Below are 276,805 nucleotides of genomic sequence, written 5' to 3'. Positions count from 1 at the left end.
ATACAAAGCAGTTGTTAGCAGAGATCCAAGTATTTTCTATCTGCTCTGGTTATTACATTCACAGTTTTTTTTTCAAATATATCTTCTGACACCATGAAAGAAAGGTTTATTATTATCCAGAATTTTATCAAGTGACCAGTGAGGCACAAGAGAAACTAATTTTTAGAGAAATGAACTAAACATAACCTCTAGCTAGATGCTTCCTTGTCCCTGGAGGTACTGAGGGTCAGTAGGTGTCTACACTTCCAAGCTATGCGAAGCAGGTTCCTTGGACATTTCTAGGAGCAGCTGTGTCCTCATCTGGCTGTGATGGAGGTGCTTAAGTCACACCAAAGCCCTGCCAGTGTCCAGGCATTTAATGCAACTCCTGCCTACAGAGGTGGTACAGTTATCTCATGCCCACTCTTTTACTCAAGAACCCAGGACTTTAATAAAACACATGTATTCATTACACAAGGACTTAAATACAGGTCTCTCTCCTTCCACAGAAAGCCCCTGCAGCCATCACACCTTGTAGCAATAACTGGTTTTGGGCTTAATGAGCATCTCAGCACAGTTTAGCATTGTCCCAGGAATACTCTGCAGCTCATGTTTGGCTGGCTGTTCTGGGAGATGCCTTGTCACATGAGAATGGCAATACCACCATGAAGCACTATCTCAGTACTCAAACAGGTAAATAAATTGAAAATAGAATTGGACTGACCTGAAGCTGCAGATAAGGGCTATGCTCAACTTCAGGTCTATTCTCATTTCAGACCTGAAATGGCTCACACCTTTTCCAGAGCGTTCTATATCTTGTACATAACTTTTGCATGATGGATTTTTTCCAGATGGCTGATTCTGAATATTAAACCTTACTCAGTGTAAAGGGATTGAGATTTTAGAAAGGGCAATCTGTTTCCCCATGACTTCTCTGTGAGAGTATATAAAGTAAAAATAATCAGGGACAAAATGCCTGGGAATCTGAACCCATTATATCTCTCCCACCCCAATCTATGCAGAAATTTTGCAGCTCAGTTTAAAGATCACCGCTGTCTCTCCTTCTATTATGTGTAGCAGGTGACTGGAAGGCTTTTAAAAATGAATATGCTGTTAGAAATAGGTTCTCTTCTTTAATTGTATCTTTGTTTTATGTTGTTTGCTACAAATCATTTAAGCAAGGGTTTGGAATAAGTAAGTTGTGAGAAGTCTGATTAATTGATTACAGTAACTATAGCTTTCAGTCTTACAGCAGTAAAGATTTTTGTGGTGTTCCCACAGGTCAATTGCATATCTGGAATGACGCTTGTATTTTATAAAAATGTTGAGAAAATTATTGGTTTTCAAAATTGTGATCCTAGCACTACTTTAAAATCAGTGTAAGAGTGACATAGAGCAGTTATTGTTTTTACTGGCTTCGGTACATTTTGTTATATCCAAAATTATAAGGAACAAAGAGAAATATGTAGTTAATATGGAGGGAAGTGCATAAGCATGCATAATCTGTAAACTGGGAAACAAGAATTCCTTATTTCTGCTGCTGGTGGAGTAATTATTCTCAAAAATAACTTGGCATGGAGGATTTTGGGTTATGTTTCTTCAGTAGGTCCTAGTTTTCTGAACTTAAGCAGATGCCAGTATAAAAGGTATGACACTCTCCAGAACGAAATAGTTTTTTGGATGATTGTACACAGAGCATGGTGCTAATAACACCAAGATTGTGGGCTCAATCCTCATATCAGCCATTCACTTAAGAGTTGGACTTGATGATCCTTGTGGATCCCTTTCAAATCAGAATATTCTGTGGCCTGTGATTGAGTGTGCGCATACTTACATATTGTTGTTGTTGTCAATGTCATCACTGTCATTTATGTTTACAGACTTATCTACACTAAGCTCCATAAAATTAATCCTATAATTTAGAATTGGTCTTCAAAGATAGATGCAGCCACAGTGGAAAAGGGAAGGCTCTACTGCTACACATTTCTTACTGCATCTTGAATATGTAAAAATAATGAGATTACTATAGTCCTTTGTACTGGCCTTATTCCCAGCTGGAGTGGAAAATGACAAAGCCATCATTCATGGTGATGTAAAATACATGTCTTGCCCAAGGAAGGTGGTGCCATTTTCAAATGACCTGATGTGCAAAACTCAAGCTATTTTGGGGTGGAAGGTAAAGAGCCTGAATCATCATATCAGATCAATCACTATCAGATAATATCATGATATCATGATATGTCATGATATATCATCATCTAATGATGACTGTGCTCTTACCCTCTAGAACCAATCTTCTGATTGAGGTCTGCCCTAGACAGAGGGACTAAAAGCAAGCATGCCGAAGAAAATATGAACCTGACTGATATTTCTGACATGGAGGTATAATGGTTCTTGTAGAGCAAAAAAACCCTGGTATTTGTAATGCATTCATGACCTATATATCACTTATCCAGACTTCATAACAATTTCTTAGTGAACAAGTCTCAAGAAATCAAATTTTGACTTTTTTTTCCAATGAACTTATCTAGCCAGTGCTATTTTAATTTAACTCATTTCCAGTCAAGAATATTTAATAATAGGCTTCTATATGAACTGTGCTTCAAACAGTAAGATACTTGGCTGAGCTCTGAGTGCAATAGAAAACTTTGGTTTGCAAGTGTGTAAAATAGTAAAATATGCATAGTAAAATCTGTGCTTTTATTGCTTTTTTGAACCTTTAATTCAATTCTAAGAATGCAACCATTCCTGACAAATGGAGAGTAAATGCAATTATGGCTTAGGTTGTAATGTGCTTGAACTTCTGGAAAAATAAACTTTTTTCTAAATATGCCAGTCAGAACATGCTTTTGTCCAGAGTTTCCTGCTGTTCCCTGATACTCCCGTGCATCTGGGCATCTGAGAAATTAGTTAAAACATGTTTGCCAGAAATTGGGATTATAGTCTTTCAAGGGAATATTAAAAACAACAAATACGTGACTTTTTAATGTCTCTGCTCTTTCCTTGCCTCCAGGAGGATCAGTATAACACAAGGACTGTGGCAGCCTCTTGGTGCCAGGTCACTCCTGTCCCATGAAAAGAGCTGCACGTGGAATGAAACCTCTTCCTGCTGAAGAAATAATTCAAGACACACATTGCTATGAAATATCCTTGTGTGAACCTAATACAGAGGATGCTTCATTTTGGGAATAAGGGCCTATTACTTCCAGTTTCTCTATATTATATCCTGAAATATTTTGTTTAAAAAAAGGGCCCTCTAGCTCCAGTAGGGATTAGGGGCTGGGAAACATCCACCATTGTTAAACCTGCAGGGGGTATATATTCAGTTCTACCACTTTGACACATTCATTTGACAAGGCAGTGAATTGAATTTGGATTTTTTTTCTTCAGTCAGTGTAGGCTGGTGGGTTTTACAGACAGGCTGGATATTGCTTGAAGTTCTTGGTGCCAGTGTCTTGGACCAGCATGATTTTGTGCTGGTTTTTATGTCTTACAGAGAAATGCACATTGCATTAAGAGGTTTGTATTTGGAAGTTAATAATAGGACTCATTATGGTTTCCTGAACTGTGTGCCTCCTTTCCACAATAGCAATGTGAGAAATAAAAGAAATGGTAAAATCTTACTTTGTTACTGTATTTATCTGCTCAGTACATGCCTCTTAACAGCGTTTGCTTTGAATTTTGTCAAGAATGAACTGTAACTATTTGCCAGCTCTGAAAGGCAATGTAGGAATGTAGGTCTAGGAGGGTGAGGCAAATTAATGAATCTTTTGTGTTGTTTTTTTGTTTTTTTATTTATTTCTTGATTCTGGGAAATATCAGATAATTACTGTATTACAGATTCATTTTGCCTAACTTTCAGCACTAAAAGATTAGACATCTAATCTAAACTACTCCCATGTGCTCTCTAGGTGTCTTCAGGTGGTGAATCATCTCTTCTATCCAAGAAACTTGTTTTAGGAGGATGAGTCATTATTCAGAAACGTCCACCTGCTTCCAGTCACCCTTGAGCAGGGTAAACTTAAACTGGGGGGGGTTTAACTTTTGTATCTCCAAAGTGTGGTAGGATGAAGTTAAGAGTTTGGTTCTCTTCATCTGTGATTTATTTTATCACCGTGTTCATCTCAGAAAGAGAGAAGCACAGAATTACACCATGGTGATTATCCCATGGTACTTAATAGTTTAACTGAATCAAGTCCTGTGTGAGCAGGCAAATGAGGTACCTGATATGACATTCCCACTGTCTTTTGAATATATAAAATAGTCCCCTCTACTCAGAGGTATAAAGAGGCAGTAAATTGCTTTAGTTCAAATTTTGACTGGCCAGTGTTGTCTCATCGTTGTTTTTTCTTGCTTCTGTGTCAGCAGCAGAAATAATGAGCACCTTGTTTTCCTCCTGTATGACATTACTTAAAGCTTGCAAATGACCCCTCAAATTTTTAGGTGAGAGTTCTCAGACTCTTCAGTGTGATTCTTATGATAGGCCTTGCACTCACCCTCACCCTTTTTTCAGTACTCATCATATTTTACTTTCTTACAGTAACTCAATCCATTAATTTTACCTGTGGCTAACTTACTGTATCTTTGCATCATTACCTTAAGATTTTGACTTTCAGTTGCTAAAAAAATAAGTCAAAGCTTCTGTTATGGCAGATATTTCAGCATTATAATAATAACAAAAATGTTGCTACTGTCATGTTCTGTATCTAATAACTGTATTGTTAGTGACATTTAGTTAGATTGTTTTATACTTCTCCCTGTTATGGTACAGTTATGTGATAATTTTTAAAATATTTTTAAAAAAATATTGATATAAAATACAGCCCAGAGGAAAACTTGTCTAAAAGTTTCTCTCTTAGCTCCAAGCTGTGTCCAGCAGCACTTCTCTCTTTCAACCTCCTTCTCCGATGATATTTTTGATATCTTCAGCAAATCAGTCTTTCAATTCCACCTACAGAGAATTGTCCTCACAATGCAGGACCTAAATATAGCTACAACACAGCTTGTGATGTACTGTGGTACAAGAGTACCATAATAGTTGCTGTAATGTACGCTGGGACCGTGGTGCTCAGCCCAGGTTGCTTTAACCTAGTGCTGTGTTAAATAGGAAGGAGAGAGACTGTCCAGCATCACAGCAGAGAGTTATTCCCAGCAGCGTGTGGGGTGAGCAAGATGAGTTTCCAACAGCTCCTTCTAAACTTTAACAAGCTGCCATCAACATGTTTGCAGACACATCAGAAGGGTTTCCTGCCAGATCTGTCCAGGGCACTGAGCAGGTCTTCATCTCTTGATTAGAGGTCAAAATGGGGGTCAGTGACTCGGCAGGAGCTTCTTCCTTGCTAGAGATGCTGAGGGCCTGACTGGTTTTAGCTCATGCAAGAACTGGTACAATTATTTGAAAAGTGTGGAAGCTAAAAGTAAATTGTTTTGAAAGCTACTTGTGCACGAGGAAGCAGTTTCTGATCTGTCAGTGTAGCTTTACTGTCTGAGCAAAGGTAAATGTGAAGATGGAAATTATTTATCCAGAAATGGAGATTATATTATGGTTACCCTGCTATATCGGAGAATCATAATAAAATAGGATAATCAATGTTTCTGTGGGCACAATCCTATTAGTGAGTGTCAGCCGTGGGAATGTGGAGACAAACCCATTTGCCAGATATTGCTGCTTGACTCCCACTGAAGGCAACAAAGTCACCCTGTAGGAATGCAGTGAGGATAGTTTCTTAATTCCAGACCTTGCCATTCTAACCTCACTTATTACACTGTGTCAAAGCACACATTTCCATTGGTCGCAGTCTCATCAGGAAATGGTGACTGTGTTTCTAATACTCAGGCTGAACAGAGTTTAATAACTTTTTAATGAATTGTATTGGATACGTTTCATGGTTTCAAAGTAGATTTCTGAAGTTATCAAATAACAGGTGGGCCTTCCAAATGTAACATCAATTTATTTTTAATACTCATTTCATATATAGATTCTGTAGCCGAGTAGAAAGTACAGCAGTGAACTTGAGATGCACTCATTTACTACAAACACATTTATTTCTTAACATTTAGAAATGCCATTGCCTTTGAGAGAGCTTGAAAGCTGCAGAAGTGAAACGAAATTCTAATTAGGATTATAAATTTGAACCTGTATGAATAGTTTAGATTAGAGGCATCAAAGACCAAGATAAGGAGGGCTTTCAGCAACCACTAATGTTCTCAGAAATTGATAATGAGTTCCAACTACTCTTACTAGAAAAATCCCAAAATGGAATTTTCATATGGTTTTTCTCAGACCTTGTTATGGGCAACAGAATCAACTCATCTTGTTTCCACTCTTTATTATGCTTCTACTAAGAAACAGACTCCAGCTTTTGCTGGAGACTGAAAATGATCACAGATTTTTTTAGCTGCACTCTAAGGTCTCTCAACTTTATTTCACTTGTGATCTCCATTGAACGTGAGAGTGCAGAGTCTCATGTGAGATTTCATATGCTTATGAAGCCCTTTGAGACACAGAGTGGATTGATTTGAAGATTGTTGTGACCTTAACTCTCTGTAGCTTTGCTCCATGCAGGGTGAAACTGGATGTTTGAAAAAGAACATTCAAAACTTCTTATAATATCCCACAGATATCTTACTGTCTAATTAGAGAACCTGATACTGGAGAAAATGTTGTTTGGAGGTTTTTTCTATATATTTAATAAACTGTGGAATCATTATATGATGCTTTTCTAAATATGATGCCTTAAAGCAGAGTGCCCAGCAGTTAAACAATGGTCAGAGCATTTACACTGATCTGCCAAACAATGATTTAAACACTATTGCAGATAAGCATTATTTTTCCCAGAAGTATTAGGAAGGTCTCTAGGGAGATTTTTTCAGAAGAAATATTAGATAGGGCTCCAAGGAGATTTTCTAGTCTTTCCAGAACTGCCAAACAGGAAACAAATTTTATTCTATATTAAACCTGAATATATTACTGTCAAAGTGGTTATTACTGGTTTACCTCAGTGTACTTCTGAGTAGAAATTGGCACTATAGATTCTGTCTGGGTGGGTGCTAAAGATGAACAGATGGATGCTTTTGGCCACATTTTATCTTAAGCAGTGAATGAAATGGTAATGACGTATTTAAGTACGGCAATCTCTATAACTGAAAGTCTCAGAAGCAGAAAATGTTAAATCAGTGCATATGTCTTCCTAATTTATAAGCTATTCTGGTCTGCCTCAGGATGACTGAACTTTTCTGCTTTACATGCTAGTCTAAATTTACTTGTTTTAATATCCCCATCTAGGTTAGACCTGGAAAGCAATAATTATTCTTCTGCTTGAAACCACAGGTAGTGTTTAGCATTAAGCTGGAGTGATTTATCTCCCTTAGATTAAACTGAATATTTTGAGTGAACGCTGGATTGTCCAAATCAAATAAGAAGCAATCACATTGTCCAGAAATTTTGTGGGGGGTGGTTGTATTGTTTTTGTTTGTTTACTTAGTTGGTTGACTTTTCATTTTTTCGTTTGTTGGGTTTTTTAAAACAGCAAGTGAGAGTACAGGACATCCCAAAGGAGGAATAAGAAATACAAATGCTGCTTTGGTAGGGAAACACTAAGCAAAATTTGCAGAATAGGTGTGTGACTTTAAAGTGGAAGGAACTTTTCTCTGTTAAGATTAAGAATAGGTTAGGCCTAAAAGATTTTCAATGCCTCATTGGTTTATTTAATTTTAGAGTTGTATTTTAATAAAGCAAATTAATGATTAAACAAAACTGCAAATGTACAGTCTGTTATACTTTTCATTAAAATTGAGTTAATTATCAAGTATGGCTGCCATCAGTTTCTCAAGATGTTTATTAATGTATTTTTTTCAGTAATATTCATGGAATAACCTTTAATGGTTGGTGTCCTAGACTGCAAGTAAAGGCTCTGTGTTAACTGTTTGTCAAAGTGTCAGACAGATGATATAGATGATGCAAATTGTGCAGAAAATGTGTGCGCGACTAATTTGACTAATCTCTGCTTTTGATATTTTTATCTCCCATGTGTTTCAATTTTTAAAGAGTTTATTAGTTTTGTTTGAATTGGCAATGACAGAGGGTGAAACCATCACCGAAATAGCGGTGATGAAAAATATCTCCTCATTTTAGCTATCTGACTGTGGGGTTTTTTTCTTGAGGTCCATCTGCTAGCACTGGCTCAGGAATCTTATTTAGATGCATCACAATGCCCTTCCATTCCAGAAACTGCATAAATGCAGTACTGAATCACAGTCTTAAATCTAAGTGGGTGGAAAGCGCATTTCATTACACTACAGCTTGAATTCTTCAATTTCCTTTCTCTATCTTCTGGGAAGCCTGGGTGCTTTGCTATTCTAGCAGTGAAATTAGACATAAACCTTAAAAAGCCTTTTTTTTTTCGAAGAGAGCACTACAGGTTGCCTGGCTTTTGCTCTGGTCTCCACTTGCTTTAATCACAGCCATTTATCTCCAGCTTGCTTCAGTTGCATGCAAAGCCTGGCAGAAGTAAATCCCATCTCACTGTTTCATGGACTTCTCATGTCTCCCCAGCGCTGGTTTCTCTACCCACACCTCTCCCTCAGCTTGTCTGCATCACCTCTCCAGTGTCACTTGTATCAGCTCTGCCTACTCTTAATGGCAAGGATTCAAGGGTTGCAAAATTCTCTCTTCTTTGACTCACTGCTCGAGGGGTGGGCACCCATCTGCAATGGAAAAAGGCTGTGCCTAAACTTGGGACATCCATTCAAACTTCGAGTAGCTTGTCCTCGTTCAGCCTGCCCTCATTGTCTGGAGCTCAGTGTTGATCCCCTCAGGGCAAGGGGAAGAATTGTTCAGGGTTTCTGTAGAGGACCAAGAGTCACAAACCTGTCTCCTCTGGTAGATGGATGCCTCAATTAGGCAAGCAGAAACATCAGGATCAGCTTGCTTATAAGCACTAACATCTTTTGGCCAAATATGAGTCCCATCTTTTTCAGTGCCAGACCCACAATCTCTTCCTTCTAGTGGAGTAACACCAATAAAGCCAGGCTATCAGCTTGTGATGTGCCACATACAACTCTGTCCTTTTCCCCTGGTTTCCTGCTGTAAAAATAGGAGGTCTCCATGTTCTCTGTCTGGATAGAGCATGCATTTAGATGCTTACCTGACATTTGATGGATTTTCCTAAATGTCCATCCTGGATTCCTGGATGGCCTGAACATTACATTGAACACCACAGAGCCAGCACCTATGGGGCCTCTATCCTTTGGGTATCCATTGTCTGCATCACCCCAGGGCAAGGTGAAGGCAAGAGTCTTGTCTTTACCTCCAGAATCAATAATGACTGTTATCACTGCCGGTGACATCCTGGGACAGAGCCAGCCTCTTCACTTCTTTGCTCCCTGACTGCCCCATATAGCCACAGAAATGTCCTTTCAGGACCTGTAGTTTGGGTCACAGCAGAAGTCTGTCTGTGCTGATGGAAACAAGCACCTAAAATAGCTCTTGCTGTCGCCTTATATCAATTTCAGTTCTGGCTAGGAGAGGGAGCTTTGGTGGTGTCCAGAAGGGCTACAGTGACCAAAACTTGATTCAATAGTTAAAATTTTACAGGGATCTCTAAAAAAACCCCTTGACATAAGCCAGCATTGTAAGCTTGCAGCCCAGAAAGTCAACTGCATCCTGGGCTGCATCCAAAGAATCATGCAGCAGGCATGAGGGAGATGATTCTCCCCCTTCACTCTGCTCTCATAAGATCCTACCTGGAATTCTGTGTACAGTTCTGGTGTCCTCAGTATGAGAAAGACATGGAAGAGTAGGAGCAAGTCCAGAGGAGACCACAAAATTGCTAAGAGGACTGGAGTGCCTTCCCTACAAAGACAGGCTGAGAAAGTTTGGGATTGTTCATCCCGGAGAAGAGAAGGTTGTTTGGAGACCTCATGGCAACCTTGCAGTATCTGAAGGGGCCAACAGGGAAGCTGGAGAGTGACTCTTCACTAGAAACTGTAGGGATAGGACAAGGAGTAATGGCTACAAAGAGAAAGAGAGGAAATTTAGGTCAGATATTAGGAATAAATTTTTGAGGGTGGAACAGGTTGCCTGAGGAGGGTGTGAATATTCCATAGCTGGCAGTATTCAAGGCCAAGTTGGATAAGACCTGGAACAACCTGTTCTAAAGGGGGTTTGAAGAAGGTGACCTTTAATGTCCCTTACAATCCTTAACATTCTATGATCTTGTATCTTAGACAAGCAGATTTCCTGTCAGACTTCTTGAGTGGTTTCAGTGGGACAGTAGTGTCCAAACACAGAACAGGAAATGTAATCCTAGCCCTCAAGATGGGAGCTATTTTTTTTTACTACTTAAATCTCGTTTGTCACTCTGTCTTAGTGTGCCCCACTTCAATTTATCCAAGATGTAACTTCATACTCCTTTTCAGACACTTTCTGAGTAGAAAAAAAACTGCTCTTGATGGGTTTTTTCTTGGCAACTGGTATAGTACTGGAGAAGAAATGGCTCTCCCCCAGTAGCAGGTAGCTGAAACCAAGCATGTGTGGACCTATGAAGCTTGCTGGAGCCAGCTCAAGCTATTTGGGTGCTGAAGCCTCCTTTTAGGATCTAAATGACAGCCAGAACAGAGCTTGAGTAACCTAGAGGTGTACATGTGCTGTTTGGGCAGGTGGCTACTACCAGTCCATGTAACACACCACATCTGAGCTCTTCTCATTCTCTTTTCAGTGGGGTCTTTTTTTTTTTTTCCCTGGGTCTTTCTCTAGCACATCTCATTGCTTTGCAATATTTCCAAGTCTAATTTGAGTGCTTCTTCCTAAAAAATCTCAAACAGTGAATATAATCTGACAGATCATGTAACAGAATTTCTGAAATAAAATGTTGATGCTGACTAAGGCAGCCTAATGCTTCCCACTGCAAGTATTATTTACAAGGTTTACCCCAGTAAAAGGGTGCTTTCCCAGCTGCTCTTTCAGTCCACACAGTTAACTGGTTTCATTAGAAACCAAAGGATCACAGATCTTCCCAAAACCATTTAGAAACACTGAATTAAGACCTTTGTGATTGAAAATAAAAACTAACATTGCTTCCTCGTGGAAGAAGTCTGATTGATAGATGACCAGTCTAAAGGGTTAGTCAAAGTTTGAAAGCAATTGCGAAAATCTCTTAAATATGTGCCTTGGTTCATCCAGCTTCTGAGAAGCAGAAGACAGTGATTGTGGCAAAAGGCCACTGAAGTAGTTGTATGAATTTCCCCAGGGTGCTCCCCTGAATGTCAGAGACATGTGCCCATGGCCTCCTTCAACTTATCTTCAGCCCTGGCTTCTTTTTTCCTCTTGTCTTCCTGTAAAACGAGAACAGGTGAAATTATAGATGCTGTACAGTAAATCCAAAGATAAAATCGGAATTGCCTTCTGTTCAAAGTCTAATTCTGGCTGCTTCATCTTCATCCAATCAACCAATGATTACCACTTTTCTTGTTCTTTTTTTAAAGTATTTTCCATCTAAAATTGCCAGGTAGAGTGCAGCTGTGGCCAGAGGTACATTTTTTTCTGGGAAAGTTTCAACATAATTAGACAATGCCTATTTTGCAGAGAAGGGCCTATAAAAAATGTGGGTGCTTCATTTTTTGAAATGCCTTGTGTATATTCTATAAAAATCTTATCTCAGAACTGGCTTGACCTAGAAATGCCAGCATGTTGGAGACCCTTACTAGTGTGGATTTTGGCAGTCCAGAGTGCCTCAGCAGGCTGTAACAACATTGCCAAAAGTCCTGCAGAGAAAATTAATCTCTAGCAGAGCCAAGTTGCTTTGGAAGATAACCCAGGGGCTTAGTTGATTTGCCATTGTGAAGTAATTTCAATATGAATATTCTGCCTTGCTCCCCTCTCATGCCTTTCTGAGTGTGCCCTTGACTCAAAACCATTTCCCACGTCTGGAAACCCCTGGCACCACCACCTCCCTTGTATGGCTGAGCGAGTGTTAGAGAGTAAAATCGTGGTGATTTTTGGTTAGAGGCAGGACAAATGTCACTAGAGAAAGGTAAAAAAATTGGGCAGACAGCTTTTGTCATTTTGTTACCTTGCTACATCAAAAGTGAAAAGAAGAAATCGAGGTCCCATGTGACATGTCAGTAGTAAATAAATGGAGAATGTGGCAAGACAACAGGTGACTCTATCAGCAAGAATGTACGTGGCCTTCTGTGTTCCTCCAAGTTTCTGTTTCACAGAAAGCCCTAATCATTTTGGATAAATAGAGCTGTAAGCTATAGATAGACAAAAAGGCATAAGAAGAAAATAATTCAGTGTGCAGAGAAAGCAAGCCTGCTCTCTTCAGCTTTTTTCCATCTGTTGGTGTCCATTAAGAAACCAAAAAGGCAGCTGCTGGGGAGTCCTGATCTTCTGGCAATCCAAAGCGATTATTTGATTTGCTTTCTCACTGTTGCAGTGCTGAATCTGTGTTCCAGCAGGAGCTGGGTTTATCATTTTAAGGCTTTTTTAACCTTCACAGCCATTTGTTTTATCCTAAGGCTTTAGTTTCCAAAACATGCTGTAATTGAACATAATGTAAATCTAAAAATTATCAAAATTTAGATAACTTTAAACTCTGATGGGGGAGGAGAATGATATAGCCATTTTCAGTTTGTGCTATATTTTTTTACCTTTGAATTGCAGAAATAATAACAGTGTTTAAAGGAGTCAGCAAGGGGCTATATTAAGAAAAATGCCTTTCCTGGCTATGAACACACTATGTACAGTTGTGTGTGATTCATTCAAACTCACCATGTGACTCATTTTTTTTTTCTCATTACATTTGTTACAGTTTGCAACTGTTCTTTCTGCCAGAGAAATCCACATATTTACTTTCCTGAGGCAGTCGTTTCTGTGGAACTCTAATACTAAATTGAAATAGATGAAGCTGGTCTGACTGATGTTCATTTTCTCTGCTCATTAATTGAACTTTCCCTTCTCATTTCTTACTGTGTAATGGTTACAGCACAACCCCATCCCACACACCAAACAAAGACATTTAAAGAGAACCACTTGGAAGAAAAATGTTGCCTTTCTCTCTAAAAAGCATCTTATTTCCTGGATTCATACTTTTAAAAATAAAGAGGATAAGCTTACAGTGGCCTCATTTTCACTTCTAATATGAGTAGGCTTTGGCCTCTTCAGAGATCTGCTTGGTAGAGAAACCCTGGAGGAAGAAGAGTCCAAGAAATCTGGTAAATAAGGGTCACCTCCTCCAAGCTCAGGATTCATACATCCTGAAGATGCCTCCCAAAGAGAAGAACAAGATGCTTCTGGACAAACTCAAACACTAAAAGGAAGCCCACAGAGGATGGAAGCAAGGAAAGGCAGCTTGGGAGGAATATAGAGAAATTCTCTGAGCAGACAGGGATCAGGTCAGGAAAGCTAAAACTGTAATAGAAATAATCCTGGCCAGGGCCGTCAAGGGCAACAAGAAAAAGCTTCTATAGGTATGTCAATGATAAAAGGAAGACTAGGGAAAATTTGAGCCCTCTCTGTAAGGAAAGAGGAGAACTGGTTACCTGAGATGTAGAGAAGGCTGAGGTACTCAATAATATTTTTGCCTCAAGTGCTTCAGCCACACCACCTGAGTCACAGAAGGCAAAGTCAGGGACTGGGAGAAGGAAGAACTGCCTGATTTAGGGGAAAGTCAGATTTGAGATCATCTAAGGAACCTGGAGGTGCAAAAGCCCATGGGACTTATGAGATGCACCCATCAGGGTGAGGGAACTAGCAGATGACAAAAATTAACCATTAAGAAGGATATGAAAATGCTGGAGCAAGTCTAGAGGAGGGCCAAAAATGTGATCAGAGGTCTGCAGCACCTTTCCTATGAGGACAGGCTTAGAGAGTTGGGATTGTTCAGCCTGGAGAAGAGAAGGCTCTGGGGAGATCTTATAGCATATTCCAGTACCTAAGGGGGCTTACAGAAAGGCTGGAGAGAGACTTTTTACAAGGGCATGTAGTGATAGGGCAAGGCAAAACGGCTTTAAAATCAAAGAGGGTGAGTTTAGATTAGATATATGAAGAAGTTCCTTACTGTGAGAGTGGTGAGGCACTGGAACAGGTTGCCCAGGGAAGCTGTGGATACCTCATACCTGGAAGTGTTCAAGGCCAGATTGTATGGAGCTCTGGGCAAGCTGGTCCAGTGGAAGGTATCCCTGCCCAGGGCAGAAGGGTTTCTTCCACCAGGAAAGGATTTAAAGGGAGTCCACCATGATGGTGATGATAGGGTTGTGTTCTTATGGGTAAGAATCAGGGAGAGGGCCAGCAGGGCAGATATCACAGTGGGAGTCTATTAGGGACCACCCAAACAGGATGTAAATGTAGAAGAAATATTCTGTATGCAGCTGGCAGAAGTCTGACAATCACTAGCCTTGTTCTTGTGGGGAACTTAACTTACCAAATGTCTGTTGGAAACACAGCACAGCAGAGAGGAAGAAGTCTGGGACATTCCTGGAGCGTGTGAAAGATAATCTCTTAATACAACTGGTGAGGGAGTCAGCTAGGGAAGGCTCCCTGCTGGACCTGCTGCTCATGAACAGAGGAGATGGTGGGTGATGCTGGGCACAGAGATCACAAAATGGTCATTTTCAATTCTCAGAGAGGTAAGGATGGGTGCCAGCTGAACTAACACTTGGAATTCTGTGGGGCAGGCATGGTCTCAGGAACCTGACTGACAGAGTCAGAAAATAGTCCTGAAAAGGCAAAGGATTTCAGGAAGGATATTTTAAAGCACAGGAGCAGGCCATTCACATGTGCTGAAAGGTGAGCCAGCAGGGATGACCAGAGCTTCATCTGGAACTTAGGGAAAAAACCAAGAGTTTATGACCTCTGAAAGATGGGGCAGGAACTCAGGAGGACTACAAGGATGATGTGAGATTATGCAGGGAGAAAAGCCAAACTAGAATTTAATCTGGCCACTGCTGTAGAACACAATAAGAAATGTTTCTATAAATAAATCGGCAGCACATTGAGGCTTAAGGAGACCCTCCACCCTTTATTGGGTGTGGGGGGAAATGTAGTGTCAAAGGATGATGAAAATGCTGAGATACTTACTGTTTTCTTTGCCTCAGTCTTTAACAGCAAGACCACTTGTTCTCTGGGTATCCAGCCCCTCTGAGCTGGGAGAAAGGTAATGAAACTGGTGAAGGGTCTGGAGCAAAAGTCTTTTGAGGAGCAGCCAAGGGGAAAAAGGAGGCTCAGGAGAGACCTTATTGTTCAGGTAACAAACAATAGGACATAAGGAAACAATCTCAAGTTGCTCCAGGGGAGGTGTAGATTGGATATTAGGTAAAATTTCCTCATAAAAGGGGGTTGTCAAGCACTTGGAGCAGGCTGCTCAGAGAAATGGTTGAGTCACCACCCCTGGAGATATTAAAAAGACATTGACTTAGGGACATTGTTTACTGGTGAATATGGCAGTGCTGGGTTAATGTTAGATTCAATAATCTGAGAAGTTTTTTCAAACCTAAAACATTAGGTGGTACTATCAATGGATGGTTAAGAATCAAGGGGTCAGAAATGTTTTTGTTTTCATGTTTGAAATAGAGAAATATTTAAAATTCTCCATCCTTATCTGAATTATAAAGTTCTGTGATTTTTGACAATCATCTAAGAAATTCAGGATGAAAATACATGACACATCTCAGTTATGAGGAATAAAACTGAGAAAAATTATGGATGAGTCTTATGGCAAGATCTGGGATAAAAAGAGGGAACAGGAACAGAAACCAGCTCCTGGCAGTGCTGACAGCAGCATCCTCTTGACTCATAATGCCTGAGTGGGAGCTCCACGTTGCATGGTGGGCTTTGTACATGCTCACTCTTCACAGGTGCAGTTTTCATCAGCTGAGCTCAAGTTGTGAGTTAAAATGCTGATCTGGGACTTAGAAAATCATAGGCAGCTGGCTTGAGATACCCATTTGAATTGGCCAAAGTCTTCTCATGAAGGCCAGGCACTGTTGAATTTTGCTGTTCCCATGGCCAAGGACTTAATAAATTGTCACTGTCTGTGCAGTGAAGATTTTTTGTAAGAAGGGAAGTGCTTTTCTTAATGATGCCAGATATGCAGGTGATGTGGCCAGGACCCTTGAGAACATTCTGTGCCTAAACCCAGCATCGAGAAGCCTAAATTAGAAGCTTAATCACACAGCCTGCCAATTTAATCAGTGTAGAGAGACAGACGCCTCCAGAGAATGGTATAAATCTTAGTGCAAGGGCATCCTAAAAATAGTTTTGAAGAATCACACCTGAGCCTGCTGTATCTAAGAGTGGCTTTTCTGAACTGGACAAAAGGAAATGTAGTGAGAAATTTAAAAACATAAGAAATTAAAATGACAGAAAGTTACTGCATATGCTGGGAACAAAGTAATAGCATATTCAGAACATCTCCTCCCATTTTTATCTCTTAAGTAAATCCACACATGCATAATATTTGAGGAATTTAAATTTAAAATTAAATGATAATTGTAGAGTGTTATAATACATTCACATAAAATAAATTCAAACAAATAAATATGCAGACCAGAACAAAGGAATAATCATTTACTTCATTTTGAATTTAAGTAAAGAATTATGACAGCTGTACTAAATATGGGCAAACACCAGAGAATAACTAGGATATATACACAGCAATGTATACTGTGTGAGTTTTTTTGTGCGAGTATGAATGCACAATCCTTCCTTACTTCCTCACAAGATAACAAAGCAATGAGGTAACTAAGAATATCAAATGTACCTAGAGGAAGGCACCTGTACATGTGCCTGCAGAACCTTGTAATCTTATGGCCATGTTTCAGATACCTTATCCAGATGAAGTTATTATAGGCTTTTGAGTTTCAAGAGGAAGTTTGGATGGATTTTTTTGACACAAAGCCCTCAGAATTTAGCACATTTTTCTTCTATTAAGTGTACAAGAATATTTTTATGTGCAAGTAGTGGTGTTTGCAGACAAGCTAAGGCACTTAAAAGCAAATGACAGCAAGGTGCAATGAGCCTCAGGAAATCAGTGGTTTCATGTGCACAGTTTTTGTGTTCTTGCAACCATTCTGTTTCATTTCCAGTCCTGGATTTCTTTTGTGTTATGCCAGCTAATAAGCTGTTCTGGATCCATTACCTCTGTGCAGACTTGAAAAGTAATGTTTTAAATTAGGATAGGGAAGAAGGAAGATATAAATGGCATCTGGTAGTGCAAATCTCCTGCTAATAAAGAGACTCTTTTCAACTAAAAGAAGCACACTGCCTTGATATTTTTATTCTGACTGAGGTGTCAAGTCTGTGGCTGACAATCATACAGGAAGTTTCTTAAGGCTTATGTGGGCTTCACAGTATTCAGGGAGTTAAGAATGAGGAAGAAAAAATGCCATGCCATTAATGATACATCTGACATTTGTTTATGCATTCCTATGTCCAGTTTGCATGCAGCAAAGCTCAATATTCATTAAATAGCTTTTCATCTTACTGTCACTATTTAATCAGAGGCAATTTTAATGACATATACATACATATTTCTTTTTATTGTACATAAGGAAATTATATAAACTTCTCTGACATGTTTTATAAATTCTTGACATTTTAACACCTGAAGAAATTGAATAAAGTTGGCTGAAACTGTTCTATTTATCCTCTGTGGTTGTGTTTTGCTCCTGAAATTCAGCAGGGTTGCAAAAGCTCTTGAGGTCCCAAGACAAGCAAGGAAACTTTAGTGAGTCAGAAAGAAAAGTGCCACCTTGTTTTCTTCCAAAATTAAGATTTTACATCTTTTTCTCATAAGAATTGTCTTCAAAATGGAAAATTATACTAACCAGGAGCTAATGAATTGCACCTGGACTTTATTTCTACATCAGGAAGATGAGGGTGAGGCAGAACAAATACCATTGCCCTGGAAAAGCACTTTCAGGGCTTATACAATGAGCACAATCTAAAGCCAGGTGGCAGTATAGTGAGAGCATAGTGGAGGAAATCCAGCCATAATTTGGGGGATGTGGTGAGTCTGGCCAAGCCCCAGTAAGGCCTTGCCCTTTGGTACACAGCCTGGAACCTTGGCTTTGTTCAATGTCCCTCCTGTTAAAGGTTCATCCTGTTGTCAAAGGCATTGGCTGTTGTTGTTAGGCCCTCATAAGAAGAACCCACTCAGTGGATTCCTTGCCCAGGCACCTGTGACCCCCAAGGACACAGGAAGGCTTTCCTCCAATGCAAAAATGGCACAAGAGAAGGAGGGACCAGAGGTGGGGCCAAGCTTCCATGATTCTGAATAGTGTTTCCCTTTTCTATTGGCACTGTGTTGGGTAGAGCTGTTTGTATCCTCTCTCAGTTGTGTCCTTTCAATAAAACTATCCTAATTTAGTCAGTATTTCCTTGTCAGGAATCTATTCCAAAGCTCTTAGGAAACTATTTCCTATCTTCCATTGTTTCCTTTCTTCTACCCTTGCCTGTTATCTTCAAGGTGAAGTGACAAAAACTATATGCAGTGTTCAAGAGAAATGTAAGAGATTTTCTTCCTTTTCTTCTCAATTATTTCTACAATAATTCCTTATCTTCTATTTCCAGAATTGCATTGTTTGAGGAACATATTTCAAGTGATTGATAGATTTCCCTGATTACCAATAGTAATTTATTAGAGTTCATTAAGGTATGTTTATAATTACAACCACAGAGAAACCATTCCAGTCTGTCTGAATTTTTATAAACTCCTCTAATATTCTTGGTCATCCCTCCCAGACATGGTCTTCTTTGCTGTTTAAACCAATCTTCTTGACATGGTTTAAGACATGGATTTAAATAGCTGATGCACATTATCTTTGAACATTTATTCTGCAGTAAGGTTACAAGACAGATTAATAGAAAGCCAAGACTCTCTTGGTACCCTGAGGTAATTCCACAGAAAAAGGAAAATTAATTTCCCAGTCCTCTTAAAAACAGTCTAGAGCATCTTAATAAACAGAACCAATGTCTAATTTGTCAGACTCCCATTTGCTAATGCAGAAAAAAAAGGGACACAGTTATTAGACAGGATTTTGTAATAGGCATCCATGTGAGCTAAGCTGGAGACTTAGATTTGTGTGCCAAATACAGATTCTGCAATTTAGCATCTCAACACATTAAAGGGTATTTTAAGCTGCCTTGGTAACTGTCTAGATGTCTAGATGTAATTCATTGAATGCCTAGTCTCTTTATATTTAGAGAGTTTCAGTCTGGATAAACATATCTCAGTGTTCCATAATTTGCAAGTCATGAACAATCTCCAATGATATGTGCTGCCTTTTTGTTGGTTTTTTATTGGTTTGTTTGTTTGGTTGGTTTGGTGGGGTTTTTTTGAGGAATGAGTTGTTTTTCTCTTCATAGACCTTACCTGGAGTTTACTTTAGCTTTATGCAGAGCTCCTGTTTGTGTAGTGGTACCATCTTTAAAACTAGAACTGACCATTGCTTTGAACACTGGATGTGTCCTGCCTTAGATTTTATGATGACATTGAAATTTTTTTAAAGTGAAGTGAGTTCCAGGCTATGAAATCAAATGATGGAATTTTTACAGTGATGTAATGAGACATGCTTGCAAGGTTTCCTTGATGCAACCCCCTGTGGAACTGTCATTACTGGAGGTGTATCAGTGAGCAGATGCTAACTCTGCAGTTCTGCTCCCCTCCAGATGGGAAGAAGAGCAGAGCATCAGTCTGGCACCTCAGGACAAGTTTTACAGGCATTTATGTGGCAAAAGGTGCAGACAAACATCTGCCATGATGCTTAGGAGGAGTCAGGCACTTAACACCTGAATTGTCAGGCACAATTCAGAATTAGGCATATCTGGAAAGATCAGCAGATGCCTTTCTTCAAACCTGTAAAATCCAATCCTTGCTTGGTGTGTTTCACCATATCTGTGCAATGGGGTGGTAACACCTCCCCACCTCAGAAGAGGGGCTTGAGAGGCCTTTTCAGTCTTCTAACAGGATAGACAGTGGAGCATTGCAATACAAGATCAGCTCTCACATGTGTCTGACTACAGCAGGTTTTTATCAATGTCTTCTTCCTTTACTAAGATCTGTGAGCAATCACTGACACTTAAACTGAAATTATGGATTATGTAAAGGTTTTCACATAATATATAACATTTTCCTTTGTATTTTATGCAAATGTATCTACACCTCTTCTGGCAGCTAAGCACAACTCCCCTTATGAAAATCTTTTAACATAAAAACATGCACTATTCTTCTTCTCACTAGATGGAGGTCCAGTGCCATTTAAACCTTAGCTTTCTTGATTTTTCCTGCTCTTGGTGAGATTGAAATAATTGCTGCTGTGATGTAGACAAAGCCTTACAGTGGAACTGTGTTCTCAATAGAGGACACAGAAAAAGGAATGCATATTTATAAATACCTTAAAGGACAGAATATCCTCTGGTAATAAAACATTTAGAAAAAGAATGTAAAAAATGTCATAAAATTGGGAAGATTTAGATGCAGATGTTTAGATGCAAAGAAGATTTTATAAAATCCAGTTGTACTGAATTGGTTCCTTTTGGCAAAAGCAGAACTGTTTAATAGATCACATCTGCCTGGCTGCTGCTGTATTAATCGTGACAGTAAATTGCTGTAACTAAACTGTTTTAATTAGGGAAAGTAAGGGGCTGCCATTTATTTTGCTTTTCAGTTCTTTTACCAATCATTCTCCAGTGCCAGTGCATTTAGCACTCATCAACTCTGGTACTAGAACTAAAGGAAGCAAGACCTTTCTTGAGTGGTACTTCCCAATTGCACAAATGACTCCCATTTAACCTCCTCTAATCTTCTTTTCAAGCTTTGTCTTTCATTTCCCAGAAAATCTGTATCCCTTTTGTTCTCTTTAAACCTCTTTAATATAGTTAGACTTCTCTGAGAATCATTTCCAATACAAGAAATATAAAATCAAAATAAAGAGTCAAACAAGTAGGGATTGGGTTGGTATTGCTAGGATACTGTTTTCTGGGCTAGTGTGCTGTAAGGTTGGATGGGCCAGTGCTTTAGGTGACAGAGGAGAGAAGTCCAATTTCTTCCTTTCCTCCAGATGTATATTTATGACAAATCAAGTCATTTTGGCTCAAGTGTACAGATCTTCCTTAGTTTGTCAGTGATACAGCAAAGTCTTATAAAATTCTTCATGTCTACAGCTCTCAGTGTGGGCAGTATCTTCCTGGTGAACACTGTGTGAAACATGCCCACTTGATGCCCAAACCCTATAAAATTTCCCAGATTTTGAGTCCTTTTTAATGCTTTTAAAGCATTTTTTTAATGCTCCTGTCTATTCTGGACATAATTTTTAAAAGATTAAGATTTTAATCCCACCTATGCAGAAATTTCTGGTTCTTGTGAATTCCCCCATCTATGGTGGGACAAGGATACATAAACATAGGCGCCAAGCACCAGTGGATATGGCCTTGGTTACCAAGATGTCAATGTGGAGCAGACAGATACAGCACAGTAGGTTTGGAGGTGTGTTTCTTCCTGGAGTGGCACATGGAGACAAGGTGGGGTACCCCAAAACATTTAAATGCACACTGTCTGCCCCGGTGTGGGCACTTAAATTGCTCAGCTTTGCAGAATGAAGAAATCAAGGACCTGCTGAAGAATCATGTCTCTTTAGGCACCTGACATCTGGAAATTTACTGCAAAAGTGCGGGAAGATTTTGCAGTCATCTCCCTTGGTGGAGGTAACTTTAACAAGTATCTTATGTGTAAACTAGGAGCCTCTGCGCTTCACAGAGAAGAAAATACAGAACTTGCAGTTTATGAGGTGCTGAGCTACCAAAGAAATATTGGCTGAGTAAATATTGTCATTAAAACAACCTAGGTAGGCAGCTCCACATTTCTGTCCAAGACTTTTCAACCCCACTGAGTCCCGTGGGGCTTACAACAGACTCAGCGCTCACTCACTGCAAGTCAGGGCTCAAGTTATGAGCTGTGAAAAACTTGTTTACTTTAGAAATTAATCAACATCTTATTTTTCTGCATTTGGGATGGGTAAAGAAATACTAATAATAAAACAGAGCATGAATGCTTCAACTTATAATCCTTTTAGACCTGAATTTCTATAAAAAATAAATTTGAAAAAGGCTTTTATATAATTTTCACATTGATCCCTTTGCCAAGTCCCTTCCTCCATTATTTTTGATGTTGGATAGTTTTAACTGGCTTTGAAAAATGGTGGAGTACTCAAAGATGCTTTCCTACTAGTCGAATGGAAACAAATATCAGGATAAAGGAGAAATTTATGACTCCTCTGAGGAAGGTACAGCTCAGTCATTGTATTCCTCTTTCCTAGCAACCTCCTGGATAATCAGGCATGCACGTTACAGGTTGGCCTATCCACATGGACTCTGCTCCAGATGAGTCATATTAACTGATCTCTGTTTCCCAGAGCATGTGGATGAGCTGGGGTGAGAAGTAGGGCAGGGAGAAGAGAAACAGCGTAGATTGATATTTCCAGGCCTCTTCTGTCTCTCTGTTCATGTAGCATTTTCTTTTGTTATTGCTTCAGCAGTTACTCTCATAAATTTTTCTCTCCCGCTGATTATACTGTATTTACTTATAAACAGTGAATGTTTTCAATGATTTGAAATGTAAATTTACTCTCAAAAATGCAGCTGATGAAGCAACTACTTGATTATGAAGGCAGGCTCAGAGTTCTTCCAAGTAATACCTCAGTTATCATTATTGCTATACGAATTAGTTTTACCTGACATATACCACACACATGTCTTTAAAACAGAAAAATTCTGAAGTTTTTTACAAATAGTCAAGGTATATTAGTTTTTATGACCCATTTCCAGTTGCGAAGATTTTTTCAAAATTTTCCTGAACCCATTATGTCCTTTTTCCAGATTTATACTGTAGCAAATGAATATGAATTTTAGCATTGTTTTTATTAGATAAATTAGTCATATCTTGCCATCCATTTATTAAAAATAATCAAAGTTTATGCATGTCAAAGCCTTGATTGTGTTTGACTCAACTTAATGAATCAGTTACTCAAATATGAGAACTCTTACGTGGGGTAGGACATTATTAAGATTAATATTAAAAGGACCATCTTAAACAACAGTGAAATAAAAACTGTGCAGTGGGGGAAATTCTGATTACTCCAAATTTGAGATTACAAGATTATTAATTTTAAAGATCAATTTTCAAAATCTCTTTAGAATATGCATTTAATCTGAGGTGTCTGAAAATTATTAGAACAATCCCAAATCTCAGATAAAATGCATGATAAAAAGGGAGTTATTTAATCAAAGGTCATCTGAGATAAATACACCCACCTCCATGAAACATTCTCTATATATAGAGTTAATAATAACAACCTTAAAAGGGTTTTTTTAACATAAGAAGTCATTGCAGGGCACACATGTGGAATTTACATCACCGTCTTCTACTGAGATCTGAAGGCTGATAGAAAAAATAAAGGATGTAACTCATATTTTTGGAAAGCAAATGAATTTTCTTTCTGGCTTTTTTATGGCAAAGTTCAGCAGAGTGTTATGAAGCTAGAGGGAATTGCCAGAACAGTGAGTGAAATCCAGACCTGAAACCCACACAGTAAAAATGGAAAAAAGGGAGATGTTTTTCTTCAGACAGATAGTGCTATGTTTTTGGCATAATCTTTGTCACATAAAGGGGAAATCTAGATTCTGGTCCCTAGTCCCCGGCAGTTTTGGAATCCAGCTATTGGAGTACCTTTTAGCATACTCTTTGACAGACTGAATTCTCTTCATTGAACGTTGTACATTTAAGTGGATAAAAGAATGAAAGAAGAAAAAATTGTTGGGGCTTTAACATACATATAAAAATTGTCATGCTGTCAAGTGAAACTCCATATCCTGTGCTCCTTCAAACACCTACCAGGGAAATACTAAAGCTGGAAACCAGAAAAAAATGGCATTCAGATCTCCCTCATATCTCTTACAATGTGATGAGAATTACAGTAAAAACTATGAAACGCTTCATTTAAAAAAAGAAGCTATATGATTTACACTGAAATAATGTTTTCATCATAAACTCTGTCATGCTGCTTCCTACTCTTCTTCAGTTCACTTTAGGCCAGAAAGGTTTAATTTTCTTTGTTGACACAGAAAGAGAGCTAGCCTGTCAATGAATGTGCAAGGTGAATCTCGAGGGAAGGAAATGCAATCACGCTGAGTAACATTGGTTTACTTTATTTGTAATAAATAGGAAGGTTTATAGTGCCAAAGGACTGTGCTACAGTTGTCTAAAGATTGAGTATGAATGATAAAAGAAGAAGAAAATGTAGCTGAGTTATATTCTGAGCCTCTGTTTTTCCCCAGTTGCTATAGTAATGTTTAGCACCTTAGTTAGTTATTCCAGCATGCTCTGTCCCTGGGAGACTTGTCAGCTCAGGAAGACTGAGAATGATGAGCCTGCCTTGGATCTGGAGACAGACCTCATTAGTTTTGAGGATTAGACACAATACCTACTGCTGGCACAGGTAGTCAGCACACAAACATGGAGAGGAATCCCCGGATGCCTTTAATGAGGCCACATGGCCTGGCTATTGGATTGCTCTCGGCATTCCAAAGGCAGGTGGTTGTGAGGCTGCTGGGTGACTCTGCTCAAGCTGCCACCCTGACAATGGCTCTTCATTTGTAAACCCAGACAAACCAGCTCAAAGCCTCCTGCAACTCAAGGGAGGTTGCCTTGCTACTCAGAGGACACCAAAAAACATAAGTACCAAAAGCTTGCACTTTGGTACCAAATCAAGTCTTTGGGACATTTTTGCTCTGACAAGTGTAACTTGCAGAGGAATTAAAAAGGACCAGCTCTTTGCAGCTGTTGGTTCTTTCCTTTTGTCTTTTCACTGACAGTGTTTCTGTGTCTTTCTGGGAAGGATGAGGGAAATGGCATCAGTACTGCCACAATTCCCATTTTCTGACCTGGTTTGTGGTGTATATTTTTTCCTTCTTAACCAATTTTTGTTGATTTTTTCCTTATTAACCAATTTTCCTTATTAACCAATTTTCGTTGATTCAGTGAAAATATCAGATATTTTAGAAAAGATAAGACACATTTCAGCTTCTCTCTGCTATAGACAAGTGTCCTCCCAGCTGGAATAAAACTTCTGGAGACCTTGAAAGCAGAATACTAACAAAAGCTACAGTAGTAACAAAAAGATCTTTTAGTTCGTCCTGTTGCTTTTAACTATTTTTAATCTCATGACTGAGGTCTTAAAATTTTGGACTCTGACATTGAACATACTTCATAAATTTATATTTTTTTAAGTTCCTTGGCAAATTGATGGAAAGATCAGTGATGGAAAAGGCATTTTGAAACCTCTGCTGTCAGAACTGGCTGCAGTTTCACTCCTTTCCCCAAAAACTTTAATCTGCTTTTAAAATGATTTGTATGTACACAAACCTGCCTGGAGTCCTAGTAAATTTCTTGAGAAAAGCTGAAATTGGGGAGTAGAACTCCATAATCAGACACAGTTATTAAGCCCTCAATCATTCACAACACTGAACTTGAAAACCAATGCACCTTTACAAACCAGCTTCCAAAATGTGATTTCCTGTTGCATAGCCTGTTTAAAAGAGAAAATCATTTGGCAACTGAATGCTTCACATGTGTTGGATTCAGCTAACTCTGAAGATTCTTAGCACTCATTTGAAGCTGGGTTTTACGTGGCTTGGAGAGCATTGCAAGGAGATGCAGGAGGAGCAAGGGATGGTTAGAAATGGAAAGATACAGGAAGCTTAAGAACGCCTGGGAGCAATTCATTTGAGGCTGGAGGAAGATGTAGGAGGAAGGACAGAGAACTTTGGTGGATAATCAGAGCTGTTAAGGATTTAGTATGAAAGTATCCAGTGTAGGCTGCTGCATTTGGTAAAATTCAGCTGCATTGCTCTTGAATTTGTCTGAATGTTTTAGGAAGCTCATACGTTCTGGAAGGGTGTGTATCTGTTCAGTAGAGCTGAATAAGGTACAGAATATCTTGTTTGACTGAAATGAGGTCTTATGTTCTATTTAGATGTCTCCCTAGAAAAGTGGTGACAGCAAAAGCCTCATTTTTTTGTCCCAAATTAATAGTATTTGGGACAGGGTTGTAATGATATTGTCCCCAACCCAAAACTAGAATCCAGTTAAGAAACTTGGAAACACTTATTCATCGGAACAAATATTCTCATATAGAGAAGAACATGAAGAATTATTTTTCATTTTATTTCAGGTGTATTTCAAATATCATTTTATTATGGCATTTTGTTGCATCTTTTATTAGGAACTTTATAATAGAACTCCTTTATTAAATTAGGAGAAATGTCATTGTAGGTTAAAAGGTAAAATTCTTTGATTAAGTGGCTTTAAAATGGTTTTCATTAATTTTGGTGTGAACTGAACATCAATTGCCTCTGTGAATCTTGCCTGGAGCTTGATTATTCTTGTCTTATACCTTTTTCTCCTTGATTGTATTAAACTTACTTTACAATTTTGAGAGAGTAGTCACCATTTTTCAATCAGTATTATTTTCTTATTGTAACAATTATCTGATATTTTGGGAGTTTTTTGTTGTTTCTCTGCATGCTGGAAAATACTTAACTACATGAGACTTTAAAGGGGGAAAACACAGATCTCAGATTTTAAGATAAAATATTATTGCACTGCAAAAATTTTCTTTAGTTAATCTTTCTTCTCCTTGATGAGAATGCCAGATTTCTAGGTAACAAATTGTGGAATGGTTGTATTGGCTCTAGAAAAGGCTTTTCCCACTGTATTAGCAATAAACTGATGGCTTCCAGCTAGAGCATATTCTATTGTCTGCTTTAGAGCTTTTCTGCTTTTTTTCAAAACATCTGCGCTATTGGTTTAATGAAAGAGACACTGGAATTAACTGTCCTAATAAACAGAGGATTAACCACCAGAAACTAATTTTGGTGATGATGTCACCTTCCCTTTAGTGAGTTCTCAGGCCCAACAAGGCTCTGTTTTTCTTATCTACTTTTCCAGTATATTGTGGGGTTTTTTTGGCTAAGTATAGGTACTTCTTAGTGTTAGTTCCATCATCCACCAGGCCTCAGATGTCTATTTCCCTGCAGTCTTACATGGGATATAGCAGTGGCTCCAGACTGTGGTTTAAGCAGTAGGATCCAGCCAGACAATGGGAATTTTCTTTTGCTTTAGTAAATATATGGGTTTGTTTACTCAATACCACCTAAACTGCATCCAAGCAAAACTTAATTAGATGTTCTGCCAGGAAAAAACTGTGAGAAGAGAGGAATGGAGAACAGCTGTTTTTGCTATCTGCTTCAGTCCTCAGACCTACAAAGGTAAGAGAAGTGTGACTGGCTTATTTCCACCAAGAGAGTAAGTAGGTGAAGAAGCATGGGTCTTTCACTCATGTTGTCTTATCTAGTAAAACAGGAGGGAAGACAAGCCTATTTGCTGGTAAGCCAAATTGAAGCTCATGTGCTGGATCTAAATCCCTTGCAATTTTGTTATATCAACTGATTTCTTACCACAGAATTTCTCCTATGTCTAGGATATTTGTTTTTAAAACAAAATGTCTTAAACATATTTACTAAATAGGCTTTTATTATTTGGGATGTTATTGTTGTTGTTGTTCGTACAGGCCTAAGATGCATTGTATTTTGGGATGCTCATTTTTTGCTACTTCTACTTTGTAGATAGTAAGAATATATTTTTACTATATTTAGATCTTGATGACTGTTTAAAAGATATGTTTATGCTTTAAACTTCCCTTTTCTTCTTCTTCCCCAAAACTTACAATGGCAGCTGCTACTCTGACTTGTTTTTCCCATGGTTACACTGCCACCCCTCCCATTGTTAGTGCTATGGATAGCTGTCATTTGGCTCTTCATATGTCATACTGATCAGGTTTGTGATGTTGTGTGAGCCAAAGGATCACCAGCTGAGAGCCAGCTGGGCTTTGTCTCAAAGGCAATTTGTCACCTGTGAAATACTTCAGTCTTCTGTCCCAGCATAATCTACCATTACCTCACACATGAGTATTCTTTGTCACCCAAAGGAAGATGTTGTATGCTGAGCTTACTTCAGCCAGTTCCTTCACCACAGTTGAAAGGGAATGGCTAAACTGGGGAGACGCTGTATGAAGAGCAGCTGAGGTCACTTGGTCTGTTCAGCCTGGAGAAGAGGAGACTGAGGACAGATGTCGCTGCAGTTTTCAGTTTTCCCTCATATTGGGAAGAGGAGGGGCAGGCACTGCTCTCTTCTCTGTGGTTACCAGTGACAGGACCCAAGGGAATGGCCTGAAGCTGTGTCAGGGGAGGTTTAGGTTGGATATCAGGAAGATCTTCTTCATCCAGAGGGTGGCTGGGCACTGGAAAAGGCTCCCCAGGGAAGTGATCACAGCACCAAACCTGTCAGAGTTCAAGAAGCATTTGGACAGTGCTCTCAGGCACATGGTGTGATTCTTGTGGCTGTCCTGTGCACGGCCAGGAGCTGGACTTTGATAATCCCCATGAGTCCCTTCCAATTCAGAATATTCTGTGATTCTATGATTCTACAAACTGTTTTCTCCTTTTAAATTTTTTTTTATTGCTCCAGAATTAGCATTAGCAAGTGCTGTTCAGCAATGAGAAAACAAGTGGTTAAAACTCCATAATTTCTGCTGCAGTAGTGTCAGGGCAGTATTGACATTCTGCGCTGGTGCAGAAGATCAGCCTCCAAGGCTGGCATAGCTGCAAAGCAAACGTCTCATATTGACAGATTGGCTACAACTGGGATTATCCCAAGGATGGTAGCTGAGAACATCCAATGTAAACATGCCACAGTGGTCCAAAATTATTTACTTTGTGGCTTGCCCCATTCTTCAGTCAATCCTATTGTACTTCTGTCCCATTTTCGTTGTCACAAGCAGCCTCTTGACTGAAGTTTAAGCCTTTGGTAATAAATTTATTTCTCCCACGTGTTTGTGCAACTGACTCTACAGTGAGTTTTTACATTATTCTGCAATGTGACAAATATGTTAATGTATGCAGAACAATGATTCTAATTCTGGCAGACAGTTGCTGTGTTCACGTCAATAAAGACAAATTTTTTTCATGCTATAAAGTACTCTGATATGACTATAATGCCACAGCTCACTGATATTGCTTTAAATTGACTTTCAGACTATTGATCAGATTATCAAAACCCAAAGAACTGTTCCCTTTGCTTTCCTGTAGCAGTAATTTAAGAAGGCAAAATACCATTGAGTTCAATGAAGCATGATTATCACTCAAACACACAGAAGTGAGAAGTCCATAAAAATGTGATCTTGCACTTAGCTATTATGTCTCACTTATGTATATACCCACTGTGCTTCTAAAGGTATTTAGGTAGTTGGGAGAAAATTATTTGTGAGGCAGAAACTGGTCATCTTTCAGCTTTTCTATAAAAATCTCTCGCTGATATTGTATTTTGCAGCCAAATACTGTATTCACGTATAGTGGCAGTATAACTGTTGCTGAGATTTTCTATTTATGGCCATATATGTTTATCACGCCAAGCATAATTTATATCCTTGTGTTTTGCATATTTAAGACAAAATCAAGTTGACAAAGCTGATGGGAAAAAAATCTCAATCAAATTGTGTTTCTATGTTGGTAAAATAGCCCTTGAGGAGACAGAATGTTCCCAGAAGATGCTAAAACAAACATGCAAACAGAACTCTAAAATAGGACCAAGGCAAGAGTTCAAGTGCTTTATTTTCTTTCTGAGGCAGGCAGCTTAACTGTTTGCTCCAAAGATACAGATCAAATAAATCTGGAAAGTTACATTGCCTTACTGAATCACTGTGTGAAAGGTTATTTTAAAGATGTTGGAACACAAGCTTGAAGTCCCATTTAGGGTAAGGTTTTCACTGTATGGATGAATGGCAAGGATAAGCCTTATACACTGGTAGAAATTAACTAGAAACTTTAATCATGGAAGAAAGGAATGTCCATATTAATGGGCACCAAATGGCATCACTTCAGCTTTATCAGTTGTGTTAAGGAAATTTTTATTATAAAAGGTTGCAAATACGGTGTTAGATGATGTTGACTGAGATTTGCAGAAGTGGCTCTTGAAAACATAGGAACTCTACACTGTGCATATTGAAGTATTTTGTAATGAGAGACTGTGGACTATATTCATCACAGAAGCAGTTTTCATGGTCTTGTTTAGAAGTCATAGATGTTCAAGCAATTTTAACCCAGTGAATTTCAATGAATGTCTGTACTGAATGGCACCTGACAAGCTTCACCAACATCTATGGGAGTGATATATTTAAAAAAATATGGGAATGCAATGCATCAGCCTGTGAGGGCTAATCCCATCTGCCAAAAAGGGTCATCAGACAGCTGCTGCACATTCACACTTGCTGTGCATGACCGTGGGCACATGTACAATGATTAATCTGGGTCAGAGTCTGGCTGTCTGGCAGCAAACTGAATGCAGCAGGGCTGACAACACAGAAGCCATTTCTCTAATCGTGGGCCTTGTTCTCAGCTTGTTGAGGGGCTCCTGCCTCTCTCAGGGAATTCTCATGAAAGAATCAGGACCAAGCTGACCTAATTAAGTATCAATGGTGGGAGGCTGTTGCCTCTGAGATGAATCTGGAATGAGCTGCTGGAGGAAATGATTCATCCTGTCTGTAAGCAGAATGTTGTGTGACAGTCACTGGTTTGTCAAAGCTTTTCTATAGCAACTTGAGTTTGAGAAACAGAAGAGAACATAAAGAGGAGGTTCTGGAGAACACTGGTTAAAATTACATTTTCTTCTATGCTTTCTCCCTTAGAATTAATTCCATTATGTGACATAGTAACTTTTTTCATCATGTAGAGGAAAGGAATTGAAGGAATTTTTCCATGCTGTTTCAAGTGTCTTCATTTCTAGTGTCTGTTTTAGAAATAAGAATGGGATATTGACCCATTCATTCCAGAACAGCGTGGTCTCTCTTGGACTGGGAAGCCCAAAGCTGGGCACAGGGCTGTGGATGCAGCATCACCAGTGCTGAAGTGAGGGCAAGCATCACACCCCATCACCTGCAAGCAGTAGCCTTTCTAATGCAGTCCAAAATGTTTGGCCTCCTATTCTGCAAGTGTATATTGATGGCTCATGTTCAGCTTGATGTCTGCCAGGCCCCCAGATCTTTTTCTACAACCCACAGTTTGCAGTTCAGCCTGTACTGTTGCGTGGGATTGTTCTGGTCTATTCTGCATTCCCATAATTTGATTTCACCAGGTTCCTGTTGGCCAATGTCCCCAGCTCCTCTGGGCTCTCTGGATGGCAATCCATCCCTCTAGCATGTGAATTACCCCCTCCAATTGCATGTGGTCCAGAGCCTCCTGGGGTACTTTCTCTCCTGCTTCTTGGGTCATTAGCAAAGTTAAGCAATACCAGTTCTAATGTCCCAAAATGTGTCTACATGGTTAAATGAACTGTATTTTTACATGTTGCTTTATTCCCACTGTGCTTCTAAAGATTTTGGCTTTGTTTATCTTGCTTGCTGAGGTTTATATGAAGGTGAGATTTCTGTTTCACCCCAGAATAAAGAACTGCAGTTACATGCCCATTTTCTCCCGCTTCCCAACTGCCCATGACTATAAATACATCAATCATTTTATTTAGCTGCTATTCTGTACCTTTAAAATGTGGTTAATATTTCTAAAGCACTGTGAAGTGCTGTGGTGAAAAACCGCCAAATATCATTAAATAAAGATTTGTGCTTCTGGAATTTAAAAATAAAAGCCTAATGTTTCAGATATGAAAAAAAAGAAAAATCAAAGTTAAATAATTTTATGAGTATAACTCCAATTCTAAATGCATCAGTGTCAGAAAAGCCTCCATCTTCTCTCTTATGATGGTCCTAATGAAGCATTTTCTCTTCTATCCTGGGTATTAAATTGATTCATGAGCATTTGCTGCTGATGATCTTCAGAAACAACCCCAGACTGGCTAGCCAGTACTGACAGGCCTTATGTAGAAATTCTCTTGATCTTGAGTAGTTCTCATCACAAGGCCACAAATCCACAGCTTTTGAAGACAGTCTCCAAGTGTATTTTTTCCTTTACAAGCAGAACATGCAACTAGATCTTAGGTGTGCTGACAGTCGTCAGTGAGAGTTCATGCTTGAAGAGGAGATGTACTCCTAGTCAGTATTAGCAAGACCTCAGCTGCAGGCAGAGCCAGAGCTCCTGACTCAGGATAGATTTATCTTTGATTTTGTCACTAGAGATGCTGAATGTTACTCACCAAGTATTATCGATACCTGTGATGAACCACTGGCTGGATTGACAGTTGGTAGGAAGTGAGAAATACTGTAGTTTTTCTCCACACAATCTCATGCAGCAAAACTGTCATGGCATTGTCCTGACTAATTACAGATGCTCTGAGGCTGATGGACTTCCTCTAACAGAAAGCCTCTCTCCTTCTCTATTCTTGCCATGGAATCTGTAGCGACACTAAGCTATTACATTTCCAAGTAATGACTTTCAACCAAATGTAGAAATGGCAAAGGTATGCACTTTGAACTACTTGTTTCCAAGGAAGTGGAGTGTGTTTTATGATGAACCTAATGAACTTAGGGAAAATTTCTTGCAGTTGTCTGGGTTTAAATTAGGAAGAGAGAGCCCTTTGTGAGAAGTACCATGGCTGACCTGACTGACACATGAATGACAGATTCCTGTGGTGGGAAAGAAAAGTACTGCACCGCAGGTGATATTTAACCAATTCTTTCAACAGCTTTCTTTAGAAAGTTTTGCATTTGTAAAGGATAATGGCAAATGAGCTGCATTTCTGCTTCTTCATGCTGAAAGTTGAATTTCCGGTCATTCCAGAGGGCTGAGCGTAAAAGGCACTTGTGCTGGTTTTTCATTAAACCTGTCAGAACTGCCACCTCTCTTTCATGACCTGACAGCTCAGGGTTCTGAGTTCACTGGAGAATGCACTCTGGAAGGCTTGTTCAGCACCAGTCTGATGTGCAGGACAGTGGGGGGCTGCTGTGTGAGCTTCATCTGAGCAGGTCAGGGTGGGTATCTTATCTCTGAGCCATCTCATGTGGCTGGCACATACTGTGTGACAGACTACATCTGTCACTGCAGTGGTAAATAATTTATCATAGACTTGTTTGAGCACAGCAGAGGATGGATTGCAAAGCTGGATTAAAAGTAGCTGTCCTACCAACTTTCATGCTTCTCTGGGTGCTGTGTAACAGCAGAGAAGCTGTTCAAGCTGCTTGTGTCCTGAGGAGCCTTTCTTATGTGCAGTGAGGTAAGGCAGGCTTATTGCTGTCTGACTGAGATCTTCCATATCCGAATGAAGAAACCAGCTCTTCTAAATTGCATAGTGCAAAACCAAGTTTTCTGCTGTTTTCCATGTCACATAGGACTGAGTTTCTAACTGTGAGAGTGGCCATAAGATAGGGTAGCCAAACTGTTGTTAAAATATTGCCCTAATTAAGCTGGACAGGACTAAAAAAAGCCTTGAAGGATTTGTTTTTCACAGATTCACTTCAGCAAGGAAAATTCCCTTTTTTTGTTGATGAAGGCTATGAGACAAGTGAGAAATAAATATGCGCACATATTTACTGTTTCTCCAGTTAACAAGATAAAGAAATCTGTGTGGTAACACAAAATGTTTTCATCAAGTAAAAATAATCTCACCTAGCATGGATTATAATAATAGGCTTTTACACAGACTCAGCTATATGTGGCCTAAGTGGCAGAAGTACTAAGTATGCTGAAAATATATAAATTATTGATAAGGAGAAATGCATTTAAATTGTCATGGCACTTTATTAACTTCTCACCCAGCTGGAGACTGTTCTAACAATACAATAGACTTTTCTTGTTTTTTTTTTTTAATTTTTATGGTTTGTTTGGGTTTTTGCTAAAGATTACTGATTCATGTGGAAAGTCTTTAGATTTGACATCATCCTTCCATGACTAAATTGCTACATAATTTTAATATAAGAAAGTTCTGCTGTCAATACTGATTGATGCATTATTATTATTTTCCTATATTTAATTTTCTTCCTTTCCCTTTTCTGTTGCTATGCTTGTCGCTCTTAGAATGTGTTCTGCATGTTTAATATTTGATATTCAGAGGAATTGCACCTATGATTTTGGTTCAGTACTTAAAGGCATTTTTCTCATAAATAAATCTGTAGCTAGCTGCCACAGACCTATTTATTTATTTTCTGTCTCATTCTGATAGCTATTGCTGCATTTATTTTTTCATTAATACACCCTTCTTTTGTTGCTTACACCACATCCTTGTATTTGGGAAGTTTTCATCTAACTATTACCAGTTCTATCCCCTTTAGTATCCATCAGGGACTTTAGTAAAGACAGTCTCTTTTATCTAATCATTCAACAGAGTAAAATAATCCTTTTCAACCCATCAATTCCTCCTGGAACAGGCCAATTGAGTGTTTTTCTTGGGAGTTTTCATTCCATATAATTTTAAGATTCCCATCTGGCTGCGTAGATGAGAAGCAGAAAGTAAGTATGTTTGAAAGGTTTCCCAATTGTCTGATAAAATGTATGATTCTCCACCTCCAGAGTGCGCATGGGAACTTGGTCTAAAAGGAGCTCTCAGGTCCTTTTGTCACAGGTAGATCATGACAACCTTCTACCCTTTTCAAGGGACCCACCACCCCTTGTCCTGTCATTGTCCCAGCCTCTGGGAGTCCAGCAGCATCTCTGCAAACTCTCCTCTCTCCTGCTGCTCAGGAGAGGTATTTGAAACTATGGTGATATTGATAGTATCTATGAATGAGCTAAATTTCTTGCTTCCCTTGTTTACTGTTCTGAGAAAATAAAGTAAGTTGCTCAGAGTATTACAGCAAATAGTACTGGATAACCATGGCTGTGTACCACTATGCTGAAACATCTTCTTTGTTCTTTTTGGAGAAGTTATCTCAGCTAAATCCATACTGTGATGTCCATAGTGCAGCCTTGAGAGCAGAGAAGCTAAAAATGCCCCCACCCTAGTGCTTGAATGTCTGCAGAAGCAGCCCTTCCTCTGGAAAATTGCATCCCAACTAATCCATGTCTGATTCTTGGGGCTGGTAGATACAGTCACATAGAGAATTGTCATCTGCTGCAGCTGGAATTGAATATTCCAGATTTCCCAGCTGAGCAATGGTTATGTATGGTAGAGGTCTTCTCACATTGTGTATGGTAGAATGTTTAATTCATCTATGGAGTAGGAAATTTTCTTCAGAAAGGACTGTGGTGCTTGTCTTGACTCCAGAAAGCACAAATAACCAGTGTTCAGGACAAGACAGTTTCTTAAGGAAGCTCAAGTCTTCAATTCAAACTGGACAAAGAAGAATTTTTCACATTCCTGGTGGCCATGCTCGCTGGGACTCCCAGCACTGCTTCCTGTGTGGCTCCATGCTGAACACTATTTTAATGACAGAACTGGGAGCTCAGCTTAGAGGTTGGCCTCACCAGATTGCTCACAGCAGCCTGCTGTGGCAGTGCTTTCATGGATCACTTCTCACTGCTGTCTAGCTCGATTCCTTCATGGTAGGAACTGAGACACGTACCCATCCTCAAATGCTTACAAAGTGACTGTCACCAAGTACATAGTAACTGGACCCCATATTTGCCCTGGAAAATGGGCAAATGCAGTTCCTTAATGCAGAAGAGATACAATTGGGACAACTGGATTTTTTGGTAGGAGACACCTCCGTGAAAGAAATTTTTCTTTTATGTTTTCAATTAAGTTCCTGAGCCAAAATCAAGTGAAGAATCTGAACTCTTCAAAGAAAAGGTTCAGGCTTCTTTAGTATCAGGAAAACATTGCATTTTTCTTGTGATTTGTTTTGTGAAAGGTAAGATTATTTTGACTGAAATCTTCTGAGGATGAAAAGAAAAAACATGAAGAAGAAAGCAGGACCTGGCCTGAGAAAGTCTGGCACAGGGCTCAGCACAAAGTGTTTAACATTGACAGTGTTTTATGGGCAAGTGGAAACATACCCTGAATCCAAGACCTTGGTAACCAATCACAGACATTGCCCCCCACCAGTCAGTCAGGGGGGGTTATTTTCCAGTGATTTGAGAGTTAAGATTACAATAAGAATTCTGTAGCATTTAAAAAAGAATCAAGCTAACAGGGAATAAGATGGCTATTGTGAGAAATTCTTCATGGTAGTAGCCTTTTACGGTCATCTGCATTCATAGCCATAAATTTCTACTCAGATTGCTGTCCTTCCAATGAAAATGTTTGACTAAGAGCTTGATTTGCTTTTTTTATAAATAAAAATCTTGTTCTCAAGAAATAAGTAGTCATTTTTTTTCCTTTGGGAAACAACAACAAAAAAAATGCAACTCAGCAGAACTGGATAAACTGTTTGCATTACTTTACACTGTAGTTTTATTTTTTTTTAGTCCAGGCAAGTTGGGCTTGGATGGAAGAGATTTTATTTATTTATTTGATACTAAGTCTAGCAAGAGCTATTCCAAAATCTAAAGTGAAAACAAAGATGTGAAATGAGGACTTTCATCCAGGAACAATTTGGATACACCTACCTGAAGTATGTCTTTGTTATGAAAGTACTCTTACGATGAGCATTGGCGTTTAAATGTGAGCAATTATCTAAGGCTGGTGGGACTTTTGTTGCCTCCAGCTGGGCCTATCCTCTATTGAATAAGTCACCCATGAGATTCCTGAGGCTGAGTCATTGTGCCAGACTGAGATCCTTTTGCAGTGGTCTGCTCTCCTGGTCACAAGTGGAAATGATGAGAATGCCCTTGAGGACAGTTAGGACATGAGGTGCTGGGTGTGAGCTAAGAAGTGATTGAGAGAGCACTGAGACACTGGAGCGAAACATCTCAACCCCAAAAATCTTGCTCAGTTGTTTCCTGATTTTGCTAGGTAATCTTCTGCCTGACAGTTCTTGAAACATCTGGGGCCGTGCTCCTTTACTTGCTCTATATGCGATCTTATCTGAGTGTTTTTGTGCCTTTGTATCTGTGCCCAGCTACAGAAAAGAGGTGAGTGGGGTTGTTTTTTGTTTGTTTTAATGTGATTTGTTCTCAAAGTCTCACACACATCATGCATGAAAGGGATTCATGGCTCCTGTTTTTCAGGGATGTGGTGATAGTGCAGCTTCTTGTATTCAATGACTTACAATTCAGTTGGTGCTATGAAAAATCTGCAGTGAATTAGGTGAGTGCCTACAGTCTTGAATATCTTACTGGAGAGGACAGTAAAAGAGGTACAGCAGAGGCTCAAGTTAATAAAATCAGATATTGAATTATACTCAAGACAGAGATAAGGTTTATTAGCTTGGATATAGTGTTGTGCAATGGTTCTTCTGACATGGAATTGGTTTACACTGAGAAAACCTGGGTTCTTATGGGCATTGTTCAGGTCTGTGTGAGTGTGCTTATGTCTGGCCTCATCTTCAAGAAGCTCCAGTAAGGATTTGGGTGAAATATGCAGATGAAAGCCTACAGAAGTGTTTAGGTGGATACTATTGGAGAAATATTCTTGCAAACAAACTAAGAGAAGCCTAATGACCCAGGCCAAAGCTGGTATCTCTAGATCCTCCACTGCAGCTGTGTACTGCCATTTGGATAACATACCAGTGTCCCTGAGTGCAAACATGGCTGTCGTCCAAAGCACTTATCTCTTGTATTGAACAACTCATACCTGGTACTTTTATCTCTTGTATTGAACTACTTGTACCTGGTACTTCTGTTCAAGATAATGGTACTTTAGAATATGATGAATTAAAACTTTGTGGTTATAGTAGTCTCTAGCCATGCTAGGTACGTTGTACTTTGGTTTAAATTGCCAAGTTTCCCATGACTCAGTCCATTCAAGCTTTGGCAGTTCTAGGGTGAATGAGCATAGATGCACATACACATGTTTTCTTTGAGATATTATTAATGAGAATGTAGAGGATTTATTGCAGCTTTCCTGCTTGATTGATAAACAAGTTTGTTCTGGCCATACATTTGGATTCCAGACAACTTTTTTGTTTACAGAAATGATCTCTCAGTTTCCACTTAGGCAGTCATTTAACATTATTTTCCTTCACCTACTGTTTTCCGTCATTGTATAAAAATAATTGTTTTTACTTTCTAAAATACAATACAGTGCTTTACACCCATTGTATGAATCAAGTGAGATTCATAAAACCTTGGAGCAGGTGCTGAAATTGCTGGTCAATTCATTGGGGTTGAACATGTACACACCCACAGACACTCTCATCAACCCTTCTTGTGACAGGCCTGGCCCAGAAAGTGTTTGAAACCACAAGTCTAGAATTCCTTGCAAAACCTTACTATCCTCTTGATAAAGCTCCTCTGGTAGCACTCAGCCATGGTCAGCATGAAGAAAACCTGGTACCTGTCCACAGGCAGAGTACAAGAGCCAGCTGACCTTGCATGTGAGATACTGCAGAAAAACTGTGTGGTGAGGTGTGACATCCACTTCACTGACATGGCCAGGCTATGTCCTAGCTCTTCCCCAGTCTAGGCCCACAGATTGTCTCTCTGGAGAGTTAGGGCACAAGGTTAGAGAATGAAAAACATCTGGCTTTCATCACAGAAATAAGCCATGACTCTGGAGTGCATGCCTTTGTTTGGAAAATGCAGAAGTGGTCCTGGGTTCCAGCATTACTACAGCTCTGTGTTGCCTGCCACAACATTTACCAAAAACTTGCCTGGATTTTAAAAGTAATTTTCCATGAAAGGGCTGATACCTTGTTCTCATAATATGACCGTGCCTCAGAGTAAAAAATGTGACATTCAGAAATATGGATAGAGAAGGGTCACTACATAACAATGCCTCAGGGCTTGTCTGTATTTTCAGCACATTTGTCTCAGGGAGTTCTCTGACAATTAGGCAATTTGTTGAGGAACTTAAAATTTAGCCTGAAATATTAAGGGAGGTAATAGGGCACCTATTCACTCTTAGTTAATCCCAAAGGGCAGCCTCCCTTCTGGTCCCCTGGGATAGCTATGAGTACAGCAGAAATGTGACCAGGACACTAGAGACATCACCTCAGGGTAATTTATCTTGATTGTAACAAAAGCAATGTAATTATCTTAGAGCTGGGCTGCTACATACACAGGGAAGAACTAGATATCTTTTAAAATTAAACAGTACAATGTTAAAGAAAGACATATGACATTTAAAAATTTACTTAAAACTAAATCTCTCAAATTTTCCATCCTCCAAAGTTTATTAAAGAAAATTGAATTGTGCTGGAGTCTATGTCCTGGTCATCCTGCAGTAAATCCAATGTTAGCAACACAGACTGAAGCTGATAATCAGGTTGATTTTTTTCTCATTGTTTTTCTACACCAGGCAATCATGTTCTATATGACATTTAACACACACGGATCAGGCATCACTTTAAAACTGCCCACGTGGCTGTTTCCCTCTTTGTTCTGGAAAGCAGCAGACATCACCTCCTGATTTCCAGTTTCCAATGCTGAGGAGTTTAGTTGTCATTGTCCTGGAACCAAATGTAGTCTCTTGACTCAGAGTAGCCACCTATCCCCTTCATGATCTGCAGTCCTCCTCAGAGACACACTGTTCCTCCTGCTGCCTTCTCTGCACCTTTTCAAGTCGGTTTCATCTACAAAAAGTATAAAAGACCCAAACTGTGCAGAGTTCCCTTGGCCTCGTGTGAGCAGGTTTTGTTAGCAAGGGGCTCTGGGAGAGCCTTGTGTGAGAAGGTGCCAGAAACTTTCCCCACGCCTGACAGAGCCAGTGCCAGCTGGCTGCAGGTTGGACCCACAGCTGAGCCCATCAGGGATGGTGGCAGAGCCTCTGAATAACAGATTGGAGAAGGGTGGGGAGGGGAGGATGGAGAATGGCTGTGGAAACAGCAGCCAAAGAGAAGAGTGAGAACACGTGAGAGAAACAGCTCTGCAGACACCAAGGTCAGTGAAGATGGAGGGGGAAGAGTGCTCCAGGTGCCAGAGCAGATTCCCCTGCAGCACATGGAGGTCCATGGTGGAGCTGGTATCAGCTTTCTGTCCCCAGAGAATCAATCCCATGCCAGAGACATGATGCTCAAAGGAGACTGTGACCCTGTGGGGAGCCTTTGCTGGAGCAGGCTCCTGGCAGGGCTTGTAGACCTGTGGAGAGAGGAGCCCACACGGGAGCAGGTTTGCTGGCAGGACTTGTGACCCCATGGGAGACTCGCTGGAGCAGCCTCTTCCTGAAGGGATGCAGTCCATGTGAGGGATCCCACACAGGAGCAGTGCTTGAAGAGCTACAGCCTGTGGGGGACACTCCAATTGGAGCAGTTCATGGAGGACTCTCTCCCATGGCATTCCCTCCAATGCTGCAGCAGGGAAAGAGTGTGAGGAGCTCTCCTGCTGAGGAGGAAGGAACAACAGACACAATGTGTGATGAGCTGACCACAGCCCCCATTTCCTCTTCCCCTGCATCACTGGAGGGGAAGCAGGTAGAGAATTCAGGAGTGAAGTTAAGCCCAAAAAGAAAGGAGGGTTGGGGAAAAGGTGGTTTTAAAATGTTATTTTATTTCTCATTATTCAATCTGATTTGATTGGTAATAATTTTTTTTTTCCCAAGTCAAGACTGTTTTCCTGTCACAGTAATTGCTGAAAGATGTCCCTCTTCTCCTTATCTACACCCACAATCCTTGAGGAATGTTTCTTCTCTGTCCAGCTGCAGAGGGGAGTGATAGAGGGGCTATCATGGGCACCTGGTGTCCAGCCAGGATCAGCCCACCACCAGAGTATCACTGTACTTATATTTAGGCATTGGTAGCTGGTGACAGAGACTAGGAAATAGCAATTTGTATCTGATATAACTTCTATTCTGACTATTTATAGCAATCACATTTATTTCTTACTATTTTTCTGAAGTGAAAATGATCAGTGTCAGGTTTGACTGTACTGTATTTACTGCAGAAGAAATAAGTAATTCAGTGGGTATTTCTAAAAATATAATTAGTTGATGAGTCAGAGAAGAATTTAATTTCCCTAAATGTTAAGGCTGGAAGACTGGGATTATCATGATCAGTGTGTCTGACCTGTGACTCTCTCATGTCTTAGGAGGCTGCCTGATAATTCCTGCATCAATTTGTAATTAAGATGTATGATTCTTCAGAGGAGACTGAATAAAGGGCCCAAACTACATTCTTGAGATGTGCTGAATGTAATTTCACACAACAAACAAAAGGTACACCCCACAGACAAGCCTGAATATTGTGATTCATCATTTTAATTTAAAAAATTGAAACCATTAACATTTACTTATCTCTGACATCTCAGTGAAAATTTTTAGAACATCATACATAACTGTGAACCACTATGTTTTGTGTGTGTATATATATATTTATATATATAAGGCAATGAAGCACATTCTATTTATGGGAATCTAAGCCTTACCAAGAACCTGTGTCAGCCATGAGAGATGTGTAAATAGAAAAGGAAGCAGCTGGGATAAAATGAAAAAACATAAACTAATCAAACTCTAGACTGCAATAAAAGCTGCCATGAAAGAAGAAAATGAAAACCAAAAATTAACACCACATAGAGCAAAAGATCAATATTTTATCGACTGACAACACACTTCTATGTACTCATTGGTCAATCATTATCCATATTGATTTTATGCCACTGCACTTGGGCTCTGGCTTAGCCATGCACACATATCCTTCCTTTTTTTTCCACTTTTCTACCTAAAATAATGGCTGTCTTCAATATGAATAAAGGCCACTCAAGTCAGCCAAATAACTCCAGGTCCAAGTCTGAAGAAGAATGACTTAAGGACACCTGAGATGAGGACTCAGACTCTGCTGGACAGGGCAGAACCTGCTATTCCTAACATCACTGCTCCATCCACAATGGCCCAGTACAGGAACCAGGCCACTGCAACACACACTGTGGAAGAAGGAGGCAGATAGATGTTTGTAACTCAGTTCTGGATGGTCTTTAATAGTAGACATTTGAGTGCTGGAGCTCAGCAAGCAGAAATAAAGGCTGGCTACTTGGAAACTAACTACTGTACTGCAAGCAAGCACTGCCCGGCTCGCAATGACAATTACAAATTCTTGACATACTGTTAAAAAACACTTGTGGCTAATGGTGAAATGAATCAGGAATTGGTTCTGGAGAGTTGATAGCCTGTTGTCCACATGCAGGAATTTACAAGTAGAGGAATGAACTGTGAATCAAAGACCAAGCAGGTAAGGTCCTTAACAGGGCTTCAGTTGCTGGCAAAGCAGTTTTGAATGAAGGAAAGTACAAGGTTAAATGGAGCACTATGAGTTGGCTCTTCAGTCAACTAATAAAAAGGTATATTTTAGGCCTGTATTGAAGGTATAGCAAAAACAGTGGAAACAAAGTCTTAAGGCATATTCGTTATGGGAAAATGTGCATCAGCACTATTCAATCTTGGGCATTCCTTACCTCTTGCAGTAGCTGAAAATATGGGTTCATTTATGTTCTAGAGCAGCTATGCCTAAAGAATTAAGTGCAGTTACCCAGTTTTGGGAAAGGACCTGTGCTTTAGTGTTTTGGGTGACTTCTTTGGGTAGCAATCCCATTAAGGGAAGGAAAGTGACCTTTTTCCCATTGAATTGGCCTGTGGAATGGACCTTTCTGACTGCGCTCCTCAATGTGAAAGCATCTCCTACTCACAATTTCTGCCTGCTTTGTCAGCATCTTTTTTGCCCAAAGTATGGAAGAATATAATATTTACAAGGTGTTCTCTTCAATGTTATGATCCAAGAGAAAAATGCTTGTTCCCAGCTTTCTGTAGCAAGATCTGCATCTGTGAGTCAGTGCTAATGCCTCATCATTATTCATATGCCAAACAGACGTTTCACAATCCTTTTTGGTTCAGAGGTGTTAAAAGATAAATTTTTAAGCTTCTAACAGCAGAGTGCAGTGTGTTACAAGGAAAACATACTGGAGTTAGGCTAAAATATATACAAATCTTTTCTGCATTGTTTCATTAACCAGTATGGGGCAGTTGTTAAATTTTTGTTTATAAACAGTTGAGAACTATGACTGGCTTAAACTGCTGTTGGAAAGTTACTTGAATGACGAAATAACTGTAGTACTTTTATCTGGTTTTCTTACAGCAGACCTATGAACTACCTTGCTACAAATACTGCAGCTGTACAGCTTTCCACAGAACTATGAAGCAGAGCCACATTTGTGGCAGAGGATGTCATCCTGCCGAGTGAGGAATTCCTGGCCCACCAGGGAGACAGAGCATTTCACGCAGGTAAAGCATTCCCTGTGCCACTGGCGCTCCTCAAATGAGATGTATTTGGCACCTCCAAGAGCTGAAAGAGAGTATGAAAAAAAAAAAAGAAGATCTGAATCCAGTATTTCTGGACATGGTTCAGTAATGCAACAGATGACTTTCTGATGTGTGATCTGGTTGTAATTCATACAGCGAACGGAAAAATGAACAAAAATCCATAGTGTGAAATATTCTTTATTGGCTGAATTGAAAAATACCTTTAAAATTTAAACAGTGGGAAATATTTCAAGCAAAGCCACAAGTCACTTGCTTGCATATCCCATTATGAGATCTGAACACAGTGGGTTTATCAGAATGTCTGTTCAGGTTTGCTGATCTTCCCAACAAACTCTCATGGAAGTTATTTGCATTATTTGTATAGTTTCTATACAACTCCGAATGAAATTTCATAATTAAGTTTCTTCAAGATGGATTCATTTGGAAATTACCAGAGAATGGGATTCTCTGGTAATTACCAGAGAATGGGAAATGGCAGAATTATCTGAAATAAAATCTTGAAGACTGGGGGAATTTGAATAGTTTTGATGCTTTTTTGTTGCTGTTGTTTTGTAGTTTGGGTATTTTTTAAATCATGCACATGGGATTGGGTATTCAATGATTTCTTTGTCCAATGACATATATAGCATGCACCTGTAAGAATAAGGAAGTGCTTTTCAACAGCTGACTCCACACATAATAGGATTAAAGTGCAGAATACCAGCAAATGCTCTCAGAAAACTCCAGCTATCATAGACCAGTGACATACATGTCTAATTATAAATCATATATAAGTATACAAAGATTCATGAAATAGTGCTCTGCTGCATTTGGCAAGCTTTCTAATTTGACAGGTGTGCCTTACCAGCAGGCAGTTAATCTGTGTTCAGTTTGATCACATTTGCATTTAAAAACATAACCGAAGAAATCACAGAGGGGCTTGTGTGTACTGTCCTGGGAAGAGCAAAAAAAGCACCTTTTAAAATATTCTTAAGGAGGAATTTTCTACAGAAAAAAATTCATCAAACAATGCCTTTGGGCACATAAAACCACTCTTCATCTGTTAGAGAACATGTGTGATCAGTATGTCCTAGCAAGACACAGGACATGTGACACAGAGAGAGTCTCTCTGATAGTTAACTCATTCAGTCTTTCATTATGATGGGAGTAATTTTAACGGATTTTTTTCTAAAGTGAAAGTCTTTTTTGAGAGGAGACTGATGATCCATTTCTGGCTGGTCCCCTGTAGAGGATGAAACTCACCTGCAATAGGTTTCTTGCAAGCAGCACACTTCTTGGCATGAAATTTGCTGAAACAGTCTACACAGTATGGGTACTCGTCTTTGGAAATGAATCTTTGTCCAGACAGCTGAGTGTTACACACAGCACACACAAAGCATTCTTTATGCCAAGGCTGGTCGTGGTAGGCCACTCCTCCAGAAGTTATAACCTAATGCATTGACAAACAGGGGCAGAGCAAAGAAACAAAGGTGTGGATCATGAAGGATTGTCCAATCCTTCATAAGTACTTCCACTTGTTTTCTCTCTTCCAACATGCACAAGAGAAGTGTGGTCACATCAACTTTTTTTCATCTGGATTATCCATTTAACTAATCTGCAGTTGAATTCCATGCGCTATTGGTTTGTTATTTTCAATTTCCTACCACAATACAACCTCATAATTTGTAATAAGTATGTTATCTTTAAATGAAATTTTTCTATTACACTGTAGATAAGTGTTTAGAATCAGGCATGCTCTCAGAAGAGAAATTCTCAGTGATAGGCAGTGGGTGACAGAACTGATGCTGAGATAACAGTTAATCTCCAACCAGGATTTTGCTGTCTCTCAAGTGCAACAATATTTTAAATAGGTAGAAAGACAGTAAAGAAACAGAAGTAAAACAGAAAGGAGAGCTACACAGTCAGAAGAAGAAAAAAAATCAGGTTTATCAGTGTCATCAACTTTGCCAGCAATACACTCACAGCTCTGCACTGGTTATTTCTGAAGAGGGAAATTTCCAGTTGTTCTGTGGGTCCCATATGTGTGGCAAGAAGCTGGTTTCACAGAATTTGTGAGAAATTGTACAGAAAAATTTCTATAAAGATGAGCTGTAAGATAGTGTTTCTACTATCAAGTCACATGCATGACAGGGAATTAATGAATGAGTGAATGAATGAATAAATGAATGAATGAATGCTGTTGGAATAGGAGGAGAAAAAGTTGAAGAAACTAAGTAAAAATAGTGGTATCATCAAATTTCCCTGGGGAATACAGTTTCAGGAAAATCAAGAATAATATGGGCTCATGTCAAGCAAGAAAGATATTTAAATAGTTTCCAATCCCTTTAACATTCCAGTTTTGGGCTATTTTGTGGTTATGTTTGCTTTTCCATTAAAATCTAAAAATTGCTGACAAAAATTCAAGATTCAGTTTGGCAATTTAATCTATTTGGGCTCAATTCTCATGTATGGGAATTGATGCAAGTTTCAGAAATAAAATGGTTTTAGCTATTATGTAGGGGGACTATTTGCATTCCTGGAATATTTAAGCAGCAAATCCTGATTATTTCATGTAGGTGGTGCTAATATCAATGCCTGTAATAAACATTGAGCATAATTACTATAATTGCCATGTGTTCATTTAATGCAAGTTAAAGGCTAGATGTAGAGACTTGGGAATATATAAAAGTACTTTCTAAAGTTTAGCTACTGAAGAAAAAAGTAGGCAGCATATTTCCCTGAAATTAAAAGCTTTTGTTAGAGGTAGAGATTTACAGGTAATAATTACATAACTACAGGAAATTATAAGTTATTTGATGAAGTGGAAAAAAAAAAAAGCTTCCAGAGTGATGCAGGTACTAAAGAATAAGTAAATTTCTGCCCTAAAAAACAGCTTAAAACATTTCCCTAGAGGAAAGTATCACACTAGAATAGTGTGATGCTTTGAGTATTTTCATCAACAAGAGACAATCTTAAAACATGAGAAATCAAGGGAGGGAAGAATTGATTTATCTGTGCTTGGGGGAAAAAAGAAATCAAATCAAGCTTTCTGGTACCCACAAGGGTATCATCACATATTGCATCAGTGGGACTCCTGACTAGTGTTACCACAATTGAATGTTACTTGATCTGCTACTTGCCTGATACCTTTCAAGAAAAAATAGCCAAGATTGTGGATAATTTGCTCGGTTCAGGTGGCTAATTATGCATATGAATATATCTGAAAAATGATGGAAAGAGATGCATGTTTACAAAAGCAAAATCAGAGATTTTCAGGAAAGAAGGGTTTTATATAACTTTCCATTTAACCTTTGCTAAAAATCACAATCAATAACTGAAGAAGCCCAAAGCATTTATTTTGGCAAATAAGATTCTTTCAGATCTAATCAGTCTTAGATTAACAAGAGTAGACAGCAGACACTGTCACAGCTGCCTTTCAGTGTCCAGTGCCATTGGGAAGATCCTGATCTTACTCTTAGTTCACCACACATTTCACACCATCCAGCCCTTTCTCCCATGAGCAATATTGGCTCACTAGGGCATTATTTGCATTGTGTGTTTAATTACCTTTTTGCAAGCATAGCAATGATGAGCAAATTGCTTCTCAAAACAGGGCACACAGTAATTCTCATTGTCTTTGGTGATTAATGGTTTTGTTCCCAATGGTTGCTGACAATACTGGCAAACAAAACAGGATTCATGCCAGGAACTTCCCTTAAATTCCATTTTACGTGAACCTGAAAAAAAACAAAGTGAACAATCCTCTCAGATATAGCCTTGTTGGGAATGCTCTTGGTTTTGAGCCTTCTAGCTCAGCATCAAATAACCCAAGAAAATATCTTCAATTTAATAGAGCTTCTAAGAATGCACTTGAAATTTCAAGAGCACATTCAGTGCCATATATTCATCTGGCAAAAGATGTGCTGAATTGCCTAAGCTGTGATTTTTAGAGTCTGTTCTTATATGAATTTTTTGGTTTTTTTTGTGATTATGCTTAAATTGCTCAGTTTCTCTTAAACCAGCCAACTCAGTGATAATGTTCAGGTAGACAGCAATTTTATAAATTAGAAATTAATTTGTTGGATGCTTAGTATATTTATTATTGTCCTGTCTTGTATCTTTCTTAAACTAAGGCTCCTTCACTTATAAATGCATTATTTATCTTAATCAGTTTAAATTTCTAAAAGTAAATTTTTTTTCTGTGATATAGCACATTACACTGACTTCTCCTATAGCTCACCATTTCTGTCCTAGACCAACAATTCTTTTTATCATGTTTAACTAGATGCTTTTGATATGGCACAGGGACAGAAAGTCACTCAGTTAAATGTTTGTCAGAAGAGTCTCAGGGCTTTTATCTCTGTGTACAGGTGTCCTATCTTGATATAGAAACGTAAGTCTAAGATATGCACATATATCTGGGAGCAATTTTTCCAGTGGATCTCCATCCTCAGCTTCCTATCTGTAGGTAGCATAAGACTGCACAGAGAGGTGCAAGGTGCTTTTCCATCCTTTCCACATGAAGAAGAGAATTGCTGATATATCTGATTAATCCCACTGCACCTGTTTCCTGATCTGTGGGGCCAGTGGAGAAACTACTGGTTGTATTTAGACACAAAAGGCTTGCAGCTTCCTCCCAGTGATCAGAAGGCAATTTCACTGTCTTTCACAACTAGGTCTTTCACAATACAGAGCTAGCAAGCTGATGAGAAGGAAGTTAATGATATAGAGACTGGCTGGCATTCCCATGCCTCCGTTGCAATGTTTGTCACACCTTCGGGCACTTGCTGCAAGGATTTAGACTCTGACAAAACAAGCAGCATGGATTTACACCAGAAGATAATGATGCAAACCTAAGTGTGTTCTGGCACTTTTTTGATCCCATCTGTGAGGTGTGCCTATTTGACAAGGTTTTCATAAACTATGTACAATTTAAGCAGTTTATAATCCTTTAAATGAACACAACTGCATTTTTACAATATTTGTTTCCACTAATGCAGATTTTACTTGTAATGAAAAGGAAACAAACTGTAAAAATACAAATTAGTGTTGTAGGTTGAATACAACATGATTAATCCAGTACCAATAGTAAGACTATAATTTTGCACAGCCTGGATCTTACTGTTCGGCATTAAGATATACTGAAAAATAAAATTCTAACGTCACTGCCAAATTTACTGACGTTCTCTGTTCCAAAAGCTAGGGACCCACTTTCCTAAGCAAGCAGCTCCCTTTTGCAACAAATGGTGCTGTGGCTCCTCTCAGATGCCAGTGAAGAGGCAGCTTTTGGGTCATACTCTGCTGTATGAGCTTTACTGATGTGGTAGAAATGAAAAATCTAGAGCGTGTCCTGAACAGATACAATCAAAAGCTGAGAAGCAGCTTAGTGGAAAGTACAGAATTTTCAAGAGTGCTAATGGCAGGAAGTAAGCCTATTGTAAATATGGACAATATTGTAAAATGGACTTGTATTCATTTTAGTAAAAATGCTGCTAATGATTTGAAAGCAAATTGTCATGTTTTGACAATTTAAACAAAACATATTTCTGAGTGAAGGCACTAGTATAAAGAACACAAGCACAGGGTCTGTTCAATGTGGAAAACATGCAGATGACTTGTCTAATGTGTCACTTCTGCTCACAATAGCTCAGTTTGTCTACCTATGTTCACAGTGGGATATGCTTCCTAAGAACTGCAACAGAATCAAGGACATCACATGAACACATTTTACCCTGGACTAAACTCTTAATATTTTTATAAGGATTCATAAGACCTGTCAGTGGTAGATCAGAAGTCTCTGCCTGCCTTCTCTCCTCTGATGAGAGAATGCTACACACAAAGGAAGAGTAGTCACCTCCAAGCTGTTCTGAAAGTCAAGGACCTTGTAGCTTGGTTATTCCAGGAGGAAGGTATCATTAAAAATGGGGTTCCATTTCTCAGCAAAGGGCCCCTGTTGTCTTACCAGGCATAATGGTCTTCTGGCAGTGAAAACACTTGGATGAATACTCATCAGAGTAGCACTCAGTACACAGCAAGACCTCGTCCTTGGCAGCAAATGGTTTCTCCACGAGTGAGCGACTGCACTTGGCACACCTGAAGCACCTCTCATGCCAGTGGCGGCCTTTGTAGGCCAGATCCTTGGAGAAAATAAGTTCATGTTAGTGAAAACATTTATTTACAGTTCTTTTATCCTTCAGTTCCTTCCAGAACTAAAACGAAAAAGGAAGAGCATTGCAGTGGCGGATCCAACAAGAAGTGTGCTCAGGAAAGGTGCAGGTGCTCAATGTCACTGTTGTGACATTGTGACTGTTGTGTAGATCTCTTGCAGAGGCCATTAGGAGCTGCTTTGGCAGAATGTCCTTCCTTATGTAACACAGAGGTATGTTTTTACTGGAAGAATCATGTTATATACTACAGTTGTCTTTCAAGGAGAAACAAGTGATCAACATTTTTAATGTGCACAGACCACTGGAGAAGAAGCCCATATTCTATAGAATTTGAAGTGAACCTTATGTATTTTCAATGTTACTATTTCTTCTGCCAGCTGACATAACATCATTCTAATAGTTGTCAGAAAACAAGCAATTAAAATCTCATTGAGAACAAAATGACTATTAGCAATATTAAAAAAAAAAAAAAAGTCATTGCTTTTGTTTACATCTGATATAAATCCTCCTGAAAACTTGACAGGAAAAAGTTTAAGAGTCAGTGGGCTTAAGGGATTAAAGAGCTAACAATATATATGTATGAGATCCTGACTAAGAATTTGAAAAAAGACCAAACAGCAGATTTAATTTTCCCACAATTAGAAAAACAAGGGAAAAATGCACCTCCAAAAAACCTTCCCAGCTTAAAAAATAAACCCTCCCAGGGCTCTTTTATAAGTAAGAAACACAGAAGGGCACAAGTCCAATCTCATTGTTCTCCTTGATCATGTCTCTGCCTTTTAAAGAGCTAAAAATAAAAGAAATACCATGCTTCGTTTCATTAGGTGCTGAGCACTTAGCATTTTCATTTGCTTTAGTTAGCACTCTGAACCTTGCAGGAACTAGGCTGTCAGCCCAGAGCAGCCCAAGGCAAGGACTGGGTGAGGAGGAGAGGAAGAAAACCAAGCTCTAGCCCCTTGGCAGAGATGAGACAATCAGCTGTAGATCTCTGTGTGCCACTTTTCTAGATGTCTCTAGCCAGGTGCGCTCCTTTCTTACCATGTCTGCTTTTTTCTCCTATTTTTTCCTTCCACTCAGCCCAAAGACATGGCTTTTTGTTTATGATCTTCAATAGTAATCCTGTCACTGATTTAATTTTTGGTTTTAAAGGTGAAATTAAGTGAACTCAAAGCATGTGTTCTGGTGAATCTGACTGGTGCTGTGGATTCAACGTTGGTGTGGGTGAAATGCTGATGAGACTTTGAGGAGTGTCTTCATCCAAATCAGCATTTCCCTTGGATGATTCCTGTATGTAGACTGTGTGCCTTGAAGTGCTTGGGCTGGGAAAACCTTCCAAGAGGTTTATTTTAATATCTTTCTGTCCTTTTATTTCTAAGGAACATAGGCAAAGAGAGAATGGGGAGAAGGTGGCCAGTACACACTGGACTTGGCAAAACAAGTGCTTTTTGATAGGTTTCATTTTACCTTAAAATTCAATGTCAAGTATATGTCCTCTAAATTAAAGTATAGGGTACTAGAAACCCTGTCAAAGACCACAGAGGGACCTGAATTATTAATTAATATTGTAAAAAATTGAGAGGTGAAAGGAAAGACAAGGTCAGAAAACTGCCACTAATACACCATCTGTGAGATGAGCAAGGTAAGCATGGAATTAAGCAGAAATAAAAAAAACCCCTAATTTCCAAAAGAGAGAGAGAGAATATGCAAACTATAAACATGTTGTCTTCTCAGCTTGGCATCTGCTTGTCAACACCTACAGTAAAAGTAATTTATTCAATGCTCAAAATATTTTTTCAATGAACGTCTCAGAAATTCCAAGGTGTCAATAACCTGATACACTGAATTACACCACCCACCTCATCACCTCCCCAGCACTGTGCAGCCTCTGCAGCCAGTGGATGGATGGAGGTGAAGGATGGAGCCCAGCTGAGGTCCACACAGCCTTGCTGTATGCGTGGGTATATGTGTGTGCAGATTTCCTCATCTTTGACCCCAGAGCTTTCCTATTCAGGGAAAATAGCACTGTTTCCCTCTGCTGTGTGTGGATGTACAACAGCTATGCTTAAGTCTCTTCAGTGATACAGGGATATGCAAAGGGGTGGGTATCACATCTACCACGAAAGAAATTGGATTTGTGTATAATTTAACAAGGAACAAAAAGTGCAAGCTAAATCTTTACCTTGGAGCTGCACTCAATGGGTTGCTTGCACTCTTCGCAGGGGTTGGCATACAGGCTGTCATAACACGGGACACAGTAAGCATTCTCATCTCTTAGTGCATATTTCCTGCCACGGAGAGACTGCAGGCAGAAATGGCAGTCTGTGTGGCTGCTGGTCATCCTGCCGGGGCCCTCCACGTGCTCTGCAAAAGATGGGAAAATTGGGCAATTCAGTGCATGGTGCTTGCTCAAAGACTAAGTAACACTGCATTACCTGTGAAAGTTGGACAGGCATTTCCTGGTCATTTGCAGTGCCCTGGATTTCTTAATGCTGGCTTGTTCAACAATAAAATGGTAGCCTTTAACAATATACATTGTGAATTGTATCACCTACATGATTGGGAGCAAGAGGGCTGCTTCAGCTTATTCTAGCACTATTTCAGGTCAGACACCTGAAAATGAAGCCAACTTCACATTCTCTATGTAAAACTGCTGGCATTATGAGCATTATGTACTGGATTCTGAGATGTGGTTCATCCAGAAATTGGGTAATGGAGATAAAAGCAATACTTCAGAAATGAAACCAACTGAGGAGTTAAAAGGCCAAAGAGAAGAGGCAGGCACTTTGTAGTGTGTTCCTGACTTTCTCTTAATACTCCTGTCCTTCTGCTCCTTCCTTTCTTTTCAAAATACCCCCACATCCACCTGACCCAATGTAAGGAAGACAAGGGACTCCAGGATATATGACTGTTTTTTGCATTATCCCAACTGTGCTGCTAATATTTGGTGGCTTTGTAAGGTCACACAAATACCTCTGGAGAGCACTAGAGTGAAATATAAAGAAAAATAGACTAAATAATAAGTCAAGCAAAATCAGAACTCAAAGAAAGTTTTCCTTGTTGTTATTGGATTGTTTTTCCTTACATATTTCTTTATTTCTATATTGGATTCCACATTGGCAGTACCAAAATAATGTGAAATAGTTTATATTTCTGTGCCAGACAAGTGCAGGAAATACCACAAATCTATTGAGAGTCAGTTGTATGAATTTCCCATCCTTCAGCTTTTCAGGCTAAAGAGGCTTGGACAAGCATCCAAAACTCAGCTGCTTATAGATCTGCAATAGTGAGTGTTTTAAGGATTGTGGAGATGAAGACCTATTTCAGTCTTCTTATTGCTGGTTGGATCATCATCACTTTGCTAAAATTGGGTCTTGATTCTTGGAAATGATGGAAGAAGAAACCAAAAAGTTCATAGTGAAGCAACCCCAAAAACATCTGCTGGGCTCGTTGGGTTGCACTCTTCATTAAACTCAAAGGGTGTAGCTGCAGCCAGCACCAGCAATCATGAATTTTAGAGGAGTTGAAAATGACTGGGGAAGGTCTCCTAAAATATCCTAAAATATCTCTCACGTGTCATTGACTTTGGGCAGCTGAAATTTTTGCACTTTGAAAAACAGGGCAAATTAGTTCCTCTTAACCAGATGCATAGCCTGAGAGTAAGGAAGAGCAAACAAAAGACAATATTTGAGGGAGTTCTTAGCCATGACAAAGCCTCCATCTAGTCCACTTAGAGTTACACCCTCATACTTTTTTTTATGCACTCACTGTCTTATACCCGTGGTTCAGCTTTAAAAAGGCATAAAATCTTTTTCCTGGGTTTTTGCTTCAGTAAGCTCTAAACCAAAATGGTTGTTTGAGCTGTGAGAAAAAAAACCAATTACTGCAGGTTTCCACTGGCACCTGTGCATAAGTTCGGGCATTTATTAATTAATCTCTTCTGGGAGGTGTACTAGTAAAACAGTGGAAAGGGGACAGGGAGCAAGGCTGTCATACTAATTTCAGACCAAAAGTAATGACTTGATTGGAAAACTCGTTGCTCCTGTAAATTGAAAATCTTTAGAGTTGAATTGATATATTTATTTCTTACTACCCCTAATATTACTACACCCTGTCAGCCAAGACAGGGTGTAGTAAGGAAATAAAACAATCTGGAACCCAGATCAGTGGGAAACATGCTTTCTTAAAAATATTTCTGATGTGTTTTATGTGATATCCTTGGAAAAATAATATAACAGGGTTTGAATCAGGACTTCCATTTCCTTAAGATCAAACAGAGATTTGAATGTGTAGCAAATAAACCCATTTATATGAGAAAATTGCATCCATCAGCTTGTACATTTACAGAACATGACATAAAACCAGGCAGAGCTCAGTGCATTTAATGCACAATCACAGTCATGACCAAAGTCAAGGTTAAGTTTTGTGCATTTTGCTCTTTGTGGGGGAAGAAGTATAAACTGGTGTCTAAGGACACAGTCAAGGAGTGTTTGTACTTAACTGTGCTCCATAGTCAAGATCACAGGACAGGCTTGAAACTGGGTTTCAGAGGATTTTCATTTATTTTTTTAGTGGAATTAAAGTAATGAACTGCCTTGGAGGATAACCCCGAGTGAACCACCTTTCTGATGCCCTCCCTGCTGGATCAGTACTCCTGATTCCTGACAGAGTTTCATCTCAGCCTAAAAGTGGCAACAGCAAAATCCAAACAGGGTATTTATGAAAAGTTTTGTTACTTATAGAGCATTTTTGTTGCACAAAGCTCTCCAACAAATATCTGTAGAAACATCTCTGTTTTTCATTCTAATGAATGTCAATCAGGTTTTTAAGTTATCAAAAAACTCTGCCTTCCAAGTAATTTTCTTTAAAAAGCAGTTCTCTTGATTATTGCTTTTTTTCCCCCCAGGAAGTCAGTCTGATCCAGGAAGCCCAGGCTGTGTGCACCAACAAGATCCACTACTGTAATACTTCAGAACTACTGAATTTGCAATGTAATTATCCTCCTAAACTCCTATATGGATATGGGAGCAAAGTGCTCCTTTTCTACTGATGAGAGTTGTTGCTCGAGAACTTAATACAGTACCCCCAAGACAGAGTCAAAGTCTGAGGGTGTCCTTGGCCTGCTTCTCTAGTAAAATGCTCAAAAGTTGCCCAAAACTTCTCTTCAGACAGTCTTCAGAGTTTGAATCATCATAAAAGACCATGTTTGGGAATGAAATAGCAATGGTGAGCAAAAGAATGAAGATTTTTTGCAATTCTTTTGGCAAAAAATATGGGTAACCTTTGAGAACTACTTTTACCATTAGAAAATGCAACAAAAAAAGTGAATCTCGTCTCTCCCAGCACCACTTATCCTTGCTCCAATAAATAAGTAATGGTACGAGCGCCACGCAGTGAAGTAGAATGTTTTTCTTGTGCTTTGATCCTAATCTCTAGAGAAATATGTTTACTTTAAATTTGCTGGAAGCTAGACTTTGTGTTTTGAAGGTCAGCTAAGAAATCTCTGGAGATCTGATGCTATTCACTCTCATGGAATGAAACGCTGACTCCTGCATTCCAGCTGCTAGCTCGAGTCCTAGGCACAGGAAAAGACTGCAATGTTGCCATTCCTTGGGAAAAGATGATTTTATTATTTAAATTGGAACATCTTAAATAGGAAGCTAAATACTGTTGATTTTTATGTACCTGCTTGGCAGGGATATGAGGTATCATTTTTAATGTTAAGAATATTCCAAGGAGGTGCAGAGAGATGTTGCCAAGGATGTGAGGATATTGTAACTGGAGTCCCTGGGGTCAGATTTGAGAATGCAGCAGTTTCATGGACTGAATGATAAAAGAGATGAAAATACAGAAAAGAGAGCTGGCCTGCTATTAAAGCAGATTAAGAATTTAGCTACAACAAATTAGGACAGGGACTTTCTGGAGAGTCAAATTATTTCCCATAAAATGCAGAACACTAGAAGACTTCTAGTGAAGAAAGCTGTAAGAACATGGTTGTGAAGTTGTGAATCCTGATAGACATGGAACCATCAGGAGAAGAATGTTTTTTTCCTCACTGGAGCTAAAAAGCAGAGCCAGAAGGTTAATATATGTTTCAATAATTAATCTTGATGTTTTCTATAAATATATGTTAATCTCCCTCACACAAACAAAACCAAAAAAGCCCAGAGACATTCATACTACTCAGAAATTAATTAGTATATACATATGGATGTAGATATGTACATAAAGATAAAAATGTTCTATCTTTCAATTTGTAGAAATTCTAATGGACTATTTCTCAATCTAAATATACCTGCCATTGAACTTCATAATTTTATCCTTTAAGACCGTGCAGTTATTGGAAAAAGACTTCTTCTTAGAGAGGCATAAAGAAAAAAATAGATGGGGAAAAAATCCTTTGAACAGCACTGAAGGATAAGAAAAACAATTTGATATTGTATGATGAGGACACCCCTGCAAGCTGCCATAGGCATTGTTCATTTTCAGGTAAGTGCATGTTTTAATCTTCTAATGCTATTTGCCTTATTTGCATGAATTTTCTGACTTCATTTTCCCTATTTCTATTTTTGTCTCATGCATTTACATATATTAAAGGTTCTGTAATATTTGCTTTTCTAAAAATGGCTAGAGAAGCAATAGGAACAGGGGGCATGTATTACAGATCAAGTCAAGCCAAGAACCTACAGGAAAGAAGATACAGATACTAACTCTGAACTATCAAATCTCTGTGGCACGGGACAGTAATACAGCATCAGGTCCTGGAAGCATCTGAGTGAGTGCAGAGCTCTCACTGTTGAAATTCTCCTGTAAGCAGCCAGGATGGATGCCACAAGTGACACTGTTTTGGTGGGGTGTCAAGGCAAAGCAGATATTTTAGAGGTTGGTCTGGTAATTTGTACTGAATTGTACTGTGTTTACACACCCCTGACTACAAGCAAAAAGGGCAAGAGCTATGGCTTAACTAGGGAATCAAGCATCTCAGGAATTTTGTAATTTTTTCCTTAATTGGTATTGCTGTCTGCTTTGTTTACACCATACAAACTCAAACGGTGTAGTCATCTAAATTCTTCCTTTTTTTTTTTCTGAAAAAATTCTTACCCACATTTTTTACAGGTTTTCACACAGTCTGGTAGAGCCAGAGTTTTCTCCTGTGTCATTATGGAGCTCATTCCTTTCTGACTACTGTCAAATGTATGAATAAAATGAAGTGATGAAATAATTCATCTGTTGTAACTTTCAATGTAAAATCCTGTCAGTATTCTTAGTTGTACTCCCATATTGAACCAGAACACAGGTTTGGGGATTGCATCTGTTACAAAGGGCTCATCTGATAAAGAATACTCAAATTAACTGGTGAGTTAGATGGGACAGAGTGGCACCCACAGCAAACTGGCAGATGACACCACTGGCAGTGGGAGGAGAGGCTGATGCACCACATGGATGTGCTGCTATCCAGAGGGACCTCCCCATAACCGGAGGAGTGGGATGACAACGCTCATGAGGTTCAGCAGGGAGAGTTGCAAGGTGAATATGTGATGGACCACAGAAAATTTATCACTGCTGAATGGCAAAAGAGGGAGAGTAAAAGTATCCAAAAACCCTCAGTATTCTTTTATAGGCACTGGAACAGGAGTGGGGGCATTCTCATAACAACAAAATTGGTCTCTTGTAAATGCTTTTTTTTTCCCAAGTACTCTGTCTTGCCTTGACACTCACCTACAATCCATGATTAGGGAATCATGAATGATACTTCAAAAAGTGTTTAAATAAACAGAAAGTGGAAATGTCAAATGAAGACATGCACTGAAGTCCTGATCTGAGACTTCCACCAGTGAGTTCATTCCTAATGTGCAAATCATAGACTCAGAGAATTTTAAGGGTTGGAAGGAATGTTAAGGATCATCTGGTACCAATTCCAATGGCATGGGCAGAGGCACTTCCCACTAGACCAAGCTGCTCAATGCCCCATCCAATCTGGCTATGAAAACTTCCAGGGATGGGGCATAATTCCTCTGTGCAACCTGTTCCAGTGCCTCACCACCCTCACAGTGAAGAATTTCTTCCTAATGTCTCTAATAAATTATTTGTTTAATAAATAAACAAACTGAAAGATTGTACCCGTTACTCCTTGTTCTATCACTACAGTTCTGATGAAGAGTCCCTCTCCAGCTTGCCCTAGGCCCCCTTTGGATACTGGTGGGGAGCAGCATCAGGGGAGCGTTTTGGAACCATCTCTGCATCTGCACAAAATGCCTGCACAGCTGGGCAGAAGTGCTCCAAGGAAACAGCAGCATCTCAGCCATACACTGACAGCACCTGGCAGGGACACACCTCCCTGGAAGTGACACAAGCCTGACTCAGGGACTGAAATCTTTCCAGGGAAAACAGTACTTACAAGAAATGATGCCTGTTGTACAAGGGTGAGTGGAGTGCCCAGAGGTCACTGATCAAAACAGTCTTGCCACTAACAAGAAGTAACAGAACTTCAATAGGGAATGCTGATTCTGATAGTAATCTTTAGGGTCTTAACAAAAAAAATATGTCATTTCTCATGTTTGCAGATATCCTAGCTGTAGAGACAAGATTTCCCTACCCTTAAGTTTTATTTCAGGAATAGCAAGGTGGATGAAGATTACTCTGTTGTGTCAGAAGGGGTGCATCACATGAATTACAATAATTTAAAAAAAAATAACTACAACTGTCTACACAGCACAGCTTTTTCTAGAAGGGTTATTTAAAAACCTGTGACCTACTTAAAACAGCTTTAAGAAATAAAATTAACAAAAATATAAAGATCATCATCAGCAGCATTGCTAGCAACAAGCTAAAATTGGAAAGGATTTTCATTACCCAATTTAAAAAAAGAAATACTTGCTTCCCCAAACCCAAACACAAATCCCCCAAATGATAATCAAGCATCTTCTGCAGTGGTTTTTCCTCTTATCTCCAGCTGTGCTATGCCAACCTGACCTAATTTCCTGAGAAAAAAGATAAACTGAGACACAGCACTCTTTTAATAAAACGATGACACCTTATCAAAATGAAGCAAATCTAAAATGTTCTAGTCTCAGCCTTGTTAAGAGATTGTGATGAGTTAGATGGCATTACAGCTTAGGAAAAGCAAAGGCTGTTGTCAGTAGTATTGGTATGCAAGATCCCTACTTCAAGTATCATTGTTTCCAGGTATTTTGGTTTGTAGGCCAAATATTCCATAGGCCAGTTTTGCTGCTTGCAGTGCTCCCTCGGGCTTGGCTGCCACCTTCTCAGCAAGCTCATCTCTGAAAATAGGGGTGATGTGGCTCTGCAGAGAAGCCCTAGGCTGCTTATTACACCAACAGAAATCACTGTTTGTAAAGCCACTGCTGTGCAGTCTAAGAAATGCTGGCCACTGCCAATGTAGCCCTGCAAATGTCTTCCCATGATATGTGAGATATTTGGGGCAACAACTGCAGTGTCACTCTCCAATCCATCCCATGGGAAAACAGGCTTCAAGATGGGCAATTCCAAGAGGCAGGATCAAGTAATAATGGAATGGTTTGGGTTGGAAGGGACCTTAAAGATCACCTATTTCCTACCTCCCTGCCATGGACAGGGACTCCTCCCAGGAGACCAGGCTGCTCAGAGCCCCATCCTGCCTGGCCCCATCCACACTGTCAGGGGTGGAACATCCACAGCTTCTCTAGGCAACAAGGAGAGAAAGCGTAGGCAGAAACATTGAAGAGAGCTAGAAACAGCCTGATCTCTACCTATGGACTCTGGATTTTTGATGACAATTAACACAGTAGGTATGGTTATGATATTTAGCATTAATGATGCTCTGCAGTTGCATTGTTTTTGGAATACAGAGATATAATAATAACAGCAGAAGCATATTAAAATACATATGCAGATATTGCATCTTCTAGGTAGACAGACCATGAAGCATATAAGCTGGTAAGAAAATCTGAAAGAAGTGTCACTCTTTGTATTGTACCATTTTTACAGTAATGAACTGGTTATATGATATAACTGAGACAGATGGTGAGAAAGGTTTCTAGGGGAGCTCACAACAAACAACCAACATGAAAATATGCTGTGGGTACTCTTTAACAGGCTTATTTCCCTTCCTTCTACTTCCCTCTAAGTGTTACATGACCACTTGCTGTGTCTTCTCTTAAAACAGATCACTTTGAACACTGACATCTATGTGCAAATTTATGTAACTGAATAATTAATCTCTATTCACGGATATCAAATCAGGCGATTTAATATTTTCTGGATTAGAGTTTAATTTTGCAGTTTAGGGTTGGTGTGCTATTATCTATTGGGCAGTGCTATGCACAATTCTGTTATGAAGTCTCAGCATCTGCACTATGGTTGCAGTTACAAAATAGTGCAATTCAGCTGTGTGTGCATACCACCAGTGATGTGGAATTATAGCAGGGTGACTTTTTGCTTTTATTTCCTGCCCTGGGTGCCTTAAACACACTGTGGACAAGAAAGCCTTATTAGTTTATCTACATAGGTGCATCAGGGACAGGCTGCTACCTTTTGGGCTAGGGAAAAAATATTAAATATTCAGATATACACATTCTTTTACATCACATCCTACATTCACTGTTGATAGTTATCCAGCACATTTCATTCTAGCACAATCAAAGGATATATGTGTACTCACAATGTAAAAACACGTTTAGAATTGGTCTCACAAAAGGAATTTTAAAGGCAGAGAACATTTTTAGGAGAACCCTTTTAGGAGTGGGGCTGGTAGAAAAAAGAACATCAAGTGGCTTTTTGTTTGTCCTCTACCAGGGAGGAAAAATAACAGTGTCACTAGAACAAATATAGGAAAAAAAATGTTGGTGGTTTTCCTATTTTTGCTCTTTAAATATGTGGCTTTGTGCGTCATCCATTAAGCAGGCAAGAAATGTTGCTTAAAGACCTCTGGAGTCTTGAGCAGTGGAGTAGATAATGTGCTGTCAAACAAGACAGGGGATAACATGGCATTGACTCAGATTTAACTTGATCCCTCACATCCTGTGGCAGCAACAATGACCCGTCCTTACAGAGATTCAGCCCTGGGTTCCCACCAGTGACATTTGCCCCCTGCTTGAAGCCTTTGTGACTCTTACATTACCTGTTCTGCCTTTTTGCGAGATAAAATCTGCAGAACAATTATGTGACTGTGACTGGGTATCCTAGCATTTCCCTCAAGCCTTAAAGTTTCTGCACCACACATTAAACATTTTCTACTTAAAATAGTCTAGAAGTGGCTATGAGTTAAAATTAGTAGACCATCTTTCTTTATTATGATGTGAGGTTACTGACCCTTCAGTAACTGCCCTGCTGGGATTTTTGTAATGTCCTGATATGTGAAAAAGTCTTTTTTGTTGTTGTTGTTTTGTTTTTGGCACCATGACTTCAGAGTGAATTTCTTTCTATGATTATAAATACACACTATCTAAAAATTGGTTCCAGTGTAGGATTGACCTTATATGATTGAAGAAAAATTAAGGCTAAAGCTTATCTGAACACCCAAGACAGTCAACATTTGCTTCAGACAAATAAAACCCACCACTAAATCTTAGAATGCTGGAGGAAATTTGATAAGAATGAAGAAATTCCTTTCTGACATTAAGGAACATTTTAAGAACACATAATTTAACTGAAGGATATTGTGGAACAGTGAGCCCACTGATACCAGCAGAGTCTGGTTGATGTGGACTTATTCTAGTGACAATGTGAAGAGTGTAGCAACAACCACCTTTGCAAACCTCGAATGGATTTGATTGATTTTGGTAGAGGATGGTGCTCAGAGACCATAATCCTGACCAGCTGTGGTGAAAAAGGTTTATCTGAGGAGGGGGAGAGTGCAACACAGTGGCAGAAACTGCACCAAGCAAAAATACAATCCAAAGCCTTTCTGCTAATTTATGTAAAATTTATTAAAAGTTTTCAGTGAAAAATCTAAGCATGTGATCAAACAAATTAAGAATTTGCTACTGTATTTTTAAAAAATCCAACAAACCCAGACTGTTTGAGCTTTTAATTTGAAACATTTCTCAATGCTCTTTAACTTTCAAGCACTGAACTAAACAAAGATTGCCAATTGAAGACCAGCATGAAATAGTTTTTACTCTAAACATTTTTTCCCATGCAAGTTAGATTTTTGAACTCTAATTATGCCACAGTTTTGCACTTTTTAGTATATAAATGAATCATGATGTGGCTGAATTACAAACCTGAAGAACTCTTGAGAAAGAGTGAACTTGATAGCAAGTTTAAGCCCAATACTGTTATGAGCTTCTGACAAATAGAATTAAACCTAAACCTCTGAGGTATTTTACAGCTTTCCTTTCAAAGGTTTCAGAATGCTTTTCTAACAACAGCAATAAAGTAATCCTAAAACACATTTGTGAGTTACTTTTCTTCAGAAAAGATTAATACTTGTCAAAGCAAAGTAATTGAATTCCTCAAGGTCAGAGAGCAAACCTTTGTGAGTGGGAACAAAAGAAGCCATTCACTGCACCTTTGCCATGAGATGGGTTGGTTCATCAGGCTGTATCCATGGCACTGGCCTGGGATAGTTAAAAGCAGTGTGCAAAGGTTGCCAACTGGTCTGTTCCCAGTGCTAGAGGTAGAAAACACTTCCAAATTTAGCCAAAGTAATAAAATGTTCCAGTTGCGCACTTTGCGGTTGTCCTTTATGACCCTGAGGTTATGATGAATATTCTTATGCAAAATGTTCTGTCAACAACTACACCATCCTCTGGCACTTGGCCATTCTTGCTATTAATTCTGCTACCTATGCACAAAGACACATTACAGGAAGATTAACATTTTTCTGACTGATAAAGCCTCTGAAGTGTGAGGCCAGCGGCCAGCTAGGACAGCCTGTTCAGATCCATTATCCACACTATGCTGAGATGTGCAAGAATTAACCAGTCCTCTTACATGGACCTTGAACAAATTCAAAGGCAGCCACAGCTGGGAAGAAAAAAGTAGCATACTAGCACAAGTAAAGTTGAATTAAAAAAACTTCTTAAGTTTAAGAAAGGGGAAAAAGTAGGGATGAGAGCTGACATGTACTATATGGCAACAGGGAATGGGGATATTAAAAAAAACTAGCTTAAACCTGGTGAAGCTAATGAGTAAGGCACCTTTTTTAGCTAAAGAACAGATATAAACTCCTCTCCAGGGTGACTTCTACCAGAAATTAAACTTAGCCATCATTGTGAAGGAACCAAGGAAGTGTAGCTTCCCTTTGTGAGTCTTGTCCTTCCCTTTATCTCTGCTACAGAATTTTTGTCATGGGGTTTTATTAATTTGTTTCCTTGGAGTCATGTTTGCATATTTCCACAGAAATGTCCTTACTTGATCCCTCTGACATTTTACAGGAAAACACAAATGTATGAAACAAGAAGCTCACAGCCTCCTTTCTCATAAGAGCTGCATGCCCCATTCCCAAAAGAATGAATTTAGCTGCAGCAGCCCAAGTGGAGCATCAGCAGCATTTCAGTACACCAGCTTCCAAACTTAGGGCTCTAGAGATTTTAATAGAAGAGTTGAACTAGAAATGATTAATTTATGAGCATCATTTACCCTAAATTGGCAGGGAAGTGTGGAGTAAAGCTCCACTCGGATTTACTCTCCAGGCAATCTAAAAGCCTTGACAACACCTAGAGCTTGAGTCGGCAGGAGAGCTGCGCCTTCGAACAGGTTTGGGGTTTCACCCTCTGGTTTTGAGCTTGATGTTTGGAAGCATGCTGATTAAAATATTTTTTTCTGTCTGTCCATAGTTAGGTAATACTAAAAGTTTTTAACTGTTCTTTCAAGAAATAAAATTCTGGTAGGGAAAAGAAATGAAAAAAGCTGGGATTATCGGTACGGAGCTGATGGAACACATGTCTTACCATATCAACCAAAAAATACATGCTTTATTAATTATGACTGTCTGAAAATAATTTGGAGAGAGCATACATCAGAATCTCTTTCAAGCAGCTTTTGAATTAATTTTTCTTTAAGCCTACAAGTTAGTTAGTGTCATCTCAATATTCTACCAGTTAAACACCCTTGAGTCAAAGTGACTTTTCTGCAGTAAAATTACATGGGTTAACCATCAGCAATCTGTAACAATGTTAATGTATCAAATCCACTATATTTTCTTCTGTTACTGTACAAATAACAACTTGTTGCACAAAGAGAAGAAAAATATTAACACAAACAAAAAACAAAGGCATCTGAAACTTAATTTCTAAATGTAAATTCAAAAAAATTGTGATCCTAAAAAAAAAGATAACACAAAATGTCTTATGGAGGGAGAATTTGGAGATGATGATTGTTTACAGCAATATTTTGACTTCTTATAAAAGCCAGCTCAGAAAATGTTTTACTTCCAAAATCAAGAAAAATTCACATTAGCTGTTAAAAGTACTCATGCTAGAAACAAGTGACTTAACAGAAAAGACACTATCTAGAATTTTTTCTTGCAAAAGCAAATGAAATCTTGCTAGGAGATAAAAATGTAATGGGAAAAAGCACACATTTTTTGTTGGATGGTTCTTTGGGTTAAACAAAACTCATCCTCATCTCTTTAGAAAGGAAACCCCAGACAATCTTTCCACAAATTAGTGTGTGAGCCACTTACTACAATGGAAAGAATTAAAAAAAAATTAATTTAAATTTTTTAAAAAACTCTATCTCTTTACGTACACAAAATTAAAAACATAATATATATGTGGAAGTCTGCATCTAATTTATTCAGCAGTTTTCTGAGGAAAAACTTCCTGCATGCTTGCTCAAAGCATTAAATTAAGTACCTTCTATACTAACAAGTTTAAAGCTTATCAGATGAAGGAATAATGGAAAAAAGCCTCAATACTCACATTTAGTTTTTAGCTGCTTCTCTCGGTAACTTGCGCAGTAAAATAAAGGAAGAAATAATTACACGTCTTCACAGAAACAAGCATCCATCAAGTCCAAAAGAAACAGAACACTTTGCCAGAGCTATTTGAGGGTCCCATCAGAATTTGCCTGGATGGGGGAAGGCTGAGGGTCAGTTTGTTTCCCTTAGACCTCATGACATGCAAATATCTGGCTGCCTCACCACTGAATCAAATCATTCTTTGACATGCTGTGTTTACAAATGGCAAATACATACCATGTAGGAGGCTCTTAAAGGAACATATTTCTGAGAGTTCTCAAAAGGAAAAAGGCATTTCTGTTAAAAAACAAAACTGTTCAGTGCAAGGGCAAAAAGAAAGTAAGATGGAACATTATGTGTCCCCAGATACACACTGGTTCATGCATAATGAATGCAAAAGGCCTCATGTGGGCTTGTAAATCAGAAAAGAAAAAGAAAAGTTGCAATTACTAAAGTCTCATTGTTGTGTACAGGAAACCATCCCAGAGGAGGGGGTGGGGGGGACAGGAAAAAAACCTCCTCCAGTTTCAGGAAAGACGTTCAGGGACACAGTAGAACTCAAAATTCTGACACGCCTGAAGCATTTTCTGGGCTGTTACCATTTGCTGCTTTCCACCAGGTGGGAAGGTGATCATAAGGATTACCATCAGTGTGGCAGCAATGGACTCCTCTAGGCTCTCTCTCAGTATTTCCCAGTATTTCTGGCTTTTGAGTCACAGCCACCTCCTTTATTTTCTGCTTGGGCCCAACAGGGGCCAGTTTTCACAGACAGGCTCCAGCATGCACAGAGCATTCAGAGGTGCTTATACTTTGCACATGACTCTATGCAGACCCTTAACCAAATGCAGCTGAAAGTAAGGATATTGAGTCCATTTAAAAAAGCAGGCTGAGGTTAGGCAGAGTGAAGAAAGGATGGCTGCTTGTGGTATGAACCACAACTGACCTTGAGGCAGATTTTTCCACAACCAAGAGCCAATAGATCTGAATCACTCGGTCTACAACGTCAAGTGGGTGGGAGCTGCTCAGTATCACAGATAGAAGAAAGAAGGAAACGTTTGAATGGTTTAGATATGTATTACGTTATCTGAGTACTTCCGTAAAATTGCCAAATCTGGACATGTTCTGGAGGTCATCTGTGTCTAGATAGTGTCTCACAGTTAAGACTGATCCTCTGACTACTGTTGCCAGGACCTGATGATCTCTGCTTGCAGTCTTGTTAAACCTCTCCAGACATGCAGTCATTACTTAAACAAGACTGATCTCTTTCCTCCTATTTTAATTTGTTCTACAAGCTTTATTTATACCAAGGACCTTTAATTTCAAGCCTGTGGTTTTAGCAGATTGAGGAGAGGACTAGTTAGCTGTGAATTTGAGTCTAGAATGAGAATCGTAAATAGTTTTCTCATATTCCTTCCAGAAAGAAAAAAAACCAATAGTATAGTTCTTAACCAACTACCTTCTCAAGTTCATAAATCAGATCCAGACAGAAGTATTTCTCAAGCAGATCTGTTGAGACAGCTAATGACACTTAGAAATACTAACACAATCTGTTCTTGCTATCAAGGACGAGAAGTTCAGACACATCCTATTGCAAATCACTTTTCTTATGCTTCAAAGACTACCCTCAAATTTGTCTAAGCAGTAGATAGAGATTAACAACTGTATTAATAGAAGACAGGCCCAGAGAAACTTCTAAAACAGAATCAGGGTTTTCCCTAACAGGTACAAATTATGTACAAATGAGGAGGTCAGCAAAATCCTGTTGTTTCTTCAGACTATCAATTAGATGATGTCTCTTGCAGCTCTTGCAGCACTTCTTGAACTTTCTGAAATACAAAGCAGCTTATTTAATCTGTCTCCAAACTTGACCTAGCTTCCTTTTCATGTTGAAGCTTTGGGAAATTCATCATGCAAATGATGGTTCTACTTAAACTACTCAGGTTGCTCATTCCAATTTAGAATATCCATCGTTTAAGAGAACAAAACCTCAGAGATCACATTCCTTAACAATTCCTAAAGACCTTGTTTTCTTGACAAAATATTTTTGGCATTTACTGAATATGTTCTGTTATTTGGGCTAGCAGAGAGTATCTATAATAAAGTACAATTGTTGTTCAAAAAGTTTGGGCAACATGGATTTGGAGGCTCAGAAAGCACCCAAAGGAGAAATACTACATGTCTTTGTTTTTATATTGCTCTCTGAGCAGTCACTTTTGGCCTCTGCTGGAGACACAATACTGGGCTACATTCACCTTCAGTCTGACCCACCACAGTCACTCTTCTGTCATCTGCAAGAGTACCAAGCTTCCTATTAAACAAGAAATCCCAATCTACCCATATATGTAGAAACTTCCATTTTTTTTTTGCCTACTGTTACTTACTAGGAAAAACATTCAAGGAGAAACCACTGCTTGAGTAGCCTTACTCACAAGCCTAGAGGGAACAGAACTACTGTAGTTTTATCTGAACAAGCTTTCAGATGGATTCATGCTGATAACAAAACACACTGATATTATTTAGAAACCTGTACCAAATTTTTTAAGAAGCTGCAAAAGAGTTTCAACAAAGAGTTGAAAGTTCTAACAGAACAACAATTTGCTCAGTTCCAGCAGATCTGGAAGTAACCAACTACAAGTGTCATCTTTTGCCACGTAAAAAGAAGGAAAGGCAAGGCTGTTGCCGAGACAGGCATTACTCTACCTATGGCTAATGCATCCACTCCAACCTGAGAGCAGCAGCAAACAAGGTTATGAGACCATTTTTAAGTAGGTGTGTACAGACACATCCATGCGTCTATACATGTCAGTTTACGAGATTAAAAATGTAATGGTGGTGTTTAGACAGCACAAGTGAAGGTCAGAGGCTGACACTAACACTTGAAACCAGAGTAAAAGTGTTAATTTGTATACTTTGTAGTGCCTTTCATTTTCCTAGATAATCCAAAGGGCATTTTTGTTTTGTGAACTGCACCTCTGATTTGTAAGACAAGATTACTCTTCCTCTCACATACATTCCTCCTAGGGAAAGGAAAAAACCCCTGTGAATTAGCAAAATTACTTTTCTTTCTCTTTCAGAAGATATACTTCTGTATCATAAACTAAAGACTGAATTTCCAAATCAAGAAAAAACACCTGGGACAGTTTTTCAACCAGGTCTCCTCAAATTCCATTAGTAGCCAGAAGATATCTCTGAACTGAAGTGTTTCCATTGTAGCTACTTCAAAGAATCTATGTTTTAAACCCTTCCTATAGCATAGGCTGGAATATAGCAAGTTGAACATATGATAAAGTAAATTCTGCAGTAAGTTGATTATTATACCAAACAAAAACACAGGGACACCCAGAATGGTGTGTTAAGTCTAACAGTGCATATTACCTACTGCTGTTTGAAAGCTGCAAGTTGCAACATGATCAAACACTGGAGATGTCAATAGAATGCTCTTCAAATACTTCATCATTTAATGTTATTAAAATAATTTCTTATTTGCATACAGAATTTCATATAGCATATTATTTACAAAAGAGCTCAATGTCATATAAAATTGTTTACATTCATTATAGGAACTTATTAATTATTCTGGCCAAATAGCAAGAAATCAAACCTATTCCTGGTACACAAACCATTTCTTAAACAAAGTTCAACAACCTGAATATTTATTGTCATTTATTCCCCACTGTCTTTTACTGTCAGCTGTTATAACCTCCCACAAAGGAAAGAGAAACAACTGCCTTTGCTTCTGCCTTATAATTCAAACTGTTCTTGCCTCATGGCTGATAAAAGATCAGCATTGGCATGAACATTGTTAAACATTACTGTCTTTTAAATATGTGTAAAATTCTATTGTTTACATCACCAAAATTACCTTAACATTTGTTACTCTGTTACTGGGGTTCCACACCTGGGCTCTTCAATTGTTGCAATTGGATGTGTTTATGATTAAGCTCACAAGAATATGTGAATTGTTGGAAAACAGAAAAATTTGAATGGATCAGAATTTGCACAGAATTTGCCCTCTTTGAGCACTACTTTTGGCAAGGATGAGTGAATGACATTTTTAGTGAAAAGAACGTTTTTCATTTCTTATTACTCAACCTCGATGTTATGCAAACCCCCTGAAATTACCTACATGAAATCAATGGGTATTACTGAAGTAACAAAAGTTAATTCAAATAGATATTTCAAATTTGAAAATTATCTTCTCTCCAAAATAAATTTAGAAGTGTATTTGCCATACAAGAATTATGGCATCAATTGTGATAGAACTCAATTTTTCACATTTTTGTACTTTCCTGAAGACAAAGTACCATTAATGTAAATATAAGGCTCACAAAAACTTGAGGGAAGAAGTATTTCTGTCTATGAAGCTTATGTAGAAAGATCATGAACTACATTATTTTCAAGAAACTCAGGATAAACAGAACACAAGTTCTCTCAAGAGCTGACAGAATGCTAATGTTTCTATCTGCTATGGGAACCGTACTAAGCACTCAACAAGTCTGCTGAATAAACACACGGCATGTACAATATGGCAAGTGTAACAGAATTTATCTGCTCCCAAAATGCCAATGCAAAAGAGTCACCTTTTCTGGATTACAGGTTTAAATGAACAGCTATTCAGACATTAGCAGAATACATCAGTAGTATCAGTGTGCTGATGTTCATGAACTTGAATGTTCATGAAACTTGTATTAGTAGCGAGTCACTTCCCTTAAGTTTATTGATATCCACTCGTACTCAAAGTGTTTTTACTGTTGCAGTCCAGTGAACAGAAACTGAAACCATTCACTAATGATACCAGAGTAAAGATGGCCTTTGATGGTGTGCTGTTAGGTATCAGAATACGTTCTAAAGCCAGCCTTTGAAATTAAGATAGACAGGTTTATATGCGATCCTTATCTCACTACAAATCCAAATCAGAGAAGTAAAACTGTCAGCCTGTGTATGGAACAAAATACACTGTTTTTTGAAGAGTAATTTCTACAGGTCTCACATGAGGATGCCAATAAAACCCCACTGGTTTTGTACCCAAAGCATCCACTACTGCGTTCTGCCACATCTACATTAATGTGTGTTAGAAGTACACTGTAGAAGTAACAAAATTCCATTTGCCACCATCACCCAGCAACTGTGTTCCCTGGCTGTGATTTGCAAATTACTAGAGGCCAAATTTAAAGTCTGTCAAGCATTTTCAGTTGTCCTTTCTGTTCAGCATAGAAGAAAATAAAGTCTAACTCTATCATGGAGGTGGATGCGCTGAGTAGCAGTTTCATTCCTCTGTTCCAGAAAATTTCCTAGGTCTGAGAACAAGATCTTTGATAGAGGTAGTGATTTCCTGAAGCTCTTTTCGAATGCTTTCTGCTCCTTCCTCCTCTTCCATGTTATCTTTTGTGTCACTGTCTCCGTGTTCAGTTTTCTTAGTCTGGCTGGTCAATTGTTTCACCACTAATCCATGGTATTTGACTATCAGCGAATACTGATCCTGAGGGCAAAAAATGAGAAGAAACCCAGGGGATGTCAATGTTACAGAAAAGGTAGACAGACCTATAATTAAAGATATAATTTTTTAAAAAGCATTCTCCCATTCTTGGTCAAAGAGCATTAGTGATACAGAAATATATTTCTAACCAAGTACTTGACAACCTAAATTTCGAGAGACATTCAAAGAGGCAAAAAACTGAAAGCATCCAAGTGCTGCAAAAACAGGACAATAAACCAGTGAAGCATGAAAGCAATGCAGTTAATAAACATCACCAGTTTCAGCAGTATAAAATAGAGAATTTCAATGTATTTGCTCTTTAAGAGGTACATCTTTTTTTAAAACTGGACTAGAAAAGTTTAAAATACAACCATGTCCTGGCTCAGAGGAAAGACGTAAAAACGTTCCATTGTAAGAATTGTAATATCTCCCAAGACAGAGCTGTCCCTATGGTTAATTCAAAGGACTAATAACACATTTTTAATTTTATAAAAAAAATTTGATGACAGATCCCTGAAGAGATTGATCTGCAATGCAGTCCAGATAAGAGCAATTGTATATTCTGCACATAAAGTAATGTTTAGGCATGAAATCAAACGGTGTCAGGTTTATGCAGCAAAAATAGTGTAAGGCACAACTTTCATGTTCTGTCATAGAAAAAAGGTAATTTCCCTTTAAAAAGCTAGAAAAGAATACCTCTGGGATCTTGCCACTTAGGAAATTAATGATCTGTGGTACTGATCTTCCTGGTGCATGAAGCATGCAGTGAGTTGAAAACTGAAATAACAATACTGATGTCAGGTGCAGAACAAGAGCTGGATCTTCTGTGACTTTGAGCTGTTCCATCAGAGCTTGTCTATGCTGAAACAGGACTTGCCTAAGGAACAAGAATATATGAAACAAAAATATGATTCTATGATTTTATCATATAGTAGTTGATCACATATGCTAAAACTTATTTAGCATCAATTAATTTTAATTTTCTCCTCTGACCATTTATTTATGTGGAATTCCAAAATGTTAATTGAAAAAAAAACCCAAAGAACTATGACTGGCATAGCTCAGATTTTGAAAGACCCCTAGGGAATTTATATTATAGAAAGGTAGTGAGCCAACAAAATTAGCTAAATGTGAATTCTCCTCTTCTCCTTCTCCCATGGATTTAGAACTGCTTGACTTGCTATTTTTCAGTTAAGCAGTTTGGAAAGAAGGACTGCCTCTTACCCACCGAGTATGACTGCTCCCATACTAACCATCCTACATTTGTTCAGCAGTATAGCCACATTTCATAGAATAAATAAAATTAAGGTACCTTTCCTTCTTTTTGTCTCCTTTTTTCACCATAACACCACAAATATCCACTGCAGAATCAAGGCACGAAAGAAAATCTTCTATACTCTATTAAAAATAATAGAAATATTTAATCTGTGTTTGCAGATTATAAAAAAGTTTAACTACTGTTCACAATTAATCACACAAAAGATGATTGTGAATACACTTGAAATAAACTACAGAAGAAAAGAGAAAGTAACATGTATTTAGTAGAAATTACCTTTGATCATCTTACAACAGTTCATGTACTTAAATACTAACCTGAACTGTAATTCATTAGTCTTGGAAATAAAATTAAAAATGAATACATGTTCTACAATTATTTACAGATATATATTTTTCTTAAGAAACACCTCAGTATGGTCTTTTGCATAAAAGAATTAATAAATAACTCTCCTTGTGCCTACACTGTCATAATCTGAACGTTTGGGGTTTCTTTAAATTATCCATAATTTTACTAGTTAAGAAATACATGGAAGAACATCAAGAACTCTGGGAACAAAATACAGAAACATCAGCCACTTTAGATTGGAGATTCTCGCTCACTTTTCACTCTTCTCACCTGCCTATGAAAGGCACACTGGATTCCATATAGCAGCAAGGAGCCAAAGGTGACTATCAGTATCAAAATGTAAGATCACCTTTTCATCTCTGAACATTCACAGATACAAAAACACACTTTCTCTCACTGCCTTACAAAAATACAAAAGATTATTTTGCCTTCAACCTTCACAGCAGCAGTGATTACATACTAAACTACGTGTGTCAGCTATTTATTAGCATTCTATCAGCAAAACAGAAAATCTGAACTTGATTTTTACCTTGCCATTCAGAGAAGTATGCAGTTTAGTTAAAGGACCTTTGGTATCTTCTGGCAGTTTACCTAAAATCTTGATTCTGCCCTGTATGGGACAAGAATGGAAATAATCTGTAATATTAATCATCTTTTTAGATGTTGGCATATTTCAAGTCAAGCAATTACTTACTGAAAAAATATCACTGATCTACTTGAGACTTAGAAAGGAGCTTTTATTTTTGTACCTCACTTGTGATTGTAGAGTAATTTTCTGTGGTCATCATTGACTCAGATGCCAAGAAGTTGAAAACCAGATTTGTAATGTCTGTACATAGAGTCTTCAATAGGTGTTTGGCAAGGTTAGTCTGAGTATCATCTGTTAAAATAAATAAGTGATTAAAGTAACTTGTTATAGTCATCTGATTCCTATGATGTTATCACAGCACCTTCCTACCTGTGGATTCTATCAACCATGAGTAGTATGAGAAAGTTATCTGGATACATGAAGATAACATCCCTCATTTGCTGTGACATTCTTATGGAATGTTGTTCAGTGAAAAATGTGAGCTTTCAGGTCTGTAAGAACATTTTAATGCATTGCTAGTATTTCAAAGATGTATCTGTAAAAGCAGTAAACAACCCTGTACAATCCTCTTGAAACAGTGCTATTGATCAAGTCAAGAGCATACAAAGGAAAATTCTGCAGGACAAGCAGTTAAATAGAAGAACAGCCATGTGACTTCAAGACTGAAATACTGAATTTGGGGGAAAAAAAGAGGCTACAGAACACATGCCCAAGAACAAGGGCTAATGGGAAATAATTCTATATATTCCAAAATACAGGAATATCAGGTAGTTTTGCTAATGTTTCCTTCTGCTAGATTTCCACAGGCAATTTTCTAGGCGAAAGCTGAATACAGCAGAGAATCTTGGAAATGTCTACAGTATTTTCCTAATGCTAACTTTTCTGTCACACCTTACAGAGCAACCCCCTGCAAAACAAATCTGACAGACTATACTCAAGCAGCAGCTACTTTCAGTATCAAACCTACGAGGTTTAAAGAGCAGCTTCTTAGAATCAGGTGGTATTCAATTTTTTCATTAGTGGCACAGCTGACAGAATAAAATGAGCATACTAATATTTTCCTTTTTTTTTTCATCTGGACAGTGAACAATTGGAAAGAATGCAAACACTTGGGAAGGAAAGACAAGAACACAGTTACCTTGACATAAGGTAACAGAATATGGATATGAAATAAAGAGAATGAATTTCAACTACTATGCAAAGCTATGCACTTCAGCATAAAGGCAGTGTTATGCATACTAAACACATCTCTAGTTTTTTCTTTCTAGATTTTCCTTTTTAAACTCTAGCTCCTGTCTGACCTTTAATGTAGATTCTGGAATAAATTTAACATCCTTCAATGAACATAATCATTTTTCAAAGTATGTATTTTGCACCTGTGAAATGCTTTGCTCCCTTTTCAAATAACCGAATGTTGTTGTACAGGTTTGAGAATTCTTCCTGCAAGTCCTTCATAGCCTGTCTTCTGTTGGCTCCAGAAGAAGATGTTGAAGATGTAAAAACGGAACGCACAACCTCCTGATAAGTTTTTGTCAAAGGTCTTAGAACAGGAAAGAAGAAAGGAGAAAACATTGAGAAAAGTGTGAAACTGTATGAGGTTTTCCAAAATACATCAGCAACAGAGAAAATGACCTCATTATGTAGTAAATGATGGGCACATGAATGCTACAGAACAGTGAGATAAACAAAAGGCCAATTATGAAAATCAGAAAAAAAAACCCCACAAGGAAATTAAAATATTAATTAAAATAGACTTAATGGCAGATGTTCTAATGTTATAGTATGTATGGTATGTAAATATATGCCAAGGTTTTCACAATCCTCAATGTGAAAGATAAAAGGATTTCCAGAAGCAATGCTATTCACAAACTTTCAGGGGCCTCTGGACAAATTTCTAAAGACGCAGTTACTGTGGCACTCCAGGTTTATTCAAGCTTGGCTATTACAGTCTTATCTCATGTTCCTTTTGCTCTGAACATACATATTCACATTCTCTCTGGTATGGAACATACTTAAAAGAAGTTATTCATCTTTGCATAGCTCAGTTTGCTAACATAACTTACTATCCAACTCTCATGGGTACCAGTGGAGACACAGATGCCAGGAAACATGATCAGGTATCAAAGGCTGTCCAGAAGATGGGACAGGTGAAACCCCAGCATGGATCCATGTAAGTGGGTGAAAATACACCTGTGAAGCTGAAAATGAGCTTGCAGGACCATGTACTGCTAAGCAGAGGCACATTCCTGTGTCAGGACAGCTTTCTAATACATAAGACGTGTAACATGGAGCTGTACAGAAAGAGACTATTGTGGTTCACATCTATCAACAAGGCCCTCTTTTCTAAGCAAGAAAAAAGACCAAAGAATAGATTCAACTGAAGTGAATCACAAATTTTCTAACTCCAGCTGAATTATTGAAATTACCTTCTTAGATGTTCAGCAATTTCTGTAATAAGCTCTTCAGGGCAATCCTGCATGCGGGTCTTTAAAACCTCCTCAATTTCCTCTTGTGACATGAAAGAGAACTCCAGCTTCTTATTCCTACCTGTAGTGGCCATAAATAACACTCACTGAGAAAACATTGCATTTAGTATTGCTACAATTACTCTGTGGCATGAGACACTGGAAAGCCTCAAATTCCAACCTCCATAGAAGAAATGCTTATCAACAATGGAAAAACCAGGATGATTATACATGACAATGGAATTTTACACATGTGAAAAACTGACAAAATCTCTCTTTTGATCACTTAGAAGTTTCTGTAATAGACAACTGAAGTAGAGTATGAGGATATGTAATTTTGGTGATGCTTTTTTTCTGCTTGGCCCATTATTTTAGAAACCATGTCACCAAGACCAAATAAAGTGCCAAAACTGAATTGAGTGTTCCTACTTGAAGGATTTCACAACGCTATTGTTTTTATTATTTTAAACTCCATTTAGTAATGGTAAGGTACACAATCATGTAACACAGTGTCCTAAACTTGAGGTTACAGTATAAAATCTGACACATGATAAATTAAATCAGACAAGGTGTTCCTGTAATAAAAGCAACTTATATGCATACAATTTAGTGCATCTGTATTTCAGTTTCACACAAAACATGAACTTTTCCCGGGTGCTGTAGAATTTTTACATATAAGCATGAGATCAGGATGATGACAGAGAACTAGAAAAGGACAAGTTCCAGATGTACCTTAAGACAGGCTTATTGTGCACATAAGTATGGAGATCAATGATATTCCTTGTTGTGCCGCAGCAGTAATGAACATACAAAGTTTATAAACAAGTGAAAAGGGAGGTTAAATCAGGTTTTAAAAGGGACCTTATTTATATTTGAATGGTTTAATCTGAGTTTACCTTGAGATCGTGGTTCAAGCTATTTATTATAATAAAGCAATACAAACAACAATAAGGGAAGAACAGAAAGCCTACACCAAAAACCAAAAGTGACTGAACACTGTTTTACTCAGTAACTGAGTAGTCCTGAAAAATAATTCTATTTATATGAGAATTACAGTACACTGTGAGAACAGTATCAAACAAAATTACTACAGTGTATTTCACACATCAAATATCATGTTTCAAAGTATTTTTCAGTCAGTATTTAAAGTCTCGATCCTACATAAAAAATGGAAGTACACATTTCTGGTTCTGCAGCAAACAAAAGAAAGAACATGGTTGCTTCATTTGCAACCATTGTTTGCTCTAAATCTAACAATGTTAGCTTTTACTTAGCAAGCCATTCCTTTTAATAGTGAAGATAGAGAACCAGGCACCAATAAGGAGCGATATTAAAACTATCAAAACATTAATTTTTACTGTATATTTTATCCCTATGAAGAAAAAAACTGTTTAATTGCTATTGTTAATTTAGGCCATTCATTTATCATGCACTATGCAGCAGGTGTTATAAAAACCAAGTGTAACATTCACCCCAAAATCTATGGCATTTCCTACATAAAATAAAAGAATGAATATAAAATGGTATTATTTCTTTGAATTAAATTTCCTTTTTAAAGACTAAGTTATGCCGTTCAGTGAACATGTAATGTCAATTTCATTTAAATACCAGATCCATAGATACAATTTTAAGTACATAGTGTTCTCATCTTCTTGACATTTTAGCTGACCCTATCTAAACAGTGTGGGAAGAACAGACATGTAGGAAAAAAACAAAGTAGTTAAACCCTGTTGAATAGATATGAATAAGTAGTGTCTAAAATAAAATTACAAACCTGTGGCAGTCCCTTGTGACTCTTCATCACTGTCAGCATCCTTTCTTCCTTTCTTCTTGGTTTTCTTGATCTTTATCTCTCTGGCATTCCCACCACCTCCTCCTCTCACGCTTCCACTGCCCTCTGGTGGGGAATTACTTGCTTAGTACACAGGAAAGTTGTAGCACTTAAAAAGTTTACAAAACCACGGTAATTTATCTATGTTACTTGTTAATGCTGCATTGAAAACCACAACCTGATTCTAAACACAACCTAGAACATATATTTCAGAATCTTAAGGCCATAAGTTTCATTCTTAAGAAAAAAAGCAACTGAAGCAAAGCTTTGTTTACCCTAATGTCATTAATAAACACAAACACTAATATCAAATGCACATATAATAAAGTAAGAAAAAATATAAAAAGAGCAGTATCTTGCTTCAGCTAAAAACAGATGAGATACCAGGGTCCATAATATAATGGGGGATCTCTATCGGCTGAAAACAGCACCTCAGTAAGCATTCAGCATTTTTAATCAATGATACTAAATAACTGAGCTTATAAAAACTATGTTAGATAATGTAACTTTGTTAATTTTCAGAGAAAGAATCCTACACTACAAGCACTTACCCAAAATATTACTGGAAGCACACATTCAATTAACTCGATCACTTGATCTTTTTCGACTTTTCCTAGATGACTACAGAGTAATGGGATGTTGCAGCTCTGACACACATAACAAATTACTTTGTCCAGAAGTCCTGCATCAATGTATGCAACTGCAGACAGAATCTCAACTTGCTATACAGTCCCTCTCCACAAGGCAAGCTGTTCTGCTCTTTCTTCCCTTTTTCACAGCCTCTTCTGTTATTTTTTCACTTGGAAGAAACTTAAAACTCCATGGTGCTAGACATATATACACTATGCCTTGAGAAAGTGGGGGTTTTTTCCATTTAAATATGGTCTCAGTTTCAAGTAACTACATGATGTAACTACTATTTTTTGAGAAAAGGAAACACAAAGACATGGTGCTCTTACTTAAAAAGCTAACTGCATCTGTTACATGTCATAGATGGATTTTTAAGCATCACTCTGCAGGAACAGCCAAAAAAACAGTGCTTTTCACAAACTTATTTGAAATGTGACTGTGTTACAGTAATTACATTACATAAAAACTGCTATGTTGGGGTGTTTTTAGGTAATGCACATAACAGTCCATGATAAAACATTTCAGGGTAGTGCTTGCTGATGGTGCAGCATGTTACCTGTGGGTATGAATTTGTCTAGACACATGGTACAGGCTCAGTAGAGTCTCACTCCTCAAGGGGCTGGAAACTGAAGTCATTCTATTATGACAGCTCAATTAAAGATCCAAGCTTCTCTACCTTAGCTATGGCCTAGAAAAATCTGCCATCTCTTGTGTCAAGAATAAGTTTAATTTCCATGTCAACTCAGGCCTACTCATGCTCTTTTTTTAAGATCAGAATGTTCTATTTTGCAGAGGAGTATATTGAATCAGGCCAGATGCTGATACCAGTGCTCTAATTCTCTTACTTTCAGAAGCACAATAACACTCTGCAAGTGAGTTCAACATAGATTGCTCAGCTGTGTTGCAACAGCACAAGAATCACACAAAGTTTTTGGGACTAACAGTCTTCAGACTGAATACTGGTTTAAAAAGCAGAAAGATTTCAAAGGGTTAAAGCCACATATATTCATTCTTCCTTCAACTGAAATCTATTCCAAACAGTCACCACACAAATGGAGTAAGGTTTGGGATTAATTTAATCCAGAATATACCTCAAAGTAAACTGTCTAAATCCCCAAGTAACTGTTACATGTGCAAAACCAGAAAATTCCATGGCATGGTTTTCTCAGAAAAGATGACAAGTATTCCTCAAAAAAAAAAATCCCAAAAACTCATTCTAAATTTAGACAAAGTTATTTTGGAATTAGCATCCAAAGACTAATAATAAGAAACATATTAATTTTCCTGGACCCTTGAAAAATGGAGATTAAAATTTTATCTATTCTGTGTAATAAAACATAGTACAGAGGTCCATGAGCTAATACTGCTTTTATTCAGTCTTGTGTGATCATACTGTATAAAATAATAAATGAAGCAAGGATTCCTTGCTTCTAAAAACAGTTAGTTGTGTTGAACTAACTCAAGAGTCCTTTATAGTACTTCCTCTGCATTTCTAAGTCTGAAATTAATTCTCGTGGTCATAGCTGAGATGTATGCATATCCACAGTATAATGGTAAGCAGCTGGATTATTTCTTAAATATCTTAAGCAACAGACTGGAAGCATTTAATGGACTAAAAAATATACTAACTTTATATTTGAGTATTTAAGAGATAAAACAAATTAGGTTTGTTTCTTTTTTCTTAAGCTGAATATTGATATCTTACCTGCTGCTTTCTTTCTTCTTTCATCCTTTTTGTCTTTTTTATTAGCATATGAGTTCTCTAAAGAAGAAGCCTGTTTTAAATCCTCTTCAGTGATTAAATTAACAGGGTTGTTTTTAATTTCCTAAAATGAAGAACATGCACATCATAGCAAAAAGATACAGCAATGGAAGAAACATTTAAGCCAGCTGGCACAAATCAAACATCACATTTTCCAAGTGCAACACAAGACTGGACTTCCTGAGCGCACCAGAATATAAATTACACCCATTAAATATAGAAACCTGTTGTTCATTTGTCTTGCTTCTTCTCTAGTTGCATTTCAGATGAGATGTACAGAAATTGCAACAGTGACTGGAAAGTCCCATAAGCTTTACTCCAACACTCCATGCTCACTCTATCTTGACCAACAAAAAACCTACTGTACCTTTTCTGCTTTCTGTTGCATCAGATCAGAAAAGAGGTCAGCACAGCTGCTTAGAAATTTCTCACTGACTGCAATGGTGTCACTGAAGACTAAACCTGAAGAGCTTTTGTTTAAAGATCTCATCACTTGCTGGAGCAAAATCCCAACATCTTCTACTGACAATGAGCTGGGCAGAAGGGTCTAGGGTAAAGGAAATTAAAATACAACAGCCTTGTAAGTGGATAAACAGAATAGACACAGGCCTTTTGACACCTACTAACTATTTAGAAAGCATTGCACTTTTCAAATTAAGCTACTAATTTAAGACTACACACTATTTTAAATCTTCTAACATGGCAAACCCACATTGCTCTAGAAATATGTGTTACCTCTGGGCAAATGCATGGCAACTTCTTCAAAACGAAGCTCAACTGCTACAAAGCAACACCAAACACACAACAGCAGCAGCATCACTTAAGAGCAACAAAGGTAGTGCTGTAAGGCTTAAAATTAGGACTTAGGACAAAGTGGCTAAGATCCCTCTGCTCACCAAAAGTGTTGTAAGCATTTAGTTTAGACATTTTCTCAAAAAAAAAAAAAAAGCCTAGCAGAATATATTGCTCTCTAGTAGAGAAATACACTAGTTTTGAAATGAAAGTTAGTCTTACATATCTATAAACTGAATGCAAGTATGTCCTTCCCCTGTTTTTGTTCAGATCAAATCAAAGGCAAATAATGCCCTTTTACTTGTCATTTTAATTAGACTGAATTTTCTTCTTTGACAACATTGAATTTCATTACACATAAATGTAGTTTCAATAAAGTGTCATTTGACACAAAAATAAGAAAAAATAAATAAATCCAAGAGCAATTGAAAGGATTGCTTACTGCTACATCTATCCAGTTTCCAGAGCTGATGGCTTCTTCCACAGAGGCTTCAACTTGATCCACAATCTCTTGACCAACACAAGCTGCTCTCAGAAATAAGAGTTGTGTAGACTTGTATCTTTTTTTAATGTAGCCTGCTGGGTCAGGGATGCCAAGTCTATACAATGCATCAAATTCTATAAAACAGATATATGTCTGTTAAAATTTAGTGCCTTCATATACATACAAGATCTTATGGGATGACTTTATTTTGAAAGCAAGAAATGAAGTGTTACACATATTTTTTACACAAGTAAATGCAGCCATTAGCTAATGCTGACCTAAAACTTAGTTCAGTACAAGCTACATCTAAATGTTGCTAATGGAAGTATGAAGATTAAATCATGGATGTGACTTTGATCTGAGTTTAGAAAATTGTTTTTTTTCTGATTCTTATACCATTAAGTTTATATTTGCAGTTGTATCTTTCCAAAGTATTCTAATATATAATGAACAATATTTACAATACATACAGTGTCCAAGTGTTTTGCTTTCAACTATTTAGCAGTTTATACTTAAGAGGTGGAGAAAACATTCAAAGACTGACAGACACTCCATCAGTCAAGCAGTATTACAGAAACAGTTAATACTATCATTTTAAGTTAGGGTGAACCTTTTCAATCTGCAAGAATAACTGCTACTTTGGGCCTGACCATTTGGGACCATAAGGGGACATTCCTCTCTTTATTCAGATCCACATTCTCCCACAGCTTGTGGTGTTTCAAAACACCATCATCCAGCATCACTCAGCTGGAAGTTAGATACAGTTGTCTGGATTCAAATCAGGACACTAGTGCTACTCACTGCAGTTCTACAAATATTTTGGAAAAAAGTTCTTCCTGAGCACTGCATGCTTGGACTATTAGCAGCCAAAGTTTGGTTGTAATCTGGACATCTGGCCTGAAACTCCAGCCACGATGATCTGAAAAGTCTACAATGAGCAGGCTAATCAATGTCTTCAGAGCAGTAACAAAACCAGCATTTGTAATTGTTTGTGAGAAATAGTTACTGTTTACCAGTATGGTCCCCTCTGCTGAAATACAGTTCATTGTGATAAAGTAACACACATCATTATGAGCAAGATGGTCTTTGAGCAAAGGAGTATCAGCCACTGCATTGGTTTACACTTCTCCTTGTGAGGCTTCACCCTAAGCACTAGCTATATTAAGGTAAGACCAATTACCTACACTAGTTTTAGAAAGCTATTTTATCTGTAAGAGTATAGATAATTACCTAAGTAACCATTCTGCTTGAAAAAGGAATCCACCCATTTGTTCTGTGTTCTGGAATAGATGTCTGGAACAAACACAGCCTTATCCTGTCTCCCACCAACCACGGTGCCTTTCAGACGACCAGCATTAACAAGTTCTTCTAGCAAAGCTACAAGAGGAAAATAAATTAAGAGATGTTTCCTAAGTTAGTATATCCATTAATCAAAAGATAGTAATTATTTTCCCTGGTTTGTTTCTCCTTTTTTTCCACCAATTAGTTTGTGCTTGTTCTTGTGAAACATTGCCAAGCTCTATCAATTATTTTTAACACTTATGAGAATTTCTTCACAAAAGCTCTGGAAATCAGACAATGTTTCTAAAGAGTGAGCCACAATGGCAGGATCAAAATGGTTTTTATTGAATAGGTACCTGGGCACTTTTAGCTTTTAATTTAAAAAATGCAGACATAGAAGAATCTTTCTCTGGCCAGAAGAGTAAAATATAATAGCATTTTAATAGTAATTTTTCTTTGAATTCACTGCTTGCACATTAACCAAAATGGAAAAAAAATCTGAATGCAGAAAATTACATGAAAAGTCATTACCTAAACTGCATAACACAGTGGCCAATAATAACCTCTTGAGAATACTGCTAACAAAAAGCATATTGGTAACTGGTAGTACCGAAGTACTAAGCACTTCTCAATGCTAAATAAGATTCTCTAAATCCATTTAAATTGCATAGGAATATCTGATTTGCCTCCTATGATCTGCTTCTGCCTTTCTGTAATACAAGAGATATATTTTAAAAAATCAGTGACATCAGCTGTTAACTCTGCTGATTTCCAGAGCTTTGCCAGATGGCTTTTTTCTAATACTCAGTTTATATTCATTTCTATTTCATTAAAAGATGTGTTTTACTCTGGAACAAAACATTAAATGGTATCACATGGCAAGACTTCTTCTGCATTAAATAGAAGCAGCAATCAACACTTCAACATGCTTAGTACAGCACACAGAGGTTTAGCTCACTTATGCATTAAAGTTTACCTGAAAGCCCAGTTCCAGAAGAAACAGTGCATAGCAAATCATGATAGTTTTTGTCAGATATGCCCATAGTGTAGATAAGCTTCTATAAGCTAGCAGCTATTGAACACAACCGCCACTAGCAAAGCTGAACAATACTTACACTGAAAAAATGCAGCAGAAAGAGAAACTGATTTAAACAAGATATAGCTTTATGTAATTTAAGACAAGAGCCAGAAATCATGTTCTGCCATGGTTCAGTTACATCGAATAAAATGGAACTTTTAAGACCAATTCTGGAAATAAATTTAGTTTTTTGTCCTTCCTAATATTTTAGTTGCCCTAGAAAATAGCGTCAAGCTGTCTGTTCCACTTAAGCAATTGTCAGATAATACAGAATGGTTCTCTGTTTGCAATTTCAACTTCTTTTTATTCAAAGTTTTTAAGAAAAATAATTAGACTTTCCTAGAACTCCACAGAATTGGTTGAAAAATCTATTCATGAAGGAAAAGAAAAAAAATCTATTCTTTATGGAAAGAAGATGTCCGAAGAAAAGAAGTCAAATGAAGACATCAATTAAATTCTGTATTTTATCAAGTGCCAGTTCTAAACCTCCAGGGCAGAGGAGGTGCTCTCAGTGATTTCACAGACCATTGCTGCAATTATGTCTAGACAGTATTTTGTTTTAAAACAAAACTGTAGAACTACCATGAATTCTCATTTATTTTTAAAGGTGACCAAATAGTTTGCAGTGCCCTAGTGCATCATCAGTCTGACAAAGATGTTAAGTGTCCCTCCATGCCAGTCCTACACCAATAACATAATGCCCAGGAATGAATAACATCTGTTACTTCATTTTGCTTTCTAATTAGTGTCTTAACCTGAAGAGTTTCTCATTTCTAAAACTACTTTTTATTTTAACTTTATGAGGGCTTAAAATTAATAGCAGCCTATCTATGTGAAAGAACCAAAGAATAATATTTATCCTGTTTAAACTCAAGTATTGATTAAATAATAGCTGTTTGTAAATAATACAAATATTACACTGAACTTACATTTTTATTCTGGAAGAGATAGAAAACTGATGACCACTATTAAACACACGTCTAACAGCGACAGACATAAAAAGCTAAAAAGTAACATCATTAAAAGGTATTTTTCAAGTCTGCAACATTTGTGAAATAGAAATGGTATCTCAGCAAATGGACACAATAAAATCTGGCAGCAAATAAAAAGATAAAAAGCTCTTTGAAACTTAGAAACTGCAGAGGTAATGAGAGAAAGTAAAAAAAAAACTAAAGAAAAGAATGAAGAAAGTCACTAAAAAAACCCCATGGAAATACTAGAAGAATGTATTGTGATGCTCAGTGGTGTCAGGAAAATACCAGAACTTCAAATCCAATTAACACTGTACATCATCAAAACATGATGATGTACTTGAGGACTTATCTGAAATAGACTGTAACCAAACACTGAAATTTGCTGGGTATTGAAACATTATTATAATGCAATTTCACAGATTTTCCCTTTAATCTATGAAAACTTGGATGGCACATAAAAAAAGACAGAAATTTTAAATTGATCATGTGAAAGTAGACTGTTTATATGATTTTAAGTGCTAGGATTTTAATTTTTATAGAATAAGCTTGTGGTGGAGAACAACAGGATAAACAGAGAGATACTACAGTGGAGCTGAAGTGAACAATGCCCTGAAGGCAAAAATACCCAATCAAGAGAAGCATTAAGGTTCAGGAGAAGAGATAGAAAACCATTGAAAGATTTTAGAAGACCAGTAGCACTTGGTCAGCCAGCACAGAAGACTAATGATGCTTGAAGCAGCATTTTTGAGAGATTGGGGAGGGCACACAAAGTGACAAACAAGTAGAGCCTAAAGATTTCAGTAGCTGAATAGGGGATCTTTATGCATTTATACTTAGAAAAGGAAAATAAAAGCAAACAGTTTAAGGATATGTTTTATCTCTCAGCATATAAAGTCATTCAACTAAGAGTACAACAAAAGCTTAGCCTCCATTATCACAGAAAAAAGTCAGTAAATAAAATCCTGAGCAATTAATGCTATTTGGCTACATAAAATCTGTCCCCTTTTGTGTGCTTCACTGATAAAACTGCTAGTAGCTAAGGGCAAATAATGAAAGAGATGAATAAATAAGTACTGTACTTCTTGCATCATTCTGTCCCCAGAGGCATCTCGTCAACAAATGTTTTCATTGCTCTGGATATGGAGAACATCCCTTCAGTGATGGATAGCACAAAGGGTTTAATACTTTCTACACTAAAGAGAAACACATTGTTCTGTATTTCAGAATTAAGTCTATGTGCTAAAACGCTTCTTTGAAAGCACACTTTTAATAATGAAGAATGGATTTCCTAACAAAGACACAAAATATTCTGAATGAAACTCACAGTAAAGTAAATGTTCTTGAAATCCATACCGAGTGATCAAGCTACTTACAGGTGTAGGCCTTGGGAAAAAAAAAAGAAAAACAAAATATAAATTAATTATATGCAACTGATGTGGAGAATCCAGAAATAAGAAAGGTTGTTATAGATGAACACAGCCTCCGGGTACTACACTGATGTTTAAAATAGCTTACAAGGCTTTAATTCTGAATTACTGTGAAGTTATAACACAAAAGCCATGATAATTATTGCAAGGAAACTTCTGCTTTGTTAAGTTTTCCTCTTCCTACAAAGTGGCATAAAAATTTGATTTAATATGAAAAACTTATCTATAATCATATGTAGTGTCCAACTAAGCAGCAGTGGAGTGACAAGAGAACAGATATTCTACAAAGTAATAAAAGAACTACAGAGTAACAATTTCTTCAGCCAAAACACTAATATATGTTGTATAGTGTATATAACAATATAACAGTATATTGTTATATACAGTATAACAATACTTCCCTTGTTTTCCAAAAGTGAGTCCCTATTTCTAACAAGTGAGTCTAATGTAACTGAGAACTGGTCCCAGGAATTTTACTACACTTAGGGGAATCTACCCATAGGTCCTTTTTCTTTTTCAACCACAAGTGAATCTGGACCATAAAGACTTACAGCAAAAATATTTTAATATGTGGTTGCAGCATTGCAATTTACCGAGTAATCGCGGTGAAGAGCCCACGAATGCGTGCTCGATGGCGGGACACGAAGGCTTCCGTAAAAATCACCCCACGGTTTTCCTGGTCTAGTTGTCCATGAATAATTCTGCCCAAACGCCTGGATAATGCCTGTAAATAGAAAAATTAAGCTTTTCTAAGCATGCCTTCTTCCATCAGATATATGGGTATCCAATGACAGAAAACTTTGCAGAAAACAGAAGAATGGTTTGCAGATGCACCATGAAAACGAAGATTTAACCTTTGTATTAATTTTGTACAAAATGGTGACTTAAAGCCATGGATATTGCAAAGATAAAGAAAGAAGGTGGTCACAACCAATCCTGCCTTTGCCAGGTTGATGGCTTTCATCACCTGTAACAGGAAGTCTCCTGGAAGGTCATATGCCTTGCAGAGTTCTGATATTGTCACCTGGCCAGTTTCCTGTAGTTTATCATTTATTTCTTCTGCTAATTGATCCAGATAACTCCTTTAGTAAAAACGAGAAAAAGAAAAGACAACATATTAGGTGTGACATTCAAAGTCAACCTCAAGATCACATACTGAATAACTGACCTCTTTTGATACACCTCTTTCTGTTACATCTTTGCAAAAATAAACTGAAAGTTATTTTAAATAAATAAAGCAGAACAGTGTAAGGGAAAAGGTGTGGGTTTTTTTTAAAGCCTGCTAAGCAGGTAGCTAGTAGTAAGATGGGGCATTTATCTACTTGTATGAAAATTTCAAGCAAGAGAAAGAGGAAAACAATGTCAATGAAAATTGGAAAACAGCTTAAGTAAGTAAGACAGGTCTTAGATATTTCAAGAGAGCCAGGTACTTCATATTCTTTGACAAGAACAGATCCTGAAGCTCAATCAATAAAAAGGACAGCCCCATAAGAGTATTACTTCAGTGGTAATCAGGGAAGCCATGAAATAACTAGCTCAAACATCTTAGGCTTCTGAGGTTAAACAAGAGGTAGGAGGTTTGTCAATAGTTGAGGCAGACAGCAAAGCCAGAGACAAATGAGATCTGGCTGCTGTGCACAAAGACACTGGGTAAGAAATGAAACCTCTTAAAGGCAGGACACTGAACAAAGACGTTCAGTAGGGCCTTTACACCGTGGATTCACTGGATGCTTTGCTGAGATAGGTCTCACCTGCCAAGAGTAGCACTGATCACCACCAAGCAGCTCTAAGATCAGCCAAGAAAAATGGATTTAACTTCAGAAACAACAAAGGTTGGACACTAAGTTTTAGTCTGCATTTTAAAAAATAAGCACAGTATGAATTATACATATTGCTCCTGAAGGTACTCACTCATTTATAAGCTGTCCGAGTACAAGCTGAATACCTTTTTCAGATTTAACAATGTCATTAGCTCTGTTTTCAATGTGCAGAAGGTCCACATTTATCACCTAAAAAAAACCCCCTCTTATCAGAACTTTAAATTGAAAATCATTCTCAAACATTGAGATATTAGTTACACATTCCTATATCTTGAGGAAAGCTGCTCTTATTTTTTATACTATTGCATACAAACACAGTTTTGAATACAGTTTTGGAATAAAGCAGCAATCCTTTAGAGAAAAAACCTCTCTCTGCAACTGCTACAGGGTTAAAAGAAACCTATATAATAAAAAAATACCAGAAAGCAGTAAGACAAAATAGGAAACTGGCTTTTAGAAAGATTTTCTGTTTCCAAGTAATTTTGCTCAAGCCTGAAGGAAAAATTAGCCACAGAGGAAGACTACTGCAGGACAAAGATTAGTGGAGACACAAAGAATAATGAAGGAAGAGGACAGATTCAAAGAGGCATGCAAAGTTAATTATGCAGGCTCCTGCAGCTTTAAATTTAAATGGGTAACATATTTCTTTTCTGTCTGCCCTCCTTAGTTTACAAAGAAAGAGTTCATAAAGAAAAAGTGTATTTATCAGTAGTGATTTCAGAAGTCCTAGATGATCACTAAGCAGAGAGGTTTCAATAAAGCAATAAATGGACAGATTAAGTAATCTGCAGTACCCTGACATGAGCTACCAGCTCTTCATAAAATTTGTTCTGTTTTAAAAAACTAACTTAGCTGGAGTACAACTAATGAACTCCATATTCACATTATACATGGTGAAGAAAATAAAGAAGTATAAAGTTTTTATTACGAAAGTTACCTGTTGTAAGTCAACAATGTTAACTCGACCTTCAAGAAAAGATAAAACACACTTTTAGTACATGAAACATATTTGAATAGGTTTAGAATAAAGTACAGATCATTGTGCACAAAAGATTTAATTACTTTTTCTGTAGACCAATTAAACCAGTCCATGAGTGCCCAGAGATTGTTAAAACTTTCTACCTTTACATGATGCTACTAACAAAAAACCCAGCAAATTTTAATTCAGTCCAAGCTGTCTCACTGGTATGATACACCATGGCAAAACACAAACTGAGGCAAACCTGTGGAAACAGTGAGAAAATGGCTAACCTGTATGGACATAATAAGAAATTAATTTCTCTGAACATATGACTCTGTGAAATTCACCCTTAAGAACAACTCAAAGTACAATACACTGCCTGCTCATTAAAGCCATCAACAAAAAGCTATCTGAACTTCCTTATATATCTAAGTCATATCTTTCAATGCAAGTGGCTCTTCACATTGGTAAAATAAAAGAACTTCTCAATGAAAATTTACAAATATTATTATTACCAATGGTGTGAAAGGAGAATAAATTTGAAATTCCAAGACAGGGCCAAAGATCCTGGCCAGCTACCAACTGTATTAAAACATCGAATTTCCTTCAAAAGGATTTTTATAGAACTTTTATGTCAGAAATTCCACATGGGTGAAAATAAACCAAATAGCCTATCTTGATATGCTTATCTAAGAGCCTGACACAGATCTGAAGTGAAAATAAAAGAGCAGTAGGAGAATTAATGTGTAGATGAAGCAAACTAACTTTTTCTGAAAGATTAAGAGTACTGAAAACTTTCAAAATCTTTCTGTAGCCTTCAAAATTAACTTCCAAATTCAAAGGAAGAAGGAAAGTGCCACACTTACCACCAGAAACATGGAGCTCATCGTGGATCTCCTTACTAATCTGCGCTGGAGTGACATACTCCTTGCCATCAAGTGTGTGCACTACTTCCAGCTGCTTTTCTGCTATCAGCTTTGTGACAATTTCTATACAGTTCCGTTCTGACAATCTATCAGAAGCAGAAGGAGTCAGCAGTTATTCTACGCAAGTACTTGCTAAAATTACCTTTAAAGTTTCAAACACACTACACATGGGAAGTACAATGAAGATTGCTTGCAGTTCTTTGCGAATGTACTTTTTCAGACTAAGAAATTAATGTCTGTATCCTGCTTATCACCCACCAAATCATCCATATGGTTTCACTTGAGCAGGCCATCTCTCCAAAACTTTTACTCTCCTCCTGAACAGCTATGAGAACCGTCAGCTATGAGAACCCACCTGCTGGTGAATTTAGGAACACCTGTAATTAAAGAATTCGCGTCTATGACACTTCTGTGCAGTTTTATTTTACTTTCGCGCATTTCGGATTTATTTTTCTTTAAGAAAAACAAGTTCTGGGCAACGGCCTCAAGTAGTCAAGCAGATAGAAGGGAGAAACCGAGCACTGAAGCCGTGATGATTTTGAGCAACTCCAACTTAGCAGTGATAACACACTCAGTCGCTTCCCTGGGCCTGCCCGTACTCTGGAGTCCCTGAAAGGACGCGGGGCTCCAGCACTGACACAGGGAACGGCAGAGGGGCCGTGCTGGGCCGGGCCCCGCGGGGTGCCCGGACCGGGGGCCGCGGAGGAAGGGGCGGCCGGCGCGGGGAAGGGGCGCGGGGAAGGGGCGCGGCAGGCGGTGCGGGCGCCGCCCTGCTCACCTGTGGGCTACCTCGGCGAACTGCGCCCGCTGGAAATCAGCCGCCAGCTGCCGGATCTCCTCCCAGGCCGCCGCCATGGCGCAGCGACACGTCAGCCGCGGCCGGGCGGCGGCGCGCAGCGAGCGGGGCCGGCCTCCGTCCGCAGCGCCGCCCCGCGGCACGGAGGCGCCCCTGCGCGGGCTGGGTCATTGAAAACGGAACAAAAGCCAACCACGGGAAAAGGAGCAAAAAGCGATTTCCGCAGTCGGGGTTGGTTTTAGCAGCGGGGTCCCGGCGGGGCGGGCACGGCAGTAGCTGTGCTGTGCTGCCCGCGACGGCCCGAAAGCGGTCGCTCCGTTCGGGGCTATCGCAGCGGGGCCTTTGTTGTGAGCCCAGCTCTCAGCGTGAAGCGCGCTAGGAGATGCCACTAGCGAAACCTGAAATGAAATTTAGACCGCGAGTTGGGTCTGAGGTCAATAGTGTCGCCGCTTAGCGGGATCGCTGTTACGCGGCGAGCGGCGAGCTGAATTGATTTAGCTGTCAGACCAGAGGTGAGCCCCACAGACTTAAAGGCCTTTTGGGCGCTTATCTGGAGCTGACTCGCCCGTGGCGATGGCAGAGGGCACTGCACAGGGAGGGCTCTCGCCGCGGGGCGCGCCGAGGGAGCCTCAGCCACCAGAGCCTGGCACCTCCCGGGTGGGACAGCAGCAGGACACGGTGCCCGGCATCTCCCGGGCGGGACAGCAACAGGACACGGTGCCCGGCATCTCCCGGGTGGGACAGCAGCAGGACACGGTGCCCGGCATCTCCCGGGCGGGACAGCAACAGGACACGGTGCCCGGCACCTCCCGGGCGGGACAGCAGCAGAACACGGTGCCCGGCACCTCCCGGGCGGGACAGCAGCAGGACACGGTGCCCGGCACCTCCCGGGCGGGACAGCAGCAGGACACGGTGCCCGGCACCTCCCGGGTGGGACAGCAGCAGGACACGGTGCCCGGCACCTCCCGGGGGGGACAGCAGCAGGACACTGCCAGCTGCCCAGCACCGGGAATGGGGTTTGTGCTGTTGAGGCTCTGTCCTTGTCCTTCCAGATTTCTTGCTGCTTCCTGCGTAGCTGCTGTTTCACTATCCCTGACAGCCACTCTGTGACTCTGCCTTCCAAAAGTCACAGGAAAATGTCTCTGGCAGGGTTGGTGTCGTGCTGGGTGCGGTTTAAATAGCGAGAACAAAGACTTTGCAACCAGGATAGTAAGTTGTAGCAGGATATATAGAGGGATAAGCATGTGGCTTCAGTTTTACTGGTCGTTCCCTTTGAGTTAAAAAATTAGGGGCAGGATTCATTTTGCTTGGGCATCTGAGGTTTGCTGTTGAAGTCTGGTCTTGGAGCCTTTGCCGGGCTCCCCAAAGAGCGGCTCTGCCTAAAACACAGCTCTAAACCAAGCTCACTAATTACAGCAGGGAGGTGTCTGTGCTCCTCCGCAGGCAAAGAAGACAGCAAGGGACATTGCTTAGCCAGGCCCTTGATTTAGGCATATTTCTGTGAATGAATAATGTAGTGGCAGAACAGGGAAAAAATGTGATAGCAATTTTGGGGACAGTATTTATGAAGATTATATAGAAATATGCTACCACAGGGGACAACAGGAAAAAGAACTGGGGACTTAGAACTGTATCCCTCCTACCTCATCTTAAATGGATTTGAAGTCCTTTAATTTTATGTATACTCTACCAAGCAATAGAGAATCCCTTTCAGCTAAAATCTGAATCACTGGACTGGCCAAACTGAGTGTTGTAGTTAAGATTCCAAAGTAATGTATAATGGCTGGACCTTCACTTGTCTGTGTATGGCTTGAGTTCAAGCCACAGTTCCCAGATTTTTGGAAATAGTCATCTGTAAACAGAGCTGGGTTATTGTGGTTTTTGGTTTTTTTTTGGTGGATTTTGGTTGTGTTTTTTTTTTTTTTGGTTTCTTTTAAAAATTAAGCTTAGAGTTATGTTCTACCAGTATGCAAAGAAGGAGCAGATGAATCATGAATACACAACTGTTACAAGCATTTGATATTTCCAAATTTCAGGTTCTGAGTCCACAATCAAAGAAATTTTATAAGGACCCTTTTCTTTCAAGATGTATGTACACATGTGCAACAGATGCATACCTAATTGCTATTCAAGTAGCAGTTCAGATTTATTTTTTCTGTAGAAATCCATTTTCTTTAGACAGCCTTTAAGTAAAATCTTGTTTTAAAAATAGAGTAACTGATTAATTTTACTATACTTGCACAAACCTCTTGCAGTTAACTGAGCTCTAATGTTATTAGCATCTCTTTTATGCATGGGTATGATGCTGAAAAATGAAGTTGATACCATTTGTTTTTCTGCAATTCTTCTGAATTAACTGTTTCCAGAACTATCACAATAGCAGAAATGTTTTTGTTTCATTGGTGCAGGTATCTAAAATAAGTATGAAGGGTTTTGTAGCTATAATGAGGGCAAAAGTTTAAATAGACTCTTACATAGTTATTATAATATGGATTGATGGCTATATTCCATTGACACAAAGTAAATAATTTCTTATGAAAGCCATGCACAGTATTGCATTGATTCACTCTAGGAATATCAATTATCCTGTCTTAATTGGGGACAATAAAAGCAAATGATAAGGTTCTTACTCCTGTCAAAATGAATCAATGCTGACTGTATGACATAAAGTACGTTATGAAGGTTGTTATTCTAGTATTCATGTAATAATATAATTGTAATATAGCAGGTATTTTTAGGAGTACATAGAAAATACATAGAAAAAATGAGTAATGCAAAATAGAGAAGAACAAATTTTCCAAGAGTTGTGGTTTATTACAAAACTTTTTGCTTGGCATAAAAAATGAATTGGAGGAATTCTGATATGCACAGTATATTTTCCTTTCCCTCAAAAAGAGCAGTGTCACACCTCATAATGGAACCTTACCTGATATTTGCAGGGTAATTGGATTGTGTGCAGTCTGTGTTTTTGATACAGAGAATTTAAGACAAAGACAGCAAATAGCAGTGTAAGCACTTTTGATAAAAAATTAGAAATTATGCAGGTGGAAATGAATAAATAATTGTGTAATAGGATGTCTGAAAATGGTTTGTAAACTGAATGAAATGGAGTATAAATTAGAATTATTTTTAAATGGTTCTTTCCTTCCACATCTGTTATGATATTATCTTTATAACTTGCTGGACATCTTTTCCTGCCAAACAGGTGAGTTTGTGAATTTGGATGGTTTAGCTGTCATGTTTTGCTCATTAATGTGTTTACTTTGATCAGAAAGGTTACTTCTCTTCTCATTTGTTTTTTATTTTTCTTATACACAAAATATTAGTAACAATTTTGATGTGGTGACTCATAAGGTTTATTTGATGAAGGAACAGGTGCCAAATGACCCCTTCCTTTATCAGCGAGAGCTGGCAGGATAAAGCACAAGCTTTTTAAATGGTAACTGGCTATTGGACTTTCATTAGAAGAAGGGTTTTCACCCTGTCTGTTTGTGCTGTGTGTAGCTTTGGCTTTTTTGATTTTCACAGTCCCTTTTTAATGCACAGTTATAAATAGCATAATGTTTTGCTTTTCAGTGCACTCTTCTCTCTTTTCCTGTCATTTGCACTGTAACTGTGCTAATACGAGGGTGCTTAGCTCAACCTCAGGCAGCCTTTTCTGCATAATTGGTTCAGTTAGGAAACAACACACTTCCAATTAATTAGTGTGATTACCTACCTAACAGTAGGTAGAGGAAATTTGGTACTCATTTGGTTCTTTCTTTGCAGTGAGTATTCATATCAATAATAAAATCTTCCCTGAGCAACATATTTCTAGACATGCAGGGTATTAAACAGCACATCTATGTGGAAAATCTCACAAGTGAGTGTACTAAATGCATCAGCACCTGCCTCATTCATACACTTTATTAATGTGGTTCAGAGATGTGCTCATAAAATCATATTCATATAAGTACCATGGTTTTTGTACTATTTTAAGTAGCTCTTTCTGTTAATATATGTATAAAGCTAATGAGTTTTTCTAAGCTTTGAAGTACTGACTTCAGTTTATATCCTTGTTTGGAAAGGTAGTTCTCTGTTTGGATTAGAAGACTAAATGTACTGAAGTGTTCAAATGAGCAAATTCCCACATTGTGTTTGACAAAACTGCCTTTGATCTTTTCTGAGGAATGGTTAAACATAATATGCAGAATTTAGAGTAACCATTTGTTTGACCTGATCTTTGGATGTGATTCAAGGGAAGAGACATGTATTCCTGCAGTTTTCAGCCAAATGCTCAGTTAAAAATTAAATATTTGTAGAAAAAAATTGAAAAAACAGAAGCCGCTGTAAATACTCACATTTTGTCATTCAGCTGAATATTTTGATTAATGCTAAATAGAGGATCAATTTGTCAGTAATAGCATAGCATGTCATAGTGAGAAACTGCAAACATTAAATATATCTTCCTCTGATATACTGAACTACCATGGAACAAAGCACTGAAGTAGTATATAAAATTTTTATTCATAGTGTGTTAGAAGCCCTTGTGAAGTATTGCAACAGTACAAAATATATGTTGGTGCATAAATAAACAAACATTTATGCTATCAAAGGGAGCAGAGAAAATTTTAAGGAGTTTGTCAACAGAAGGTCTCAAAATCCAATGGCAAGCAAATACTTAAGCAGCACTTAAAACTAGAGAATTAAAATAAAAGCCCTCAAAGACAGGAGGGAAGTACAGATTTATTGTTAATATAATTTAAAAATTATATTAACAAATGCAAAATGCAAATGGACAAATGCAAAAATAAAAAGAAAACCAAAATCTTTTATCCCTGGAGTGCTTTTTTTCCCAGTAGTATATTTCCAAATGCCTTTTATGTGATGCTTCGTTTGTACAAGGATTATGTTGTATTTGAGCTGTCACTAATCTCATCCTAAAGCAGAGAACTGAGGTTTTGCATATTCTTGACAGGTATCAAAAGATCAGCAGAGGTGCCAGCTCAGAGCACAGCATGGGTTCAGGTACTGAAGGTGCTGGAAATCCATTGTCATGAAACGGGAGAGAACTTCATAAAAGCATAGAATTCTGTATTTCACACAGGATGGGGAATTTTAATGGAAAGGAAGGAACCAGGTTTCAAGCCTACCTGTCTCTCTGTCATGCCATGACCTCTGAAATTGCCCCTTTGAACCATGTGGTTTCCATCACTTTACAGGAGAGAAGGCTTTTGACTGCAGTTTCTCTTGCTGTCCTGTCCTCCTTGGGATGTTTTCAGCCCTGAATGAGAATAGAAACTTCAGATCATTGCTTTGCCTTTGGTCATATCACTTCACAGGAGACCAGATGTTCCTCATTTCAAAGTACGAGTAGTAACTGCCTTCTTGTCTCATGCTCTCTTCCATCTGGAAAGCTGTTTTGGAATCAGTCTATCTAGATGATTTAATCTAATTTCCAGACTGACTTAATGAGCATTAGTGTTTGTGTCACTGTAGCACTTTAGTTGAATTAGTCCACAGAATCAGCGTGGCCTAAAAATGTATAATATTGTGAGAAGGATTACTATGATGCAAGGATGCTTGGGGTCAGATATTTCTGGTAAAGATGGGAGTGTTAATGCCCTGGTGAAGGACAATGCTTATCAGAATCATGTACAGTTCTGACTGTCCAAGTTAAAAAGAAAAAAAAACCTGTAAGATGTGTAAGTACAGTTTATGACAAGGGAATGGAGTGTCCATTTTACAAAAATGATCTGTCTTTGCTTTTAAAAGCCTGAAATATGATTGAGCTTTTAATCAGAAGGTAAAAAGCTGATCTATATGGAAAAGCTATAATTAAGATAGAGACAAATTTGGTTCAACAGAGCAATAAGGTTCTGTAACTACTTCAGGATGTGAGTTATGAGGCAAACAAGTGAACTGGTTTTAGCTGGAATTTTCTAAGGGAGATGAGATTCAATTGCCTAAAATGTCCAGGGTGAGGATCACTGTAGCAAATCTGTCCTCTGTGGTAACCTGCCAGGTTGCAGTAGCCCAAATGCTTCTGATTGTGTTCTTGCATACTATTTGTTAATCCATTTCCTGACTGCTCTTACCAACATTTGTTTATGTTTGTAAGTGAAATAAACAATCCTATGCTTTGGCTTTTCTTTTGTGAACTGAACAATACAATTACTTGAAAAACTTAATTTTAACATCTTTCTAGAAAACTAATTAAACAGACTCAAAGAAGTAGAAGGTTTTCAGAAAAAAACCTTCAAAGATGGATTTTTTTCCCTGTTTATTTCAATGCACCAAACCTCTGAAATTATAGGCATGCTCAAGCAGAACTCTATTTTAGTTCAACATATTAATTTATTCAGTTCTATGTTGTTTTATTTGAGGGTGCATTTGTGTTGTGCGCACTGCAAATAGATCTTTTAGATGGGTATTTATGAAATGCCAATGCACACTGAGAAGCAAATTCATCCTTCTACAAGAAACAATACAGCTTGAAAAAAAAAGAAAATTAAATGCAAACCTTCTGCAAAATGTACATCTGCAGATATTAGGTTTGAGGAAAAAAAATCTTCCTGTGCACTTGCAGAAATTGAGTAGAATAATCTTCCTAAGTGCTCCAATGATAGCCACTGAACCTAAGGAGTCAGATATTTAGGGCAAAAAATATGCCTTAGATTTTGGCATTCTGCACAAAGTATTTATTATTGCATTGCTTTTCTCAGGACCAATGTAAATGTTAAAGCTCAGAAAATTAGTTTGTAGAGATTTTCCTCTTCTGTTTTCTCCACATGGCACATTGTCTCAATATTTTGGATAAATAATTCACTCTTTCCCTATAGAAGTCCCCATCTTTTAATGTCAGTCTAATTAAAGGACAGGGAGAAACTGCTGCTGGTGAGTATTGGGAGAATTAAAAGCCAAAAAGAAAAAGTGGGAAAAAATAATAGAGTCATGAATTCATTTTATCCCTTCACTGTGGATTGACAGGTGATATCAAGATTAGTATATTTTACAACTGAGATGCAATCTACAATTAAAAAAAAATCTGTTTAACTCTGTTTCTGAGATCAGATTTTTAAATTTCATTTCAAATAGCAAAAAAGCTTTTATATCAGTTTGCCATCTATGAACTTTTCATAGAAATTTTGTTTTCTTGCAGAAGTTAACAGATTTGCCAGTGTGCAGAGAGCACTTGACAAATAAAGATGTGTCATGGTTTCACTGATCTCCATCTGCTATGTCTTGTCTTGTTATTAGCCTGCAGGTTTCTAGGGCCGAAATTTGCCCTTTTGTTGCCTATATATATATATATTTCTCACTTAATAAAATGGGGGCTCCGTTTGAGAAGAGTACCTAAACAGCTGCAACGGTACAAAGTAGCAAAACAATGTGCCTCAGTTTTTAGGATGGGTTTTAGAGATTTTAGTTGTTAGATTGTTGTCTAAGGAAGAGCCAGCAATTAACATTGATATGCATTTGAAACACTGGGCATGACATTGGCTCTATAACACAAGTACAAATTTTAGTCTTACTAGTAACAGAATAGTCTTCTTGATTACTGCTCTCAACTGAAAGTGCCTGAGCATTTTATGCTTTTTTTTTTTTGTTTGTTTTTTGATCTCTTCTAGCAACCTCCTAGTTAGTTCACTTTAAATATTAGATAAGAAATCTTGCTTGAGATCCAGTCTGAGATTAACATTTGTCACCTGTGTGGATGTGATAAGTATAACAAAAGGCCTGAAGTAGTCCTTAGCTTTTCTGAAAGTCTCATGGAAGACTTTTAAACATCTCAAATGGTATTAGGTTCTTCTGCTTAGTCAACTAAAATAAGCATCTAGTCAATATTGTCAGTGGAGCCCAGAGGAAGCTTCAGGTGACCAGCTATGAGAGGTAGTTGTACAGATATTGAGTGTTTGAGAAAATAAAGAGCTACCCCGCTGGTCTCTAGTCACCACTCCAGAGGGGCACTGGTCTTCCCCAAGACCTGTGTCATATTTGGGAGTCATGAGTTTTGAATAGCTTATGACATCAGAAATAGTGCTCGGTGTCTACTGGTGGGCGATGAAATCAAGCTGTCAATATCTACTCAGTAAGATGATGCTTTCTAGGCTCCTTGGATTATGCTGGTTAGATCTTTATTAGTTGTAGTGAGACCTTGAGTATGCAGCATGATTGTAGGCACCTACCTTTGGGAAGGATTCAGCTGCATGTATGTAGATCTCTAGTGTCATTTGGGTTTTGTGGGGTATTTCTTCTGCTCTCTCACAGTCCCTGTAGAAATATGTGTCTTCCTCAAGGATTGTGTCATGTTTACTCACCCTATGCAGGTGTTTTAAATAGCTGAAAGCATTTTATATGCATAGGATGTCTGTACTTACTCTCCAGCTTACTTAACCTCATGTGGAATTGCAGCTATTATCTTCAGCTTATACACAGAAGAAAAATAGTTCTTAGGATAGCCCCAAAATGCTGTGATCAGAAGCGAAAGTTCCAATTCCTGCAGAGCCAAAAAGACTGGGGGAACAGGGGATGGTGGTCAGCCTTTTAACAGAAAGGCTAACACCAGCTAATTGACCATGAGAAGTTAAAAACTTCGGCCTGAGGTACTCATGAGCCAACTGCCTCACTGTTTCTGTAGCACCTCTGTGCTCTTTTGCTTTGTGATGTGCTTATTCCCTTTCTCATGAAACATACTTACAGTACCAGTACTTTTGGCATTTGCTGAATAAGAGAACGGCACAATTACCGTGTCTAATATTGTGTATGCAGAATTCCAAGCATGATGATACTAAAATGAATAATACATTTTCAATAGTAAAACCACAAATTATTTGTGCCCTTAAAATGCCAAGTTTCTGCTTTGTTTAGTTTTTCTAACTACTGTAGCCTTGTCAACAGGTCCTCTCCTTGGAAATTGCAGTTTGTTCATTTTAGACAGGGTATTTGAAAAGTCTATTAGCAGAATTCTGAAAAGTCATGGATCTTTTTACTGAAGGCTCATATATACTGTAATGCTTTGTCACGTCTATGGATATTAGTAACTGCATGCTATATAGTGAGTGTGCTTTAAGTTCTGAAATATTTGCACTCAGAATCTGCCTGTCATTATGAAACTTATTTTTCTAGGTGTTTCTGGACATATATTCCCAATGAAAATGCCTATGTAGATATCTGATAACAGAGTTCAGACAATAGGTGTTTTATGCAACCTTCATCCTATCTGATTTATAATCTTGCAAGTTGTATAAGTTTAAAAACTGAGTTTTGAGAATTTGGGATTAAGTTAAGCCCAGGAAAAAGGGGTGCATAGGTGGAAGGTGTTTCAAGATTTGTCTTTATTTCTCATTATCCAACTTTGATTTCTTTGGTAATAAATTAAACTAATTTCCTCAAGTCAAGTCACTCCTGCCAATGCTGTTAATTTCTGAGTGATCTCTCCCTGTCCTTCTCCTGACCTATGAGCCTTTTGTTAAATTTCCCCATCCAGCTGCAGAGTGGGGTGACAGAGTGGCTCAGTGAGCACACAGCATCCAGCCAGGGTCAATCCACCATAATATGAAGGAAAAATCATCTTGTGGGAAGGGAGTTTTAAAAAATGGAGAAAAAAGTCAAGTGGATTTCAGGATTTCACAGAATCTCAGTTGTGTAGTCAGAATCTGACATTTTAATCCAAATGCTGTATAATGAACACAAATATATTTCCAGTCTCAGAAATCAGCAACCTTTTATCCTCTCCTTGCAAAAAAATCCATCTAATGAAATCAGGGATCTGGACCTTAAGGTAATCATTCTAGTTCCATATAGTTAAAAAACCTCATGACATGAGCTGTGAAGTACCTAATGAAAGAAAATATGTGTGCCAATGGATTAAATATGCTTTTACAAACCTCTGATTATTCTGCAATGGGTTATGAGGTGTGTAGGTTTCATGACAAAAATGCAGCTTGCAGGTAGCTGAGGCAATAACTTTAAAAGACTGGAAAGCAGAGTGCACAGAAATCAAAGTAATGTTTATAGCCATTGAGCTGATAACATCTAGCATGATTTACAAATAAATTCCACTATTTTACTCTTGGATTTTGCACAGAAGAAATCTGTAAAATAAATGCCAATGAATTTGAGTGGCTGAGCTTAACACTGATAGTATGGCTTTTCATTCTCAAACATTTCAGAAACTTGGAGATCTGTCTTATAGAAAATAAATTCACAGTAGTGAAGACTGATTGAAAGAGGAAAATTGACAAATAACTTATACATTTATAAGTTAATTCTGACATCAAAAGAATTACCCGCTTAAACATGTTTCTTTTCTGCATGAAGTAACATCTGTAAATTGGAGTCAAAGCTTGGATTCTCACATTCCATGAATCTAAATTGCATAGCTTATTTATATAAAATGAAATATCCCTGAGGTAGTGAACCTCTTGCCTTCTGGGATTTTGTTTGCTGTTTTTAATTTTCTTACGTTCTCCATGGCTAACCAGCTGCCTTATGATGACTCCAGAGGTGAGTAGAATAAATGCCAAATCAAATGGACTGACACTGTATAAGAGGAATAGAAAGGGAAATCTGAGACCACAGATGCTGAAGAAAATGATACATGAATACAATGGAAAGATTCACATCCCCAGAGAACAGATCTTTTAAAATGCAAGACCTGTCACAGAAGTTCCTTTGAATCAAAAGTCAGAATTTGTAATTCTTGCAGCAGTGTCTTTCCCCCATGCTTCCCAGTGGGACTGAATTGATATGGATCGTGCAGTCTGCTGTTAGCCAAGGGATGCTCCACATGCAAGCGCTGTTTGTTGCCTGTCTGTACTGCATTGTCAGCAGTAGTAAAGCTGTGAGTGTTGAAGAGGCACAGCTGCCCTACAGCAGAAATTTGGTCATCCTTTTTTTATATACTTCAGTTCTTGACAGAGTGCTTACTGGGAATTTTTACTGATCATCTCAGTTCAACTTATGGCAAGCCCAGAAGGCACTAACATTGTTCTCCTGTTCCTCAGCTCTCAGTTGAATAAAAAAAATCGAAACAGATATGAATATAAGGAAAGAATAAATGTGCTAAAATATTGCAATCTTTGCAAGTAGCTGATATTAGTGCTCAAGTAAAGAGCAATTAAAATGCTTCAATAAGGACACTGTTTTCAATAAGAAAACAGTCCTTTATGGAGTTAGGTTGTGTGAGAGCATTTGTCCACTTTAGGCACAGTCTTAGAGGTGTCAACTTATTGAGCACTAATGGCTTGGTAAACCCAATGTAGTATTTGCCTCTGCTTTTCCAACCATTTGGGCAGTGAAGTCCTTCATTTGAGAGTAGGGTGGGAGGAGTGTATGCCCATGAAATGTCCTCATTACATAATGAATTATCTTTCCAAAGAAAACACAGTAATGTTTTCAATTGTGTGCCAGCAATCCTGCTGGAATTGCTTTCCCATTCCTTGAAAAATGCTCTCTGCCTTGCTCTATTAGCTGAAAGTCAGATGTCTTTCAGCTTCATTGAATCAAGGGTAGGTTGCAAAGGCTGACTGCTGAAAAACCCCAGCTGTGCATCCAGCAAACACCCCACAGTGGCTGTTGGTTCAGGAGGTTTCACCTGCTGGTGGAAAGTGTGAGAACATCAGTGGCTTTTAACCACCCAGGGAATTATAGATCAAAACTGTTATCTAGAACAGCACAAAAAAATTATTTGCTGAAATAAATATGAGCCTTCTGAGGTTCCAGTGAACTTCATTATACTGCCACATGGAATACAGCAGCTCTGGCATTGCTCAGTGGAAGCAGACAAATGTTACTGAGAACACAGACCTGATACTATTTTCTCTGATCCTGTAAGATGAAGGGAAATTAATATTTCTTCCGATATACAGTCTTGGAAATACTTTCTATTTTCTCTAAACAAGCAAGCAAAAAACCCAACCACCTAAAGACCTCTCAGAACCCTCACCTAAAACTTGAATGTATTCCAATTTAAAGCATTAAAATTTGTCTCTCTTGTGAAAATAATTTATCACTGCTCATTAGTGCTGGCATTTAATTCTTCCAGGCAGCTGCCTTTTGGCATATACATGTTGATCCTACACCTGTCTGAATTCTACCATATTTGTACTTCCCTGTTTATTAGTTTTAACTCTGGAGAAAAGCACTGTTATAAATAGTATTACAATATAAATTAAAATCTTAGGAAATATGGGTTTGTGGGGCTGATGAGAAAATGAAGAGTGAATATGGGCTCCACTGACTCTCATTTTTCCCTGAACAGAAGAATCACACAGGCCATTTGAGGCATTCTTTTTCAGTCTGCTAGTTGCTTGATTTGCCCTGAACACATTAGCCCCCCTAAATATCTGATACTCAGTCCTGCTCCTGATCTGTAAATTTTTGACATCCTTCTCCTGGAGGGTTTTCCTGGAGGTGACCAGCAGGAAGCCTAGAGGTCTAAGAGGGTTTAGAAAGTTGAGCAGAATGGAAGATCTGCAGGTCAGGTTTTAATTTCAGACATAAGGGAAATACCTTCTGAAGGAAACATTTTCAGTGATATTATCTGGTCTAATAACCCCATATTTTTGACTTGTTTTGCTTATGAGCTTTGACAATTGTGTCTAATGTACCTCTAACATCACATGCTTTGTGATCCTGGAAAATGGTATAAAGGTGGGTGCTTTTCAAAAACATACCTATAACTTTAAAATTTATTTCCCCTATGGACTGATTTTCAGGATAACTTAATCTCATGTCACTGCACCTTGTCAGCAATCTTTCTTCCCACTCTCTCATTTGCTGAAGTAATCAGATATATCTGTAGGATATTGTCAGCTCCTTTGTTGCTCCTTATTGTCAACTCCTGACACAGTTAATGATAATTCATTGTGTGAGTCTGCTGTGAGCCTTTGGAATTGTTACCTGTATTTCTCACTTTCTCTTGTTCTTCTTTCCTCAGCTGGTTTTCCATTTCTCTGTCTATACTGTGAACTCTGGCATGTTTTTTACATTTTTTTCTTGCTGTAAATTTTGAAGAATTAAATTAAATCAAATAAAGGATTAACAAGAAACTAAGTGATCAGTCCAGGCTAAGTAACTGCGTGTTTTTGTTCTGTTCTTGTAGAAAAGAGTTTTTTTCTTAGTTGTGCACTCAATTCCATGGGTTGGTAATAGCTATCCAGAATACTGGAACTGAGAGGCACCAGATCTTCACTATGTTAAAGGATATAAATGAAATAGTAACTAGTGAATAGAAATGTGTTAGTGGAATGAATGGGCAGAATTTGTCATATTTCCTTTTAAATTCATCTGGTCTGGAAGACAGTTTTCTTTCCCTTGCAGAAGAGAAAGTTGGCCTGAATATCATGGCAGATGCAACAAAATTGCCAATACTCTGCCCCATTTGGCAAAATTATAAGTAGTGCATTGCCTGTGAGTCATTTCCATACTATTTGTGCCAGTGCACAGCAGTGTATGCAAATGGGGTTTCTAGTACAGTGCAAACTGATGCAGACTGGTTCTGTAGGTTGGAATAAAATCTGACCATGTATAATCCACTGGCAGACCAAAACAATAGCAGGCCAGATGTCTATTGATAATAGACATCACCAACCACCACAATGATAGCTAAGGAGAAAAGGTAACTCTAACCAGTAAGGAAAGGTGGGGCAAGATTTACAAGAGCATGTAGTGACAGGATAAGGGGGAATGGATTCAAATCAAAAGAGAGTAGGTTTAGGTTAGATATTGGGAAAAAAATCTTTACTGAGAAGGTGATGAGGCACTGGAACTGGTTGCCTAGGGAAGTTGTGAATGCCCCATCCCTGGAGGTGTTCAAGGCCAAGTCGGATGGGGTTCTGAGCAACCTGGCCTAGCTGAAGGTATTCCACCCCATGGCAGGAGGGTTGTAACTAGATGATCATCAAAATCCCTTTCCAACCCAAACCATTCTATGATTCTCTGATTCTATGATCTTGTATGGGACTGAATAGATTTCCTGACATCATGCTTCTAAAAGACATTAGAACCTTGCTCTCTTGCCTATCCTAAGTGATTATTTTTTGTTTAAGTAACCATGCCCTTAGAGGGAGCCCAGGAGAGTAAACTGTCTTGTTTTCACCTTTGCCATTCAACATTCTTATTTTTTTCACAGAAGGCTATGGGCACTTAAACCATAGTTGACAAGCAATATTTTGTTAAACTGGCATCCTGTTCAGACTCAGTTGCACACCTATTTTCACTGCTGTCTTGAGTTCCAGCTTTCTGAGGACACAAGACTGTTGAAGTCCAGGGCACAGATCCAAGTGAAGTCCAGCACTGTTAACTCTCTTTCTAGCATGATTTTAGCCCATGCCAGGTAATAGCTTTTCAGACTTCCAGGACATAGTCTGGAGAGCAGTACAGGCTGTGCAGCATTTCCATTTTGAATGAGGTCGTCCTTTTTGGTGGAGAGAAAATGCAAGTGCATTCAGGTGCATCAGTGCATAAATTGCACTTTGTTACATGTCTCTGTGACAGTAGTCTCTACTGCAGGCAGCAGAGATATGAATCCACTCATTAGAAGAGAACTGACCACAAAACATGTTGTAAATGCTTAATTTTGCACAAAGGGGCTAAACCAGCCTGCTACCTGGAGAAGAAGGAATCCTTTTGTGCATGGCTCTTCAGCAGGACTCTGGGATGCAGCCTGACAAAGAAGATGTAAGTGAGGCTTACTCACCTATTGAACAGTAGGTGTTGGGGTTTGGCTCTTTCAGCTGTCACCAGCTGGGAGGATCGTGGGGCTCACTGAACAGACACTGTCTTCTCAAGCCTGTTCTCCACCATGCAGCACAGACACAAGGTAAGACACTGCTGGTTTAGTTCAGTCAAGCTGTACCCCTACCAACATGGAGGCAATTGGCTTCACCCTTCTGCAATCAAATACAGTAAAGATCTATTCATTGTCATCCACCAGCAGGAGGAAGAATCAGCCTTTTACTGGAATCATGTTTCAGAGCTCAGTGGAACTAGAAGCCATCAATTTGACAGCAGGCCAGCAAAGAGAAAGGAAAGAAACATAACATGAACTTGAGAAAAAAGCAGTATTAGAGTGTGAAGAAGCTGTAACAATGTCTTGGAGAGAAATGAGAGACCTTTCCATCATAGTCCTATTTCTTGCCCCAGTTCTGCTTGCTGAAGTATGCATGACAAAGTATTGCTTTGTAATGACTCCTAATTGAAATCTATAATCCCATTACAAATGCATCCAGACACATTTAATCAAACCATATCTTGTTGAGCAAATTGAGATCCAGGTTTGTAGCTCATTTCTAAAGAAATAACACACAGTGGGAGAGTCCAGGCATGGAATCTTGTAGCAAATGCTGCCAGGTCCTTCAGGTTAGCTGAGAAACTGAGTTGCTGCTATTTGCAATTTCTAAAGCATAGCAGGATAGCTCATTTTCCAGGCTGCCTTGGATATCCAGTTAGGCTGCCTCATGGGGATATTTTGTCTTCTCCAATATTCTACTGATGGAGAGAGAGAGAAACTTAAATATGCGTTCTCAATGACTTTTTGAGAACTGGCAGGCTTTTTCATCAAAATTGAAGGCAAGGTTGCACAACTAGAACATCTCTTATTCTGCTGACCATTATTTTTCAGACCTGGAAATTGAACTGGAAATAAATCTAGTTTTTAGGTATTCTGATAAATGGACAGAATAGCAGGTCCAATTTGCTTTCCCATGCTAACTTCTACCGTTCCACCTTTCAGTGTAAGATCTGACTTAGACCATTACTGAAGGAAGACACTTACAAATTTCAAGGTCTAAAATTGCCTTCTGCTTGCTTGGCTACTCTTTAACCTTTTCCCGCTACCTACTCCCCCAGAAACTAACACCTCCACCTCCACACAAATTGAATATTCCTGCCTGAAAGTTACTCTATAATCCTTGTGTTCACCGTGTCATAATGCCAGACTCTAGGTGGCAGCATCTGTGAGTGAATATTAGATGTTTTCTAAACTGCTTATTTCAAACATGTCTAAGTGATAGCCATTGTAGAATAGTCTTCCTTAAAGCACTTTTGTTTTTCTTCCTACTCTTTTTTCTTTCATCCTATAAAACTTAGTAATGTACTTAATGTACAGGTGTTGAAAGAATTCATACCAGCATGTTAACAGAACTTCCATGATAGTTCAGTGCTTTACTGGGGCTTTAGCACAGATGGAGAACAGCACAAGGTGCTGAGCCATTACAGTCTGAAACAGAAAAGATAATGTTTGGGTAGAAAATATTCATTTTTATATTCATTTTTGCTGCTGCCATAGAATGTAAGGCAGCACAACAAGCCTCTGTGTCTTGGCTCTTCATCATCTGCTTGTGCTGTAGCAGATGATGCCTTGTCAGGGTTATAAAAGCCCAGGCTGGGGCCATAGCTCTTTAAGTATTTTTCACCACAAAAAATAATATTCAAGCTGGGTACAACAATGGGCAGAGGGACAGCAATCATTCTAACAGAAGCATAGGTGTGGTGGATGTTACTGCAGTCTAATGATAATCTGAGACACAAAGCAACAAGCAACCAAGCTAGGGTCAGAGCTGAGCACAAATAGCCCTACAGCATAATTCAGCAAGGAGCTTAGCTGCATCTCCTGGACCAATGGGCATGGATGGAGGTCAAAGCAATTAAAACTTACTGATGTGCTGAGGACCATGACAATTAATTATCTAATTCAGACTGTTAGACTAGTAAAACTTTAAATGGAATAAAAATACATTGTTAGCCTCATTCGTATGTTATGTTCATTTTTGCCCATAATAGGAGTTTGAGTATAGCAACATGTCTTTTAATCCAGCAGCTACAGCTCTAATTATAGCCCCATTGCCATAGGGCAAGTACATGGACAAACCTGTGCCCTGATATAGAATGAGCTTGACCATTTTCACTACCTGGGCTCTTTTCAGCTATTTTCAGTGATACTTCTCTACTTTCCAGTAGAGATTAAATCATTTCTTTACATCATTTGTACAGATACTGCCTGAGGCCTGAACAATTGGATCCCTGAGTGCAATGAGCACAGTCCCAAAATAGTTTTATTTTGTAACGATCTGGTGTTACAATACAGCCTAGCACTGTTGTTACTCAGGGAAAATAAAAAAAAAAAAAAACCCAAAGATGAGTAGCTAGGTCACCAGTCCAAGCCCTTACTTATGTGTGTAAACATACATACAGACACATAATTAAAACTGAGGATAAAATTTACTTGCTATGTGTTCCAGAATGGACGCTGAGAAGGGGGTGAGCTTGATATGTAAGTAAAATCAATTAACCTTTGTTTGCCCTCAACTAACACTCCTGCTCACCTGTCTCCACAACTCTGTAAATAGAAAGTTACTCTCTATAACCTACAAAAGATGAAAAATAACAGCTGCTGAAATTAATATTTATCCTTAAAATGTCATTTGTCTCAGGAGGTATCTATACTTCTCATTAATACCAAACAGACAAGGACTTGAAAAAAATGGTGCAGATACTTTTTTCCAGCTGTTAATGTGTTTAGAATTTCTATTGTGATATTCTTGCTTCTGTGATTAGCACATGGCTGGATATGCGCACATTTCCAGAGTAGAATCCTTAGAATTCCTGTGCAGTCAGAACAACAGAATATTCCACTGATGCCAGAATTATTTTTGTTTTTGTATTTCCTCTCTATGTATTCATAGCTCTGTAGACTATTGCTGTATAGTTACATAGTTCCTAGCTAACTCCAGTAATTTTCCTCCCCTGATAGGCAGAAAAACAAAATACATCCTCCAGAGGCTCTAAGCCATGGGTGTCCAAGACTAAATTCTCTGGGAAGCAAGGATGGACTTCTCTCCCCAGACACTTTCTCATAAGCAAGGTGCTGCTAGTACCAAGGTGGGGCAGAGGGGGTGTCCAGAAAAGGGTTTAACCAGAAGGGGGAATTCCCTCACCACCTATGCTTCCAATTGTGAATACTTGTCAATTATGCTAATTTGGTAAACTTATAAAACTGTATTCACCCTGTGCAGGGTGGGCATTTTTCCATATCTACCCCTGGAGGTCTCCATTAAAGACCAGCCTTTATATTATCTCCTATACTAATATTGTCTTGAAAGTCTGTTTTTTTATTTTTAGGTCCTAAGGGCATCATCACATATCTACCTTTGCCTCAGTCTTATACTCTAGACAACAAGAAAACAATTGGAAGAACTTTTCAGTGTCATGTAGCTGAATGCTGCTCTGTCATGTTTTCTTGTTCTGTTATAATTTCATGGTAATAATTAGTGATATGACCAGTGCACATGGAGTGCAGTGCATGTATATTATGCTTTCCTTTAAATATATACAGTACTGAATAAAAAGATGTGAAGAACTCTGTATATGCATATATTTAAATAATAATGAAAATAGGTTAAATAGGGAGACTCAAGAAAATAGTGTCATACAAAACAGCATTTAATATACAGGCTCATGTACTTTACTCAAAATATGGCTGTGAAGTTCTAAAGATTGTAATGCAGAGTGTGAAAGAGGATTTTGAGTAATGCCTGATGCAGAAGGCAAAACAGTGGTCTGAATTCTGACTTGATTAATAGATGCTCTGCTCATAAAGCAGAAGCAAAATACATCTAAACTAGGTCAGCTTTGTGGAAAGTAGTCTCAAGAAGCAAACCAAATATGAGCTGTCTCTGCAATACTGTTAGGATTATTCCCACAACCACTGCTGCCATAACCATTCCTATTTATGTCAGAGCCTTTCAGAGAGATTCCTTGTTTTACTTACACTGATTTGCTTATACCTAGGCAGGAAGTTGTGGTAGGTCTCAATCAGGTCCTGGTATGGATGCACTAATCTTTATGATTATATTTAAATGCTGGTCTCTCTTGCTCTTAGTGAACTAAACTGAAAAACAGAATCTGAGCTCCCTCAAGTTAGGAAAATTAAATTCTGATTCTTATTGCAGGGAGCCTAAGGCATAAGCATCTCCCTGAGAAAGAAGGGGTTTATTACAAAAATCTCCTAAACAGGCATGTTCAGGCTAGCATTGTTCAGTCATCTGCAATTTGTTTATGGAAGATTATCCATGCAGCCAGAAGCAACAGAAAAGTTATATTTATGTTCTCTCAAGTATAAGCTATGTTGTGTGTGCTAGGTTTACAATCATAAAGCTATTGGTTTGATGCTTTCCTTTAGCATATAACAAACATAAACACATAGAAGCTGTGATGCTGAGTGTAAGTCAAATTATACAATTAAATAAATGTGTTGAATAGTAATATAAAATTTGTTTATTTTCTCTAAAGTCATTGAATATAATTTCAGTTCATTCTAACCATTCTTCATGGTTATAAGGCTTTTCAGTTTTTACAGATCTTGACAGAAAACTGGGGCAGACCTGTGTGTCAGCATGCATGTAATGCAACAGATACTCAAGAAAACAGTGTCATACAAAACAAGAACATGTAGGATTTTCACTGTTGAAATAATGCCAGCAAGATAAGAGTAATTGTTGCTGTATGTTGGAAAATGGGGGGAAGAAAATACTATTCCTTTACACAGGACCTTGTAACTTTGTCCTCCACAATTTTTGCACTTAGCCTAAGTGCATATATGCCTACTCATGTATGCAAGTCAGTGGTTATCACAAGAAATCCTTACTTGTTGTACCATGCAAACCACATGGATCCACCATAATTCTGTTGGCTAAAGCAAGTAAAAATGGAAACATCTTACATGTTCAAACAAATTACTACATTTATTTCAACAAAAGCCCAATGCAAGGGGAACCTCAGAAAAAAGGCACGGCAACCCAGTCATGACAAAAATTTCCTCATGGGAGAATTTCAGGGTTCTTTTGCTATCCATTAGCAGCTCCCCTGCCAGTGGAGTTCTGAAATTTCTTTTTTGCAGCTCTAGTCTTAGGCAACAACTGTGGTTTGATCTAGGACAGGGATAATATTCCAACCAAAAAGAATCAATATTCCTAAAAAAAATTTACATGTAAGTATTTACTCAACTGTAAAAGTTATCTCCAAAGTTTAATTTGTTTATTTCTCTTTCTCAAAACAGTAACCAAAGCCCTAACACCAAATCCTACATGTCATGTGTCACAAAAGACCAGATGGACCTTATCTATACTGAAAGAAGTTTTTTTTTGAAATCACAATTCCTTCTGGTGGTCCCTTTCTAGACTTAGTCTCCCTGAATTTCTGAGCTAATTCTTCTCCTCAACAAACCTAACATTAAGAGAGTGCCCTAAGCCTAGCCTGGACATAGGGGAGGAATCCCTCTCCATTGAGACAAACAATTAGATGGATATGATGCAATTCTCCAGTTGTAGTATCAGTTCTTACTAAACAATGGAGGATACATTGCAGCTTCACTATAACTTCATTTCAGATTTCTCTTTGTCTCTAAACCTCCTCTGGCACTGACATAAATGCTTGACTGATGCATAAACCAAAACCTGTTCCATGCAAAGATTCACTGTTCTTCCAAGGAGAATATTAGAGTCTCCCCATTTCTTTGTCAGCTGCTGTCCAGATGGGATCAAACATAGCTGTGGACTTTCAGTCAAAAATAACCTTAACCCAAAACCTGAAATGAACCTCAGAAAATAAAAGGCCAGTGAAGATGAAAAATTCCTAAGGAAACAATTATTTTTGCACCAGTCACTTCCTTTTACGACTCTAATGATTGAGAGAAAAAGCCTAGAGATACAGCTTGGGTGATGCAGAAGAAGGGCTGTCTGAAAAAAAAAAAACAACCCTGTAGGTTTTATCTACCCCTGGAGTAAATCCTTTTCTGGGTAAAATGAAGAAGGAAAGTGCCTATACTTATTTTATATTCAGGATTATATTTAGGAATAAAATTGCATTAAACTGCAGGATAGCTATGTTTAGGACACTGAAAAATCTTCTAGGAAAAGAAACAGCTGAGACTCGAATTTTCCTCCCAGGAACCTGGAGCCTCTGATAGAAGCAGGAACTGGGGCTGGAGCAGTCACCTTATCACTTAGGATTCTTAGGAGCCAAGAAAAAATAACCACAGAAATCCAGTTGAAGGAGAGCTTCAAACAGGTTGCCACAAGGAAGATACAGGCTGAAGAGAGAAACCTGCACCTCTCTGGGTGGCCCCTTTGCAATGCCACCCCACTTCCAGCTGTAGGTCTCTGTCCTGACCATAACTCTCTTGCTTAGTTGAGCCTTCTCCTTGGCTGCGCCCTAGCTCAACGCCCAGTGCCACAGCAGGGATGAGAACATTTGGAGGGAGTAATTCTTTTGACAGCCTTGTTTTCCAGCCCCTTTGCAGCCTCTGTCTAATCTCACTGCTGCAGATTTTGTCCCTTTCCCAACCAATACCCTAACCCTTAACACTGGTCCTGGCCTTAGCTGAGCCTTTGTTTGAGACCCAGTGTCCTGGCCCAGATGAGCATGTTCTCAGGGGAGAATTATTTTTACAGCTTTGCCCTCTCCTTTTCAGCCTGTTTGCAGCCACAGTCCAGTGGGAGGTCTAGGTTTTCTCTTTAGCCTAATTCTAAGAGAATCATAATGCAAATCCTAGACACATCCATGGTCCCAGTCAAGACCAAGATGAGAAATTTTTCAGGGCATTTACCAATTCTTCTACTACTCCACCACCTTTGTTCTAGCTTTGCCTTTATAGCCCTCTTGCAACCAGATGCTTTCTCTCTTTCTTAGACCTAACCCCTGTCCATTGCAGGTGGTGCTATCAGCTTTCTCACAGGTTAAAACCTTACCACATTCTGACCTTTCTACCACTGTTCCCACAGACTCGACTATTTCTGTATGAGGATTGCTGCATCAGCCCATCCTTCCTGGTTTGCTGGAGATTTTCCAGAGCCCTCAAGGCTGTGCCTCTGGGGATTTCCTTCGTCTCTTTCCTTGTTCTTATGTACAGAGACACTTTCTCACCTCATGGGTGCTAATATTTGGGGACCATTCTGTCCATCCAGTCTCAGCTTTTTCAAATGTAGGATCCTTTCCTTGTCAACAAACTTTGAGTTTTCTTTTTTGTCTTAACTCTGAGCATAACCCTAAGAACAGAGGAAGTTTATAGGCAAAGAAATTCAACTCTTGTCGAGAAAAAATTTTCTCAGTACAGAGGTCTCTTTGTAGATCACGCTTTTCTTTCTCAGCACCTTGAACCTGGAACTTGGTATGTTGTATCTTTTTTTTTTAATGTGTATCAACTTGTTAATCTACCCTACCAGTTAGCTGGTGTGGGTACTCTTTTCCAGTGTGCAGTGTCTCCAAGTATGGATTTTACATGTATTCATAATTTCTTTCTCCGGCCTTTTCACAGACCATCATATTATATTATATTATATTATATTATATTATATTATATTATATTATATTATATTATATTATATTATATTATATTATATTATATTATATTATATTATATTATATTATATTATATTATATTATATTATATTATATTATATTATATTATATTATATTATATTATATTATATTATCTTTTGGGGTTTTTTTAGTTCTATGAAACTGTTACTTCTAATTTAAATGTTACTTCTGTTGCACTATGACAATATTGTAGTTGTTAATAAAACTGACTGATAAAGGAACATTTTAGAGAGAAACTGGTTTCTGTTTAGGTTTGGCATGTTTGCTCTTCAGGCAAAACTGTGTCTGAATTCCACAATGGGCTGCATTCCATAAGAAAAGTAGTAATTCACATGGGAGTTTTGGGAGCCCCTGACAGCTCCAGCCAGGTCCTTAAATCAGTCAGTTTTGAGGCCATCATGGTTGTGTTGCAGCACTTGGTTAAAATGACCATCTTTGAGTTGAGTCAAGTGATACTGCTTTTTGAATAATATAAACACTACTTGCTGCATTGATATATGGATAGAGAAGTATGCAAAATAATTTTTCTTACAATAAAAGTACAATTCTTGCTAGATTTATCATCTGTTTATAAGTTGTTTTCTATTGCTGTGTTTTTCATTTAACTGTAACTCAGCGAGTTACATGCACATCCATAGGAAAGTCCAGTCTTGTAGGGCTGTCACTACAGAACCAAATTAAGTATCCATGAATTTGAACCTATGATATTTTCAATTTGACTTGTGGGGAGGAGCTTTTGATAGAGTAAATAACCACAAATTATTTTTTTCGCTTCTGAATTGCATAGAAATAATGGCACATAACTCTGTCTTCTCTGGTTAGGCCCTTATTGATAGTATTTGAATTTTCTTTTGCCACATAATGAACTAGAATATAATATTTTCTTTAAATGGCTTGAATACTTTCAAGCTTGTAAGAGAATTGTGGACTGTGACTGTTGGCAGTGATAGATGGCATAATTTAAGAAATTTTCCTTTTAACCATTAGTTAAAGTCAAGAATAAAATTCTGTAAAGGTTACTGAAGGGAGGGTATTGTTTCATTTATGTTTTATCTTCTTTTGTTCAAAACTCTTAGGAGAATATTGGCAATTAAAATAAAGACTATTTCACCTTTTCCTGTCATTCTTCCTTATCTCTTCCCTATCTCTTCAGATTCCTTCAAAATACAATCTTCCTGTCTGAAACTGCAGTATTCTGCTTCCATAGTCATAAGGAAGCCAGCATTTCAGCAATTGTGAGGAGCCTTATTAATCAGGTGTCATTTCACCCATGCCTATGCTTGCATAACTTGTTCAGATGCCTGCATATTTTCATGCATGTTATTCCCCCCAGGTGGTATAAGCTTCCTGGCAGGGGTGATTATTTTGAGCAAGTAGAGGTTTTTTCCCAAATTATGTAGCTTCTTGCAAGCACTATACACTGTTCAATTTCTCAGCTATGATGAGACAGTGTTCATTTTTCTTTATGGATAGATGCAGGAAAATATGGAAAAATATTTTAGTCATTAGCTGAAGAAAGCTAGCTTAAGGCATACAAGAGATGTCTGGAGTTTTGTTACTGGAAATTGGGAATGCTGTGTATTTTTCCTTCATATTACATCTTCAAATCATCTTGCTAACAATTCTCCACTGAAAATAAAATCTAACAGCAGAAGACACATATGTCTGTGCCCTTTATTGTCACAAAGATTATTTATAAGATGGATTGAGCTGTTGAGAAAGAGACAATCTAAAGCTTTCATCAAGAGAATATTTGCTGTGGTACTTTCAGTATTAGTTGTGACTTCATCAGAAAATAGATATAACTCACAGAAAACTTGCTGTGTATTGAGTCATTGCTCAGGGAAGTGAATTGCAACTGTATATTGTTTTCTGTTGTAAAATGTTTCAACATTGTAATGAAAGTTCCATATCATCATGGTATCCTCATTCACTTGATATCAAGGATTTACACTGGAATTTCATGCAGTGTCTGGAGATGAAACTTAGGCTGCTTTTGATTAGCAATTGTTTCACTCAGGAGAGATTGCTTCTTATTTAAACTTATTGGAGAATATTAATGAAATGCTTTTTTACACACATTGCTATTATAATTTTAAGTAAACTGGCAAAAGACGATTTATCCTTCTCTACATTTGATTTTGATCCTCAACTTTTTCCAAAGATCAGTACAACTTCATGCATTTTAATTATCTATATTCTGTCTCTTCTGGTAGTACAAAGTTATTAGTTATAAAAATTGATGTAAATTCCTGATTTCTATAAGAATATGGAAAGCTATAATTGCATTAATTATGTTCATATAGCAATGTGTACTGTGCTATTCATTTCCCATGGTCTGAAATATTAAATCATATTTGTAGAAGATTATATGTATGAGACTCCAATTTCTTAAAAAATTTCAGAAAATAGATCACAGAATCACAGAATATCACAGCTGAAAAGCACCCATTAGAATCATCAAAGTCCAACTTCTCACCCTGCACAGAACCCTCCCCAAAAGTCACACCATGTGTTTGAGAGCATTGTCCAAACACTTGAACTGAAGAACACTCCTTGGTCAGGTGTGGTGCTGTGACCATTTCCTGGGGAGCCTGTTCCAGTGCCCAGCCACACTGTGGGGAAAGAACCTTTTCCTGATATCCAGCCTAAACCTCCCCTGATGCAACTCCAGGCCATTGCCTCGGGTCCTGTCACTGGTCACCACAGAGAAGGGATCAGTGTCTGCCCCTCGTCTTCCCCTCCTGAGGAAGTTGTAGACTGTGATGAGGTCTCCCTTCAGTCTTCACTTCTCCAGGCTGAACAGACCAAGTGACCTCAGCTGCTCCTCATATGGCTTCCCCTCAAGGCCCTTCACAAGCTCTGCAGCTCCAGCACAATTGGTTTTGCAGCCATATCACACTGCCAAACCCTGTCTCATTCACTTTTGGATTTTGCTCCTAGGACTTCTATATCATTAATCTTCCACCAGACTGAGTATTTCTGTTTTTAATTGGATTTCTCCATGTTTATTGGGTTGACTTTTTTTTTTTGCTCCGTTTCATCTTGACACAGATTTCTAATCTTTCCAGATCTCTTTGTATCATATCATGTAACTCATTGCTTTTTACATCTCCATTCAACAGGACTGTTTCCAAATGACTGTCTTGTTCTCTCCAGCTACTCAGTCATCCCTGAAGAGCTGACCAGAACCAGCACCAACTGATGTCCAAGGCCAATCAGTAGGCCACTGCCTTGCACTCCTGCTTAGCACTTAATTGGTTAACCCACATAATAACCAGTTCCAATGATTCCTCAAAGCAATCTTTTTTCCCATATTCTATCTTCATTTTTAGTCTATGACCACAAGTGATGATGAAATTGCTGGTACTAAAATGTCTGGAACATCCATAATATGTTTCTAGTTATTCATGAATTATTAAAATATAAATGGTGAGGAAATATTCTGATTTGCATAATAACATGCATGACTGCTTGTTTATTTTTGCATATCTGTAAATGGAAATAATTTTTATTTATTTATTTATTATTAAAATAATAATTTTTTCCTGACTTTTAAGTGAGACAAAGCTTGAATTCCAAATGATTCTTATGCTCTTGAGCTGCAACACATACAATATAAAGAACTTATTAGAGAGAAGAAAAATGTGGAAGATTTGTTTGATTGAATAATTAATTTTTTAATCTGTTTTATATTAATTGCTTATGTAATTTTAAATGGCTACATAGAAAGAGGTGAATAAAATCAAATGAAATTTGAAGTAATAAAAGGTCTTGTATTCTGCACCTTTGGAGTTATTAATTTTATCCTAAAACCATATAGGCTGGTTTTCATCTATAAGTGCTTCAAATCTGAAACATGTCACTTGGACCTAGCATTCTCCAGTTTAATTCCTGCACTGGAATGAAAAGCCACAGAATTGTGCTATATAATAATGTGAAAATATCAGATGCTATTAATTAGTTTTGTTTTGTTTTATTTCCTTCTCATCTTCAAAGGCATGGTTTAGGTTCTGACCTGCTGCAAGGCTGTGTGATGCCTTGCTGTCATGCAGACAGTGATTGTAGTGATGGATTGCAATTGCATTGAACTAGACTGCCCATATTCACTTTTTGTTATTATCTGCCTATGGATGTTTTAACTGTGCACTGGAAACATCCTGAATGACACAGGCATCTTCTGCTGTTTGATTTGTATGTGTGTACGTGTAGAATGGTGGAATAGCAGGTAGTCAAATGTGAAATTCACCTCAGAGAAACAATGTATGTCAGAAACATCAGTTTCTACAAGACCTTCTAATTGCAAAGAAACCATCAAAACATCCATAGCAACCACTGTCAGGGTGGCTGACCAAGTGAAAAAGTCTGCTGTGAGCTCTGTTACTATGGATATATATGAAATGCATGCAGGAGTTTCTAGTTAAGTTTGATTTCTTTTAAATTCCAGACCTTTGCTATGTGCTTATAGCCAAAGTGAAGAGATAGATCTTTGCTGCCTGCACTGTATGCTTCATCAGTTGCACAAAGACAACAAAAAAACACTAAAAAGGGAGAGAGAAATTCTCAATTAGGACGTATTATGGAAATATGGAAGGGAATATGAAAATAATCAAGGGAGTGTAACAGGCAGAAACAGCATGAGACCTCAGATGAAGTGAAAAATGGATAGCTGTATGGCATTGCTGGGGATTGGGATGTGTCTCCCTCAAGGAGAGTACAAGTGTACCCTTCTCACCTATGTGGTACCACACCTTAGAACACTTCAGTTCACACTGTGTATGGAGGAGCAAACTTGTCTGCTTTTGATGGCAGGTGGCTTATGAGCACTGGAGAATGTGTCCTTTGAGAACTGAATTTACTAACAATTCCTCCTACCACCTGTTGCCTGCTGCAAATAACCTTACGTGTGTCTCTCAACTCCTTAGGATGTGGAGAGTCTCATAATTTTTAAAGTACAGAGGCTTTTTTTTCTTGTTATGAGGTGACTGGGAAATAGTGGATGTATTACTGATTTATATTTTCTCATCTCTGAGTTCAATGTGTGAAACACTAATGCATTAGCAATATTTATGGATGGTATAAAGAAGATTAATTCACTTGTAATGACCACTGATGAGCTGTTTTTCCTTAATGCTTCATTTTTTTTTTCATAAGAAGATTTAAGTACCTAGCACTTTGTATTCCATGGAGAAAATACAAGGATTTTATTCCCTTCTTACATTTTCCAGTACTGGCATGGAAGAAAGCTGATGGCATCCTGTGCTGCAGGAGGCTGAAGATTGCCAGCAGGTCAAGGTGAGGTGATCCTTCCCTTTGCTGAGCACTGGTGAGGCTACATCTATAGTACTGTGTCCAGTTCTGGCCTTGCCCCTAGAATAGAGACATGGGCAGGCTGGAGAGTCCAGTGATGGGCTACAAAGATGATTGGTGTGACAAGAAATAAGGAATCTCCACTATGTGTGACGAGTCTTGCAGATCCTATTAATTTAGCTAATGTTGTCACAACTGTACATTTATCCTGTGTCCTCTCATTAATTTAAACTTTCTTCTGTTTCAGCAACAAAGGAATGAAAAGTGAAAAATACTGACAACAGGTCACTGGCTTTCTATCAATAGGATTGGTCATCCACTGAATACAGCTGATAGAAGTAACACTCCTCTATGAAGATTTGCCCGTTGTTTCTCTCCCTTAGCAAATCCTGCCCAGAACATTACACTAGTCATCACTACACTTTATCATCATTCATGTGCTGAATGCTTTAAAAAGCTAAAAGGATGCCCAAGCATAGGGGTAGCTGACAATAAGGACACACATAAGGCCAAAACAAAGGACCAGCTGGCTGGAGTCCTGTTTTCGCTATCCAGTACTGTATGACAATACAGAAAAGAGCAAACGATCTGTGGCTGCTGCTTTCCCTTAGAATCTTGAGAAGGTATCTAATTTGGTGAAGGTTCCTGGCATATGCAAAGATAACTCTGAAGGGTGCTACCTATTGTGTTTAAATAAGCAGTCCTTTCAATTCAGACAGAAAGAAGATAGTCCTCAAGATTTCAGGTTTGCAAGCATAGAGACATGGGTTCTGACAACCTGAATTCCAATTTAGGCTGGTTGTTCAGTGGTTAATAGCCACTCATCTCTGAGGGTCTACCAGTGAGAAACAGAAAATGCTGGGCAGGAGAATCTCAATGGAATTTGCACCACCTGAATCTGTACTAATGAAAAAGTTCTAATGCTTTCTGTCAGCTTTCAGGAATCCTAAAAAGACATAAAACCCACAATCAACAAAGCAGAAAATCAGTCATGAGCAAAGTGCATGATAGAATCATATTAACTCAGAATAAATACATGCCACACTTGCTAGAAGATCACTTCTCTTGGGGAGAGAATATCAGACAAAAAGTTTACTTCTGAGGCAAAAAAAGGGAAGATAGTAACATCCTCAGCAATCTGTGTTTGTGATTTGTGGATTGCTGGAGGCAAAACACAATATTTTCAAGGAAAGCCACATTATTGTGACAATTTTATGATAAAAAATGGAGTAAAGAGAAACAGAACAAATAATAAATATTGATTTTATTCCAAAACCTAAATCTCAGGCTCTATTTCTGTCACCAGTGCTAATAATTTGGTGGTCCTTGCTGAAGAAAGGTCACTGTTGTGGTTTCACTTAGAGAACAAAAAATATCATTGAGCAAACCTAAGGAGAACAGAGATAGAAAGAAAGGAGGAGGTTTTTTTCCTTCAGTCAGGGAAGTGTGTAAAGCTCAGGGGTGGAAAAGAAACATTTTAACTTCTGGACCTAAAGTGTTTCAGGGCTTCCAGCCACTAGTTTGAAAATAGAAGCACAGAGAAGGACCCTCAGTGGTTTATTCCTGAGGAGCTGATGTGCTGGATTGCTGTTTTCAAAGTTCAGTGAACAGCTTAGAGACTGTATTGCTGTCTCACAGACAGATGAACAGCATCAGCCTGAGAAAGGGTACTGGTGTGATGAAGCTGCCATTTGCACATGTGATTGCTTGTTGCATTCAATGAAACATCACTAACCAAATGGGAATTCCCTGTTCCTCCTAACTGTGAGTACCATTTAATGAACTCAAATTAAATCCTACCTGTGGAAAAACCAATGCTATTTCTGGTCAATTCTTCTTATTTTACCTTCTTTTGCTTCCCACAGGTAGTACTGTGGTTTTATACTATTAATTGTTTGTTATAATTAAAAATTACCATTTATTTTCTTCAGGTATCTGAGATACACTTTGTTTTGTCAACTTAAGACAGGGACTGAGAAAGTATTAAAGATGTTTTACACTTATTTGTAGTGCCCTGAAGTACTTTTCACTTGTTAATTAATGCTATGAAAGTAAAGGTTCAAAGTGTTGATGGTTTCAAACAGTGATATGAGTTTCAAACACTCATAGAATAGAAAATTACCTTACATATAAAACCTCACTAGTGTATGGAATACATACATTGTATTCTTATATTTCTACTATTTTTGAAATTTAGAGTTATTTTATGAATCTGTCCATGTTATCTGTGTGCCAAGTACAAAAATAGCAAGAGAAATTTTATATCCACTAAATGATACTGAGGCTGATTTGATCCTTATATTAGAAATTTAACTTTTTTGGAGATTCACACTTCCAAATGAGTTTTTAACATTTCCAGAAAGTTTTGATTACTTTTTCCTTCCCTATCAGCTGCTATTCAGCTGCTGCTACAGAAAAGAAGTCATGTACTGAGAATGTTAAGGGAATTACTAAATTATTGGTCCATAAGAAGAACTAAAGCTACTGAACACTGGCAATGCTGCTACTTGCTTGTTTACCATCTACTAAACTCTGCAATAATTACAAATTCTGGAAAGGCATTAGACACAGCTTGCAAAAGGAAAGGGGACTGAGAAGATAACATGTGCCTAGAATGCTGGCTACTATTCTAGAATATATCTAAGTCTTAATAAAGAGGCAATGGGCCATAAGAAAAAAGAATCTTCTTATATTTTACTTAACAGGTGATGCAAGAAAAACATATTCAGTTGTCTAATGTTCATGCTTAGGAAGACACTGATAAATTGCTGAACACTATAGTCCTGAGGGGGAAAAAAAAATCACATAGTTTCAGACTGAACCATAGATACAAATATCTTTGTGTAAAAGCAATGGATGAAAGAGATGTGTGTATACAGATCTCCCTGTGATAAAGATTTTTAAAAATTGAGATAATTCCTTTTAAATATTTTGATGAGACAAAAATAGTAAACAAAGAAGTGGGACACCATTGTTAGAAATGCTGTATGAACACAGGAGAGAGCAATTTGATAAGTTCTGAGACAAAAACTGCAGATCACAAAATATTCAAAAATGTGCACAGTTAAGAATTTGTATATTCCTGTATGATATCAGAGAAAGAAATCCCTAATCAAAAGCTGAATCTCTTGTGGACTATGTGAATCCAGTTTGCTAGGGAGATTTATGAGAGGAACAGCTTTATCTCTATAAAGATATCTCCTATTGAATTTCAGCGAAAGCACTGAAGTAAAACAGCCATCCGTTTGGAACAAGTGTATCAAGCTAAAGGAAGACAAGAAATAGGACAAAGATTGAATAATGGAGAAAATAACCCTCACAGGCTAGCATGCTGGAAAGAGCATCAAAAATTCAGGAAGAAAAACCACTGTGCTCTGGGCTATTGCACAGATGAAAGAGGGAAACAAATCCAAATCAAATCCTAAACTGCAGGTAGCCCAGGGATAAGAAATTCTCTATGTACACTAAATGAAAATGTGGAGCTATGTAATGAACAGAGTGCATGTCTAGCAGATCTATATGTTCTCAGTGCACAGGCTTTGCTGTCAGCAGTTCTTCTAACATATTTAAGACCAGTTCAGTGATCAGTTAGATTCTTGCTGGACAGTTCATCAAGCTGCAAGAGCCTCTCAGCAATAATGATAAGTGGTGGTATTAGCTTAAAAAATGTGATGAAGTAGTGTTGACATTTATTAATGTCTAGACAAATAAAGAAATCAATAATCTCATGTAAAAAAAACCCAAATCAACTAGATTTTGGGAAAACCTTCTCACACAATTGTCCTGACAATAGAAATTTGTTCTAAAAATTTGGATGTCAGCTAACTTAAAATATGCTGAAGCTTGCTTTTTAGAGATAAAAATAAAAGAATAATTAATAATGAAACATTTTATGCTTGCTATGGAAAGAAATACTTGGGATGATATGATACATTCATGTTTCAGTGCTAACAGACTTCATGATTCTGCTCTTCTATTGTAATTTTTCATATAGCTGCTGCTGCTGACTACCATTTAAGTGAAAACTCATAATGTGTTTATCCTTCCACTCCTAGCAAAGAAGTGTTCTTAAAGCATCTGGCTAAATTCCCTGTACAGTTAAGGTAGAGAAGTGGGTGCTTAAGAGATCTCTCTGAAGAGAGATCTTGATGACTGTAGTTTAGGCACAGAGTTAAGGTAGACAATAACTTCTGAAGGCCTTCAGAAACACCTACTGCTTTCCATTCAGTGGTTATTGCGCTAGGGCACTGAAACAGAATCACTAGTTATCTAAAACTGAGGTTCAAATGACAGGCTTCAATTGGCTTGCCTAAACTGAAGGCTAGATCTCTAGTTTCATGAAAACAGCTGGAAAGTGTAGGAAAGTACCTTGCATGTGTAAAACCTGAAGCAAAGTCACCTCTAGGAGCATATCCATTGGAGCCACCAGCCAATCCAGGTGGATAGGGTCTTGAATTTCTAGCTGGAGTTAGTATTTTTTTTTCTTTCTGTTTTTTTTACACATCAGAAGTCTAAGATGTAGCTTAAAAGTCCATGAGAATCTAGGCTTTCTTAGTGCCAGAGGCTATGTTTCATTTTGCTGGAAGTGTTGAAGGCTTGTTCCCATGCAATCTCATCAAAGATGGGATTGTTTCCAAAAATCAGTAAAAATACAACTCCTTAGCACCAATGTAACATTAAGAAGCAGGCATTCTTTATTTATCTGGATGCACAAGGGGATATGTTCTCCAAAACATCATGCATACCAAGTACAGAAAAAGTTTTTGTTTTTATACTATATTTTACATACATATTCATTGATTTTCCTGGAATAAACATACATTTGATGATAATTTTCCCAAAATTTTCAAAATTTATTCTCTCCCATTTTTGCATGAATTCTTCTGTTCTGAGAGTCTCTTTCATGGCTCCTGGTGGTTGGTGACCCCAAAGTCATACTTGGCTGCTTGGTGCACTGGTGAAAATTTGGCATAACTGAACTGGTTATTTTCCATTCTTCTCCTTGGTTAATGCTTAACATGATCCCACAGAATAAGCATGGTGTGGTTCCATAGGCCAGTGGTTTTTGAAGAATAAGCATTGTGTTAACCCAGCAGGTGTGCAGACAGTTCTTCATCTGGCAACAAGAACACAGAAGCAAATGTTACTAAGAAAGCATAGAAAATTTTTGGGCTGAAACATTATTTCTCTTGAAGGTATTAAATGCTCACTTGAAGACCGTGATGGAAATTGAATTCACTTTTACCCCTCTATTGATATAATTACAAATGTAAGACTTTTTCCCAATCTGAATAACTCATTTTTTCTGTTCAGTTTGAGACATCTTTAGTAATTATTATTATTCAGAAACACACAGTCTGAAAGAGTCATCTGCATTCTGAGCAGGGCCTGCATCCATCCTCAGCTGTAGTAGTTAACTCAGTGGGAATCCTATGCCCTGCTCACAGCTTCTGTGGCCACAGAACAGTCCCTCTTTCAGTACTACTTATATTATGCTTCATACATATTTTAGTGTAATGTATCCTGCCTGAATGGACTCAGTTTGCTGAGCAATTTACCAACCATGATGGTGTTTCATCACCATTATTTAGCCTTCCACTCATCTTTGCATCAGTTGATACAATTTTATCAGCGGTAGGTTTATACTATTTCCATATCACTGAAGAAGATACTGATTAGTGCCAGCTGTATTGTCATGCCCTACCAAATTTCCATAGAAAACAGTCATAGGCCAGTATTTTTAAAGATCTTTCTCCCTGGATTATACCAGTATGTTGGAATTAAAAGTCATTCATATATAAGAGCTGATTTTGATAAGTATTACAGAGAGGTTTCTCAGATTCAGGTATATGTAATAAAAACTAAAGAATTGCATTCCAGAGTATTGATAAATCCGCTTTGTAGTAATTAGGAGAGTCTAAGTGCAGATTTATCTCTTTTATTCAGGCTAAAAATTGGATTTCAACCCAAATTACCCATATCCCAAATGTAATCTCTTACCTTACTGTAGTCAGTCTTAAAATGGTTTCAATACCTGTTTCTTGTTTTATGCATAGACTTAAATATTCTCTGAGGGAGAAGGACAATATGCTCTGTCGTGAGATGTTTTAATTTTGTAACATTTTTTACCACAAAATGCTAATGCTTTTTGCATTGCATTGTATTTGTCATGGACAGGAAACCCTTTCCTAGTCTATTTTAGAAGAAGTGCTAAGAAATGTTCTCCACTGACTTTTGAAGGTTTATTAGTTGGATGATTAATTCATTACTCATAAATACAGCTAATTTTTAAATTGGTATTTCAGATGTCAATGCGTAACTATTCAATTATACTTGTGCAGTTATCTTCATCAATCAAACCTGTAATTTCAACAAAAATGAAATGTTATTTGTTTGACAAGGCCTATTTTCATTCTAGCCACACCAAGGGACATTAAGTATACTCTTATCATTTAATTCTCTCTTACCTCTCTCTCGTTCCAACCTTTTCATAACAGCAAAGGCAAGAGGCATGATTAAGAAATGATGAGCTACTTTATTAGATCAAATAAGAAATGTGATGCAATAAAGGGTGAAATTGCTTAGAACAGAATGCTGTGTAAGGAAAGAGACATGATTCTTTCATGGTCTCATCCACATTTTCAAAAATAATAAGAAAGAACCCCCAAACAAACAAAGCCCCACAAGAAGCAGGAAAAAGATCCTGTAAAATATATTCATTTTTGGGAAAGAAATCTGGTGTTCAAAAAGCAACTGCATAGGAAAAGTATCAAAGAGCATAAAAAGACCTCTCTTCTTGAATTTTCATTTTGGACTGATTAGAAGATTATCTTTCTTTGCCTTTGTTGTTAAGTGGTGATAAAGCATAAAGCAACACCTCAGTGACCCTTGGTTCTCCACATGCCCTCAATTTTATTATGCTTTGATATGTAATAGTTCTTTGCTGATGTGATTCTGTGTAGCTCACATAATTGGGTTGCTCAGATGAATTAGGTGCTTTCAATCAATTTGTAATCTAGCCTGAAATAGATGACTCCTGTTACAGAGTTATCAAACACAAGAATACTTCAGTGACATTGCCTGACATCCTGCCATCTGACTCTTTAAAATAGTCCAGCCATTAATGCCTGTCCTGCCTTTCTGAGGCAGTGCCTTGTCTAAAGTCTCTACACAACCAAAGAATCAAAGGGAAAAGGTTCTGTCATTCTTTAGAACTATTTCACATTCTCCTGCACTAGTCTAAAATCATAAACTTGCACCATACCAGGAGGTGGACAAGAAAATTCTGGTTTGTTTCTTTCAGCTAGAGGAGGCCTTCTTCTACACAACATACATTTTCTATAAAACCATGTTTTTATGTTGATGATTTAAAAAAAATAATCCATTAGGGATGCCTAATCACTTTTGTCAAATTTGGAATGGTAGCTTCAGTTCAAAATTAACCTGGGTCTCCTGTCAGTGAAATTTCATAACATCTGTGCATTAGGTGGTTAGAGCCCTGCCTCCAGGCTTCTGTAATCTATGTTGCCCAGATGGATTTTAACTCCCATGGTGCCTTATAGTAGCCTTTGATTGAAACACATGAGGAATTACGAGTGTCAGTGCGCTGTGAAAGATGAAGTCCTCACACTGAGCACTGCTTATGAAGTAGATTATGAACTAGAGATGGTACAGCTCCTGTGAGACCATGTGGGATGACAGATAATCCAATTTAATATCAAACTGACTCATAACACAATATTTAGCTATTTGTGAATCAGGGATTTTATGAAGTTTTTGATGAGAAAAAAATCCTCAATATTTTGACATTTATTTGGAAGAAGAAATCGCTTTGCTAAGGGATTAGAAATTCAAACTTTTGCTTATATTATTTTTGCAGTATAATGTGATACTTCAAGGCTACAAAACCCTACTGAAAAGACAACCTGAGTCACAGTCTACCTTAGATCATCTTATTCCTGCCTTCTCCATCATCCCACTAAATGTTTTTTTAACATTGTACTCTTCCTACTTAAGGGATGAATTTTGCAGACATTACAAGTTATGCCTTCCTTCCCTTCCTTCCTTTTACAAAAAAAAGTCTTTGGTCAGTGAAAGTAACACAACCATATTTGAAACATTGTTAAGGGGAACTACCAGTCTAGGTGGAGAATATAGTTTTTTCCCAATTTCAAAGATAAGATGGTCTAAATTTCATCTAAAACTACTACATCCCACTTGCTTCCTAACTAATAACTCAATGGGAAACTAGGCTTCTGTGGGAATTCCCAATTCAAATGATAAATGAGCTACGGCTTACAGAAAAAAAATAAATTAATACAACATAATCACAGAGAAAGGGTCCAAAAGTCTAAAGAGCTTTGCTGCAAGATAATGACTGTCAAATAGTGATAACTCATGCTGTCAACAAATAGCATTAAGAGCTCCTGTTTAATGAATAGTGACTTGAGCTGGAGTGTGACATTCTAGAGATTAAAAAGCTTAACACCTGCACAGTCTACAGTTCTGCTTTTGTGAGTGGACTGTAATTTGCAGTTTTGACTTCTGGGTCAGTACTTAAGCTAAAAGGAACAAAGATTTCTAACAATGGTAGCTTTCTATAGTTTGGCATAAGAAAAGGAAAAAAAACCCTTCCTTTAGAATAAACCTGCCATTGAGGCTTCACTCAAAAATTTCAAGTATTAAAAAAAAGAAGTTGTTTTTTCATGGGGAAATTGGAGCATTTGGATTTTCCCCTAATTTTATTGTAAAAAAGTAGAAATTAGGTAATTCCATCATCTAGCAAATGTAAAGCTTCATGGTTCCTGAGAGTATTATATATATTTAGATATTTCTATCCAGATTCCACACAGAAAATGCTTAGTTGTCAGCTGCTCTTGGCTGCCCTCACAAGAAATCACATAATCTCTGTGGCCAATTTTAACTGAATTTGACAGACAGATTAAGATGTGAAACATATACCCTACAGTTGTTGTAAAACAGAAAGATACAAAGAAAGTGAACAGAGTAGTTCTCCAGTAAAGGAAAGGGAAAAGCCACAGATGAATTTTATTAAAGACATCAAAGGATCTATGTGGGACAAATATGTAGGAATGAACTGCAGGAAAATCCTTTATCAAATTCATGTTTTCAGAACATGTTGGGTCATCCAAGGACAGCCAAAGACTCATGGGAAACCATCAGGCTCATACCTCCCCTTTCTGCTTCAGGTTTGTCTTGACATGGACAGACGTGGAAATGTTTTATTCAGGCTTCTAGGACAACACTCAGGAATTTTCTCTATGGTTTTCCTAGTTGTTTTTGCAACTCTCCAAGGCCAAGGAGTGAGGCAGGAAATGCTGTGTATCCTGGTCAGTGGCTGGGTATTACTGGGGGAAGGAACAAGGGAAGGAGCTGGGAGTCTGCATGGCAAAAGCATCGCTCTGCAAGAAGTCCCTGTGGTTACAAACAAATTCTTCCATGCCTATAATTTTAAAAGGCTGATTAAACTTGAAACTTTTCACACCAAGTGCCTGAGAGGATGACACTTGCTCAGCAGCTGCTGCCTCAGGCACTGAGAGTTGAGCTTCCAAGGCTGATTGTAAAAGCATCAAGGTATTTTATCCCATCTAAATTGTCCTAACTATTATCTTTTCACACTACACATTTCTATGGTTGTGGGTATATCTCTCCTGGATGAAGAACCACAGATGGAAACAGAGTTGAAACTAAAGCTCCCCTGAAAATAAAAAAAAACAGTTTGAGACCATATTCTTATTTTGTGAAAAAAAAAAAAACCAACAAACCAACCAACCACCACATGAATCCCTGCATATCATGTTCTGCCAGTCTCCTGTCTGTATCTTCCCACATGGAAAGCAAGTTGAGTTAGGCTTCCCTCTGTGGTATTTTATGTAAAGCATTTGGGACTCCATCTAATAAGAAGCTCCTTTTGGTGGGGGCTGAGAGCATTCACCATCTTAGTGAATCAGATCTCCAGTTCTGCTATCACCTTTTACTCTGGGAAAATGCAAGAGTAAAATTGTTTAATAATCTGTTATTTTAGGCCTGTTCTAAGGGAAGTCTTGAAAATTAAAAAAGAATCTAGGTTTTTATTAAATTTGAACCTATTCTCACATTTTAACCTGAGTAATCAAACTGGGATTTTGTCACACAGTACCACTTTTTTTTCACTTTGGATTTACATTAAGAAAACAATAGAGCTCAGACTGGACAATATTTGAGCTACTTCTACTGATTCTGTGTTTTCTGCAAAAGGTGAGAAGAAGTTCTCACATAAGAGACATATTTATTTAACAGTATGAAAATTACCCGCACATGGTCAGACAGCATCTGCTCTCTCAAGTACATAATATTCTGAGGTACATAAAGCAGCCTTATAAATGATTCTGGGTGCTACATTCTTTTACATTCCAATCCCTTGATGGGATATGTAGGGTCCTGCACCCGGGGAGGAATAGCTCCATGCCCCAGTGTATGCTGGCAGCTGACCAGATGGAGATCAGCTCTCCAGGGAAGTGATAAGGTTCCTGCATAACAGCTCCAACCTGAGACAGGAATGTGTCCTTGTACCCAGGAGGGCCAACAGCCTCCTCACTGCCAGCAGAAGGAGGGAGAAAATCCTTCCCCTCTACTTAGCTCTGGAGTGCTGCATCCAGGTGTGCTTCCACAGGGCCAGAGACAGGCAGGAGAGAATCCCGAAAGAGGCAACAAAGATGATTAAGATTGCCAGATCTTTCCAATGGGGGCTGGTCAGCCTCAGGGAAGGGATGTACCTGGGCAATGTGTGTGAATACCTGATGGGATAATGTTAGAAATCAAAGCCAGACTCTTCTCTGTGGTGCTCAGAGGCACTGGGGCACAAACTGAAACACAGGTGTGTCACTGTCATATTTTCTGAAAAATCCCTTCACCAGGATTTCTTCTCCTGTGAAGCTGAGAAGCCTCAGAGAAAAATGAAAACAATAATGATCTGATTGCTTCTCCTGTGTTTTGCTGTTTTGGAATGTCGTTGGAGATTGTTTATCCAATGTGTGAATAGTTTTTACTTAATCACCAATCACGGTCCAGCTGTGTCAGGACTCTGGAAGCAGTCACGAGTTTTTCATTAGTATCTTGTTAAGCCATCTGTAAGTATTCTTTCTCTATTCTTTAGTATAGTTTTAGTATAGCATAATATAATATAATATAATATAATGTAATATAATATAATATAATATAATATAATAATAATTTAGCCTTCTAAGAAGATGGAGTCAGATTCATCATTTCCTTCCTGCCATGGGGGACCCTGAAAATACCACATAGGTGGTTCTATGTAAATGTAAGGAAAATATCTTTCACATTATGTCCGGGAGAGGCTGGCAATCAAAGCATACAGCTCCTTCATCCAGACCTGGTCACTATGAAGATAGAGCATAAAGGAGCTATTAGCTATTGCAAGGGCTTCTTAAAGAAATATCTTGGTAGTACAGGAAAAGAATGAGATACTCCTGAAAAAAATCTGTGATGGAAAGTAATTATTCTATGACCATGATCAGTGGACATGAATACTGCTTAGCATAATTGCTTGGGTAGGGAATATTGCCCTTGCATGTTGGGCATCCTTCTCCTCTGTTGCATTTAGCTGTATTTGAACATGCTCATGGGAGGTGTCTCCTCCAGGATTTAGAGTGGCCATAGTAAGATTTCAGGGTCCCATCTTACTGCAGTTGTGTGGTTCCCATGTTTGCCTCTGGTGCTTGGGAAGTTGTAAGGATTAGGGAGACAGCAGATTGGGGAATCAGGGGTGCTGCAACTTCCTGATTTAAATCAGCTAGAACTGCACTTGAATACAGTGCCCTAACCCTTTAAAGTCATGTTCAGTTGTATGTCAGTCTGAACAATAAAATTTGACAGCAATAAAGACTGAGCAGGCAGGAAAGCTGACACATGATGTAAAGCCAGTCACAGTCCTTCTTATAAACTCTCATTACATGTGGGTATGAGGAATAAACCAAGTATTATTTTCCTTCAGCTGCCTCTGACCTCTCCTTGCCTTTCTGCTGAGGCTTTTCCCATCCCTAGTTCTCTCACAGCACCTCTCTACTTCACAGCTAAGCCATGCTTGCTTTTATATAAAAATGAACTGTAATGCAATGCAATGTACAATTTTATTTCTAACCTCTGAGATAAATTACTCATAAATATTGAGGTTTTTTTTTTTTGGCATTGTTTGATTAGTACAAAGAGGAAACGTTAAGTCTTAAAAGAAGTAAGCAGTGAACTCACATGTATGTCTTCCAGTTATTTTTATATTGTAACTTGTGTATCTTCATAAAATAAAACCTCACTTTCTCTAAAACAGGATGAACTTGAATTTTACTGTAGAGTCCTTGGTTTTTGCAGAATTCATGTGCTGAAATTCGCATTGCAGAAGCAGGCCAAGATAAACAAAGGTTTTGTTACCATGAAAAGAAAGGCTATAATCTCTTGTCTGTTTTCTTATGCACTCAGAACTAAATCATCACAATCCCTGCTTCACAGTAAGGGAAATTAGTTCTATTTTGCCGGTGACAGAAGTTTCCCTGATAAGAATAGAGTCACAATGTCCTATGGATTTCTTCTTTGTTTTGACATCTAATATGGGATGAATTGCATTTCAGTGGAAATGGGAAATGTCTCCTCTACTTACCTTGTCCTCATCCCAACTCTCATGCATGTCAGAAATGAATATCTTTGAACTTTTGCCTCTTTGGTAGAAACTGGGCTCTGTTGAGATTTTTTCAAGGGTAGGTACACAGATGAACACAAAGAGATGAGATCACAGAAGCCTCTTCCTCTGAAGATGAAGCTGAGAGATGGATGAACCTTGATGCAAAGGAAAAGCCCACTCTTAATAAGACATTAAGAGTGAAATAATCCTAATGGCAATGTGGTAATTATCATGAGAGCCTTGAGAGGAAGGAATTCATAGTACTTCCCTAAAGACGAGAAGTCTGAAGATGGGCAATTCCTGGTCCTGAAACATTCTGTGAGTAAACGTCAAATGAGAAAGTGGCTGAAATAATTTCCTTCATTCTTTGGTAGAATTTCACAGGAAGACAAAATGTAGTGAGAGAGACTTCTGAGGCTGGATCTCTCCCACTCTTTGTTTCCTGTGAAGGAAAATGACACTTTATTTACAGTCTTGTCAAATCACTTCAGATTACCTATATATCTGAGTGTATATGCTTTGGTGTAAGAGATTCTTTCCCAGTCATGTCAATATATGCACATGCACAGTCTTACATATTAATGTGTGGTAGGTGTTTGTATGCCAGATATTTTCAGTGACAGATTGCTATTAAAGACTGACAAAGCAAAATGATGATGAAGAGCAACAAAGAATATGTTGGCTCATTCTCTTTTTTAAGCTAAAGATGTTTTGTGAATTTTCAGTTTGCCTTTTTATTGAATTTTTCATTAGTAATAACACTAAGTTCAATACAGTGTTTGGGTATATATTTAATGAGCTATCCTAGTGATATTCTCACTACAGTGTCAGGCATGAAATGGAAATACAGATCCTTATTTCTTATGATATGACCAACCATGTGAAATTAGCATTGAAAAACCAAATTTGATTTGCCATTTATGATCACAGGAAACTGAATCCTTTTAGATTAGATATTTACCTCAAGTTGCCTTCATCTAGATTCTCTTAATTTTTCTTAGAACAGGTCTTCAGATACTTAAACAGATGAGTATTTGTAACTCCAGGGAGATAAAAGTCAATTTTTAAAGCTTCATAATGTAATTGTTTAATATAAACTAGAAAGATATACTTACCATCTTAAATACAAGGTTAACAGACATTATTCTTCATATGGAATCAGTAACACTACTGAGACACTGTATCATGCCTTCTCTGAAGTTGTAATGAAACCATGGGATAGATCTCATGAGCTGTTCCTGACAGACAGCCATCATCTGGAAATTTGCCAGAGCTTTTTACTGTTTACTTACCTGATGGACTTCAGCTTTCAGTTTCCTTCACTTTGGAGCACAATTCCTCTGAAATAATGGACTAATGGAAGCTGAGGATCTATTCCTGCTTCTAGCAATTTTTGAAATGTTCCTTCCCATGAGGAGGACAAAGAATAATTTAAAATACATCTAAATAATTTTGTGTGTGTGTACTTTTGTGGTCTGTTAAGTGTATTGAGTCCTTCTCAGACTGATGTCAGCTTGTGCCTTTAAACTTAGAAGTCCCAGTTTTGTACATATAATGAAAGAAATCCTGTTCCTGCATTTTGAGTCTACTTTGCATTGTGAACCAAAGTTTGGTAAATGGCTACAATCTGGTGATTTGTTTAAGGAATGCATTCCTTATTTTTATGAAAATGCTACATTAGACCTGAAGGAGAAAAGATAAAGTTCTGAGCAGATTCTCTAGTTTTTTTCATCTCCAGATTACCTCTCTTCAGGCTTCGGAAATGCCATTGAAGTGCACCCAGAAAACTGATGCTTGAGTAGGGATAATGCAATCTCTGAGATCTCTTGTGCTGCTCAGACAATGCTAGGCTGAAAAGCAGTTCCCTTTGTTGTAAATATCTCCAACAGACAAACCAATTAGAAACACAGAGGGAAGCAGAAATACTTAATAATGATGCAATCAGGAAAAGAGACACAAGTGATGTTAATTCCTTGCTGAAGGTCAGAAATGCTGCCACCTTTGAACCTTTTAGCTCCTACTTCAAACTTAAAAAGTGGAGAGTTGTTCACAAAGGCCCTCAGAGGGTTTTAAATTCTCTGAGTCTCCTGAAGCTCTTGCTGAACTCCAGAGACAGAGGAAGATAAGGTGTCATCCTGCTTGCTTGGCATGGCCAGACCTGCAATCCAACAGGGTGGGTTGATTTGCAGACAGTGACTAACTTATCTTTTCCATACTATGCAATTTCTCTGAGTCAGAATGAACTTTAACAGTTTGGCCGTGAAAAAAGGCAAAGATTTGGGCCAGCTGCTTCCACTGGGGGGGTGGCTCACCTTTACTCATCTGCAACCTGTGAATTTATTAGTGTATCCACATATAACCAGTGAACCTCCATGACAGATGGTGAATCATGTCTTATTTCCAGTGCATGAAAAGGCTTTTCAAAATGCTGTTGACTTTAGTAAGTGAAACATAATAACAAGGATTTTCTGAAGTCTGATGCTATGTTTGGATTCATTGAAAATTCATTATCTGAGTAAAAATCTAGAATTATTGTGCCGTTAAAAAAGACATTGCAAGCTGCCATTTGCTTTAGAACGATGTATAGTTTATTATGTTGAAACTGCTACCACAGAGAAGTCACAATGATTTGCCTTGAAGACGATCTATGAATCATGACTCTAGGAAAAACAATTTCTCTCACTTAGCTTGCTGAAAGTCAGTTCTCTTGGCATTTGGTTTCATGATGAAGGGTATCTCCTAGTCCTCAAAATTTTAATCTGGAATCTCCTAAACAGTAGCCCTTTGATTTAATAATAGATTAAATATTCCCATTGTTACTTATGCTGTCTTTCAGCCCATCTTTTTTTCCATATGATGTTTGAGCAACATTACCAAAACATGGTAATGCACAATGCCCTAGATAAGATGTCAATCGCTGCGGGGAGCTTAAGTTACATATCTAAGCATGATTGTGATTTCGGGAATGCAGTAAATAAATGTAAATGCAAATGCCTTGCAGCATTTTCTCACCCCCTGATAAAAAGTTGCATTTGCGCAATAAGAACAATACACACAGACTGAGCCCATAGCAGATATTCAAACCACAAGGCACAAGTTTTATAGAGCTACTATAGTTTTATTATGTCTTTTCTTCATTCATATAACATGTGGGATAATGCTCATCATTGTAATCTCTCATACTGTAACAGCAGCTTGCTAAATTTGAACACCAGTGAGAACAGAGAACAACTGCACATTCTTGCCCTTCCCTCACTTCTTTTCCAGCTGCAGGTGGGAGGATCTTTCTCTTGGACATGGAGAAATTGCTTGATGAGATTTAGAGTATTTTTCTTCAACAGAACTACTTTGTCTGAGACACTGAGATACTTTCATGAACTGGTGATACATGAAGTTTGAAAGAAGCACAGAAGACGTTAAGTATTGTTGTATTTAAATAAAGCAATTCAGGGAAAAAAATGTAGTTGAATGGATGCAAAGCTATTCAGCCCCTCTCTCTGTCCTACGTCCAAAATACAAAACTCACATTTCAGCAATGATCTTGGAAATCTCATTACATTGCAGAGCAAGAAATCCTAGCAGAATCAGAGCACATTGAACATTGTATATAAGATGTGAAGCATCCAAGAAATCCTCCTGAATTCCTGCATTCCTTTCCTGTAGAACTACATCTGTGCAAGGTGTCAAGATACTGAGGAAGGGATGAGATCTGACCTAAGGCACTTGTGTGCTGCTATTAGTAAACAAGAAGTAATGACAGAATATGTACAGACTTTCATGGATTACAGTGTAATTACACTAAGCAGATATAAAAGTAATTAACTGGTAAACTGCTGTGCTGTTTGGAAGACGGAAAAACCATATATTTATCTCATAATCACACAGATACCACATGAAAATTAATTGCCATGTAATTATACGATCAGCATTTGCCATGTTCAAACAGTATTTGTGCCCCTTTAATTTGAAGTGCCACTTCATTTTAAAATATTAAATTACTAAACTCCCTGTGACTGTGATCTAAATCTAGAGAAGTAATCGCTGTGTGTGGTAAAGCATGTAAGAAAAAAAGTCACTGAATGCTGAATGACCCAGTTCACTTTCCACATGCAGAAGGAAAAAAATTAATTCTGGCTGATGGAATTTCAGAGTGTCCCTCTTTTGGATTATTTTTTCATGTGCTCTTTAAAATATTTCTGTTTTGACAGACCTAGAGGTTTAATCTAGCCTAGCTCAAGACAGCAATTAAGAGTATGCTCAAACCCAGCTAATCTGCTTGAAGACAGGAGGTTTAGAATATACTTTAAGGTCAGGGCAGGATTCAGTGCTGTGTTGCACAGAAGTAAGTCATAGCTCTGAGCTTATGGTTTTTTAGAGGTAGTGCAGTGATTTTCAGCATTATTGGCAAAATTTAATATGCTGCTCTAAAAAGACAATTCAGGTTTTGACTGACCCCGGGTTACTCCTGCCAGAGCAGCATGAGAACCAGAAGAAACGGGATAGAGGTGGATGAGGAGTCAAGGAAAAAGTCCTGGGGAAACCATCGTGCTGTTGCAATTGAGACAAGAGGCAATGGCAGAGCACAGGGTTTGAAGATTTTATGGAGGTTGGAGCACCATAAGCAGTGGCCTTGACCTCTCAGCCTCTCCAGGATGGCAGCAGCAAAGAAAGCTGATTTTTTTCAGGGCTCTGGAGTAGCTGTGGTGAGCAGTGAGCCATATCCAGCTCACTCTCAGCAGTGTGCTGCCTGGGACATCTGTCTGCTTGGGGTCTGGGGTCTGCTCTGTTTGCATGAAATGAGAGATATTTTTGCCTCACATTGGAACAGTGCAGTTCTTTCTGTGTGATGTCCTGGGCAGTGGCCTGTTACCCTGCCCTAGCATTGGAAAGCAGAGGTTGCTTTTTGGATTGAGAGGGAAAACTAGGCTCTGTTATTATCTAGTGTCACTGTCATCTAGCTGCTGTGGGAATGTGTTTATTGTAAGAATATCTGCCTTACGGTGATTTCTTAGACCATCAGCTATCATTCATATTTTCAAGTTGATAATGAATAATCTTTTATCTACACTTCAGGTGATAAGACACAAGGACTTTGCCTGCCCTCAAAAAAAACCTTGGAAGTTAGTACAGTAGCAGCACAGAGCAAATCATTGATTTGGATCAAGTAAAAACTAATGAATTAAAGTGGAAAAGTCTGCAACAATATTATCCTTGAAACTTTATAAGACTTCATCCCACTCACTGTTTTCATACCTAGTTCAAGTGGCAGGTTCCATCAGTGCTTGTCATTTATTAACATTTGTATATTGCTCTGTACAGGTGAAATTTTGATGACTTCACACAATGCAAGGCGGCAGAGAATGAGGAGGGTGCCTTTCCTGAATCCTGAAGCAAAAATGCAAAGATTCATCTCTGATTGATTATTCCTTCAAGGCAAGCTTGTTCCTCACCTCTCTTCAAAATCTGCATCATTCAGAGCTACTGGAGGGCAAGTGTAAGAGGTGCAGAAAATCCACACCAGGATCTGTTTGATATGGTTGACTACTCCCAATCTCTATTGATCTTTGGGAGCTGAAATTCCAGGTCTTGATCTGAAATCTGCTTCTTTCAGTAACTTCAAAATCAAAGGCTAGAGTGCACTGTCTTTTTCCAGAGCCAGCTAGAAGCAGTATTATCCCTGAAGCTCCATGAGGATATAGTTCACTTAACATTTTGCTATTTTAACTTATATTTTTCTTTATTGTCTCTTTTTCTTGGACATATCTTTTGACCATTTTTTTCTAGTTTGGTTGTAAATTATAGAAATGTGAATGGTATTATTCATCATTCTTTAAGGAGCTTATGAAGGCATCTATTCAAACACATGGATGGGTCATAATTTTTGTTCTGACAGCATGAAAGGTGGTACAGTGCTGGGCAAGAAAGCTAAACTTTGTATAGATATTCATGGTTTCATATTGTTAAAAAAAGGAAGAATGAAAGACATCCCACACACCACCAAGAAATTCTGAGTATATAAATACAGAGTGTCTTTTACCCTCTACTTTTTTAACTCAGAGTCTTGCAATCTCTGCATTCAATGCTTTCCTGTCAAGTGAGATTAATTTTTCATGCTGGCAACTAAGGAGCGTGGAAGATCAAATCCTTAAATAAAATCAATAACTTTACTCGAGTTAGACCAAAATTAATTTATTTTGCTTACTACTTGTGGTCCCAAACTCTCCTAGCTCTCAGTGGGGGATTTGTCTAAATAAGGCTTGTTGTGTGTCCTCCTTTGTCTTTTCACCATGTAAATTATTTTCTGCTCTGAAATTCTAAGTTAAGAAGCCACTAATTTCTTCTGCCTTTCTACATTGGATGAAAGAATACTGTATTTAAAAAACCAAAATGCTGCTCATTAATCATCAATAGACTGAGAAAACTGCTTCTAATTAGCTCTAACCATGAGCAATGAGCAGGATAGAAAGAATTCTTTAGAATGACATTGTGCTTTTTAAATATAAACACTTGTTTACTCAAAAAGTACTTTGGGATTTATCAGAATGACAATTTCTTTAGGTGTTCTAACAGCTGGGAAATTATTTGTTTGCTTTGTTCTATTTCTCACAAGCTGATAAAGGGATAGAAGCTGTCCACAGTTTTTTTGTTTTTTATTTTGAGTGGAGTTTTAGAGGACTGTATGAAATATTCAGATAGGGTGGTCATATTTGTCCTCTAGTTGTACTAATAGAAATCCAAAGAGATTGCCAATGAGGAGTTATGGTAGATTTACATCATTACAAAGACCAGAACTGAGTGTATGATGGTGCATCTGTATTTTTACATCTAGGGAAGGGCATTTATTAAATGGTGTACAGTATGAACCAGAATATTCACATACTGATAATGAACTAAAAGATGTGGAGCTACCTTTAAGTCTTTTTGCAGTTTATCGCAGTTAAGCTCAGTTGTGTATCTTTGAATATATAAAAAATTAAGAATTTTGAATCACTTAGCCCATTTTCAAAATACCAGTTCAAAATGTGTCATGGTTTAATGGAGCCAACAACCAAGTCCCCACAGCTGCTCTCTCACTTCCCTCCCAGTGGGATGGGAGCAAAGTCAGAAGAGTAAAAGCAAGAGAACTTGGGGTTGAGATAAAGACAGCTTAACAGCTAAAGCAAAAGCTGCACATTCAAGCGAATCAAAACAGGGAATTCATTCATCACTTTGCATGGGCAGGCAGCTGTTCAGCCATCTCCAGGAAAGCAAGACTCCATCACTTATAACAGCTACTTGGGAAGGCAAATGCCATCACTCTGGAGGTCACACCCTTATTCCTTTTTCCCTTTTCAGCTTTATATTCTGAGCATGACACCCTATGGTACTCTCTGCTACCTGCTATGAAGGAAATTGACTCTACTCCAGGCAAAATGAGCACAAAATGAAATTTGATTAAGCATGTAGATTGAGATAAGAGAAAAATTAAGAGAGGTATATATTTTGGTATTCTTTATTGATCAAATCCTTACTTGTGAAGGTGAAACAATCTGATATGATCTGTTATTTATATGTCAAAATGACCATATTATATGGAATTGATGTGGGATGCTGAAAACCCTTGCTGGAACTCAGCCTTATAAAAGTGAACAGCAGGAAGAGGTGTGTTTTTCCAGGATCTTATCAGCTTTCTTTGCAAACAACACTTGTTTTCTTGAAGTTCTTCTGCCTAAGTCACTAATACTTGGTAGGGCACCTACGTAAATTGACAAGATTTCCACATGACGCTGTATTTTACACATTACTGTGTATCTCCGAAATCAGAACGTTTAATCCCATAATTCTTAATATTAAGATTGAAAAACTTTGGTTACTGTCTTCTGAAATGCAAAATGAGAATTATATTCCCAGTTTTGCTTGGTTTCTATTTTCTCCTCTAGACTTTCTGAGCATAGGATAGGAACTGTGGGTCATAAAAATACCATCTGCTGAGACAAAGACACAGACTACATAATTTCTGAGAAGGTGGTACAGCTGCCAGTGCTTCCACTATGTAATGTGTTGCAATTAAGGATATGTGGTTGAAAATGCTATATACCCTTCTGGCGTTTTTTCCACAGAAAGAATAAGAGACAACTTTCACTTACAATTACAGGCATTTTTCACTTAAAATTGTTTTGAAGACTTCTGTTTCTGGAGCTGAAAGGCATCAAAATTCATATACATTCATGATATGTTCCTGACACTGATTTTACGAAACCCTGTTCTGATGCTTCTTAAAACTTTAAACAAAAACACAGCAGCAAAATTACATCACACAGGAAGGTAATATTAATACTAGAGAAATATTTATATATACAGTGATATTCAGGATGGTATTGTTACTGAAGATTGTGCTCTAATTTGTCACAGCATCTTAAGATAGTTATTAGCCTAATAATCATGGTAAGGACTGTATCTGCAAAGCACTTTGACACTCAAATCTTTGTCTTTGTGGGACATATGGCTCCACAGAAAGGAAATGCAAGGCATTTTTTTGGCACAATGGAAGGAGTCAGTGTGAAACTGAACCTTTCATCTCCAAACACTTCAGAAACAAAACCAGACACTGTAAATATCACTACCCCCATTTCAATAGATGAGGAGAATATAATTTACTTTCACACTGTCATGAGTCATTCCAAGCAATTTCAGGACTGCTCAGTTTCAATTTCTTTGCTTTTGTCAAAAATAACACAGTGATGAACAGACTGCTATTACAGCCTCTTGTCCATAATTATTTCAGGCTACAGTCTATTTACATTGGACAATGTGTGTGGGTATAGAAAAAACCTGTGAAGGTAGGACAGCACATGTCTTATGTGGTATTCATGCACATGTAAAGCCAGACGTGTAAGAGCTAAATTAAAAAGTTTGATATAATACAACTTCTATTACTGTTTTATTTTTGAGTTGGGGTTTAGTTTTTTGCTTATGTTTTTACTTGTTGTTTTTTTTAATTTTTTTTTTCATATCAGTAAAAAATTACAGTAACACAAAGTTGCTCTTGAAAAATCTGTGACTTTACTTGCTTTATTCCAGGCCACTTCTTTGCCATTATTCATTGGGTAATTTCCAAAAGTTGAGTTGGGCTTATTCTCCTTTATTGGGATTTATTAAGATCAAACTCCTTTTTTTTTTTTAAGAATTTGGGTCTATTTGAGAAGAATGTTTACTGCAATAACAAGATGACTTGTGTATTTGGAGTGGAAAGACAAATGGATAAAAAAGCCTGGCACACCTGTTGAACACAGTTAAGTATTTTTCTGGGTAAGTGGAGTGCTTCATAAGGGAGAGAAGCTGAGGGTGATTTCATTCAGTATAGTTAGAATTCATGACAGGTTCCCTTTAAAACACCAGACCTCTGCTGGCAGTTCTGGCTTCATTCTGGGTCTCAAGTTCCTTTTTACAAAGGCACAATTCCTGTCATGGCTCGATAAGGAAAGTTTTAACAACATGACTACTTGACATGGCATCAAATTATGGGATTTTTATTCTTTGAAAGGGTTTTTCTTACATCTAGATCAGAAAAAAAGTTTGTAAGGAGACTGCAGGGTAGCATGATGAGGCCTAAAGGTTTTAGCAACATTAATGTTTGAATCCCACATAAGTAATCAGACTAAAAGTCAATCACTCAGGTCACACTGAGTTAAAATACACAGTCAGAGGAGCAAAAGCTTCAAAGATTTTTAGGAGTTCTAAGAAGACTTGTGGTTACCACTTGTATAGCTATCTTCACATTCGAGCCGTGCAAACTGAAAATTCAAAAAGAAACTGCAAAAAGACGAAAATAAAAAAAAGTCTAAAAGCAACATTTATACTCTCAGACATATAATAATCTTGGATGTTTCATCAAGGAAGTTTTAACTGCAATAACTTGCATGTGTATGTGAGGGACAGGAAATGTGATTTACTGTAACCAATGAAGAATTCACTGAATATTTAGATTTAAACATTATGGTAATAATATTTTTTTCCTGCCAGTACAATACAGTTGCTTTCAAGTAGAAGGCTTTAAAGTTATGTGATGGAATTCCACTAAAATCTTGAACCACACCAGAAGTATATTCTATACATATGATGCATATAAAATATGCCATTAGTATTATATATATAATTAATATTATATATGAAATATTCCATTAATACTGCAGCAGAAGTCTTGCAAGACAGGTTTCACCTCTATAGAGAAATCTCTATAGAGATTTCACTAGAACTATAACTAATGTATAGCCAGTTGTAAGAGAGTCTGCAGTAGCCCTTCACTCTTTTATTCTGGAGATGTCATAGCAAAATAGGAATACCTGATAAGAATATAGGGTTTACATGTTAACCTACAGTCAAACACAGAAGCTGATATAGCTGGCAAGATCATGTGACAATCTCTCTACCCAATCCACTGGCCCAAGTCAGTGGGGTCCAGAGCCTCAAGGTCCATGCAGACACTAAATAAATCTGTGCCATATTTCAAAACTCATTCTGCCTCTTGAGATACCTCCTGCAAAAGCACTGCAGTAATGTTCCCCTAGGTTAGCAATATGATAAACGCAGATGTGGACATCAGCATGGTAATGTAGAGACAGGCATTGTACTCAGATGGAATAATACAAAGTAGGCAGTGATTTTGATTTTGTTTTTGTGGAAAAACTTGTCTGCAGTGTAAGTTCTGCATTTGCATGTGTGAGACTCTGTACAACAGCTATAGCCCCAAGCTTGAGCTCCAAGTAGGATTTTAAAATATCAGTAAAAGCCTGCAGCCTGAAATCCTGGCTAATAGTGTCAGACCATAAATATTTATGAACATATACTTTTGCAGAGATGTTTTTGTACTTTTACAGAAGCTTGTTTCACCTGTACTCTAAGTCAACAACATACTCACCAACTTTAAACTGAAAGCACCATGCCTGGAGTAATACAGTAAGCCTTGCCCAGAGCAAAGTGCTGCCTAAGGAAGCTATGGGAATTCTGAATGAGACCTTGCATGCATTCTGCCAGCTCCAAGTACAAGCAGAACAAGCTCAGGGCTGGCTGAAAAAGATTTGGTAGATCCTGAAAATAAGCAGATTACAAGCTCTTCACTGAAAACTTAAATAATGGCTAACTTCCCAGTTTTGAGAGCAAGGGTGAGACCAAACTCTGAGCGACAGTAGCCTTAAGCTATTATTTTCACTTAATTGTGGAGTGCTTGTATGTTGGCCCAGTGCTGCATCTTAGAGGATGAATAGAGCATGGGTGTACCTGAGGGTGCTGTTCATGGTTTGGTCTCAGCTGCCAGCTCCGCCCCGTGCAGCTGCTCCCTCACTCCCCCATGGTGAAACGGGGGACAGAATTGGAAGAAAACTCATGAGCTGAGATAAAAACAGTTTAACAGGTAAAGCAAAAGCCATGCACAAAAGCAAAGAAAACAAGGAATTAATTCAGCATTTTCCATTGACAGGCAGGTGTTCAGCCATCCCCAGGGAAGCAGGGCTCCTTCAAGCATAAGAGTGACTTGGAAAGACAAACACCATCATTCCAAATGTCCCCTACCCTTTCCTTTTCCCCCAGATTTATAAGCTGAGCATGACCCTATATGGATATGGATATGGTTGTGGTCAGTTGGGGTCAGCTGCCTTAGCTGTGTGCATTCCCAACTTCCTGTGCCTCTTCACTGGTGGGGTGGGGTGGGGTGAAAAGCAGAAAATGCCTTCACTATGTGCAAGCACTGCTCAGCAGTAATGAAAGCATTCCTGTATTATCAACACTGCTTCCAGCACAAATTCAAAATATAGGCCCATACTAGCTACTATAAGGAAAATTACCTTCATTCCAGTCAAAACCTGCTCACCACAGTGGTGAAGAGTCTTTGGTTTAACTAGCATAATTTTTCAAATATTTGTAAGTTTTTACATAACCCAATTTTTTTTTAGTGTGGAAGGTCTTTGGGGCAGTAACAATATACATCTGTCTTTGTGTGCATATTCAATGCATATATTAGTTTTTATTCTTAGATGCTTCAGGAGGAAAATGGTGAATGCATTAGAATAACAGAGGGGAAGTCAAACATAGACACTGGAGGCAGAGGTCATAATATTTTTAAGAGTGTAAGGTGGAGGTAAAACTAACTTCCTGATCTAAATTCTGATAGTCCATTGTTTGTTTTTCAGTGTTCATTCTTGCATCATTTATCAAATATTCTTTCTGCAGGCAGAAAGCATGTGGGAAGAGATCCTGAAATCCTTGTTTTCTAGCCAAGAAAACTGTGAGAGAAATCAGTTATTCCTGAGTGGATTCAGACCAGCAAACCATGCTTGTTATCTGTTGTTTTCCCCAAATTCTACAGGATATTAGCCTGCTGAATGCAGATTTCAGGCACGACAAGGTCCTGCTGTGCAGAGAAGTGCAGCAGAGGGGTTTTGACCCTCATCTCTTCACTCCTCCCTCCACATTAGTGCAGGGCAGTGCATGGTAGGGCAAGGCAGAGTCTGTGTGACTGTGCTGCAGATTTGGCATCTCCCAAGGATTGAATTCTCATTCCCTGAGTCTGAAGATTCAGACTGCTGTGCTCCTGGGGCAGTACAACTGCATGCTCCTGGCTATTCAGGGCTCACAATAAATTGACAGTCTCACCCTCAAAAATGTTGGATTTTCTCAAAGTGAGAAAAGTACTGCTGGAGAAAAGAGGGACACATTTCAAAGTCCTGCAAATAGCTTAGCTCTGTTAAACTTGGTGGAACTTGACCGCTAACATCAATTCAGGATTTTGATATTTTGGCAGAAATGATCCTTGAAGTTTCAGCCATAGTGAGTTCATCATTACTGTTATTTTCTCTCCAAATTTCACGGCAGGGAGAAAAGAAATAGCTGTGAAATCTTGTTAGCTATCTGAAAACCATCTGTATTTTCTTAATGAATGCTGCACTCCTCTTGGAACCATGAAATATGCAATATTGTATGTTGACTCTAAACCAAATTGTGCGGAATTGAAACTTTGCATATACACTGAACTTTCCTTTATTTAACAGATTCTCCTGTGAAATCTACCGACGTGATATTAATCATTTAGCAGCTGCTACAAGAAGGAGCTCTCAGAAGCTTTGACTTAATGTCTTGCACTGGAGTAATTACTAGGCTACAGGAGCTTGATTCTATGCAGGGAGAAATTCTGAATTTTGGCTCATTACTTTTTATGATGGCTATGTCCTTTAGTGTAAACTTGTAAGCAGCCTGTCTATACTACAGCTATAAAACACAAAGATGGGGGAGGAAGTATTATTATATGTGCAGCCTACCAGAAATCCTTTAAAATCCTTTGAGGAAACCTTCAAATAGTACCAAATGTTAATACAGAATAGCAGTAAAATATTCAGCTCAGTTTCGCAAAAGAAGATGGATATTTCATAAGTGTCCCAGAAGACCTATGAAATGTCAAAGCTTATAAGCCATTAAGTATTAGGCTGCTTTGATTCTGAATTCAGAATTGGTGTGCTTTAATTTTTGCATTATCATTAACACAATTATGCAATACATTGAGGTTTCACAGAACATTTTAAAAACCAAAATAGCATGAAATGTGGTTGGGGGATAAGAGACAGGCTGTGCCAGAGAATCTCCTCTTCTCTCACCAAAATAGTTCACACTTCATTATATGAATATTGTGAGATCTGGGACAGGTTCACAGCCACGCACATCCAAGCCACAGCCCCACTCCCTGTTGGCAAAGGAGACAGGCATGAATCACATTTATACCAGGCCTGACCCTGGTTTCCACTAAAAAAAGGTTTGTACTACTGAGGTGAAGACCCATGGTGCATTTTCCCACATTCTCCAGTTTGGACAATGAAGGATCAAGGCTGAGAAAGTGGCCACAAACATACCTGCACTGTGAGCTAGATGGCCAGGGAAACAAAGAACTTATAATAAATCCAATTAAATTCTTTGCTGTATGTACCTAACACTTGCTTGACCTCGTCCACTCATTACTTGAAGAAATGGGATAGAATAATTTGACTTTATAATCTATAAATTGCTGAGTTTATAAGAAATCACCAGCTATAAATCATGTGTGGGAAAGAAAAACTTATCTAAAATAAGTATTGTAATAAAAACTGTCAGGGACCATTAACTTCAGGCATTGTTACTGCTCTGTGAACGTTGCAATTAGGCATCTGCTTAACTTTGAAACATTAAATAGTCACAGATTAAATGAACTAACTGTTTGCATATTCAACACTGATTGTAAACTGTTTGCAAAACCACCACCACAGTGGAGACTGTAGACAGCTGCTTTTGACTATTGTTTTTTCTTATGTAATTAAATGAAACTTTTCCTATTCATTTGTATTCCTGCACATGGGACCATGTCTTGAAGGAAATGCCACATTTGCATCTACATAAGTGGAAGGTATCGAGATTAGGACATCCTACAATACCTCTGTGTAACAGGACATGTGATTCTTGAAGAGACCTTACCTTTGAACTTGGAGAAGCTGAGGTCCAGCTGAGGAAGATCCACAGGGATGTTCCTGTATTAAAGCATCACAAAGAATGAAAAAGAAAATGAGCCACAGGTTCCCTGCTTAACTATTTGACACTGATGGTCAATAAAGCAGTAAAAAAATCTGTGGCAAGAACTCTTTTGCTGCCTAGCAGATCCTTCTCATTTTCCTTCTCCCGACTGTTTAGTCTCGAAGTTCTCCTTCTGAGAAGGAGAATGTTCTCTCACAGAGTAAAGTGCACAAAAATCAGACAGAAATCCCTGCCACATAGGACAAAACTCACAACATTTCAGAAAAGAACACAATGGCATTTTTGAGGACAAAGGAGTGAGCTTTTTGCTAGGGTATGAAAACATTACTTGATGGGAGGAGTGGGCAAGAGGAATCTGCAAATGTTTTTTGGCTGGCGGAAAGGTTATGTGAGAATATGCACTTTAGGGCTCTGATCCTGCCTCATCTCAGTGCCCATTGTGTCTAGGCACAAGGACTGACAGCACACCTGGACCCCAAACCCTGAAGCTTGGAGGTCCAATCTCATGCTGGCTCTAATTCAGAGCAGGGCCTGTCCAGTGCTTTCCCTGCTGCTGGTTGTACAGCCCACGGTGGCTGCAGAAGAGGAGGTGCCTCAGTGCAGCTTTGGGAGGTGTGTTTGTCTCCATGGTGACTTCACCTGAAAAGAAAACTGCTGCATTAGACAGAAATGAATTTCTGCTGGATTTTCTGATACACAACTTTCCAATTAGCCATGCTGGTGTTTGAGAATTGGGAGCTATTTCACTCTGTTTCTCCCTGGAATTTCATGCCAGTTCTTAAAAGGAGGACTTGCAAAGAAAACCTGAATGTTTTGTGAAACTTAACTTTCATCAGAGACTCCAACATACAAGGATTAATCCCTTAAGTGAAACTCTGTGTAGACAGGAGATCTATTTAGAATTACCCACCATGTTTCTAGCACTCTAGTATGTATAAGCTGGGGAGCTGTGTCTTGGGATGTTGTTTAGACCATGCTTTCACTTCTTGTTGTATATGCACTGGTTATCCAATAATATCAGGTGCTTGAGGGTTTATAGGATTAGCTACAGGCTCTATTTTTGAAAGCAGGGAGCTGTTACTTAGGTTGCTTATGTGTGGGTACTGCAAGTGAAATGAAAAGCAACAGCAGGTAGTGATAGTAGTTCAGACTGAACCAGAAACCAGCATGAAATGAGTCCTTGTTGAGTTTGCTCTTTGAATTAGCCTTTACTTTTTGCTCTTAGGACCTTGCCATGAGCTGTAGGGGTGCTAGTGCAAACCTAATGGAGTCTCTAAGACCACACAAGGGGCCCCTTTGGAGCTGGATTTTGTATCTCATAGTGATTCCATGTCTTTTCTGTAGAGTTCAGAAATCCTGAGCATTCAGAAAACCTGCACCTTTCCCTAAACCCAAAGGCACACGTGTAGCAGACTGAGGGAGAGATTTAATTCCACATGCTAGCAAGGATTAAATCTTGTGATGTGTTGGATGTCTGTATCTCATCTCAAAGTCAATCAAAGTTGAAGGCATTCAGTCTAGTCCAAGACTGAAAAAATAGAGCATAATGTCTCTCATAAAGGGAAAAGAAGGTCCATATTAGCCTTAATGTTGCTGGTTTCTAGAGTTTATAATTCTTTTGAAAGAACACTGGTGCTGTTTTTTGTAATATCTAGTTTATGGGTTTTTTGTAATATGTAATTTGTATCTACTATCTCTTGCCCTCCTAGCAATCCATCTGTAAATACTCCTACTAACAGAATAGAATTTTGAAGTGGGGCCATGAAAAGTCTTTCTACATTAAACTGAGAGATAGGAATGAAATCAGGCCCATTCAAAACTACTGATGTTGTTCTCAAGGCTACCTCTGCAGTTAAGATGATTCAGTTATTAAATCAGATGTAAGATTTCTGCCCATTAAATAGAGGGTAAAATTCTATCATACCAATTAATTGTTATTTTTTTTTCCTCTCAATTCACAGCACTGAAAAACCAGACTGTTTTTAGAACTCCAATGCTTTATTCATAAATGCACTTTTAAAACAATGATAAGTTTTAAATGCTGCTAAACCAAAAATCATTCAAGTTAGAAGCATATATATATATGCTTTATATGTTTTAAATGCTATAACCACTTCCTTTCAACCAAAAGAATTAAATAGGGATTATTGTATTATTTATTTTAATGTAGTTGGAATTATCTTTCCCCACATACAGTCTTTCCCTACTGATTACCTTTATTTTAAGTTAAAGAAGAACAAGAAGGAAAAAAAAAAGTCAAGTGTCCATCAGGCAGCTTTGCTTTGCACAGACTTCTGAGCACAGCAAGTGAAACAGAAACCATCTCTGCAAGAAAAGCGCTTTATAATTTAAGAGTGAAGTACACAAAAATCAACTGCTCTGTGTTTATTGCCTCATATGGCATATGAAGGATATTGCCACTCAAACTTTTTAAATAGCTCTTCAAAATGGGATTGTTCTGTATAGCTTGCAGCTGTTTGCAGTTTTATAAGTCTGGAGGAAATGTACAAATTATGGACAGATTTGCACCCATTCAGCTTTGTATCTCAAAGATGTTTTAGAGATCAAGCCAATGCAAAAAAGAAAAAAAAAAAAGAAAAAAAATCAGCTAGAAAGAATGAACTTGGAAAGACTTGACTTTGCCTTACAAAATGGTACAGCATGTCAGCTAGGTTTCCTTTTCATCACCATTAATTTATTTGGATGTAAGTTCTGAAAACTCAGTGGTTTTTAGTAAGAATTAAAACACAGAACCTGGATAATAATTTTGGGTGACATACATTTTATCACTGATTATATAGCAATGGCAGAAGTCAGTTCTCTAAAACTCAGTGCAGGTCCTGGAAGAGATACTTGAATGATTTCAGGCACTAGAAGTAGAGTATTTTGGTTATCACAATGCCTTCCTACAGCTTTTCTAGTATCCTAGTAATAGTACACATTGTCTTTCAAATCCCATGCTGAGTTTGTCTGAGATCCAGCAAAACTTCAACCCCATTTTATTTAGAGTATGTGATTTAATGTCAAGGGGAAACACAAAATTGTATCATTTTGTAATAACTTCTTTCAGCCTAGTCTTAAAATTTACAACTGTAATTGTGGTTTCTCCTTGTTTCCAAATAGCCCTCAGGTATAACTAGCCATTTCATGTTTACCCTTCAAAACTAACAAGCAGAAAGCTGTTTTCACCTGGATTCTAGCCCTTGCTCCAGAAAATTAACATTCCCTCAGAAAATCTTCCTCTACAATTTACTCTGTGTTTTACACACACCATAATCCTTTCCCCTCCCTTTACACTCATTAATGCTCTCTGCACACTAAAACAGTTCTTTGATCATTCAAGACCGAAAAGTCTGTGCAAATCAAAATGATGTTATTTCATGCTGGACTTCTGATGTAGAATATGCTTCATCCAATTTATCTCCACAGAATTTAGATATTTATATGAATAAACTATTTATATATTTATATTTTGTACTTTCAGCCATTTACCTAAACTTCATTTACAGTTAGTGGAGAGAGACAGGCATCTTCAAGTATATATTGATCTTAAATATCTAAAATACATCTCTTATTACTCATTCCATGGAGATATTTGAAAGGAGAAAGCTTAGGTGTCAAGACTTAGACATTAAACTATACACCCAGCCTTAAGACAGCTGAACTCAGGTGATATAAAACAGCTTTACCATAAATCTAGTTGGTTCCTTTGGGCTCATTCCAGCTGTGAGCCTACTGGTCTCCCTGTATATTGCCAAAATATTTCCTACTTTTTATTTTTTCTTTTCTTTCAAATCAGTTTGTGTAAACACATATCCAGCCAATCTTTTGCTGGATATTGAGATGGGAGGCAGTCAAATTCACATCAGATGATATAATGAGGATATAGTGCTAGAATAGTTAACTTGCTGTGAAATAACATGAAAAAGTAGTAATGGTTTTAGAAAAAGTTATCTCTTCAGGGCTGCTTAGATCTACCCAGCTGTTTCACATTGCTTATGAACTAGATTTTTTATTTTTGAGATCTTTGATTTCGGAAAGAGTTGATGTCTCAATACCCCTAGAAATCCTGTGCGCAGAACAAATGTGTGGAATACCATTACAGACACTGGGCTGTCCCTTTATTATTTTTCCCTGAAAGGAAATGGAAATAGATTAATAAAAATGCAAGACTCTGGACAGCACAATACAAACCAGCAAAAGTATTTCTTTTTTTGCCCCCTCTCTTGAAGTATTTTTTAAATTTACTTTCTTTTTTTTTTTTTTCTAGCTGAATCCATAAGTTGACCATAGCAAATTTTGTGGATTGTGAATAGTAATTTCTAAGAAATGTCTTATTTTCTTTACACTTCCCTGACAGTTGTTTCTTTTTGAACCTCTCAGGCTTTCAACCACTTTCACTCCCATCTTTTATGTAATAAAACCCAATTTCCCAGTGTTGCTTCCTTCTGCTGATAGTTCTTCTAGAACAGGAGTGAAATTCTCTCTCATCTCCTGCTTTGCTTTTATGACACTGAAATTGTTGTGTTTCCAGCCCAAAGTGATGCCTTTTTTTGCCATGCAAGCAGTAGGGAGCTGGTGCTGAGCTGTGGGGCTGCAGGAAGAGGTGTCTTCAGCTACAGCCATGCATCACAGCCCCACACATGTGGGGAAGGATGTGGAGGGTAGAAGTGTTCCCTCACCACTTGGTGGGACATTAGGAGAGAAAATTCTATGTACTTTACATAGCTGCAGCCATTCTGCCTTATCCACATTTCTGCTACCTGTACACTTTTGAAAAATTCCTGAGCTTTGAGTTTGGGCTCATGAGCTTTCCTGGGTCAAACTGATGGCAGGTGACAATTCTGTTTTGCTCCTCCCACCACACAATATTGGTCACCTCACTGGATAAATCCTTTGATCAATGTATGTGATGTACAGCAATCCAGTCCAGCTCACCCTATTATCAGCCAAATAACTTCAAAGAGAAATTGAAAAGATCAGAATACAATGGTTCTTTTTAAATGGAAGAAATAATCTAAAATTTAAAAGGCAAAATTCACTAAATACAGGTTCAGCAATCAAGAAGGCAAAATCAAAGGTGTAAGTACAAAATGAGTAATAACTGAGTTGTCAGAGATACTGCAGTGAAGGCTGTGAGAGTTGTAGCAGATCACAAATGAAATATGATTCCCTGCAGGGATATTATAATGAAAGAAAAAGTATATCTCATTCTGTGTTGTATTAGCAAAAGTGGTGAATAAAGGAACAATTTACTTCCTCTGTTAAGGACTGCTGAGAAACTGGAACTTGGGCAACAAATTTAAAGAGGAAACTATAAAAACCTTGAGAAAGACCACTGAAATTAAAGAAAAAGCACTTGGAAAGCAGTTGGGCTTATTTGATCTAGAAAACAGAGCAGATGGGAAAATGGCAGCAGGCTGTGGCTACCAAAATGCAAGTATGAAGATATTCTACATAGTGATCAGAGGTAAAAGTTACTTTGCAGCAAGAAAGATTCAAGGAAACGACTCATAGGAAAAACACTTTTATCCCTCCTTTATAGTATGAGAAGGTCCTTCCTGGGTAGATTCTGGCACCTCACTGGCCAGAGATATTGTAGTTAAAACCAGTTTAGCTCCAGACATCATGTTCAGTTCTTAAGTTCTCTCCCTGACAAAAATGCTTTTGATTCTATAACATAATCTCTGCAAACAGTCAGCCTTTAAGAACAGTGGCTGTTTTATTCATTTACTGTGAAAATGTTTTAAAAGAGATAAATTGTCCCAACTTGAGAAACAATGCAAGTACAAACAGAAATACATGGAAGCTTATTTATTCCATTCATAATTTACTGTGGAATCTTGCCAAGGTGAATTACTTCCTTCCAAAATATTTAGTTGAAGGATGAAACAGATGGGCAGGGATTTTTTCTTGCTATGTGTCTATTAAATTATAATTTATGCCTACCAGCCTATGAGCTTTGTCCAGCTGGGAACCCATACATATGCAGATTCAGTCCTAGTAACAGATTATATGCTTAGTAGGTAAATCAGTGGGTACCAATTGAAAATCAACACAAAAGAACTTACAAAACAGACTAAAATTGAAAGATATGCTGACGTAATTTTAGAACAAATTCCAGTGAAATTAGCTTTATGTAATTTTGGAACTAAAATAGATTTTTTCTCCAGCAGACTCTTTGTTGAGCCTCATAGATCTAGCGTTGTTGCAGAATAATCTAGTGTGTGTAAATTGTGTGCTATATTAGTGATGTTCCTCAGTGAACAAGCCAGACTTTCACCTAAAAAGACTGCTTGGCCACAATATTTTGATAAAGAATTCTGTTTGTAGGTATTACCAGTGAGTTCAGACACAAACTACACCTGGGAACTGAGCATGGAAAAATACAAAAAAGGGATAGAGTATTTTCCTTGATAATTCAAGAAATATTAAAAAGTAAGCAAGCTTTATTGAAATAATCAGTCTTGCCTGCAGTTGTATGAAGGTTTAATATTGTGCAGAGGTATAATCCAGTTGCAGTCAATAAGGTCCACTCAGGAAAAAAGGTAAGTGAACATATCCCTGCAGTCAAATTTTATGAGTAGCATGGGAACAATTGAGTGTTGCCATCCCAAGAATGAAATAGAAGGGTCTTGTCAGTTTATTGAGGCTTCTGCCAGAAGCAGGAGGAAGACAAAGAGGATCTGAGGCAGAAACAAAAAGAATAAATGACATTGCAAAGTATACACCTTTCATTCACATTCAGCCAAGATATCTGATGGTATAATCTTGCTGCCATGAGGTTAATTCAGAATAGCTTGGGATATTGGACATAAATTCAGCTCAGCATAACCTGATTTTTTTTTTTTGTAAGAAATGTTGTTCATTCATCTGGTTCTAACCATCTAACCACGTTTATGCGTAAGCTGTGTTGTTATGCAAATTTGTTTTACTGAGTTTTGATGATGAGGTCATAACCTATTACTTTAGAGAAAAATGCTGTGCCAGTCAAGAGTTTGGATGGAGAATGTTATTTTCTAGTATTGTAGTGAAAATTAGAACACAAGAAAATAGTGGTGGGGTTGTAAATATGCTAGGACTGCTTTATCTGTGTGACTTTTAGATTTTAGATTTTAAATTTTAGATCTGCTAGGTTGCACATTCCTTACTCAAAACCTCAAAAAAAAACCAAACCAAAACAATATATATCAAATTTTTGAGGATTTTTATCTGAATGGAATGGAATTTTTGAAGCATGTTGATCTAAGTAATGAATTAATATCCTAATTTCCTTCTGAAAAGTGAAATGCAATATCTGTGAAATAGGTGAATTTGGAACATCTATTTAGTTGTGTTTACAAACATGCAAATATTCATTTGATTCATTAAAATTCTTCCATGCCAGGCATCTGATTTGCCATGGTGAATTTCTTTTACATTTCTACTAGTATATTCAGTCCCAGTTTGGTAAAAAATGTGTCCTGAAATTCAAGGAATTTCAGCAGATACTTGTCAGAAGAGCCAAATTTCTTCTGCTTGCTTTGATATTTCTCTTGATCACCAGTTCCTGTTCTGTGCAGCTCATATTTGGAAATATGTACAGAATCTTGCCTTCTATTTCAATTATAAGGAGGGTATCCTTTTTGTCTGAATAGAAATTGTGTGCTGTGGTTTAATGAATGGATTATTTAATCAAGAGCTATCAATTCTCCAAATGCCTGAAAAAGATTGGGTTCACTCTTACACAGTTGAACTCTGCAGGAGGGCTTTCATAGTAATCAAGGGGAGGTGGTCATCAAATAGCACAAAATTTAGACATAGATTAGGTTCACATTTTATGTCATACCAGTCATAAAAAAATTTGATTTCATTAAGGAGGAATTGCCACTAAAAAGGGGTAAAATCACGTTAAATACAGGAGAGTAAATTGTCTGCCAAACTGATCATGCATTGAACTGTAACAGAAAAAGATTTTTCCTAAATTGAGTTTATGGCTCTTTTAGCATAACATGATTACCATTCCCAGAGAATATGACAATGCCTTTTGCAGGTGGTGGGATGTGATATGTTTTAGTTCATGAGAAAGACTGTTCACAAGTTTAAATAGGTACCTAGTATTAAATGCTTAAATATATACTTGAAATTTGGCTGCATTTTACTAGTGAAATATGTCCATGACCATTCTCTGGGACTAGCTACGGTAGCCACACGTGTCCACACCAGTCAAATCTATCCTCCAGAACAGAATAGCCACATATTAAGTGCCTCTTGGCATGAGATGACTCCTGAAATGTGCTAGGGAGGTACTGGGAGGGCAGCAGGTGGTCTGAACCATAAGTGGAAGCAGTGCTCACTTTAATAATGTACTTATCTAGATCCCTCTAGTATGATGTAACATACTACATCAGATAACAAAAGCCTGGGATGTGATGGAAAAAGTGACCTTGAAGATCTGATTCCTACTGTCGGTGTCTGCATTTGAATATTGGGCCCATAGTTTCACCAAAAGCAGATTTAAGAGAGAGTTGTGCACTCCTCAGTCGCTTTAGGGGCAGGTTGGGAAAGAAATTCTGTGGGGTCAAAAGTTGTGGAAGTCCATAGAGCCAAACAAGGATGAGCCTTCTGGCAATTATGAGAGGACTGAGAGAACTGCATCTTTCACTTATCTGTGACTCCAGGAGGCTAATGCTGGCTCTGGAATTACTTAAACAGAAACCAGACTATATTTTCCAGAAAGAGACCAAGAATTCTACTGGCAATTCCAGCAACAATGTCATGGTGCTGACAGCAGTAGTGAGGCAGCTCTATCCACACACTGCTGTCTCCAAGGTGTGCAGCTGGCTTGTCCCTGGCAGCACAGTTGCTTAGAATTTCTGCAGGTGCAGACAGGAAAGCTTTCAATTGGCTCACTCAAGAGACTTCCTTTGAGATAAATGATGCTGTTACAAAGGTCTGCCACCTGCTGCCATGTCTGAGGCTGACCAAAAGTGGTGCATGCTGCTGGGATTGCCTGAGGAGTGCACACTGTCAGATGTCTAAGACAGGGATTTTAGAAGTTGCCCAGTGAAGGTGGTGCTGGCATTGGTCTCCAGAATGAAAAGCACTGGCCACCGGTGGGGCAGTTCTGAGATGCTCTCATGGAAAGCTCACCATGGCACTTTTGTGTGAGGGCATAAGGAGGATCAAACTGGGTAGACTAGGAGTCTCTCCAGCTGGGTGATCTGTCTCCAAGAACAGACACAAGCAGATGTCCAAATGTGCAATTTCGTAGGCTGTCGAAGAATCATTTTTTAATGGCTGTTTGGCTGAATGCTTATTTGTGAGCAGCTTGTGTTTGAACGAACAGTTGGGAAATGGTTGTCCTTTAGCAAAAATTCTTAGCTGTCATTCTCATGTTTAAAACATTTTATCTGGACATTTGAGAAACAGAATTTTTGTATGTGAGACAAGAAAAATATTGTGTGAAAAGAGCTCTATGTGAAACTTACAAATTGAAGACAGTCTGAAGAAGAAGGAAAAGTTTGGAAATTGGGTTAAAAGTGAAGCAGCAGTTGTTTCAGCACAGAGCCTGGCTTTGTCTTTCGTGTTGCATGCAAGGTGAATGATTGAACCTGCATTTCTCTAAGTGTGTAAAAATGGCACATATTTATAGTGATGTATGGTAGAAGGAGATATGTATCAAAATTAGACATATTAGATATCCCCTAAGGATATGAAGCTTAAGCGATTAATTTCTCTCCTTCTCTTCTTGTATCTACCTGTTTCCCTTTCTGCCACCCTCTTTCACACTTCCTAACTTATCAGCAAATCAGCTGATTTCACAGTGTTAGTAGATGCAAAGATAATACGTTCACATGATTTTCATCAAAATGGACAATGGAATAGTCCAAGCAGACCTGTAAAGTCCCCTTTCTGAAAGAGAACCTGATTTATGAATGCAACCCCCCAGAGACATGAGGGAATCCACAATTGAGAGCTATTATGACTGCCCTAATTGTGAGTAAAGCTTTAATCAGTTCTCATGCCTAATTATATGCTAGAGAATCCAACTACAAGACCTGAATTCATAAACTAGGCTTCACTGCTTCCTCTGCTAGAGGATCTTAAAAAGAATATATGTCTGTTAAGAGTATAGGGCTGCTGATAAGCTCTGCTGAAAGACTGCTGTTGAGGTAAATTGTTTTTGGTAAAGAGGGTGAAGAAGAGCACCATATTGTCTGGGTAAAAAAAAATGATGGTGAAATGGGATGTTTTGAGAAACTTTTTAAAACCAGAACACATTGTGAAGGAAAACCCACAGAAGCAATTAGCTTCAGAGGAGATAACAAAGCTTATTAAGCATGTATTCTTCTGTCCATGGGGTGTAGTGTCATACAATGGAGATATTAGAACAATGAAATCAACAATGCCTTGAAATTAACGTTTCTGGACTTCACAAGCAATTTCAATTATATTATGCTAATTGGGAAAACAAAAGCTGTGTAAGACTTTTAGATAACATTGGGGTGCTGAGCTGATAAATGAATGAAGGGAATTCTCCTGTAGTGGGAATAAGTGACTGAAAAACTCTTAAAGGAGTGTAATTGGGGAATGCCCTCAAACTAAGCAATCAGCCACTGGGAGAACAATAAGAAACCACTACAAGACCCAAGACACCAGCAATCAGGTTCTCCCTTGGGGAGGAAGATGGAAAAGTTATCAACTACTTTTGAAAGTTTGAAGTTGGTATGACCAAGCATCTCAAGCACTGTGTAGATGTCTAGTCACTCAGATTCAGAAAGGATAAATTCCTCCTAGCAGCTAAGAATATCAGGAGATGGCAAACCCGTGTTGTGGGAAGAAAATGGAAGAACAAACTAAAAATGGAGATGGATTGCAATGCTATGGAAGCACATCATGAGCCTAACTTAAGGGAGGAGAAAAGTATTTTCTCTCCTAAGATAAAGCACAGTGCTCTCACAAGATGAGATGGACTTTCACAAGAAGGAATGCTCTGACTTAAGGAACTGAGATTTCAGAGCAGCAAAACACTTTCAAAAGTAAGTTTTGGTGTAAGTATGAATTGTACACTCAGATTTGCTGAGAGTTGCTGGTTCTGGGTGTCCTGGCCTAGAATGTGTCCTTTCCAGTCAAGTCTTAATATCATGTTGCCAGCAACTGTATAAAAAAGACAGACAACTTCTAGAAAACCAATTGGTAGGAAGGAAACAGGTCTCTTTTCAGTAAGGGTTTTCCAAAACCTTAAATGTTTCACTGAGGACAGGTTAGAGTTGTCTTAAAAGGACTATGCTGAGAGTTTAAGAGAAGAATCTTTGAGACCTTTTATTAAAGTTGTGGTGAACTGTAAAAGTATGCATTAATATCCACCCCAGGGAGGTGCTCCCAGGTGACTTAGTCACGCCATTCACTATGGATTAAGAAATTTAGAAAAGTGCCTAAGGCCTGTTTTGTGACTAACTTTCCTGGAGAATTCTAGAGATTTTCTGAGTTGAAAGGTTTAGCAGATCCCCTGCAGAAGTGCAATGGTTTGAAGTGAGCTTGCTCAGCTGCTGGACCAGTACAGACAGGGGTTTGTATTTTTGTACAGCCATGCTGTGCAACAACTGAGCTCCTTCACCCTGCAGTGGGCTGTGCAGACAACCCAGATAGCTCAAGTGTAATGTCAGTCATCAACTCTGCCTCAGTTCTTTAATGCAAGGATGAAAACATGATATTTATATAACACATTTTATATTAAAATAAAATATATTTATAAAATAAAATATTTATGCAAGACATCAGTTTTTCTGGAAAGTAAAGGCCGTAATTCTGACAACATTTGTGCAGATGCTTTATATAAGTGTGGAAAGAGTCTCAAAACCATTTAAGCCTACAATTTGCAACATCAAAAGAAAACATTTTTATAGATGCTAAAGGGTCAGATCTATTTCACCAACTCTTTGATCTCCTTGGTTGAATGGGGCTGGTGGCTGTGAGAATTATTATCATTTGGTGCACATTCCTGCATATTTTTGCTGATAAGATAGAGCTCATAAACTATTTTTTAATTTACAAATATATATTTGATCCTTGCAAAATAGTAAATGACCTCTGCCTTGCTACACAATATGTTTATCTGTAAATGCATTCATCTTGAACACAAACTTAAATTTAATGCATCAGAGTCATGTAAGATCACTACAAAGATTAGGGGTTTGATTCTGTAATTTTTGTAAGCGGTTTTGAGTGTTCATATTAAGTGCAATTGCTTACAGAGCTTTTTAATATCAAACAGATAGAAGATAAAACAATTTTTCAGTCATCCAACATGAAAGACTTGAAAAATAATAGAAACAAAGAAAGCTGCATGTTTGAACACATTCTCTTGTTGATCTAGCTCTCATAGGGCTAGTAGGTGGCCTACAGGACTAATCCTGCACACCAGGCAGTGCTATCCAGCTCTCAGGAATGCCTGGAGATGCATCTGCACTTTATTATTTCTGGGAAGCTTGTCCAGAGTGCTGGAGAGTTCTGTGGATTCAAAGAAGCCAGAAGTGCCAGGCAGATCCTCGGCTGAGACTCAAGGGCTGTGCTGAGACAGAGCTGATAAACCCTGCTGTACACAAACTGAGCCTGTGCAGGATGATATGACTGTAGTAAATATTATGGTATGTCTAGATGCATTTTGGTTGCTTTTTCTTCTATTAATCAGGGATTATTGAATAACTGCCTAAATTATTATCCTGTGGTGTTGGTCTGTGCCCTCAGCATCGCTTGCTGTCTTTGAGCTCAGGTCTGGGACTGGTGTGGTATAACCACATGACATTCTAGATCTGCATTTGAGTAGAAGGTTTCAAGGGTAAAGCCACCACTCTGGATGTAATTGTTACATCCAGCAGATTGCAGTGCAATATATTTGTTTGACAAGCAGAACTGATTAAAAATCACCCGATTGCCCATGTACCTCATTACACTTCATTTCAGTGCATTAAACTTAATGTGAATTAAATCTAATTCAGTGACAAGGAAGGGGCAGTGGCACGAGGATGCTGGGCTCACTACTTCAAGGTTACAGAGCCTTGTATTTGTAGCCGAAAATAGATTTTCTTAAAATGTCAAAATGCAGAGAGAGGATGTAAAGATACACAGTTGGTGTAGAAGGACAGGGAATGATATGTCTGAGGAAACGACATGGATATAAGATGAACAGAATGTCAACAAATATAAGAAACTGTGGTAACAGGACTGGGCAGCTTAAAAAGCAGAGTGAAGTTCATAACTTGTCAGTGTGTATGTCTGGAAGCTGGAAATCAGCCATTAAATGATTGCTCCTGATTGCAGGAATAACATAATTGTGGTATGGCAACAGTCTGTGACTATATAGAAATTATTTTGAAACCATTTGCAACTCTTCCATATTGATTAACCATATCCCACTGAGTATCTGTTCTTCATACATGAGAGAATTCAGATGACAGAAGACAAGAGAAGAATGAAAATGCAGTTAGTGATATGTTCCTCATTCAAGAATTCTGTCATGGAAAAACAGGCCCCTTTAGGAAAAAGAACGATTTCAGAAAAAAGTGTTAAAATTAGTGTGAAATTTCTCAAATTAATTTCATTTAGCAATTACTGGAATCTTAGGTTTTTGATTAAAGACAGAAATTTTGATAGTAATTTTGATCTTTCAAAAAACCATCAATCATAACATCACAACTAATTTTGATTGGAAAATGAAACCTGATAATTTTTCACATTTCAACACAAGCACTTTTATTTTATTCCTTCTTCTGATTCATTGTACATCAAAATCAATTGTAATAACAATTGTTATTGAACTGCAAGTCATTAAATGATTTTTTAATGTGATCTTAGATAGGATTAAAGATGAAAACACTCTGAGTAGGTGAGCTGAGTTACTCTCAGACTCCATTTACTTTTTCAGACTTATGACTACCTTATGTATACTGGAAATTTAGGAATTCAATAGTCCTCTGTACACCTATCTATAGAAACCTGTTCTGAAGTATCTTAAACTACCACCAGGTCTTTGGTCTAAAGATTTGTTATTCCATCCAAAGGGTTTATCAGAATGAAAATATATGTTGAGATGATATATTTCTTGAAAGGTGGCTTCTGTTTTAGTCTGTGTGAGAATTGACATGGAGTGTTTTGTATTTTGAGTGGTGGTAGCTGCCTACTCTCAGGCTCACTAGCTGCACACTTGTTTCAATGAAGTGTTTTCTGCTATAGTATCAGCCTGTGTAGAGCTTATGAAGAGCTTATTGCTTGTTTCACTGCAGGAAGAAGTTGTGCCAACAGCAGCCTTATTAGCCAGAGATGTAGTTTCAGCATCTATAATAGCACACTATTGCTGGCAGGGTTAGAAACCTGCACACCTTCTGTGCCTGACCCTTTCTCTTTCAGGTTTCACTGCAGTGCTGTGCTTTCAGAAGCCTATCATTAAGCTGACTGCTTCTGACATCCAGGGCAGGGACCTGGCTTTCCAAACACACAAGGCTTTGTTGGCATATCCAGGGGAAGTTTGTGAGAGGAAGTAGAAGTGGATAATTTAAGTAAAAACGCCTGTTTTAAAGACAGAAAATTGTATGTTCTGCCCTAGATTGAATTTTTGAAGTGGATTTTGAATGTAAGAATGTGAAAGGGTTGTGTGTGTGAGTGAAATGCGGCAGGGTCTTCGGTCACACATACTATTGAAAAGTCAGTCTGTCCCTGTACTTGTCAAGGATGAGCTCAAGATGATGATAAGTTTGCTTTAAGTAAATGGCAAGAGTTAAATAAACTTTTAAAGAGTGTATCCAAGTTAACAAAGGTTTGTTACCTCAGAAGTAAAGTAAATTTTCCTGTCTGATAGAAAGGAAAAGGTTCTTTGAAGACCCCTAACCTATTCAGGGTGCACAGCAGTCAGACATAATATTATGTCTTGGATAACCTGCAATTTCTGTGACGAGATGATCTTTCCTACTGGAAATACTGCATTATTCATTACATTTATTTCAATGGCAGCTATTTCCATTGTTTGCATCAATATTTAGAAATAAATCTGACACCATTGTTTTAACCATTTGCTATTTTAGATACAGTTAATCTCTGCAAATGTAGGTTATTTGTACGGTAGATAAAGCAATGAAATACGACCATGCAAATTACTATTCCACTCCTCAGAAAAAATTTAAATATCATTGTTAAAAACAAGGCAAAGTAACGTTAATTACAATATCATATTAATTCATCTGTGCTGGTTGCTGTGCATAGTAAACTCACATGACAGTCTGTATGAATTCAGTCTGACCTTGAGCACTTAGAGGAATTTTGTGTGCCACAGCTTAAAAAGAACCAAAATTCTGTTTGTGAGATCTCTGCTAGAAGTCATGGTTATGAGTAGCAGCAATCTTCAGATCAGGCTCTTAATGAGAAGTACCACAAGAAGAAAAAGTGTGACATCAGACCTATAAAATAATGATCAGAGACTATAGTACACTTGGAATGTTCTCTTTTTATTTTAAATATACCTATTACAATATTTTGTTAAGCTTATATAGAGCACTATTATTTACATGATTCAGTGTTTATCCTTTAGGGAGAATTCCAGTGCTCAATAAATAAGAGTCAATGATCTGCTCGTTAACCACCTTGGAATCAGTGTTCTGAAATATTAATTTCACATAAATGGTGAGAGTCTTTGAAATAATTATGGTAACCTGTAGTTTCATTCAGTTGGTATCTTCAGTCTGCAGTTAAATTATGTTGAAAACTCTGAACATATCTATAGGTAATCAGAAGAAAGTTCAACAACAACATCATACTAAAAAATTACCACAAAACATCAGTGGTTGACCTCTACAGTTTCCAGATGCATCTCAGGTGATGGTGGTGTTCAAAGGGAAGAAAAAAACGGTTTTTGGTAGACTCCCTGATATAAAATGTCTAGATCATGGGGCAAAATATACAATCACTAATAAATAAAAAATACACTTTTTACAGGATCTTTCAACATGGCATCTTAGAATGCGCCTGCAGGTAAGAATGGTTTCTATTATTTTTATTAAGATTCAATTTGCCATGGTTACTCTTTCTTACACATGAATTTATGCATTATATATATATATTATATAAAACACATAATAGTTGTCAGTACAAGGAATATAATTAGCTGGGAACATGAAGAAAGGGTTCCTATGAGATCTCACTCAGTGTTATGGGTGCAAGTTCAAATGTAAAAGAAAGGGACTTTGGTCCTGATCTTGCACTAACACAATAAATGCAGTCCCCACACGTTTCTACACACAGAACTTTCCCTGCTGAGGTTGTCCCAGTCCTGCCTCGACAACCACCCCATTTTCATGTGACCCATCACAGAAACTGAGTTTGAATCAGGACAAACAGCTTGTTTTTTCCTCTTAATCCTCATTAATGTATCTCAGAGGTAAAACCCATGGCACATTATTTAGGTAAGTGAATGTCTATGACATTCAGCTATGGCACACAGTTTTGTTTCCTCAACATTCACAAAGACAGCAGGGAAATGCAGCTCGTAACTACCGGGCATTTATCCTAGAAAATGTGACATTGTCATCATTATTGGACTAGAAACTTATGTTTATTGACAGTGTGCCCATTTTTCAACAAAACATCATTGATTTTACTAGCATTACAGTTTGGCAAAGAATAGTTTCTGAATTATCTCTGTTACAGATTTGAATCTCTGGCACATTTAAGACGCTCACCCACCTATTCAAATAATATTTTAAAGCAAAATTAATGTTTGATATAAAATAACAGTTGTGTTGCAAATGTGGAAAAATAGTCTAAGAAAAATAAGTATAAAAGTGATCTCAGGTTTATGAATATGTTTCATATAAACAAGTCCAGGTGAATTATCTGTGTTAGAAATGGCCCTTCATAGGCTGTGTCACAACAGAACATCACATTTTTCACAGTTTACAATAACACAGTTAGATTCACAATGTAATGACACCTTATATCAGAAAAATAGTATTTTACAAACTATACATTTGGCATCTATTTTTAGATTTTTTTTCTGTTTCTTTTTTCAGTTCCTTTTTTATTTTTTCCTTTTTTTAAAATTTTCTTACAAAATAGTGCAAAATTACAGTGCGTTAATAGAAGATTTTGTAAATCCTAATAAAAAGTCAATATACTTAACTGTGTTGTTCATTCACTGGAAACAGTTTGGCACATTAGAATTTTGTATAGATGGAAAAGTTTCTCACTTCTTTTCAGCGTGTCCATGGATTCTTTAAAACATTAAATTACACCAAGGGAGTTAACTTTCCAAACTTTTTAATCTCAGCTCTTATGTGTGTTACAAAGCAGCAAAGAAAATGTAGGTTTTGTAATTAATTTATTTGCCAAACAGCATATATCAGGCTGGCTTTTCTTATGATGTTATAAAGAAATGGATTGATGGGAACATTTTCTGTCTGGTGACTGCTAAAGTGCTTATTTATAGTTTCAAGGTTCTGTAGGAAATTTGTCCTAACTTTATATATATGTGTTGGTTTACCATATATCTTTCAAATTTTGCTATCAAACATGTTTCTATATCTGGATCCAACTAGGCTATATCAAGCCAGGGGGATAAAGTTTCATCAAATCCTCTTTTCCACTGGACTAATTCATAATAAAGAATAACAAACAGTTGCTTTTGCTGCCAATTTGCAATGATTAAATTATTTTCCTGCTAATTAATTACTTAAGAATGTTAATGAGGAGTTCCCCCAAGTATCAATAATTCATTTGCACAGACTGGCACCACACCTCAAAAAAATGAAAATTCTCTTATTACTTGGAACAGCAAAGTCTTCTGCATTCTCATAGGCAGGCAGGGTATAGGCTACAGGAGTGAGAGTGTCTTAAACCCCTCTGTGAGTGTGCCATGAAGAGGGTGTCAGATGAGTCTCAGCTCTGTTCTTTGCCTTCCCTGGCTGAAAGCAGCAATGCAAAACCTGCGACCACAGAACCACCTGCTAGAGGCTGCCAAACAGTGACCTGTACCAAGCAACTCCTAATTCAGGCTGTTAACCTGGGGGTCAGAAGCTCTCTGCCCCGTGAGCAAACCTCTGAGATACTCATTGCACAGAGACTATTGCTTTCAGTCAATTGGTGACACTAAAGATTGCCAATTAATTACATTTGCGATGGAATAATGAAGTGACTTCCTCCAGTACGAAAACTGCTGGATGATGTCTCTAGGCCAAGTTATTTCTCACAAGTTGATGATTTTATCATCTGTATCACCCTCTAGCAATAGTGCCATGAATTAAAATTGCCACTGCATAGTTTATTTAATCAATTTATTGGTATTTCTGTACCTTTTATGAGCATCTCTAACCAGTATGCTTTTTACATTGATTCTCTGAATGTAGAATTGTCCATAGCACTAACTGCACATTCAAAAATCAGAAGGGAAATTTCAATGAACAAGACAGGGTTTTCTACCCAAGCCATTCATCCTTGGCTCAATCCTTTGTTACTAGCATAGGAATCTCCCAAATCACCTGCTAACTCTGGTAGAAGATTTGCCCAAGGAAGAAGCAAAAGATAAAAGTGAAATAACTATCTTGCATGAATCATATTGATCGATTTTTAACATTTTCAAATCACTTTTATTAAAAACAAACAAAAAAGCTATAACAGAACTGTCAGCCAAAATTAATGAAAAAGCCCACCAGCTGGTAGGTGAGTATGCAAATACTTCCCCTGGACTCTGTCCTCAATAACACACTAGTTTTGACCAAGGAAACACTTGAGTACTTGTTTGATTTTCACTGCTAGGTTTAAATAGGTCAGAAGCTTCCTTGTCAGCCTACACAGAGACACCTCTTGTTCCCACTTTGCACACACAGTGATTACTCACAGTCTCACCTAGAATGAACCAAATACTTTCCTCAGAGGAAAATCAGCTGTGGCTGAGACTGACTCTCTGTAGGGCACAGTGAGTCCAGATTTCAGGACATGACCAGGTTTTATGCTTTCATCCTTGGACAGGCCTTGAAATACTATCTCAGCATCCTCAGCCTCTCTGGCTTCCTCATGTCACATGGAAGTTCAGTGACCCTGCATAGCATGGGCAGGCTGTAAGCTGAGGTGCTGTGCTCAGGGGATGGCCTGAGGTGGTGGAGGAGCAGAAGAGCTGGGCCAAGATTTATTGGTTAGACACCAAATCAGAATGAATCCAGGGCTTTCAGTGCAGACTATTCAATACTCAGCCAATCTTTACTCTCTATGTACATGATGCAGAAGAGGCTGCACAAATTGGTTGCTGATGTCTATAAATTCCACTCTTTGGCACAATTCCTAAAGGCAATGAAAACATTCTCTGGAGCCCCAGTGCATTAAAGCATTTAAAATGCTCTTAAAATTAAGGACACACTTAAGTCTCATTGTCATCTGCATACTCTTAATGCCTTTTTGTATCGTGTCCAGAAGGTGTTGCTTCATGAAGACTTATAAATCAAATAAGAAAATAAGAATAAAGATCCTTGAATCTAGATAAGAAATAGAATTATCTTACTGACAAACCTTTCTCTTCTCCTGAATGTTATTCTGCATCTAATAAAAAAGATAATACAAGGCTAACAGGAGTCCCATTCTTGAATAAAAAGGAGCAGTTATTCATTACTTAACTGCTTGTTTAGAGATGGGAGAAAATTATGTGTTTTTTTTAAAGCCTATTTTGAGAAAAAAAAGGTGAGTGTCCAGAGAGAGCAAGTAGTTCTTTATTGTGTTCAGTAGTGTCCATTTCCCATGTCTTGCTCAGCCTGCATGAACTATACAAAGCCCCACATTGATGCTCTCTCAGTCCAACTTTCATTTTATTTGATCTGTTTCTTAAAAGACAAATATGTTGCTGGATGTCTCACACTTTCAGTGGGCTTCACTCAGACTGCTGCTCACTGTGGTATAGACATATGGAATGAGGCATTCAAAGAAAGTGGCAACAGGATTCCCTAAGGAATGGGGATCTCATGCTAAGCAAGATCTGCTGTGGACATTGTCTATGAAATCAAAGGAAAACTGCTTTAGAAGGATCTGCTGCCAGTTTTGTCTTATACCTGTCCACATTCAGTTGGGTAGCAATGCATGTGCAGTTAATATTTTATCTGGTTGGGTCTTATTTTCCACACTGAGAAAAGCAGTAATGTTGATAGCTCAGTGCATGACAGAGAGCCTAAAATCATCCAAAGTAAAACAAAGGATGGTGATTACCCTCTGTCTTCATGGACTGCTTAGTTAACTTGGGACGAGTGCAACTCAAGATTGCTGTGGGCTAGCAAACAAAAGAAACTGAATGTCTGAAAGAAATTTCTTGAAAAAACAATTAGGACTGGTGTGATTTCCCAACTTCTAGTTCACTTTTTTTAGGTAATTATCTTCTTTTGCCAGTGGTACCAAAGCACAATACCTGTTTTGTCTAGTCCCTTCCACAGTTGCTTAAGTTTGCTCATTTTCTTTCACAGTGATTTGTTATTTGAGTGTCTATGCTTGCTGCCCATGTAGAGTAGATCACAAAAGAAGCACAGACCTCACAAAGCTGAATATCAGGTACAGAATGGAAGCAGCCTTAGGTGAGTTAAGTGTCTAGGTCTAGGTAGGCAGCCTTCATGCATGCATTGAGCACAGATGTTTTGTATCCATTGCTTCACATCATTTACTACATAGGCTGAACATACCCAAAATTGCTTCATCTTCTGTCAACAAAGATATTTCAATCCAGAACTGCTTAAGGTCTGATACTTGCAGATCACCTTAAAATCTTCATTAAAAATTAGCTCAATTTTGTTCCAGCACTTACTCTTCAAGAATGCCAGTGAGGCATTAGGGTCATGTACGTTTTTAGGACTTGGTAGTGATTCTTATGCACAATTCTGAATTAGATTTCTCTCCTGTTTTATTAATCTTTGAAGCAATTTTAGCAATGTTTCCTGAATGAAATATATACAAGCCTTGTGTGGAGCTTTTCTTCTTGTGAAGAGAACAACACTCTTCACTCCTTCCAGTTCCATCAAAAGACTTTTCCATTTCTTAAAATTCAGCCTAAGATTAGCCATGCTGGCTGGATCTTGTGCTTACAGAAGTAAAGACATTACTTACAGGATTAAAATTCAGAGTATATTTCAAAACTTTCCTGTGTATACACTGACCAATATTTCACACTTTATATATTTTATATATTCTTGCTTGTTATTACTATAAGGACTTAGCTGAACTTGCTGCCAAGGAACCAGTCTGAATCCACCTAAGGCCTTCTAACACATAGAACAGCTCTCACAATCTGAAGTGAGGAATGGTTGTACACATTCACCCTTCACTGAGGTCAATGCAAAGGACTTCCAAAATCCAGCACTGAGGGAATCAGGTTATTGAGCCAAACCAGTGGTATGTTCAGTCACTGAGAATTTCACAGTCCTCCTGAAAACAAAATGTTATGATGTCCTGTAGGACAGACTATAAGCTAAAGAAACTTGCCTTCAAAATCATAAGATACTACTTATATTACATGCACATCAGAAGTTTGTTTTTAGAAGACTCAGTTTCCTTGTATTGCATTAATATTCAAGGTAAGCTTATCTTGCTGCATACTAGAATGCTGGTGAGTTTAGGTGATTCACAGTATATTGAAAGCTAGCTGGATCAGAATACAGCTTTTGAAACCACAGGCAGAGCAGAAGTAATTCTATAATTTTTCCATGGGGTTTTGAGTCCTATAAATTTAACTAATTACTCTTACAGCCTTTTGTGTTTCTATTCCAGCCTGTAATAAGTCCCACTGTCTTTTGCTAAATATTTATAATTTATCTCTCATTTCCTTACTGCAGCAACTTTTTTGTCTGCAAATTTAGTCTCAGTTACTCGATTAACTACTTTGCTTGATCAGGGTCTTATTCATCTCACAAGCAGAAGTCTTTCCAGTTTAACTTTTTTCTTTTTTTTCCTGTAGCAGGTGTGATTTGCAGCACTGACCTGAAAATCCTAGCTGATTTGCCTTCATTTGATACTAAAGCATACCTATACATTTATGTCATTAAACCAAACTTGTACATATGAATATATATAGCAATCAGAAATTTGTCTTAGCTGATAGAAAGTAGTAAAATCAAATTATACATTTTTGAAGCAGACATCTTAAAATTATGACAATCATCAAAATTTCGGTTTTGCTATTAGAGCAAATTTGATACTTAAAAACCTACTTATATTATCAACTATTGATAGCAGTTGTTGCTCTGAAGATTTCATTTTTAATACCTCTCATACACAATATTTTCAACCCCCCAAATTTATTAGCTTAGTAAGTTGAAAGTTTATATAGCCTCATAGCTTATTTGCTGAATTTCAGCAAATTTCTCTCAGAAAATTGACTGCTTAGTAATTTTTCCCCGCACGTATGTGTCATAACATCAAGTTGTCCAGCTACAGTTAAAATTCAACAGATCTTTACAGAATTGGGGGAAAATTCAATATTATTCAAGAAATTATATGAGAGAGCTTTCTAAAATTTCTCAGCAAACTGCTTCTAAAATCCATTATTACCAGCTGAATTCAGTGCATAAGGCTGATGTAATCAAACACCTTTTTTAAAAAATCTGTTTATCTCAGTGTAACACTATGTAAAGCTCTGGTTCAAGTTAAAAATACTTGAGACATATTGAAGGCCAAGGTTTTGCTGCATTTGAATACACTCAAAAATTTGATGAATCTGGGTTTTGGTCACCAGGATTGGTCATTTTCTCTAAATATGACTTCTCTTTTCTTCAGAGGGTAAGAAGAGATATATTCCTAAAGCAACATAATGGGACCATTTGTTAGGAAACCTTTTTAGAAACAAAGACTATCCACTATTCTAATACATTTAAAAAACTATAGTTGTAGGTTCATTACCCTTAAAAAGGGGGCAATTTTTCACACTTCCATAATGTTAGGTAATGTACTCTACTGTGCTCTTAAATGCAAGATGGACATAGAAACTTTACTGTCTTTTGAACTGTTACACACATTTCTGTCTGGAACCACAAATTATGCTCTTAAAATTTTCTCTGACATTTAAAAATTGTTTCCTCATTTTCCAAATAGGTTAAACAACAAAGATAATGTTAAAAATAAAAAAAAAGTTAAAAATTACTGCTTCAAGTGAAAGACTGGGACTTGTTTCACAGAAAATGTGGAAAATCTTGTTTTAAATTTATAATAAGCAATCAAATACTCTTCAGTGCACATAATTAGTATATCTATTATAATTTGAAACTGAGTACTGATGACTGCTTCTGCTGATCTTTTAAAATTTCTTACAAAATATAAATAGGATAGCCAAAAAAGAATAACTGATAAACCATGATGTGAGATTCTCTTTTCCTTCCTTTTTTTCTCTTTTCTTTTCCTCTCCACTTGGACTGAAGTCCTTTCTGGCTTCTTCAAAAAAATGCACACACACACCCACACACACCCACACACACCCCCCACAAATTAATTCCAAAACCATTTTTCTAAATTTCCAATGGACTTGTATTCCTGGTGTCTTTTCACGTGATCACAAGCAAGACATGCATGTGATTCCCAGAACCTAGGAAGATGCACTGAAAAATCCTTCTTCCAGTTGAAATAACTAAGATACATCTTATTATTTTTGTCAAGCATCAGAAGATATTCTGCTAGCTCTCTGGGGGAGAGAAAATCTTCCACATGTATGAAAGAGTCTGCTGGAATGTAATTCTCATAATTTTCTCTGGAAGGGCCCAGTACAACTGGTACTGATCCAGCCAGAAGAGCATTGTAGAGTTTCTCAGTAATGTAATCTTTGTGGATTGAATTTTCAAAGGAAAGGTAGAATTTGCACGTGGAGATAGTTGGAATCAAGTTTTTGTCATTGACGTAGTCTCCGAAGGCTTGTCCGTAGGTGTGGATTTCAATGTATTTGCTGAGCTCGTTGTAATACTTCACTCGAGCGTGCTCAGGGTTCCAGTTACTCACAACCCAACAGACCAAGTTTTCCTTACTTGGTACTTCAAATGTGAAGGAACTGGTGCCAACCATCATGAAGCCATAAGGCACCTGGATATCTGAGTCACGTCGGTAAGTCAGGGTCAGGTTAAAAAGGTGTTCGATGCCACTCTTTTGTGGAGTATGAGTTGGAGACTCCAAGTTCATCCAAATCCACTTCTGGAACGGTGGCCTGGCTTGCTGAGGTAAATTGGCCAGATCCCAGCTAATGTCTCTGTGATGAATGAGGACAGCGTGGGATCTGTTGTAGAGCGAGCGGTCAATAGTCAGATGGCACCCGGGGATGTTGAACATCGTTTGGCAGGACGTTAGATCGAACGTCTGACCAAATGGCCAAACCCAGATCAAGACAGTAGTTTCATTGAGATTATCAGTTTTGGAAGAAAAGAAGTTCTTCATTTTCAACACTGAACTGGCTGATTCTATAGGACCAGAAATCCAGCTATTTGTTGGTTTGATATAAATTAATATAAATGCCATGAAACAACCAAGGATAATGAAGATAATAAAAAATGGCCGGAAAATTCCTTTAGATGTCGATGTCATAATTTGCTCTGAGAAAAAAAGAGGAAGAGAGAGAAAATAATATCCATATTAAATTACATATATATGTCTTGTTTAAATAATCACACATCACAATAGGTAGAACTTCAATAACAATGAACTGCAACCTCAGAAATTTCTTTTGAATGGAGAGGGCATGGTCTCTTGCACTCTGTGACAAAGTGACAATATTTCTCTTCTTCACATTAAAAGCTCACTGACAAAAGGAAGATTTTAATATGTCTCATACTTGGTGAATCAGTACATATTGAGAAACTTTTTTGCTCAGAACCTAGGCCAAGCATTTGAAACACAGAAGACAGAAAAAATTACCCTTTAATTCTATCCTTGCGTCTGTGTAAAGGACAACATGCTGCAGATTTGTTGTATTTGTATTTTTTGTGAATGTGGAGGACATAGGGTTAGAGGATTGAGAAAGGAAGGGACTAGAACTTTAATTGTTTAATCAATAAGACTTTTATTAGAAAACTAGTTCATGTCTGATGGCTACATAGGGATGAACATTCATGCCTTCTCCAGGGAACTCCTAAAATACCTAGGGGAGGAAGCACTAATAGAGAGTTTCCTTATGCAGCCACATATCTCACATATTTCCCACATAAAACAATAAAGAGAAATTAATATAAAATATGTTGTTGTATATTTCATTATGTTTTTATGTGTTAAAAATGAGGAAAAGTAAAGATATGCTGCATCATTATGAGGTATCCTTTTTTTCCCATGGGGAGATAGGGCTGAGAAGTTCATATAGCCTCCTATAGCCTCCTATGTCCTTGCTCTACTTGTTTCCTCCTGAGAGAAGTGATTAATCTCTTTCCAGAACTACTCTACCATATGGTTCTTGCAAAACCTAACAACCCTAGTTAGGGGTTGTTAATTGCTAACCTTTGATCCTGAATGTAGCCCTAGAACTCACAGATGTTCTAAAACTAAGAAAAGTCAACCATGCAACACCATGGCACACAAGGGAAAAGGAGTGGAAGTCTGTTACCAGGAAAAAGTACTCTGAACATACTGGCACACTGTAAATTCTACAATGTGTTACAATTACTGTAAATGTTGTCTGACTTTCCTTTTTTGCACATCTTTCAATTTGTTGCATTTTGTTTCCTTGGCTAGATAGTGCCACAAAAAAAAATTATAAAAAAACCCACCCCTATAAATAGGAAAATATATAATATTATATAGATGTGTATATATATATATACAATCAAAGTCAAAGAAAGCAGAAAGTGAACTTCAGGCCTTTAAAACCACTTCCATAGCTCATCTCTTCCTACTATGAAATAAATCATTAAATTCAGAATGAAGACATGGTAGAACGTGATTCAGATGTCCACAAATAGCACATAACTTTGCAGCCTTTGTGAGTGTAAAAACTGATGTGTAGTGAGTGTAGCACTACAGTTACAACAGAAATGTTTTCACATTCATTGTTGAGGAAAGGAAGAAGGAGGGAACATCCCTTAACTTAGCTTTACTCTAACACTGTCTCTTGAAGAAAAGGGAATTTGTCACAATATCTCCTGGTTTTGGGTATATGGATGTTTTTAATTCTGGTTTTAGTTATAGTGGTGGATTAACCTTGTCAGGCTGTCAGACCCACCCAGACACTCTCTCACTATCTCTCCTCAAAAAAATATGGGAAGAAAATAAGATGAAAGTCTCATGGGTTGAAGTAAGGACAGGAAGGTCACTTATAAGTTACTTTCATAAGCTAAACAGGCTCATCTTGGGGCAAAATAATGTAATTGTCATTTAAAATAGATTTATATAGTGAGAAACAAAGACAAATGCTAAAATAAATTTCCCCCCTTTTATTCCCAGACTCAGCTTCCTCCTTCATTCTCAACTCCCTATACCTCCTACCCACTCCTGAGCAGTGCAGAGGGATAGGAATGCAGGTTTGTGATCAGTCCACAACTATTCTTCTTAGTTGCTCCTTCCTCCTTATACATTTCCCTTCCTCCAAAATGAGTCCTTCCTATGGGATGCAATTCCTTCAGGGAAAAAAACTTAGCTACTGAGTGGGCTGTCCATGGGATGCTTCAGGATACATCCTCCTGTGAGGTCCTCCCCAGGCCACCATGGGCTGCAGGGGAATCTTTGCTCCAGTGCTCAGAGTATGTCCCCCTATCCTTCTTCTCTGACCTTGGTGCTCACAAAGCTGTTTCTCACTTTTTCCCCCTAATTTTCCATTACTCGTGCCTTTTGAATACACTTTCCCAGAGGTGCCAGCACCTTGGCTGCAGGGTTTAGCCATGCCCTGCAGTGGGTGTGTTGGGATATGCTGGAATTGGCATGGGGTGGCCCTGGCTGCTCTTTGGAGAGGCTGTCCAGTTGTGCCTGGGCACAAACACCTCCTACAATTATATAAAATATATGGAATGCTGAGTCTGGTGCTTTTGTCTAGGCCCTTTTACTGAAGGACATAGTTTAGCAGGCCCCCTCTGATTTCAGCAAAATGATCCTGAGGGGAGTAAAGGAGGGGAACGGTGTGTCCATGGCTTTTCCACTTATCCACATCAGTTTAAATCCCTCTGAAAGAAAAATGAGGCTTTACAGCAACATTACATTGGCTTTTTTTAGCCTGTGTTGATTATTTCTTGAAATTATGTCTAGAAGGAAGGATATGTCATATGAGAGCCTAAGACTGCTTCCCTGCCTTACTACAGAGAAAGTAAGAATTGGACCTCTAAGGAAGAAGGGATTTAGGTTGAACAGCTCTAGGAGATGCAGCTGAAAAAAAAAATCAAGAGGCTGAGCTGATATTCATGTAAAGCTGTTCTTTGTTTCTGTGCTTTTGAAAGTGATACACAGCACAGGTATAACTTACCACTGAACAGAGAGTGTCAGCTGAGTTTGAACAATAGATTGGGACACGTTTATTCACAGGAGCTGATAATTTTCTAGGGATTAAAAAGGATGATGAAAAATCAGAAAAGGAGTTTAACATTGTGCCTTGTAACATAGTCACCCTCCAGTTATAAGCCTTTTGACTCAAGTCTCTGACAGGGATTATTTTACACTAAGCTCTTCTGCTAACTACTAACAAACCCCTGCATCATCACATGACAATTCTTACTGCATAGGAAATGACCAGATATTATATCTTCTGTCCTCTGCCTGAAATTCTAGTTTGTCCAGACTCTTGCATTTGTATAGAAGCTTTTGAAGAGCCAATGTGAGGATAATCACTCGTGGTTTGTGCTACCCCAAGTACCAATATTAACATCTGACCATGTTAAACAGATGAGTTTGCCAATTTTTGTCTCTTCTGGGTTTATTTCCTCTCCTGGTTTTGCTGGCCTGTGAAGGCATGTCCCCCTTCTGATATGGGATCATGGTTTTTAGTTTTTGCCTTTTACCAAAACACAAACCTACATCCAGGCTCTATAGCCCTTTATAGTCCTGCATCCTTTGGATTCAGAGAACCAGCCATTCATTATGCAGTCTCACAGATCCATTAGGTGTATTGGCATCACTGTCATGCTTTGCTCTGAAACTACTGCTAATGGGATGGTGGAAAAAGGTTCTAATAGCAGGACCCTTTAAAAAATTGAATGAGAGTCTTGCAAGGAAGCAGAGGAACTGAGCAGACTCCTAAAAATACCACTTAACCATACCCAGAGGAGCTGGACAGGGTTTTTTCATGGAATTCTATTTTTGTATTCCATTTTGTGGAATACAGTAATAACTATTAAGATGTATATTGGGAATAGTGGTGATTTTTCGTCATGAAGTACTAACAGAATCAATAATTTCGGTGCTTCCCAAGGCAGATTGAGGGACCCATGGAATGGACCAGCAAACTCTGCTTTCATGGCTTTTGGGATTTAGTCCTGGGCACAGTCAGGCAGCAGTAAGCGCAGTGAAGGCATGTGTTAGGCACTTGTTGACACATATTATTTGCATAGCATCATAAAATGGTCTGGGTTAGAAGAGATATTTTGAGAATTAGCTTGTGTGTACTACTAGGACATAAAGGTTATGGTGCACTAGAATTCATAGACCATTTTTTCCATAATAATCTCCAAAATGAGGATTCTTTTTTATATTTATTTATGTCCTTCTTTTTTGTGCCCAAGATAACCATTAACATCTGACTGTAATTCTCACTATAAAGGTGACACTAAGGAGACATTTATTGCAAGCCATCTATGCAAGTCACCTTAGTTCACCCTTCCCCTTTCATGGCTTTTCTTCCACCCCAGAATGACAAATTTCCTTTCTGTGGATTCCCTCCCCCATGCATGTCGAGTCTGAAAGGAGAACTTTGTCAAAGAGATGTGTTTACTGAGATTTTTGCCAGCTGGAAGAATTCTGTACTTTTGATAGTTTTGTTATAAAGTACATTTCAGAGTGTTGTGGAGTAGCAAGTATTTTCTAGGTGCTTTTTTTCCCAAGTTGAAAGTATAGTATTTTATCAGTACAAGACTGTTTTTCTCAGTACAAAACTTAGCAAGGCTTCTTTTTAAGTGCAAATCTTGGCATTCCATCAGGGAGCAACTGCATTTAGCAGCAACAGAAACAGGGAGATAGTAATGGGGTATCAGCCCTGTTAACCCCAAGTTTACCAGGCAAGGCTTGCAAAAAAATGTCTGGTTTTGAATGCATTATGTTTATTAAGAAATAAAATTGAATTTTATGGAACTCTTTTATCATATTTTCCGTGCAACTGGGACTTCTCAGTCATTCCAGAAGGGACAGATATGTTTTGGGTTTTTTTTCTGATTATGCAATACTGCAGTGGGGAGAAAATATGAACTTTCTTGTCAATAATATTGATGCCTTTTTCTCTGGCATTTTTTGCACCGATTTCTTCAGTTACTCAAGGTTTTGGCAGTAGCCCAAAATATATCATTACTTGCAGAGGTATAACTTTCATTACTAGTCTAGTACTGAGCTTTTCCAAAGGGAAAGGATAGTATTTTAAAATGAAAATGAAGCCAAGATTCTTAAAAGCATGGACACTGAATCATGAAAAAAAAAATCACAATACTTTTCACACCTTAGAATTCTTAAGTGTTTGGGGCTAACACTTGTCTTCACCACCAGCTTCTCTCAGGATTCCTCAGGTAGAAATACTTAACCTCAAGATCCTCAAGGATCACTCCTGGCATCAGAGTGGGTGAAGAGCAGAAGGACTTTGAGGATAACAGAGGTGCCGGAGGTAGCTCCCTCCAGAAGCAGACAATCTAGGTAGATACTTCAGGGCCATAAAAGGACAGCTGAATGCAGTGAGAACTGATAGAAATCACAAGCAAACAATTGTTATTGTTAGAAAGAAAGCTCATCTGAGATTGCTTTCCCTGTCCTCTGGCATATTTTACCACCCTTGGCCAGGGCATATTTGCATTTATGGTAAAAGCTGGATTTTCTTAAAGCACACTTCCAATTAGCTAGAGCTTTTTCACCTGCAGTATTGAAGAAAACCTGATTGCCTCAGGATAGCCAGTGTGTAACTTCTTATCTCCAAGTCACTGCTGTATGCACATGCCCCCGGGGGCTTTTGCTTTAGCTCTCTGAAACTGAGGAGTGCTCCTTTTATTGGCATTAACTCACTGCTCCCAGTTAAGCTTCCTCTGTTGCAACTGGAACAGAGGATTTTTTCTCCCCCAACATCCAAACACAGGCTTGTTTCCACACATTTCCATGCCTGTCCACAGATTTCTGAAAACAGCCCAGCATGAAAAGGCTCAACAGAGCTGCACAGAGTTAAAAGGCTGAAAACAGAATGAGCTGCTGATCTCAGACTGCATATTTTTATTCTACTGTTTACAACATTCTTTTTCTTCCCCTCTCCACCTCCTTTGTTTTCGAGTTATTTGTTAATTCCACAGATTCCAATTTTGTGTGTTTGCACTCTGAGAGCAGTATAGAATCATTTCATTCAGTGGTGGTAAATTTTACTTCGAACAGTTTAAAAAAAAATTACCTAAAAGCACCCCGAGGACAGGTAGCCATTAAGATAGATTGCTTCGGAATGGTGCAGAACTTATCACTGGAGACTGGCAAGAACAAGGTTAGACAAGCACCACTAAGCAATGAGAGACCAAATTGTGCCCCCAGGTCCTAGGGCTGGGCTACAATGACCTCACTTGGTTCATTCCAGCCTTGTGCTCCTGGCAGTAAACACAGATTCTTATAAAATGAACCTAATAAGAGTACAAACTGGCAGTCAAAAACTGCAAAGAATTGCAGAATAAATGAATAAAATCATCCCCCATCCTCAAAGTTGTCTTGCAAACTATGAAGCAGCCACATGGCACAGAGTGAAAATGTGAAGAAAAGCAAAATATTATGTGGACAACAGCAATTACAAAGTCCCTATTTTTAAAGGCTAAACCTAAATCTTCCTGTCAATTTCTAGATGGGGTACAGCTGCTTTTTTTTGTGAATGTCTGAATCCTGATCCCCTTGATGAATAAAATCCTATTCTCAGCTTCCTTCTCCAAATTGCTGTGCAAGGCACAGCATCCTGCTATGGCTCAGCAGCCCCCAGCCTTCCCCCTGATTGTCATCTATCCTCTCCTTCTCTCCATGGCAGTCACACACTGTCACTCTCCAGCTGCTTATGCAACAGCTCAGTGGTTTCTTACTGTGATCCAGTGTACAGCAAAAGACATTAGCCAGGGACACAGAGTCTCTCAGAACAGCAGGGGAAAATGGCTAAAGCACTGCTGTCCATACCAGAGTGACTTTATGTCCACCAACACTACCACATATAAAAGAAAAAAAAATACAGAAAAAAAAAAGAAAAAAAAAATCCTATCAGCAAGAAAATTTTCCAGACAATCCAGAGTTGGTGTCAGGACACTCCACATGGCAGCAGTGTTGCTTTCTAATCATGAGCTTATGAGTTGTTCTCAGAGGGTACAGGAGGTACCCTTTCCTTCCCTTGGCACAACTGGAAAATAAATGACATGCAAAGTGATCAGAACCTCAGCAGCATTGCCAGCCTTGGTAGCATGCAGACAGAACCTTTTTTACCTTAACTTCCACGTTTGCTTGTCCACATCACAGCTAGTTAATGACCAACAGCAATCTGTGAAAGGGGTGATGGCTTTCCATACTGTGCTAGGTGTAGAAAATGGAGTTCTTCACCACTGTAGCTTAGCAGCAAATTTTATCTGCCTTGCTAGAAAAGAGCTTTTTATCTTTCTGAATATAAAGCTCATCCTAGTTATGCAGCACAAGCCAGTCCCTGCCTCTTTCAAAAGCCCTGAAAAGGCTCTGCACAAAATGAAGCTGATCAAAGAAAAGTGCTCCAAAAGCAAGTGGTCTCTTCCTCCCCTCTTTCCATGTGGTTTGGGAACAGCAAACTGCTGTTCTCTCTGATTCTGCCAGAATTGCAGAAAGAGCTCTTCAGCAGCTTTGTGACTGGCTTGTAAAACTGGAGCCGGCCAGCTGAAATATGAATAACATACCTGCACAAACTGTGTGCTTGTGATGGCCACCTGCCCACCAGAAAGCCCTGGTTAACTCACAGTGCCTGTGAAAATGATGTGAGCAAAGCCAAACAGAGAGAGAGCATCAAGTGGCAGGAGAAGAACCGTAGGCATTCCTGTGCACATAAGTTAAACTCCCCATCAAACAATCACGGTTGCTTCTGACTGATTTCCTAATATGTAGTTCCCCTGTATAGTGGAAAAACACCTCTTCCTGTGAAGAAGATAAATCAGAATCAGGAAAAAACAGAGGATGCCTACTTATAATATTGAACACTTACTCTGGGGTATATTAGTTCTGTGGCAAAGCAAGGCTTTTGGAGCTCTGAGCACCAGCTGTTTGTGTAGATATGATTAGAGGCTAGGTGCAGTAAGTACACCACCCTATCTTGCTGCAGAAGCAAGCTCAAAAAATTTAATTGAGGTTTAATGCTGCCTTTTGTGCAGATAAACCTGCATAGATCTGAGGATTTTGCCACTGACAACACAACTTTTGAGACAACTCTGTAGCCAGGAAAGGAAACCTGAGAGGCCTTTAAGAAATACCATAAATTCCCCATAATCTGATCTCTGCTTAACATTTCACTTCTCTGCTTGCCTAGCACCTTTTCCTTAAGAGACTTGTTATATCTTTAGGTTTGGGATCTGTACTGATAGAACTGTTTTTTTTAGGATGCAGGTCAATATTGTTGCTTTAATTTGAAAAATCTTCTGTGCTGTGGATCCTAGTTGCCAGTGAGACAACAACTGCCCTAGAGAGAAAAAAAAGCTACTGGACTGCTGAAATCCATTGCAATCTGCTCTGTGGCTGAATTGGAGAATGCCATTTACTACTATGTTAACAGATAATAGAGGTGATAATTTATAGGCTTACTTTTTAAAATAGTAATTTTAAAAATTTTTGCAAATTTTCTCTTTGCAAATGAGACTTTTTCCCCTCACAGAATGGAAGGATGGGCATTTGTTTTAAAAATACAATCAACAGAACTGGGTTTCTGGACTATTCTGAGCTAAAAAGTAACTAAGTGTTCGTCAAGAGGATTCAGGATAGCCAAGAGTCCTCAGCCAGGTGCTGCTAGTTGTCTAGATGCCTTGAGCAGAACTCCTCACTAATCCAGCTTTCCTAAAAGCCCATCAGTGACTCAAAACTTCAGGTTAGATTCTGTGCACAGAGAATACAAATCCTTCATATTGTAATATACTGAGTGCCAAACAACAGAGGCTTATTTTCCATCTGGGAAAAGTGCAATTCAAATAATTGATGGATTGTAGAGCACTTGTGTGTGTGAGGACACCAGCACTAATTGGAAGGAAAGAAAACCAGCACCAATCATTTTCATTGTGCACTGACAGCTATGTTCTCAAGATTACTTGTGTTGGTAGTACCAAATATTTCAAAAGAATAAGCTGTTAAGTGTAAGATAGAAGGTGATTATAAAACAAGACTCTTGATTGAAATACTTGTCTTGCTAGAGCAAGATTAGTAATTCACTATAAAGGTTATACTATACTGTAAAGTTTGGACACTGAAAACATGAGCAGAAGAGATCAGATAGATCTCTTTTAAGATCTGATACAAGTGCCTTTTTACTCAAACACAGGGAGAAAGAGCAAGATCCACAAAAAGTAAATTCAGAAACTTTCCTATTAAGAACTTTAAACATATGCATGCACACAAACTGAAACAAAAAATCACCCAAAACCTAAAGTGTGATAAAACAAGAATGAAAACATATTTAAAAAACAATATATATTTTAGATAGTGTATACTATAAAACCAGCAAAACTAACAATCCCTCAACCTCTCAAACTGTACACTCTTCTGAGAAAACAAAATTGCAGTTGAGAGAAAGCAGTTGTTAATTTCTTGGAGTGTGCATAACTTTCTCTTTGTGTGCACAACAAAAGGAAGAGCAGATAGCTGGAACGACAAGTATAACAAGCTGAGAATACAAAGCTTAACAAAATCACTGAAGAGACTTTTTCTGTGGAAAAGAAAAAACCTGAAGTTCATGAGTGAAGAAATAGCAAATACACAAGAGGAATGGGTCCAAGGAACAATTTTCTGAAAAAATCCTCCAGTAGCTGCAAACACCAACCTGTTCTAAGGTGATGTTTCCTTTTTACTACTTACTCTCCAGGTTAACATAGACACTGATGCCTCTGAGAGCAACTTGAGTTAGAACATGTCAATGAAGAATATTCTGCATAGGCTGCTGCCAAAAAACTGCACAAAGCCAGCAGTTATTCCAGAGATCATATTTCTTTTGAAAAGGCTCAAGTTATTTGCTATTTCTTAGCTTATTGTCTTCCTTTTAAGCATATTAAAAAGAGAAGTTTAATAAAGTCTAAGTTTAATTCTAATATTCAATTTGTTCTTGATTCTAAAGTTCAATTACTGGATTTTAGTGTCATACATTATTCTACTCTTAATAGAGAAAAAGGTTCCATAATGAATTAATGAATGTTTTGCCACTAGAGTAACAATTCAATGTACAATTATTTACTGTATCTTAGTAATACAAATTGCCAAGTAGTCGTTTTCCCATCTTAAGGTTTGCAATCCATAGTCTTTCTTTGGCACAACTCTGCTTATTAAAACTAGGCATTTAAAAAGTGGAAAGAAAGAGATTTCCTTTGTTCCTACAAAGCAAGGGAGACTTTATATAGCAATCTTACTCAGAAAGTAACTTTCTAAAGAAAATCTGGAGAGATAGGTAGGAGGAAACACAGAGAGAAAGAAAAAGAGCAAGGGAAATAGGCTGTAAAAGATTAAAAAAAGGGGTCTAGATATGAGGTCAGCAGCACTTAATGCTGGATTCCTTTACTTTAAGGAAATTGGTGTAAAAAAAGTGATGGCAAGCAGCTGCCTTTTCAAACAGACTGAGAATCCATGCAGTTAATTCAGTTTAGCAATTGTGGGTAGGACTAATATGATGACAAAAATGTTAAGAGGAACCTAAATCCCTAGCTGATTAGCTATCCTAAGTGTCCTAAGAAGCCCCAAACCAGAAACCAGGCTCTACTAGTAGGGATCAGGGGACATGTTGCAATCCTGCGACCCTGAAAACCTCTGTTCATTTGTCTGTTAGTGCTGGTCATGCTTAAACTCTCTCTGACCCTCTGCCTTTCAGACTCCTGTGCTCTTAGCTGCCTGGTGCCAGCACATCCCCAGAAGGGGGTCATTCTTCACGAGGAAGGGCCACTCAAAATCGATAAACCAGCTATTACCCCAGCTCTGAGCCCTAAGGAAATAGATGTGCCTACAAGAGCAGACTCCATCTTAAATGCACTGGTAACAGCTGCTTTTTGTTCATTTGAACTTAAAGGAAACAGGCAGAGGATGAAGTCCCTTTATATAGTAATTGAAGCTATGACCTATTTAGATATGAATCTTTCTTCAACTTCAAGCGATTCAGATCTCGATGATTCAATTTCCTTAAAGGCTTTCTAGCTCCTAGACAACAATATCTGTCGATTTTACAATGTGTGAAGAGCTTTAGGAATAGAGGTGAGCAATCCTTTTCCCCTCACTGGAGGCCTAGGTGCTAATCAAGACAATACTATTTTCTTATTACCTCTTTCTGTCTCCTGCCTATTGACTCCCTAATGATTTATGCCCAGGGGCACATCTGCAGCAGTAGAAGGTAGAGTCAGCTTCCTTTCCCATGCAGTTTACAACCCTGTAAAGAGAAGGTTAAAGAGAGGGTTTAAATCTCCATTGCTGGAAAGAGCACAAAACCTGGTATTTATTTTGGGTGAATAATTTTCTGGCTGCACTTCAAAAGGTGTTATTTCCTAACTTCTTCATAAAAGGAAGGGACTAGATCCCTGCTCTTGAGGGAGGATTCCCAGCTCTGAATCCAAGAAGGACCCAATCCTTTTAGAGCATGGGAAGTATCTTGGTGAAGGATGGAGGAAGGCACACCCCGGTTCTGTCTTGGGCAGCCTCTTTCACTGTTTGTGGTGTGTTGCACTTGTAGGTGCCCAACAGATTGTCCAGATTTTGTAGGTGCTCCAGGAACCCTAAGGAAGCTTTTGGGCTAATAACCAGACCTGCTACTGGTCAGCAGGTGGTGGGTGTTGAGGACAGCCTTTGATCTCTGTGGTTAGTTGTGGTCAAATGTCACAAAAAACAAATGTTAAAGTACAACAAAGACTTCTTCCCAGCCAAATTAAATGGAATTTCTGCTAGAATACATGTCTATTGTAAGTCCTCCTAAATGAAGTTTAATCAAAAGCAATGATAATAATGTTAGGAAATCATTATTTCACTGACAAGGATGTTGCTCTGCTGGACAGCACTGATTTACCAGGGCAATTAGAGCCTGCTGATACCCTGACAAGTCTCATACACAGGACACAGAACAAAGAGGTAGAGAACTTCCTGGCTCTTTTATCAGTTTAATCTGAGTTTAGTTGAGCAGAATTTAATTTGAGTTAGGCACAAATCACTTTGTCTCATAGATACCCAAAGTGTAAGACTCCTTTCCTTTAATAAAATACTTTCAAATCTACCAATTAAGAATACCATAGAAGCAAAATAAATGGTGCTCTAGTAAAAACAATACATTCACTTTTGAAATGTCTTTCTCTAAAGAATCTTTTGGACTTTTGCAAGCATAAAGTTTTAATCAAGCCACAGTCAGAAAATTATTACTGAAACTGCTCTATGTGGAGTAAAGGAGGGGTGGAGATCAAGTCCGGGAAAGATAAGTAATTTTCACAATATCATGAAAATTTGAACAACTATTTGACAACTATGACTTAAATTTGCATCAAAATGGTTGAATCTGTGGGATAGAATTTTTTCTTCAAACAAGCTTCACCTGAAGGTAGTCATATCACATTTATTCAGATCAGATATCTTTTTTATGTATCTTTGTTACAAATCTCTGAAAACACATTCAAAATTTTTGATTGAGGTAAATTAGTACAGAGAAATGGAAGACTTAGATTAAAGTCAGTGACCCCTTGATCTTTAAAATAAGAAAAACCCAACCCTTTGCAGAGCTACAGTTGAAATTCTACCAGCATAGCTGGATTTGCTGAAAGACAAGAAGTATCAGAGATGAAATTTTGCTCACAGAAACACTGGAAAGCCTACTAGTTTCAGTATGGTTAGGGTTTTGTTCTTTCAATGGATTGCAGCAACATGTAAGAAGAGAAAAAAAAAAGAGAGCTCAAAAGCTATTCCTTTGTGTTCCTTAAGGTTAACTTAGAAATAAAAATCCTAAGGTAACTCAGGAGACAGCAAGACAGATGTAAGTTAGAGTACAGGGAATATCTAAAATTTGGAACAAGGTGCAAATAATAAACATCCTCTCTTACACATGCACATACAGAATCACCCACAATCTGTAACTTCAGGAAAGATTTAATCACCTTTTTGAAATGTTTCTGTTTTCCCACCTGCTGTATTTTATAAATACATACTTCTATGAATACCAATATATATATATACACTATATATGTGGCATTTGTAGCACACTGAATTCCTTACATTCCCTGCAATGTGATTTATCAATTATGCTTTATATTTCTCTGTATCCTCTCTACATGTGTAGTATGCAAACAAACCCAGACATGATGAACTTAGGAATGTTTAGGCACCACTGCCCAAGCTGCTGGCCCTGGATGGAGGCTGTGTCCCAGTGGGAGGTGCTGCTGTTGTGCTCTCCTTGTGAGATGTGCTGCAATGTGACAGCCAGTGGGTGCAGAAGGCAATGGAGTCACTGCCACTCCTGTGCTGGAGGGAAAGAGAGCACTGAATTCACAGGGGCACTGAGCCAGGGAGGGGTGGATGGGAAAAGGAGGCAGAAAGTAGAGACAGGTAATATTATTATAGGAAAAATAAAATATTTTTCATTCTTATGTGCCTTAACTCTTTTGTCAGAGATAACATGAAAGAACCTATTGCTCTGAAACAATTATTTCATCAGGAAACACAGCAGCAGGCTGAATCTTGCAATCCTGAAGATTATTTACAGCATGAGATGTATGAAACCTCTGTATAAATTACTGGAGATGGGAAATCTGCCTTTTGATTTCTGGAAAAAGTCTAGCAAGGAGCAGAAGGCAGTTGCTTAGACTAGAATTCTGATGAAATATGGCATGGGGGAATTGGGTGAATTTACTCCCCATTAAGCAAACAAGCATGTTTATTGATACAGCTGATATGAATAGAAAGCTTTAAAGATAAACGATTCTTAAATTCCAATTTAAGTTGCATTCATATTCTGTCTCCTTTTGCATTTTCAGCATCAGCAATTATTATCAACTTCTTTTTTATTACCAGCCAGTTTCTTTCAAGGCTTCTGTTCTTTAAGGTTTTTAGTGATGAGTAAGACAAATACAATTGTTTTCAACAAGCTATTTTTAGTGGATTAATTTTAGTTGCTAATAGAGATGTCTAAGATTTATGAGCATGTTTAAAAAAAATAAAAAATTCTAAGAACATGTTAGAATAAAGCCTTTTAAAGGCTTTTTCTACACATCTTCTGTTTGTTTTTTGAGTTATTCAGGTTCCTATGTCATGTTCAACACCTTAGCACCTGGTTTTATTATTTATTGTTCTGAAATAATGCTCTGCAATGCCAAAAGGGAAGATTAAAATGTAAGTAGAATTTGGTACAACAAATCAAGAGAAAGATATGAAGATAAGAGGAGTATTTTTAAAAATTGAGTTACTTTGGATTTTTTGAGGTGTAACTACAGTGCAGAATACTTTTTAATAGATTCCAGATAATTTAATATTAACTGGAAAATAGAGTTTTCAGATCACCATCAAATAGAAAATTCCATACAGTTTAAAGGCAGTTTTGCTGTTTTAAGCTGTTTGTTTGAGTGCAAAGCAAGCATTTATTCAATGTTTATGGTGTAAGCATTTAACTAGAAAGTAAAAGATTACTTAACAGTACTTGTGTGCGATTGACAGATATTGGAATTTGACTGCACTCTGTGCTACTTAAAATGATAACAAATGAAATGTGTGTACCCAGAAAAGCTGGTTTTGGATGGATGAACTTGATTTGCTGATGAAAGTAAAATGAAATAAATTACACTTCAACCTCTCTGAAAATGGCATGTAATGCTGAACTGAACTGTAAGTATTTCACTCGGAGACTTCAAATAGGTTGTCTAAGATTTTTTTAAACCTAAATAGAGAATAAAATACAATAATCTCCATGAAACTTCTGGAAAGATACTTTAAATTGTCATTTTATGCAGGGAAGCACGACAGAGTTTTGCAGAGCTGATGTGTTGTTAATATGATTATTCCATCTAGATTTATTTTCCCTTTCAGATTTTACATCACTGTTTTATTTATCTGCCTCATAGAAGGAAAATTAGATAAAAATAACAGCATGAAGAAAAATGTAGATCAGAATTTAGCTTTATTAAGTCAATATATTGACTTACAATATTTAAGAACAATAAAAACCTTTCCACTGCAATAATTATTTGAAGTGAAGAGTAAATTTTTAAAATTTATTTTCCAAAATCCTGCAGCGTATAACCTGTTTTCTACCAGTGAAGGACAAACTCAGATTTACTGGATAGAAGCTATAAACTATGGTGGAAATGAATTTCTTATTTTCATTGGACAAGATGAATTGGGTCCTTTGTTCCCTATTCTGTCTTCATAAACTGCTTCTAAAATGATTTTTTGATGCATTGTGCACAAAACTATATTTTGATCTACGAAAGTTCAAAGAGACTCGACCACAGAATGTTTAATTCTTTTTTCAGTTATAAGTTTGTCAACACAAAAATCTACCTTGGGAAAGTTGAGTTTGCTAACATTTTCTCAAGGGTGTTTTTTTGTCATATTTCAAACAAATTTTAAGGGAAGTGCAAAGATGCTTTCATGTCAGTGTACCTCATTAGGGAGAGATTAGTTTGAAATATTTAATTTTGCTCTGAACAAAAAGGGAACATGTCAGTATCACAAAATTTTGCAGAGGACAAAAAGTCATCCCAGCTATCATTAAGGTTCCCTTAATGGCTGGAAGATTTCTTCTGCTGTCAAGCTTGGAGGAGAGATTCACGCGTCAGGATGCTGTCAGGATGGGATATGACAACAGCCTCACATCCCTTTCATGAGCTGTAAGGCTGAATTACCTTCTAAAAAGAAAGAAAGAGGGGAAGAAATGTATCTCACCTTGATACAGACATAGCCTGAGTAATTAGTAGTTTCAATCAGGAGACAATCCAGCAACTGTTGCTCTAGCAACAAGCACCCACAGGAGTACCAGTGTCCCCAGAGCTTCCCAGTGTCCCCTAAGATTTCAGGTAAGGGCACTTCAGAGGTGCCTGAAAAAGAGCTGGTACCTGAACATGCACATGTACAATGCTTCTACAATGCAATGCTTCTCCTTATGGTCATAATCTCAGATACTATGGTCCTACTACCAGATTGACCTGCTCTCTTAACTGCCTCTCTGTTATATTTTCCCTTCCACTGTTCCCTTTTCATAATTCTTCTGACCCTGTTTTCATCTTTACTCCTTTTCTTTTGGGGGCAATGTCAGAACCTTTCAATTTCTCAGAATTAGAAACAACGAAGGAAATCTGTCAGCTCCAGCAATACACAAACCTGTTCACTGAAGTATCCAAATAACACTGCCAATGCCTCTTTTCCTAGCCTTTGTCTTCATTTAGAGCCTTTTAATTTACTGCACATTTACATATTTTAAGACACATTAGCAGAACTTTGATTGTTCTTTATAGGGTCCAGCATGTTAATTCAGCAACAATTATTTCATACATGGAAATTGGTGAAATAAAGATCCATGAAAAGACTGGGAGAAAAGGACTTGGAAGCATGGCATTTTTTTTTCTTTGTGTACTGTTCCTCTGAGAAAGGGGGAAGATTATCAGTGGTCAGAAAAGGAACATTAAAGAACTGGATTCCTTAAGACTTCAAGAGTGTGCAGGAGAGACAGGATCACCAGACGCATCCAGAGTAAAGATGGCAGAACAGAGGCAGTTTCTTGATAGTTATTTTTCTGTTAAAGACATAATATATATACGTCCTACAGTGCTATTTATTCTGCATTATTGAATCAGAATTAAAGAATCATGGCTTTGTTGTGTTATTTATTATGCAGAATTAATCTCCATGCCTACGCATGTTTACACTAAGGGTGCTACAGTTACTTTCATGGAGACAAGGTGCAGGGTGCATTACATCCCTGACATTTTGTGTAGGCTCTTAATCTTACATGCATTTCACACCACTTCACTCTACTAATTCATTACTAGGGTTGGACCTTGTTACCCCAGCAGCATACACCCCAAATTAAAAATGACTGCAGGATCTAATCACTGACGCTTTCAGGTGTAATTGTTACCCAGTTAATGAGCATGAATTGAAAATCCCATTAATTTCGTTACAACACTTTATTTTGCACACACTTTCTGGACCTGTGATTGCAGGCTTTATGTAGATTGCCATGCAAATGATGCCTAAAGAGGATGACCTGAAACAGAGGCTAGACAGAGTTAAAGGAATAAAGTGGGTATTTATTGAAAGGCCTTCAAGGGATACACCTTGGGCAGTACAAGAGCTTGGCCATGGCTCTAGCAAAGGTGGACCCAGGATGGACACAATATGCACAACCTGTCATGAATTTTCACACTTTTATAAGTTTTGGCCCATTTACATGTTGGGGTCAATTTTCCAATTACAGCTTTATGTTATGAAGCCCCATCCTCCCAGATTGCTCTCCTCAATTCACCATTGTTTACACTTCTTGAGCCTAAAGCTGCAATGGTGTCCTTGGTTCTCAAGCTGGAAAAGGATTGTTTTGTCAAACTAAACTGTGAAGAGAACTTGCTAACACTATATATGAAGTTCAGAGTCACACACTAAAGCAGTATAGAATCTAAAAAAATATGAAAGCTAAAATTTAAAGCACCACAAATATCTAATTTGAAATAACAGGCATTATGTTCTATTATGTTCTGTCTGTGTTCAGTTCTGTCTGTTCCCAAACCCCATTTCCTCAGTGTCCTGCTTCTCAGATCTTCTGGAAGACTCTGGCTGCAGGTGACAGCACTGTGACCAGTGATGATACTTCTTTTTCCCATGTTCCTCAACATGCCTGATCCAGAGCCTGGATCTGGCCCATCTACCTCGTCCTGTTCTGATCTTTAGTGAGGTTCCATACTGGACCTCACTTTTAATATGCCTGTATATACTTTTGTAAGCTTTCGATATGTGTATGTAATTGGGAATCACTGCTCTCAAAGTTTCCCTTTTGATTTGCCACAGTATAAATATGACCACTAAGCTATAAAGTTATCTGTACACCAAAGTGGTCAAATTATGATGCCACAAAAAGCAGCATAATTAACAAAACCACAGAATGATATAGAGTATAACTATTATCAAACTGAGTACAACACACTAAAGTAACTCCTTCTGTAGCTGCCAGGGAAAAAAATCACTTTGACAAAGCAAAGCAAGGGAAGCTTAATAAATAAATGATACAAGGCAATTCTTAGCCCTCTCCCTTTTAACTTTAATAGAAAAGTCTCCTAAGGAGAATAATTCCAAAGAGCTTCTAGGAATAGTGAAATGGATAGATGTTTTTGTAAGGGCAAAAAAGATAGGTGAAGCACAAATATGGACTTTCCTGGTCTTCACTGATCAGCACTTTGCCTTTTGCTTTGAAAGCTGTTATTACTCCCTAAATAACCTCCTTGTTGTTACTCCACTTTCTCTGTAATAGGGGTGGCAGCTGTTTGCTATCGTGCGTCACAAGTCTGAAGGTGTATTTCGGTGGTAAATACAGAGTATGAAACCCACTATTTGGATGTCATTCCCACAGCTCAACTAACATGCTGTCACTGTCATTTTAGCATCCTAATTACATCAACATTGTCCTTTGTGACTCTCACTGCAGATTTCCAATCAAAATATCTGTGATGAGGGAAGTAGCATTATTGCAATCAAACAGCTGAACAGCATCTCTAATCGTAGCTCATTCAACTTCCCAGACACACTACAGAACATAGATCTGAACAGCTGAACATGGCAGGAAATACACCTATGCTGTGAACTGCTGTGGCTTAGACAGCTGCTGAGGAGCAGCAAACATGGATGAGAATTGCCAGACTTCAGTGCACCTCACTCCTATAACATTGAAGGATGGTAAAGAAAGAGCATAACCAGTATAATTTCTGCCTCTTAGTATCTTTCCTGAGTGCTTGCATATATGTATATGAATTCACACACACACAAAAAAAGTCTCACATGATTAAATTATTTGAAATGTTTTACCATCGGTTTTGTTTCAATTTCATGGTGAACCTAAATCCAGGAAGCCTGAGGTTCCTAGGTTCTTCAGCACTGTGAATACACAGAGATTCCATTTTCCCAAGGAGTACATTTCTAGAAATCACAGCAGTACTGCAAAGCATGAAAAAGTAATGTGCTCTACCCCAAAAACGAAGATGCAAAACATACAGTATTGATTGCAAAAAATCCTACTAGGAGACTGTAGGAAAGCAGCTCCTGAGTTTCACTGCTATTTCCAATAAAGTATAGAGCTTGCTGCTTGTTCTCTCAAGGCAGAGAGCCCTTAATGTGGAAGGTTTGAAATAGTCTCGAACAAATGCTCTTTTCTATCTTTTCTGATTGTTTTTCTTCTTTTGATGCCACATGGGTCTGAACCATGACTGCAGCCTATTTTGTGTCAGGAGCAAAAGTGTAGCCAGTTGTGCTGGATACACTTGGCTGCAATGCATCATTAGGAACTGGTTTAGCAATTGTGTAGACCCAGAGTAGAAAAATATTTGAGTGATGCTCTCTGTGATTTGGAAGTCATGAGAGGTGTGGAATGAATATGGTCTGAATATCTCTAGCTCTATTACTGTTACAGAATAATTGCTCTAATTTGGAGAAATTTGCCATGGATTGGATGCTCCTGTCCTGTTTTACTGCATGGTAGGTCTATGTTAGTTAGCATGTGTGGTGAAATATTTTCTGCAAATTTTGGTGTTTTTGTTTTTTTTGCTTTTCTCCTAAAATGGTCCATGAATTTTACACTCCTATCCTCTGTTGACATCTCTACCAGTGAGAGCACTATTGAAACAAAAGCTTCTTCCCCGATAATGGTATACACATTGCTGTCTGCACATTTGGTGAAGAAAGCAATGACTGTGGTATGCCAGTACTGTCCTTGCTCCTAAAATATGAAGAAATATGAAGAATATGTTTATTTTGTGCAAAAAATACATGAAGCTTTTATTCCACCAGGGAAAGATATTCTGAGGTCTAAAAAAAGGTTTCAGAACTACTTACTCTATAAATAACTAAAAGTGTCTCCTTCCTTATTCTGTTATTAAAGAAAAAAAAAGTTAGGATCCTTGCAGAGCTCTCAGATCTAGAATCTGTTCTTGAGCTAAAGCTTTATCCTGAACCATCAAAGCTGTCTGATCTGCAGCAAGTCTTCCCAAATGCACGTGGAGTTCCCATTCACATTCTAGTCTCTTTCTCAGTTTTTTCCTCAGATTGTCAATCTCACTACTTAATCAAGGTACCAGTTTTCAGCATTGCTCCCAAAGGATTGCTGAGTGTTGCAGCAATTGCCTGGCTTTGGAAATCCTGGTATAGCCAGATATGTTACCTGTAAACAACCCTGTCTTTTAAGAGATTGTGGAAAGCATAATTACTAGTTTTATATTTAATTTTGCTATAAAGGATTTTATTACTCAAATGAAATCTCCCTCTACACCAAAAGGAACAAGTTTATTTCACTGGAAACTTCTTTACACTTTAAAAGTATAATTTAATTCCTTTACATTGACAACTAACTTCAGATTGCCATAAAAGAGAAGCCGTGATGGCACTTCTGACAGAAATTAGAAATGAGAGTGACCTATTATAAGTTTGAGTGTTGATGACATTTTACCTGGTCTGCTTGAATGTTGAAAGAGCTGATGGGGACAATGGCAAGTCAGATCTTATGCCTTGATTTAGATTCCTCAAACAAAAAATGGAGTTAAAGAGACTCACCTTCTTTGTACAGCATTCTGAAAGTAGGTACAGAAATTATCATGTAACTAATATCGTGTAACTGTTTCTCTTGTACTGACTGAATCCTCTGTTAAGTGAGTAATTGGGGTCTGTGACAGCTTTGGGCTTGCAAATCAGCGCAGATGAGATTCAGCAGACTGGAAAAGCAAAAATCAAAAAGTGATCTATCAGATTACTTCCTAATCTCAGTGTCATGTCAAGTGCATATAGTAGGTTGTAGTAATTGCAGAAGAAACTCTGATTTGCATTTCTGGTAGGTCCAGATCACCAGATCATAGCCTCAATGTGTTTGCTTTCCAAATGAGAACAAAATAAATAATTTTAGTTTGGATGTCATGGGAGCACCAGCTGTAAGTTACCTGAGCTGATGTATCCAACATTTCAGCATGGCTTTAGGGGGGCTGGCTGCACTGGTGCCCTGCAAAACAACACGGAGCAGAGCTGACTCACTTCTTGAGTATGGCCAGATCCACTGTGCAGCAAAGATCTTACACAGCATAGACATTGTGGCAGTCCTTATGAATCACAATGCATTAGCACTCCTACTACTTTACACCAAAGGGCAATGGGGTCAGAACTTTGCTCACAGGAGGCACGTACAGGTAATAGTAATGCACTGCATGGACCTTGTGTGTAAAGGATTTCCTGTTTGAAAGACTGTCATGCACTTTCCCTTATTGACACCAAGTTCTTTAAGCTGAGAAAATACAGTTTCTATTCTAGTATGACTTCAAAGCCTGGAAAAAGCAGTTTTTAGCCTCAAGGTGTTATGAAGAAGGATAACACTGATGGGCAGAGAGGAAAAGCAGACTAGGCAAATATACCCCAAGCTGATATGCAGTACAGCTATTATTATTATTACATTTTGTCTGCCTTTATATACTGTATATTTAGAGGCTTGGTAGTAGAGAAGAATTAGCAGTTCCTGTTAATCTATTCATTACTTTCAGGGATATTTCAAATGCTTTTTTAGTGGTATGGATCTAAACCCAAAGAAATCAATAAGAAGAAGTAGACTACTACAGTTACACATTAGAAAAAAGAAAACTAAAGTATTTATGTAGTTCTGTCCCATGTTACCTTCTTTTTTCTTGCTGCATTATCAGTGTAGTTATGCCATTGTAGCCCATTGCTATTAAAATTAGTTAATAATGGTTATTTTTGAGAAAGTTTAAAAGTTTTCGGTTGTGCCATTGTCTCTGAGGCAAAATTTACCTCAAATTCCTTCTTCGGTTTTCTTCTCTCAGGTACTTCAGATTATTTTACCAAAACATGATTTTCAATTCAGAGTTATCTTTTTAATGACATATGAATTACAACAGTGATCACAGATATTTTTTTTCTGTATTATAATTTTAATATGCTCTTAGTAAGCTCATAATATTGCTTTATAAACTTAGTTGTAAGAATAATAAGGATGAATGAAGACTCTTATTTCTATTTTCTTTCAGAATCCATTCTCTGTGGGAGCTAAAGAAAAAAGAGCTAAAAAAAGGTGTTGTGACAATAAGAAGATTAAATATTAAGTGTCAGCAAGTGTTTCCATTTCTCTGAAAAGACATATATAAAATTAGCTTTTTAAAGCTTCTTACAGAGTATTCTATAACTGTTTTACGTGGAGTATAAATAAATCACCTAATTTTGGACTAGCCATTTAATAAATATAAAGAATCTTAAAGAAATTAACTCTTTTACACACAAAAAACTTGTTAATTCTCACTATGTGAGTCTAATGATGATGGCCACATTAAATTCCTGATTTAGTACATACTAATGGTTTTGAGAACAAGTGTAATTTAATCAAGATGTTGCAGAATTCTACAAAGTCCCAAGTCAAAAGATTAAGCTTGGTGAAACGCATCCTATTTGTGGAAGGAATAAGGTCCCACTTTAAAAAATCACCTGACATCCATATGTGACAGTAAAACAATCAATGTTTTCAAAAATAACCTAGACATTTTAATTGGGACTTCAATCTTGTAAAAGTTAGGCATATTTTCTAAATTGGGTGTTTAATCTATTTTCATATTTGAGGAGAGAGTCTACTAAGTAAGTAATTCACAGAATAGATGTCTTTTAGGAAGACTAGATGCTTATTTCTTATTTCCTCTAGGGATGTAGTTATTAATCCTCTTTTGGAGTCAAGTGGATGAAGGAGTAGAATCTTTCTGGGTTGGCAGGTGGCGAATGTAAGGAACATGTATTAAATGCCATCCTAGAAAATCGGAGAATAAAATCCAAATTCCTTCTGTGTTTGATTTGGGTTCTTATCTTCCAGGAAAGAAATCTAACAACTAAGCTGTAAGGAGGAATTCAGAAATAAGGGTCTTTGTGCATCACAGGTGAGACTTAAATACTTGACTACTGTAACAGAATGTGATTCTCACCAGAACATTGTGGCTGTGGAGACAAAATCTTCCATCTGTGATGCATCCTAGAATACAGCAGCTTCATGTGACAGATTGCAGAATGGGCAAATATCTGTTTTAAAATGAAACAAAACACATTTTAAGGACATCTTGTGACATCATAAGTCAGTGCTTTCAGCTACATGTCAATTAGCTATCCTTCCTCTCTCTCCATGCTGACTTATGTGAAGTTCAGTCCACATAAAAATCCAAAAATCCTGAGGGGGTGAGACGTACTATAGGGAGAGCACGTTTTGATTTGAGAATCCTAGGAGGTAATGACATGTCCCCAGGCTTTTGGTAGCTCAGTCGCAGTAGAAAGGTCTGTGGCTTCCTCAGAGCCAAGCAGCCAATCTGGATTTTCATGCTGGAGACTCCATCAACAATTTGGATGAAGAGGTCTCCAGAGACAGCAAGTCTACACGGCAGCTGAGAGGGTGGAATGTCCCACAGGTGCCTTAACATTTGGACTTAGTAACATGAGGCTGTTGCCTAAGTCCTCTTCAATGAGACTTTGACTCTCTAGGTTCTATATGAAATATTTCCATAAGTGCCTGTAGGTTAAATGTTTTACTTTTATGTAAGGACCTGAAAATTCAAATAATACACCAGAGAGAGAATCTTTACTAAAGATTCTGGGTATTATATTAAGCTGTTAACATTCCTACTTTCAAATTCTGTCCTCTCCATGCCTTGTACATGCTTTTGAAAATGAGATTTTAGAAATTCTTTCATAACATACTGTGAAAAACTACCCTCCCATTTCACTGGAAAAATGCAGAAATTTTGTTGTTTCAAACACTGACCTAATTTTCATAACATCAGGTTTCCCTATAATGAAGAAATATAGTGTAAATACAAGTTTTTTAGGGCTTTGATATGTTTGAAAACAAAATCCAATTAAACTCCTATATTTGCTAATCTTTGTCTTAATAAAGTTGCTGTGGGTGTTATTGGCTGTTTATATCATGAGAACATGGCAAAGCAGCATGATTATTTTCATATTTGTGTTTAGATATTTTTCCATTATAAACACATGAGAAAATCTGCTTGAATCTTTTCAATATAGAAATCAGCAAATAGTTTTTAAAAGGAGAGAAGGTAATTAACTTCACTTCTTAATGATGCTCTTAATTTAAACTATGCAAGAGATGTTTAATGAGTGAGAGAAATGTTGCAGAAAAAACCTGTTCTTCAGTTAAAAAAACAAAAAAGAATCAGCAGAGTTTGAATCTATTTGTACATCTTCAGCAGACTTACTCTGTGACCTTAACCAAAGTGTTTCATTTTTGTACCCTGCAGTTTTTCTACAAAACAGAAATAATAAGAGTCAACTTGCTGAGAGATTGTGGGCCTTAATTGTTTAGTATTTATATCTTCTGAGAGAATATAGATAGGATTGCAGAATGTGTTGAATGATTAGCATTCTTTTGCTATTACCAAGCTCTGATATTTTTGCCCAGCTATTTTATCATACAAAAATCTTTACTTTTTATAGCCCTGTATCCAACAACCACCCAATGACTGAAATGCATTGAGCAACAAATATGAAGTCCTTCTCGTGCCTCTTAAATGTAATTAGTGCCCAAATTACTCTCAAAAGCAATAGAGAACAATAACAGTCTACCTCCACTGATTGTACCTGCCAGTTCCACAGGAAGATGAGTAGAGTGTCTTCTAGGTCAAATATATTTACCGCAATTTAATGGTTTAAAGCCCCCAAATCAGCACAGAACTCATTGTCTTCAGGTTTAGCATGCAGCTTCCTGTAGACTGGAGAAAACCTCAGCTTTCTGCTTCTGATTGCTCGTAGGCAACAGACAAGATTTGTTTTGCAGGTGATAAGTTCCTGAAGCACAGGTCTGGCCCACACAGCTGCTGGATCTGGGCACCCCAGACAGAACATGAAGCAAATCTCTCAAGCAGAACTAACAAGAAAAAGGCTACATAGGTGCCAAATGCTCTCTCATGGTTGGTGAATTGTTCAGAGAAATTGCAGAGTAGTGCTTGTGATGAACAAGTACTGCTACTTTGAAGCAACAAGCAATTGCCAACAAATACTTACAAAAATTTCCTACCTAGTTCAACAGAAAGAGGTTAATGATCTTTTTTATGAAAATGTTTTCTTATTGTTATTGGTCTTACTTCATGTATTGTTACTTTGGATTGGGGTGTGTGGACAAAGGTTTTCAACTTCAAATATCTGATGCAGCTAAGCAAGTGGAACTTCCAACCTGATTTATTTGTCAGCATGTACTAGGAGAGGGTGCATGTATCCTTTCTGGTTATAAAAATAATTTTATTTTGCATGGTGAAAATTATAATGCTTTCACACAAAATATGTAACAAGACAACAAAACCAGAGAATTAGTACTCTTTCCTATCTACATTTAATCTTGCTTTGTGGAGTTTACATATATGTATTCTCATATACATATAGTATATATATATGAGAATATATAGTAATATAAAATGCAATGACATCAGAAACATTCTATACCTGGACTATAGAATAAGCTGAACTATAGATCCTGAACTGTCATAAACAGGGTGCAAAACAGTGTATATAAAACTCTTATCTGGACATGTCTTCTCTACCTTCTTTTAAAATAAAAATCTAAAGGGCAGTGTCACTACCTAGGATGTTGCAGACTGTGAAGAGCATTTTATTTGAAAACTGCAAGCAGCAGCTCAAGATATAAATTCCATCATGCCATTACAAACATGAAAATGAATGAAACCAAAAAAACCCCAAAAGAAAATAAAGTCTGTCCACAATAAACATAGATCCAAAAATGGTTTATGAAAGTGTTGTGGTAAAGAAAATAACACAATAAAATAATTAGAAAATAAAAAAATAATATAATTATAAAATATGGAATAAAGTTTGCTGTGTAATTATTTACTTATTTATTTTATTTATTATTTGAAATTATTATCTTTGTAATTTAAAATGGTATCAGTAACATGCAAAAATATGATAAATTTTCCTGTGATGAGAAAAACCAGCTTTTTCAGGACAGAATCATAGTCTCCTATCAGGGTTGAATAGACTTAACCATTTGTCAATATGACAGGTCTTAAATTCACAGAAAATAATACAGGGATGCAAAAAGTACTATTTCATATTATTGAATGCTAAGGACATCAGAGCTACTAGCCATGACAAGTGAAAATGACAAATCCAAACCATGTAGCAAGTATGTTAAATAATGTTTGGAGCAAAGAGTGCAAACTTTACAACTTACTGGTAAAAAAATTTTGAATGCCCTTAGAAGGACAAGATGCAGATATTTTTGACCAATATGATCATATTTTTAATGTGCCAAATACATTTACAACCCTGGAATCATTTACAATCTATCAGATTAATCTAACTATATAAGTGTCAGATGTGATTTGAAGAAGCAGAAGGAAGAAATGCAATTAGAATGTCAAAAAGGCACAATATGTTTATTCTGTTTTGAATTACTGCTGTCCAACTTTCCCATGTATTTGTCACACCTCTCCAATCTGACCTTCAAGGTAAAGAACCAAACACGCAAAACATCAGGTTTCTTATTTTATACTCACAGCCTTTTTTTGTCCTTTTCTAGCTATTTCAAATCCATTTAATATTTCAGTTGTAGTTTGGGTATTTTCAGACCTAAACAGAAGAGTTTCTTGTTTTTTTAATGGTAAAAAAAGTGAAAAAAAATTTGATTTTTACCTGGTTCATGCACTAAAAGATTTCTCTTAGTTCACTATCATTGACTTTCTCAGTAAAACTCCTCTTGATTAGCCTCTGGTTTTCTCTGCAGTATGCCAAATTCTCCTTCAAAGCTGGGTCAAAGGCTTTTGAGTATTCCCAACTTGCTGGTGTGTAGGGTAAGGATTTCAGCTGAGTGTTGTAGCTTCCATTAAAACAGTCTGGTGTGCTAAGGATAAAACAAGCCTTGCACCAAACCCAGAGCAGGCCTTGGAGAGCAGCTCCAGGGGTTAACCAGCATGCTGCACACCCTTACCTTCAAGCAGCTGAAGAACACTTGGCTTAAAGCATTCAGTAGATATGTTCTTAAAAGACCAAAGTTGTACTTCAGGAACACATACTAATTTAAAATGGAATTAGCAGCTACTTGCTACAGTGAGATTTCCCAGAGAGAGACTCTTGAGGATGCTCTGAGCAGTTCTTTTACACAAAATATTGAAAATGAATTGCAGCACAAAACCTCTTAACTCCCTACACTTACCAAAGGCATCTTTTCCCACTCCCTCTCTTCCAATAGACTTTTTTTTTCAGTGTTTCTGTTTACCCCCTCAGAGAAATCAGAAGTGAGTGTGTGTCTTTGCTCTTTTTTTTGCTCCATCTGATATCGCATTAGCTCTGAGTCACCTGCATTCTCCTGAGCTCTCAGTCTGATCTTGTCTAGGAATTGCACTCATTAGCTCAGCTGAAACAACAGCTCACAAAGACATCACTAGCATCATGTACAGAGCACAGAGTCAAGGTCAGGCTGCTTAACATATGCATTTGTTCAGCTGTTTCTGAATTTCCTCCTGCAAATGTGAGCTTGGGGACTGAGTGAGCTTGCTCAATGCTTCTAGAGATCCTAAATGGAATAATTTGATGTAAGGTTCTTACATCTGGAAAACTGGGTTTTCAGCTTTAATTAATTTTTTTGCTGTTGTTTTAAAGGCTATTTTAAAATTTCAGCTACTTCAAATAGAAAAGATAGTGTTAGAGTGTATTACATTATCTGAAAAATACTTAAATACATGTAAATGGTAGCTGTACTATAAAACATGTGGAAAATAGTAAAGTTAAGACTAAAAAGGAAGTTGCTATTTCCTGATGGCTCTAAACTATGATATATATAATGAGAAAAATTGTCACTTTTGTTCAAACTGAAAATCTGAAGTACTTTTTTTGTATACAATACACTTTATTATTCAGTGGAATTTGACTTGCACTTTTGCTTTAGGAGTGATGTCTTGCTTAATAGAGGATGGACAGAGCCTACTTCAAACTGACTTGATTTGTGTCATCAGGTAGCTCAAATTTTTTTAATATTTTGCAAAATTATATGACCACAGAACCTGTTCCTGTATGAAGATGTAGTTTAACTGGTTTATGTAACACTTAGTTGAAACTTGTAAAATATTATAATAATAACATATCTTTTGTCAAGTTCCTAGAGGGCTCCATCAAAACAAAAATTCAATTGTGTTTGTATTATGAACATTCCCTTGCAGGTGGAAAACTTGCCACAAGAAATATTTTGCCCGAGCCAAGATACAGTAAATGATGGCAGCAAAAGAGGAGAAGAATGATAAGACAAAAATAGAGAAAGGAAGATCATGCATTTAAGTATGCAGGTCCCAATGGCTTTAGAAAACTTTAAATATCTGATCTATATCAGCCATCCTATTTGCTAGTGAATTCATACCAGAGTGCTATCTTCTTTTTTTGGTGTTTTTTAACTTTTCTTTCCTTAGTTGTTAATGGCAAGACCAACTTGAGGAGCTTATTGTAGCATTAAAGGGCAACATAGAGGGAACTTGAAAGGTGTTTCCTACCACAGCAGCTAAATGATGTGAAGATGGACAGGTTCCAAGGTGAGCACAATGGCAAAAACATAAAGGCTGACTCTGATGTAGTAGGAAACAGGAGAAGGAGAAAGAGCTTCAGAACAGAAGCAAACCTGTAATATCAACTGACATGACTATTTTGGCAGCTGTATTTTTTATGAGCAGAGCAGAGCAATGAGGAGCCTGGTCAAAAACTTAAGAGAGCAGAGGAGGGCTTTAGCAGCAATAAAAGAAAACATGGTATAAGCTCATCTGAAGGAACCACATGGCTTTTTCATGGCAATAAAGGCAATGGAAAAGGAGGAACTGAAAATTTTCTCTCGCAAGTTAAGGCATCACTGGGTTTTTAATGTTGGATTATCTGAACAATCTGCAAGCACTGCCTCATGGCAATCCAGTCTAATGGTGGGAAGGGATGGAACATCTAGGTAAGAAAAACACAGAGTATTCCTATGTCCACACACTATGTCAATGTTCTTATTGCTGACCCTCATTTTATTCCCTTTCTTTCCCATGTACTTTAAAAATATTCTATATAGCAAATATTTTCCAGTGTGGTCTTCTGTCTCTCCAGGCTGATTTGTTTTCTCAGTGCTTGCTGAATACTCTGAATGAATAATCTGAAATCTTTAAATCTAATTGCATTATTTATTATCTTTTTGAGTAGACAACTAACTCTGCACTTAGCCTCTGAAGTGGTGGAACTTGAGTGGATGATGTCTTGTTTGCCACAGAGGCAAGCATTGTCTTCTCTTTCTCCTTTTGCAATGTGACTACCGCAGTGAAGGTTCTGTCCCCTTAATCCTTTTAAAGAAGAGACCTTTTCTACAGGATATGTCCTCTCAGAACACAAGTGAGGAGGGAGGGTTATAAAATGCATTTATACTTCACAAGTAGAAGCCAAAAGGCATTTATAGCCAGTAACAGGGATGCTGTTTGTATGAAATATGTCTCAATAACTGCACTGCTCCTGAGTTAAATAATTTCCTTACCCATTTTTCTATCATTTCTCCATCAAATTACAAGTATGATATCTGAGTGCAAAATAGCCCTAAGATTGCCCTGGCATCTACAATTCTTTCCCAAACTGAAAGATTCCATCCCAGATAACATTCACAAATCGTCTTTCCATCCTGCAACCACTCACTTCCCTTTTAACATTAATCTCCAAAGTGAAATTATCCTAAACATCTTTGAAATACATCCTTCACAGGTGTTAGGAATAATTTCCTCTGCTCTGAACTCATATGCATCTTCTAGTCATTTATGCAGGCAGCATATGGCCACTTTTTTCTGGTTTTTCTGCCTTTTCTTATAATCTAAATCTTGTGGCAATTTTGTAACTTTTTTCTAATGAAAGGAAATTGAAGAATGTGAGAATACATGCTCAGACTCACTTGTCTTAAGAACTAGGAAAGGGTTCAGGCAGATACAATTTAATGCTGCAATGCCTAAAACTTCCACACTTGGAGCCAAGTGTAATGTTTGCACTGAGGAGTGCATTGTGCTGCTGAGAAGAGGAGCACTTGGAGTTGGGTTTGCAATATAAAATCAGGTGCCCCTGTTCCCTTGAACAAATGGAACATCTACATGTGTACAAGAGGGATTTGCACTTAGCAGCAGCTGAAACAATTTGATGCTTAAACCAGTCCAGAGCAGGGTCAATCTACAACTCCATTTTCCTTACAAGCAGGCATCTTCAGGTGGTAGGCGTCACATCTCTTAAACAGGAATAAGGGTCCTGAAGCCCAGCCCCTGCCCTTGGCTACCAAATAAGGTGTTAAGTGGCCTTTCCTTCCTCGGATGTGAAGGATATATGATTGTAGAGTACAGCACTCAGAATTGTTAAGGTTGGAAAAGACCTTCAAGAACATCAAATCCAAGTAAAAGCAAGCATTTTCAGAAGAGTGACCAAGCCAACAAACCAACAAACTCATTGCGGAAAGATGTTGGTGAAACAACTTCTATTTTTCCCCTGTTGCATTTTGTCAGCCAAGAATATGAAAGAAATGGCGGCCAAAAGGATTGTGTTTTTTCCACATCTCACCAGTGCAGAACTTTGTGTTACAACACACAGCTAAGAAAGAGTGTTCTAGAGGAATCCTGCCAATATGCTCAATTGTAGGTCCTTAGTAAATATAATGTTTGACCTGGAGATAATTGAAAAGATAAGAAATAAATTCTTCCTGTGCTGAGAAGGCATAAAGCCAGAATAGTTATAGTTGGTTTAAAACACTCATCTTCAAAACAGAGGCTTCACCCATGAAGCTTGGATGCTACTTTGAATTTAGACTTGGAAATTATTATTTTTTCCATCTTGAATGTTCACACTTAAACTAAGCAAAATTACTCATGACCTTAACATTGAACACAAACAAAGTATTTGGATGGTATGGACATGAGGTAAAATATATGATGCTTAATAATGGAAGTGGGATTTTCCAAGTTCCCGGCTGGGTTAGTACAAACTTGTCTCCCTTATCTGCCAACCCATATATACAACCAGCATGGCTACTTTGGTTCCAAATTACAGGGCACCTAGCTGCTTCTGTTCTGATGGGAAAGCCCTCTTCTCTTTGGGAAAGAATTTTGCAAATCTTGAAAGCCTTTTTAAACTTTCTCCAGCTTCATTCAAGAAAGCCTATTGGTTACTGATGTTTACACTAGGTAAGTTGTCCTCATGGGAATTAGGCAGCATAATACTTTCTAGAACAGAGCTAGTCTCTTGAGACCTCAAAGCCTTCCTACATAAAGTGCTGCTTGTTGATAATTTCTTTCTTGGTTCACATATGCACAAAAATACCAGTAAGTATCTAAATAGTATTGAAAAACGGATTAAAATTTACTGGTGTTCTATTACAAAAAGGTACAAAATACTACATAATTGTCTTTAGAACTAAAATGTTTCACAACTTTTTAACATTTTCTCTCCTTTTGCTGATTTCAAGTTCAACTCATATATAAAAATAAGTAATTAAAAAAAAGTATTAAAGCGAATGTCTAGTCTTTTGATAATACAAATCTGCTGCTTCAGCCTCAAGTAGTTTCTCTTCCTGTGCTGTTAAATTGATTGACAGTCAATCCACTTTGTTCATCAAAAGATTTGAGGAAGCCATTTCCACCACAAGTTCTTCTCTGTAACTTTTAAAACATCAGATAACTTATTTTATCTTTCCAGATGAAATGGCATTCATTGTATCTCAGGGGGTTTTTTTGCGTGTTTGTTATCCATAGGTTATCTTAATTTGACTTTTTCTTTTCGCCAGTTTTCTGTCTCTTTTTCATTGTCCCAGTTTAATCTGATCCTGTGATTTTTTTTTCCTAGAAGAGATTTTTTGCTATTCATCTTAGTTGACAACATAATTTTTCTTGAACTATTTCTTATGCTCTTGTCTAACTAGCTATGATATAAATCTATTCCACTTGCAGAAAGGGCAGTTTGTACTTCCTTAATTTACCTACTTCAAGACACAAAACTGATTTTAATATAATTTTCAATATAAGCCAAACATGTTATATTAAACTAGAATCACTCTGTGTTTCTCCAAAACTCAAAATATTCTAAGGATGTTGGTATTACTTATTGTACTAGTTTTCTAAAGGAACTATAAAAGTAATTTTCATTAATGTGTGTTGATAATTCTACTGAGCTGTTACTCATGAGTAGAGAGTTAAGCACAGGCAAAAGCATTTCCCAGGAATAATTTTAAGATAATGATCATCTTGGGTAGTTATTTAGAGAATATTGTACTGAAGCAATTTGGATTCAAGCACCCTATTTTTGGTTTGAAAAAGGCAAGACTAAGGCACATGCACATGATTCCTCACACCTACACGTGAGCACAAAATTTTTTGTACCTCAATCTAAAAAAAGTGAACATTACCTTCAACAGCTGTAATGTGGGACAATAACATAGTAGCTTGGCCAATAGATTTAAAACAAAAAAAAAAAAAGTTATTTTTCTTGTGTAAGTTCTGCTTGATTGAAAAGTTCATGATCATTTCCCAAATCAAGAGTTATATTTTCCCCAGCATATATGTCTGTATCCTGTGTCCTTTGGAGACACTGTAGCAATGTGTAGGTAAATATAAGAGAGCAGAACAGGCTTAATAAAAATCAACAACAGATTTGTTTGAATAAGGATTGCATGATCAGGATTTTTACTAGCAGGCTGGCAAGTATCCAAGGTTACAAGTGCTTAGAGGGAAAGAATACACAAAGAGTGAAGGCAAGCTGAAATTTAGGGTAAAAATATTTTACCATTTGAGAACTCTTGTCTTGGGAATATATAGCAACTTTATATTTTCACTGTATTTCTGCAGTGCTAGATCATACAAGCCTGACCTGTGTTGGCCCTAGAATTTCCATCTGTATGTATTAGGGCAAACTATATACCTTGGAGCTATTCCCTGCTCAGTCTTTCCAGTTATTATTCCTAAAACTGACACACATGAGTTGGCAATAGTTGAACTAGTAGAAGATAAGTGACTTTTTGCTGCATTTCCCCCTCATCCACTTAAGAAAATTAAGTGATGTAGCATAGATTTTATATGTAGAAGACTTCTCTTCCAGAGAATTATAAAATATGTAATCCATTGGTATAGAATTTTTCTCTGAAGTGAAATGTCCTTAATGTTGCAAATGGGCAGTTCTAACCAGCTCATTTTTGTCCTTTTGTTGGTGTGTCCTTCACATGGGTGTGATTCATGCCACCAAAAGAGTATCACAGCTAGTGTAGAATTGAACATTTATCTAATAAAAATAATTTCACTGCAAAAATATTTTGTTTTTTTTTTTTTTTTTCTCTGCACAGGAATTAGAATATCCAACCACTATGAAAACTGAAAAAGAACTGTGCAGTTGTCCTACTGACACTACTGCACTACCAAAGAAGACACTATTGCCTTATAGAAGAATCCAAATTCAAATATAGGAATAAAATGGATAAGGGAGATGAGCCACAATTAAAACAAAAACCAAACCATTGAAAAAACCCCACTCCAAAGGGTTCTTTGCCCAATCTTTTGGGCAAAGAACTGAGTTGGTAACTAATTTTCATCTTGTAGCAGAGCATGGGAAAAAGAATAGTGAAATAAATCAAATATATATAAATGAAAATATAATATATGAGTAAATATATGAATGAATATATTTATAAATATATAAATGAATATATAAACCACTTTATATTTAAGCTAAATTTTTTTTAAATCATCAGCTCACTTTTAAAATTGCAAAATAATGAAAACATCAGTTACAAGAACTAGCAGTAAACATCTCTATGACTCAGGTTTGCAATTCCACCAATAAACATAATTTCTCTGTGTCTACCAACTTATTTAGAGACAGAATGCTTGGTTTTAAATAAAATAATGAAATGCATTTTAAACAAATGTAGTTTGTTAGTTACAGATAATCTCTTCTGTTGTTTATAGATAATCTGTTATAGTTAGATAATAGATAATCTGTTAGATTATCGATAATCTCTTCATAGCTTTAAACTCATCAGTATTCATGGTGTCCTGTTAAACTGTAAATTAACCATCTAAAGTGTTTGGCAGATGCATGAAATGCTGGTTTGGACCTTTTTGTAATCACACCACCTGAGTCTCATTGTCTTCATAAACCAAGATATTATCTCTTTTTACTTGGGCCAGAAGTGAAAAGAAAGTTAAAAACCAAAACAAAGCCTAATTTCACTAGCATAAATATGTGTTTTCCCACAGACTTGAGTGAGAAAATCTTTTGTCTTATCTACTAAGCCATCTGGTACCATTAAACTGCTGAGAATTGATCAGATGGGAAAAATCACTGCAGAGACTAAGCATGGTCAGAATCAACCCTGTGACAATCATTGCCCTATTTTCACCAAAGTTCTTAACAATATAAAAGGCTCCTTTTCTTGGAAGTGGATCTGTTAATTTTTCCTCAGTGATCCAAAGTTTGCAAGAGTAAATGGTTTGCCTGATTTAAATTAGTTTTGCATGAATTTCTGTGTAATGACAATGGTTCAAGAAAAGAAAAAAATCAAAAGTCATATTGTGGTGAGCAATTCTTGTGTGGAAGCACATCATGAAGGTGATTGTCTCTTCAGTATTATATTCTTTCTCTTTAGTACCATATTTTTTTTTTTGTTCTTCAGACTCAGTCTTTTTTTATCTTTAGCAAATACAATACAAATCAAGAACAATGTGGAGTTCAGATTAACATAATTTCCATTACTTTCTCTAAAAACTGTTAAACAGTGAGACTGGGCTTCCATGCACACTTTTCATTACTGGCACATTTATGCTATGGTACTAGAAAGATGGATGCACCTGCTTGCTCTTTTGCATTGCAAAGAGCCCCCTTGATTTTAGTGAGATAAAGCAAGCCTCTGAGCATGCCTTTGCAGGATCAAAGCTTAGCTGCTTCAAACTTCAAGCTACAGTAAAAACATTACATACCTAGGTCAAGTTTCTTTTCTGTTTTAATAATCTGTTTCTGTAATTGCTTTGTTAAGTGCTCTGTTTTTCATCCTACCTTCTGTAATTGAATTTGTAGTTCAAACCTATACTTATTTAGCAATTTATCAAAATAAAACTGAAGCTAGCTATGCTGCTTTTGACAAAAAACACACAATAAATAAAGCAGGTGAAATTTTTTTCAGGAAAAATAAAGTCAAACCAACAAGTCAGGTAGAAATTCATAAAACCTGAGACTTATTTAAGCACACACATAAGAAATGTTAGAATGAGACTGGAAAGGCAGAAATAAAATTGTTTTCTTGCAGATTAGATGCCTATGAATTGCACAAAAAAAGATTGCCCAGATATTTCAATTTAAAGCATAAAATAGCTATTTGTTAAAACCTGTAATAGCTCCATGACTGGACATAAAATAAGTTATGGAGTCACACACAGGGAAAATGTTTCTGTGTTTCGCAGACAGAGTTTTAAAGTGCAGGCAACCCAATGAGTCTTATACCCTTTATATTTCAAATCATTTGCACGAATCTTACCACATGACTGTATTTCCTCTGAAGATTTTTCTTCCTTTCATTTGCATCTACTTTGTGCATTCATACCATACCGGTTTGCTAGGTGGAACTCTAATGTAAATGCCTTTAAAACTGACTTTCTGATTTGGGAGTTTTGCTTTGTAGATAGAAGGCAAAGTAGTCAGATTTTATATCAGGCACTCAGAATCAATTTGACCAGGCCTGTCTATGGTGGAGCTTAAGCTGCTGATTAGCTACGGATAGAAGTGAGCTTTATTGGATGACATAGTATCTAATTGCTTAGAAGCCACCAGTTTACGGAATAGATATAACAATAGAAAGTGGATTAATCTTTGTTTATTCTCATCAAGCCTTCAACTTGATTATTTACCTAGAAAACCTTATGCCCAATAGAGACTGTCTTTGTGCTTTTTACTCTGGCTATCATAAATACCAGGGCTTTGAGCATTTGGAAGATAACATTTAGGCCACTACTTTACTTCTCTTTTTTTTGTCTTCAGAACATGGTCAAAAGTCCTGAGTGATGGTACTGATTGCTTTTGATTCATCTAACTTTTCTTCTGGAGTATGTGAGCTAAGTACGTGACATTCTTCCTCAGGTCTTGCCTCCCATCTCCTGGTTTTGGTCATCTAAAGACTCTTCCAGATGGTGAATAATCATAAGGAAAGACAAATAATTATAATCAGAGAAAAACACTGCACACTGAGGCTGAGTGGGAGCAGTGTGGTTTCCTGTTCTTAATGATCTTCCAACTATGCTCCACATGCTGGAACTACCTGATCATCCACAATATTCTTATCCTTCTGTTGCTATCTTCCTAGTACTGAAATTAGCATAACTTTTTTCCTCCAATAGCTCTACTGACTACCAATTAAACACAACTAAAAACATTTGCTTACTTCATAATTTATCTGTGCAATTGGGCCATCTTATAATTTGTTTCAAACTGTGCATTATAATCTCTATTATAAAATGCAATATGGAGGAAAACTTGTGCTGCTGCTGAAGAATGCATGGGCAGCTATTATTAATGTAAGTAGAAGTCAAACAGCTTGATGCTTTTAAAGTTTCTTGGCATTTAAATACCTAAATATTTTAAAAATTGTGGAAGGAAACAGGATACTTCCAACTGACTTCCATGTTAAAAACTTACCAGTATTTAGACACTTTAATGCCAACCTTATATATTCACCTGCTTCACCTCTATAAAGTAAAAGTAACTTCCTTTTTAATCAGTTTTGATCTATTGGCCAAAAAGTCTTCATCTTTCCTTTAGCAGAAGTGTCTTTTGAATAGCTGAGCCCTTTTTTTGCCATTCACTGAGAATTTTCAAACTTTTGTGACCAGTGAAGCAAGGTTCTTTGGGAAAACCAGTATGCAATTAAAGATATAATGCATACATTCACACGAGGGCAGACTGACAGTGACAAACCTTGACTCTGACACTTCCGTGCTGTGTTTTAGCTTTCCAACCCAAGCAATATTATTCAACTCTATTTTTGTGGGTGAAGTACTGGTATGTGAGTTAACATTTGTAGGAAGTGTGATTCAAATAAAGAAAGGATAGTCTGAACTAAATTCAAGTGTTGCACAACTTTCCAAAAAATGTGAATTCATTGTGCATCAAGTAGATTGAGCAACTTTCCCTACTTTGCTTTCAGAAAGCATTGACTTGGCATTATCATGTTATTCTATATCTTTTCATGCCTTTGAGGCAACTCCTCTGCTCTTCATCATTGCATGTAATTATTTATCTTCCTCCCAGGTAAGTTTATCTACAGCTATCAATATCTTCAGTCTGCAGGTAAAGGAAAGAGACTTCATTGGATTTCAAAGTTAGTCTACAGTAGATCAGTGTTTGGATACTGTAGTTTAAAAACAGGGCAATAGCAACTTTGGAGGGATTCTTGTATGCTTGTACTGGGCTACACTAGTTTTTTGTAGAAAAGAGACTGTCAGGTGAAACTTTGTTGAAGTAAAAAATATATTCCTAAAAATATCTGTGGAAACAAGATCCTAGGAATCATGTAATCTTCCATTTCTTTTTCAATTCTGCCATTGTATCTATCCTGCCTTAAAGAAGCTGAGGCCTCAAGGTGTGAGTGGTGAGAACTCTTGCTCAGTTCTCAGCACTTAGCCTGGCTTGATGAATATGAACTCAATATGAGTTCATCAGCTAAGAACAGAATGAATAGGATGGGATTTTTCTGACTGCTACAATTCTGAGATTGCATTTGAGCCCACAATATTCTTATTAAAATGAAGTAGGGAAACAAAGGCCCACAGGCAATTGCACATATAAACCCAAGTTACTGGGTCATAAAAAGATGACATATTTACCATAATTTTAACACAGTGTGGAACAAGCAGCAGATATTGGTCTCAGTGAACAAAGCTCCATCCTTTTCTTAGCATCTGGACCTGTAAATTTCTAAAGCAACAATGCCATAAGGAATACAAAGGTTTTCTGCCATCTGTTCTGTTTGATGAAGATTATTTGTTGCCCTTGTGATTTTGGAAACTTTCCAGTAAATATTCCAACAAATTTGGGCATAGAAATAGTCAGGTATGAGGCATATGACCATTATTGTGTCTGAGGTGCAATAAAATATGATGCAATGAGGAAACACAAAGGAGAAGATAAAAATAGAGCACCAAACATAAGGAAAGAAACATTAACAGATATAAAGGATATTTGATTTTTTTTTTAAAATTCACTAAAATTTCACAATGCATAAAAAAGGAGTAATATTAAGGCCATGACTTCGAACACTTAAAAGCAGTAAATATGCTGTTGAAGTCCTCATCAACTGCATAGAGGTCCCTTGTGGCTTTATGAGAAATTTTCCTGCCTGAGAGGAGCTCAGGTGACTGAGGTGTGGAGCTTGTGACAAAGATGAAAAGATACTGATGGCATATGTAAAATGGACAGCAGCAAAGAGCTCTAAAACAGGAGTACAAAGGTGACACTTGAAACTGGGAAGAAATTATTGTAAAATCATTACCTTTGGTAGAAGAATTGACAAGAACTTAACACATGGTATTTCTTTCATTTTGTGAGGCACTGCATAAAATTTAGCTTTATTGTATTCGAGTGCCTGAGAATGTCCTGTTGTCACTGTGAACTAATGAGGTACACTTTCTCTCATCTGCTCAAAGCTGCAGCAGGAATAGTCTCAGAATTTCCTATACAATGCCTTCCAAACATAAAAAAAATGAACAAAGTGCAAGTAGATTTAGGGAAACATTGCTGTGACCAGAAGATTCATATCAAGGGGAATAGTGTTTTGAACAAAATAGAGAACTAGCTGTTCTGATTTCTATTCAGACCCTTAACACAGTCTTCTTTTTAATCACAGAGAAGTGAGATCATTAAAGATGATAGAGACCCTTGAAATTTTTCACTTGAGCTTTTTTTTTTTTTAATTCAGTTTAATAAAAAAAAACAAACTGTAAATCTTTAAAATGAAAAAAAATTTGGAAAATTACAGCCACTCCTCCAAATCTAAATGGGAAGAAGTCTCAGGTTTCTTTTCCAGTTTGAGTTTTGTGAGCAAATGTTGGGTGTTTGTCTAGGGTCTCTAGAATCTGATAGAGAGCTATTGCAAAATTCAGGTTAGAATGTTCATGGCAAAATCAACTCTGCTATCTCAGCTCTCAATCTGTATAACTTTGCTTACTGTTGCAATGTTCTCCTGAGTTGCTATTAACATGTTTGACCAGTCAACAAACAAATAAAGCAAATAGAGTGTTTACTTTGAAAAGAAAATAACAAGGCTGCAATCCATAAGAGAATAGAAGCTGCCAGGGTTACCAGAGGACTACGGAAATATGTTCCAGTTCAGTATTTGTTCAGAGTTTTTTCTTTTCAGACTAAGATAGTCATAAATAAACTAAATGAAAGTGAAATAACATGGACTGTTTTTTGTAAAGGCATCATCAGATAGAAAAAAAATACAATGCCTCTTTGTAGCAGTTGTGGGAGGACACAGTCCTGGACAGGAAAGCTTCAGAGGATATTGATGAAAAGAGAGCAAGACCATGAAATGGAAACAAAGTGATAAGGAGTCCTGGAGGCATTGATTTATGAGAAAGATCAGAAAGGTAAAAGAAATCTATTGCTAATCAGTGACTGAGGATGAAAGACAGCAATGGATGTGGGCACACTTTATAGTCATGCAGGGAAACATTACTGGAATAATAGGGGTTTTTGGGGATTGACAGCCCAGTGATCTCATTCCAAAATGATCTAAAAGAGCTCAGTAGGCTGAGTAACATTTGAAAGCAATGGAAATAGAAAAGGCAGTAATTGAATACAGGTGATAGAGACAACATAACTAGATTTTTAATTTCAAATTCAGTAGCATATTAATGTTGAACCAGAGCTGGGAGAAAGAATTGGCGATGCTGACTGCTCTACTGGCTGTCCTCAGCCTATATCCTCTTTTTTCCATGGTTATCCCTATCACACTGGGCAAGGAAAATGTAAGGATCATGTATGTCTATGGAGCTAAGCAGCTTATGGGGCAGGATATATACAAGATATTCATTCAGCCTAAATTCAATGCATGGGGCTGAACCTTGATCACTCTTAATAGTGACTGACTCATCTGCCATTGTGTGAGCAATGACCCCTCACCCTAGTGACCACAAACAAACTGTGATCCAACTGGAAAGAAACTCTTGTTGACCCAAAATGAAGTATATTCATATTTATATATGAATATATAAATGAAATACTGAAGAAATTTTCTGGTGTGTGAGTTGATGAAGAGGTGTTAATACCTGCCTCCAAAAGGGCACCCCTGAGTTTACTGTATGAATTACAGAGTTTGGTTTGTACATCTGAAGGGGAAGAAAGCCAGAAATATGTTTACTTTTTTCTCTTTTTCATGACACAAAAATCCCTGTATAGTCTGGTGAAGAAAAAAAGCACAGCATGTCTATGAATGTACCTGTCTGCTAAAGATAATCCTGGCTCCAGGATTTCTGCCACTTGAAAAAACTATGAGTGGGATTTAGTATATAAGGAAAGACTGAAAATAGTATTATTTGACAATTCAAACAAGCTTGGTACTGCTTTCAACAAAGGTGGTTTAGATCATGTGTTCTTCTCAAGAAAACCTTTTCAGAAGCTAAGAAAATGCCGAAGTTGCACTAAATGAGCAGTGAAGGTCACATGAGGGCACTAAAAATGACCATTTCAATAAAAAATTAGGTTAATTTGGACTAAGAATGGCTTAGCTTTCATGAGCTCTTTTGTTCTCACTGCTAGGTTGACTTGTGGGTGACCATCTTACATAGGCTTTTGTTTTTAGATAACTAAGATGTCTCTTGGTAAAAAGTGTTTTGGGTAAGATTTTTTTTTGCCTTGGTGACCAAGTTAGTGGGTAAGGGCTAATGGCCAGGGCTATGATTCAGAGTAATTTAAGCAGGCTGGAGGAATGGGCCAGAAGAAAAGGTTGCAAATTTCCACAAAAAATGCAAGGTCCTGCACCTGGGAAGAAGACCCTCTGTCATGACTGGGGAACAGGTCTGCTGAAAAGGAGCTGAAGATCTTGGCAGACAGGATGTGAGCCATCTCTGCCCTGGCAGGAAAGGCCAGCAGCATCTGAGAATCCAGGGAAATTATTAACCTCCACTATTCTGTGCTCAGATGACACCCAGATCCTGTGGCAAGGTACCCCCCCCACCCAAGACTGATAAACTGGAGTCAGGTCAGTGAAGGACCACCAAGATGCTCGGGGGCTGGAGCATGCCCTGTGAGGAGAAGCTGAGGGAATAGTGCTTTTGAGCCTGGGGAAGAGGTGGCTTTGGGGACACAACAGCTCTTCAAACCTACAAGGTGGTCCCTGAGAAAACTAAAGCCATGATCCTCTCTAGTGGTACCTGGAGAGAGAACAAGACATGATGGACAAAAATGTAAAAAATAGAGAAAATTTTTCATTCTGAAGACAGCCAAGCTGGTCAGACATGTCAAGTAGTCTCTGTCCTTGGAGATTTACAAGACTCAGCTGGACACAAACCTGAACACCTGGTCTGATCTCAGATCTGAGACTGCTTTGAGCAGGACATTGGACTAGAAATGTTGCAAGGTCCATTTCCACATCAGTAACTCTTGGATTCTTACTCAATGACACTGCCAGGTCAGTTGAGTGGTCTTGCATGGTCTAGGCAGCTGTAATCTACTGAAGGCTTTAAATGAGAATACTGCATTGAACTGAAATCAGAGGGGACTGTAGCTAACAAATTTACTGGAGCACTAGGTTTAATACCTAATATCAAATCTGATCAAACGTGTCACAGATTTCATAAACACTTCAGTACCACCCACTCAAAGGAAAAAAAGGAGTAAGCCAGTTTCTGCTCACAGTTACAGTGACTTAAGTGTTTGCTTGTTCACATTTTTCATGTGCAAAGATGAGTACATTCACTGATGTCCCATAACACTAACAAATAAAATATAATGATACAGTGCTCAACCAAGGGAAAATGAACTGCACATGGAATTCATATAGCTCTCTTCTTGTTTATCTGTATAATTTATAAAATCTATAAAAATCCACAAACAAAAAGTCTTAGCAAAAAGAAAAAAAAAAAAACCACAAAAAACTTTTTAATGGATTGAACCCTTGAACAAGAATAATTCCAATAATTCAATTTATTATTTAATCAAGGAATACAGAAGTCTGGATATGCTACCAAAACTTTTTAAAAGGCAAGTTAATAATGTTCAAGTGACTGACAATACAGCAGCATGATCCTTAGGTTTCATTTTGAATCTAATTTATTTAATCCAAAAAGCCCAACCATGAGCAAGCAAGGCAGTCATTTCCAGTTTAAGTAAAGATTTGGAGGTAAAGAAACAACATACTACAGAAACTATAAATGTTATGGATTTTTTGCTTGATTTGCCAATCAAAAATTATTTAAAATACAAAGACATCAATTTTGTCCTATAATTATTTTTGTCAAGGTTACCAATTTTATACCTAGCCGACTGATTTTTTTTATGGTTATATTCTCTGCTGAAAAAATATTATATTTGAAATGAAAGACGGTTATAGCATACCTGGAAAATTTACTTTTAAAATCTGTACATTATCGATATTAATATACATTATTATTATAACAAAGGTTATAAAGTTTATCTGAACTGTATTAACTTGGAGTGGATGCATATTTCCATTTATGTTTGTTGTGCTGGGTCATGAGTCTCCATACCACTAATAAACATGGTTTAAAATTATCTTTTTTGTCTATTAATTTTCCTTTTACATTGTGAATATTTCCTTTCTGTCTTCCTTCCTCCTTCTACCTTTTGGAAGTTCTCCAAGTTGTCTCTATGTTTGAAATGCACATTTCTTCCCTAATTATTCTCTAACTCTCTGCTTCCTTCTCCTTCCTTGTTACACATTTGTCTCCCTTCTTATTCCAATCCATGACTTGACATTTGTTACTCTTAAAAGAGGACCTCGTGGAATCTGTAATATCTCATGAGACATGAGGCAGAAGCACAACCTATTGAAAGAGGAATTGAAGAAGTTCAGTATGGGAGGGTGGCAGTCCCCACTGCACCTTAGATATCAGGAGTCTAGGAGTGATAGATGGAAGAGCAGTGCAATTAAACATCATCAGCAAAGAGCGGCTGTTGTGGTGGTGATGTTCAAGACAAGGAGGAGAAAGGCAATGTCATATTGTACAAAAAAAGTTACATATATATACATATACATGCATTATCATTGCTGTTATATTTCCCTTCTTTGTGTTGCTGCTTTCTGAGATGGAAAATCTCTATTATTCCTTTCAATGTATTTTGATATCAGAATTGATCTCTTTTTAAAGACTGTCTCCATTAACAACTGCATGATTTCACCACAGTCTGCATAATTAAGAAACTACTGTGACTATCCTAAAGTAATGAGAAATGTGCAAATTAAATTGACTGTGGAAAATGCTAAAAATTTCTAATTGGGAAATGCATCCCCTTGGAATATGAAATCATAAAAGTACACAAATCAGGGCACTGTTTAACTTCACTCTAAGAACAAGACTTTAATTCTTTGCAAGTTACACAAAAAGCCAGATATCAAACTATCTTCAGAAGTCACACTAAAACTGTGATTCTGGAATTATATTCAAATACCAGAATATTGTATATATGTACATGTGCAATATGTATATGTTTTATATAAGGAGTTTTATATGCTTTATAAAAGCATATGCTTTTATAGGCTTTATTAGAAGAGTTTTACATATATATATACATGCATATAAATATACATATATACATACATACACACACATATATATACACACACATATATATAATTACAGCAGAAGATTTGTCTCCTGGACTGTAAAATGACAAAAGGTATCACTTCTCTGAGACTGAAATTAATCTTGTATCACATTCAAGAATTAAAGATGGCAACATCTATTTTTTTTAAAGGTGAGAAGTTTCCCAACTATATAACTTGGGATTAAAAAAAAAAATCTATCAAGCAATCAAGGATAATATGCATAAATGTCACAAATAATGAAGATATTTTGACAGAAAATATAAAAAATTACTAAGATTTAGTCAGTATAGGAAGAACTGATTTTTTTCTAGGGAGTGTAAAAAAAAGGCTACTTTTTATGAGGACTTAAAGTACTTATATGTCACATATAAAATATTATAGAAATACTGTATGCTTTCTCTTGAAAACATTGAAATAAACCAAGTTAGAGAAACACAGATGTTATTGGTCTGCATAAGTCACCATGTGTGACTTGTCTCAGACTGGTGGTTTCCAAAACAGTGACCTGCTGTAATTTTAAAACAAGATGTGTCTTTTTCCAAGTTTGATGTTCAGGCAAAAAGCTTTTAATCTTTGGGCCAATTTTTTAGAATAGGTGGTCGTGCCCTACTGCCATGGGTGTAACATAAACCCTTATTTCTGATGGTCTTGTATTAGCCCAGCTCCCCAGGAGAATTTGGGATCATGCTTCAACAAAAATAAAGTGACAGGCCCATATCTGAAAGAAAGAAATACTGCCCAATATAGGTACACTGTTTAGGCCATACGATACTGAAATTTCACAGCAGGAATATAATTTGGTTCTAAAAAAGAGCAACATGAGAGGGTTTGGGATAATATACCATGAACAGAAACCTTTTTAAACATAAAATTCTCAGAATAATGAGAAAGTTACAGCTCAGAATGGAAAAACACAATACAGCTCCACAGAGACACTTGCAAACAACTGCCCTGCACAAAAGACCTTAATCATATATGCTGTTCAGCTCTTGTTTTTAAGACCTCTAACAGTCATCTTTTCCTTTTTCCATTCATTAATATTCTATGAACATCTTGAAAGAAGAGGAAGATGAGATATCAGTGTGTACTGTCATAAACAAATTATCCCAGACTCTCAATAACTTCTCCACTTTCTGTTTGGGCATGGGGTTCTGGTATTCTGGCAGGTGCTACTGCTGATGTGATGGTCTAAAATATATCAATTTCCCTTTCTTTCCATATGTTTTTTCCCTCAAAGGCACTGGGGATAACACAGATTTTGGCAATGCAGGGGAGGAGGGGGCGGGTCCTGTCCTCCTGAAGAAGAGATTTTGGTAGAGAGACCCTGGTGGTGATCCATGCTAATAAAAGGCAGGCAAAGAGTAAGGAAGGAGACATTTGTGGTGTGACCCAGCACTTACTTTACTAAAATGAAAATTACTTCTTGAAATTGTATTCCTAACACATTTTGGAGTATGTGCAGGCGCAGACATTTTGATTAGAATTTTGTGATCCCAAAAGGGAAAATTCTCCATGAGATGAAGCAGTACTTCAAAAATGCTTTTAGATTTTGAATTGTTTTCTTGGAGTTCGATGCTAAAATTCTCACTGTGGCCTCTGAAGTACCATAATTTGTGTCTTCTTTTGTAAGATCACATGCCATTTCTCAGATAAAATGCTACTATACCTGCAACTCTGCGAGTTCACCTTGTAATTATGTAATTTATTTTTCTTAGTTCCTTTTCCCCCCCCCTTTTTAGGATGCTGCTATCTTTCATTATTTAAAGTACATTCAAAAGTACATTCAAAGTACATTCAAATCACATTTTTTGTGATTTATATTGATTGTGCTTTTATGCAATCATTCCTTTGTTCTCATGTCTGTGTTTCAGTGGTTGTCAGTGTGCACATTTATTACACCATTAGCAGAAAATATTTCTCTTTAGGAGTAAATCCATATCTGATGTTTAACCTATTAATGTAATATTTGATAACTCTTCTTTTTTGTATAGTTGAAAGCCTGAATATAGTTGATTTTTTCTTTGCTATCTATTCTCTAGACTGAATATATTAGCTGCTACTTTCTCCAAATACTCAATAAGTGTTATTAAACTATTTAAAGAGTGAAAAGTATTTTGAAATACATCCTTACCATGATATTTATGATTAGAGGAATTAAAATGAGTGAAAATGCATTTTTGCCTTTGCAAGATAAAATATGTTTCTGTTTCCAATTGCAAAACCTTAAATAATATTGTAATTTGATTCTCAATAATGATCAAATATTTGTGCTGAGCCACAAAGATCCTTACTCAAAGAAAATATACCAAATTATGCTACATGTAGCATAATGAATATAAGACTGAGGAATGAAGGCAGAAGGACAGTACAGTAAAAGCAGAGGAGTTCCCTGCATAACAGGATCATATTTTATCACAACTATGCTAATGTTTGGAAGGATAGATCCAAGTCAGGATTATTTATTATGCTATCTGGATAAATAGATACAACACATCTAAGTAGATAAATGACTGAAGAGATTCTTGCAGGCATCACAGAAGAACAGGCTGATCAGAAGGGTTTTAAAGAAAAGAGTAGGAGCCCTGTAGGTGTTTTAGAATGATGTAAAAGGAGATCATAAGGGAAAGAAGGGGTCATGGGAGAAAGGAGAAGAACTTGAGGGTAAAGTACCCACCTTGAAGCAGCTGAGGTGCCTGCAGAGTGTGCCAGCAGAACCACCACTGCAATCTGCACCTGAAGGATTGGCTAGTAGAATGGACAGCATACAAATGTGCATAATCCTAATGGCAGTGAAAAAGGGCACAAACCTTGGCAATGGCAAAGAGGAATTAGAACTGAAGGAGCAACAATAAATACAGTGACAAGCACTCATAGATTTTTAATCTGTATGACAAAAACAGAAACAGAAAGAAATGGTGCAAAGGCACAGAATTATTTAATTTTCATATTTTAAGAAGACAGCTGTGTCAAGGAAAATAGCTCTGGAGAAGATTCAGTTTATTTCCAAACATATTGCTCTCTGTAGTTAAAGTGTGCTGTCATATAGATACTCTCATGTAGTGACTTAGAGCTGTGCTTCACTTTCAGACTGATTATTGAGGTTTTTCACAGAAATGGTTTACTGGGAATGGAATAAAATTGTCCCCTAAAAGCAGGCATCATAAGTGACTGCCAATACGATGAAGATGAAATAGTGCCTGAAATAATGTTTGATTTGAGCATTCTTATTCTAAAGCAAAACATTACAAGAATACACAAATCTTGCAATGTATTTATTCTGCCATGGATGAGTAGTTTTCACTGTATGGTATTTTTACAACTGTAATATTGACTTTCAAATAATTTAGTTGTTTTGGTTTTTTTTTTCTAATAGGAGGACAGTGACCTACAAAGTACACAAAGAAAAGACTTTATCTAGGCCAGTCCTATTTCCTGTGTTCTTTTAGGTCAAAAACCTGATCTTGTGAAGGCAAACAAGCATTTCCATACCTATCTGGACTCTGCAATCAAGTCTGCTTTGCTGCTATAATGAGGATGAATTTATTCATCTGCTCAGTGAATCATAGGTGTGGAGTGAATGCCTGGTCTCTGTCCCAGCCCTTCTGTACACCTGCCCCAAATCTCTGGTTCCAGCAAGTAAGACCTCTTAATTGAAATAACACTGTTAAATAATTCAAGAGCAAATTTTCATTTTTTTTAAAGCCCTGAAATTCTATTTCCTCTTTAAGTCAAATTCTGGACCACAACATGTCACACAGACTGAGCAATTTACTGAGCACTTAATTATCGAGTGTAAATTTTCTCAAGTGCCTCAATAATGACTAAAAACAAGTAAAGGTGTATCCAGAAAGAGGTTCAATTTAAGCTGAGTTTTATGAATTTAATATTGTTCTCTTGGCCAATTTAGATGTGGGTAATTCCTGTCTATATTGCTTTTGCAATTCTGCTAGAAAAGATGGGTTTCCTTTTTCACCTTTTAACATCTCTACTTTGCTGTCATGTGTCATCAATCTGTTGCTGCATTTTGACTCCAAAATGATCTTTGTTTATTTTTTGTGGCTTCATTTAACTTAGTGCTCATTAAATAAGGGGCCAATCCTTCATCTTCAATTCACATCTGTACTTTTATCCACATTTATGTTCTTTACTTATTCAGGCTATTCATTCATAAGAGTAAAGTTGAAAAAATAACCTTTGTAATTTAAAGCACTTACAGATGAACCAGGAATTGATGTTCTATAGCAGATTTCTAGGAATCTGCTAGGCAATCTCTTGGTTTTTTTAACCAGTGCTATAGAGCTTAGAGAAAGATTCAAGAAATTCTCTCTATCTTTTTTCTTTCATAATGTATGTGATTTTCTCAGTTAGGTGTTTTGTCCAGATCTCACAGAGACTTGTTTGAGCCTCAAAACATGAAAACATGAAGCCTCAGGACTTAGCATAATGTTTCTAAGTAGCAGTGGTAATAAAGATGGTAGGTCTTGTTCTTTATTCCCTTTTTATTGTATGACACAAGAAATAATGTCAGTCTGGTAATCTCAGGATTGTTCTCACTATATTATATCTTATGTAACCAATCACAAGTCTGCTAAGTTGGTATAAAAACATCAGAGCCTTGCTGGTTTATGTCCTTTTTTTTTTTTTTACTTTGCACTGGTAAACACATGGTAATAAAGGTGAAGGGAGACAAAGACCTTCCCTTTAGACAGTTTAAGTTTGGATCAAAATTGAAGTTCCTTAGGTTAATAGCCTAACACCCACTAAGCTAAATGCCTACTAAATTCCGTGCATTGGATGAAATTTCAGAAATTAATTCCATTTGGCTTAGAATACAAAATATGCATTTCTAACTTAAAAGAAGAAGAGCTCCTTTATAATGTGTATTTTTGGGAATTATTTTAGACTTGTTGTCAAACAGGCTCACTTAACTATTCAAAAAGCCTTGCAGTTTTCATTCTGCATCAGGAGAAAAAGCTTGAACAGTGAAAGGGTCAGGCAGAGAGGGAAGTGCATTAGTTGAACATGCCAAAGGGTAACCAACAGAGAGAGAAACCACTCATCCTTTTAAATTAAATTGCAGTGTGTGTGCTGTGTATTCTATATTCAGTGCTGTTCTTTTTATTGCTATTGAAGTTCTTTTCCAGTTCAGAGCCAACAGCTATAGGTGTAACTGATCTAGATTAATTTACACCGCATTTTATAAAATTTATTTTGATAAATAATTTTTTATTAAAATAATCTGTTTCAGCATATAATTATCAGCTGCAACGTTCTCCTGCAATATTACCAGTAAATTTCAAGTAAACTAGCTGCCTGAGAAATAAATAGAATTTAAGTTCTAAATAAGTAAAATATAAGTTCTACATCTTAAAACTTTGAGATCAATAGTTCTGAGGCTGTGGAATGCTCTAGTTGTATGAATATGATGTGAATTAAGCTACTGCCATGACTGATGAATTAAAATGCATTATTTATTATTTCATCTCAGTCTCATTTAAATCTTTGGCTTGTTCTGATTTGTAAGTTGAATTCTCCTCATTTTCCCCCAGTTACTCACTGACACAGCCTACAGAATTGCTTTTAGGATACCCTAAGGCAAATCTTCTTTTGCTTCAGTAGACATGGTAAATTCCTAGCAGAGTTAAAATAACAAATTTGTTTAAGAAACTTCAGTTTCTGAATTGATCTCTTATGCTTGAGATATATGCTCTGCTTTAGTACTTTCTAAATGCGTGTACTGATAAAAGACATGACTATGAAACCAAAGTACACATGCTGTTAGGTACCATTTTAATATGAAAATGCAATTTGAGTTTAACTGTGAGGATGTGTTCATAATTCTCCATTTTTGGGTATTTTCTGAGGCCTTGAGCCCTGTATAAATTCCACAATATTTGGATTGGGAAGTATCAGAGCTAAAGGTCGTGAAGATATGAAAGTCCATAAGGTTCCGTTTCTATGCTATGTTCTGCCAGGCTGAGCTATGCTGAATGCTCTGCTTTGTTTTGGATGCTGTCTGTTGCTAGTACTGATGGATAAAAATGCTGTCCTTATACACCATCTCAGCACCAGGGATGTCAAGAGGAATGAGCTCTAAATTTAGTATAGGAGATTAATGAAAGCAGCTGATGGACTGGACTAGTATTTCTTATGTTAGAATAATGTTTGGCAGTGCCCATCTAAACATACATCTATGGCTTCAACAAAGTCTTATGTTAGGATGTGGTAGTGTTGCAAAAGCTTTGAAAGCCAGGCTCTGACTATTGGGTGTGTATAAATGCTAAGTCCTAAAATAACATTAGTCAAGACTTAATATATTTTGTCTCATTTTTAAAAATTATGAGCCATGACTGATAAGTAATACCTAGAACTTCGTAATCTGTGATTGAAAGATCAAAACAGTGTAAAATAAATTCTTACTTCCTGTTCACAATAAAATTGGTGTAAATATGTATAGAGAGAAGGAAAAACCTATATTTCAAAAGTAAAAATGTTTTGCTCTTGAGACAAAGCAGGAAGATCTTTGGAGCAGATTTGGATTCAATATTTTTATATAAGAAAATCATGAGTTTTCAGAAGCAAAATTGGTGAAACAACACATTCAATGATTTGTTTGTTTGTTTGTTTTGTTTTTCTGTTATGAAAATTCTGGTCAGAGCCATGAGCATGACCAGATTCCTCCTGTGTAAATGACATTTAACATAGGATTGGAGAGAGCTGAGGTCAGATATTGAAACCCAGTTCAAGTATTTGATTAAAGAAAGATGGCTGATGGCAATGAATTTAGGATCACACTTATAGGTCAAAACCCAAGGCAGGGCCTGAGGGTAACTTATGCCACATGGCCATGGACAAACCTCTTTCTCCTGAAGTGGGGCAGATTTATCAATATTGCTGGCTGAATTGACTCTGTGTATTTTGCCAGACTCCAAACCGTGTTTCAACATTTCTTAGCTCCAGAGAAAATTAAGGCAGGGAACATGCTAAAAACTAAGCAGTGTAAGATGATGATAATGACTTGCTTGTTTAGCTAATGCTGATGTAGTGTCCTGCTTTCCAGTCTTCCCTTCATTTTCAGGGCTATAATTTTCAGAAGTTCAGCAAAATGTAAATATTTCCGCTCAATAGAAAAGGGCTGAGAAGATCAGCTCAACCTTTCAGTACAAACACTCTGAATCCCTGGGTACAAAGGCACTGGCAATAGAGCATCTGAGCAGGTGAGAAGAATTGTTATGTTCATTTTCACCACAGTAAGGTCAGTACTGGGAAAAGGGTATCAGCTTAGTTTTCCACAGAAGTTATAGAAAAATCTGTGGCAAGTCATCAAACATCCATGTGACTCACCTCTCTCTTTTATTTAGTGCTCTTGCTATCCTTCTCTGCCTTTAAATAGCAGAGAATACCCCAAGGTGCTTTTCCTTTCCTGATTTGCAGTGATGGTTACTCAGGCATTTGGCTAACATGGATGTTGCCTCTCTGATACTTCCCATTCCAGAGCTTGCCTGTTGGAGCAGGGAACCTCCACAGATGGCTGCCCTACAGGGCTGGGATGCATATGCTGTTTTCTTCTTTGAGTACCAGTGTCTTCAAAACCAAACACTCAGGACTGAAAGCACTTTTAGTTTTAAGCTTATAAGGCTTTTAAGGTTTAAAGTGATGCTTGAATTATAAGTTTTAAGCTTTTATATCTCTATATAAAATAATATAATTATATTTTTAAGCTTTTATATGCAATTAACGTTTTTAATATAACAAGTTATATCGTTTAAGCTGCTGCTGCTGCTGATGTAAGTGATCTTGCTCATAGTGAGACAATGTTTTCTAATTAGGCTTTAGATGCTACTTCCAGAGATAAGACCACATCTGAAGCTGCTTTTTAAGACTGGGTATTAAATATATTCAAATTATTGAACCACGTGTGCATTTTGGTTGCACAACTTTTAAAATATTTCCTTACTACTAAGTAATAAGATGTGAAGATGTTTTCTTAAATTGTTTTTTCTTCCAAGAGGAATTTGTTTTGATCTTTTTACACAAGTTGCAAAAATTTCAGGCTTTAAATTTCTTGATATACTGGATAGCAACAGCTCTCAGAAGACATCTCTTTGATTCTATTTTTCTTCCCAATTCGTTATTACAGATGCTATGTAATGTTACAATTGCCAGTGAAACTTAGACGAAATTCAGAATAATTAATCAGATAATATTCTCAAGCTTATTTTTTTAAATTTAGTCCTTCAGAATTTGAGCTATGTGGGTTCATGATCAACCAATACAAAGGCAACATTTTTCTGTAGCTTTTTTTTCCCCAGTACATATTGTGGAATTTGCAATTAAATGAAGGCAAAACGATGCTGTTCAACTTCTCATGGAGTTTTATCAATTCTTTTGGTGTACAAAAGATGAGCTACATCTTACTCTGGCAGTTTAAAGGCATATCACTCTACATAGACAGGAACAGCACAGAGTGATACAATGCTTTGTAATCCTTAGAAGAAAACCTGTCATTTTGTACTATAGCAAAGCATACTAAGAATCATTTAATTTACACATTGCTGATACAATGACACAGAATAAGGCTGTAGCATTTTACCTGCACTTCTACAAATCTGAATTTTCAGCTCTTTTAAGACAGGGTAGGATTTTGGTGGGATTGTTGTAACTGTACATCATGATAAGAAACTAATCCCTTTCACAAAATTCCCATGCATGTACAAGAACCTTTTAGCCAGCTGTTTGAGAAATGTTTTTGTAAGGTACAAAACATGAAAAGGCATCAACTTAGAGGTGTAGCCCAGGCACTCAATATTTGAAACAAAATATTTGAATGAAATTGGGACAGGAAGAGTATTCCCCATCCAACAACATGATGCTGCAGACAGCTATGAGATATTCCTTCCATCCTCCTGTCTCCTTTTCTCTCAGGATCATGGAACTATTTATATATCCATATCTATATATCTATATCTATCTATACATAATCCATCTTCCACTAGCATCTTGTCACAGTTCTCTGCACTCAATAGGAGAAATTGATTTTCATCATGAAAACAAAATGAAGCTTCCTCATAAGTAGTATCCAGAATTTATTCATATTTTTAAACCACATACTTTTCTTGAACACCATGTAATACATATTTCTGACAAGAAAAATTGTTTTGAGGTAAATGTCTCAAAGGAAGTTCAGTCATTTCTGACCACACAGCCTACTGTACACAGAATAGCTAAAGAAGACAAAAGAATTCATTGGTATTCTAGTGATCTTCTAGACAGACTGCACACAAATCCCAAAGGTTAATTTAGAGCTAAATTAATTAAGATAGCACATAATTAATAGCACAAAAAAAATAAAACAGCACATTTTCAGGACAGTGACAGGACAAGGGACAGTGGGCACAAATTGAGACAGGAATTTCCATCTGAATATGACAAAAATCTTCTTTATTTTGAGGTTGACAGAGTTGCCAAAAGAAGTTGTAAAGTCTCCTTCTCTGGAGTTATTCAAAACCTGTCTGGCTGTGATCCTGTGCAACTTACTTCAGCAGATGGATTGGACCAGGTGATCTCCAGAAGTGCCTTCCAGCCCTAACCATTCTGCAATTCTTTGACTATGATAATATACAAGATAAGACTATGATCTTTCCAGAATTTTTCAGTCTGAACAAAGCATTAGTTCTTAAGTTTGTTCTTAAAAAAAGCAAAACTTATCTGCATCACAATATATACAAAATATTTAAGAAAGCAAAGAATAATGAATTTCTGATGCACTTTCATTCCTGCTGAGTTATATCATTCAATCATCAGTCCTTTCCTTCTATTTTTTCAGCCACCTTTTCCTTAATCATAAATAAATGCAAAGGTGTAAATGATTCATTAGTTCAAAGCCAGCTAGGGGGAGCAGGGAGAAAACATGAGAAATACTATTCAGATGGAAAGGAGGTATTCAGGTCAGAAAAAGGGTAAAATAGACCAGTGATGAAAATTACAGGAAGGACAGCCATTGTTTATAGACATTAGAATGCCACTCATTTGAGTACTTGCATCTTTCCATGAAATGAAATGACATCTTAACAGAACCCATTGCATCCTATGCAGGAAAGCAAAAATGATAAATTACTGAATTTTTAAAAAGCAGAAAGCACAGTTCAGGAATATTTGATTACTTTTTGTCTTAGGAGTATCGGGAGTCTCCATTGGTTGGCACTGACTGACCAGGCCAATCAGGACACATGGTGTCTTCAGCCATAAGTAATAATTGCTTTTTTCCATGCTTGTGGTCCTGAAACAGACATTGATCACTTCATAGCTTTTAAGGCCAGGAGAGAACACTCTACTCATTTAGTCTGACACATAATGTGACATAGGAGGTAAAACACCACCAATGACATCCATATGAAATCCAATAGTTTATGGTTTAATACAGTACATCTCTGGAAAGAAACCCATTATTGATTTTAAAATTTTGCATGATGGACAGAAAATCTACTACTTTCCTTCATAAAGTGGCCCAATGGCTATTTTCTCTCACTGGTAGAAACATGTCTCATATTTCCACTCTGAATTTTTCTATCTATAAACTGTAGGCAGTGAGTTTTGTTATAGCTATAAATAACATGGCATCCATTAGCCCTCTCCTACTGCATCCTAGCTTATTATTATGTTATAGGTCAGTCTCTTTATTTCCTCCCCATGGATACACTGTCCCCTTGAGTATTTGCCTGTGAGGGGGCCTTTGAGTCCCATGATTCATTCTGAGTAACAGCTAGAAATTGGGTTTTCAGACTACTGCTTGAAACTGGGAACTAGTTCATGTGTGGAGACAGTATAAGGTTTTGAATCTTACTAACCACTCAGCTGGATATGTAAAAATAATTTTAAAAAATATCAAAGAATCTTATGAAGATGATGGTGGATCTTGCAATTTTATGTCTTAATATGGAAACAGCCCCTGCAGATTGGCAAATGGGACAGCACTTACAGATGGCTGGATACGAAGCAAATAAACTATATTTAAGTTATGTAGTCTGAAGGGGCTTCCTTGTCAGTCTGAACTATCTAATGGTCTGCAGAAAGAGAGGTTCCCAGGAGGAAAGAGGTAAGAGGGTGCCAAAATACATGATGTTTTCTTGACCATAACACCTACAGCACTAGCAATATCTGTATGTAACATTGCTAGAAATGCAAAATATGTATTTTTTTATTTAGGATAGGAGACTCTTTAAATTTAAAAATGTGGTTTGTTAGTGTGTAGTTAGCAAGGTTAGTTAGTTTGTTAGTTTGTTAGCTTGTTCCTTGGGGTTGTCGATGTTTTTATTATCAAGTGTTAAAAATTAGGTCTGAACTTGAAATATTCTTAGGAACCCCTCAGATAAATACACTGGCTAATTTTATGTCCTTTCATGTTCCACAAATGTATTGTAGAAGCCCTATTTGACTAGGGCCAATGAAGTATTCTAGATATGGAAATTAGTTTCTAGATTCTGAATATTCTTTTTTCTGAGCAAATTTTTCTCTCTTCTTTCAGAACAACCCAATTTCCAGTATAAGCTGCTCTTCTCCAGCATCTCAAAACCAAATGAGACAAACCAGATTTTCTGGATTGTTCTTATGGCACAACCTAGTTTCCACAGAAGGCAATGGAAGATTTATCAATTACTCTAATGGGAGATTAAATGACAACCTTGACAAAAAAATCTAACCATAACTAATCAGCTTTTGTGTCAATGTTTACTCTGCCAAGTTGAGCTGTACTGAGGAGCCAACCTAAAACAACAGGATACCTGATATTGCAATTACCATCCTGTCTGTCAAAAGCCCCTCTTTTTTGACAGCAATGCCATGATTTTGTCACTTGAAACCTCTTTAATTTGCTGTAAGAACTCATAGATGGTGTTCAAGCAGTTGGTGATGGAAACAGTTCTGTGTTTGCAATGGACATCATAAATAAAGAGTTCCTAGAACCATGAAAGACTAATTTTAGGATTTTTTAAACCTTATTTTTGCAGCATAAAAGCATCTAATCTGGGCAGTAGTGCATGTAAACTTGTAGTCCGTGAAGGCAGGTGGTAAACCATGTGACTGACCTTATTGCCTTCCATATTAAAGTGAAAGGACCTGTGGGCAAGGATAGAGCAGTGGATGCCACTAGCATGGGTTTTAGCAAGGCTTTTGATTGTCTCTCTCAATGCTATTGTATGCAAGTGAGGACTTTATGACTGAGTAGAAAATCTAAGCGTAGAAAGATGACTGGAGGGTTAGACTGAGGAGCGGGCATTTAATCTGTCATACTCTACATGAAGGAGAGTAACAAGGGATCATCACAGGGTCTAACTGGGTACCCCTTCTCCTCAACACTTTTGTCTGTGACCTGGAGGAGGCAATTCTCATCCCTCAACCCCCAAAGTCCAGGAAAGGCATCAGTAACTTGGAGACAGCACAGCAAGGGCAACCAAGGTGCACAGTGAGCTGGAGCACTTGTCCTTTAGGAAGAGGTTGAAGGAGCTCAGCAGGAGGAGAGGCAGCTTTGGGGAGACTGAACAGCAGCCCACTGTTAGCTACTTGTGGTCATTGAGAAAGTGGAGCTGGCCCTCACAGTTGTGAGCAATGGAAGGGTGAGAGACAGTGGGCATAGCTTGAAACATGAAATGTTCAGACTAGATGTAAATAGAAACAGTGGAATAGGTTGTGTGGAGAGGTTGTGCTGTCTCCATCCTTGGAGGCTTCCCAGGTGCAGCTGGATAAAGCCCTGGAAAACAGTGAGTTGGATGATAAATGTTCTGAGGACTCTTCCATCCTTGATGCTGTGATTTTAATTCTTCATAATAGCTAATTGTCCCCCACAAAGGCTGCCTAACTGCTATGGAAGGAGCCTTTCTTGGGTTAAGAGGCTTGGTTTTTAAGGTGCCAGTGAAACAGGAATATCATCCTATCAGGGAATGTAAATGGTGGTAATAAATCTCCATTTATTACCACCATTTACATTCCCTGATAGGATGATATTGCTAATCATAATGCTAATCATAGCACGGGACTCTTAAATGACAAGCCACTTCTTTAATCTCACCCTTGTAGTAGTGACCATGTCTTTTCCCCTGGAGAAGCCATTTTCTGTAAATTCCTGTCATAGGTATTTAGATATTTTCCTCCTTCATCCACACATTCATACACACACTAACCATGAAGCCACATTCCAGCTAGCTTCTGAGCTGTATTTATGCCAATTTTACTTATCTCAAAGAGCAGAAGGTTACTCTAAGTCCCTGTTTGTGCTTGGGGATGTGAGTTACAGAGCAATGTTGCTGTCCTGCTTTCTATAGACACTGGACTCCACATTTATCATAGAGTCTTCCTTGAAAATTGTCCTTCTGCATCTCATTATAATCAGATGAAATAGCTAAGAACCATGGTTCTGCTGGTCATGCTTTATTCAAGCAGTGCCTATTTATCTATTATAGCTATGCTTGCTTCCAAAGCAGTACTTGCCTTCAGGTCCAGTACTCTGCTAGATGTCTCTGATGGGCATTTGGCTTTTAGCTGCTTACAACTATGACCTATTCATTAACTAATACAATAGTAGCTAAATTAAAAATGGAATGGCCTTTGGTACCATGAAAGACAAGTGTCTTAAGCAACAGCAAAGTCAATAATAGTTTAAAGGTATGTAAAGTTATTATCTGGAGTACAGATGTGAGAGGGGAACTGATAGTCTGAAGGGTAAACTTGATAGCCTAGGATAAATTATACATGCCTAATTACTAGATAACTATTTTTCTACCACTATTAAAATGTAGGATAAAAAGATATAAAATAGAAATAACCTTGAAGATCTCTGTAGAAAGGTTGGCTGGAGGAGACATGCAGCCTGCTTGATCTTCTTTACACTCTGAAATGAGTAGGGGGAGACTGAAGAGCAGGAGATGTCTATAACAATATAAAATCCTTCAAAGAAAATATATGAATATGAATTGGAAACTATTGTATGTGTCTTAAGCTTCTTATCTTCATTCAATTTTTCATCAATTATAAAGTTAGTGAATTTAATTTGTAAATAATCAGTGAATCTTTCATTTACATGATTCTTGTTGCATACATTAACAAATTTACACAGCTTTGAAGAACTCTGTCCTTTCTTGTTTTTAACCTCCCAGTCATGCCGTCTGGTTCTGTGCAATGGCTGCTGAAATAGTTCTTTTCCTTTCTAAGGTGACCTTGGGTTGACTTCACATTTCACATAACTGATTAAACTTAGTGGCAATTATTTTCAGATATTTTAACATACTCTGAGTCTTTTCTCATGTACTTGCCAGAAATCTAATTTTAAAATAAATTTGCACATGTAACATTTTCGCTGTTTGCTTTAAGTGTATAATTATACTGGTACCACTGTGAAGACACCTCCAGTGTGTCCAAAATGGGTGTAAAGACCTGCCAGCAAATGTACTCAAGATGGTAATTTGGGCATTATCTTTCAAATGTACAGGTGTTGATGAAACAAGTGCAAGAACACAGTCTTTAGAATTAGGCCTGTAGTAATAGATATATTCCAATAGGTAAATGTCTTGAGTACTCTAATGTGCAAAGTGCCATCCTGGTCATTTATTCCATGTAGAAATTTCTTTGAATCTTTGCCATATGATGAGGCAAGCCCAATTCAGCAGGCCTGTTGAAATACCAAATAAAATTCAAATATCATTCAGGCATTTTGTTTCAATGATTTGATTTTGTATTGTCATTTATACTCAGAAGTTATTATAAATTAATTAAAAGACAATCTGAAACCCCTCAGGTAATTTTCAAACACAATGAGAATTTCCCTTGTACGGATACTGCTGTTCCTGTCATTCTGTGAAGATATTTTAATCAGATATATTAATTTTTCTCCACTAAAATGGAAGGGGGAAATAGATGATTATGGTCTGTCCCTGCTGTCAGTAATGCATAAATCTACTGGCATAAGTAGGATGCACAGGGTGTAAGTCAATGGCACAAGTCCAGCATATTATTTCACTTGAAGTATAGCAGGCTGTAACAAAGCAAAAAGCCATTCTGTGTAGGCTGTCATGTGTAAGAAAGCCAAGACGCAGAAAGATTTATTTAACACCTTTGGCAATTAATATACATATGTGTTATGATAGCTCATGGAAGCAGTTGGCAACAGAACCCTCTAAAATAGCAGTTCAGCTGAGATGCTCAAGGATACAGGAAACCCACTGGTGACAAAGGATGTCTGTCTGAAAGCTGCCTCTTTCTCCACATTTCTCTGTTAGTCTTACTACTTGAGTTGTCTGTTTTATGGTTTTGTGCAAGTGAGACACACACCACTTCTCCTTTTCTAGGTAATTTTGGTCTTAGATGCTCAATACCTTTCTGTTCTTATTCATGGGAAGAGTCTTTTGCTGCTTTGCTGCCCATGCTGACTTGTCTGTATTAATAGCGAGCCATTGCAAGGTGGGTGAGCCTTATTTTAATTTCATTTTACCAGTAGGGAGCCAAGGCTCTAACTGGTCAACAGTGACTTTTTAAGATTTTAATGTCTTCCTATAGGTATTGGCCTCCTGGTAGCTGATAAAAAAAATGAAAAGGCATTGCCCTCTGAGCTGCCACTGTTCACAACCTATGAAACTCCCACAGAAGCCACACATTTCAGTTTCAAATGATATGCTGAAACATGTCTTCTGGATGTCATGATCCAGAAGATAATATACATTCAATTCTTCTACTAAGGCAGAAAAATTCTGGAGCAAATAAAAAGGGATGACCATTTCTTAAAATACGTCACCAGAAATCAGGAGACCTCACTAATCACTTTCGTTTGAATTTTTCCTTCTGTACTATTCTATTTTCCATAGGTTTGGCCAGTGGAAGTAATTATTTAGGAATGGCTCTTCTAGAATGGCAAAGGATAAGGAATCTCTAGGAGGTTGCAAACTAAGCTAGAAATAAAGAAGTAAGTTGTATTTTCATTAGGGCTTATCTGTAGTTTAGGGGAAGCTCTTCATATCTTTGCAGAAAGTCACTTTTTTTAATGAATTCCCAATAAATTATAATACTTCTTGTTGAATCGTGTTTTCCTGCCATGGCTGTTGGAATTTATAATCTTGATAAGGGAGATACAAGTAGAGTGAAAAATGACAAAAAATATCTCAGTTTGCTTATATGCTTTGCAGTTTTGTACTCTTCAGAATCTATTTTTTTTAGGGCAGCAATCCCAATGTCTCCTGTTACCCACAGTAAAATTTAAATGGTGGCTTTAGTGGGCTACTCTATAGAAGTGTCACTGCTGACTTGGGCTTTTTTATCCTGTTTTCTGTTGCTGTACTGAAACTGCAGAAACTGAGCAGAGAATTGAGGAGAATAGAAGAGAAGTGGGCTCACTTTATAAAAGGTGATCACATCAACTAACATAATTTAGTGTTTGAAGGGACAATTATTGCAGTGCAGGTTCTAGGCTCTCATGTAATCTTCAAGATAGGCTTAAATATTTCTAAGGTTAAAGTACTGCAGATAGCAAGCTTTTTCAGGACAGTTCCTGTGGCTGAATTCCATGTTCACTCAAAATTGAAAATACTGTACTGTACACTGGATGTCAAGGTCACAACATTTTTGCTTCAATGACCCTTTATCCACTGGCTTTTAAAATTAAGAATGTCATTATCCAACATGGACTTTGTAACCCATGTGTTTAAAACGAACGTTGGGAGGAGTGTGTTAAAGAGCCAAAAATAAAGTAAAATAAAGCAAATATCCCATATCTAGAGATCGACAAATTAAATAATTGACTAATGATTATATTGTTTGAATTTTTTCCCTATCTAATCTTTGCAAATATGTTTCTTAAAATTTTTGCAAAATATCTTGGTTTAGTGCCTGTCTCAACACCCACAAGAAATCATGGAAGAAAGACATGAGCGTCTTATAGCCAGATTTGAGACCACAGGACTTTTTGACCAGTCAAACACAGTTGTAACCTGTGGAATATACAGTTGTTTTATCCTTTACTAAAGATAAGGAAAGGACCTACAAGATGCAATCAATCCATAATAAATGGAAGAAAAAATCAAAAGAAATCTCTGTTAACACACGAGAATATTTTAAATTAGATCTGAACTGTCAGAATCCCAGCTTTCTATTTAACTGTCATTTGGTTTTCCTCAAATAAGCAGGAGATTGATACTTTAAGAATGCCAGTTAGAACTGCTACAATGAAGTATGACCTCTTGTGTGATCATGGACAAGAGCATTTCCATGTATGTCTGTCAAGTTTATAGCAAAATCAGCTGAGGAAGTCCAAATTCTACTGCTAATAAATATTCCCACTAGATACCCTGGAGAGAGACAAAGAAAATGAAAAAAGAACAGAGAAAACCACATATGAAGAGAAAAGGAAAAAAGAGGCCACACAAGAGCACAAAGTGAGAGGTAGATTTGAAAGGGAAACAGAAAAGGGAGGGGGATGGAAGGGTAATGAATACATGTTAGAAACAGGAAAGCTTTTGATAACACCATACCATGAGCTTGCATTTGTTCTTTTCCCTCATAGAATATTTAAAAGTATGACCTGTGGAATTGCAGATGAAAACACAGGGATGAATGATACATACAGCACAGCATACTTAAGCCCACAATTAATGATTACTGTGGAGTGATGTCATTATGGGGCTCACAAGCATTTCAGAGGGATACCAACCTGCAAAGAGTGAAGAAATGAAGAAAAGAAAGTGCTCGAACGAGGAATTCAGTTAATTATGTCTTGCAGAACACAAACAGATGAGAAACCTTTCATTTTTAAAAGCTCAAATACTTTTTTATCATTTACTCACAAAAAACAGCACTGGAAGAAGGCAATACTTCCAGGCTGAATCAATTCAAGTACAGTTTATTCAATTGGAGACCATTCTCTTACCATTATTAGTAAGAGAAATTAATTTTTAAGAGGCAGTTTAACATTCTCAATTACTCAGAGGAACTGAAAGTATAATAAGGAGCTGGTGGAATACAACTCCTGTAAAGGAAAAGTTACTTTCAAAGGTTAAAGGCATATAATTTACAATAAATTTCTTTCCTTGACTGTAGCTGAAAGTCACAATGTGCTGAACTCTCCCAATGCTCAGACTACATAACATACTGATTCACATTTTTTTCCCTGGCCTTGAAATTGGTCCATCACTTTACTCCTTTGGAGCTTGTGCTCTAATGTGACATGCTGGAAAATCTGCAATAATGAATTATAATATCTATAGCAGTACTTAAAATACAGTCTCAGATTATAATCTTAAGTAAGCAAGTATTGGGTCATCCTAAAAGTAATTTTTATTGCTCTTTCAGAGTGAGATATTAAAACAAAAAATTGTAACAAAGTTTTTTTCATTTTTAAAATGTACTTTCTGGCAGGCAAAGGCTCCAACTGAAAAAGAGTTTATTTTTATATTTGGAACAATTTAAGTGTCTGCACTAAAATTTAGTGAGTGGGTTAATGACCCTCCATTTGAACCTCAATTTCATACACTTCAGTTCTTGCATTTAGATAATTTTTCACCTTAACAAATCAACAAATAATTTAGCTTCCTGGGGAATACAGTATCAGAGCAAAATCCAGTAGGCTTTAAGTGAGATATGTTTTAACTTTCTAAATAATACTTTTGTTTTGCAAAGCTTGTAGAATATCACGCTGCTAATGAGACCTTGCAGTTTCAGTGGTATCACTTTGTCAGTGCAAACCATTTTCTTATAATTTATGTTTTCTCAGCTGGTTTTTTTGGTTAACAAAAATGAAATGGCATTGCTCAATTTTTTCAGCTTTCAGTGAATGCTTTTTTACTTTCCAGTAGTCATTTTTAATTTTTATTCACAACACATCCTAAAGTAGACTGGGAACTAATAAGAGACCTTTGCAGGACTGTGAAAGAATTATGGACCTGACTGTCCTTGCCTAGCTGCCCTAAACCAACCCACAGCCCAGGATCCCAGTTTAGCACCCTTCAGAGGTGCTGCAGGGTCTCCAGCCCTGTTCCTGACCCCTTATTTTGATTTCCTGGCTTGTCCTTGGCCCTGAATTGTTACCTGGTTTTTGGCTGGTGTTCATCAACCTGTCATCAGGGTCTGTTGCCATCACCACCCTGCTTGTAGGAAGATGCTGGCCTGTGTATCACCCTGTCAGTGAGCTCACACCTTTTGGGCCCTGAGCTGGGCACCAAGAAGACAAAAGATCCAATGGCCCCCAGAATTCAGCTCTGCACCCAGAGCTTCCCCTGCCTCACACCTCCTCCAGTGTTTCCACACCCACTGAGAAATGGTTTGTCCATCTGATGCATCTAATACTGCCTGCCTTTACCCAGGGGACAGCAGGTGTCAGTCTGTGGCAGCACCATTCCCTCCTGGCTCTCAGGAAAGGCTCTAAACTGAATTAACTCCTTAGTGGAATCAATGGCTGCCTGTGACTGAGTCACAAACATTTACAATGGAAGAAAGCTCAGAATAGATGGCTGTGGATGATGTACTTGCAGTGCTTGGAGCAGAGGGTAGAAAGTAATAATGACTGTGGTAAAGGGAAGTGAAGTTGAACAAGGAAATTGGGCTATCTGTTCTCAAGAGGTCCCTTCTCATCTACAGGATTCACTGATTCTGTACAAGAAGATACTCAAAGTTTGCTCCAAAGTGAAAGAGAGAAATAAAACCAGAATTGACCAAACTGCAAAAGAAGTTGAAGCTTGTTTACTTTAGCCTACAGTTTTGTACAAAACCTCACTCTCAGGATTGCATCTTTGATATAAATAACATATACAGATAAATAGTGATTTAACTCTAATGGAAAGGTGAATGTAAGGCTAAAATTAGTGCCTCAATTCATGCATTACAAGTGAGAGGTATAACATTTTAGGTACTCAAAGCTTAATTTGATGATTTTCAAAGAGAAGCATTAATTTTGTGGTGCTTGAGATGACTTGATTAAATCCTGGAACCACTGAAGTCTGTGTAAGGTTAGACACTGGCAGAGCTTTGCATAATTTACTCTCTGCAAGAGAGTAAATAATTTACTGTGTAAGAGTCATTACACATATCTGTTGGAATTCCTATAGTGCATCTGCAAGTGTTGTAATGAATCAATTCCTCCCATTCCCCTTCACTTGCAAGTTGTTTTACTAGTGTATGCATCTTACCTGGCAGACAGTGTGCTTGCTGATCTACTCTTTTCCATATTTTTTTCATATTTTCCATTTTTTCCATATTATTCTTTTCCATAGCCTCAGAAAAGTTTGGGCCTAGCCTGTACAAATTCCTGTGTCACCACTAAGGCACCATCAGCACCACAATATTGAGTAATTAACTGAACACACAGCTTAGAGAACTCAGAAGTGAAAAGAAGCACTGCAACTGCATGATGCATCCAGATTCTTCCTCAGCAATGGCAACTCTGCCAGGTCTCCTCAACCACTCAATAAAGCCAAATGAACTGAATCAAATGGGTATTGGAGACCCCCATGTAAAATTCTGCAATTCTGACCTAGGAAACAGAGGTGAGCCCCTAAACTCTGCAGTCAAAAGGGTAGGTCTGTATTCCCAGCATGCTGCAGAGCGTGCAGAAATGCTCAGAGAAGCACACTTAGCTGCACACTTTGGACCTGTCCACATGGAAGTGCTGTCCAGTTCTGGCCACAGCTCACAGTCTCAGCTACTCCTACACAATGAGACACTGAACAACTTGCAGTGCCTGCAGTGGAACCCACATTAGAAGTTATAGTCTATTCAAGATGACAGCATATGAGCCAGTGACAGGAAAAGTAGAAAACTAGGACAGTTTGGATTCACTCCTGGTAAGATGTGATATGCTTCACCTCTCACCACTGACTGGTCTAAAGAAGGAATTATGACAGAGCTGACTTCCTTCTAATGCAGTTTGAAAATCCCATGCCAGGGGGTAAGACATGATGAGAAACAGAGAAATATTCCATGTAAGCAAAATAAATAGGCAAACAAATTAATAACAATTTCCCCCACCCAAATAAAAATATTTAGAAAACTGTTTATATTTAGAATCTACTGCAGACCTGCTATTTCCATCAAAAACTTTTTCATTATGTCAGAAAATTGAATTCTGGCAGCAGAGCAGATCACAGAGTGAATCTCTGACTGCTGATGAATTTTCAATGTACTTGTCTTGAATATTCCATACCTGAGACCATCAACTGTCTTGGTGTGGACAACTCAAGACAGTGGATTTTTTTTTTTACTGTCTCCAGTTTATATGTATGAAGAACTAATTTGTGTTTCCAACTGAAATGTCTATTCTTTTCTAAAAATAGTGCTTATAAACCATAGACTGCAAGTGACTGACTGCAAATATGAACTTTCAATCAGAGATGGAAATTTCATCTATGTATAGAATAATAGAATCATAGAATATTCAAAGTTAGACGGGATCCCCATGCATTTCCCAAAACTTTTTGCTGAGCACAGCAGTAACTTTGATTTCCTTCTGTTCCATTTCTACTGGCTGCTCTCTGTTCCTAGTCTGTATCTACATGCTGTAGTTGTTAACTGCTGCTGTCTCAGTCCCTATGGAAATGGAAATAAACTGAGATGATACTGAAAGGTTGCTAGGAAACAGTCAGATGATGGTGATGAGGAGGACAGTATCCCTTATTCAGGATATTTCTCTACAGTTTTTCAATCTCGATGGCCTTTGACAATTTACCAATTATAAGTGCTGCTAAAGAATTGCATTAAAAAAAAAAATCAGGAATGCTTTTCCCACCTGCACTTAGGAAGACAAATGCAAAATTTTTTTGACAAGATTTTGATGCTTTTCTTAACTGCACATGGAACAACTCTTAAAATTTATTCTAACTCAGGCTGATGCAGAGTGCAGTAAATTATCTGACAAGTTATATAGCACACTTATTATACTTCATATATCTCTTTATAGCATACTCACAATGAATATTTGAGTGCTTTCCAGTAGTGCATTAAGTAATGTGACTAATGCTTGTTACATGTTTATTCTTTCATTCCTCTCCCCAGGGGAAGATGTGTCTACTGTGTAATGTTTTGTTATACAACATATAATGCTTGTCTGACTGTTTGTCTAAATGTTTATGTTGCAGAAGGAAAGGTTAAGAAAATCTAATTTGAACTTGGAAAGGAGGATGGCACTCAACTTGTTCCGGACCTTGCCTCCTGCATGAGTCGATTTCTCAATCTCAGACTGGCCCCAGCAAAAACACTGTTTTCTATTTAATAAGATTTATCGTCCTTGGAAAGGTTTTCCTTTGCCTGTAGAACAAAATCGTCAATCACTCCTTTCATTCTGGGCCTTCAGTTTAGATACCCTGGGTGCTGGTCACAAAAAACCACAGTGTAACTTTAGAATCCAATTCAGTAGCTGTGAGGCTGGAAATCACCCTCTGTAAACCACAGCAGTTGTTTGTCAGCTGGAAGAGCTTGAAATCCCCCACTCCTCACTAGGCTACTACCACAAAGATTGTTCCTCTTGTCACATACCCTTGCTGTGACCTGCCAGGGTGACCAGGATTGACTTTCAGCAACAGGGTTTTCTGATGGCCTGTGTTTTGGGAGCAATGCTTGCTTGTACAGGAAGCTTCTGAATAGGAAAAATACAAGGATTGGCAGTACACAGGCCCCAACAAGAAAATCAGATTGCTGGTGGAAAAAAAAAATAGGTGGAAAGGAAAAGAAGGGATTTGTTGTCTGGTTTATTTTGATATATTGCAGAAAACTATTGAAAGAAATACCTTTGCTAAGTTTTCAATACAATGCAGAATTGTTTAATAATTAATGAGATCTGTAGTGAGCTGCAAGCAAATTTGTAAAAGGGAGGTATAAAAGAGATATTGATTTCAGTTTTATCTTTATTTTATTTGTACTATATAAATTGTAAAATTTCATCATAAAATGCTTACTTCACTCTTTATGGCATTTTTATACTTAAGTTGTATTACTGCCATTACTGTGTATTTTATATTTCATAGCACATAATGTTTCTCATAGCAATAACAATGTCTTTTCTGGTAACAGTCAGTATCATAAAGAGTTCTGAAGGTATGGCATAACTTCTGGAGATGAGTCTTACAGCAATCAGGACCATGTGCCCAGGCTAAAACATCTGGAATGGCCATAAGGCTCAGTATTTGCATATTAGCAAAACTGAAAACAAAAGGTTTCAGCAGATGCTAGCAAATTCAGTGAAAAGACTACCTACATGCAGCAATGAGTGGATCAGTGCTCATTAATACATACTGCTCTTATTTGTCTTCATTTTCAGATGGCAAACAGCTTCTCATGGTTTTATGTTGTTTTTTTGGTCTTTTTTCCTTTGCAACTTGCAATTATCTTTAAAACACAAAGGAGAAGGTAATGGATCAATCAGGTTTTTACAACTATTTTTCAGGAGAAAAGTTACGACTACCCTAAGAGATTAACACTTTTTTTCTTCTCTGCTCTTCCTTTATCTTTTAATAGATATTTTAGTTTGTCAAAACTGTATCTGAAATTCTTGCTTTTCTGAAAGGATATAAAAATAAACCTTTGTGTGTTATACTATACTACAGAAAAAAATAATTTTTTTTTATGTCCTATGTTTATAAAAATATAATCAATGAGATATATAAAGGCAAATTAAGATTCCTTTGCATGCCTTCTTGTACCACTAAATGCATTTTTATGTTGGCAGATGTTTTCCTCTAAGATGGAAGTTTTTCTCATCTCATCAGTAAGTTACAAGTAAATCAAATGATGACAGTGAAGGACCCATCATTCCCTACAGTATAGCAGATGGGTCCCATGCTTTAATTAAATAATGTTGCTGCGGGCACTATGAGTGAACAGAGGTGTTGAAAACTTCAGTGCTACAGAAATCGCTGCCATAGAGCAAATGCAAAAGTGGCTACTTGGGGAAATATGTAAGAGGAAAAGTCAAAAGGACTCTACCTTCAAAAAAAAATTGGAAATCTGCTGCTGTCCTTCTTACCTGGCTATCCTCTTCTCTGATCCTCCTTTATACTTAACTGCATTCTCATTAGAATGACTGAAAACAAGTTTGTTTCAGTCCTCTCCTGTTTCTCAGTTGATTTATACCAGTTGTAACAACACAAGTCTCAGAGGACTAATCCCATAAAAATCTATCAGCACTGGGGTGTGTTTTACAACAGCCACCTTCAAAATCTTCCTGTGATAGCATCTTTTGTAATGTCTATATAACATCTGACAGCATCTAAATCTCACATGTTTATTTGTCTATCATCTTTGGGTTACATTTTTTCATCAGGAAATTTGCTATCATATTTGTCCCAGTTTAAAAAGCAATTAATGGGTTTTTTTTTCCCATTACTATCAGAAAATATTTCTATCTCAGGAAATAAAATTCTACTTGGTAAATTTTTATAGACAGAAATTTTCATTCCTTTCATTTAGGTAAAATTTATTCATTCAGAAAAATTATGTAACAAGCCATACTATGATGATCTGAAGGAGGTTATTTCTTTTTTAGGAAAAGTTAAGAGGCCTAATAAAGATGAGAATAAGAGGGCTTGTGGTGAATTTTTACAAATATATCATAGTAAAAATGGGAGATAAAAAATACTTTAACTGAAAGGTGACAGGCATTGGTAATTTAATCAATAAATTCCTCAAATATGCTATCATATACTTAATTAAATCATAAAAAACTTTTCTGTTGAGGTTCCAGGTTTCTCTCAGTGCAGCTGAGAACTGGGCTTTAACTTTGGACCTGAGTCATGACCTTGTGCTACATAAAAGCTCTTGCAAGAACTCAGTCAAATATTACTCATGATAACATATTTTGGGTTCTTTTCACTTAAGCTTATGAATAAAGAGTTGTCTTATCAGTCCTCTATGTGTTCTTCCTTTCTCCTACACATTTCTCAACATTAAAATGAGATTCTGTCTTTCTAAAAGACATCATAGATTTATATTATTTATTCAGAAAATTAAAATCTATGCTACAATTGAGTAACATGGAAGTATTTTTTAAATCAAGTGAAAACCACATAAAATGGTTCAGCCACAGTATGCTACAAAAAATAAAACTCCTGTGAACCCTAGCAGAGTCCAGAGTCCTGGAGTGACAATAGCTGTGAAAAGTAGTAAAATAAAACAACAGGCAGCCTGTTATTTTTCTAAGCTATCAGTTTTTACACAATTTAATGTCAATGCCAGTATTCATGCACACAATTATATTCATGATTGCATGTGGAGACAGTGGATATAATTGAGATGTTAGTGGAACATGTACTCATCAACTGATAATGTCTCAATTTAAAACCTGCACACAAACTGAGTGGGACAATCACAGTTAAGAATTATAACAATGGGGACTAAATATGTAACTGCTGCTAGCTGTAAAAAATAGTGATAAAGATGGTCATCAGCACTGTCACCAATTTACTGCATCCCAATTTAGTATTTTCTCTGCAAATCTTCTATTGTATGTATGGGCTTTGGTTTCAATAAGAAGAGGTGTGAACACAATTTCAGATTGCTGGCTAACAGACAGGTATATCTTTTGTGGGTTTGGCTTCACCTAATAATTGCTTTTCCTTGCAAAATTCTACAGAAAGTGCTTTACCTGTGCAGCCCAGAAATGGAGCCAGAACCTGCAGTCACTGTCTCAGAAATAGTGCTACCATCTTTTACCTTGTGAGGATGGTACCAGTTATCAATGTTCTAGGATTCACCATCGCTTCTGGTTTGGGACTTACTAGAGCTCAATGACCTGGATAAACTGGAAATAGTATTGACAGAAATAGGAAGTCAATATGAAAATGATCTGGGAAATTGGAAGAAATATGAAAGAGCAGGGAAAAGACAGATAAAAAGGACAGAGAAGAATTAATTAATTAATTTAATGGAAGGATGGAATGGAAGGATATGGGATTCTAGATAGTAAGAACAAAGTGAAGTTAGCATCAGAATAAAAATTTTCTGGTTTTGGAAGATGCTGGTGAGTTCAATGAAGACTAATTAAATATATTTTATTGATGAAAATAGAATCCTGAAGAAACTTCTGAGTATTTGAACCACTTAGACATGTTTTGTGCTATGAATGAAGGAAAATTATGGAAGGAAGTAACCTTGAACCTGTATTTTGAAAAAGAATAACGATACATTGTCTATAAGTGGTCACATCTGTCCTCAAAACCACTTTTTGCAGAGGACAGCTCAGACAAATCTCAATCTGAGCAGCTCAAACCTAAATTTCAAACAACACAAGAGAAAACAGTGCATGATCTGCCAAGTATCATTCCATACATATGTATTGTTCCTGCTTTTTCATTGTTACTTTTTGTGCAAAAGGCAGATGGATGAAATATGTATAATTTCTAACAACCAGTTCTGGGTTTAGGGTCTTGTAAAAGCTATGTTAAATCAAATGCATCGAAGGATTAGGGCCTGGAAAGTTGGGAAGCAGAACAAGTATCAAGTTTCTAAATATTGCCATTAAATAGGAAATACATATGCAACTAGACCATCTAAATTTATGTACCAATTACAAGCAGTATTTGCATGCTTAGCTGGCTTTCCTCAAAGGCTTACCCACCTCTTTTTATGCTCCCAATTACACAGACAATTGCTATTATTAGGCAAGCAGTGCAGATGAATCTGTCAGAAAATTCATTTTGCAAAAGGAAGGAGAAAAATATTGTTGGCAAGGGTTAGGCTGTTTCATTCTGTATCAAACAATAGCTTCTCCAGGTTTTGAGGATTACTTATCCTTCCTTTTGTCACATATCTAACATGGAATTCAAGTTCCTCTAAAACTGAAATCTTAAGTTATTAAAATACATGGAGTCTACCATGACCTTGCTCCCTGACCTTGCTACCATGCTAGCAAAACAGGTTCTTTGGGAACATTCTGCTGCAGAAGATACGGAAAACTAAGTAATAAAGATGCCTTTTTTTGTCTTAGTTTTTGTTTATCTTTATGCTATAATACAACAAGACTATAAGTTATTAACCTAAAACTATGTGCTAATCACCGAAAGTTTGGCAATGTAGAACAGATATTTATGAATGGGAATATATCTTATAATATTCTGCATAAGATGTGATTGCTTTCATTTCAAGTGAATTGGGGATGACTTCTATAAAGCGTGGTAAAAGAAAATTTCAGGGCACTTTGTAGTAGATATTTGCCTGTTAAAGAGTTTTTTTGGTCTGTTTACCTGTTTTAGACTATGTATTTTTGTTGGTTTGTTTGACGAGCTTCTCCTCACAAAAAGATGATCTTCAGAGCCATCACATGGCATTTGGGGGACAACCAGGGGATCAGGGCCAACCAGATGTTGTGCCAAGGGAAACTTAGATTGGGTATCATAAAAAATTCAGTCAGGGAGAGGGTTGTTAAGCATTAGAAAAAGCTTCCTGGGGAAGTGGTAGAGTCAGACTCTGGGGGTATTTGAAAGACATGCATCTGTGGCATTTAGGTACATGATTTAGTGTTGGACTTGGCAGTGCTGGGTTCATGGCTGGACTTGGTGATCCTAGAGATTTTCCAACCTACACAATTCTATGATTCCATTACGTACAGCAGTGTTTCCATTTGCTCAGAGAAATCGTGCTATTGTAATTTGGGTCAAAGATGATGTACTCAGCTCCTACTGTACTTGATAACCAAAAAAGTGTGCTGCCATTCTGCTGTAACAGACTAAAGCAGAACTCCACCATGTGTTAACTTGAAACTTATGAGCACTTGCAAAACAATATTAAAAGTTAAAAAGTGGAAATAATTTGTAGTATTTTCATACTTTCTTCTTTGGAACAGAGCAAACAAAGTGGAATTTCCCTGAGGATTGGTGGTGGTTTCTTGGCACTTCCAATCAAAATAAGTTTTTTATTCAATAGCAATTGATAAGACAGCTATCAGCTCTCTGGCTAATTTTCCCTGCTTATTGTTGTATTCATGTTAGCTTGACTTGTTCCATTTTTCATTGCCAACATATTTTCAATCAATTTTTATGCTGTACATTCCGCTGTGCTTTGTTTCCTGCTGTATTGTGAACTTTGCAGTGAAAATATATTATAATACAAGAGATGGAGAAAGCAGCCACAGGAAGCAGCCAAGACAATAATACAAAAAATCTATATTAAGCCAGCTGTTATGTTTGACTTCCTCATGCAGGAAGCCCTGGAGGAAGAAGTGAGAAGGCTTAGTTGAGAACAATAAGTTTGGTGTTCTTGCTATATGTGCCTTTCCATGACATCCCAAATATTTCTCCTTATCATTCCCTGCTAAATAACTCAACACTCCAGTCTTATTCCTGCTGTAAAAAGCCCTAATCAGTAGCAGAGGCATCTATGCCTCCTGGGCCACATAGATGCAAATTCCCATTTTGGTGCTGACCACCGCTTGAAATGTGTCTTGATTTTGTTGTTCTCAAATCTAGCCATCACACAGGCTTTCAATATTTGGGAGCACAGAGCTATGCCAGGCCTGCTCACAAAAAGGGAAAGAAAAAATATTTCTTAGAACAAGAAAAATGTTACCAGTCACTTGACAGTCACTTCTACCTATCGTAAGCACAAACCCCCGTCCCCAGGAGACATGCTTTACATTAATCATCCTACATTATGCAGCCATTGGGTACAGAGATGATGAAAGTTGTGCCCTTTGCGAGGTTGTTATTGACAAGTTTCACTGTGCCTCTGTGATGAACAGCTCTTATTTTTCTTTCCTCCCACACATGTTTCTAGGCACACAAAACAATATTTAGCCTTTGCGGTATGTCACAGATTCAGCTATGATTCTTTGGTAATTAGACACTATTAGCATTTATTTATGCCCAGTTTTATTGGGTTTGAATATCTTTGCTTAAGTATGCCTTATGCAGCAATTATTGGTGTTCTCTTCAAACCACCTATAATTCAGTTTCTTTCCTTTCTGTGCTTACATAAAATACTATAAGCATCTTCTTTAGGTAAACAGAAAAATGTGCAGAATGTATCATTAGCTGGGATATAGAAAAATGAAGTGTTCCTGCAGAGTAACTAGTTTTGATTATGCCTGCTTTTCCCCCACATTTTTCAATCTATTTTCAGCTCTTTTCTCATAGGCACGAGGGATTTTACACTGTAATAGCTTCTTCGCTATCCTCAGAGGAAATAAAAGTGATAACAGACTTTTCTATTAAGCAAGCAGTGAAGTCAGTGTGCTGACAAGATGTTAATTTTTTTCAAGTTTCCTCATTTATTTTTTCTAACGTCACTTCATTGAAGATAATTGGCCTTGTAGTTTTAAGCTCAGATGGCAATTGTGTTGTCACTTGTTTTCTCCATTTAAAATATTTGTAAATTCATCCACTGATACTTCAAACATTTATGCATTTTTCACATAGGATTATTATACACTTAGATTTTATTAATTTAAAAAGGATATGCTGTATTACTTCTTCAAAGTAATGCCAAATCATTCAATTATGTCCTTAAATTTTGTAGCATTTCTCATTTTGGAAGAAAGCCAGTTTCCCACCCTTTGCTTTCTTCCTCACTGTCCCTGCCCTCTATTTCCAGTGGTCATGAAAAGACATTTTCTTTCTCGACTGCTTCAACACTGAGTGCTCCTCTCTTGTTAAAAAAGTCAAGCATTTCCTACTAAAACTTAAACTGACATTTTTATTATACTGCTGATTCTGCTGAGTGAGAAGACCTTAGACAAAGGGCGCTTTTATAAGGGAACTATTCACAGGAGGCTCTGTGCTTCTCAGGGATGGGAAAAGCTTTACCTAGTGACAACTAAGGGCAGCAAAACAGAACAAAACAGAATGCCCTAACAGAGCCTCAGATTTCCCAAGCTGAAAGACTGGTTGTAGGCTGCAGCATTGACCCTTTAAAGGTAGGAGATAATAAAGCTGAATATCAAACAATAAAAAGAAGGTGTGTCCAGAGAGATGATGTAATAATTCCTCTGTTTTTAAGATCATGTCATAAAAAAAGACACAGAACAAGGGAGACTGGAAATGTCATAAGTGCAGAAGAGACATTAGGCAGACAGTTCTGATAGTAAGAACTGCAAGACTCAAATGAAGATGAAAAATTAGTGCCTTTGCTAATAATTTAAAATTTAGAAATCACTATTTTGCTTAGTTCAGTACCCAAATACAGCCCCCACCTCGAGCTAATTTGGCTGCTTACTTAGGATTTAAAAGAAACAATTCTCTACCTGCCATATTTGGCTTTAAATAGAGCCATTTTATTATTTATTAATTTTGGACACATTTAATGATATAGAGTTATGTGCTGTTGTAAGGAGCTCAAGGATAAAATTTCATAGGGTCAAATACCATCCCTTGTTTGGCCATTTCCCTCTTGTTCTGTTTTCTTCAGCTGCTCTGAACATTTTCCTCATACTCATGAGCAGGACACAAGAATTACAGCCTTCAGTATACCTGCTGCCTGAAGATGATAATCCCTACACCAGATCATGAACAGATTTTGTTAAATATATTTGAAGAGACAGTATTTATTAAATTTTATGGAGCAATGAAAATTGTTGGGGTTCCTGAATTAGGAAGGTCTTTTGAAGCCCATGATTGGACTCCATATACTGCAGGTCCCTACAGGTTTGCTGTGGAGTATTTAGATAATCAAGCTCTGTGCATGCCAAGAGAACAGACTTCATTTTAAACTGGCAGCAGTCCAGACCTACAGACATGAAAGAAGGGTATCTATCTAAGTGGGAATTATATATAGCCCTATTGCCTGACAGTGCCCACTTCCATGTTTTCTTAAAGATGAACAACCCACTTTTAGCAAAAAAACTAATTCAACTATTCCCTTTGAAATAGAGAAATAAGGAATACATACAAAGCAAGGTAGCTAGCAAGCAATCATTTTTAAATATTTGAAATAAGTGTCATCTCATTGATGTCTGGAGGGAAAATGGGATTATCATACAAGTTATGATCCCATTCTCAGAAGTGGAAAGGCCAAAGGGAAAGTGATTTTCTTTGTAGAAGGAGGTAGCCTGGGTGATACTGCCATAAATGTCATGGATTTGGACATGACCACTTGCTGCCAGTCACACCAGTCTTATTTTTATTTTTAGCAAAGTCCAGCTCAGTCTTTTCAAGCACTTAATATGTGACTACCCTCATAAGAAGGCTTTGGATGGAATTTGGGGGAAAATTGCACCTCAATAATTCAAAAATCAGGCTGCATAAACCATGCTTTTTGCACCTGTCTTAGTAACTATCACCAGTCCCTTAGAATTTCTATTAAAATCTTTAATTTTTACAGATGTGTTTCCCTTTCTTGCTAATTTTAAAAGTTACTTCTATTTCTCTAACTGGAAATACATTCAGAAATAATTTGTGTAATGCAGACATTGTGCTTTCAACAATTTATCTGCAGTGGCTGTTGCAGTCCTCAACATTTCTTTTTCCTTCTCTGTCTTTGCTCAGCATAAAAGGGTTTTATTTAATTTTGCTGTCTTTAACTATTTCCTTTAAGACCCTTCTCTGGATGAACATTTTCACTTTGTTACATGCTGCTGTTATTTCTAGTCTTTAAAAAAAGCTTTATTCCCTGCATCTTAGCACAACTTGGGAAGATCATTAAATCACCCATTCTGAAAGATCGGTTCACCATAATTTCTTTCTAAAGATAAAAATCTTTAATCATAGAGAGAAAAATCCTCTTGGACATAAAGTTATCATTCATTAAAAAAGTTTCTCTCAATCTTGTTAAAAACACACACAAACCAACCCAAAACTTCCTGAGGCTGGGTTCACAAGGAAATGCTCCCTCCTTGAGGAAATGGCAATGCAGTCATGTTCATAATCATTCAACTACAGTAAAATTTGAGGAGTCCAGGATTAACTACAGACAACTGAAAAGTCACATCCTAAACTTGTTTTTACTCACTACAAATTCTGTGCCTTGAAATAAAGCCAAGGTAACACATACTTACTCTCCCAAATCTCAGATAAAGTGTAAGAAAATGTTCATTCTTTTAAATATTGAAATTCTATTTATTCTTCTTTATCAATCAATGGAGTTTAAATATCTTTAGGAACACAGCCTGTGTAAAGAAGCAGAATAAGTTTCCTCGACTCCAAAGGAACTTCTTAAGGAACTGGTTTAGTTTTTTTTAATGATGTTATTTGTATAGATATTAAAGTTCTAAATGTGGAATAAAAAAATAGATTCTTAATCATTAGTGCAATAATTTCACCCAGAAAGATGTCTCATATTTAGTATCACAGCAAGAGCTTTTTATACTGCCTCTAAAAATATATGCTGAACTGTGTTTAATTACTTTCTTAAATAAATAAAAAATGATTGATGCTGCAAAGAGATAGTAAGATTCAAAACCAGAATAAATTTGAAATGCCAATAAAAAAATAGATTATGCTGACCATACTGAAGCAATTTTGTAAAATTAGCATTAAAGATCTAATGATATGCATGCAGTTTCACATTATTTAAAATAAATATATGTATAATCAGCATAATTCAGTTTCATTTAGCATCACTACGAATCTATATAAAGAAAACCTATTTTTTTAGATCCAATTTACTCATCTTGACACAGTTTTAAAAATTAAGCTCATTTCCAAGGACTGAAATTTACTTCTTTTACCAAGAACTGGCAAGTTCTGGAGAATGGACTGATAACACTACAGTGACCATAATGGACAGAAATCAAATTGCATTGAATGCAACACTTGAGGTCTTTTAAACATCCTTTTAAACAAGTATGACAAATGCCAATGGTGGAATATTATGGGATGAGGTTTTCTTTTATTTGGGCAAAAAAAATACATTTCCTAAATTAGAAAAGAGTTTAGAAAACAATTTTATTCAGGAGGTGTGAACAGTGTATGCTCAGGATTTCTCAGAGGACAGGTGTTACAGATCTCCTTTAATTTCCTTTGAAAGCAGGGTTCCTTCTGTGGTGTCTGTGAAGAAGGAGATCTGTTTTTTTCCAGATCTTCCAAGCCTATTTTGGAAGCCTTTCACGGTGTTGTGAAGGACTGTGAGGTTGTTTCCCTTTATCCTTGTGGTAAGTTCCCTGTGACAGTTCCCCAGCTGATGAGAGGTTGCAGACAAGCCTGGAGGGTACCCAGGGAGCTGTGCTGGCTGCTGCAGCCCAGCATTTCCAGCTTCACAGCAGCAGGGAGGAGCAAATCCTTAGAACACCATGGATTGTTTATTTCTCTGGATGCTCCAACACATCTGTGATGTTCTGACCTTGCACAAGGCAACTGGGTCATATACAGAGCAGTGGGAGTGATGCTGTGAAGGTGTTCCCTGGAGACCTGATGCTTGTTCCAGGTGTTTGTGAGGCTCCCTAAATGCAAGACTTCTAATCTGAAACAACGGGAAGAGTGCGAAGCGAAATAACATTTCCTTTAATACTACATGCCAGAGCTTAGAGCAAAATTATGTTAACTGCAAACCTCAGCTAGCAATCCAGATGATAAAACTTTCCAAAATACATATCCAAAGTGAATATTCTCTGAAGTCTGTGCTCCAGTATTAGTCTTCTCAATCTCATCCAGTGACATAAGAGCTGGCTCTTAAGGGTGGTAACCCAATGCTCAAAATTCTTCAAGGACTTTCTCAGTTTTGTACCAAAAGTAAAAGAGTGAAATCCATCTAGAAATCAATATTTATCTGCATAGGACTAGAGGACTGTGATCCCTAAGTCATGTAGAGGATACACTGTTGGCCTACAAAGTAGTTACGTATCACAATAAATAAATTGAATTGAGGGTTTCCATTTCCAAAACCCATTTGTCAAAAAGAAAAAAAAGGAAAAAAGTCTGTGAACTAGACCCCTTTTTAATAAGACTGTAAGAAAAACCCAAACCAAAATCAAACACAGTGTGACCTAAAATTCAATAACCTAAAGCAAACCAGAAGTTTTCCTGAAAATTTTAGAAACAAAATGCTGTATTTCATAGGGCCATTAAATGACTGCTGTTATAATTCTTTAGAATACTATGCTCTAGAATGTAGTCTGGGATTAAAATTCAAAATGAAAATTATTGTTTGTGAGTATTACCAAGGAAAATAGGAAAATGCATTAATTTCTAAAATTATACATTAGATAATATATTTAATCTGTTACAGAACAATGTTGATAATACATGAAGAAAATCCAGATGCTTATGGAGTTAACAGTTCCTAAAACAAAAATAATACATAAAGCTAAATTTCAGATACAATCTTTTGTGATTAATGATAAAAGAAATTACTTAGTAAACATGAAGTGTTAAGTGATAGAATTACTACTACCTTTTTTCTTTGGCAAAACTCAAACAAGAACCTCTCCTGTGAAAGTGGATAAGCATCAGATACAGAAGATATTAAACAATGCCTCCTCTGTCCATATGGAGAGCCCAGAATGCATGTTGGCAGCATGCAGCCAAGGACCTGAGTATTTTCCAAGGGAAAGTGATAGTCAGAGGAACAGTTTCCAAGAAGTGGCATGTACTCATGGTGCAGCAGACCTTTAGTTCTTTGTACAACTGATTTAGTTCTCAAAACTGCAGTAGAAAAGTGTACACCCTTAGTATTCTGTCCCCCACCGAGCTATTTTTGTTACAGTCACACCTTTCTCCCACTGTTTTCTTGAGGTATAATTTAAACCTGCATTTACTCATGCTTATAAAACCTTCAGCAATTTCTGCTGGAGAAAAATAAAAACCACAGATGGAAATACTTGACCATCTTGGAACGTACAGTAGAGTAGGTGAGATTAATGAAGCAGTAATATATAAAGAGCAAGCCCTAATGAGGAAGTAAAATATGCAGAAAATCAAAGGCCTAGTGTAGAGCATTATGTTTATCAGAAAAAGCAGCTGCTCTGGGAGAGCTGCAGCTCACGACATCAAATCATAGTGAGTCATCATCACCAATTCCCCACGCCCTACCCCATAACCAAAAAACACACAGGCTAACCAAAGGCTCAAGCATAAGGCTTCTCTTCAGTTATGAAGCAAGATGAACAGTCAAGGGGACTACTAGTTTGTGAAAGATTATAATCCCAGCATTAGTTATTTCCATGCTGATTACTCACCCTGATTTAAATTCCCACTGGTGAGTAGGCACACTGATGTCAACAGTACTACCTGCTCAGGTACATGATCATCCAACTATGGGAAATAAATTTGGATTAGGATTCACCAAGGTTAAGATAGTTCAAATTACATATATCAAAAAGACAATTTCTTAACAGGTTGCCTATGAAAACTATTTTGTATAGAAGTGGACTGATTTTATTCCTACTGTCCTTCTTTTTGTTACAAGAAATGAAACTTCTATAAGCCAAAAAAATTGCCTTTATTTCTGCACAACTTCATAGTCCTGACAAGGGTCAAGAAAAATAAAATTACTAAAAAATGTGTCAAATTACATAAGGAGTATGTTTAAAGTAGAAAAAAAGCCCATCTCATTTTTGAAGCACAGTTTTATCCAACTTCAGTGTACTCACTCAAATTCATTATCACTCTCCAGGCTCCACCTGAATTACCTCAGTAGCATAGATTTTTTTGTAGAACTGAAAAAGAGCTCAAAATAGTAGCTCAAATGAGATGAGACTATGAGGTGTTCCCAAAAATTATGTGAATCAAAAAGAAAGACACATGAATGCTTTTAAAATATGCTTTACTTTTTTTTTGTTCCATTTGTTTGGGTTTTTTTCTTACAGGATGCCTTTTGAAGATATTGTCTACATTCATGATATTTAGAAAGTAAGGATTCAGAAGCACATCATCCTTCATCATGCTCTGGTTACAGATATGATTACTTTGATTAACTTCTATCTACCCTCATCCTGTCACCTGAAAATTATAATTTCTCTGATCCAGAAGTCCAATTTCTCACATTAGTACATGCTCATAATTTATTTTGTCATTGAGGTTAAAATATCTAGTGTAACCTAAATGCTTTAGATGGTATCTGTTTGCTAACAGAACTGAGAAGACAATAATATGCTTAGAAAGGTAGCTAGGAAGGTTTTTGCATAAAAAAGTATACTATTACTGTGTGTGTATTTCTAGCTTTCTCTCTTTTTTATTTTTTCCCTGTCTAATGGCATTTGAAATTTTCATGCAGGGCTATAATTTTCTAAGTTGGAGCATTAAGAGAAAAAAAATCATAGAATATATCACAGAATAATGAGATTAGGTATCACCAGCCCTCTCATGTGCCCATAAGTGGTAAGAAAACTATGCAGTGAATTTTTAGGAGTAGAGTCAATGTAAAGATATTGCTGCTATAAAACCAGTTCTAGTTTCATTATTTTGTGTGCTTGTTACTTTTAAATCAGAAGTCCATTAAGAAACCAATGTGTATGTGAAAGAATTAAAGTCAGCTTTCTGCTCCAAGAAGCCAGAGCTGGATCCCACACCTGCTGTCTCCATGCTTTCTCCTGGTGCAAAGGCAGCTCAGGGAAGTACAGGTTCACATGCTCGTGCTGTCCTGACAGTTCTCAGGGAGGGGCACCAGCAATTCCCTGGGAGCAGGACAGCTCCCAGCTCATCTCTGCTGAGAATGACAGCTGTAAATTTAGCTGAGCTCTGATTTGATTGGTTTAGGAACCCCTTACACACAGATTGTCATTTCCTGACCTAGAAGTACTTTTAGGCAAAACAACACAGTTATATTGTGACAAAGAGTAGTAAACCAAACCAGAGACCAGTCTATTCAAATGTAGATATTTTTCTTGGCAAACATAGATTTGATTCTGTCCAGCCAAAATACTTTCTCTTGCAAAACCCTATGAAGCACTAATACTACAAGGTCTAACTTAAATGAAATCTATTCAGCTGGTAAAATGATAATAACTGTACAGAAAGCCAGACTTGCTTCTCAGGCTTTCAGAAAAATTGCAGTTTTATCCTCCATAGTCTTGCAGTTCTGAAAGAAGTATTTATATATCATGAAAATCTTCAGAAAATTTTATTTGGAAGGGCACTGTGAGCATTTATTGCAAAATTTAGGTTGTGTATTTTGATTTAGAAGTAACAACATGCACTTGTCTACTAGCATTCAGCTTGAATTCATTAACAAAAAATAACAAAAGGACTTTTCCATAATTTATTTAAGTTGAATTACTCCTCTGGAACTGAATATCATGATGTTCTCACTTTTTTCCTTCTTGACATGTTCTTTAATATAGATGTGCATACATGTAGAAATTGGAGGGTGAAGGAATATTGCATTGCTTCTCAGGAGAGCATGTACTCTGTAGCAGCAAATAGCTTGTACAAGATGTATCTAAGATGTTTCTGAAGGTTTGTGATGGTCTGTCCAAAACCAAGTTAGAAACTGAAACAACGTGGTAATCTGGAAGAAACTTGCTAAATATGTGGACTTTTCTAGTCTGCTTGCTATTAAAAAATTTCCCATGACTTTTTGCATTCTGCCAGTGAATTAGGCTGGTTTCAGCAGTGTTTCTTTACACAGTGTGCAGTGCTGCATGAACACAGCTGTGCTGCTCCACAATGGCTTCTGTGCTGGCAGCTCAAATATCTGTGTGCCACAGTCCTTCACTTTCCCAACTGCAGGGGTGGCACAGCAAGCTCATCTGGCTCCTTTCCTGCTCTCTACACATCAACCACACTGGAAACTGAAAGTCTTGTAGAAGTATAATTTATAGTCTTCAGTAATGCCATCATATTTTAAAAAGAAGTCTCTATGGTACATATTCTCCATGGGACTCACTGAAGCCCCTCTCTAGTGCTAAGTAGACTCTCTCCTTTATAGAGGGAGGGAGTCTAAGAGACAGGTCCAGAAAGTGCAGTGAATTGCCCTCTTGGGATGGCTTTCTCTCAACTAACTACAGAACTCTGGAAGGTTAGCTGACTTCTCAGTGGCTAAAGTTACCTGAGGGAAAAACCCCTCATGAGTGCATTTTGAACCTCCCCAGGCTCACAACTTTGGGTCAATTATATATAACATTGCAAGTAAGATCATGACCCTCAGTGATAGAATATTGCTAGAAAAGATGGGAAGGTATAGAAGATGAGAAAGGTGCAGATTACTAGCAACAAAAAGGAGGAAAAAAATCCTGGGATTAAAATACTTAAACCTAAAATTTAAGTGGCTTCATATGGAAGGTTAGGCTATCTTTCAAATTAATTAAATACTTACCTGTCAGAGGCACACCTCTATCTTAACTCACATACTTTAAAGAAAACTCAGGGATTTTGAAACGCAAATATTTAAAGTTGGCTTTCCCACACATATTAATGTGCACTCAATCCATAGCTGAGGAATTGACTCTAGCAGGTAACAATGACCATTCTGGCATATCTGTGCTTCAGAAAGAAAAGATAGACTTTGCAGAACTCACAGAGACATAAACCCAAGAATAATCTGAAAGATTAACACATTGCAGAATAGATACATTCTAGTCACTGGACTGTAAATCCAGGAAAAACACAAGTAATAATTGGTCTATCCAAGAACTACATAATTGGTCTATCCAAGAACTACATAAAAATGAAGCTACACATTATAATCAGAAAAATAACATTTTCCAACCTGTTAAAACTTACATAGATACCTTTTTTTTGCATGAAATCACATTGCACTGGGTTAGAGGAAGCTGTAAAAGGTCAATGCATGAAGGCAGTTTACTGCCTGCCTACCACCAACAGATTGCAGATATTTTTGCAGACATTGACAAAATAAATATTTGGGAAATTCTAATGCTGTTGTCAACTTAATCCTGCTTCAGAAAGGTTTTCTTCTAAACAGAGAATAATAAATGCCAAGGGTTTGTTTTCTTCCATTTTCCATATCAGGGAAGATTTACCACAAACATTAGAGTTTTCTCTGGAATTATATCTGTAATTTGAAAATTCCTCAAGGAGCATTAGGAACTATGAATGCCTAGCTGAATTTGAATAAATTATATTTTTAAGGACATCAGCAAGTCAGTTTTAATGCTACAGAAACCTATGTAAAATAAAAATGTAATAGTTATATTAGATTAAGTTGAACCATCAAATTAATCCAGAGGTGATTTCTGGGACACAGGACCCATGAAGACTTAAAAGTCTTCAACAGGAAGAGCAACTGGTAAAAGACTGGTAAAGCCCTTTTGAGTAAATAGTCTGTCAAAATGGACTATTTATGGGAAGTGATATCAAGTTTCATCTGAAGCCTAATTCCCTTAAATAAAACATTAACTTATTCATTTGAACATTAACTTATTTTATGCTTTTGCCATTTGAATACATTCTGACAATAAATGGAGACAAAGTGGTGAAGTAATAATGGAAAGCTATATTATCACTCACTACACTCTATCTCCTACTTGAAAGGAGAGAGATCTTTAGTTCCCCAAACTGGATACTAAGATCTTGCTCTAAAATGTTACATTTACAAAATGTTTCAATTATTAGTACCTTCTTGTATTTCTAAGTGTTGCTTTTTAATGCCCTAAAATGTACTACCAACTCTATCAAGGGATTCAGTTGCCACTTTGCTCAATGCCAAGTTGAGCATTCAGACACCACCAACACTTTCCATCCTCCAGACAAGTGCAGCACAGTCCCAGCTCAGGGTGCTCACGCACCAGCTCCCTCAAACCCTGACCCTGCCAAGGTACTTGGACCCCAAACCTGTTTTCAAGAGGTAGCAGTCTCACAGTCAAACCCCACAGAGAGAACCACTATCTTTTCTGAGAACACACTTGCCAGAGCAGATGCCACGTGCATGGGAGGAAGAAAAAAAAGATAATTTTCTGAAACTGCAGAAAATTAAATTCCCCTCAGGAAACTGACACTTTATCTGATCTACAGAGAGTATAAGAATTAAGATTGTCTGCCTCCCAGGAGGTTCCTATTAACCAGAAAGTATTTGTTATTTGACAAGACAACTTTTTAATTTTCCCCTCTTGGAACTATTCGGTTTGCTTTTAAATATTTATTCAGCCAAATAGCAAGCAACTCACTCCACAGACCAATGTTAGTCTGCTCTTCTGTGAAGAAAGGGGGTCAGGTTTAAGTTCCTGCTCCATTAGCTATTTAATCAATTATCCAAATTGGCAAGGTTTCAAGAGGAGAAAGTCACTAACTTCATCCCAAAATAACCATTCAGTGAGTAGCTAAGGCACATTTCTGACCTGAAAGTGCCTATGAGTGAAATTTTTTTCTCAACTCAGGACTGTGTTTATGTGTTTAAAAGGTCATCCACCTCAGTGGTAAGTGCTCTAATTACTGGATATTTGGGCATCAATTAGCAGCATGTTCTAATAATTTTGGAGAAAAGGCAGGTTGTTCTTATATATTTATTTTCAGAGTACAGTAGAGACCTCCCCAGTGCCGAAAGGAGGTACCTTAAAAGTGTAGGTTTTATGTCTATTACTGTCCCATGACATTTTCTTGAAGCTATTCTTCCTTCTGCTCAATGATTTCTCTGGTTGCCCCTCTTAGCCATCTATCTCCTGTGCTTTGAGCAGGAAGCCTAACTCAGGGTAGAGAAAATCTTTATAAACAAAGCCCCTGTCAGATCAACATTGCAATGCTTGATGGTTGCATTCAAAGAAGTGTTAGGGAGCTAAAAGCAGACTGATCCACACATCTCTTTTGATGTCTTGCCCCCATGCTGGATGGAGCATCCATATTTTAGTGTTTATGAGGTGTATGGGCATCCCTCATAAGGTAAGCAGTACACACTGTAGTGGGAAACCCAGAGAGCTGTGTAATGTCATGGCACTGAAAAGGAACTTTGATACAGAGGAGAGTGTTAATCACAAAGTCTGTTTTAAATTTTACCCAGCCAGAAGTTAAGCAACCTGTATAAGATTAAAAAGAGATGCATCTATCTGTTCAGACTTCAGATTTTGTTAGCCAAGTAAACTTATTTTTAGAAACTGGAGGGAGGGTAAAAAGAAATTGAATCAAGCTTTTTTTTTTAAAATAAAAGGATAAGAGATGTGCCAATGTTCTCCTAATGATAGATTTGATTGATAGATTAGTGATTAGATTTGCTGGCCAAAATATTGACAGTCTGAGTTCAATTTTGCCGATTCCCTGCTCTAGTTGTGACACTGCTACTCCCAGAGACTGTACCGAGATAAAACATTGGCCACACCTGCAGGAACCATGATCAGAATGGGGGAAATGAGTATTTATTTGCCCACACAGTAGGGGTGAATGGCTCTTTAGTCTAGTGCCTGACACAGCTGCCCAAGGAATGAGTAACTGACTGCAGTACTTGGTCAGTGAGCCAGAACAATGAAATATTTACAGTTCTCAGGCTTGCTCAATATTCAGAAGACTTAAGGATCTTCTGGGGACAGGAGCAAATAAAAATTTCAAGGCTAAGAACTGAGTTAGGAATGTGCAATTTCAGGACAAGGTGGTGGAGTTTGTTGTTGGGAACCTAGGAAACTGACCCTGGACTGGGAGACACGGTGATGGTTTGCAGTGAATCCCAATTGCCTCACATTGGTTTGGTTTGGGAGCAGTTAAATCCATGCCCAAGCTAATCCACCTTGGGCATGGATTAGATTTCTCTTGAAGCAAAGTAAACTGGAAGCTCTGCCTACAGTCTGTACCAAATGTACTGTAACCTGCAGTGGGGACAAAAGGTTCTGAACTAATTAGTCCTCTGAATAGCCTCAAACTACTTTCAGGGTAATAGCATTTTGTCTGAGACAGGAAACTGTATCTAGTCTGTGGTAAAACATATTGATCATGCTTAAATATAAGGATCTCCATACCAGATGCTTTGATCTACTGCTCGGCTCTTATTGGGCTGAATTAGTTGCTAATACAGACAAAAACACCCAAGTCACATTTTCTGCTGCATAAAAACCTCTACAGAGCTGTAAGTCTCTGTGTGGCTTTTGCTCTTGTTCATCACAGGTAATTGTTAGCGAAAGCTTCAAATTTCCCCCATTTATTTTTCCCTAGGGCAAAAAAAAAAAAACTTCAATAATTAAGTAAGAAGGAATAATTGGGAAAATGATACAAAGGACAAGGTGGAAATTAAGAACTGAAATAAAACAAATACAAAGGAACAAAATGCAGGAAGAAAGTTTCACAGAAGGTAAGGAAATGTTAAGTAATGACTAAGAGGGAACAAACTAGAAAGAAAAACAGGTGGTAATGAATCAGGAGGAAAATGCTATTTTGAAGCAATAGTTTGTAGAAAGCCTAAAAATATATGTGTTTCATATATATAGAGAGATTGATTTTTTTGTACATTCAAATGTATACATACCAGTAGACAGCTATCTAGACTGATCAGAGACTATCTTCCCAAGTCTAACCAGCATTTACTCATTGCTGGTGAAATAGCCTATGATTATCACACATTGCCTCCCCTTCATGGCATCAAAATTGTGTCCATATTTTAGGAAAAATCTATGCTTAACTGATTCTGTACTATATGATGAGGCATGGCTGAAGCTGGGGATTGGGAACTTAGAGCCTTGGCTTCCATTTGTAGCTGTGCTTCTCTGACCTCCAGGGAGGGATAATTCTGGAGTTATTTTTTTCTACCTACCTGAAAACCATAGATAATCCATAACCATTACAAGGCATTAAGCACTTACAAAAACAGGGCACAAACATCAAAATTACTTATTCTATAACAAGAAAGGAACAAATATCTGCATAGTAATGTGAGCAAAAAGAAATACAAATTAGGCCAATCAATTAGGCAAATCCAAAAAATTTCAAGAAAAAAAATTCACTTCTTAAATTCACCACAGCAGATTGCTCTATTGGGAAACAAAAAACCCCAAAACAGATGAGTTTCAGGGTGGAGGATTTTAACCAGGCAGGGTGCCTGAGGAGATCATCTGCTGTTGCAGACCAGGAAGAACAGAAGTATATATTTGTGTGTATGTACATCTGTATAATTTGATATATATGCATATTCCTTTGTAACTGTGTATCTATATATGTATGTGTATTTATAGATGTATACACTAAAGAATTATATATATACAAAGCAATTATGTGGTTAAGACACAGTGATTCTTTCCATCAGATTAAACTACTGCTGTTATACACCTTAACACAGAAAACTGCAGGTTTTCCAGTAACTTCTAGCAGGACATTATATAATTCCTGTAGATCTAAAGCTCTAAAAGCATCTAAAGATCGAAAGCATGAATTTATCTAGGAAGAATGAAAGACAGCTTGGTATTTTTACACCAAAAAAAAAAATCTTGGAGCTGTGCAATTTTCAAGAAAATGTTGTTTTGAAAGAGGTATATTTGTAAGGTTTCTCTTCTGAAATACCTTTCCACTGCAGTGGCTTTTTCCATTTTAAAGTAACAAATTGGTTTGGTTTTATCATAATCAATCTTTTAAATTTATCTACCACTTAGTTGACCTAAAGCAGAGTTACTGACTGAAAAAAAAAGTTCACTTCTTAAACATTCAATTTGTTTTTGTTCTTTTGGAGAACTGGTTAAACTGTAAAATTTCCATAAATGAAATAATGTTTTCAAATGGCCGAGTGCTTCATTGATAATGTAACAGACTCTCCTTCTGTCCTTTTATTGAATTGAGTTGATTCATTCATATTGTAGTTTGCATGTGCAAACACATAGCAGCCATCTTCCTATTTATTTCATTGATTGAATCAAATTAAATTATTTTCAAGCTCATGCTGGATTTTATCAACTGTATAAAAATTCTCAGCCTTGAGTTTCATAGCAGTGCTGCTGTGTTTCACTCCAGTGCAAGTAGTTTGGAGTTCCTTCCCATTGAACATTGGAACCACTTGCCATGCAAGGCTTAAATGTCTATTGTCTGGAAAGCTCTCTAAAACAGATGTAATGGTTGTTGTTATATTTTTTTTTCATTATGATTGCTTTAAAAATACAGATGCTCTCATCCATTTGTGCTTGCCTTCTCTAGGATGTCTGTGGAAAGAAGACTTTTCATCTCAATGGGGCCTTAAGGAAACATACTTCTAGCTATATGCATTTTAACTGCCAAAATATTTTAAATGTCATTTTAAAATTTCTCATAGCTTTCTCCCTGAATATACTTTAGTTTGAATCTCAAATACTGTCAGCTTGTGGCAGGTGGGCATGCAGGCCAGTGCTGGAGGTCCAGCAGGTCAGGAAGCTATGTACACAGTTCTGAGGCTCAGTGAGGTCAAATAATTGGAGATTTTGTCTGTGTTCCCCAAGAAGCTCTGCTGGGGAGGCAGCTGGTCCTTCCTTTGCTCACCAGGCAAGCTGCCCAGAAAGGGTGGCTGGTAAGCATCTGTAGGGAAGCCATGGAGACCATCCAAGCAGTGAAGCTCAATCCCTTCCCCGAGCTCCTACCTTCCAACTCTAATACCAGTCCTAATACTGAATGTAGGACATCAGCTGTCTCAGTGTAGCTGGCTGAGGTGTTTGTGGCAAACATTCTCACTGGAAATTCTCCTAATTATTGCAAGTTCTAGAATTAGCAAGCTTGTTACCTTCCCAAAAGCCATTTGTTGGATACTACTGCATTTTCTTTTCCCATTAATCTAAACGAGGTAGCTTAAAAACTCTTTTTTAAGTCTGGTAGTTGCAGGAAACTAATTAGCATTTGTGTCAGAGCAATCTTACTTCATTATACTTAAACATTGGCCTTTAAACTATGGGTATTTAGAACTGCTGAACAACAGTCTTAAGCAGCTAGTTTGTGAAAATCTTCTATTGTCAGCTTAAATAAATCATAAAATCAGTATAGCCTAGGTCGAGAGCCTTGGCTGATAAATTTTATTCTAAACATAACATACAGGCAATAATTTAATTGTTTTAAGTGTAGTTTGGTGTCCTCTTATTCCATTTAAATGCAATACTCAGCAGCAGTGGCTGTAAAATATTTACCATTTCAAATTCTAAGTTGCATAACTTTATGTTTTTCTGTTTTTCAAGATAAATAAGTAGTCTTCTGTTACTGACCCACACTGATGCCAATTCTAATTTCAAAGCATGAATTATTTCCATTGAAAAATAATCTTAATGGAGAATTCCAGCTCAATTTCTACCAAAAGTTCTACCCTCTCCCTCTAAGACAATATTTTCACTGCTTTGCCAAACAAGGGCTCAATTCTGATAAATTCAAGTACTTGCCACATGAGTAACTTGATATGCAAAATCAGTCAATTTATTGGAATACACACTCCCTGTGCTCTGCATTCTCACAAATAATTTTAGGATTGATGCCTTCATTCACCACAACCCTAATTTTAAGGAAGGTGTTTCTTTTCTAGTTTAAGCCATGGAAGAAAATTTACTGAAATACTATCTTGTCAGAATACAGGTTCCACTCATTTTGCTTCCCAAAATTGAAATAACTTTGCTGGGTTTAGTTTGAAAGGAAAAAAAAAAAGAAGATTTAAAACCAGAAATATTTAAATTGTTTCTGGTATGCTGGTATGTGTATTACAACACACATACAACACCTTTTATTCTATCCAAAACGTTTTGGTGAATAAACTGTTTTTTGAGGATTTCTAAATTTGTGCCTTTTATTTCAAAAGGAGAGATTTGAAATTTGAAATGTCACAGAGAAAACTGGTTTTGTTGCTTTGTGAGCCTGCTTCACCCCGTGGTGTCTGGCATGGTCTCCCTGCCACCTGCGTCCATCTGTCCTTGGTCAGTAATCTGCTCTGGGCACTGCTGTTGGTACCTGACTTCACAAGATGTGGCGACTCATTTGAAGAAAGTCCTTGAATATACAGGGAGTTAATGCTGCTTAATTTTAAAAATAAAGGCTCTTGACAAATACAAATTGCCCCCCCACCCCCCCCCCACCATATTCCATATTTCAAAAAGCCCATACTCATTGCCTCAAAGAGAAAAATAATTTTGAAGGAAGCATATGTTTTATGTCATTGTGACCTTCAAAGCTTAGACCTTATGGATCCCTGCCTCTCACCTCTGTTCTAACACTGGAATGGGAAAACAGGCTTTCCTGCAGTTTCAGCTCTAACACACTTTCTCAGTTTGAAATTCCTGTAGTAGCTGTCCTGGATAAACTAAGAGGAAGAAGACATCTGCAGAAAAGACAAGAGACCTTTGAACAGGTGGATTATTAATCAAATATTCATTTTCAGTGTTGGTGGCTTTCCTTAATTCAGTAGCATTATTTACATTGTAGGTTTGGACTGTAGCATAAAATGATTACAATAGTTTTAAGCTGATTTTTTTTCCCAAAAGAGTACTAGGCTTAAATTAGACAAAATAAGCCATTTTACATAAAGATCCATGATAAAAAACAGATGTCTATTTTCTCTACACTTGTTTTTACATTCAAGTATTTATTTGATTTTTTAGTGGCAGATATGGGGAGAAAAACCCAAACCTCAAAACATTAGTGTTAGAATGTTTCAATTTAGCCAGGTATGGGAGTTACATAATTAAATAATTTTCTACTATCAAATAATAGTTAAATAATTAATAATTTTCTACTATCAAATCAAAAATGAAGCATTGTTTGGTAAAGAAATAAAAATCTATGAGGCTGTTTGCTCATAGATTATATATGTATTCCAGAATCAAATATCTGGCATTTATAGTCTCTCTACAAAATAAAAAATACCAAACCAAACAAAAAAAAATCTGTGAAAAAACTTTTTAAAACAAAAGAAAAATATTTGTGTGTAGTTAATTAATTTCCTCTACCCCAGTCTCTGAAATAAAAATAAGTAATTCAAGTAAGCTCTCCTTGAAGAACTAAATGTCCCAGGGGACTGGTAATCACATTTTTGGAGCCTTTCACCTCTAGTTCACTGATTCAAATACAGCCAACATGCAGTAGTGACGGAAAATCATCGAGATTTGAAAGCTGGTTTGTGGCCTGTGTGAAATGAACTGGAATTTCACTCCATTTCTTAGAGGATGCTGAGCAGGCACTCGCACTTGTGAAAGCACTGATCCTTAGCTCCTTGCAGGATCCAGTCGGGCCCCCATAGAGTCACAACCAGGGCTGAGGTTATCAACTAAAATCCCATTCCAGACAAATTTCCTCAGTACATTGATCCCTTGGAGCAAATTGGTCCTTAGGCACCTGGAAGATCTCACTGGGCAAATGTTTTCTCCTTGTCAGGAAGCTAGTGAAACCAGGCTGAAATGGCAGATCATTCTGGGGTCACCACACTGCACTGTTGCCTCCTGTGCCCCACAAAGGCTGGGTGAAAAAAGAGTTTCATTTTCCAATTCTGGTGATCTAGTACTTTGTACTTTCAATTGGCATTAGTTATACTTAATTTAGGGAGAAAAACAGCAGAAAAATGTTTCTTCCAGCAGAAAGAAATAACTATATTTTTGAGGGCAAGGGTGACTTTGTCTCTTTATTTAGACAGAGGTTCATCCATAGTTAGGAACAGTTAATAAAATGTTGTTTATGGAGATCATACCTACCATTTATAGAAAATTTGTCTGACAATATTTTTTTTCATCATCCAAAAATTATCTCAGTTCTGTTTCCAAGGGAAGGCTTTACATTATCTCTTAAATGATTGCATCTCCTTTATGCTCAGGACTTATCTTCACAAAACTTGCATATGTTTATATGAAAATAAAGTAGTTTTTTAATGAACATTTAATATCTTGTATTAGGAGTTTCCTCAGAGGGAAGAAAGAAAAGTCTATCTTCATTAACCACTAAATAGAACGTGGGGAAATTAAAACATTTGGATGTCGTGTCAGTTATATAGGTTGTCTTCTATGATGTCACATTTGATTTTCTTTTTTTATGACTTTGACAGCATCATATTAAAAATTTGATTGCACTATGACGGTACAGGCTTTGAATTATTCAGCTTATAAGTGCAGTCTTGCAGGAAGGCTGTTTTGTATTTCTTGCCATTTCTGCAAAACTGACATTTAAAAAAATGCAAAAAGAAAGGAAAAATGGTTACCAATAACTAATTAATAACTTGAGCTTGGCAAAGGTAACATCATTTTAATAGAATATCACACAAATTAAAAGCAGATTAACTATCATGTGCCACGTTTTTTAAAAGTCACTTGAAACATTATTCTCAGATTGACATTTTGGCCCTGAGAAATAGATAGCAAGCCTCCAATTCATTCTCAGCAAAGTCAGGACTTCATTCTAACTGAAGAAAGCCCATACATTTCTAATCTGATTTCAGCAACTATCACTCTGAATTCTTGTGGTATTTAGTTGAAATACCCATCTCTTCTCTTAGCACACACTCATGCTATTAGTGTTTACTGAAGTCAATGGGGCTTTTTCCATTTGACTCCCATAAGGGAGTCAAACAGTCAACACTGGAGTCTCTTGGGCAATTTTTGCAACTCTTTCAGGATTTATACTGTGCTTTTTCCATGATGTCTTGTTTTTGCCAGCTTTCCTTTTTGTTCCATTTTACTACTGTCTAGTGTTAAATAAGTGCAATCTGTTGGTTCATTTGAATCAAATAACTTTATTTGTAACCCTTTTCAGAGTGTCCAAATTTGTCTTCGTTATGACTTAAGGTTATTTTTAAACCACTAAGGATATTTTTAATCACTAAAGATAGAAACATCTACCCTTCATCTTGATTAAATTAATCTAGTCCTTTCGTGTCAGAACCTTAAAGCAAATAATGCCATTTTAAGAAATGTTTTATTCCCACTCCCTAATATGAAATTTTAGTGGTATTAGATATGAAAATATCATTCAAAGTCAAACCTTTTTCCAGTTAACATGACTATTATTTGGTCACAATTTAGCTGCCCCTAGCAAAACATGTATTCTTTCTCACAAGAATTATCTCAGCTGGGCTGTCCGGGCAGGTAAGAGCTGTAGGCCTGACTACTGCTTAGGAGGGTAAAGTGTGGAATATTCCATATGAGATACAAAATAAACCCTTCCAGCTATGATAATGGGGAAAAATACAAATGATCTTTTCGTGTCCCCATTCCTCAAAAATGGATAGCAGGGTTGTCTTTGATTCTGCTCACAGCAGTGCCTGGGGAGAATCTCATACTGAGTTAGCTGGGATCAGAATCATGACGATGGTTATACTACGAAATGGGCTTGCATTCCCTCAGAAATACTTGATGTTTATTCAAGAGCTCTGTCTGTCATTAAATATATGTATTTTGCTGTTCTTCCTCTCTCTTCCAGCATCTCTAAATTCCAACTCGAAGATAAGAGTGCCTGTTTTCATGATTAGCAGTGAAAATTAATTATGGATCACTTACACTACATTATTTTAGTTCACTTATTTAACCTGAATCTAGCCTGTTTCTACACATGAATCACCCTGGGATAGCATTTTTTCATCCTTAAATAAACATTGACATGTTTGTGTTGCTTTCCTACTGATAAGCCAAACATTTCAAAATGTACAATTGGAAACAAGATACCACAATTCAATAACATTTCATTCTGCAATATCAATATCAGTCTTCAAATATTCTGATGGAAATAAAAATGCAGGAGCTGCCAGGACAAAAAATTCTCTGTCCCTATCATTTACTGCCCAATCTCTACCCAAGCAAACTCTGGTAGAAGACAACAAATGATATCTACAAAAGTGCAGAGTAAAAAATGTCAAAGTAGTACAGCCCACTACCAATTTTATGAGTTTTAACATCCATCCTCCTCAATGGTTTCAGGGTTTAAACACTGTGTCCAAAAAAACCTGACTAAACTGATATCAGAATCAGAGTGTTTCCCTTAGAACTATATGTGTTTTGACTGAGAATAGGCTGACCATTAAAGGTGATAGAGAAACTTATTTCCATAATAACATTTAAATCTTATTTTTTCAAACTGCCACCAGCTGTGGCAGGTAAGATGTGCTGAAATCATTCAGATGAATCTCATAGAGATTCCTCTCTGCATTACAAGGAGAAAACTATCATCCTGTGACTTGTACAGAAAAGCAAAATCTACAGTTACAAGATTTTTCAAATGATGTGCTTTACTTGTATGTGAGAACTCTTGAATCCCTTTACCCAGTGTAAAGCAGGACTAAAGAAATTCTCTGCAAGTAAGAAACAACACTATGAAAAAGTATCAGTGAAATACATGAAAAAGCACAAGCCATAATCAAGCTAAAATTACAACAAAATTTAGCAAAAAGCCGGAATTAGGTGGGGGGGGGAAGACATTTTCCCCCAGCCTCCTCCAGTCATTAGCGTTATCACAGCACCCGCTTCTGGAGAAGGGAGTGAAGATTGAGTGTGAATCTTATATTTGTACTTGCTGTCTATTTGGCAAAGAGGCACGAGGCTGCTTTATTTATCTTTTTGATAATTTTTTTCTTTTTTCCTGTCCTTTTGAATTAAGGCAGTTTCTAGGTCTTCCCTGTGCCAGAGATAAAAAAAAAAAAAAAAAAAATAAAAGCATCGGGGACCGCTGCTGCCATAACAACCCTTCCACAGGGAACTATTGGGATACAGATAGTTACTACACTAGCTACCACCAGCCGTGTGCATCATGTCACATAAAAACCAGAAAACCCTTTTCAGAGACAGCATCCCGCCGTTTGCACTCGCGGTTCTGGGCAGCGAAAGAAGAGCAAGCGAAGACTTCCAGCCCCTCCACCCCCACCCCCCCTGCCCCCGTCACTTTATTTATTTAATTATGCCGGTGGAGGGAGTGTTAGAAAAGTCCATTTGAGCCCTGAGCCCTGCCCGAAGCCGCCCCCGAGCCCCGCGGGAAGGGCCGCGGCTCCGGGAGGGGGACCGGGACCGGGACCGGGACCCTCCGCCGCCTCCCTCCGGGCCACTCCGGGGCAGCCGCCGATTCTGCCGAGCTGGGTCCTCCCTCCCCACCTCCAAAGGGTCCCTCGCAAAAGTTAAGGCGCTGCCCCCTCTCCGAGCCGCCCCGGGCGCCCGGGGGTGCGGGCTCGGGGGCTCCTGGCCCCGGCTGGGAGCGGCGCTGCCGGGGTGTCCATGGGAGATCCCCCTGGGAACGGGCAGCGGTGCCCGGGAGGGGCAGCAGGGCGGGAGCCCCGCTGCTCACATCCCGGCGGAGCGGCGGGGACATCCCGGCTGCCCCGCGGACCTTCCGCACGGGCGGAGCGGGCCGGGCCGGGACCCTCCGCTCCCCCAGGGCGGGGGCAGGGCGGGAGCGCGGAGCCTCCGCCGCGGCCCCGCTCCCCCAGCACTCACCCCCGGGGCCGCTCCGGGATGGGAGGCGCGGGAGCGGGGATGCAGGGCAGGTGCTTTTCGGGGCGAGGGCGCCGGGCCCGGTCACTCACCCGTCCGAGGCGGGGGCTGCGGATGGCGCGGCGGCGGCGCTGCCCCCGGAGCGCGGGGGGCTGCGGGGCAGGAGCAGCAGCGGGCGCGGGAGCAGGGGCGAGCGGCGGGGCCCGGGCTGCTCCTGGGCGCGCTCTCGCTGCCCATCCCCGGCGCTGCCGCCGTCGCCGCCGCCGGAGGAGGATGCGAGGGAGAGTCAGCCCCGGGCGCGGGCACGCGCAGCGGCGGAGCGGGGAGCGGGGGGGGACCGGGAGCGGCGCGGGGGCGCGCAGCGCAGGGGGAGAAGCTGGGAAGCTCGGGCTCTCGCTCTGTCCTTCGGCGCTTCCATCCCCTCGTCCCCCAGCCTTTATTTTCTCATTTTTCTACCCCTTCTCCCTCCATCCCTCATCCCTGCATCCCGCATCCTCCCACCCATCCGTCCCTCACCCCTCCATCCCTCCACCCGTTATCCCTCATCCATCCGTCCATCCCGCCATTCCTCAGCCCCTCCGTTTCCCCGGCCGCGGAGCCGCCGTCCCCCCGCGTTCCCCTCCCCGCGCTCTCCGCCGCAGGGTGTCCCCGGAGCTCCCCGGGGCACGGCAGGCGTGATGCTGCCCCCGCGGGCATCCACACTCCCCCTTCCCTCGTCCTGCCCCCGGGAAGGGCGACCTGCTCCTCTGAAGGACAGGAGATCCCCAGCCCCGCTCCCCCACTCCCGCCACAATCCCTAAAGAAAAAGCACCGCTAGACAGAGCTTTCCTATCCTGCTCTCCTGCTCTTCCTTTCTTCTGCTTTTTTTTTTTTTTTTTTCCTACACGGCCGGAGGAAAAAAACGGTTCTGTGGTAGGGAAAAAGGGGGTAAACAAGGGAGAAACATAGAATACAATAATCATTGACTGCATGAGAAACCAACCTTACACTGGATTAGTTTTTAAAAGCAGTCTTTCAAGCCTCCTCCTGAAACCTAAAGGATTTCCTGGATGTTTATTTAGGATCAAAAATAATACTGATCATTAAATATAAAAGAAAAAAACAGCTCAAAGTACATTGTGTAAAGATGAGACCTATGAATCAAGTGAGTCAAAAAAAAAACAAGCACACCAAAAGCTGCCTATCAACTCTTTATCCTCGTCCTGAACTCTCCCTGCATTATATAATGTTGATAACCTGCTGCAAGTACATTTGGGGAAAAGATACTGCAATGATGAGAACATTCTGCTTTTTATTAGAGCACATTAGTATCCTTACCTGACAAGTAGTTGCTTCAGAGGTTCATTTGCATGTTTCTCATCAACCCTCCAAGTAAACAATTTACTCGATTTTCAGTGCAGACATATGATTCCCTGGTGTCACTGTCTCTGTCCTAGACGTTTCTGAATGGCTTGTGGATTAACTTACTGTGCTCTTCTGCTCTGCCTTGTACCAGGAGCTGTGCAGGTATCAACAGCTCCCACTTGTGAAGCCAGGAAAGAGAGAGATTGGGTAGATTTCCACGTAGCTCCACAAACTGCTGATTTGCTGTAAGGGCTAGAGTCATTTAGAGAGTAGGTCTGGTCTTCTAGCAGGTTTATTCAGAAAGAGAGGCCTGACCCAAAATTCACTGTAGACAATCCAAATATTTCTATAACCATGGTGGGAATTGGTTTAAACCCCTGTGAGCTTGCTGCTGGTGTGAAGGTATTTTTGAGTGCAGCTACTCTAGTGAGAACTCCCTGGGAACAAGAAAAATTACTCCCAGGGAGCAGGAAAAGGTACTAAAATATGCATCTTTTTCATAAGATTATTGAGAGAAGGTCAGGGACCTGTCTCTGTTTCCCTGCAGCTGTTGGCAAAAAATATGTACTAGAAGGCAGGTTACAGCCCCTGGCTGGAGGATGTCTTGTGTCGCTGTAGCCTCAACCAAGCTACCAAATACAAAAATGAAAAGGGAGGGAAATTACAGGTCCAGCTCTGGGCATCACTAAAGTCAGTAGGAGAAGAACTTAATGTTTCATTTTGAACCACTGCAGCCTGCAAAGAAACTCAACAAATTAATCTTTCAGTGTGCTTTTCTTCTCTGGTCTCAGTCCTGAGATTAGATCTAAGCACCATTCTAACTTGCAGATTTTTGCTATTTTGCCTGTATTTGTCCCTCCACCCCTCCTCTTTGCCTTCTCCAGCACAGGATCTAGGCTGTTAAGAGAAATGGAAGCAGTCAGAGAAGGGAGATAGGGCAGTGGGAAAGATTTGGGCTCTGTATAGATAATGACATCATCTTATCTAGTATGAGAGGCAAAGGAATTGGCTTATATTTTTTAAGATAGTTAAGATAGGAGTTTAAAATATTTCATGTAGTTTTTAATATAGTTAGATTTTTTTGTTGTTTCTCACTTGCTCTCTGCTGATGAATGACTTCAGTAGGGACAATACAATAGTAGTCTGGTAGTTAGAGTCATTCCTGAGAAATGAGAGGCTGAGTGTACACATTTTTTTCACTGAGATTCAGAATAGGAAATGAACCATTGAGGTCCTGTCTTTCCTCAGATGAATGCCTTTAGCTCTCCTATCTTTGACAACAAATTTAGCTTACATTAAAGCAAGCTTGTATGTGCCCACTGAATAGTTTTTTTCACCAAAATTATTTTGTTGGCAATTGGTCAGTTCTTCAGGAAATTACGGGGCTTACATCAGATTCTTGCATGCTCTTTATATATTTGTGCAAGGATTTATGTTTATGTACAATGATTTAGCTGTTTTTAAATTACAGCAGAATTTTGCTTATGAAGAATACAAATATTAACCTTTACATTTCAAAGTAATTGTAGTGAACTAGTTTAGTCTTAGATACTGGGTTTCATCTCTTCTATAAAGCCATTGTAATTGCAGTAAATATTTTTGCTCATTGAAGATAAAATGTAAGCTTTTTGTGATGATAGTGTTGCTATATAAATTGCCTTTGCAAAGGCTGGCTGCTGAGCTTGCCACCTTAGACTGGAAACACACTTATGCTGTCTTCTGTCTGAAGGTTCCAAAATATTTTCTGAGAGCACAGTAATAGGTTTTACCCACATAATGGGAAATGTGGATATTAATAGATATTTTTAAAGTAAAAAAGCACAATACTGTCAGGGTCAAAAGAAACAGAACAATATTACAAAAATAAAACAAAAGAAACAATTCCATTCTCAATCAGTTCCCCAGCTGCAAAAGTAGATTATTTATCAAAATAATGTAAAAAAAGAAAATTATTTATTTTTAATCTAACATGATCTGAATATTTACATGAGTTGTTTTTAAAGCACGAATATTTAAGAGCTTACTGAAATTCTTACGTGCTGTACCTAAATGTGTGCTCTTCCACTGGTGCTGTTTCCATAAAGTTAATCCCATCAGTGTTTGCAGGGATAGGCCTCCTCTTTTTGTCCATATTCATTTTAAAGGATCCAGAACCCATGCCTGTGGGAGTCCTGTGTGCATTTAACTATTTGCAATTGATTAGGGGTTAAGCGCATCATTTAAAAATCTATCACCGTTTGGCTCTCTGTTCTTGACATTCATTAGTCATGGCTTGCCTTAGGCCTGGCCCCGTTTCTGTGGCTGGATTGCCCAATGCCAGCACCTGGAGCTATGCAATCATCCTCAATGACCTTGATGAGCACAGGGGCTTGATGCACTTTGCAAACTTGGGGACAAGGAGTAGGATCCTAGACTGGGACCAGAATTGTGTTGTACCGTGAGAACTGAACCCAGAGTAAAGCTTTGGGTCTGATTAACAAACAACACACAATGTTGTTAATTGAATCTGAGAAAGAACTGTAGGCTTTCAGAACACACTCTGAGTGGTTTAAGTCTCTCTTTTTAGCCACATTAACTGTCTGTTAATGTCTTCATTTTAGAGAAAATAAAATAAATAAATAACTAAAATATTTTCTATATGGAAATGTAGATAATAGGTTATATTACTGCTTTCTTGTATTCACAGGAAATTTTATTTGCCCAAGATTAAGAATAAGTAATCTGCTGTGAAGTAGGGTGCTTTGGGTGTAGGGGTTTGGGGTTTGGGGGTTTGGGGTTTACTTTTTTGAGGTAGGGGTTTGGGTTTGGCTTTGGGCTTGGGTTTGGGGTTTTGTTTTTGGGTATGTGCATAGTACCATTTTTGTTAACCAAAGCTGTTTGCTAAGCAGCAGTTCCACATTATACAGGATAATCAGATTTAAAATTTAAAATTAAATGCCTCTGCATTATGACTCATAGGACTTGAAAAAGTGTTTTGCTCTAACAGGCCAAGACAAAGCAAGGACTTGATTCTTAAATCCAGAATGGTCTGAGGTAGTACTATCTTTAAAGGGACCATGCTGCATCTAAGCCTCAAACTCCACTGAGCTCAAAGGATGGCTATGAAAACTACAAGTATTCTAGTTAAGACTTTCTGTCACGAATTTCTGAACAAATTTGGTCATCTTCTCTTTCCAAACACAAAAAAACTTTACAGGGAAGCTTATATCAGCTGGTGAAAAAAGTGAGAGAGAAGAATTGAAATACAGCTACCCCTTTTCTATTACAGGAACAACTTAGGAGAGGGAAGATAGAATCAGAAACCAAACATATGGTATACAACTGGTATAACTTCCTTCCCATTTTAATCAAGTGTAAAAGGGACAAATAATTGAACTAAGGAACTTCAAAATGCTTACAGATTCTCATAATATGCAGAAGATCTTTACAGTTCTAGTCTCCAAGGAGATTCTTGAGTAAATAATAATGACTTTGGCCTCTTGGATAAATGAAGATGGATGCACTGAGAAAAATCTAATTATAGATTTCTCCTGCCTCTTTCCTGCCTTGACTCTTATCTTGTGCACCAGTATTATATTGTTGATACTTCATATATAAATATTTCAGTGGTGGTACACTAAATGGAAGCTTAATACAGGGAAAAGGGAGCACAAAAACTTCAACAGATTTGTTTCTATGTTAGTTCAGTGTTAAATCTGGTGGTTTTGGAAACAAAGAATCTACCAATTTCTTTGAAAATTACCCAGTGCTACCAAGTCAATAGAACTACACTGCAAGCTCTGTCTGTTCTGTGTATCATCAACAGAATTCTTCATTAAGGGCCATGTCTTCACTAGGAATGATTTAAAGTTATTCCTACAGTAATGTGCCATAGTAGTAACTCTTTCTAAATAAGGATGTACCTTCTTTTGTGAAACTTATGTACTGCATACTTTATTTGATCACCTCTGAATTAAACAAGCTAAGCAGCTGAACAAACTTAACAGCTAAAAGCTCTGTTTTTTTGTGGGTTGTTTTGTTTAGCTTTTCTTTTTTAGTTGTGGGTATGCTTATAAGAGGAGCTTCTGTAAGACATTTCCATATCAGTGGATCACAGGGCTATGCCCACAGAAGTCTGCAATGTAGGCATAGCTGAATTTCAAGTTGCAACTGGCAGCAGAATATAGTAACTGTTATTGAGTGCATCACTGGAAGAAAAGAAGGACCCAGCTGGTCTGGCCATTTTTACTGCTAACACTGAGGGAATAGAAACACAGCCTTTTCATGTGAGAGCCCAGTCTGGTTGGGCAGAGCCTACAGTTAGAAAAATGGACATGTTTTCTACTTGAAACATAAAGACAATTATAGAATGGTTTGGGCTGGGAGGGACTTTACAGATCTGTTGCAACCCTCCCTGGGCTGGGCAGGGACATTTTCCACTAGAACAGGCTGATCTCTATACATGTGACCAAACTAATGGAGAGAAGTACAAACATTTAACTCCATAGTAACTCATTTTACAGTGTCCTTGAAGGGACATATTAAACTTTAAGAGTCTTCTTGCCCATGTGAGAGTTAATCCTCTATTCTCTCAGTGTTTTTTTCAGTATCAGTTGCAACTGTTAAAAATTAATTATAAACCTGACTCTTTATTTTGCACTGTTCTCTTAGATTCCTGTCTTCTCTCATTTGTCTGGAAGGACTGTGAGGTACCTGGAATCACAAACCATCATTTGTTCTCACTTTTTACAGTATTTAGGACAATAGGATCATGTTCCACCGTATAGTTCCACCCAGTAGCTAGTAATAACAACAATGCATCAGCTCCAAATTCTATAATCGTGTGGGCTAGACAGCTGGGACACATGGAAAGCCTCAGATCCCTTTGATATTGACAAAATATGCAATGGAGTGGGAAGCAGCAGTGAAAAGTTTGTGTATGTAGACAAGCCAAAGTTAGTAGCCCACAGAGGGATTTGCCTTTGTGCTGACCACTGGAGATGCAGGAGATGTGGTGAAAAAGAATTTGGAGCTTAGGAAACCTCCACTTCCAGTATACATAATGTCAAAGGTTTTCATGACAGATAATGGTAAATTATTGTTTAAATATTGTTTGCAAATTTGCAGAGAAAGTTGAATTATGTTGTTTGAATTTAAGTAGATAATATCACTTGTATACTTTATGAATCATTAGAGAAACAATAGGGACAAAATCTGCTGGCACAAAGATTGAAACTTTTAAGAAAGTACATCTGGAAAAGTTTCCTTTTTTTTTTTTGAGTGTGTAAGATTGAAGAACAAGTTGCACAATGATTAATTTTTTTCCACCAAGACCCACTTCAATAAAATCCATACAGTAATTAATGTATTTTGAGCATTTACAAACTCCAGAACTTCATCTGTGTGTTCAAAACATGATCAGTCACACCGGATGTCAATATTCCAGCATGTCAATATTCCAGCTTAACTCACTCTCCTGAGGAAACATGTTCCAAAAACCCAGGAGGTTCTACTAAACCTCAAGCCACAAGATGAGTCAGAATATTAAAAAAAAAAAAAGTATTAATTTGCAGAATTACTGTTGTGATAATCTAGGGATTTAAGAGAGGAAACATCTTGGAGAAAGGAAATGTCTCTTGCAAAACTAACTGATAAATTTGGAAGAGAAGTGGCACTCCCATATCACCTTCTCTTCCCCTATCTTCTGTTGCTACCATCTCAATTATGACCACTCCTAATTGACTAAAATATCCCTGAGGGAGTGTTCAATTAGAATGACTTGTTCTCTGTCAAGGCTTCCTAACTATCTTTTAGGCTTCACTGAATTTTAGAAACATCCAATTCACAGGTAAATTTATGGTTGATACAAAATAATGCAAACTTTTCCAAACTAGTGGCTCATATTCTTTTACCTCTACATGTGTATATATATATATATTTAGTTTTAATTCTGGGGGAGGAAAGTCTATTATAAAATCTATTCTTATTATTTATATTACCCCTGATAAGGAATATAGTCTCTGGAACATCTAAAACATGCATATATTTGGAAATAAAGACAGTGAAGGCAAATGCAAGCAGAAGTAAAAAACAAGAATGTCATTGTATATTCTTGAATGCAAACAATTTTCACACTAGACAGTAGTTTTCCTCAATCTTTGATCAGTTTTTTATTCAATTCATGATAGAGCAGAAGTCTAGGACAGTGTTTGAGTTTATGCATATTAAGAAACAGTGCAGATATATAATGTTGAAAAAAAGGATTCATAACATTTACCTGTAATTAATTTTGGGGGGAAAATGCAACAAAACAAAACAACTCCACAAAACAAAACAACTCCACAAAACAAAAACCAAAACCAAAAAAGCCAAAACAAAACAAAAAAACCCCAAAACACCAAAACAAAAACCCAAGGCACGCTGCAAGGCCAAAAGAGAAGTGCTCCATACTGAGTTCAGTGAATGCATGCTGTAGATCCTGTGGTATGTGTCTGCCTCTTGTTCATCATCAAAGGCAGCCTGGGGTGCCATGGACTTAGCCTGGATGTGTGGATGTCACAGGACAGAAAATATTCTCCCTCAGGAAGTTTTTTTCCTTTTTGCTATCTAGCACCAAAATTTATTGTTTGCTTCCCATCCTTCAGAAAATCATTCAATCTTGAATTAAAGACTGAGTTATGATAAATTTTCCACTTACCTTGGCAAGCTGCAACAATGATTAATTACTGTTCTTCCTAAAATCTGTCTCTTCTCCCTAGTTTTTACTTTTCTATCTTCAACTTACCCAGAATCTGAATCTTTTTATGATGCTGTCTCTCAGATTAAAGTGTCTCAAAAATCTGAAGTCTTTTCCTCTGAGTTCTTATGAACTGTCATCAAGTTGCCTTTTGAACTTCTGTTTGACACACCTAAGTAGCTTGTGAATCAGGATAGAAAACCTGACAATAAGTCTCTCAAGGTGTTGAAGTCACTCTGGCTGAGTGATATTTGGAAGAATTTCTTAAGGATATCATACATTTGTTCATAAGTTTTTTTAGTTGTACTTACAGGTTCTTAAGAAAATAGAAGAAAAACAGATATCCTGTCCCTCAAAATTCTCTTCACAGGCTTGATTTTCCTGACTAGCTATAGCTTGAGCTGTGTTTTTTCTGCATTATCCATTCTACTGTGGGGTAAACCTGCCCATGACCAGGTGCTAGGATGTTTTGATAGCTTTCCCACTCTTTTTCTGAATGTTTCAAAGCCTTTAGTGTGATATTTCTTCCTGACAGCCCTGTCAAAAATATAAATTCAAACTCCTAACTTTCACATACTCAGAGACAGATTTTTTTTTTTAAGTTTTAAAAGCGTAGGTAAGCAAATTAGTTTGCAGATATCATTAGCCTAAGGATATGCTAACCCTGACTCATGGGTGTAAAGGATTTAATTTCTCATGTCTTCTGAGAAAATCCCTATAGGCACAATTTTTGGTACCTAAATATATTTTAATATATCACCCTTGTAGCCTTAGTGTCACAATACTTAGGTTTGCTGGAGAACTTTGTATATATACAACATTGGTCAAGTATATTTTGCTTTTAGATGTGAACACTCAGCACTGTTATAAATCAGACTCCATATGTCTTGGGTCGAATACTTACAAAAATTCTTTCTTTTAAGTTATCTTTTACTTATCAACTCTTACCCCCACCCCACCCAGTCACTGTGTGCCATTGCTTTTCCTCTTTACTTCAATAGTCAGATCACTTGAACACTCAGCATCTCAAGTCCTTTGCCATGACAAGAGGGATGTTGGTAGTTTCTTCCTCCTCAGGCAAGTGTAAATTTAGGCCTACTGTGGCTTTCTAAGAAATCCTACATTTAGGTCTTTCTTCTTTAACTTGCAATTTCAAATTACGTCTAAATTTAATTCTATATGGTGTATATTATATATGCCAGACACCACTTGTGCTCTTGGTGACTCCTGAAAGCAGTTTCATTGAGCTCCAGGAGTTTCATTCCAGGAGCCTCATTCCTTTAGTGCTCAGAGGTGGATAACAGGCAAGCTGTGCAGAGCCCTGAAGCCTCTGTGCTCCAGCCACTTTTCTGTGCACTTGTATTGCTCTACACCACATTGTTTTTCTGGAACCATAGATGTTCTACTCGGAATAACTACCAGAATAGCTACCTCTAACCAATATCTATTATTTACAGGGCATTTATCAACATTATAACAGCAATAAGTGCTGTAACACAAAATTATGCAAAACTAAGAAAGGCTAAAATAAATTAGGCGATGTCCACTTGGTCATTAGGCAACTGCAGTTTCAACTGCATAAGCTGGAATAAACATTTTCACTGGCAAAGGCAAGAGTAGATAGGAAGAGTCAGAAAAACTCCATCCTGAGCCTTTGCAGTTCTTAAAAACCTGTAATCTGTCACTAGCCATGGGGATACTGCATGTACTTGACAACTATTTATCTCATTTTAGAATGTAAAATTAGATTAGGTGAATCTAGTCTTTGGAGACCAGGCTACAGCTGGTCTAGGATTAGGCTACTACCAGTGGTGAGGAGCAAAATGTGTGTTCCTGAGCCTGACATTCTAATCATGGTAAAGATACACTTTCAGAGATCTTTGGGTTGTACCAAGCATGAAATCAAATATAGCTGGTAATCTTAAAAGTATAATGAGCTCTCCAACATTTTAATACCTACTGTTGAATAATTTCCTAAGAATTTCCAAGAATGAAAGTCCTACTACAGTAGTTGCGAGATGGAATTTACATCTCACCAACTAGATTGGCTTTTTAATTTCCTTTTTTTTTTCTTTTGCCTAAATTCATGACTCCAAGGAATGTTTTGGTTAATCATTAATGTTGGCCCAAGCTTTGCTATAAATTATTAGATAAATGCAGGTTGGACCATGAGACCAAGAGAAGGAGGATCACTTGCAGGAAGAGGTGTAAGCCATGCTGGTAATTCTGTGTGGTTTCCTGCTTGTCAGGGTATGGACAGTCTCTGGCTCCACCTTTTCATGTCAACCACAGTGTTTAAGAGTTTATAGCGACTTCCACCAGCACTGCAACATTTTAGAAGGGGAAAACTGAGCAATATGTGCAGAGTTCTGGCGTGTTACCCCTGCAAAGACTTTGATTTGGAGGATCAGCAGCAGCAATCTTCCCACTTGTAGCCTTGTCCAGGCTGCATGTGGAATGTAGTAGTTTTCTTTATTGACGGCAACCTTCCAGTATGCTGAGGCTATTCCAGTATGTGAAAACATCTGCATTTGGGGCATAAGGCCATGAGGATGCTGATAGAGAGTTTTGATAAAGTAGTTTTGCTGGAGCCATGAACAGACACATGAAAACATGATCTAGGTTCTTGGACTAGCAGTGGAACCAATTAGATCCCAGGTTCAGATTAGTATCTCTTTTTAAAGCCACTCGCAGTTGCTCATTCATATCCAGAGGGAGAAAGTGGTCTTTAATAGTAATTAAATGTCTCTTGTTTACTGTCATCTGTTGATTAGTGTAGTGAATTGATGCAACCTGCAGAAAAACACTCAGCAGGCACCACAAAGCCCTGTGTAAAACGTCTCTGTATTTCAAATCTAGTGGACCCGTAAAATCCCCGAGGATCACACAATCCCTAGCAAACCTTTGAGCAGAGATCAAACACTTTCCAGCTGATGGCACTGACTGTACACCATCTTATACTGTAACAATATACAGCATATGCAACATTTGCTGCTCCTGTGTAATGAATGGGTATTGCAGAAGGCACACAGAGACATTAAGAAGTACATTTTACACATTTCACATGAACACCACCAGTGTTAGCGTTCAAAAACACATAATCACATAAGCGATTATATGCGGTGCTTTTTATTTAAGAGCTCTGGGAATTGGGGTAGTTTCCACCCAAATCTGATTCCGGCCATACATTCGAGGTGAATGTGTTTTATACTCTATCATTACATAACTTTCATGTTAATTATTAAACTTATATTGTTCTATTGTATACACAGATTTCAGCTAAACATAGCTTCTCATGGTTCCCCCTTAAATTTCTAACATAGTTTCTCATGATTCTTCTTATGATTATACAATAATTATGTTTAGTTACTAAACAATCACCACATCTAACAATTATATCATTTATCATACTGCTTACGCAGGTGCAGTGATCTGAGAAAACACAAAGCCTAACATTTTCAAAGTCTATCTTTAGCATTTTCCAGGGCTCCACTATCACCAGGATATCTTCTGTAAATCAATCTTTTGGTATGCATGATAGTAATAAAACATGATTTAAAGGAGGCAGTGATTATTGAGAAATAAACATATCATAAATCCTTATGAAGAAGTTGTCAATATATGTAGAGACTTGGAAGTCTGAGGACAACTATTCAGCAGGCATCTCTTAAATCTGTTCACGGGAAGGACTGGTGGCATAGCTTTGCAATTTCTTGGGGTTTTTTGAGGATTGAAAATAACACTTACTTCTCTTCATTTAACATATTTTAACAAAAAGCATTCATATCACAAATGAAGCCTTAATGAAAATAGCTTAGGTTCCTGGCTGTTGAAGAATGCTTTCTGATACATTTTGGAAATGCAAACCGGTGTTTTGGTCAAAGAAAGAAGGCTGTTAACCACATTCATTGAACATTGTCTGTTCTTTGTGAGCTTTAATCTGGATCTTCTGCTCATTTTATTGTTTTTTGTTTCCAATCAAATCTCTTTACTTGACAGAAGATCACCATTTTACCACAGAACAATGATGCACTAAATGAAGGTTCACCTTAGAACTGCATTACTTCACACTGAAACAATTAAGCTCTGCTTTACTCTGCTTGATAGCCAAATCAGGAGGCATTTTTATACAAAAATCAGGTTTAAATTTTTTCAAGCTTGTCTAAAATTTGACATTCCTTCCTTTGCATTTTCTACGAGCTGATTGGATATCTCTCTACTCAGGATACAGCCATAGAAAAGACTTTTTGCTTGGTTTGAAATTACCAGAAATATACTCAATGACAGCTTTTGAGCCACCATTGTTAATAATGACATGCCAAAAGCCAAGGATGGTGATGATGGGAGGGTGGCAGTTTTGCTGATCAGGGAGACCAGAGATTAATTTGAAACTCAAACATATGTAGTTCAAACTCTAAACTACTCCATGGGTAGGGTAATCAAAGATAAGTGGCTCTGTGGCTAGTATAATTTTTTTTTTTTTCTGTATTAAATTATTTGTGCTGGACTGAAGCAAGAGTGACAGAGGAGTTACTCAATAGGAGCTTCCTTTTATCCTACCTCAGAATATTGATAAGGGAGGTTTCACAGGGTAGCTGGGAATTTATCTTTATGCTTTGATAACAGGAGGGGTCAACAGTTTCTTGGGTGTAATTAGATTTTCTTAAGTCATCTCTGAGTTTTGATACTCCATTCATTCTCAACTTATTGAAACAAATTCCAGCAGGGAGTCAAATGACCTTGGCAACTTTCTGTGACAGTTATTTTTGTTCCTTTGGACATGTAACATCACATCACATTAGTGTGATAGGCCAGATACTCCTCTGAAGCAGTCTCTGGACTGTCTCTTTGTGACAGAGACCTATGTCCTGGATCTTCTGAGAGACACTGAAGTGCTAAAATTCACTCCATTATTATTTCATATTCAGCTACTGTATGTATTGTGTGTATATATATAAATATATTCACAATATGATTTTGATCTATTTTATGATGACTCTTTGATTATCTTAGTATTTTCATTTCTTTACTTATTTATTTTAGTGTAAGTGTCAGCAGAATAAAACTTCTTTTGGGCAAAGTTATGTACCATGTACTAAGGTGAAGGTTTTTTCCTTTCTTTTTTATAGTATATAAATTGAATTTCAAGATGTCACTTACCTTTACTACTTAGTTATTGGCAAGCGTAATACTAGTCATAAAAGGTTCACCTTAAAC

At 37.6% G+C, this 276,805-nt stretch overlaps 3 protein-coding genes across 10 annotated transcripts; all 3 read right to left on the bottom strand.

Annotated features, from left to right (window-relative positions):
• Positions 1-43,123: 43,123 nt before the first annotated feature.
• On the bottom strand, positions 43,124-64,316 carry FHL5 (four and a half LIM domains 5). The gene is made up of 6 exons (XM_066545926.1): positions 64,264-64,316; positions 51,579-51,760; positions 49,195-49,369; positions 46,800-46,969; positions 44,496-44,682; positions 43,124-43,275 (listed from the first exon to the last, which is right to left on the bottom strand). Exons 2-6 carry the CDS (start codon positions 51,735-51,737, stop codon positions 43,124-43,126), a joined length of 843 nt encoding a protein of 280 aa, XP_066402023.1. The 5' UTR covers positions 51,738-51,760; positions 64,264-64,316.
• Positions 64,317-67,736: 3,420 nt separating this feature from the next.
• Positions 67,737-89,290, bottom strand: UFL1 (UFM1 specific ligase 1). Its single transcript, XM_066545925.1, has 19 exons — positions 89,200-89,290; positions 88,362-88,507; positions 87,472-87,500; positions 86,626-86,723; positions 85,682-85,796; positions 85,308-85,438; positions 84,612-84,670; positions 81,185-81,331; positions 79,913-80,088; positions 79,046-79,225; positions 78,622-78,742; positions 76,230-76,352; positions 74,417-74,537; positions 73,367-73,530; positions 72,151-72,281; positions 71,931-72,011; positions 71,090-71,175; positions 70,474-70,654; positions 67,737-69,780 (listed from the first exon to the last, which is right to left on the bottom strand). Exons 1-19 carry the CDS (start codon positions 89,274-89,276, stop codon positions 69,568-69,570), a joined length of 2,379 nt encoding a protein of 792 aa, XP_066402022.1. The 5' UTR covers positions 89,277-89,290; the 3' UTR covers positions 67,737-69,567.
• Positions 89,291-167,325: 78,035 nt separating this feature from the next.
• FUT9 (fucosyltransferase 9) lies at positions 167,326-265,040 on the bottom strand. 8 transcript variants are annotated; one of them, XM_066547504.1, is made up of 5 exons: positions 263,622-263,635; positions 191,563-191,656; positions 189,155-189,312; positions 179,706-179,810; positions 167,326-168,666 (listed from the first exon to the last, which is right to left on the bottom strand). In XM_066547504.1, the coding sequence occupies exon 5, from the start codon at positions 168,656-168,658 to the stop codon at positions 167,579-167,581; it is 1,080 nt and encodes a 359-aa protein (XP_066403601.1). In that variant the 5' UTR covers positions 168,659-168,666; positions 179,706-179,810; positions 189,155-189,312; positions 191,563-191,656; positions 263,622-263,635; the 3' UTR covers positions 167,326-167,578. The 8 variants fall into 8 exon arrangements, with proteins under 8 accessions (XP_066403601.1, XP_066403600.1, XP_066403598.1 ...); XM_066547503.1 differs by lacking the exon at positions 179,706-179,810; XM_066547501.1 differs by lacking the exons at positions 179,706-179,810; positions 189,155-189,312; positions 263,622-263,635 and adding an exon at positions 264,847-265,040.
• Positions 265,041-276,805: the final 11,765 nt, after the last annotated feature.

This window comes from Molothrus aeneus, chromosome 3, assembly GCF_037042795.1.
Source record: "Molothrus aeneus isolate 106 chromosome 3, BPBGC_Maene_1.0, whole genome shotgun sequence".
Classification (NCBI taxonomy): Eukaryota; Metazoa; Chordata; class Aves; order Passeriformes; family Icteridae; genus Molothrus; species Molothrus aeneus.
Note: the sequence above shows the minus strand (reverse complement) of the source record. Positions and strands in the feature narration are given on the sequence as shown.

Coding starts and splice junctions, on each gene's coding strand:
- FHL5 (XM_066545926.1), bottom strand. CDS start 51,737: ATGACCAGCAGCCACACAGACTGCCATTTCTGCCTGCAGTCTCTCCGT. Junction 49,370..51,578: donor CCATTGAGTGCAGCTCCAAG/GTAAAGATTTAG, acceptor ATTTTCTCCAAG/GATCTGGCCTACAAAGGCCG. Junction 46,970..49,194: donor CCAGAAGACCATTATGCCTG/GTAAGACAACAG, acceptor GTTTTTTTTCAG/GTTCACGTAAAATGGAATTT.
- FUT9 (XM_066547500.1), bottom strand. CDS start 263,766: ATGGGCAGCGAGAGCGCGCCCAGGAGCAGCCCGGGCCCCGCCGCTCGC. Junction 168,667..263,621: donor GCAGCCCCCGCCTCGGACGG/GTGAGTGACCGG, acceptor TTTTTTTCTCAG/AGCAAATTATGACATCGACA.
- UFL1 (XM_066545925.1), bottom strand. CDS start 89,276: ATGGCGGCGGCCTGGGAGGAGATCCGGCAGCTGGCGGCTGATTTCCAG. Junction 74,538..76,229: donor GTCACAAGGGACTGCCACAG/GTTTGTAATTTT, acceptor TGGCCACTACAG/GTAGGAATAAGAAGCTGGAG. Junction 72,012..72,150: donor ACTCTACAATCACAAGTGAG/GTACAAAAATAA, acceptor TGTCCCATACAG/GGCAGAATCAAGATTTTAGG.